Consider the following 277,283-nt stretch of genomic DNA (forward strand, 5'->3'; position numbering starts at 1 on the left):
GTCTTGCAAAGAGGTAGCTTGGGTTTGCTGGGGACCTCATGCTGGAGAAGCTCATGAAGCTTCTAAGATGGGAGCTTCTGCTGGTCTGGTCTCAGTAAAACAGAAATTTCTATGCAAAGGTTGGGGTGGGGGGAAGGCAGTGATGCTACGTGGGCTCTGCAGAGCACCCGCAAGACCAGGGTGAATGGGCTTCTAACAGGCCATAGCTGAGCTGGATCACTCCCAAGGTGCCTGTGAAAACAGTGTGTGACCCCAGTGTCTTGGGTGGGAGATAGTGACAGCTTAGCCCAAAGAGCTCGCTGACTCCCAGTGCCTTCCCCCCTGCTCGCCTTCCCCCCTGCTCGCCTTCCCCCCTGCTCGCCTTCCCCCCTGCTCGCCTTCCCCCCTGCTCGCCTTCCCCCCTGCTCGCCTTCCCCCCTGCTCGCCTCCCCCTCCTATCCGGTCAGTGGAAACTGCTCACATGAAATCCAAAGCGAAGGCTGCAATACTTGTCTTTTTGTTGTGAATAATGTCAGGCTTTTTTTCTGCGTGCACTATTGAAGCAGCAGCTGTATTTCAACCAGCTGGCAGCGCTTTGGGAGGAGATCAAGTGTTCTTAGCAAAGTCGGGCCAGATCTATGGCTGGTGGAAATTGGTGTAATTCTGGTTGACCTCGGTGCTGAGCTGCTTTATACCAACTTTCAACTAGGCTCCCAGACTGAGGGTTTGGGGGATTTTTGAGGGGAGGAGAAGGGCTCTTTGTAGAGGTGAAATAGTCATGCATGCTGTTAGTGGTGTCTGTTGGAGCAGGAGGGTGAGGAGCTCGGCAGCGGCTGCTGCTGGACAGGATTTTGGTTGTGCGGAGAGCTCTCTGAGCACTTGCTGTTGGATAGACTTCTTCTGAAGCATGCAAAAAGAGTATGAGACTCTTCTGTGTCCGGGGCACCTAGAACTGTGTGTGTGTTTATTGCCACACTCTGCCTGTGCGTGCTGCAAGACCAGAGCACCAGCTCTGCCAAAATATCCAGCCCTTCTGGGAAACGTCTGCAGCGCCGTGTGCTCGTCCCACAGGATACGCTGTGCCTCCCTATTCCAGGTACCACGGGGCAGGCGCCAGCCCTTCCTCTGGGCTCAGGAACAGCTTGTTTTGAATGTCAGTAGCATGGAAAGCAGAGAAAGCAGGAGCAGATGTGCCAGTGGGCACCTCTGGCCCCATCCCTCTGGCACTGCTGCCTGTGCAGGCACCTGCCCCTGTGCTGCAGGACCCCTGGTACGTGCTGGACCCCCGCCATGCTCTCAGCTAGACCCCTGTCCTTTGCACAGAAGGTCTTGAGCAGCAAAGCTGCTCTGTGTGCTGGATTAACTAAAATAGTGTCTCCTCTCGATGCTCAGCTCAACCCTCCCATCCTTCTGCTCTGTCTGCCCACTAATGGGTAGCTCAGCACAGGAGTGGGATGAGGAAGATGTGTCAGACTGGAGAAGACTGGGAGGAGTTGGATGGGAAGGAACATGCTCAGATGAGAGGTTTTCTGTTTTCTCTCTTTTTTTTTTTTTTTTCCTTTGGGCCATTTATTATATTCTAGTCATAAGGAAACATGTAACCTAACCTTAAGAAAACCCAGATATACCCCCCCACTCCCCCACATTTCATTCTTAGTCCTGAGGAACTGAGGGGACCTTTGCTGTCAGAGGCACTGTGTCCATCATCCTGTTACTATCAGAAATTCTCCTCTGCTTTGCACCTCCCTCTGCCCCTCACTGAATAAACAAATGCCTCTGTCATAGCTGTGCTATTCCCAGTACCTGTGCTGGCTGGTTTCAGCTTGCCATGTCCGCAGGGACCGAGGTGGCTCCTCCAGAGAAACGTGGATGTGCCCTCAACACAGCGGCAAGTGGAAACAGCAGTGACGGGAGCAAGGGGGGTGAGAGGAAGGCATGGAATAAATCACGCCATGGATGGCTTTTTCTGCCTGACTTGGCTTCTCTTTACTAGGAGCTGCACATTTCTGCTCTGTCCCTAGGTTCGGTTGGGTGTGCTGGGCTCATGACTCATTTGCATGGGTGAGCTTTTTGCAGTGCTGTTGACATCTGCTGATCTTAGATTGCTTTCCAACCATTAAACCCTGTGTGGCAAGAGAGAATTGAAGGAGGGGAAAACACCTCATTAATTTTTACTCCACCCTGCATCCTTCCCATCTTTTTCTTCTTTCAGAGACAGGGAGGAATATTGTTTTTCTTGCCTGAGGGGGAAATGAGATGCTATTTAATTGCCTACCACCACGTAGCAAGGCTGTTGGAGTCAGGGGCTAAAGGATGCTGTGCTTGGCTGTCACTGAATTGCACTTCAGGCAGGACAGTGCTTCCTGAACTGCATCCTTGCTTGTGTTAAGGCTGCTGCTCCGATTGAAGCGGAGTGGGATTTGGACAAGGTGCATTCCTCTATGCTACCTGGATTACCGCCCTGAGCAGCCAAGTCCCTGATGTTGGTCACAGTGAGCCCTGGCTCCTGTTTCTGCCTTTGCTAGGGCAGGGCCACCAGACTAATCTAACCAGCCTCCTGGGAAGGCTCCCAGTTTGACCCCCGTGGTGTGCAGGATGCTCGCACAGGCTGAGGGTCCTTGCAGGGGTGACTGGGTGGAGGGAGGTTCCCAGAGGAGGAGGAGGAGGACCGGGAACCTCTGAGTAACAAGGCCAGGGGAAGGGTGAGCTCTACTCTGCAGTCTGTCATCAGTGGGAGCAATGAAATTATTAACTTAGTGGAGAGGTCAGAGACACACTGTCTGGAAGAAGTCTCTCGCCCGCTGCTGGAGCATGAGCAACCGGCTGTACTCTGTAGTTTTAACCCACACTGGCACACAGTGTTCAACCCTTGCTTCAGCTCCTCCTAACCACGCATCTCCAAGGTGGCACCAACCCTCGTCTCCTTGCACCCAGCTGTGTGTGAGGTGGGCTGAGCCCCAGGCACCCTCCCTGCTGCCAGTTGCAGTTCCAGAGATCAGCCTTCACAGGGTAAACTGTGCCCTAGCAAAGCCATGCCCTTGGCTTTTAGTTTGTTTGGGGGTTTTTTTGGGGAGTGGGGTTGTTTGGTTTTTTGTGGTCGGTGCTATTTTGCAGGTGGTGCAACAGAACACTGCTCCGCAAAGCGGCTCTGTATTTAAAAGCAAAAGCGAGGCATAGGACGCATGTTTTTAGCACCCTAAATGTATTGAGATCAAAAGCAGTTTGCAAGGAAAATGATGGCTATTGCTACCTCACAGGGAGCCACTGCAAGCTGGGATCTGAACAGCCACATGGTGCATGACCCCGCTGGGTCCCAGCTTGGCTTCTGCTGCCGTCCTCGGCATGGGACAGCGATGGGGACGGCCAGGACCTGGGCTGCCTTGGGAGCTCATTCTGGTGGGAGAGGCATGAGCTTCCATCCTAGCCCAGCTCACAAACTGCCTGACAGTGCTGAGAGCAGCCAAGCGAGACTTGAGCAGCAAACCCCCCCACTGATGAGTGTCCTCCTCCCTTTTCAATGCCCCCAGTGGATGTTTTATAGGAGCTGCAGACGTTTAATATCCAAGGGCACTTTTTTTTTTTTTCAGGTGGGGTTTTTCTAAGCAGAGAGTTGTGAGCATGAACAAAGAACATGATGATATTCTAAAAGTGGTTGTATTTTCCTGTAGCTAAATCTAGCTGTTGTGCCAAATGGAGATTTATTTCTCAATGAGATCATCCGCAGGAAGATGGACCGTGCCTTCCGAGCAGTAGTAGCTTTGTGGTAGCTGCTGGGCTGGTTTCAGGCGATGGGCAAGACAGCATTTGTCAGGAGAGGTAATACTTCTGTTAGATGCACTGGATGGCTGGAAGAAAAACAGGTGACCTGCTGGCACAAGGGGAAGAAAACAAGAAATGTGTAAGCAGAGACATGGCCAGCTTCAAACTAGGTATATGAGCTAGCTCTGCTCCTGGACTGTCCTTGGTTTGAAGACTTCTTGCTCCATCTCAGATCTAAAGTGGATTTGGGCCAGCATCTTTCTGGGGTCTTCCTAGCTGTCTCGCTAGAAGATAATTCCTTTCCCTACAAACTTTAAGGACTTGACACCTGTAGTTTATCTGTCTTAACTTTTCTATGTAAACAAGGCTGAAAGAGAGAAGATAAAATGCATATGGTGCTCTTCATAGCTTCCCACCCCATGGCGCTGGGAAGCGCATACCAGGTGGGAGGTGAGCCTGGCTCTTGAGAAGACAGGCAAGATGGGGATGGGAGTCTGCTCCAGGAAGGATTAACACAAAAACCTGCTTGAGCACGTAAGCGGCCGAATCCTGCCTCAATTGCTCCTGGCTCCCCAGCTCTGCTCCTGGGGTCATGTCTGGAGAAAAGGGGATGATGAACCTGATACTGCTGCAGTCACGCAGCATCTGGGAAACGCTGCTGAAGGTTTTCTATGGCAAGATGACTCCACCTCGTAGGTGTCACACCAGGGCTGGGGTGTGACAGCAGCAAGCCGGGAGGGGAAACAAAGATGCCTTTGTCTCAGTTCCCCTGCCCTGCAGAGCTGCCTGGCTCTGTGCCAGCGAGGTGCCTGGCTTGCTACCAAGGCGAGAGGTTTGGGGGGAGGCTGGCTGAGCAGCCAAGAGCTTTCTAGAGCTGAAATTTGGTGGTAGCTGTGCTCTCACCTGGAGATGCAGCCTCCCTCCTGACAGCAACATAATGGGGCTCGGATGGGGTAACCCCTGAAGCTGCTGATGGGGCTGGGCACCTTCCCTCCCAGCCTGTCTCGATGTGGCAGAGAGGCTTACAGCAGTATGGGTGGCCTCTCAAGGTACATCTGTGCAACACCCGGGGTAGACAGGGGGGTGCAGGCGTGCCTGTGTAGTGCAGAGCGAGTGGGCACAGGCAGGCTGCCTTCAGGAATGGGGTGAGCATCAATGCATGGGTCTGCAGTGGGTGGGCACATGGGTAGCTCGGCGCTGCCTCTAATGGCCAGCACTCAGACCTTGGCCAGAGATGCCCTTGGTCCAGCCTGTGCCAAACCAACCTCTGCTGAGCAGAGCCACCCTCTCACTGAGATGAAGGGAATGTTCGGGGACCCACATGCGCAGGTGTCAGGACTGTATCCTTTCCTCTGGAAGGGGAGGAGATGAGTCCCTCCAGGTCTAGGATGCACCCTTAGAAATGCCAAATTCTACCCAGGGGATGGAAAAATCCCATCCCTTGCGACCTCCAAGCAGTTTGTTCCACCAGCATGAAACCCATCTAAAATCCATCCCCTTTTCAGGATTGGAGAGGATGCATCCATCCTCATGCACATGTCTTTTCTCTGGTTCATCACCACAGGGCAGGTGGGAAGCAAGATCTGCTCATACATTCCCCATCCCCTACAATGTTGTTTGTGTCACACATTGCTGCTCCTGTTTTGGAAAGCCCCTGGGACCGTGAGAGTTAATTCTTCATCCCAGCTGCTTTCCTCCTAGAGCTCAGCAGGAAGAGGGATTGTGCTAGGCAAGGGGCACCACTGCGTAGGGGGAGGAGAAAAAAAAGCATCGTGTTCAGACCTTTTACCTAATTTCTGAAGGTTCAGACCTGAAGGCCATAGCAACACGAGCTGCCGGCGGCGTGATTGGAGGCGGCAGACTGTGCCGGGCTTCCCTCCCAACCAGCATCCTCACCGATGGGACGTGTCAGCATCGAGGCCGGTGTTGGCTTTCTGCCTCCCCTCATCCACGGGATGAGCTTAAGGCATGTGGTAGTGTTTTTTCTTCAGCTGATTGCCTTTGCTCATTTCAAGTGCATTTTGCCTGGTTTCTATCAGTTGTTTAAAAAGTTCTTGGCACTTGTGAAATCAGATGGCATCCAGGAAGGGCTGTTCTCATGAAGACCTGCCTAAAAATTAATAGGGTGGTAAAAACCCAGAGTTGTTGTATATATTTGTATAACCATGTAGAAGTAAGAGGGGGTGGCACTTTGCAGCTGCAGAACAGACTTTGGCCCAAAGGAGCTTCAGTCCAGCAATACTTTCCTTTGACCAAGGTCAAATAAGCCTTTGCAAAAATATCAGGGATTCCTACAAACCAAAAGCAAAGACATGACTCTGGGCAATAAAAGCTGCAAAATGTTCTTGTTATGCCTATAGCTTGCTAAATCTCCTTTTGGATTTATTAGTGTGGTTCAGCCATCAAGTTCATCTCCAAGCACAGCCCACCCTGGACAAACATCATGCAGTTTCTTTGGGGAAAAGACCCAACTAAATTTGGATGTGCTCCCCTTGGGTTTTCTGAGCAACAACTTCTTGTTTTGGTGGCACCGTTCCCCTTTTATTCTTTGGTAGCACTGCAGACCTGATGCAGCTGTGGGCTCAGTTTCCACAGGTCATTGAGATCAAATCACCTGCAACACTTCTGTAGCCACTCTTCGGAGTAGAACTGCATTTTAATCTGAAGATGTGAGCATTTCTGACAGTGCTGAATCTGTCACGGCAGTGAGTGATCAGGGAAAGAAAGTACTAAAAGTGGTTAAAAGAAAACGTACATGCTCGGGAAAAGATGGGGCTGTTGATTTAAATAGAGCTAACCTGTATTCCCAGATCTTCAGGATCACTTAAAGCTTCAGCAGAGCAGCTAAGTTTGATTACATCTATGTTATGGTTCTCTCATGCGGCAGGCATCATCTTCCTTCGGTCCTTCTTCCTTGATGAGCCACAAGTTTAGCAAAGCATATGCCTAAGCAACTCACTGAATCCACTTAATTCTCCTTACACTGGCACCAGGTTCTCTTTGTCACGGGGAAAACTTTTTCAATGCGAAGCTGGCTGTGTTTCTGCTCTTCCCAGCTTGTGCATGGCAGTGTGTGTTTACAGTTCCTTTCCTAGAGAGGACCACATATTTCCCTGTGTGTTATATATCTATTTTCAAGTCAGTATTTAAGAAAAAAGAAGGCAGATACACTCCAGACAAAGCTACCTTTGTGTTTTCTGGAGATTTACTGTGCTCAAAAGCTTTCTGTGCATCCCTGTAGCATTTGAATGCTGCCACAGAGCAATGAAACACAGTTCATCCCTAGGGAGCTGTGTGAAGAGAGGATCACATTCCCCTGGATTTTAATAAGCCACAAAATTGGGTATTTGCATTATTCTAGTACTCTAATTGGTGTATAAAAAATGTGCAATTTTTAGTCCGTTCATCTTAAAGAAGATATATTGTGATATCTCTATTCTTAGGTGTCCTTTGAAAGTAAGGTTGTCTCTTCAGCCACATCCTACTCCAGTGCTTATCAGTCAGTCAGTGGTCACATCCAGCAGCTCTGAACAAATCCAGAGGTCTGGATTTGGGGCTGAATAGCTTTTTGGGGAAAGCAGTTGCAGGAGAGCTGCTGTATGAAATGTATGAAATTGTATCGTGTTATGTAGCAGTGATTTCCCCACCATTCCCTGTCCCTTCCAGCTCATTTATAGGGTACTTCTCATGTGCCACTGCATTAGTGCAGAAAAGCCTTGAAGGCTTGGGGCATCTCTCTTTTCCCCGGGTACAAGCTTGCAGGCTTGTTTCCCTTGCAGACGTAGAGCAGACATTGCTCACTTGTGTTCAACTTTCTGCTCTTAAAGCATCATTGGATTATGAATAGGATCCTTATCAAACCAGGTTCATCCAAAGGACAAGGCCATATTAATTGTTTGCAGAACTCCAGCAAATAAACAGCATTCCTCCTGATTCCTTTTTTGCCTGCTTTAACTCCAATGGCCAAATCAAGCAGAGGCCACAGAGCTCAGCAGCAGGGGGGTGACAGCCTTTGGCAAGTATTGGACTATGCCCAGCTTCCCAGGTGGTATGATCAAGCACTATGGAAACAACTTCTGGCTGGAGCCTTTAAATTATGTATTTGGGGGCGGGGGGGAAGCGCCTATTGCATCTGGGGGTTTAAATGTAGAGGGGAGACCTGCTGGGAACAAGGCTTTTTTCCTTGAAGCCACTTACCATGTTCTGGAGTAAGGTAGGGAAAATGGATAGCAATAACAGTGGTAAAATAGAAGTGTGGATCTTGGCTCCCTTCCCAGGCAAGGGCTGGCATCCTAAAACTTAAGGGCTGGAGTTGCAAGAGGCCAAAAGGTGTAGTGACTTTCTGTGCCCCAGGAAAAAAGCAGGTGACACAGGGTATGGCCAAAGCTCTCCACACCTGGCATCTCCATTGCTTCTGGAAAGTCCTCTTTGGTCAAACTTGTCATCTGCCTAAAGAGGAGAGAAAAATTTGCAAGCATCTTCCCTTCTCTGAGTGCTGACCAGATGGCCAAAACACCTTGTTATTCCAACCAGACTGCCTTGTCCAGCCACTGCTGCTCTCCAGAGTGTGTCTGGGTGGTTTCTCTGGATGGGCAGCCAGGGGTCTGCCCCACAAAGCACACCACTGCTAGGGCTGCAGGCTCGGAGGCTGAGCTCGCGGAGAAGGAAGGGTGCTTGCACGGCGCACTGCGTGGCAAAAACTAGTGTTGATGCTGGCCAGGCTGCTGGCTCACCAGAAGGGCTCATGTCTGCAAAATTTCAATCTAGGGCTAAATTTAAACACTAAAATGTAGCATTTAGAAGGCTAGAGAATAGCCCAGCCCTGGTCTCCAGTGGCTGCCTCTAGCCAGCCCTTCCTTTGGCAAGGAAGAGGCTTTTGTTTTCCTAGGACTCCGGGCCAGCTTGGAATAATAACACCAGTGAAACCCTCCCTGTCCCAGCACAATGAAGCAGCGCTCTCAATTCCCAGATGTGCAGGAGGGAAGTGCCCAGCATGTCTCTTCCTGATGCTTCCCTTCCAGATGTGGAGTGGCAGGGAGCCGGAGGCAGCCTGTTGCTGGCCAGGAAGTGGGCTGGGGAGCGGGCAGTGGATTTTCCCCTGGAAACTCTCTGGATCTCACTGCTTGTGGCTGGGAGAAGCGGTTTGGGCTGCCCTGCCAGCTATTCAGCTGGTTTGCAAGAGCTTGAGCAGGCTGCTTCTATGCTGCAGCAAGGAGGTGCCCCTCCAGCAAAGGTGAGGATGCCTTCCCTCCCAGATGTGTCTTCATCCTCAAAGAGCCCTTGGTCCCTATCTTTTCCTCCTCGAGCGGCCCTCAGTCCCCATCTTCTCCTCCTGAGCAACACCAGTGGGGCTGGACTCTATTAAACCTACTGCAGGCAACTTGATGGGACAGAGAGACCCATCATTGAGAAGCCCATCCCTCTGCTCAGTCCTCACGTCTTAAGGACAGGGTTTGACAGGAAACCACCTCATGTGTGCAACCTTGTGCCAAGGTCAGTCCCAAGTGAGCTACTGGCACTGCAGGATGAATTTGGAGATTGGAACCTGGCCCCCTGGGATGAGGTCGGGGGTGTTTTGGGTTCAACTGGCCCATGAAAGGTGCCTTTTTTGGGCAATGCCCAAGGCAGAGGGATTCAGGCAGTGCAGGAAGGGGCTGCCCATGGGCACAGCTGCCTCTCACAGTGCCGGTGGGTGATGCAAGCCAGGGCACTGCATCGTGTGACCCGCTTTGGCCGTACCTACCGGGCGGAAAATTCCTGCCCATGGGCAACATCCTTCTGCCGTTATTTTTAAGCAGTTCACTAAGGACGCAGCTAATGCATGGAGATAATAGGTGCTGACAGGACTCTGGCTGCTAATTGGGTTTTTGCCTGGGCTTACATGATATTTGTAATTAAAGGAAGGCAGGAGCGGGGTTTGGTGGAGGAAGGGGACAAAAACACACAGATGTGATGGGAGAGACCAAGCTTGCAGAGGAGCTGGGGCTCTCCGAGGAGGTCACAGGAAGGGATGCTTACACTAAAAGTCAGCGTCAAAATTACTCATATCCATGGCGTCAGCACGGGTTCCCTATCAAGTCATCAGTGCACCAGGGAGGCTGACGACAGGGTGTTCTTGTGTGTGGGATGGCGATCCAGACCCTGCACAGTGTCAGAGCTGATCCATCCTCATGTGGCAACAGTGCTGAGCACTGGGAGAGGTCACCTTAAATTTGGGGGTGCTCATGGCATTTCTCTGCAGTCCTGCAGAGGCTCTCTGCCCTTCCTTTTCACGTCCTTCCCTTTCTCTTTTCCCCTTATTTTTACGCAGCTGTAATCACCACCCGTGTTCCTGGGGTGAATGCTGTGCTGACCTTTTGCAAATGCAACCATTTATTTCCACAGTTTTTTCTTCCTAAATTGAATTTTCCACTGGGTAGCAAAGGTGCTTTGTTTGGCTCCTTGTTTACAAGGGAAAAATGCACACCAGAAAAAAACCCAAAACAGTTGGTGTAGATTAACTTTCAGCTTGAAGCTGTTTCACTTGCCATGAAGAAATGGTGCAGGTGTCTCAAGTCAAACACGTGCATAAGTCTTTGCAAGATTAGATCTTGTAGTTTGTCTTCCTGAATGGGTAAATATATCCGAGGGAAACCTTTGCCCTGGTGGCAACTCAGGCTAGTTTCCAGACTATCTAAAAAAGAAATCTTGAATAAAAATAGAAAGACTTAGACACACAAAAACCTCCAAAAGACATATACAATCTGTCTTAAGAAGGGATGTATTTAAATCAGAGAGCAAGTAACAGCAAGAGCTCTATGGAGGTGCTGGACATCTGAAATCTCACGCTGGAGGACGTTACGTGAATGAGGGTAATTCAGGTGGGGCACCAGGTAAAGCCTAGGTGAGGGCGATGCTGTTCCAAAAAGGGAGGGATAATGTTTTATACGGGATCATAAAGCCAAGGCTGTCCTCCTGACTGTGGAGCTGCTTATTACTTGATGCTGGGTATGCAGTCCCTGTCCAGAAGGGCTCACATTTGCAGAGCACTTTGAACCGGCATCTGCAAGCAGTCACCTCCCTCTGCCCTGTGCTGCTGGGATCAGAGGCAGGGAGGGGGTCAGGGCAGGGGCCATGCAAGCAAAGCAGTGGCAAGCCATGTCCTCTGTGTGCCCGTGAGCGCTGTGGCTGAAGCAGGTGGATCTCAAAATACAGGCACAGTTCCCAGATGGGCCGACCTTTCCTGTTTCTCAGGGGTGTTGCTGGGATGTTAACAGGGATGTACGAGAGGCTGGCTGGGGGAAATCCTAGTGGCTGCTTTTTCCAGACTCCCCAGAAGTGACATATCTGCCCACTCTCAGCCCTTCTGCCCAGCTGGGATGCCAGCGAGAACAAGATCCCCAGAAAAAAGAAGATCCCCAACAAAGTGTTATTGCCAAGAGGTATGTAGCAGCTCGAGGCACCCTGCCATCTCACTGAGTTGGCTGGCCCAGATATGAAAGAAAAACAGAGGTGGGACCTACCGACCCAGCAACTGCCACCCCAAAATCTGCTGGAAGGGAGAAGACGTGTTGGTAGAGCTGCAGAAACAGCCCGAACTCTGTCCAAGAGGATGTCTTCAGGTGCTGCATGGCAAAGATTTCCAGGATGAGTTTCTGGGTAGCAGAGTGCAGCATCAGAGGTACACAGTGTGTCCGTGCATGGCCCAGGGGAGGGGGGAAAATCTTCCTGCTCTATCTCTTCCTCTATTTCTGTCTGACAGATGGTGTTGCAGCATCGTCTGTCATACACAGCCCAGTGCCCTGGGTCTGGATGCTGCTGTCCTAGAGCCCGGCTTTGCAAGTGATACTCAGGGTTTGTGACTGACTCCCACCCTGTTTCCCTGCACAGGTAAAGGATTCATATACCACTGGGCTCCAGGACTTTATTCATCCCGGAGTGGCTGGCTGGGGGTCTGATGTCACCCAAGCAGCCCGATGGCACAGGACAGAGGAAACCCAGGATTTAACCATCCCATCAGAGGTTTGGGGACCACCAGCATCTCTGGCAGGCCCACCCCCTCTGCTTTAAATTAAGAAACAGGAAAAGTTAAACAGAGTTAAGAGGAGGGGAAGAAGAATAAAAAAAAGAGATGGGGGCCATCCCTGTGCTGGAGACAGGAGGCGTGTAGCCAGAGGAGGAGGAGGAGGAGAGTGAGGAACGGGGTGGCTGCTCCCTGCCAGCCGCTTGGGTAATATCGGCAGCAGTCACGTGCAGAGATCTGCTTTTGGCATAGCCTGCATGTTTGTGTGGCGCAGGGAGGGAGTGCGAAATCAGCTCCCGCTTCCAGGAATCCTCCCAGCACAGGATATGTGGCGGGGAGCTGGTAAACATGATACAACTGTTGGCCTGTAACTCCATCGACTCCCTGCATTAGCTGCTCCCTTCCCGGGGACCTCGCTAGCCTGATGGCTTCTTGGGGTGTCAGGGCATGGGACGATGTGTCCCAGGGCATGGAGCATTGCCAGCGGTGGGTCAGGAGTGATGGGGAGGGTGGGGGAAGCTTGCACCAAGGGTCTGGGGACAGGGGAGCTTCTCCAGCCCTGGGCGTGTGGATATTCCTCGGGTGCAGCCCGGGTCCAGCTGCTGCTTGCAAACCCTCTCTGGCCTCAGCCGCGAGCTCCCGGTCAGAAATAGACCCTTGGCTGAGGAGCAAACATCTCCCCCGACCTTCCCTTCCCCATCTCCCCGTCCTGCTGGCGGCAGGAGCTGCGGGTGAGAGCCTGCACCCATTCACAGATAACACCGGCTCTCCTGTATTGGCTGCCAGCTTGCCTCAAGCGCCTCCTAATCTGCCTGCTTGCAAAAATACATCTTGCTTGGGCTTTTTGCCCCCCTCCCTCCCTTCCCTCCTGCTTGGGAGAGCTTGTTTATTGTTGGGCGCAGGGAAACCGTGACCTCTGCTGCCTGCTGTCCCCTTCAGCTCCCTGTCCCTGGGAGCGGCCGTGTGCTGGCGTGCCGGCTGGGGACAGGCGAGGGGACACCCACCGCTGTGCGGGGGCAAAGGCAGGGCACAGCGCCTGACTCCTGATTTCACCATGTGAGGAAGGGGGTGGGAAGGGGATTTCGAAATCACAAGAAGTTATATTAATTAGACCAGTCTCGGGCTTACGGATAGTTTCTGCTAACAACCTGGACACAGGGACTGAGTATTGATGAGCCCAAGCGTGAGACCTGGGGAGGTAGGAATGGGGGTGAAATTAGTTAATACAGAGCATAAAGCCACGCAGGTGAGGATGGGAAAGAAAAGCTCTTGCTGCTGCTTCGGGGCTTGTCCGAAGAGGCAGAGGAGGAAATGTCTGGGGGCAAGGACACCATGAGGATGAGATGTTCTCGGCAGGTGGGGCTTCCCGTGACACGGAGGACTGCCATGCACCCTGTGCCCAGCCTGGCCTGCCTGCAGCAGATGAACTTGGATGAGAGGGGTGATGGGGCGGTCAGAGGGATGGGAGAGCCTAAGGGAGATAGGAAGCGCTTTGCTAGTCTGGCTTAGCAAATCAGGGAGCATGAGGGGGCCACAGAGCCTGGCCCCTCCCAACCCCATGCCTAGGTCTTCAGCAAATCGGCCCAAATCAATTTCTAAATATATTCTTCAGCTGAGACTGGGGGAGAAAAAGATCTGGCCTTTTCTTTTTAGCCCTCAGCTTAATTTCTTTCACAAAGGAGAACACAACCAGGGGAGGCAGGGCCTGGCTGAGCAACCCTCTGCATGAAATGGGATGGGTTTCATGCCGCCCGCCAGTTTATTTGTATTTTTAGAGCGTGCCGCAGGCACAAGGTCAGTGAAGTGAGTGAAATTCCACCCCAGAGTGGCTCCCCATCCCCGTCCCACTCCTCGGGGACAGGCTGGAGTCAACAGCTGAGCTGGGGCTCAAGTGTCCTGGCTGCAGCGGTGCTCGGCTGAGGCAAGGGGCAGCTGGGTGGGTGGGTGGGTGCCGGAGCTCTGGGTGGAAGAGCTGGGGACCAGCAAGGCGGTGGGCAGAGAACAGCCCTCCTGCTGCTATCACCCCTAGAAGAGCCCCCAGGGAGTGAGGGTCTGGCTGTGCTGTGCTGGAGATCCAGTCCTGGGGTGGCACAGGGTGCCTGAGGGCTCTCTGTGCAAGTGATCTCAGCGGGGGATTTGTTTAGTAGGACGATGGGCACCCTGCCCAGAGGGAGCTGGGGCCATGGGGATGATGAAACTGGACAAACTGGGGAGGGGCGGGGAGCTTGAATACGTCAAGGAGGAGGCCAGGGTGTCCCATGCTTGCTCAATGGAGTGATGAGTTGGCAATGTGGTGAGTCAAAAGCTGAGGTGAGGGCGGAGGGGGGGAATCTAGCAAATGGGAATGTGTGGGGGCTTAAAATGGCATAGCACATCCTTGAGAACACACCTCGGGTCTCTTGATCATCTCGAGTAACAAGTGATGCAAGTGAAGCATCTCGTTAGGGCCTGGGCTCAACAGCAAGTGACTCAGGCAGGCGGGAGTCCCACCTCGTGAATCACGGCTGGCAGCGCTGCCAGACGCAGCCTCGGGGCTGGGAGCTCCCCCTGCCCGCTTTCACTTGCGAGGGGTGATGGAGTCACAGTCCCCGTGGGGTGGTTGCAGGGGAAAGTCATCACTGTATGAGCTAAACCTGAAATAAAGAGAGAAACTGTCCCCTGGGGTGCTGACCCAACCAGAGTCATTGTTTGAGAGCTGTTCCTCGAGAGGTGTGAAGCATCTTCCTCTGCTTTTTCTCATGATCTCCTGGGAGATGGTTTTCTATGTGAGCTACCTAAATGCTTAGCATCACCTGCTTCAGGTGGCCTGAGCACCCAGTGGTGATCACATATGCAGGGGGCCACTCTGTGGGCTTGCATCAGGGAATAACGTACCCTGTTATGCATGGCCTGTCATTTCATTAGCCTGCCTGCTCCCACCCCCCCCCCACCCCCCACCTTAGATCTCAGATTTGGGGACTGGGATCTCTTTTTCTGAGCCATCCTTCCCTGGTGTGGTGGCACAGGATGATGGGGTGGGAAGAGGATGGCTGGCTCTGCAGGGCAGTAGAGTGGGCAGGGGATGTCCCATGGGCATGCTGAGTCCTTTCTGCCTGTCCATGCTGAGAGCAAGGGCTCCCCTCCACCCTGTGCCTGTACCTCACCTCCAGGGCACTACAGTTTTGGGGTGATTTTTTCCCTCTAATACACAACCCAGTGCCTGCCTGCACTTCCCGGGTGCCGTACTGCCAGTCCACGACTCTGCTCTGGGGCATCCCCTCTCTTCTTTTCTCTCAGGCCTTGTTTTCAAAGATTCATCCCCTTTTCTTCCAAAACAGGCTGTTTCCCCTAATAGCAAACACCCAGGCGCCAGCAGCTGAAGGCTCAGTTGCTTTGACTTATGCACAAAACTTTCCACTTGTGCTTTTCCTCTTTCCAGCTGAGGGAAGCGCCTGCTTTCCCCCTGCAGAAGCATGCGGGAAACGTCTGCCCTCCTGTGTTCAAAGTCCCCTCCAAAGAGAAGCCAAGGGTGCACTGACCTCACGGAATAAATATTTTCCATGACATCTCCTTCTGACATCTCCTTTTGGGCTCTGCACCTATAGCTGACCCGGCTCCGGGTTTGCAGCCAGCCTGCCTGAGCTCTGCTCTGCAGGGAACAGGGCTGGGTTCTGCCCTCTCCTTGCTTCCCTACATGTCCCCATGCAATGTCACCTCCTGAAGGTTTCAGTGACCTTTCTGGACCCCCCTCCAGGAACTCTGCTGGCAAATGAGGTGGCTTGTGGGCCAGTGCTGCTCCCCATAGACACTGAATCCTGCTGGCTTGTTGTGAGGGTTTCTCCAGCAACTCCCCTCACCTGCTTGCAGCTATCACACGCTTGTGGTTATGGGCTGCTGCCAAGCCAGCTGGGTTGCTGGAGGCAGCAACCTTAGAGCAGGCACGAAGCACCCGTAGGCTAGAGGTGGGATGCAGGGAGGTTGTTTTGAAGTGAGAGCAACCTGTCACCAGGCAAAGGAGGGGGACACTTAGTGCTTCCGTATCCTTGCTGCTCACCCAGCTGAATGAGAAGGGGTGGATGATCCGACAGCTATTTTCCACCTCCAGCCTCTTACTGCTCTTGCTGCCCTTACAGACTCCTTCCCCCAACAGCACTCTTCTCAAGGGGACAGTCACATCTGGTGCTGATGCCGGCAGGTCTCAGCAGCTGGCTTTACAACGCAGGTACTGCAGAGCCCAAGGCTCTTCATGGTTGAAGTCTGTTTTATTTGCAACCACAAAAAGTCTGTGGCTTTCCCCCACTGTTGGTTTGCTAAGAGGAGATGCTGCGGTCATTCTCCTCCCAGGGCTTTTCAAACCACGTGCTGGTTCCCAGGCCCAGTGCAGTCTCCGTCTCCTGAGAGGGATGGTGGCATTTCATGCCACTACATATAGAATTGGATCCCTTAGGATTGGCTCCCTACCACCCCCCCTGTTGTAGAACAGGGAGCAAACACAATATTCTGCCAGAAATAATGCCAAGCATGTGGCACACACCAGGAGGTGTCAAAAGATGCTTGCGTTGGCCTCACAGGCAGCCCTGCATTTGCCATGTAGGGAAAATTACCCAAGCAATTTGTTGTGGGCATTTCAGAGCCCTTTATTTCTACGGCCAGGCCTCACCTACAGCAAAAGTGCCTCTGCAGGCCAGGCAAGAACAGCTATGCCCCTCCTCCTGGTATCTCCTCCCCAATTTGTATAAGAGATACCAGTGTTTCCCAGTTCTGCATGGGAGAAGTGCTGTTCTTATCTATGGGGTTATTAGTGCTAGAGAGAAAATGAATATTAAACTTCTATTAACCTGGGTGTTTTTAGGAGTTCTTTTTTGGCTATTTAGCAAGCTTTTTTTTTTTTATTGGAACAGATCTTTTTTTTTTTTTTTGGCAGCCAGGGAAGTGTTTCCCACTTGTTCCACAGCTTGCCTGGGAACACTAGCTTTATGGGAGCACTTAAGGATGCAGTGGAGTGCTTGGTTGGACCAGGGCTGGACCAGCCTGTGACTTCCAGATATTGTCCTGAACCTGCTGCAGAGCAAGTGATGGATCTCGTGCCTTCATCTCTTGAAGAAATGTGTGTGTGTATGTGTGTGGTACCCAGCACTTCCCTACGGCTGCAAGCCACAGCGCACTCGTGCTGAAGCATCAAATGCGCAGGCTGCTTTCAATGAGCTGGAAAAGAGGGTGAGCTCATTTGCCCGTGCACAGGAGATGCACGTGTCACTGGCACGTTCTTGCACCTATTTTTGTCTGCTCCTTGGAGGAGAAATGTATCCTTGCTTGTAAGCAAGTGCTGTGCTCCTCTTTGCAAATACCAGGGCGGATCTCTGCTCCTGGGAGGACGGGAAGGTTGTTACGGTGTCAAGGGAAATGGCTCTCTGCTGGGAATAGTCTGACTATAGGCTTTTGGGGGGGTATGTTGCATCGTATGTTGGAGGTTGACACTTAGCTGGATGTATAAATCTTGGCTTTCCCGGAGGCCTGGTTCTTCCCTGGGGCTGCTGCTCTGTCTCCTTGCATTTCTGGGGAGAGGAAGCTGCGGCTAACCTCACCGCAAACACAAATTAGTTGTGTTTTGTTGCTTTTTGGGTTGGGGTTTTTTTTTTTGGTTTTGTGTGTTCAGTTTGAACAATGAAACATCTGTTCCTGAGCCCAGCAGCTGGACCAAAATGAAATGACGTTAGCATCAATTATCCTCCGGGATGGGGAGGCTGACGGGAGAATGGTGCAGATTTCCTTAACGCTGAATGACAAATGAGAACAACAGCTTGGCTAGGTGGCTCGTGTTCCCGGAGAGTCTCCAAACAACCCGCCTGCTCCAGCCCTGGCATTGGGGCACCCGCTGTTGTGCGCTGCTCTGGGTACCAAGCACCAGCCATGGGGTGAGGGGGGGAGATGCTTTTGCAACCATCAGAGAACAAGACCCACTTTTGGTGGAAGGGCTTATGGCTACCACAGCGGCAGACATTTTTCTGAATGCACTGACCCAATACAAACACCCTGGTACAAAAATCAAAGGACTTTTTTTTGGGAGGGGGGAGCTGCAGGGCTGGATGTGCATCCATCTCCTGCAGGGCCAGCACAGAGAGCCCCAGCTGGGACATCGTCTATGGTGGGCGCAGGCAGCCAGCCTGGAGCAGAGCTGGGGTTTGCAGAGGGATGGGATGATGCAGAATCACGTTCCCTTGGTACAGAAAGGGGCTATTAATGGGGAGAAAGAAGGGGGGAGCGATGGAGCACAATGGCTCTGATTTGTTGGCAGTCGCGACCTGCAGTCCCTGGCAGCACCTCAAAGCAGCTGTGAAGTGCCAGTCGGTGGCGATGCTTCAGCGCGTGATGCGGGCGCCTGACCCCAGCGTAAGGCTGGGACACGGGCTGCCCGGTGCCGAGGGCACCGACCCGGCTTCTCCTCCCTGGGGCCCCGCAGAGGAAACCCGAGCATGCTTGTGATGGGCTCAGTGCTCCAGGGACGTGGTGGTTTTTCTTTTCAGGGCTTGCCCCAAACCCCATCTGCCTTGCTAGTCATGCCTGGGTAAAATTTACCTCTTACAGGACTCTTTCTGCCCAAAGTCAGGGGAATGCAGCCACCACTGTGGACAAGAAGGTGGCAGGCTCCAAGCCAAGGATGGGCACGCAGATACTGTGAGTGTGCGCACACACAAAAATATCCTCCTGTCCTATCCTGAGCAAGCTCACTAGAAGAAATTTATTTATTTCCCCATGTCTCTGGAGCACAGAGAAAAAACACGACTGTGGGAAAACGCAAGAAAATTATCAGGGAGTAGCATTTTTATGAGCGAGCTGCTTTATACCTGCACAGCCAGATGCCTGAATAACTTAATGCAGGCTTCAGGAAATAAATTGGGCTGCTGCAATTTTGAAGCCTCTAAAATAGCTTTCCTGCTCCCCGAGGAGCTGTGAATTTTTAGGACTGACAGCTTCCAGCACCCCGTGGGTGAGGTACAGCTGCTCATCGTGGAGGAGCCTGCCATGGGGCAGGGCTGGAGGAAAATGGGGCTTATGGGGCTCACTAGCTCACGTGATGGTCGTCACGATTTTTGGAAGGAAAGTGAGTGTTTGGGGTGAGAAGCAAGGAAGAAAGAGCCCATTTGAGAATAAGAGCTTGCTCCAAAAACCCAACAGCATCAAGCACCTATTTTGTCTGGCTTCTTTCTTGAATGTTGTGGGTACCACCATGGGACAGCATGACCGTGATGGGCGCGTGTCCTGGGCTCTGTTGCTGCACACCTGCACACCCGGGTGCACTCCAGCACTGCTGCTCTTGTGGGAGCATCACCCAGCAAAGACACTGCTGAGGAAACCCCCTTGCTTGCTTACCCAAGCCATTTTACTCTAATGTCTTATTGCCTTTGGCCTCTGGCCTCAGTTATATCAACAAACCACATTGGGCCAAAACTACCCCAGGTGTCACGTCCAACATTCATCGCCTCTCTGCTCCGAATCTGGGCTTGGTGGGTGCTCCTGCCCTGGCCTCTCCTACCAGAAAATGGAGTCCAGCTGGGAAAATCCCCAAAATCCTCACTCAGAAGAGACTTGGCAGAATTAGAAGCAAAAGTAAATGAAGTTTTGGCTTTAAAAAAATAAAATAATACATCATTTTTTGTCCCAAAGCAACTGAACTTAGCCCAGTATGTCTATTTTTTGTTATTTCATGTACTGTACTTCAGACTGTTTTCTCAAGCCTTACAAAAGTGAGTGTGTCGTCATTCTGTTTGCCTGTCCCTTCCCTTACTAACATGCTGAACTGGCTGATTTCAGGTGGGTCTGGCAAAGACATTAATTCCTCCCCAGGTCTTTCTGGCTATATGAAAATAGGTGCCAGTGCTGGAGACTGGGCTGATCTCTTGCAGAGAGGGAAAAGGCTTGTTGGGTCCCTTGTTTCCCACAAACTCCTGGATGGCAGTGACCCCATCAGCTGGAGCAACAGGAGCTGGGGAGGTGTCCGAGTCAGCACGTAGCAGCCTGGATGGGAAAGGGAGTGATCCGGGATGTTCTGTGCAGGACGGGGGCAGGCGATGGATTTAATAAGAAAAGCTTTTCCCCCTCCAAGGCTGGATTAGTGAAGAGTTCATCAGCCAGACGCAGAACTTGGTAATCCCTTCGTGCCAGGGTGAGGAGGGCTGTGCTGAGACCCCAGGGGGTGCGTGCGGGATGGGGCTGCCCTGACTCCGGGCATCTCTTCCCCTCCCAGCCCGGTAGCAGAGACAGCCTGGAAAGACCCTCTGGTGCATTGGGATCTGGAGGGATGGAGCTGAGATAAAGGCTGAGGTCCCTGCACCCTGCCTGATTCTCTGGTGATCCATCTGAGGTCTCTCCCTTTCTTCTTTTGACCCAGTTTGCAGTGGCATACTTTTCCCAACCTGCTTGGTAATCCTAATTAATAGGAGGCAGATGCCTAAACGTCTCTGGAGGAGCTGGACCTTAATCCCTACCTACAGCACTGGTGCTCTGGCTCCCTGTAAGCCATCACACGTCTGCAAGGACTGAACAACCCTGTGCACTACCCTCCCCTATCCAGGGCAAAATGTGCTCTGAGGGGTGTGAGGTGGTGGGGAACTAGGTTTTGTGGTCACCAGGCAAGGAGCCAGTAGGGCAGGGCTGGGATATGCAACAGCCACCTAAGGATCAGTACCCAGAGGAGCCTTTGGAGAGCTGGATGGGACAGAAAATGCTGAACAAGGTGCAGGAAGGGCGTGTGCAATGCAGCTGCCCACCTAGGAAAAAGGAAGTAGGATAGGGGAAAAAGGGGCAAAAGCAAGGCAGGGGCAGCATGCTGTCTGCCACATGGCATCTGAGACACCAGTGGAATGCTCCGTGTGGGCAGTGACCAGGCAAAGGATGCAGCCATACCTTGGCCCGGTGGCTCCGCCATGCAGCTCTTCTGCTGCTGGGGTAGGGCATAGCCTCAGGCTGGGGCTAAAGATGTTGTAATAACATCTGCATCCCACCTCGGTGGGAGTTTTGTGCTCCACAGGGCTCCCATTCAGCCCTGCTCACCAAGAGGCTGCCTCTACCCCACCAACCCAGGCTCAGCATTGCTGCCTCGGGCAGCTCTGGGGGGGCTGTGGGGCTGCTGGGGCCGGGAGCTCTCCTCCCCCAGCCCTCCTCACCCCTTCATTTCAACACACCCCTCCACCTCCGGCTTGTTTGAACAGCTCGAAATGTTCCGAGCATTATCAGTGTTTGCACTTTTGCCACTGTTTGTGCTAGTTGCACTTTAAAGGCAATAAAGTCAAGCTTTGTTTGCTTACAAGGAAACCGTATTTTTTTCCCTCATTAGACAAACCAGCGCTCACCCTAAAACACAGCACCAACCCCCCCTGTAAGCCCTGGGCCTGCATGGGCTGCTGGGGACAATGTCCCTGGAGCAAAAGGAGTTTTACGTGTGCGAACACAGTGGGTTCATTCTGTGCATCACCCCACAGCTCTGCCTGCCAGGATTTATGCTTCAAGAGAGGGCTGAAGCCCTCGCCTTCCACCTGGTCCCCTGAATCTGGTGCTGAGGTATCCTGGGTCACACAGCCCTGGCAGGCCCTTTTCCAAGTGAACTGGCATTACCCCGGCAAAGCTGCTTCACCCCAACTAAGTCCCGGGGCTTACGGGAGCAGCACAGGAGCTGGGCGCCGCTGACGACACTGGGTGATGCGGGTCCCATGGGTGCGGGGTAGGGACATCGCCTGTGCCGCTGCCGTCCCCACAGGCTGACACCACCTCCTGCGTGCTGCTCTGACATGTTGTCCCTGTCCGGTGGGTTAAACATTAACAAGCTGGGGCCAGTGCAAGGCCAGATGAGTCTCAGGAGTGACTCGGGGAAGGATGTTATTTCTGGAGAAAGCAATGCTAAGAAAGTGCCCTCCTCCATGCTGCTCAGTGACTCTGTCCCATCTGGCTGCTCCTCCATTCCTGCTCATGGAAAACTTTCCTCTATCATCCTCCTCAGCTCCCCATCTGTTTTCTCCATCTCTTGTTTTGGTCAAGCAGAGGCTTGCTGAGCAGCTCAGCACATTGCTCCGTGGACAGGGTATTTCACTCACTGCCTAAGGCTGACTTGGCCGAGGAGATGCTGCTGGGGTGTGTGCTAAGCCTCTTAGGGTGATGCCAGCTCCACCTCTAGCCCTGCTACCCCCCTTAGCCCTTGGTACCACTCCAGTATCCTTTCGATGGGGCAGAGTCCATTGCAAACCCTGCTTTCTACAGCCCCTGGGGCTCATGGTGGCTGAAGGGTGACCACAGCTGCCCATTTTTCCTGGAAGGGCAACACTGCTTGCAACCGATCCCTTGATTAACGTAAGGTATTTTCTCCACCCTGCTGGGGTACACGGTGCCTCTCGAAAGAGCAGCCGCGATGGCTCAGCACCAGGAACACGGTGTAAACAAGGTGCCTGCTGGCTCCCGGCTCTGCAGGGACAGCCTGGGGCTGGAAGGGGCCAGAAAAGGCACAAACCACACAGCTGTAAGCAGGGTCTAAGCTCGCAAAAAAAAAAAAAAAAAAAAAGGGCTGTGGAAAAGGCAAAGCTCTCTCTGGGCTGGAAATAATGGCAGTAGCCATGCCCCTGTGCCCCGAAATGTGTCACAGTGTGTGGTGGCTAACCCTGCCCTCTCCTGGACACTGGCTCGCTGGCAGCCAGCCCCCTTTGGGAAAGTTCCTGAATTTTGAACTGTCCCCCCCAAGAAATGCAGAATTAGCTGTTTGAGGGGTGCAGCTCACACAGGCCTGCTGGGCTGGAGAGACTGGAGAGGATGGTGGCATCTCGGAGTGGATTTAGGATGTGAGCCGCACTGCTTGGAAAAACAAGAAGGAAATGCAGGAATGCTGTCTGCAAACCAGGACTGAAGCACAAGGAAGCCCTGAGAGAGAGCAGAGCCTCACAAGCTGCTCAGTGGGAACCACAGTGGGGATGAGATCCTGCGGTGGTGGGACACAGCCACAGGGGCAGGATAGTACCAACCGAATCAGCATAACCCCTCTGGTGTCACTGAGCCAGGCACAGCCCTCCCCGACCAGACTGGGCGTGTTTTCCACCCTGACTGCCCATGGAGGAGTGAGTGCTGCTGGCACGGTGGTGCAGGGAGCCACGGGAAGGTGGCTGCTGTCCCACCACGCTTTGACCCTATGGCTCAGTCATTTATTTTTTGACGGCTGCTGGTGTTACCTATAAATAAAGCAAACAGTGTGCCTAAGTTGGCTTTAAATCCATGTGCTGTGTGTACTGAAATGGCTGTGAAAGTTTGGGCTGGGATCATTAACAGGAAACATTAGCTGGGACAGGGAAAGGCACATTGCTTGGTGCATCCTGATGCCTTCTGGGCAAGTAAGCACCGGTGGCTCCCTGCATTTCCCGTTTTTCTCATGGGCACTATTTTCCAGACCAGGAATGAATGGCCACAGTCTGGTGTGTTGTAAACTTCCAGTTGCACTCTCCATCTTGGAGGGGATGGCCCGTGCAAAGCGGAGTGAGGCTGTGGCAAAGCCTGGCTGCTTGCAAGCCCAGCCTGCAGCCCCCAGCCTCTCTGTCATGCTGGGGGGAGTTATTTGGCAAGCCAGGGTGGATGTGACTTGCTCTGAGGAGGAGGCACCCACTGCAGCTGCAATTCACAGGTCTGGAAAGCAGCCTGGGACGTGCGTGAGCTGAGCTGTGCAGGTGGGCACAGGGTGCCTGGCACACGCTGGCACTCAGAGAGCTCATCCTTGCCTAGTGTGGCCTTGGCTGCAGCTCCTGTTTCCATACTGCCCCCCCAGAGCATCTCTCCTCCTCCTGCTGCTGCCAACAGCTCTCCCAGCTCTCCCCCGCTTGCAGGTCCAGGCCAGTACTCCTCTGAGTCCTTCAGGCTCTGCCAGTGATAATTTCCCTAAGAAACTGTGATGCCAACATGTTGAAGGCACCGCAGTATGGTGCAAGCTCACAGGACTAATCCTGCCTTAGCCCAAACCCAGGGACTGAGGCATGGGGTGAGCTTGGGTAGAAGACAAACTCCGGTCCCCGTATTGCACCCCAAAGCCCACAGGCAGGGAGCACGGGGTGACACGAACATACCCGTGGTGCTAATTGCTACCTGTAATCCCAGGATTACGTTTTACTGCTTGTTATATTCATCTTGCAACTCCCAGGTCTGTTCCCTACCCCGGGCCAATCCAGAGCACAGCAGGCCTTGGGAACCTCCTAATTAAATGCTATTATTTTTTTCTTTCACATCTCATTTTTAAATGCAATGTAAAACACATGACATAAAGACACAGCTCAGCTCATAGACCCACGTCTTTCTGCGTCCCAGCCTCCAAACACACTCAGTGTGTCCTTTAGGATTACAGACTCAGCAGGGAGCCTGAGGGGACAACTGCCACCAGGCTCACTCTGCCCCCCCCCCCACCCCAGTGCCATCGCCTGGGATGGGTATAATGAAAGGGCCCATCTTGGGGTGCTGCTGGGGTCCCTCCTGCAGCACTGGGCAGAGCAGAGCCCCGCTCATCCCAGACAGAGCAGCCATCTGCAGCACCTGTCGAAATGTAGGCACCCCCTTGGGAATGGCTATATTTCATCCCTGGATCCGGAGCTCTTTATGAAATTATCAGGGCTAGACAAATGGTAATTTTTGTTTCAGCAGACGTGCTGCGTGCCGGGCACCTTGCGGGAGATAAATTTTTGACCCAGTAATCATATTTCTCCTCCTTCCTCCCTCCCCAATAAATGGGTTTAAACTGGTCCCAGCTCTCTGAAGAGGTGGTCCTGAGAGGCTGGAAGAAAGGAGGGGAAAAGGGCAGCAGAAAGCTTTCCCAGTCCAGCGTCTGGAAGGTGCTGAGACCCTCCTGACCAGTTTCACCATCAACTCAGGTTCCTCCAAGATGCTGCAATGGGCTGTGTCTGCTCATGCTCTTCCCTCCTTCCCATCTCCACAAACAACCACCAGTCTGCTGAGGTCGGGGAGGTGGGACTGGATGAAGTCTCGCACCAGCAATGGCAGCTGTGCTGTACGTTTTCCGCCTATGGTTTTCTTGCTTTATTTGATTTTACCAGGTCTGGTTTTACTGAATATTTTTGCCTTTTATGTGGCCCAGTACTCAGAATAGTTCATTTGGAAGGATGCTTGATCCATATGCAGATCTCCATGAACGGTATAAAAGCAGGGAATAATAGGACTCAGGGTGTGTGAGAGAGAAGTGGGGGGGATTTGATTTATCTGGGCAATGGTGCTGTGGGACACCAGGAGTAGGATTTTAGGATCTGCTCAACACAGGATTGCAGGCTTCTAAAAGGCTTTTGAGGGTGTCTTGTGCACAGCCCCAGAGTCTTTTTGAGCTTTGCTTTTGACAGTGAAGAACCCATCAGGAAACTGCAATGCAAAGCTGTACATGTACCTGCCTAGAGTAGGGGTTAAACAGTGGGGGTGTTTTACACAGCTTTGTATTTTCCTGCCTGTCTGAACACTTGGCAATAGACTGGTCCATGGGTGTTTTGTCCATAAAAAGGCAAAGTGGTCATGTTTGCAGAGGTTTACTGAAGAAGCATGAGATCAAGGACAAGAGCTCACCTCATGACACTACCTGCCTGCCTTGGTGCTTGCTTCTTTTGGTCATGCTGGTTAACTTCCCAAATTATCAAAGTTAGAAAGCGCTTCTCTAAATAAAAAAAAAATCCACACATTGGTATCTTTTGCATAGCAGTTGATGGACATGAGCATCAGTTTTCGGCTCAGAAAGGCCGTCAGGATGGGTCTCTGCTCCCTCTTCTTCCACGTGACAAAAATTATTTTAATTCTTCTCATCTAATAGCCAGCAAGCGGCCTTGCACTGCGTCGGCTGAAGAGCAGATGCAGCTCTGGCAGGCAGTCAGAAAAACACTAAATGAGCAAGTTTTTCTTCTGCTTCTCACATCCGCACCATTCCTCGGTGCTTGCAAGTGCGTGGTGTAATCATCCTCCGTTTGTTTTTATGGCTTCGGTTCCAGAATAGATGGGAACAGAAGCTACAGTAAACTCTGCTCTGGCTGCCAGGAGCTGCAAGAGAGTGGGGACGCGTGGGGTGCAGTTACTCCTCTGTCCCCTTGAGCTTTTTCTGTTAAACACTTAGTAACTGAGATACTCTAAATCAAGGGTAACAGGTGCCAAATGGCAAAGGTGCCTCTAGATAAACTCTTTACTGTGGAAAACACTTGCAGACATTTGCTATGATCTGAATATCCATGAGCTCAGCCTGCTTCTTCGGCTGGTTTACTTCACCAGCTAAAATATATCACCCTTCCCAACTTCCCATCAGCTGGAGAAGAAGCTGGGTGGAAAGCAAGCAATATTTGCCCTTACACAGAGCACTAGACTCCAGACAGCCTGGGAGTGTTGTCAAGGCTGTCGGACACCAAGCCCATTCTCCCAAAACATAGACTGGGATGGCACAATGTGCTGGAGCACAAAGTAAAAGATTTCTTGCACGGAAAGGAAAAAAACCCCAACACTTCTTGCACCAGCAATTGGAATATTCCAATATTCTTGAGGAAAAAAACCTTGTATTTTTTTCTTTTTAGGTGATTTATGTAGTTCCCTTGGAGACAGGTAGTAACTGTGTGGTGATGGAGCATGTTGGTGCGAGCCAGGCACCAAGGACATGGTGCAAATAACGCACAAGCAGAAGGCGGAGGGTCCCTCCACTCTTACCTTTGCACATCACTGGTTTATGCCCCTCTCCCTCTTCCTGGGTACCCCCACACTGCTGCAGACTGACTCTTTGGGCTAATTCTCCATCGCCTTCCCACCAGGCCAAGGACAGCACAGGGGCTTTACTCATCCTCCCACCTTGGCTGTGTAACCTGCCCGGCACAGCCGCCCTGTTCAGGCAGGCTTGGCATGCCGCAAGCGAGCTGTTTGCAAACAAACACAGCCAATTTCCTCATCTCCCAGTGATTTATCTGCAGAAGGAAAAGCTAAGCTCAGCCTTGACGTCCTGCTTTTTATGCTACTTGGTTTTCCAGCCAGGCGAGCCAGGGCCTGAGGAGTTCAATGAGTGCGGCCAAGGTCAGACCACAAATCAGGGCTCAGTCAGCCCGGGCGTGCGGGAGGCTCCCGGCTCAACATCCCGGCTGGGGGTTCCTGCAAGTGATTTATTTTTCGCCTGCTGTTTCCTTATTTTTAGTGCATGTGCTGGAGTTCCTCATTACTTCCGAAGAGCTTATTTGGGACTCCTTGTCCCAGTGCTGGAGGGTCAGTCGTGGCCTTGCAGGGCGGGCTGGACCCTGCCATGCAGCAGGGCTGGAGGACGTCCAGCGTCTCCAAGGAATGGAGGTGCCTTTACTCTTCTGACTGCTATCCGTAAGCATCCAGGGAGAGAGCTGTTTTTTTCCTTTGCACTGCCCACAGCAAAAGTCCCCAGCATCACCCCAGAGCCAGCTTTAGGCTCTGCCAGACCATGTCCCTCCCCGGCACTCAGGGGGCAGCTGCAGCTCAATCCTCACACTTGTTCATTAGAATGTTGGGATAGGATGGCTGCTGATGGGCTCATGGGTTTTTCTCCCCTCCAGCAGTAAACACCAGGTGAGACTGGTGCCATGGTACACAGGCTGGACACAGGAGTGCAGCACTGCAAGGAGGTGATAGCCAAAAGCCCAAGGGAGTGGCGAGAAGCTCCACATGCTTGTGGGACCAGGGTCTTTGCCTTGGCCATTGAACAGCCTCAGCCTTCAGGAAACCCATTCTGCCCACCTTTGCCTCCAGACAGGTTTCTTTTGAAAAGATTCATCCTTGGGATAAGGGCTGCCCAGCAGAGGCCATGCACTAACACCTAACAACTAGCAGCAGCAGCTTGTAACACCGCGTTGTTCCGCACACAACTCCACCACAGCCTTTTCATGGGAGCACTGGTCATTTTAGCTTGTCCGAACCTACAGTGTGGTTGCACAGCCCAGATCGACTGCAGTTAAGGAGATCCTGGTGGAGGGGCTCAATTTCTTAACCCTTTTCAATATTCATTCTTCTTAACTCCATCTTAACAAGGAGCTTTTTGTGTGCAACCTCAGAGCCATCCTCCAGACCCAAAGAAGATGGACTCGAAGAAGATAGTGTCTTGATAAGCAAGACCTGTGCAAAGTGGAGGTTGACATTCAGTTGGATGTTGGTCCATCCCCAGTGCTGCTCGCTGTGGCTGAACCAGCATCACAGGGAGATTATTCTCTGGGTCCACACAAATACCCCGAAGCTGGATCAGGATGAGCAGAGGGGTTGCCTTGCTCCCTCCATGGGTGGAGAGCCTGGCACCTGGCATCAGTGGGGTGGCCCTGGGACACAGGCTGTGTCACAGGCGTGGGGCTGACGCCGGCGCTGGACTTTGGCCAGCTGCAGGAAGGTGTTTACTGCTGTCATAATAACAACAGCTAAACAGCTGGCAGCTTCCCACAGAGGCAGCACCCCTCCTGCCTGCCAGGCTCCTGGGGGGGACAGGGACCCCGATGGGCAGAGCCTGAAGTGGCGAAGGTGAAGAGGTGACTTTGGGGAGGCTGACAGGATGCCCTCAGGGCACTGGGGCAGGGAGCTGTGCTTGCAGTGGGGCTGGGGTGTGCATGGGGGGCTTTTGCACCTGCTTATGCAAACCCAGGACGTGTGGCAAAGCTTGTCTCAGCTCTTGAAGGAGGATTTCCTTGTGACACATGCTCTGGGGTGGCACTGAAGTGCCCCAGCATTGCCAAAAGTGCAGAGCACCCACTTTGCTGGATGAGTGGAAAGCCTGGTGGTGCAGGTATCTAGCAGGGACAGCAGTCCAGGATGTAACAAACAGCGTCCCCATCACTGAACCCACAGGGCTCCAGCCCCAAAGACAACCAAGATGCTATAAAGTGGGTTAACGATTTTTTTTCCCAATTCCTAGGCTTGCAGGGATTGACAGCCGTGTGAACTGCCCCCTCTTCAGGCAGAAGGGTTTAATATCTTATCCCCAGCCCCATTCCCCCAAATCAGAAGATTTCGGTACACTACACTGGTATCTAACACAATTTGAGGTGCGGGGAGGTGGGGTTTCTATTTGCCATGCCAAACACTGCCCTGCAGCGAGGAGCCACCAAGCACCCTTGGAAGTGCTGGTACTGATGGGTGATGCTCAGTGGGACCAGTGCCACTTTATCCAGGTTTACTTTGACCTACAGGGTCCAGGGCTGCAGACCTTAAAGTCGTAACCTGATTCTGCAGCCCTGTAAATATGACCAGTGCACCCTATAAATATGACCAGTGCAAAACAGTGACAGTAACTGCAGTAACAGTCGTCTAATTCAGTTAAATATAATGACTGTAATCCATCAGATTAGCCAACTGAGTTGTAGGGACCCCAGGAGGAGTCTCTGACCGGTGCCAACTTGGACACAGTGGGCGAGGAGGAATGCCAGCCAGCTTTTCACTGATGTGAAAACACACTGAGAATGAACAGTTTTGCAGCGTTGAAGGGGGCATATGGCCATGCAACGGTCCAGTTCCTAGAGAGGTTCATGAGGAATTTGCTATGCGTCCTTTGGGCATGGAGTCAGCTCCCACGTTGTGGTGCAGAAGTTGCTCCATAGCTGTTAGAAGCATCGTCTGTGTCTGGCAGTCGTTGGAGACTGATCTCTCTCTGAAGCCACTGTGCCTTGCCACGTACCAGTCAAAGGCTCATGAGCTGCCTGGGAGCTGCACTAAATGCTCAGCTGGTGCCTCCCTGGCACAATTCACCCATCCTGTGGGTTTTACCCTGAGAAGCTGTTTCTTCCTTTTATATAACCTGCCTAAGCACAGATTCCTACACCAGTGATCAGATGACACCAAGAGGGGGACAAAGGGTTTGCAAACAGATGTTTCAAAGCCTTCTTCTTTTTCTGCAAAAAACAGGAGTGTCATAGCCACAGGAAGAGTGAAGCAGCAGAAGTACCTCTAGCAGCAGCTGTTTTCCAGACAGAATTGTCGTTTTGTCCTTTATCTCCCTCTTAAAACACCTGCTTGCCCCTTTCTCTGGAATAGTTGGTACCGAGGCTTTGGCAGATTGTGAGGAGATACCACTTCATCTGAGATGGAATGACAGACCCTAAGACCCCACAGCCCCATAAAACTGATGTGGAGCAAACTGATTTAGAGTGTAGGAGGTGCCTGTTCTGCCCATGGCTCCCTCCTCCCTTTATAGCTCAACTTTCTGCCCCTTATTGCCCACCCTTGGCAGCATCTCCAGGCAGGAACCGGCAATGGCCACTATTGCCTTGCTGTGATTTTTGCATCAGAGACTCACACTTGATGAGGAATTGCACTGCACAGCAACTGCAAGGTGTCTGTCCTGTGGAGACTGAGTATCCAGGCGGTCTTGGTGTGCAAGCACAGGCAGGTGAGCCTGGGCACCAGTGCTTGAAAGCCCACGCTCTGAATGGCATTGACTATTTGGGAGCTTTGAGTCTTCCTTTGGTGGGTCTGAGAGTGGAGATCGGCAAAGAAGAGTTGAAGCGGAGCTGGGCTCTCATGCATGCATCGCAGTGAGGATCACAGGACCATCTGTTTGGAGCTGATGTCAGTGAGGAATCAGGGGTAGGGTAAGTGTCATCTGCTTCTCCAGTGGCTGGAGAAGACTAAACTGGAGGTTGTCAGCAGGGCTCCATGTTGCAGGGTGCTCCCCAGCCTCCCCCTGGGCATTGCTCATTGGCAAGGGGTCTGGGCACAACTAGGAATGAATGGGGAGCAGGGGGACTTGGGGGCTTTGCCAGACCTACCTGCATAGGTAACCGCATGCTTCCAGCGGAGTGTGTGGGGTGGAGTCATAGGGCATGGACATTTCTCAGTTGCAGCACAAACCATATTTTCCCTTTTTTACTACTGTATGAAACTTCATTCAGAAGAAAATATTAGAGTGCGTTGCCTGGCTGGCTCTGCAGAATGTGGAAAACAAGCAGGAAGGATGGGAGCAGCAGGGAGGAGTGGGCAGACCAGAGGAAAACCTCACCCCAGACAGAATGGCGCAAGGGCTGGGGAGAAACTCTCTTCATGCCATTTGCCAGAGTCATCTTTGCAGTCCTGGAAACAAGTTCCCGATCCTGGAAATGCATGCTGTACCATGTATTTTGAATGTAAGGCAGCCCTGAAGAGGCAATAAATATGTTTGCATGCACATCCACACGCCAACCTTCACACCTCTTCCTGCTTTGACAGCCAGACATGGTATCTGACCTCTGGGATATATTCTGCTCCATTACCAGTGGCCCCACCCGCATCCTGTCCAACGTGTCATTCCCAAACTTCACCCTCCTGTTAATCTTATTTCTCTCTCTGATCCTCCTGTCCAAGTGTCCAGGGCAAAAGATGGCAATCAGGAGGGTGTAGGAATCACAGGGCTGATAGCAGTAATTTATACCTCGTACTGCAGTGGTTCTGAGTTCAAGAGGGTGGCTGGAAGGGCAGCTTAATGAAGTGCGAAGGAATAGGCAGCATGAAATACTGAAGCTGGAAAAAATACCAGCCTACAGATAAATAATTTCCTTCTGACTAGGCATGTCCTGCAGTCTCTAAATCCTTCTTCCAAAAGATTTAATAAATCCTCCACTTTCTTCATCACCCCCAAACCAGACACTCCTGTGTGGAAGGTGGGTCCGCCCCACTGTGTCCTCCACAGTCCACAGCAAATGTATGGGAGCTGCTCCCAGGGTCATCGTGGTGGGACTGTCACACCGTTAGCCAAGGAGGAGCAGGGAGCAATGTCCTGGGAAGGTCACTGCAGCAAAGCAAAGGGATAGAGATGGGGAGAGCTGCTTGTCTGGCTTCTGAGTTGCTTTGCAACTGAGATGGAGATGAGAAGCTGGTGCAATGAAGGCACAGTGGATACCAGATGCACCTTTGATCCCATCTTGCTTCCAGTTCCTGGAGGCAAATGGTCTGGCAGACACTGATGGGATCCCCCTCTGCTAATCAACTTCTCCCGATCCTGCTTAGCCCATAAATTAGACTCAATGTCATAGCTGTGGACAGCAGTTTCCAGGCCAATGGGGCAGAGCCAACATCCTTATTCTGACCTCTCTTTGTGCCTGCATTAGAAGAAAAGAGATGCAAGAGGCTCCCTTCCTTGTGTGCACTGAATGAGGAGGTTGGGCAACACCACGGCACAGTGGTGAGCTCGCTGATGCCCCTTAAAAGCTTGAGCAAACTGGAGGCCCTTTGAAGCAGGCATCTGGGGTGCTGCCGGCAGCAGGCAGAGCGCAATGCAGGCAGCGCTGCTCCTGCTGCTCACTCCTTGCTGCTGCCTTGCTTTGTGCCTTGAACGGATTTCAAAGCTCTTGGCACCACCCCTGAAGAGCCACAAAGACCCGGCCCTGGAATAGGTCTGCGGCTAGAAAAAACAGATGCTATATCACTCTTTGCTGGAGGACGGCTGGGAAGAGGAGGCCCAGGAAATGAGGGTGTATTTCATGTTGACTTTGCTATTTGGTGCTATGCCAGAGTATTCGGCAGTGGGGGAGGAGGGGAGGATTATCTTTACTCCAAAGAAAACTGAGTCGTTCCACCAGGGAAATCTCCTCTGAGATTTGAAAACCAATGGGAAGGTCACCCTTGATGCTCCAGACCCGTGTGGCGTGCCTGGCCCCAAGGTCACTACCCCACAGTAGGTACAGCTCAAATCACCGGCAGTGGGGGGAATTACCATAACTGCAGGGCCATGTTGCAGCTAACACCCTCCTGAACATGTTTTCCCTCTCATAACCCTGATGCAAAGCTGAGTGTCCCCCCTTGCCCACTCCCTGCCAGCCCTTTCCCATCCTCCCGGCATAAAAGGGTGAGCTGGAGCCCAGCCAGCCCTTACCCTGATTGCCTCATGGACACAGGTCTGCCCTGTAAGGAGGGACCCTTGTCTTACTGCTAAGCCTGCCCATATCCCTAGCCTGAACCTGAGTTGGGGAGGGAATGAAAAACCCCCCTCTTTTTTTGGACTTTGACAAAACCAGCCTATTTCCTACCACTGCTGCTCTTGCAACATCCGATACGAAATCCAGCTCTTGAGCTGTTAATTTGGCTGATGTTTTCTACAGCAAACTGTAGACCGTGTCTGTACCCTATACTGTGATATCATACAGGATATCCTATATATTGTGCCTGCATCCTACTTCTCACTCACGCCTGAGTCTGAGGAGGACCAGTTTGCCCAGTGAATACCATAACCAGCCCAGAGGCAATCAGCACCTGCCCTCTCCCTGGCTCTGCACCCATAGGTGAGCAGAGCAGTGAGTTTGTTGGATGAACCTCTATCCTCTTTACGATCAAGACTACCAGAAGTCTGTATCTGTCCTTCACCCGTCCGACACCAGTCATCCTCCCAGCTCCCCTTTCCAAACCTGTCCTCACTGGTGGGGCTCTGGCTGCTCTTCTGTTACCTTGCGGGGATTGTGTCCATGGGTGTAATTCAGAAGGGCTGTAAGGGTTAAAGCTTGGGGCTTTGAATCTTTCAGTGCTCCTCCTCTGGCTGTGTGCTGGAGGTGTGCAGAGCCAGGAAGCAATGGTGGTACTGGTTATCCATGCAAGATGTGTGCTTTTCAGGCCAGATACTCTGTGTCCTGATATAATTCAGTGGAGTCAGTGAGAAGGGCAGATGATGAGGGAAGCAGGGCATGGGAGAAAAAGACCCTGGAGTCTTTTTATGAAATATCACCTATTTATTGACACAGTCCTTGCTGGTGCTGCCTGTCCCATCCCTGTGGAGGGCAGATGCCGCACAGCTGAGCTGGTCCCACTCGCTCTGCAATGCCCTCGTCCCCGGGAGCTGTAATTCATGGTTTCCTGTGGGCAGCTGCAGCGTGGTCCTGCCCGGCTCCTGCAGCTGGTGCAGGAGAGCTGCCATGGGACGTCCCAAGCTGCTCCATGCCCCCAGGCCCCGGCTTTCCTCACCCTACCAAAACAGTTTGTGCAAGAAGCCCTGGGCTCAGCCTCTCCCTGGGGTGGAGCACCACCAGCACGCACAGGGACATGCTGCCCTCGCCAGCCTCTCCCAGCCACCCCCCAAAGATTGGCACAGTTTTTCCTGCCATTCCCCGGGATGTTTGCAGTCCAAGCTCCGTTCCTGCAGTTTACCCAAGGGCTGCACACAGTGCCTGCAGGATCTGGCCTGCCTGCTCTTCACTTGCAGCCTAGGACACCGGCTTGCAGCAGTCGCTGTTTTCTCCCCAGCCATTTAGGGCTGTTGGAGCCAGGAGGATGTTTGTCCCATCGTCCCTTCAGCTGATGTTGTGTCACGACACCCATAACGACCAGGGAAGCGTGACACTCCACTCTGGAGGTGGCTGCAAAACATTCGGGTGTCAGGACAATCCCATCTGGCTGGTAGTATTGCTAGCAGCAATTTCCCCACAAGACATACAAACTGTGTGGTCGCCTTTCCACCCTTTGCAACAAGGCCACTACCTTCAAGTCCTCAACTTACTGAGATCCCATAAGGATTTGGTTGCATTAAGCCACTGTGCACCTTCCTGGGCCAAAGCTTCAGCAGGATGCAAATCAGCAGAATATCACTGCCATCAAACTCAGCAGAGCTCCTCCGACTCTGCAGAACAGCAGCCACAAGCTGGCCTCGGCTTCTCATCGGGCATTGCTGCATCTCAGCACAACTGTGCATCCAAGCAGCCAACACGGGACATGCTATCCTGCCTGCCCTGCCGGTCCCGGGTCCAAACACCCAACCCTTACATCAGAGATGGTCACTGGATGTCCCCAAGCACAGCTCACACCTTGGCAAACTCATCCCGAGGTGCTGCCCCACGAACATGCCAGAAAAGACCAAAATGTGTTTATTATTTTGTGCCCAAGGGACCTTCAAGAAGCCCTGATGCACAGAGGAGGCACAGGGATCGGCAGCTCCCCTGAAAGGCAGTTAAATCTCCCGAAACCCAGCATATTCGGTGTTTTCATCCCTGCACCTACCCCAGCTGCTTCCTGGGGAGTTTTGGAGGGCAGCAGGCTGGAGCCCATCCAGCGGCCGCTGTAAATCACACCCCAGTGCCCCAGGACCGCTGGATTTACACCAGCCCAGCCTCCCGCTCTGCAAACACAGCAGCTGCTGCAAGCACGGTCAGAGATGAAGAAAAACAGCAAAGAGGAGGGGAAAAAAACCACAACCCTCGGAGCAGGCAGGAAAGCCTGAAAAGATCTGGTTGGACCCAGGGAGGATGAAGCCTTGCTTTCCTTGCTCTACCCTGCTCCTTCCTCCTTTGTCCCACCCCTAAAAAAAAGCTGATCTGCCTGTGATTAAAAACAAGGCTTCCTTGAGCAGCAATGAAATCTCATCTTATTTTTTTTGGTGGGAGGGGGGTAGGCTGCGTTACTGGGAAAGGACGGGGGCTGCCTCCAAGCTCTGACCCACACTTCCCCGCCCCAGCCCTGAATTAAAAAACAAGCTGCTCCAGAGGAAGAAGGGGAGAAGGAAAACATGCTGTTCCCTGCAACTCTACCAGCTCCTGCCCCTCACATCTCGGCAGCAGAGGCCCTGGCCTGCTGGCAGCGCGCGGATTGGCCGGAGCAGGGGTGGGAAAGGGAGCCCAGCTTGGTGTTACTGGGCAGACTTGGAGATTTTGGGGGGATGGAGGGAGGGGGACACACACACACGCGCCTGCGTCAGGAGGGGATCGTGCACAGGGCTTGTTTTGTGATGCTGGATTCCAGTTCGCCTCCGCTGGCGTGCTGGGACACGGCGTCAGCTGCTTTCTGTCTCACGCTGCTATTTGGGAGACAGCGATAGGGGGGGACGGGGATGGCAAGGGGGGGTCTCCAGCTCTGGGTTGGTGCTGGGCTACGCAGTGCCCGCCTGAATGTCCCCATTGTGTTGCCGGGGAAGGAGCAGGAAGCGCTGGCATCGCCCCTCTGCATGCCTTGGCACCTCCCTGGCACCCTGCCAGGGTGAGGGGACCCCGGGAAAGGGGCCTTTCCCCCAGGGGGATATTGGGGGGCAGGGAGGGGAAATAGGAGGGGAAAAAGAAAAAAAAAAAAAAGAACAGGATTTAGAAGTAGAAAACGTTACTGTGCAGAAAGGGGATTGAAAGAGAAGGGAAAAATGCAGCCAGCCTCTTTGTCTGCTACACTTAGGAATTAAAAATGGCATTTCTCTCAGGGAACAGTGAAAAATCCCCCTGCCACTGCCCCAAAATACTAATTTAATCCCAAAAGCTGGGTTTGCACAGGTGGCCGGCCCAGCACAGGGCTAAACTGATCCCAGCAGCATGCGTCTCGCAGTCCTGAAGCCCACTGCTGACCAGCCCCTGGGGCCACCCCTGTGCTTCACTGCTGGGGCTCTCCCCATTTCCCAGCCCCAGCCCCCCAAACTGTCCCCTCTCCCTCCCTGCCCGAAGGATGGGTGCCAGGCAGGGGCATCCTGGGCACCTACATCCACCCCTGCCACGTGCAGGTGTAGCCGAGCTGAAGGGCCTGTGCTCACCTGGATGACATCTCCTCCATCACCAGCTTGGGCTGAGAAACTCCAAAGCTGCTCAGTGCTCCCACACAGCTTTACAGAACAAAATTAAACCTGAAAGCAGGACTCAAAACCTTAAATGGCAGCAGGAAAGTTTTGGGGTTTTTCTCCTCTTTCCTTAAAATGTGTGAAAGGCATTTGATTTCTCTAGGCCAGAGCCCAAGAGACAAAGTAAAACCCTTTCTCATCTCCCTGTGCCAGATGCCTGCTCCATCCATCCTCCTGTGCAAGGGTCTGGGGCTGTGCTGAAGGATGGGTGCAGGATTCAAGGCTCGGTGCATGGAACCAAGGTGGCTTTTGCCCCCCAAAGTTACCTTAACCATCTTAGAAAAAATAAAAGATTTTTGAGTAACATTTTGAAGAGCATCTACATGGCCTCAGGGTCATGGCGCCTTATCAAGGGGTAACATGGGCTGGTAGGACCCTCATGTTGGAGTTCAAGTGACACGTTCTGGGGCTAGCATCTGTTCAGCTTTTTATATTTCTTAATTTTGCTTGCTCATTAGCATGCAGACCAGAAAGTCCATCACCCTGTCCTGAGCAGAGGGAATATAAATAGGCCCACAGGCCTGGCTACCATGAAAGCAAGCGGGACTCGCTCCATGCAAACATCAGGGGAACCCACCCTGGATCAAGTTTCCTGGCACTTACTATGTGACCTTTGCATCAATTAATGGGCTTTGACATCAGGAGGAGCAGACACTCATTCATTAGAGTACCACTAGCAGTTAGAGCATTGGCAGGGACCACCACACACGGAACAACGTGCCCATTTGTCCAGAGCTCAGCACATCACAGGCAAGCACATGGAGGGCAACTTCCACCCAGGGAAGACCAGCCAGGGCCCACCACATCTCCCTGACGGGATATCTCACCCTCCAAGGACTTCACTTACCCATGCCACTGGGATGAAACACGCAGGGGCTGCTACAGGTCCGCTTTGGCCACCCGGCAGAGTGAGGCACATTCCCAGTGGCCATCAGAGAGAAGATGGAGGGGGTAGGTGACAGCAGCTTGGAGGCCAGACTGGAAGATGCAGCTCTGGGCACCTCTGAAAGCCAAGCAAAGCCCAAGACAAAAGCATTTGGAGAGCCACGCTCATTAGAGAGGGGAGTGAGGTGTTTTTCACTTGTGTGATGTGAGCTTCTATTCATGGTTCCTCATTAGGACTCAATTGACCTGTGGATCTATCCCAACTTTTGGTTGGCAGTATCTGCACTCCTATCAGTTCACAATCATCCTTTGGGCAGGTCACCTGAGGGAAAAAAAATAAAAAAAAGGCCATGCAATTACAAACCAGGTCCTTCCTTGTGTTCAGCCTCAGCTCAGTGGATGCTCTCCTAGGGTGACTCAAGACACTGACCTGGGCCTTCTGCCCTCTTCCCATTCACTCCATAGTCTGGCCAAGGCCAATACCAAGGGATTTTAATTAAACATTCTTTCCAATCTCAGTGGTGGGCACTTTTTCTGTTAATTGCAGAACAGACAGCCTCTCAGCAAACTGAATGACTCTCCAGTTGGCCAGTGTACCCTTTCCAAGCCAAGAGTTGGGAACATTAGCACCAGCACAAGAACGGTCTTTCACAGTAAGGACACATACCAATCAAGAGGTGAATGGTCATCATCATCATTAGGAGGCAAAAATGAGAACATTTTCTTCTGCTTGGTAGGGGTGCAAACTGGGCTCGGAGCCTGTCTCTGCCATGTTGAAAAACTGAGATGGGAGAAGGACAATCACGTCTGACCCTCAAACCTATTTCACCCTTGAAGCAACCAGGATGGTGGATTTGCTTTGCACTCGCTCCAACTTTTTCTGGGGAAAGGATGACCAGATTTGTACCCACTGTTCCAGTGGAGATCTTGGTGGCTCTCGCCCTGGGGGTTTTAATGGAGAGGCCTTGTCGTGAGAGTCCCCTAGGGTTGCATCTGCCTTTTGCATGACAGCATTCAGGCAGTGGCTCAGAGGTATTGTGTGAGATCAGTGGACAGTCCAAAGCCCTTCTCTGTCACCTCCAGAAAATGTGAAGTCCTATCATATGTTGTCGCTCCTCAAGCTCAAAGACCTTGTGTTTTATACCGCTGAGCTTCATACCACTGTTGTTGCTCCCTTCTTCCAGGTCATCTAATTCTCTTTTAAACAGCTGTAACTTTCTCTATACCACTGACATCCCCCAGCTCTGCCTCATCCACACATCAGCTTTGCTCTTCTACCTTTTTGGGGTCATTCATAGAAATATGAAACAAGAAAGGCCTGGGGAGCTCCAGGGGAAACCTCCCCTTCTGCCTGATGACATTTCCCCTTCCAATACCAGCCATGGCCACCTCATGTGTACTCAGGCCAGACCTACCTTCAGCCCACTCTCCAACCACATACAGATCATTTCTTTCTTCAGAATCCATCGTAGTCCTTGCAGCCTTCCCTGACGGGTAACAATTTGGCTTCCCTGGCGCAGTCCAACCATCTGCAGCAAGCACAAGCATGCTCTGCATGGGAGGACAGGCTTTGGTGGGGATGTTGGAGATGAAATGAAACCTACCAGCCATGGCATTTCTCTCTCTCAAAACAACCCGAGGCACACACATGATAGACTTGGGCTGCGTTTGTTGACGCAACATCCAGCTCCTACAGCATGGAGCAGCGTGCAGAAAACCTTCTCCACCCTTTCCAGGGAAGAGCATAGCGTCACTCACAGTAACAGCCCACCTGGGCTGGACACCACTCAGCTGCCAAACCCGCCTCCCTTGAGCCATCCCCTCATTAGGTTGATTATAATTACCTGCCAACCTAATTGTACCCTTTCCTTAGGGAGAAGTAAGCTCAGAGGTACAGTTCCTACAGAGCATCAGAGATTTGGCAGCATGCAGGGAAGCTACTGGTAATTAGAGAGATATTTTTATAACCTATACTGAGTGCCTTAAATCAAGAGAGTGGATCTAGCCATGCAAAAAGCTGTGGCGTGTATCTAAAGTGTGCTGCTCATGCTCCTCATGATTAAACACCATCATTTGCACATTCATTTGACAGACAGGAAAACCCTAGCTTCTGTGTTCATGCTCTGGAAGGGCTACAGTTTCAAATGTGACATGATTTCAAGGGTGTCCTGGTTGGTTTGCTTGCTCAGAGTTTAAGTCCGGCTTGGCCTATGAGGGGTAGCACAGAAAAGTGATGAGTTCTTTAGTGACAGCACAAGAAAATTCACCTTGAAGATAAAAAGACCCCTCCTCTCCATTTCTAAGCATGGCATATGCTTCAGGAAGTCATATCTTGGTCTTTCTGTCCTGGAAAACAAGACGAGTGTATTTGTAATTGAAGGATGTCGACCGGAGGATGAAAACAAGCTGGTAAGGAAAGTTTTCACTTTCAAATGCTACAGCTTTGCTGTTTGGAAACTTTCTTTATTTCATGTTCTCCTTTCCAGCCAATTCACATTTTTGTTTCAAACTTTACAGGGCCAGCCAGGCACTTCTGTACGGAGCTGTTGTTAGTGTGTCATGGATAGCAACACATACCTAAGGGAAGGAGTCAACGTTTGCTGGAAACAGGCCTGGCTGAACTCCCTTTCCCCCTCCCTAATCCAAATGGCCCCCAGCTTTGGAAAAGTTTGCTTCCAACTCTGAACTTGCTTGGCCCCAACTGCTATAAATAGTCGGAACAAAACCTTCCGGGCCAAATGCCCTGAGTGTTTAGAAAGCTTTGATCCCGCACTGCTTTTTGAGAGCTTGAGCCTTTTCAACTCGTGCAGCTTGGGCCCATATTGTGGCTCAAAGCAGAGCCAGGGAGACCTGACTGGTGGGCTGGGAAGCAGGAAGGTGTCAAGCACTGTCTGCACCCTGAGTGTGGACCCTCCTTGTCTCTCCTGCGGCGAACCAGCATCAGTGCAAGACCAGACGATGGGGCGCCTAATTGGAGCCATGATACCTGCCTCGAGTCCATGGACCTCCCCAAGGAGAGCTGCCCCTCAGCCAGAGCTGGCAAGCAAACCTTCCTCCTCGCTCCTGGCTGCTGTGTTTGCTTTCTGTCCCCATTTTCCTGTGGGTTGAGGGTGCTTTGCTTCCCCCTCCCTCTGCGTGTGCCTGGCTTTTGTGCCTTGGCACCACTCGCCTTGGCCAGAGACGGAAGTGGAAAGACACAAACATCAGGGGAAAAAAAAAACCAACAAAACAAAACAGAAAAAGGGCTGCTCTTGCAGTATTTCCAACCCATCAAGCCCAGAGTGGGAATCCTATGAGAAAGTCGGCTCTCACAAAACTCCAGGCCAAGAGGTTTGGATAAGCGGCCCCAGGGTTTGCATCCCCACCGCCCAAGATCCCGATGGTTTTGGAGGAGCACAGCTCAGCTCTGCCAGCCACCGGCATTTGCAAGGGTGCTCAGCACCCACAAACCGACAGTCAGAGCAGGCACCTGGGCTTGCCCTGCCCGAGGCTGCTGCGGTTGCACGGGGAGGCAGCCCCACATACCTCCCCAGCCTTCACCGACCCCAGCCCTTGTACAGCTCCAGCCACCAGCTTGTTCTTCCCACCTGGGCACATGAAAGGGACCCTGAAGGCCACCCCAGCACAGCTTCCCAGGCTCAGTGCTGCAGCAGGCAGCACCTGCCTTTCCTACCTCTGTATTTCCAATGGGTTTCTATGTGTGCAGCTCAGAGCCCCCAGGTCCCAGCCAGGAAAACAGCTTTCTGCCCAGGCAGCTTTTTACCCTGCCAAAGCTTCTCCTTTTGGGAGCAGACATTGGCAATGCCATTGCACACAGCAGCATAAGGAGCGTGGCAGGGCTGGGACAGGGCAGCTCAGGGTAACTCACTGGCAGTGCCTTGGAGGAGAGGGGACCTCGCCACCCACCGTAGCCAGCACAACAGGCAACTAGGACAGAGGCACAGCACCAAAGCATCCTCCCTTCATGTTGCATTAGCAGCAATAGTATTTGCTAGGAGTTTTGCTGCAGCCTCACACTTGGCCAATGCTTTTCCGCAACCAAGTGACTTCAAGGTGGTTACAGGACACTTTGCTCCAGAGCAAACCCCACCTGAAACTCTTGGAAGTGTTTCAAACCCCAGCAGTGAGTGTTTGCTCCTGGCCTTCTCACCTTGCCATGCAGCACGCTGGCAGTGGTGAAGTCATGGCTCTGTGGAAATTCAGGGGAGCTGGCATGGGCTTGGCCTGGCACATCTCTGGGGAGCCAGTTTAGCTAATAGTGCATTGGGAAAGGGCTGAGGTCAGCCCCATCATCCTCTGTCACTGGCAGGCACCTAGCATGGGGGCAAGAGAGCCTGGAAATTACTCCTTAGGGGAAGTTATAAATAAAGCAGCCCAGCTTTAAGAGATCAGTGGAACCGCAGGCACAGAGCCCACTGCAGAGAGAGGACCGCCGTTTGACCCCCTCCTGCCCTGCTGCATCCCGTGGTGTGTCAGACGGGGCTCAGTCCTGCTGCCTGGGACTGTGCCTTGTGGGGCAGCCAGGTCACAGCAAAACCCTTGCAGGGGACACCCAGCCGCTGTGTCCACACAGTGTCAAGCCTGGCGTCACTTCTGGAGAACCCATCCTCAGCTCTCCGAGGCCATGGGACTTGCCACCTGAGCCCTGCCAGGGAGCTTTGCCCTCATTTTCCTGCTTGCTCCTCACCAATGCCATGGGGCAACACTCACCCAGCCATGAAAATGGCTGCAGCGCCCAGAAAACCCCCTGGGCAGGCTCTCATAACCTCCCTGGATCCCAGGCTGTGGCACCCTGGATGGGGTGGCTGCTCCCGAGGGGATGGGCTGCCCCGCGGGGGATTTGGCAGCACGCTGCCTCTGAAGCGAGGGCTGGCTCGGGGCTTTGTTTTATGTCCTGTTTATCCTGCTGAGAGAAACAGAGGAGTTCAGTGTGCAGGAATCTCGCGCCCTCGCCCCGCTCCCCCGCCGCATGAAAGCTGCTGAGCAAACAGGAGAAAATCAAAGGCGACTGCGCCCCGCTGGCAGCCCGCTGGGTTTCCGCACCGCCAGACCCGCTGCCAGATCTTACATAAGCTGCCGGCTCGGCCCGGCACTGCACTTGGGGCTTTTTTCTTGTAAACCAACCAGCCACCCCAGCGGAGGGACCTGGGGGACCTCTCTCTGGGACCCTGCAGCTGTGCTACCCCCTCCGCTCATAAGGGAAGTCCCCTCTCCTGCATCCTTGCCAGCCTGTTGGGTTTCTTTTTCCCCACCATCAAATAAGATGTGAGACCTGGGCAGCCCCTCAATGCACAACCATGCTGCATTCAGCTGGTTGTTGGCATGGCAGGGCATAGGTGGTGGGTGACAACCAAGCCGGGCTGTCCCCATGGCATCCTGCAGTCCCCAGACTCAACCCAACACCATGAGCTGCCACAATCTCATCTCATCTCATCCCACCCTCTCCAAGACTCAGGAGTGGGGCATGTTACCTTCTCCTACCAGAAAAAGGAGATGCTTCGGCCATCTGAGCTCAGTAACATCAGACCTCGCTTTGCTCTGCTTTGCACCCAGAGCAACACAGGGGCAGTCACAAGAGGTTCGGCACCAGTGGCATGGGTGTGCATCCTCGCCACCAAGCACTGCCTGAAGCACCAGGGCAAACTGTCCCTGCTGTCTGTAAGGGAGTCTTGATCCTCCCATCTTTGGCTGTCAAGCAGTCCCCAGGCCTAAGGGTGTCCCCAAACACATGCCCTGCATGGGTCATGAGCACTCACTTCCACATCTCTCCTGAGCATGACCTCTCAGCAGAACAGAAATGAAAACCCTGCAGACATAAAAACACCCAGGAAAGAATATTAAATTCTCCATGTATATGCCCCTCACCACCAGGCATGGCTTCACCTTTCCCTCCAACACAAGATTATTCTTTGTTTTGGCAATGTGACAGCTGCCAAAGGAAGACAAGGAAGAATGGTGTCACCCTACCTTCTCTTTTCATCCCTACCCCTTTTTTGCTCTCTTTGCATGCCTTTCACCACGGGAAAAGGAAGAAAGCAAAGTTTCATGCTTTAAGAGGTCACTGGGAGCCAGTGCACAAACAGAGGTGGCTCTCAAGGGCCCCATGCCCCGACTCACCCATCCAGCCACACCAGTTCCCCTACCCTGTGAGGTACCCCAGGAAGAGCTCCCCAGACCATTGCTTTAGCAGCTCCATCCAACACCACCTAGACCTGTCATCCATCAGTCTTTGCCAACACACTATCATCCTCTACCATGCAAAAGTATTCCTACTTCCTATATTTTTTCACTCTGTTTAATAATTTATTATTAAAAGCAATAATTAAAAATAAGTATCAAAATGGCATTTTCCTGGGTTTCACCATCATTCAAACCTAACATCATGGCAGCCCTGTTTACCTGCATACTTTCTGAGAACCTCAGTAGGGAAGTCCTCACTTTCCAGCATGCACAGCAGAGGATTAGATCAAATTAACTCATACTTGGAGCTGCGGCAGTATCAGGCAAATCCTGGCTTGGCTATCTCTCTTCAGACTACATCTTGCAAACAGAAGGGCTGGAAACAATTTTGCTTTAATTGCTTTTTAAAATACAGCCAGCAGATGGTTTGGTAACCCGAATTCATGACTCTTTCCACAGCTCCAGGCTGCTGGCTTGCAAACCAAACTCAAGAACAAGCCAGGTAGCAAGGGACCCATCCGGTCTGTTTTACCAAAGTGCTGGCCATGATGCCCAAGACAGGGCTGGCTGAGAGGGACACCTCAAGGCTGCCAGGCCATCGGCTGCCTTTGCTGCATGTCCTGTCTGCAAACCCCAGCCAGCAGCATCAGCGGAAAGTTGTCTCCATTTCTGGCTGTTGGTCTCAGCTCAAAAACTAGCCAAATGGCACTTGGGCAGCCCAGGGCTGGCAGGGACATTAAGCAGGCTGGTGTCCTGTCCCAAGTCTTATTTTTGGTTGGAGGGGTTCTAGGCAACGGGCTGGCTGCTCCTGAAGAGCACTCGCTCAGCATTGGACAGCCAGAAATAAGGGACAATTTGCAAGTGCACCACAGCCTGTGGTGTCAGGGCCACCATGATCAGAAACACCCTGGTAGGCCTGGAGAGCCCAGGAGTATATAAAACATGGTCCGCAGCTTCCCTGAAGAGCACAGCATGGTCTCTCCAGGGCACGGGGGGACATGCCCTGCCCACATGTCCCTTCGTCAGTGGTTTATTCTTCACATGTAGCCCTCACATCTCTATGAACACCTACATGCTCAGCATCCCACGGTACCCATCTGCCAAGCTCTGCCCCAAAACCAGCCACACCACAGCGTGGAGGAATTAAGGCTGTCCCAAGAACCTTGCAAACGTCTCGTGAAGCAGGCTTGTTTTTCTGTTACAAAGTAATTTGAAATTCTTGGAAGGCAATCAGGAAAGTACAAAGTATTCCAGCTCAGGACAGCCTGGGACTCATTCCTTAGAGGCACAATGGTTGTTTACTCAATCCCTCATACATTAATATCTAAAAATTCATGAGTTCAATTGTAAACAAGAAGTACTGCCTTTACAGTGTTGTCTATTTAACAATAGTGGTTCCAGCCTGAATGCTGATTTTGTTGCTATCTTTCTTCTAATCTTGCTATCAGAGGGTCAAGATCTTGCAAAATGATGGGAAATATTTCAAGTCCATTTATTTCTGGTTTTGAAATGCATCCCTCTGAAACCCAAGGCCAAAGAAAGACTATTTCAAATCAACATTGAAGAGTACAGGCAGGGAGAAGAGCTGTTTGTGCCAGCACTGTCCTCTGGCTCAAGAACAAATGAGGAAAAAGCCGGCCACAGATACATTTGTGCTGGAAATCTGTATAAGATTCCTGACAACTGAAAGGGAAGGTCCCCAAGGCACTCTCCTAAGGGGACGAGTGGACACAAAATAGCCCAAACCCAACCTGTTTCTAAGACAAAGCACAACTGGTTTCTGGAAGCACTTGTACCAGCGGATTGCCTGTGGTGAACAGAGGTCTCATCTGCATTCGTCAGCCCAAGGACTCTAAGCCCAATGGTCCAAGAGTCATGAATTTGGGTTACCAAACCAGGACTCTTCCCAACACTTCATCTGAGGAAAGCCTCTGAAACTGCATCCTGATGGCAAGCTGGCAAGCCCAGCTCCTTCTCCCAGAAGGAGCTGTGGGGGATGAGGGTGGAGAGCCTGAAGGATGAACAGGGTCCAGAGCTCGCTGAAGTTCACCTCCCCTTCCACCTTTGCTGACTGCCACATGCCCTTCTCATGTCAGGTCTGTGCAGCCTTGAGCTCCCCAGCAGGTCCCACTTACAGACCTCTCTCCCTTTTGGGTCTGATGCTTGCCAGAGGGAGCGAGCTGAGACCATGGCCGTGGGCTCCAGGAAGCTCACCAGGACATTCACAGCTAGGCTGGTGGCATTTCCTGGCTCCTTTACAGTCCTATATAAATGCACCACTGTTTCAGGCGTTATCATGCCAGGGAACATGGTTTTAGCTCAGCTTTCTCATCTCTCCTGAGCAACAGTCAGAGCAGATCAGCCAGCTCCACCCTGATGCTTTCTCACACTTGTGCGGAGCTCAGACACCTCCACACAAGCCCTTGTTCCAAGTGGGTGAAGAGAAACAAGTCAGAGAGTACTTTCATGGGTGATTAGGGCTGTGTGTGAAACTCCAGTTGCTTCTTCAGGGGATGGAGCCTCAGGCTGTGAAGCAGCAAACTGCATGCTAATCTCAAGGAAGCAGTGCAAAAGGAGGGAGCTTCCTTGAGCAGGAGGTTCATGTATCTTTATCTTTGCAGCTGTCAAAGGGCAATAGCTGAGATTGCAGTGTCTTGGAAAGCCTCCATTCAAGCTATCTCCCGAGGACATCAAGAAGTCTGGAAAATCACGTTCACTCTCTTGATAAAGGTTTCAGTGAACAAATGAACTCCACAGCAGGTTCCCAGGGAGCAATCACTTCTGCTGGCTAGAAATACATCAACTTACATTTGAGTGAAGCCTTTGGCTTGCTTGAACACACAGATATCGCCTGGAGATGCACAAACCTGCTCTCCTGTTGAGGTTCACCACTGTTTCAGCTGTAATTTCTGCCCTGCAGAAACCAGACAGACAGGTGGGCTTTATGGGGTGGTCATCCAAGTGTTGCCAAGTCACTATCCATGGGTGAGAGCTCTCAGACAAGCCCAAATTTCAATCAACAAAGAAACTGGAGAGGAAAGAGACTCCACAATTCACTCTCCCTTCCTGCCCCATGAAAGACAGCAGGACATATCACCTGAGAAGGTCCACAAGCCTTTGATCCTTACTGCTGCCTCTCCAGCCAGAGACCTCCACTGAGGAGAAGTCACTACTGCATCAAAACTTGCAGAGGTACTGCAATGCAAAAGGCAGCATCTGGCTCCCTGTTCACTCCAGCAAGCAGCTATTTCCATGGGCATCACAGGAACATCCCCTTTGGGACATTTACCTCTATGTCTGCACACAAATTTTCTCATTGGAAGACCCCCACAGCCTGTCTCCAAACACTGGCCCCTCAGTCCACCTCACCAAGGAGGACATGATCTGCACCAAACCCAGCTGGGACCCTGCTGATGCCACTCAGGCTGATAAATATCCTGTTCTAATGAAAAAATCCATCCCACTGCCTCAGGCTATGGTGGGAAAGGCTCCTGCTCCCTGCACGGGCTGGGGGTACCACCCTGCAGACTGAGGGCAGGGTGGGAGCTCCTCCCTGGCCGCCCGCAGTGACCGCAGCAGAGCACAAAGCCAAACTGCTTTCAGGGCTTCGCCTGCCCAGATCCCCGGCTCTCGCCCATCCTGCCAGTCAGCCAGTCCACCCCAGAAGGCAGCTCTGTGTTTGTCTTGGATGACCTCCTGCCAGACCAGAGTTTTCCACAGTGTGGCTCTTCTGCTCTGCCGGAGAGCGGATTTCCTGCTGTTTGATCTAAATTTGCCTGTAATTTCACTGAGTGACTCCTGATTTCCTTCATCAGTCCTGATCTTTCCATCAGGGAGGCAGCCCTGCAGTCTGGGGCTGTTTGGCAGGGAGCTGGGGGAGAGGCCTGGTGGTCAGAGCTGCTGGTCTGTGCCTCCTCTAGCCCTGGAGCTGGAGGGGTGGAGAGGACCTCCCCTCCCTTCCCAGGTGGATCAAGCATGGACATGCAGTGCCCTCTGCTGATCTGGCCACCGAGGGAGATGCAGGAAGGAGAAGCACGCAGGGCTCAGCAGCTTTGCAAACCTCAGAATGGGCAGCCAAGCCTCCAGCCTCCCTACTAGCTCTTTCCTGGCAAGGCAGAGACAGTACATTTCTCTCTGCTGACAAATTGCCATTAATCACAGCTCTTGGAGCGGCTGTTTGAGAAGCCGAGCTGGTTGAAGAGGCCCAGGTGGCCCCATCAGCCAACTCCACACTGGCAGGTTATAGCTACCTAAAGAAACCAGGACATCTTCACTACGCTCCGCATTCCCACCCGCAGTGCGCTCCTTCCCCATGCAATGGGGAGGGGGACAGCCTGGCAAGACAGGCAGAATATTAAGGGACAAGGAGCCAGTGTGGGGGACAAGATAATGTTTCCTTTTCCCTTGACCAGAGGCTCCCTTTCCCAAGAGAAATGTGCTGCTTTATCTTGGAATAGTGGAGGGAAGCAGCCGCACAGGGAGGACAGGCTGGTGGTCCAAATTGTCCTGGGGAGCAGAATAGCCTTACCAGGAACCGCACAGATCAGGTGTGAAACGGAGACATCGCCCATACCAGGACCTCAGTGAATTATTGCTCTTGCTACAGAAGCCTTCCTGTGAACATAAAGACAGACATTAATTAATCAAAGGCCCAGAAAGTTCCCTTGTAATGTTTCTGCTCACAGGACTGCAGGGAAGGTTAGTTGTAGCCCAGCATCGTTAACTGCAACTTCACTACAGTGGACTTAGCGGCTGCGAGGCATGTTAGGTGTGCGAGTGCCTCTGCCGAGTTCTTCTGAACCAGCCAGGGGAACTGTGGAGAAAGGGCAGCTTCCTGCTCCCAACTTAGGCAGAAAGAGCATCCCAGCTGGTTTGGCTGGAGTTGGTAGGGACCCTACTGAGGCCCTGCAGGTGTGATGGACCTGGGTTGCTCCAGCACAGAGGAAGCAGAGAGCTTGGCACAGCCCCCAGACCACCCTGGGTCCCTATCATCACACCAGAGAAAACCTGGAGCTGCTCCTGAAGCAGCGCCCAGCCATGGGGCTGGCAGGACACCCATGGCTCTGAGCAGCTCACACTGGAAGAAACCACGTTGTCTTTCTTTTCCTCTGCCCTGTCAAACCCTCTCCAATACATTTGAGAGTGAAGAACCTCAAGTGAGGTTTAAAGGCCACAATACAGGCAGCAAAGTCCACTCCTAGTTAATAAGATTCACTTTAAAAGATAAGGCCTATTAGCATCCAGAGAATGATAGAGGTTTATAACACTGGGAGCAATCTGACCCCCAGCAGGTTTACGTGGCACAAGCAATGTCCAGCTAGATAGTCATCTCCTGGTCCTGCACTGAAATCGGCTCCTTCCCCTGACTGCAAAGACTGCATATTCCTTATCTCTGCACAGAGGAAGGTCACCACTAGCATGCAATTCATTCAAGTTTTGATTGCTTTCCCCCTCAATTAATTTTTCCAGGAATTGTAGGTGCTCAGGACACAAAGCAAGTGGAGAAGGATCTGGCTCAGTTTTGCACTTGGTTCCAAGGCAGGGTTTCCTTCCTCCTCATTTCTAGCCACGGCTTTTCTAGTGCTGCCAGTCCCAAAGGGTACCCACAGTCCCTCTCTGCCATCAGTCCCTGCTTGTTACATACCACACTTACCATCCTCTTGGACAGAGAAGACCTCTGCGCCTTCACACTGTGCCTCGATCTCTTTGGTGCTCTTCCAGTTGAGTCAAAGCATCTTAGCTAAGGGCTAATGTGAAAAGTCAAGTCTCTCCTGTAAACCAAAGCATAATTTCAGAGGGGAGGAGCACCTGAAACCACACACAGCAGAGCTCAGCTTGAAAACCTCAGTGCCTCTCTCAGGACCTCTCAATCAGTCTGATCTCTCTCTCATGAGCACCGTTTGTCATGTTTCATGGATGTATCAGCTCCTCCTTCCCCCAAAAGGCAGTCACTGCTGCAGTGGAGCCTGGCCGCTGTCTAGAAAATAGAACCACACAAATTCTCCTAAGAGGAAGCAATTAGGCTCAGGCCACAGAGACCTGATGCCTTCTGGCATAAAGCCTTAATTTTTTTAAGGAGCATCCCAGACCCAGCACCTTCCAAGGTACTCACATCCTTTAGCACGGAGCCGGGCATACAGCTGAGGGTTGCTGACAGGGGCACCACAAGGACCCATCCCTATTTCCATGACCCACATACCCTTTTGCCAACCCCCACCTCTGGCCCCAGCCTGCTGAGAGTGCACAGCTGGTATCTCTGTATTGCACCTAATCAGGAGATACCCGTCCAGGACAACTGCCACCCCTCTGTGCATGGTATCTTCTTGTTATCTCACACCCGCTGTAAAGTGCTGGCACGAGAAATGCTGAATCAGGAGAGCTCAGCTGGAAGAAATTAATTTGTTTTTTAGCACCGGCATTTCCCTGTGCCAATTCAAAGCGTTCCTGCTCAGGGAGTGGAGGATGGCCCCAGTAAGTGCAGTTCAGTGCCTCACTCCCTGAGGAATATCTTGGTCCCAAACCAGGATGACGTTGTGGAGCTGGGCAATGGGGAGGCCAAAGGGACCCACAGTACACCTTTTGATAACTCAAAACTATTTCTTAGCACCTTCTGGCCTCTCCTTCACAGGCTTGCGATGAGGTGCCTTGACTGCTGATGTTACTTGCAGTGGCAGCACCCAGGACCTCCCACCTGCACCCAGGGCTGATGCCAGCCCCACTTTCTGTACCACTGATGCAGTCACCAGCATGTTGTTAGCCTGGGGAAGTCAGCAAAACCCACAGCCACTCCTCAGGAGCCTGCCCAGAGCAGGCAAACAGCTCCCATTTCCCTGAGCTCAGCAGCCCTGCCTGATAAAGGATGGGATGGAGCTGCTCAGAGAAAAGAAGAAAATGCTTTCAGCACTGGCTTTCCTCCCATCAGATAGAGAGTGCATGGCCGGCCGTGCAAAGTCCCTGAGGTATGGCTCTGGGATGGCCCCATGGCCCCGGGATGCAGCCAAGCCAGGCAGTGACAGCTACAGGGAACAGCCTGGTTTTCCACCCTGCTGGGGCTCTGTGGGGCACAGGAGCGGTCCCTGAGCACGGGCAGGAGATGCAGCCACCAGAGCCCCACAGACTGCTGCACCCAGAAAACACTCGCTGGCGCTGGGGTGAGTCAGGGACAGGAGGCATGACACCCTGCTGAGGCTCATGTCCCGGCCATGCCAAGCCTCTACCAAGGCTCAGCTGTGGGAGCAGCTTCACCCCACTCCTCAAACAACAGCCAACCAGCTCCATAGTGTCGCCAGTACCCATTCACAGGTGTGTTCCCTGCCTCAGTTTCCCCAGCTGTCCAAATTAGACTTCCCAGGGCCTGGCCAGAGCCAGCCTGGGCTATTCTACATCTTGGGGCTACTCCGGCTGTGACCAGCCCCGTGTGGGCAGCCCCACAGCAGCCTCTGCCAGGCAGGACAGGAGGGCAGCAGGCATAAAGGGGTGCCCCTGCCTGCCCCCTCGCTCGCCTCTCTCGCCTAGGTGGCCACAGGGAGCAGGAAGCCGAGCTAGCCAGGGGCCAAGGAGCACCTCTACCAGGCACCCAACGCTGCCTGAAACTCTCCAGCTTCTGCTAAAGAAGCTGGACGCACTGCCAAGGTCGCCAGTTTGTCCCCTGTCCCCAAGCTGCTCACACGGCAAGCATCTCCCTGCCTGCCTCCCTGCCTGCGGTTCTCGCAGGGCGACATTGCCATCTGCTGCCTGCTGCTCGGCAGGACACACCAGCCTGCCTCTGCCACCCAGGCCTGGCCCTCCTCCGTCCCAGCTTGCAGGGGACTGTCCCTGCAGGGACCCTCCAGCACCACAGGCGCTGCAGCAGCACCCACGCCACCCCCCCCACCCAGAGCCACCTTTCGCAGATGCCCCGCTGGCACCAAACCCTGCGGGCACCGCAGAGCTCACAGCTCCAGCCCAGCAGCGAGGAGCACAAAGCACCTCGAGGTCTACCCTACTCAAGGGCTGTGTACGGGGTTGGTAGCATTTGCGGCTAATGAACTGCCCAGCAGCACAGGGTCAGCAGAGCAGTGTCCCAAACCAGGGCCGTGTCCCCTGCCCGGCTTTGCAAGCACCAGCCTCACCGCTCTGAACCGCCCCCAGAGCAAGACCCTGGCACCGAGCAATGCCCCGCTGAATGGGAACACACACCTCCAGCTCCCTCTGCCTTGGGTTCATCATCTGGAAACACAAAGATGTTATTTATTTAACAGCCATACCAAGAGACATTCACTTATTTTAAACTTTAAAGCACCAACATATTGTTTCTACAGCTTAAGATAGAGGATCAAAGAGAAGAGAAGAGTAGTAATTATCTGCAGTTCAGAAGTTTAGCCTTCAGAGAAGGAATTGGGTTTCCAGCTATACTTGTTAAATGCTGTTAAGCTGATCTTTTCTAAGAGGCTGTGCAATTTATAATTGAGATTACCCACCTGAGACTGGAGTTTACAGGTCACTGACACAGACCATGGCAGATGGTTGCTCTGATCTTTGAGAGGGACAGGGCCACAGAAGATGGCATGGTAACACATTGCTGGAGGTCACTGCAGGCAAAAAACAGAGGAGAAATGTGGATTCCCCTTCCCAGTTCCTTGCATGACAGTAGGGACTATCCCCAAAGCCTGTCTGAAAGTCAACAAGAGGCATCACACAACGTGACTTCTGCAGGGGTCTAGATGACTTCTTACATGAACTTATAAGCACTGCTTCTGTAGGAAACAGCATACAACATTGTTTCTTGCATTAACTGGTGGAGAATTCTGGGGGGGAGCAACTACCAGCATTGATTGCTGGACGATGCAAGGGGAGGAAGGTGTACAGCAGGCTCTGTGTGACTGATGGATGCTGTAGGAGGTAGAAAGTGATTAGATGTGAGGGATCACTAACCTTTACTCAGAAAGCAGTGAGGGCTGAGGAGAGCTCGAGTGCAAATGGATACAATCCTTCTATTGATTCCCACTTTATATCTGAACAGCAGTTGGTTCCACTGAAATGGGACCTGCCAAAATACAGAGTACTTGAGGACCAGCCAAGCCCAGCAGGTCCAGAACACTGATGGCTCTGCTTTGAAATTTGAAATTCACTGGTAGGATCTGAGACAATCAAGTGCTGAGCAATACACTCAAAAAGAAAAGTTATCCAAGATGTGGGACCCAGCCCCTGGACCGAGGGAGCTTGCTTTGTAAGTCGGCTGATATAGCAGAAGCTGGAAACAAGAAAAGACCTCGAACAGAGCAGGAGTGTCAGTACTAAAATAGTCATAATGAAAAAAATAAAACCTAGTTTTAAGGTGTTTCTCCATCTCCAAACAAGAGAAAATGCTTTTCTCTGTGGGGATGGTTATGTCTCCTGTTGTCAACAGTGAGCACAAATCTAACAAGTGCATCTGCCACATCCGCTTTAGGGCTGCAGTGAGTTTTCGCAAGACATCGGTAATGCTCACACTCCAGGATGCTGAGATTAACTGAGGTGTCTGAGCTTACATTGCTGTCGGGTCCTAAAGGGTGCAGAAACACACAGCCAAAACCAGCACAGAAAACCAACCTAACTGCGGACCAGGAGACTTGAGGGAAGCCGAGGGCTGGTGTCCCTTGTCCCCACTGTGTCCTGGACAGACCATCTGGACACACGCTGACTGCTGGACAGGCCACTCGGCCACTCGCCTCAGTGCTGGTGTGCACATGGCCATGAGGGACAGTGTGAATGAGTGAAATCAGGCTTGTCTGAGAGCAAAATCATCTTCCCCTCCCATCAGGGCTGGCACTGAGATTTGCTGTGCCATTGCCAAATGCTGCAGTATTATTTCTTAAATTTTCTGCCCACGTGGCCTCAGACACACAGCCTGCCCAGTAGCTGCCCCCAGATCCCAGTCTCCCCAGTTGCTGGCACCTGTACATGCCACAGCCCCAGTCCAGTTGTGGCACAGACCCCCAGCAGCTGGCCTTGGACATGCCCCAAAAGTGGGGACATCCACATCAGAAGTGCTCAGGAGAGCTGCTCCAGCTGCCCTGATGGCCCATGGGACTGGGGGGTCTCCTGAGATGGCCCCAGGGGAGCCCAGCCAGAGTGTCCCTTCCTCTGAGCCTGTAATTTGAGGTCCCATCTGCTTTTGTGCCTCTGATGGCTCCTGTGATGGGCCTGGAGGCAGCTTGGACAGGGTGTTATTTGGGCTTCCTCCCACCACTGCTTCTCTGTGGGCAGGCAACATGGCGTTTATCCCATAACCTAACACTGGCAACCAGGGTAAATACCAGGCGGATCTCAGCTCAGTCCAGGGACTGCAAGGAAAAAGGGAGGACTTCACAAAGAAAAATGAAAAAAATTATGCACATACCTGGGTGCTATAGATTTTGTGATATCTTTTTCTTCTTATATCACCATTTTCTCACCCAGGTTGTATGATTCTTTGTGCTTTCTTAGTATATGGCATCTCATAAGGCTTTTTCTTGGCTGCATCTTCAGCACGGAGCTCTGCTGCAGTGAGAAACTAGCCCGGGAGAACACGTTACTCACAGACCCGAGCCGGAAGGACAGTTTGTTATATTTTTCCCTGACAACATTTATCCCCTATTTCAAGATTCTGAAGGGGAGAGCAATACTTATCAAAATGAACACCTTTTTCTTCTGCAATATTTCTTTTTCTTTCAGGAATGCCTGCCCTGGGCAGGCAAAGAGCTGTGCATGGGGAAGGATCCCCCCAGATACCCCAAAACACTCAGCATGGCCAAAGGTGGACCAGCAATGCCAGGGTCACCATGGGACCATGCTAGCCTGGCACTACTTTTGTCAACCTGTGTTAGAGAGGGAGCTCCAGCCCTGGTCCCTGCTCTCTTTGTAGATTGTGAACAGGCCTCAGTTGGCCCCAGTGATGATGCTCCTCTTGCTGTAATGAGCTGAACCTCTGCAGATCCCTCCCCACGACTTTCTCTTGCCCTCTGGTTTTTAAACCATCCTCTGCTTGTGTTCACTCACAGCTTCCCTACAGGTTCAAGTCCTACCACTATTCCCCAACTCAAGCTAAACCCCTCTGCTTTGCCACGATGCTGCCAAGACCCAGCAAATGATTTTTGCTGGTATGGTGTGGTTTGCTCCAGTGCAACAAGCAGATACCTGGGAAGGAGCATGGGAATAAAACTATTGGGAGGAGAATTTCAGACTACTAGGAGCAGGGATGTTAACCTATGGAGAGTACTGTTTGGGAAGCCAGTTCATTTATATCATCCCTGCAATAAATAATAGTTTCAGCCCCTAGGAGAGCAACAGTGCCCTGCTGAAGCAGCCTGCTCATGGGTGCTCACGTACGCCGTCACTCAGCAGCGACCTCATGGCCCAGTTGGCTCTGACTCAAGAGAGAAATGGGTTTGCATGTCTCTGGTTTCCTGCGGGCACCACAACATTAATTCCTTCAAGTTACTGGATCTAGAGCCATCTTGGAGACACATGCTTTCATTTACTGAGTGCAAGTTGTCCAAGAGAGGAAAACCAGAGGAAATGAGCAGTCAGTGGGATGGCAACAGCTTTGTCATGCATCTGCCTGGTGAGTGGTACTGTGCTCTGGGCCGTCCTCAAGATGCTCCAAATGCAGCCCGGGGTAACTACTCCTTCCCACGTGCTCCCCCAGCTCCTGAAAGCAGGATCATATTCTCATATTTTCATGTGCAAAGCCCTGATCAGCAGTGCAGGACTGAAGGCTGCTCTGTAGCAGTATTGTTCAAATATTACCTGTTGCCAGGACTTTTTGGGATTTAATTTCTGCTAATCCCAAATAAAACAACTGTAGGCAGAGAGTCCACGGTGCTGAGATTGCCTATGAAGTGAGACAGCTTAAAACAAGGGGAAAAGTTTGATTCCGATACCAAAGAGGAGACAGAAATCCCCACTGTAAGGAAGGGAAAGCTAAGCAGCGTGTGTGAGACAGGCAGTAAGAAAAGCAGGAAGGAAATAACCCTGTGGGAAAGCTCCCACACTGGGGAGGGACAGAAGCACACATGCTGGACTTATGGGGAGGGAGAAACCACTCGTTTGGTGGTCAAGGAACAACCAGATGGCAAAAAAAACATCTTGAATGGGAAGAAAAGCAGGGATTTAGTGTTACGCACCAGTGATGAGTTGAAGGTCACAGCATGAAGTCCTGGGAGGAAGGCAGGGGAAGAGCACCCCGTGAACACTACTGGTGCTGGGGCTCTCCAGCAGAAGTGGAAATACCATCTAAAATCCTGAAGAAGGTAAAAGCCTTCTGGTAGGTGCAGTGGGAGGCACAACTCAGCAGGCGGCTGGTGCTCTCCATCACCGGCAGGGAGGAGGAGAGGGGAAGGGCTCAGGCAGGCAGGGCAGCCCTGCTGCCTTTGCCAGGCAGCTCTCTTCGATGCAGGCAGTCAGGTTGGGGTGAGGAAAGAGGTCCCACCTCCGAAGGCTCTGCAGCTGCTCTGCTGGACACCAAAGGGTGAGCCAGACACCGGCACACTTGCACTGGATGCTCTGCGCCAGCCCCCCTCGTCTCCCACACAGGGGCCTGGGGGGCTGCTCCTGCCGGGCTGGCTGCCCACCCATGCTCATCCATCAAGGTAAGGCTCTGCCAGTTGGAGCTGGGAGGAGGCAGGCAGGCAGGCCTGAGGCTGGTGGGAAGCAACATGGGTGGGGGAACCCCGGAGACAGTAAGAGGCTGCTGGGGTCTGTCCCCTTCTGCAGTGAGACCTCCAAACGCCCCTGGCATCACCTTGCAGAACGAAGGGTAGATTAGTGTCTTTGGGAAGCTGCTTCGGGGAAACAGGTTTGCCCTCGCGGTGTGTGTGAGGGGCTTTCCTGCAGGTGCTCTCCCACCTCTCTGCAGCAGTGGGTTGCAGCAGGCTGGGCAGCCTGCAGGCCACTGTCCATAGCTTTCCCCTTGGGGAGCAAGGAAATAGATAAAAGCAGCTGGCATTTCCCAATGCTCACAAGTGCTGTCTCTGTCAGCAGCAGGCTTGCTCAGGCTCTGCCAGCTGGCTTCAAACTATCCAGCAGCCTCTGAACAAGGGCGCTGGGGGATACTAGTAAATCAGCATCCGAAGAGGAATTCAGCATCCAAAGAGTAATTCACTGCACCTCTTGTCAGTGAGAGAAACGGGGCTCCTCCCTTTCTCTGCTGGGGTTTGCAACCGGTTTTGCCTTCCTGAGGTTGCTCAGATGCGCTCCTCCCCACGCCTCCCCGGCCTTGCAGCAGCATGGGGAGCAGATACACATTGCTCTTCAGACTCCTCACGCAGCACGAGCTCCTTGGGCCATTTTACAGAGGCGCATGACAGCAGGGCAGAGCCCGCTGACCTGCTTGCAAAATTGCAAAGAGCACTGGCAAAATAAAACTCTCACGGGCCAAACCTCCCCCCCTTGGCACTGCATGTTGCACAAACAGCAAACCCACTGGTTGCTGGCTGCATCTGGCTCATGGCCAGGGTCTGATTTTAATTCTCTTTAAATGTTCTGCATAAAAGAGGGGAGTAGAAATGTGGCTGCACTGCTGCTTCCGTGCCTAGGGGCAGGAGGCAGGTTGCCTTGCCCACATCCGCTGCTGGCAGCACGCAGGGCATCTGCTCTGCCGAGCCAGCCCCGTGGGCTGTCGGGCAGCTTTCCACCTTCACCATCACAGCTCCAAGATGTCGTCCTTGGTTTCTCACCCTCTTGCTATTTTTATTTCTCTGGAAATGCTCTGTGTGGCCAGGTGACCTGTATTAAGACTGTATTTTTTTTATACTGCATGATTCTGCATTAACATGGAGCTCTTTTCTCTGCTGGGCCCTCCAGGAATGGAAGAAGCAGCTATTGCTCACCTTATAACATGTGAGTTCCTCAGCTGTCAAGAGAAACAGCCCCTGGATCTGAAACCTGGCAGAGCATCAGGGCCTCTGTAATTAATAACATCTACATTTCGTTTCCTGGTGGTTCTATATTTAAAAATAGTTAATAAAGTGCAGAAAATAAAAATCCATGCTTTCAAATAAGCGTTGTAGCCATCAGAAGAAGGAAAAAGGACATCAGATCTAAGCATAAATCAATGTGACCAGACAAAACCAGCTACATTAAGAAACAGCTGCCTGGTTGCTTTTTGCTCCTCACAGCCATCATCCCCTCCTGCTCCAAAATCCAGGTCCCCTACAGCAACAGCCCCAGGGGTAGAGAAGCCTTAGAGGCATCCAGGCCTGACGCAGGTGAGGAGCATGGCAAGCCTGAAGTGCCCCAAATGCCTGGACCAGGAGTACCCCCGTGGCAGCCTGAAGGAGAGGAAGAGGGTCCGATGCGCACTGCCTGGAGAGAAGGGTGATGGCAACGCTGATGAGGAGGAAATCAAGGAGAGCAACCCCAGCATCCCATAGAACAGCCCAAGGGAGGATGCGCCTGCGGACCTGCTGTGCCAAGAAAGTGAGGTCTTCTACAAAACCTTCAACCTCATCAAGGCTAACAGCGTGGTCAGGAAGCTGAAGCTGCTGGTGAGCCTTCGTGCCCTGGGTGGCAAGCCCAGCTGTGGGGAACCCCTGTGTCAGCAGCACCCATCCCAGATGGATCCACACCTGGGGCTGCAAGTACCCCTGCACCCCAGGGAGCTCCCAGCATATGGCCAGCAGGCAAGGTGAAGGCAGTCAGCAAAAATCAGGCTGACCAAGCACAGGGGAAAGAGGCAGAGCTCAGTCATTCGTGCATTATTCATTTCTGACCACTCCCCCTCCAGGAAAAGAGGATCCTAGCTTGGCTGCATGGCAAGGCTGAGCACCCTGCCCTGGCCGTGCAAAGGTGCTGCACGTGTTCCATGGGACAGCAAAAACCCCAACACCCCTGTGGGTTAAGCAAATACCCACCGGGTTTAAATTTCACATGGAAATGGGCAAGGAAAACCAAACCAAAGCCCAAACCCTCCTGTGCTTTCCATGAGATGAGCACTGCGAACGACAACCCTTTCACACAGAGTATGCTGGATACGGTAATCAGAGGCAAAGTATCTGCACCCCTCACTCTTCTCTTGGGAGAGCCCCTTTCCAAAGCAGAAGTGCACTGAGTGTTTCTACAGCAATAAGCTGCTGTCTGAGACCAAGAACAGAGACTAGACAGTTGGTAAAAATGGCTTCTCTCAGGTACCTGATAGCTGAGGCAATTAAAACAAAATTAAACTGACATTTCTAACTTGCAGTGTAAGAGAGATGTGCAGTGGTGAAATAATTAAAAGTTACTGCTGGGAACATACTGTTTTCACCCGTCTGTTGTGAAGAACAGAAGGGCAAGAAGCATTTTTCGCTTCCTTTTTCTTTCTTTCTTGGTAATTAATTGCTAGTTATTGCTGCATCCCCAAATGCTAGAACCCAAGGGTTTTCCAAATGACGACAGAGATCTTTAGTGGTCGATACCTGGTTTATCGAGCCTCACTTGGTGACAAACAACGTTTTGCCAGCCAGATCTCCCTGCTCAAGTTATTCACATGAAGGGCCCAGAGCTTAATTTTCTGGTTTATAGCACTTGCCTGAAGGGTCTTTCCACCAACTGCCTGTGAGCGGCTCCATGATGAAGCTGCAGCCCCATCCCTTGCTGTCTCTCACTGTCCAGCATAATTTGGTTCCCCACCAGTTACACTGGTGTACCAGCTGCATCTGGGCCTCTCAGGCAAGGGACGTGGTTCTCTGGATGGGAACCCAGGTTGAAGCATCCTCATGCAGATAGGGCTCATGCTGCCGGCTTCTCCCAAGAGTTCACTGGCCACCTCTGCATAGGGACTTCCCAGCTGTTTTTCATAGCTCCACGAACACAGTGCTCAGGAAGGAAGATTCACCCCCCAGCTGAGTGGTCCATGGGATCAGAAGTGGGCCTGAGAGGCAAGGAGTGGCCAGGGAACACAGCAGATATGCCTTGTTGACCTTTTCATTGCAGCAAGGGCCCTGGCACGTGTGAGAAAACAGAAAGCCCCTTCTACCTTTCTCATTAGCTAAAACAGTGGTACTTATTAAGTGCCTGCTCACCGGATGCCAGCCTGGCCAGGATCCGAGTCCCAGAATGCTCTTCACATGAACCTCCTACTTCTTAACACAACCCCAAGTCATCCTTGCCCTCATCATCACCTCCAGCAGCCATGCCTGGCTTACGCTTCAGCTCATCACCCAAGGACACCTCTCCTGCTATGCCAGCCCAATGCCAGGTTCATTTGCAGGAGACAACAGCAGTATAGGAAAGCTTCTGATGTTTCCCCAAGTCAGAGTATCCTCAGATTTTAGTCTCTCTTGTGCAGAGTGAGGCTGAGTATACCCTGGGCTGGTGTTTAGCACTGACCTTCTGGAAGGGAGAACAGGGCTCTGCGTGGATGTTCAATCCCCTTCCCCCACAGGGTAAGCAGGTGAGGGACAAAGCCCAGAGCCGTAGCGTGTGCTGCTCCAGAGTCCGTATCGCTCTGCTTCAGCCTGTCCAACCTCCTGCATGCAAGCTCTTCCAGGAAGGGTTTGGGGACCAGTCTGGAAGAATAAGGAAGGTGCATGCTGGGCTGACTCCATCATTTCCACTGCCAGGGGTGGTGGTCATGTTTTATAGGTGTGTACATGGTCAGACAGCAAAATTTTTACAAAACAAGACAGAAAAGTCACTTAAAACTTTTCCTCAAGGGTGTTTCCTGATGAGAGAAGCAAAAAAGCAATTATAGCAAACTGTGAAATATAAAGGAAGTCAGGTCAAAAGACAGGTGAGTGCACAATGCACTCAGCAAGGCTCTGCACTGGAAATTGCTAAAAGCCCCCCAGATTTGCTTCCCCCTTTTGAGTATGAACAAAACAGATCAAGCTGGGCCTCTCCTCACTCAGAGCTGGCTGTCTTCCATCGCAAGAAATCCCCAGAAGAGAGCTGTCCTTGTTTCCAGTTTGGAGAAGGGCAGTCTTAACACCTTGCTGCCTTAGTGGGGCAGACCTTTACAACAACTCTGCTGCCAGTACCACCCCCTGCACTTTGGGAGGATGTCCTGTGCTGCTTGGATGTTGCTTCTGGATTTATTCTGTCCTTCACGGTGGTAAAAACCTGCTGAAGAGCCGAGCCCTGGTCCCAGACCACCTAGCCATGCAGTGCTATTGAAGGCATGCAAATATATCTGTAAATGAGGATACATAAACACATTTATAATAAATGTGTTTGTATCGTGAAAGTATTGTAGCTGCCAAGGACATGGGAAGCCTAGCTTTATTTTTCACTCTTGCAGTGATTACTGTCTGATCATTACAAACTGGATGCTGTGTCATAGTAGGCTAACAGAGAAGGAAATAACGTCGTTAAAATTGGGGATATTCTTTGTGCTTACATGAACTCCGCTGTCCTGGAGCTATTTTAAAGCTGCTGTTATATCTCAAGTGAATACACTGAATAAATACTCTCTATCTACTCATGTATGCCATGAACAGTCTAAAAGAAAATCTCTTGCGCTTTTAGCTCACATGTGCTGCCACGGTCTTGAGCAAATCCAGGTATTTGTACAAATGCACAGCGTATTTCAGTGTCTATGACTGTACACAAGAACTGTGCATCTGCGCCTGTTCAGAAGTGAAGCAGGCCATGAGGTCTTGCAACGACTCACAGATGTCTTCTTGTACCTCAGCCCAAGCCCGCAGGTATCCCTAAGGATGAGTTTTGGTGTGTGAGAAGCGAAGGCTGGTGGGAGGCTTTGCAGGGGGGTGTGCAGGCAGCTTTGTCTCCACAGGGGTTCCACCTGTAGGACCACAGTCACAAACACAGACCTCAGCCTTCCCCACACACTGCACTTCTGTCGCGCTCGCACGCTGCTGGGCGGTAACTGGGAGCTGACGTGCAGGTGGAGATGGGACCACCTAACCCCCTCTCTGTACTCGGGAAACGCAGCCCCCAACCTCCCAGCTCTCTGGGAAGGACGCATCTCCCAAAGCACACTGCACCAGGTGAAAAACATCCCCAGTCCGCTGGGTTTGGTGCCAGCAGCCGAGGCAGTGTGGTGTGAGTGCCGACCTTCCCGCAGTGCTCCAACACAGCCGTGCTTGCTGGCAAGGTCAGCTTTCACCCAGCAGACGTAACACTGCGCCAGCAGCAATACTTCCTTCCGTGGGGTTGCACTGAACCACGTTACAGAGTACAGACTCTTCTCAATGCAAGAGTCAATTCTGCCTTTTTTTCCAGGCTCCTGGAGCAAACCATTTTGCACAGTCAGCAGACAGACTTTAACAAGCGAGTTCATCCTCTTTTTAAACAAGTAAGGTATAAATATGAAATCTAGCTAACAACTGGTCCAAGAGCTTCTTAAATTCAAGTACTAAGACATATATACTAGCACTTGATTTTGAGGTCTGGGAGATTGAATGCTGTATCATACCTTCTCCCAACTCCCTTTCCCAATCAATGAAAACAAGCCATCCACCACTCCCACCACTTACCAAGCAAAAGTCTTCAGATCAAATCCCTTAACAACTGCTGACACCTCAGGTTTTAGTAACCCCTCTTTCTAAATTGCTGTCAATCCACCACGCAATCCAAAAGAACGCACTGAAGTCACTAACCCATCCCTGCCGACACCACCAGCAGTATTTTCAGGAGCAGCAACAATGGTCAAGATATCGAGGAAAAAGAAAATTAGCACAACCTCTTTCAAGCAGGAGAACAGAGGCTGGGCAAGCAGGCCAGCAAAACACACTGACTCTTTTGGGGCAAAACTTAGCATACCCAACAAAGAACATCCTTGCATCGAGGAAGATGTTTCTTTTTAAGGCATGCCAGGTAGTTACCAGGAATAGCTGTTAAATGGCAAGCTGGTGGCTAGGCTACCTCCCTGGTACCTGTGCATGGCTCTGAGCCCAGAGACCTATTCCTTAAGAATCCCTTTCAGCCAACAAGATGTGTGCTGGTAGCCTGTACAGAAACACACCTGCTCAGAACAAATCGTTACTCCTGCTTTCAGATTTGAAGCACATAAGCAACAATTAAGATAAAGCCCTTAATGAGAAAAGGAGTTGATAGCTCTGATGTTTTCTTCTAGCAGATAAACAGGAGGAAAGCCATTACACAAACTGCACGAGCACATTCGCTTGAGCACATCCTCCTCTGGAAAACAACATTCCCACATAGCAGGGGGCAGTTCGAAAGCAGCACAGTCATCCTACAGTGAATTTACAAGTGGGCTGCACTCTGGTGCACAGACCTGTATTACCTGCTCTATGGGCTAGCTCCCATTCAGTGGTTGATCTTTTAAGCTGGCTCTAACCTTGCCCAGGCCCACAATTTTTTAACTTCTCAAATCATCAGACACAGCTGGGATCACCAAAATAAAAACAGCTTTCCTTTCTATTTCCAGTATGTTATCCTAGTGAAATGCTATTCCTTTTCACCTGCTGTTCCGTCAGTGAGATCTCAGCCCCTGCTCCTTTTCAGTCTATAAGTAGGAAAACTGCAGTGGGGGCTTCTTATGCCAACAGAAACTTCACAAGATCAGCGGCAGATCATCGCATGATAAATAAAAGCTGCCTACTCCGGAGATTTCAATGCCCTTTTCTCAGACTGATTGACAAATGATGGATTGCTTAGTGCTCTCTGTTTGCATCAAAGACTCCTGCTTCAGACTTCTCCACATTGGGAGAAAGCAAATAGTGTAAGAGGAGGATGATGGTATGTAGAGAAGCGGAAAGACCGTACAGTAGCAGCTTTTCCTTTGTGCAAGATGCTCTATCTACACTCCACAAGCACTGATGTATTTACCATGCAACACCTTTGTTAACAAAGTAAGAAAACAGTGCCGTAGCTGCCAAGGACGGGCCGGTGATTCCAGGTCAGTGAGGGCCAGGAGCCTGCAGCGCTGGTGATATTCTAACTTCTTAGTCTTGAAACAATCTTCCTGTGATGGAAATGAGTTGGGCGGAAGCGATGTAGTGAGGGGACAGGAAAACTGGCAAGGAGCAATGGGTACTTCTACGTTTCACTGTTCACAAACACCATCCAGCGATCAAAAGTACTTACACAACCAGGATCCCCTGCCTAACTCAGAGCTTGTGCTTGTGGCCAAGTGCTTCCCCTAATGCCCTGGCAGTGAGGGTCTGTGAGCGAGTCCTCTGCACAGCACACCACCAAAGGGAACCTCTTCTTCCACGGCCCTTACAGACACAAACGAGCTAACAGACGCACTGGCTACTCTGAACAAAGAAAAATGACTTCTGCTGAAACCACACACTTCAAAACCCCTCGAATGAAGCAATGCTGTAGAGCAGGTATATTTATTTGCTCACTGTCTCTCTTCCTGTTTCAGCTAGTTATCATGACCGGCTATGTGTGTCGTAGGCTATCAGCATCTCAGACTGACACTGTAAGGGCCTGGGAGAGATTTCCAAACCAAAGTATTGACGATCTCTAGGTTAAATTGAGCTCCAAGAGATTTCCTGTAGCTTGCACAGGAGTTAGTGGAAGTTTCTTTGAAGAGGGTTCAACACACTCTTCCCAGAAACTATCACACATTTTAATTACTCCTTTCACACATCCAAGCACTTTATATGCAAGTCAACCTTCCAGGCAAGTATCTTTTTAATAACCTTTTAGTTAAGCCTAGTACTTTCCATTTCACCAACCATTTACTCTTCCCATTAAATAGACCTTTGTTCAAAACACTTTCACCATTATGCTCTTACAGGTACAAATTCCACCAACTGCTAACACCAAAAAGCAGAATAACTAGATGTTCCCAATTACCGCAACTGCCTAAGCAGAACAGTCACACAACATAAAGGTGCACACAGTGGTGCAGTTTAATTGGATATTAAAACCCCCTACAGCAAGAGCACCACATACCCGAGAGAAAAGCAGGATGCTGAAAAGGGGAGACTGTAGCTGACAACTTCAGAATGGGTTTAGAAGATGAGGGTGTAAACTTAATGCACGACAGCTTCTGGAACAGCTTTGTCACCTTGCCACCTGCCCTCTCTTGGGTCGTTTCAGATTGTGTTGAACAGCACGGTCCCCACAGAAGAGCACTGACGACCCCTCTCTGGGGATCATTTACCCACAGCCTCCTTTCAGCCAGGATTTTTTTCATGGAAAGATCTTTTCATGGAAAGATCTTTCCTCTTAGAGAGGCTAAGCAGCCCCATCAAAAGCCCTTTGGAAACCTAAAATCATACTGGAACTACCTGCAGAGGGGAGTTTGAGAAGTCTCACACAGCTGTAGTGAATGCATATGGTACGCAGGGTCCAGGCATCCCGGCAGAGATATCTGCGTTACAAAAGTACATCATTTCAGAGACAACATAACACCTCCCTAAGAAGTGGGATGCAGATCAGTTCCCTGATATGGAGAATTCTTTGAGGAATGAAATTATAATGACTCATTAGTGAGGCCAGGAGAATTAGTCTCCCATTCATAATCAAGCTAAAGTGCTCCTGCAGTTCAGCTTGAGCTGAGCCTAGGACCTCACCTCAAACACGACAGTGCCCGCAACCGTAAAACGCCAGCTCAGCTGTTGCACGTGTGGAAGGTGCTGAGCAGCCATCACCATTTTTTTACTCTATGAAATATGCGAACAAATGGCACTATCAGTACTTCACATTAAATAGCCTGGTAGTAAACGCAAAGGTGCACTACCTTGAAGCTTTACTTATACTCTGCTGCACAACTTCCTGCTGAAAAGGCAGAATGCATTAGAAAGAAATTACTGAAATTATGGCAGCTGGCAGGGGAAAGGAAGCAAAGCTTTCTGACACGGAAAGGAAATGAAGGCTGCAACTTAAGGACAAACAGGATGCTTCTACTATGGTGGTTAACAGTAGATTGAGCATCATTATTAAGTTTCGAAGTTGAAAGCCCCCCCTGCCATAACTGAGGCAATACTTACCTCTTTGAAATTGAAAGCCTTGGGGTATTTGGCAGCACCTGCCTGAGTCTGCCGGGCTAGTTTCTAAGCCAATTTTTCTTTGCTAACCATTTGAACCTAAATCAAAGTGAAGAGTCTAGCAGACACTTTGGGTAGCACTCAGACACGTCACAGAACACAAAACATGGTTTTGTTATGAGAAGTTTCCTTATGTGTGAAAACATTTAAATGAAGAAGATTCCTATGCAGTGAGTAGCAAAGGCGGCTTAAATTCAGTCTTCTGCTCTTTGAATTTTGTGTTCTCAAACATTTTCTACTGTAATATGCAGCTGGACGGATTTAGAGTGCATGATTCCATCAGAGACACAAAAGTACTCAAATCCCTCACCCCAAGAACATGCACCATCATAGCAAAAATAAAACTTTTTCCATTATCAACAGACATTCAGCTAATCACACAGAAGTGCATAAGGGATCAGTACTCCCTTAGATAGAAACATTCATGAAATACCACTGGTAACTGTCGAGTTTATTAAGGAACTGTTTTGTGGTTTGTTTGTGGTTTTTTTTAAATAACCAACATGATACCTCCCCTCCAAATAAAAAAAAGTAATGGAAAGAAAAACTCAGCAGAATGCAAGGAGAGACGGGATAGAAGGACAACTCTTGACTGTTCTCCAAACCCAGTGCCAAAGAGCCATCACACTCAAGAGGGCAGGGCCAATTTATCCAGTGACCAAGACAGCAGAGAGAACTCTCACAGTCCATGCATCATCAGTTCAGCAAACTGAGACAGTGTTAGCACATGTGAGTGAGTTCTGTCTTCCCAAAGTCTCACATTTCATTACTCAGTGGTAATTAGATTATTTTTTCATAGAAAGCCAGTTTAAAGCCAGTGAGTGCAATCTCCACCAGTACAAGTTCCAGAGACCCCCATGCTGTAGTGTTGCTCCCTGTCAGCCACTGCTGGGAAGTGGGTCTGGACTGGCAGAGCACATGCGGTGAAGTGCTTTCTCCAGCCCAACTGAGTGGGCCTCGTTAAGGTAAGAAGCAACCAAGGAGACCCCAGTCACAAACAAACTAAGAATTAAGATTTGTCCAATTTGTGCGTGCGCTCATGCCTCCGCAGGGTACCTGACTCGGTGAAGGAATGACCACAGTAATTACAAGAGTAGGGCTTCTCTCCAGTATGGATGCGGTGATGGCGCTGGAGCGAAGCCAGCCGGGTGAACGTCCCTCCGCACTCCTCGCAATAGAAGGGGCGCTCCCCAGAGTGAGTCTGCTGGTGTCTCTTCAGCCTGAGCAGCTGGACGAACGCCATGCCACATTCCTGACACTTATAGGGCTTGTCTTGTCGGTGGATCACCTTGTGCTTGGAAAGCAGGTTAGGCTTATCGAAGCCTTTGCCGCACGTCGGACAGGCATAAGGTTTGTAGTCGTCTTCCTCAGACTTTTGGTTTTCTGCACAAGGCTGATCAGCGTACTCCACAGTGTGTTGGTTACGGTGCACTATTGACCACGGGTTCCTAGCCATGCCGTTTCCCAGGATCACCATGGAGCGCTCTATCTTGTGCACGTTGCGTAGGTGCCTCCAGACATCAGCCGTGCGAATGAAACCCTTGTCACACTCTGGACACTTGTGCGGTCTGTCACTAGAATGAATGAGCTTATGCATTCGCAAATTTGCCGCACGGAAGAACTCTTTGGCGCAGACGGGACATCGGTATGAGTTTTCCACAAGGTGAGTTCGCTTATGCTCCTGCAGCTCGCTCATATCCTGGAAAGAGGAACCACACTTCTTGCACCGATACGGCAAAGCTTCCTCAGAGATGGGCTCCAGCTCCTCTTCAAACACATCAGCAAGAACGGTGTTTTCGTTATTGTCACATAGTCTTCTCCATGGTTTCTTGGATTGCTCAGAAGAACAGTGCTCTAAACCTTTATCTTCACACTGCAGGTCAAAGTTGGTACTGGAGGGGACAGCTACCCCAGCTGTACTCTCACCTCGTTTCTGGTAGTAGGGCTCATAGGTTTCTTTGTCTTCACGCTGCAACTCTGCAGGAATCTCCTGCTTACCCGAAGGGCCGGCAGAGTTGCAACGAGGACTGCATGTCTGCGAGTAATTCATGCCTACCTCCTTCTGGAGGCTAGAGGTGTGGCCCACCTGCTTAGTGGTCTTTCTGGAATAATTTGAATGCTTCTCACCTGTGTCACAAATGTTACTCTCAGAGTCCCAGTGCACATGCACGTCCATCCTCTGAGGCGTACGCTGTGATCATCTGCAGTTCATTGATGAGGTGTGCACCAAGGGCTTCACGTCATTCATGGTAAGCCCATCTCATTCTCAGCTCTCTTTACAGTCCTCCCTAGAAAATAAAACACCCATTTCATCAGTGATTTTTCTGATATTAACACAAGATAAAGTTCACAGAATTACAGAAAAGTCTAGGTTGGAAAAGACCTTGAAGATCATCCAGTCCATCATTCTGAGGAAGAGGATATGAAACTGAGTTATCACAGTGAAGATCTTTTTCTGATTAAAAGAATGGGACAGACTATTAGTTATGCAGTAGGAGAAACAGAATCATCTACTATTATATATGTAGAAAATATACATTCAGCATACAAAATACAGACTACGTTTACGTTTAATGAAGTTAAATCCTCTATCATAATCCAGCCATCACTACAAATATAAATTGATAATTTCCATTTTAAATTCAGATGAGAAATCTTTAGAACCTTGGGGTGCAACACTTTTGGTGAAGTCCTACACCACAGCTGCCCTGTCACGACCCGGACTGGAAGCCCAGAGAGTTGCAACAGTTCTGTGATCCCCTCGGGTTAAATTACGGTGAAACGACACCAAATGACCGGTTAGAATGTTTTACTTGTGGTAGAACGCAATTTAAACTTGGAAAAGGATAACAAGCAATGTGGTCTCTTATAAATCTATAAGAAAGAAAAAAAGGAAAGAAAAAGAAAGTAGAGAAAGAGAGCCAAAGAAATCCGTATCACCACCCCTGGATCCAGTGTTGCCTCAGGTCCGGTAATCCTGGGTGGTGGGTGAACACACAGCAAAGTTTTCTGTTGCCTTTTAAGTTCATTTTATCAACTGATTAGCATACTAATGGGGGCAGGTATTCCACAAATTCACTTCCATGAGAGACAAGGAAAAAGGTGGAGCATGGTTTCCGCACATGCATTGAGCGGGAAAGAGGGTGCACCACCCCTTGTCCAATTGAGTCAGTGGTCATACTCACCCTGCCCACCTCTGGTTTTTGAGCAATCTTTGCTTCCTGAGCAATCATCTGGCTCCTGGGGCTGAAATGATCACCTCTTATCAGTTCTTGTCACCTCTTCAATGGCGAAGGCACGAAGTCATTAGCAAGCAGCTCATCCTTGAGGTTTTCTGTGTCCATGAATGTTTGAGGCATTACCTCCTTCAGTTCCTTACGTGCCCCCACCACAGATCTTCTTGTGAAGATTCATGCTTAATCCTTGCTTGCTAAATACGAACTAGGAGCACCAGTCACAAGGTGTTTTCTTTCAGAAACTAGTTAGGTAATGCAAGAAGACCCAGAAACTGTGTCAGTCAAACAGCCAAAACCAGAAGCAACGTATGGAAGCGGGGTCGGTCCGGAGAGCTCGGGAGCACCTTTGGCCCCCCCATCCTGACCAGCATTATTGTAACTGTCCTGAGGATATTTGGGGTCCCTGTGCCACCACCAGCTAGCACCATGCAAAGAAGACCTATGCAAGGAAAGGCAAGAAAGAGCTGTCTGGAAAGCTTGCTACTCATCCTCCCAGGCTTCAAAGCACAGCTAGTGATCCTCCAGAGCTGGCCCACTGCAAGAGTTTCAAATTCTCTGGGTAAACTCCCTCTGCAGACCAGCCTTGCTAGCAGAAAATAGGAGCAATGGCAATTGGTCAGAAATACCTGAGTCACAAACTTTCTTGTGAAGAAGATGCTTTTGTTTATGCAGAACCAAAGTGTGGATTCGCAAGAGGTTTTCTAGATTTGTCCTAGCAGTCTCTGGTGACAGCAGCTCCACAGGGAGCTTTCACTCCCCTGGTTTAAACCTGCGTTCACACTCAACTGCTAGTCCACGCTCAGAAATTGCTTTTTTCCCATCCTGGGGGATACCTTGGCTGCTCCTCTGACCCCCACCATCTCCTTCACACCCACTTTTCATATTCCCTCTACCCCCACTGTTTCTTCACTTCCTCTTAACTGCTTTTGTCCGGCTAAGATTTCTCTGAATACAGGCACATGTATCTACGTAAAAACACATATATGTAAAAATGTACATATCTCTATATTTCCATGCGTACATAAAGCTTGTCTATTTAGTTTCAGTAGGTTTAAATAGTTATAAAGGCCTATAGCAATGTGCATGAACTGAAAGGTCTCATTCACATCTCGGAAAGGCCAGCTTCATTTGAGACACAAGCTGCACTTTCTTTTGCTGTGATACAGAAAACAAGCTGAATTAGTCTTCTTCATTAGTCACTGCCTGGAACAGGATGGCTCAAGTCACCCCCCAACTCCAGCCGTTCCCAGTAATTTAATAACGAGTGCATGAGCTCAGGAACCACTCCTCACCTCCTGCAAGGGCTCAGCACCTCCAGCATCTCAGCCGTGCAACTGATCTGCTACTGCCTTTGTTGAAGAGGAAAAAAAAAAAAAAACTTTTCGAGGGAGGCTGGCACCGCTTGGCTTAAGAAAACGCCCTGACAAAGGCGCGCCCGGTTTGCAGGTGGGGGAGGGAATATTTAAAGTGCGATGTAGGCTTAAAATTAATAATAACAAAAATAAATAAATCGGGTTTGCTTGCTTGCTTACGGGTAGAATGAACCCCCCAAACTTTTCCCCGCGGCGCGGGGGGCCAGCCCGCTCCGCTCCGCTCCGCCCCGCCGCCGGCCCCCGCTGCCCGCGCCCTACCTGCGGGGCTCCCGCGCCGCGGCCCTCGGCACCGCCACCGCGCAGCCCCTTGCGCCGGCGCGGAGGCCCCCGCTGGCGGCGGCGCAATCGCAGCGCGGCCAGGCCCGGCCCGCAGCGGCTGCCGGCAGCGGGGCGGGACCCGGGGCAGCCCCCCCCCCCCCCCCCCCCCTCGTCCCAGCCCTCCCTCCGGTAATGCCGGACCGTCCCGGCTGCGGGGCCGGTTTCAGCGCCCGCCCCCCCCCCCCCCTACCCGCGGCGGGGCCGGGCGATGCGGAGAAGCATCCAGGTGGGTCAAGCGTTGGCTGGAGGCGAGCGGGTGCCCTTCCCGCCCGCTCCTGCGGAAAGGCGCTCCCGACCCCGCGGGGCTCCGGAGCCTGCGCCCCACCCGCCCTGCGGCAGTTGTCGGGGTGCTGCTGTCTGTGTGTGCGTGTCCCCCGCCCCCGGGACAACCGCGCGTCTTCCCGCAGAAGTTTGGCGGTGGTTGGATTCACTTCCAAGCTTGGCTTTGTCGGACGGAACAGGCTCTGCTCTTGTAAGGAAGGCTCTGTCCGTGCCCCCAGCTCCTGTGTCTCACTTCCAAACCGAGCGCCCAGAGCCGCACACAGTATCTTCAGCAAAGTCTCACCAGGCCCTTTCACAGCAGCACTAGGTGCTTCCTAGTGCAAGTCCCTTACTCGACTCGTCCTCGGAGCCCATTTGCCTCTTCCAAAGCCACACTACAGTCACAGCCCATAGGCCGCCTCCAGCTCCTTTTTTCCATCCCTTATAACTGATAACCCACCAATTCAGAGCAGAAATTTTCACCGTTTCTCTACCGCCATTTCTGGAAGACATCTCATCCTTCCACGGCTCTGCAGCCCTCCCTCTTGTTCAGACTCCCTGTGGGCACATTTTATTCCCACATGTCCATTTTCACATTCCCATCATTAACGTAACTGTTCAACAGGAGTCATCCAAGGTCCAACCCCCCCAGGAGCAGCGCTGGGAAGTTCCCAACAGCTTCTGTTCAACTACAACCCAGGTCCCTGACCCAGTCCCCTCAGAGCTCTGCATTTGTCCCCCCGTTATCATCCTGACCAGTTCTGTGCTTCCTACGGTCTAAACTGCTCTCCAACATCCCCGTGTAAGCTCGCAGATTGCTCCTGCTTTTCACACTGCAGTTACGTTGCACACTGGACAGCTGTCTTGCTGTCTTTTCTTAACAAAACTCCTACAGGTTTTGGAAATGGGCTTCTACAATTAATAGCAAATATAGAACTGAAATGAAAAATGAACAAGAGTGTACATTACTAGCATGCAAATATGGTATATAAGAATGCTGCAAGTTCTACATTTTTGTGATCTCACAGATCTTTCTAAAAATAAACATGAAACCAGAAACTATTCTGCTCGGAGTTGAGGGTGAGGAAAAGAATTGTACCTACTCCTTTTACACAGAAAAGCAAGCTGCTTCTGAGAGCAGAATAAGCAGCAGTTCAGTTTCTTCAGATTAGGCAGTTAGAAAATAAGTTAGCAACATTCCTTTAATGGCAGTCCTTGAATCCACGAGAAACCCACATGCTGCTTAGTATGGTGAACCTTGCAGAGAAAGAACCGTCACTCCAACTCTCATAAACTAGGAAAAAAACCCTCAGATGATTTTCAGTATTTTTTTTATAATCTTTCTGAATTTGAAATTCTTAGACATTTCTTACTGCAATGCAGTAGTTGGGCAGGGTACAGGCTTTCTTCCACCTAGACCCAAGACGCACAGAATCATGTACCCCTTCCACCTCCCCTATGGAAGAGAAGCACACAACCCTCTCCTTGTTTGACAGTTCTCATAAGGAAAACTCTAGTAATATATAAGCACACATGGCACCGGTACCTCCACAGCCAAGCATGTTTGTGTGGGGTGCAGATGATGAATGGCCGTTCTTTAAAAAAACAAATCATGGTTCATTACAACTAATAGATTAACACATGAGAGGATGTATGGAGAGAAGAGATGGAGGAGTTGTTCTGGCCAAGTGGGCTGTTGTCCTGGTTTTGGCTGGGATGGAGTTAATTTTCTTCCTAGCAGCTGGTACAGTTTTGGATTTAGTGGGAGAACAGTGTTGATAACACAGGGATGTTTTTGTTATTGCTGAGCAGTGCTTACACAGAGTCAAGGCCTCTTCTGCCTCTCACCACCCCACCAGCGAGCAGGCTGGGGGTGCACAAGAAGTCGGGAGGGGACAGAGCTGGGACAGCTGACCCCAACTGACCCCAGGGATATCCCACACCATACAGTGTCATGCTCAGCGTATACAGCTGGGGGGAGTTGGCTGGGGGGGCAGATTGCTGCTGGGGCATGGGTTAGTGGGTGGTAAGCAATTGCGTTGTGCATCTCTTGGCCTTTCTTGAGTTTTATTTCTCTCTTCTCTTTATTATATTCCTTTTCATTACAGTTATTATTATATTTTATTATTGTTACTGTTGTTATTATATTTTAGTTATTAAACTATTCTTATCTCAATCCACAAGTTTTACTTTTTTTTTCCTCGATTCTCCTCCCCATCCCACTGAGAGGTGGGGGGTGAGGGAGCGGCTGCGTGGTGCTTAGCAGCTGGCTGGGGTTACACCACGACAGCCGTGCAGCCTAACAGTGACGTCTTTGTAAAACCAGTCCCTGAGTGTGGTGATAACCTAGACAGCAACACTGTAACTTAGAGACCAGGGGTGCACAAGAGCTCTAATTTAAAGCGTCAGTCTTACAAGTATAGATGCCCAGATGAGTCCAGCTAGTCCTGATCACATCCAACAACTGCACATCTCTTTTGACTTCAACCTGCTACAATGGCAGCATTTTCTCTTGCCGCTGCCAAGGAATGGCCTAATGCCAGCAAAGAGTGGTCTTCCTCATAGGGGTCATGGAGGAAATGACCAAAGCATCTCCAGATGCTCCAGGTCCTCCGCCTCCTCCTCCTCAAAAGCATCAATAAGAATGATGCTTTCATCACCCTCACTTATCCTTTCTTGAGGTTTCTCAGTGTCCAGGGGAAAAACATTCACCTTCACACTGGAGGTCAAAGTTGGTGGGTTGGTTGAATTATGCTTCTGGTAGTAAGTTTCAAAGGTCTCCTCCTCTTTGCACTGCAGTTCTATATGGATTTCTTATCAGACTGAAGGTCTAGCAGGATGCACCCAGGACTAGAAGATGGTGAATAATCTTCCTCCCCCTTCAGCTGCAGGCTGGCTTTGCAGCCCACCCCTTCTGAGGCTTGTTTGGAATCACCTGAGTGTTCCTCACCTGTGTGACAACTGCCATTAACAGAAGCCAAGTCCACCTCCATCCTATGGTATCATATAGTGCCTTCTTTTTAGTAATTGTGGAGACAGGCAGTACAAATTCCTGTGACCTCTCATGGTTGGCTTCTTTCATGCCAGCTTCCTTGGAAAAGAAACAAGAATTTCATTATCTGCCAGGCAAGGTTAGCATTTAAGATGTCAGTTTAATTGAAAATACTTTAGTAATAATAAATAATGCAGAACACTCCAAATGATGTCTCATGGGTGAGATCAAGGACCCAGGGCAACTCTATGCAGTGCACCGTGTCTTCTGTTGTTGGTCCAAGATGAGACAGAAGAGGACTGCTAAGGCAAGGTAATAAAAGGGGCATGTACGCACCTCAACGCTTAGACCAACAAAAGTGTCAACACACTCATAAAATTCATGAATACAGTCCCAAAACTCGCCTTTTTCTTTCAGTAATGAAGAACAAGCCACTCTACTCATGTTTCCCTTTTAACCTAAAATAAAAAATGTAATTCGGAGGTCTTATCTCATCTACATTGGTCTTCAGATGAATACACTTAACTCTATTAAGTTCAACATATTTGAATTTTTTCTCCTAATGCTGAGGTATTTAAAATGTAGTCTGCCTTCCATTTCATATGTTGCATTTATAAGCACATGATTTCATTAAAATTCTAAGCCTTTCCCATCAGCCTTGAAGAGTTATTCCAGCACACACAAAAAATAAGCTGTAATCCTCAAAGAGAAGGCAGCAGAAAAATAAGTGAAATACCTACCTCTTTAGAATATATGATTCCTATTAAAATTACATTATAGGTGCTTTGTACCCATCCTACATTTATATTCCCAACACACATATATGGATGCCAAATCCTTCTTTTTATTTATGCTACCTCACTTTTATGTGTTATAAATGTGAAGAGTCTGTCAGGACAGATGAGTATCTGTAATCTATTTGTCAGTTAGATCTGCTTTGGAGTAATTTAAAAAAATTTTTTTTTAAAGGATTAGACTCTACACTCCCATGTTTCCATTAAATTCGCTAAAAAGTGCAAACTTGCTTGCTGTCACAATGGGAGCTTAATATATTTTATGAAGGGTTTAAAATCACATTCCATCAAATTTGAATTTTTATTGGCCATATAGGTTTCTCCCCTGACATCTGGCTACTTTGTTTTAGGACTGCCATAAACACTTTAAACATCTGAGAGCTTCAGACTCTTCTACCTAAAACAAAACAAAAAAAAAAACCCCAACCAAGTTTTCTTCTAAATAGGAGCCGAATTCAGAGAGAATTAACTGGTATTTGGCAGAGGCCTGAACTTTTAACTCCCCAGGGGAAAGATGGGTTCCCTTTAGCACACTGAACTCTGGTGAAAGACTAGCAATAGCTATCTACTGTTAAGAGATCCTGAATTTTGCAAGAACACCATCACAGCTCCCAACGGCAAGTACTCTCCTTCTAAAGCCGATTACACCACATGCAACATGCTACAGCCACTGAGAGGGAGAGTGAGCAGCCAACACTCCAGCAGTGCCCTGCTGAGACTGTGATTAAAAGAAGGCTCAGGATCTCTGATGCTGTCCTCTCAAATCAGCTGGAGCAAGGAATCATTCCACTATCTCTAGCCAGCTGTTATCATAACATGCTTTTTTCTGTGATGCTTGCCAGGATCGTCAAGGTCTTTGGGTCCCAGTCAACTGTTATCTCATAAACAAAGCATTCGGAAGAAGCTAACAGATTGAGAAAACAAGTCCTAACTACAACAAAAACGATGCAGTTACAAAAGCTAGAGTCGAGCTGTAAAGAGCATGTAACAATTAATTCCCATGCACAAACACAGGCTGGGCAAGGAGTGGATTGAGAGCAGCCCTGTGAAGGATTTGGGGGTATTAGTGGATGAAAAACTATGAGTCAGCAATGGGCGGTCACAGCCCAGAAAGCCAACCGTGTCCTGGGCTGCATCAAGAGAAGTGTGGCCAGCAAGGTGAGGGAGGGGATTCTCCCCCTCTACTCCGCTCTCATGAGACCCCACCTGCAGTGCTGTGTCCAGCTCTGGGGGCATCAACATAAGGACATGGACCTACTCGAGTGGGTCCAGAGGAGGCCATGAAGATGATCGGGGGGCTGGAGCACCTCCCCTGTGAGGAAAGGCTGAGAGAGTTGGGGGTGTGCAGCCTGGAGAAGAGAAGGCTCTGGGGAGACCTTATAGTGGCCTTCCAGTACCTAATGGGGGCTACAGGAAAGGGGGGAGGGAAACTTTATCAGGGGGTGTAGGGATAGGACGAGGGTTAACGGCGTTAATCTGAAAGAGGGTAGATTTAGATTAGATATGAGGCAGAAATTCTTCACTGTGAGGGTGGTGAGACACTGGCTCCTGTAATTCTACTCTATGAATAGAAGGGAACTAGGTGAGGACTGCAAAACATTTTAAGTCAAATCATAACTTTCTGGCATGCTCTTTTTTTCTCAAATTTACATTTTCCTTTGCACATATCAATCTAGATTACAAACAAATCTCAATGCAATACTCTTGTGTGATTTTGCTGACATCCCCAGCCCAAATCTGACAGTTCAATTCAGCGCTGGACATGCAAGATTGTAAAGGGAGTCTGCAAAGTAATAACCTGACCCTTTTGCTGCAGGACAGAAAATGCATATGCAGGAACAGTCATGCTCTATGGCTTCCTGCAATGACTGGCTGTGGTTTTAGAGATGTACATGTTATGTGCACACCACCTTATACATAATTAGTTTTGAAAAACCACAAAATGCACATGCAAACTTGTTAAAGAGTTAAAGGAGAAATCTGTAACTGCTGGAGAGTGATCTCAACACCCTTGATCTGCAGTTACTTGTTTTTATTATAGCTCTTGGTTGACTCAAAAGCATTTCATCATCTATGCAAACAGCCTTTCAGCATAAAGGATTTTTACTGGAGGACCTGATGAAGCCTAAGTGGGACGTTTCTAGCGGTGTCCCAGGAAAACACACACGCTTTGCGAGCTTTTTTGATTAAAAGGGAAACTGAACGAGCAGCTCCGACTGAAACACGGCACTTCACTCGAGACACCCCAAATCCCCGCGAGGGGAGTTTCCCGGTCCTCTCGCCCCGAGCCTGTCTCCTCCACTCGCCCCTCGCTCCTCCCAGGGCCAAAGGGCGATGGGCGGGGGGGGAAGCTCACAACTGTCCTCGGCTCGGCTCGGCTCTCCCCGCGGCAGCAGCAGCCCCCGCCACCGGCAGCCCCTCACCGTGTGCGACTGGGCTGGGCGAGAGCGGCAGCACTCCTCACCCTGCCCGGCAACCGCCATGTTGCGCCGGGACCCTCTCCAAGGAGGGGGTAAACACCCCGCCCCCGCTGATGACGTAATGTCCCCGCCCCCGCCTGACGGACAGCTCCCGCCACCAATCGGTGGCGCAGCCCGGCTGTCGGAAAGCGCCCGTGTCACCAACGGCTGTGCGCGCGAACGGCGGTTCGGCGCAGCCCGCTGCCGCCCCCAGGGGACCGCGGCGCCGAGGCCGGTCCCCCTCAGACCCTCCGGTGCCCGGCACACCCGCGGCGGGACTTCCACAGCTGGAGGCTGGCCCCTGATACACCGCCTATGTGACTGACACCCGGAGACCGGCCCCGTCACACCTCCAGTGTGACTGACATAGCTGGAGGCCAGCTCCTCTCACAACCCTTTGTGTGAGTGACGTACTCCTGTCACATCCCCAGTGTGACTGACACCGACAGGGACCTCCTCTGTCACACCTCCAATGTGACTGACACCACCAGGGACCACCTTTGTCACACCTCCAAATGTGACTGACATCGCCAGGGACCTCCCCTGTCACACCTCCGATGTGACTGGCAGCCAGAGGCCAGCCCCCCTCGCCCCCCAGTGGGAATGACACAGTCACAGACCAGCCCCTGTCACTCCCCCAGTGCCACTGATACCCAAACACCAGTCCCTGTTATTCCCCCTGTTTAAATGATACAGCCAGACACCAGCCCCCATCACCCCCCCAGAGTGACTGACATCTGGAGACCAGCTGCCGTCACACCCTCAGTGTGACTGACACAGGCAGGGACCGCCCCTGTCACACCCCAAATGTGACTGACACCACCAAGGACCACCCCATCACACCCCCAGTGTGACTGACACAGGTGGGGACTGCCCCTGTCACACCCCAAATGTGACTGACACTGGCAGGGACCACCCCATCACACCCCCAGTGTGACTGACACAGCTGGGGACCACCCCTGCCACACCCCAAATGTGACTGGCACCAGTAGGGACTGCCTCTGTCACACCCCCAATGTGACTGGCACAGGCAGAGACCGCCCCATCACACCCCCAGTGTGACTGACACTGGCAGGGGCCGCCCCTGTCACACCCCAAATGTGACAGACACCAGCAGGGACCACCCCTTCACACCCCCAGTGTGACTGACACTGGCAGGGACTGCCCCTGCTACACCCCCAGCACGACTGACACAGTCAGGGACCGCGGTGCCTTGTCACTCTCCCAGTGTGACTGAGACTCTGATGCTGCCCCGCTGTCACACACACCTGTGTGACTGACACAGCCAGGGACCAACCTCTCCTCCAAGCCCCAGTGTGACTGATACACTGAGACCACCCTGACTTCTGACGCATCACACTCCTATGAGGCTGACACGACCACCCCCAGTGAGACTGTCACTTAGAGACCAGCCCTTGTCACCCTGCAGTGTGACTGACACAGCTAGAGCCCAGCTCCTGCTACAGCCCCCTCAGTGTGACTGTCACACCCAGAGACTGGCTCACCTTTCCACAGCTGTAGGCTGACTGACACCCAGGGCAGCCACCCCATTGGCACCCTGTATGCAGATCCAGACAACCTGATGGCAAAAGATACCAGCACGCCCACCACTCCCACAGTGTGCCTGACAGGGATCAGTCGCCTGTCACAGCCTGTCATGGTCGTGATGTCCCACCTCCTCACGCAGCTGGCGAGCCCAGGACACATCCCTCCCTGGGGCTGAGGAAGCCAGAGAACAACATCTACTCACAGGGGTCTGGCTAGACACCAAAAAACACAACAGGAGACAGCACCGCCGCACTCACAGGAGGAGCACACTGTTCGGTAGGGTCCTTAGCCGTGGAAAACACCTCATCAGAGCATAAAGGACTCCAAAACAAATAAAAGTGCCCTATCTCTGTTATGTGTTCAAGCCCACCTGCTCAATCCTTCTCCAAAACACACCCATGAGACGGAAAGGATATTTGCCTGCTGGAGGTCTTTCTTTAAAATAAACACTTAAATGCCCACAAATTCCTCAGCTGTCAGATGAAAATCATCGACACCCAACTGTAACAGGGTTAGGAATGCTGAGGTGTCATGTGAAAAAACTCGTTTTCCTGCATCTCATCCCAATTTCATGCTGACAACCTGCATCCCAGCTTCTCAAGATTTTTTTCCCCGTAAGAGTTTTGCGTAGGTTCAACAAATCTAGGGACAACTTGTCTGTAGTTCCTAATCAAAGTCGTGGCATTTGGAAGACTGAACACTCTCCTGGGACATCAGTTCCACCAGTTTATCAGTACAGCCTTCATCACTGCTGTTACACATGGCCAATGCAAAGTTTTTCACATAAAATCTTCTGGCTGTACGTTAACCCACATTTTTGAACAACGCAGGATGTCGGGACACAGTGTGGAGATCCAACGGGAGAGGCCATGCCCCCAAACCGGGGTCTGCCACGCCTGTTGCATGGTGCGATTTATTCTCAAACCAGCTGAACTGCCCACAGATAACAGAGAAATGACTGCACGAGCGAGCGTGAGTGCACAGTGCATATGAGCAATCCCCTAAATATACAGCCTATATGGGAGAAGCCTCCAGATCCAGGACTCTTTGCTAAATCAAGTCAGGGGTATGATGCCTGTGCTATGCAGATGAGCTGTCATATTGTCTCCCACACAAGACCGTCTCCAAAGGAACCTACACCTACTGCAGCATATGGACATTTATAGGTCAACCTGGAAAAAGTGAGAGTAATGATTGTCCAAAAAAAGCAGGAACCCAAATAATTGTCCAGTGTTATTCTGGAAAATGCAGACATGGAACAGGCTGAATTATACGTACCTGAGAGCCACTACAAAATGTCAGATTGCCTCTAAAATGCATTAGAAGAAGAAAAATGCCTCCAGCTTTCTTGTGTGAGAAGAGAATGCAGTATGTAAATAAGATTCCCTAATAAAAGTCAGCACTGGAATGAATTTGCAAGCACATTCTAACCCTCTGTTGTGATGCGGACAGAGTCTGGGGTTTCATCCTAACAGCCAGAAACATCATCAGGCTGAAACTCTGACAGAAGAGCTGCACTTTCATTGCAGGAGCAACCGTGATGTATAATCCAGGAACTCCTCCCGTAACGATTTCAGAGCAAACCCAGAATATTTGTTACCCTTCTCTAAATTGAGCTGGAAAAAAAAATAACTTCTGGTGCCAACTCTATGAAAACAACACATGTGTCTTGACAGCATAGCGCTAGATGATTTAAAAATGAAGACCAACCAACAATGCAATATTCTAGGTGTTGGGGGAGGAAGGGGACTGGCAAACCCCGCAGTCTGTTTGCATTTCCAAACTCTCAGTGTTCACCTCCAGCATGTACCTGCCACATCTCCCAGCTGTATGCACCATCCTCAGTAATTTTTCCCAAAGCTTCAGCCTCTGTAAAGATCCGAACCCCCTGTTGACTGAAGCTTCTGCTGGAGAGCGGATTTCTATAATTAGCATCAGAGAGAACTGGGGAGGGAGCTGTCTCTCTTGGTCTGGGGTTTGGGGGTTTTGTTGGTAAATTTGGATGTTGCACATTTTAAAACAAAACATTTTACTTAAAACATCAGCACATCAGTTCATAATTGCAGAGTGGAGACGAGGAGCATGTCAGTAGTTGAAAAAACATTAAATTTGCAGGGAAGTGAGTGAAGCATTTGCACAGAAGGGGGCAAATGGAGATAAGACAGGCAATCTGCTTGCATTCAGCTGTTGGGAAACTTGTACAGCAGAGACTCACCCTTTATAAAAGAAGCAAGGGGGAAACAAAAGAAAAACTATGCAAACACCTGATTTCCCTTCTCTTCTATGTGCGCAAACTCTCATTAGATGAATTATTGGACCACAGCTTAATCAGCGGAGACAGTCCCTTGCCACCAGAACGGATCCCTCCCACATCTCTGCTGGGATCTGTGCACCCGCTTCCAGCTGCAGGACTGTGCTGGGAACCATGTTCACAAGCATTGCATCATTCAAGGGGGAGAAACTGTCTGCCCCTGTCATCCCATCACCGCTGGGATGACACACAGGTCTGTCTCTGCCCATTTGTATGAATGTCTTTTCATTTGGCTCCTTTTTAGTTTTCTTTGTCATAATCCTCAGGAAGAATCAAGACATAAAATCCCATGCCAATAGGCAGCTGTTGAGCCCAGGCTGGCCATGTTTTAGCCACTGCAGACTGTTGTCTCCCATGAAAGAGGAACTTGGAGTGAATATGGTCGTGTGGAACTAGGCAGGCTCGGGGCAGCAGAGAAGCTTTGCCTTCAGCCCTGCAAACACTACATAAGAGCCTTTCTCTGCCAGGGAGCTGAATCTGTGCTGTCCCACGCATACGAGGTGGCCGTGGCAAGGTCTGTGCCAGCATCACAGCTTTCCAGGCTGAACAGCTCGCACAAAATCCCTTTGCACTGCCCACAGCTACTGACTGCACAAGAAGGACACCCAACTTATATTAAACACGCTAATATCTCAGCAAAATCCCTCTAACCTATGAGGTACAAAAGGTTTGATTTGCATTTAGCAGCCTTCCCAACCTAATGTATAACAAGCTCAGTATCATCTTCTTACACTGGGGAGATATCACAAAATGCTTACCTGAAATAGAGGCGTCTATTCTCCATCTGGTAGGAAAACAAGCTTAACATTTAAAACTGTCTGCAAGATGGGAGAAAATGAAGTCCTGAGTGAGTGTATAAAGGAACAGAACGTAATAAAACTAAACAGGTAATTGCTGATAGATTATCTGGAGACACAGGCTAATGCCAAACAAACCAAGAGCGAGAGCTTAAAAATAACTGATAACCAAAGCACAGCTCCAGTGCAGAGTGTGGTAACAGGCAATCTCATTCTTGACACCTCTGTATTTGATTTTTTGAAACTCTGCAGTTATTCAGATTAAAAAACATCACTTGCATGAATCCAGCTAATGTTATTCACATCATTTTGCACATAGATACTCTACAAGTGCCTGTGTGACTTCATATAGAAAGTAAACCTTGTTTTATATAAAACGATCGACTTGCCAAGTAAAATATAAGCTGTCCTCAATTTTTTTTTTTTTCCCCCGAGAACTGAAACTTGAGCTAATGAATCAGAAAATGTAAAACGATCAGAAAACACCTGGAAAAAAAGGTTAAAATAGTTATACTTGTTCATCCAACGAATCTATTGGTTATCTGTCCTAGACTTAATTAGTGAAAAACCACAATGATTGGCTAGCTCAGCACAAAATTTCTGACCTGAGCCAATTTCATATTTGACAGGATAAAATACAGCTACTTAGAAGAGCTAGCTGAACAACACCTACGAAGCGTGCATGCTGATGAGCTTTCAGAGGGGAAATGGCTTTACAAACCCAGCCCAGTTTTGAGGAAACATATGAGAGATTCAACAAGTGTGAGGAGTAATCAGGGTGCAGACTGGGCCCCTTTGGGTACCCAGGACTGCCTTGGGGTGCAATTCTGGCTGCTGTATCCTTCTGGGTGACTTTTAAATCAAAGGACCATGGGCAACGTAGAGCAGCCAACATAATCAAAGCCACTGTCATAGGTAATAATTTCAAGATTCCCAAACTGCTTATAAGTACATGGTACCCATATAAAAATTAATGACCCATTGACTGCAAACAGCGAAGTACAAGGCAAAACCAGATTTGTTGATGTATCTATTTGCCATTTGCTGCCTGTCCTCACACTAAAAGTGTTTCTGGTTATGGTTACTGTTAATTGCTTTTTATCTAACAGTGCAGCTAAGAGGTTTCAGCTGAGATGGGGTTTCACAGTGTTAGGCAATTACACAAACATCCAGATGCACAAAAATTCCCTGGTTTGTAATCTGGGCGAGGCAGAACACAGTGAGTTATCTTGGGCCTAAAGAGAGGTTTCTGATCTGGAAAAAAACAATGTCTAACTGACCAAGGAAGCATCAGGGAAGGTGAAAAAAATGAATCACTGCCTCCTTGTGCTTCATCTGTTACAGCTCACAGATTAAAAATTCACCCACGGTTGCCTGAATTTTAAGTCATCAACAGGAACACACAGAAGCATCGTATTTTCAAACACTCCTCATCTTCTGAAGACATTCCTCCTAAGGAGGGCTTCCTTGTGTGGTGTCATTATCTCCGACAGATCTGCTTTGGAAATTTCCTCTCGGGGCTCCTCCAAGTTGACAAGTGAGTTCTCTGCATCAGAAATATTTGTTCAGAGGCTGCCAGGCTCATCAGTCATTTCCCTGAGAAGGAGGCGGTCCGGGGGGGATTCTGCTCTTCCCCCTCCTATTGCCCCTGCAAAACTGACATTATTGAGGGGACAATGACTACAGCCACATGCCTGTGCCACTTGTCTCTCTGTGACACCCTCATTTCTCTGTCAGGGCTAGGAACAGCACTGCTGCCTGGCCTTGGTCCTCACAGCCAAATCGCAAACACGCCAAAGGTGAGAGAGTAACCTGGAGTGGCCTGAGCAGGACTTTCAAGCCCTTGCGTACCCTCCTGCTCTGGATGTTAGGAGGACTAAGAAATCCCTGCTGGCTGCCAGCTACCAACACAGGGCTGATTATTTGAGAGCTAGCCAGGCAGAAGGGAAACACAAACATCCCAGCATGGGATTGTTTAACACGCACCCTTGGTATGATGGCAGGTCTTCATGGAGTGCAAGTGATTTATGGCATCTTCATGTAACATCATGGGTGGACAAGGAGAGGATGGCTGGATCTCAGGCAGCATCTAGGCTGGTGGGTTACCAAAGGCCTCTGACAGCTCTTGATTTACTTAATGATGAGCTCCTTCCTACAGCTCTGACTGCCGCTTCATCATCCATCATTAACAAAGCACTTAGTTGTCTTATCTCTGAACAGTGAGATTTCTTGTGTACACATAAATCAGCCTCTCTCTAGCAAGAAAGCTGAGTTTTCACCTAGCCAGCTCTTTCTGAAAGCGAAGGCTCTGCCACAAGAAGGAAAAATAGCTTCCCCTTTTCATTCTCAGACATGCTACATGATAGTCTTTTCCCTTTCTAACGCTATTCACTCTTTTCATTCCATGTTCACCAGTTATTAAACGATTTTGCTTAGACAGAGATGAGCAAAGTATAGTGTAGTTTCTTCTACTTGTTTTTTCATTTTCCATGTTTTTGTCACACAGGTGAAGATTTGATTCCGTCTCTTTGAAGGATGGCCAAGGACTCATTTGTCATGATTATCCCACTTTTGTGCTGGTGCTGCTCTGCTACACATCTGAAACGAGATGAACCCAGTGGTGAACATGTCAGGTTTTGAAAGGTGTCACAAGAGAAAAAGTGTTATTAGTTCATCCCACTAATAAAGGTATCATGCTGGATTTTCAGCCTCACCGTTACTGCTGTGTCTATGGTTTCTGAAGCCAAAAGAAGAAGATTCATTAATTAACAAAAGAAGCTGGGAGATGATCTTGTGATTAAGTTATTGGGGTGGGACCTGGGAGAACTGGGTTGATTTCTCAGTCCTGGACTGGTTGCTATGTGATCTTATTCAAATCACTGCATGGAGATAAATGCAAAACGTTGGTAGTGCCAGCTCCCCACAGGCTGCAGGCACTGTGCGCAGGGGCTGCTGCACATTATATTTTTCATTATTACCAGCTGGAGTCAGTTCTGCCGTAAGACAAGTGGAAATAACCCCCCAACTCTAAATGCATTTTGCGTTCTGCAACTGGCCTTTGCTCAAGCTTGTTATTTTCCCAGAACCTCCTGTGATTGACGAAATCACTCCTTTTAATGGTTTTTCCCCTTTCTTCTGTTTCCTCGTGAATGTCTTTACTTTCTGTCTGTTGCAAATGTGAACAGTTTTAATTAGGTGCTGTTGAAATGTCTTTTGCAGTTTGGCATCCTGTTTGGTTTCGCTCCTCTCGTTCTCTTTGCAGTTCTGTTCCTTCCCACATTGCTTATGTTTTCTTGTTTGTGGAAGCACTTCTTTATATGCATAATTTAATCATCCTGCACTTCATTTTCATCTCTAATAAGCATAAATAGGGAAAAGGGCATCTGAAGCCCATCTCTCCAGATGCTCCTTAAATAGTCCTCTTTCCCTCTAGCGTGTGCCTCAAATGTTACGGGTTTCCGGCTGAACTCAAGGACAAAGCACTCATCTCAGCTCAATGGAGTCATTGTGTTTTCAAATTATATTCTTAAATGACTTCATTTTTTCTACAACTTTAGCGATCATACTGAGCCTACACCTTTATCTGAGGTCGAGAACAGCAGGGAACTGCTCAAGAAACTCAACAAAGAACCAAAACCCCAGGGGTGGTGTCATTAAAGCCAGTTCCTCATCCCCTCCTTTTCCTGCTCTAGGGCTGAACTACTGGATTTCGCTTTTGATCAAGTCATCCTTATTGTATCAGCAGCAAATCTACATGGTCTTCTTTCCCCATGGAGATGCGCTATCAGTGTCTCACTACTCCATCTTCAGTGCTCTAATCTGTGAGTGCTGGATATCGCAAGTCATTTTTCTTTATTAACAAGATCAGTGTTGATCTAGTTACATCCAGCTTATCTGGGGAAGTCAGTAATTTCGATTAAGCTATGTTATGCATTTACTTCTAGCTTTATAAGAGAAGACAGACTTCCCCTTTTATTCTTCCTGATCGCCAATAGCAAACCACAAAAATCATAAAATAGGGCTGAGGCGAACTGCAGAGGTCTGGCAGTTCACCTCTCTAACACAAGGGCATGGTCATCTACACCTGAATCCACTTCACAGAGAGACTTTTAACAGGCTCCACACACAAACTTTTCAGATGCAGCCTCTATAATCTCTCCCACGATCTCTAGCATTTACCCTATACCTATCATAACCATGTTTTCTCTCCCTCCTCTGTCATGTTCAGACTGCATCTGCTTTGCTATTGTTTAAGCCTACTACTTCTTCTCCCACCCAGCCCATGTGTGGTGAGTGCGATTTTTACAAACGTGCAGTCTGCTATCAGATCTCCCCGCTTATTCCCTCCCTTGACTGCTCACCCAGGCCAGTCCCCATAGAGAAGTGGCAGAGGGCAGGCAACGCACCCTCTGATCAGCCTAAGTTTGGGTTGAAGTCAACCCCACCAAAAAAAGGTATTTGAGAAGCATGGATTAGCTAGAGGAATTTAATGAGAAGTGGATAAATTAACAGCGACACTTCCTTAAAATTCATTTTTCTGAGTTTTGACATAAGCCACTCAGGCGATCGCCTCCTATCACATTATCGGGGACAACTGCCTTGCTGCAATGAAATCATTTAGCCATGCGTAGAAGAGGAGAGGATTAGACAGAAGGAGACTTGATGTGTGATGAATGGGATTTACAGGCAAACCTGCACGCTGCACACTCACTGCCCTGCCTCCATCCATGGGAGGGTGACAAACACAGAGCTGATTTCTGGGGCACTTTGTCCTGGTGGTGATTCTAGTCAAAATGTGAATGACATAGCCAGGTTCTCCTTTGTGCTTTGGGGTATCAACAAAATCCTTTGAAGGCGCTCTGGGGTGGAAGACTTGGCTTTATCCTGACCTTGGGAAGTACACAGGCTTGTCCCTTTTCCACACCTCTTTGTGGGAGCACACCAGCATGGCCGTCCACAGATAACTTGGCGCAGCAGTTCCATCTCTGCAATTAGGACTTCTGTTTTAATGATCTCCAGCACAGGTAAAGAAACTATTTTTTACTCTTGTGTCATCAAATGAGGACAGACATAAAAAAAATCAGTATCCTGTAGCTTTTTCCCCAGTGAATAGCACTTCATTCACCAAGTGCTCCTAGTTCAATCCCAAGGGGACACCTGTTGAATTTGATTTCCTTCTCCTCTTAACCACTTAGTGGAAAAGCAGTAGCCCTGCTCTGCAAGCTTAGAGGTCTGTTCTAGGCCCACGGCAAAAAAACAGACTATTCACAAGTGTCTTTTCAGCTACAGCAGATGAAATCTGTACCCTAAAAATCAATTCCTTCAGTTGCATTTTCCAGGCTTCCTTTGGACAGTTTGGAGGATTCAAACCCTTGATCTGACTTGTGGTTTGAGTCTTTTTTTCCAAAAACTGCACATCTCCTTTTTAATTCGGCCTCCAGCCAGAGGCGAGAGGGTCCAAAACACCAGAAAAGTCTCGGGGGATGGGATGGCTCAGACAGGAGCAAAAAAACTTTTCAAGAAACCCTTTTCAGCACAGCTTCCTGCTCAAGTTTTTAAACCCAGCCTTGAAGTGACCTCCAGAATTATCCAGCATGTTGTTTACCTAGTCCAGGCTCTGACACATTATAGGTTTGCTCATGTTTAATTGAAGTAGGAGAAGCCCTGGGTAACTTGGCTCTGACAGGCATCGTGACATTTCCTTTCTACAAGGGGAAACCTCAAAGACGCCCATGCCTGATAAGGTCTGACTTTTTCCACAGTTCACATTTACAAAAGGAGTAGGTAAAAATATCTATAGCTACTGGAGAAGAAAAAGGAGCCTTTTTACTGCGTGGAGTGGAAACCCCAGCTTCAGAATTAAGGCAGCTAAAATCACTAGTTGCTTTTCAAAATGCTGGCCAAACAGCTGCTGTTTGACATTTGTGTGAGCAAAGTTACTGTACAAAAAAGGAAAGAGGAGAGACATGTTTGGAAGCACAGCAGTAGCTGCATGCAGAAGAAAACACATGGTTCCTTCCAGCCTGGATTGTGTCATTTAGTGTGTGTCTGGATGGTGGAGCTGAAGGCATCACATCCGACGTGCTCTCTGGCTATCTAAAAAACCCCGGGTTAAAGCAGGTCAGTGGTGTTAACGCTAACAGTGGGATCACCCTGGCTGCATGGCTGGACTGCACCAGCTTTCGGTCATCTCATGCACCTCCCATCAACGTGGGAAAGCCCAAGAGAGGATGCTGTGTAATATGGATGGTTTTTTTGATCCTGGGTCAAAGTCAGGACTCCTCCAGCCCTCATGCTGGGTCTGTTCAGTGTCACCATGTCTGCAGGACCAAGTTCACTTCTGACAGCAGAGATGCAAAGGGTGATGGAGGGCCTGAAATGTTGTGCCCTAAGAGAACCAGCAGCCACAGCAGAGAGGAGAAGGATGCCAGTAGTGTTAGTATAATGGTCAGGGAATCTTTAGAGATGAAGATGACATGGTTAGACAAATTCAGGGTGGTACTGCAGATTAAGTGCATGCCACTAAGCTAATGAAAGTGCAGCCTGCCTTTCAAGAGGGCTTCGCTGCAGTGTCAGCAATCAGCTCATTTTTGTTGGTCGAGATAGTGGCAATGATGGGGCAGCAATGCCAGCAAGCAAGAAATACTCTGAGAAATGGTGACAGATGATTTCAGGAGACCCTTAAAATAATGATAAAATACTAGAGCAGGAAAGAGGTGTAGATTAAGCTATAAAAGCTGACCTGTTGGATCAAGCCCTTTCTCCATCACAGCAGAAAGACCCACGGTCGCCAAGATGTTCAGCTACAATGAGACAAGATTGATAGGCGCTTAATTAGAATGAAAGATGGGGAAAATAAATAAAAGATGAAACCCTTTAAATGAAGGGACAGCAAACTCCAGCAAGCAGGGCCTCTAAACTCACACCAGAGAGAAAACAGATACTGCTAACCTGGCAGTGGAAGAAAAGCAGGGAGGAAAGAGTGCCAGGTGCTCCAGACACCCCATGAGCTACATCAGTGCCTGGAGTCAGACTTCTCCCACTGCTTGCTCCTAGGACATCAGGTCTATCCTCTGGGAACGGGAGGCTCATGCTGGCCGTGGCAGTGGGATGAGGCTGTGCAGCTCTTCCCTCCCTTCAAAGTTATCCCCTGACTGCCAGCTAGAAACCGCAAACTCCTTAGCTTATTCGCCTTCATCAATATTTTAATAGATATTGGTTTTTACTGTAAGAGACATCACTTCTTGTTAATTTGAGTGCTGGAATGGCACTGGCAGGCAGAATACCTTGGCTCCAAACAAACCCTGAGGGGAAAAGGGAAATATATTCCCAAGAACAACAATTGGAAAAAATCTAATTCAATAATAGATTTTGTTTGGTATCATTCTGGCACCAGCAGTCATCTTCCTGATATTTTTAGGTTCTGATGACGCCAACAGGTTTTGTGTTTTTCTTTATGGGGTTTTATTGTTTCTGTTATGCAAAAAAATCCCTAGGAGAAAATTTCCATAGTTTAATCACATTGAATGAAATTGCAATTATTTCTAGAATTTAAGACTTTGTACCTCTAGATCCTCAGCAAAATATGCAGAGGTTTTCCTGAGTCCAGAGAGGAGGATAAGGACTTGTTGGTTGGCTTTTGGGGAAGGGTAGAGGGATGAGATGAGGACAGAAAGCAAACACATATTTACCTAGCAAGAGACTAACAGGGTTTTAGATGAAGCATATTACACAGCCCAAGAGGCAGAATTTGTGTTTATAAATACAAAACAAACATCAAAATCATCTTGTTTCATGTGACAACATCTTTCTTTGTGTTTTTCTTTCCAAGGGATTAGTCACGAAAGTATTTATTTCGGGGTATTAGCTACAGTAGCTATACAAACCAGGCACCAAATATTACAAATGCCTGGTCCAGCATTGTTTGTGCTTTCCACTAGGTCATGAAATTCTTGATCTGTAAAAAAATGCATGTTTTGAAGAGCTTTTCCCTGTGATTTCTTTTGCTTTGTACATCGCAAAGACTGATTTTTTTATGCACTAAGTGGCTTGATAGCAGGGTGGAGATTGCAAATCCGGACTAAGTGAGGAGGGGCTCCCAAGGAGAGCCAGTGCGAGAGGAAGCATGTCAGCATCAGCTGTGTGGCCCTGCACTCGGGGTGCTGGGATGGGGAAGAGGGGTAGCTGTTGAACCCCAAACCCCTTACCTTTATTGACTTTGAATTCAGGAGCTGTCGCAGGTAGACACGGTCAATTGACCGTGATGGGGCTGTGTGGTTCCTGAACCATGTTGCCTGGCACAGACACCCGCTCACCGAGGTGCAAAGAGATGCTCACCTAGCTGTAAGCACACCCATAGCACAGCTCAGGGTCACAGTCCAGCTGAGATATAACCAGCCTGTTTCCAATTCCTGCAGATTTCTTATTCTTCAGTGGAAAAACCCCTCTTGAGTTTCATTACTGTGGAGGAGAAAGCAGGAAGGGATTTCACTGAACATCCCCATCTCTTCCCCAGACCACTTGGCCAAAGGAAGAACAAGTGGGAAGCAAAGACCATCAGATGATTCTCTTGGGAGCTGCATGTCCAATGATGACAAATTCCAGACGAAGAAAGGACATTATTGTTCCATGCCTGGCCAAACTGAGAGCTAACCAAACCGTTACAAATGAGGGAATTTGTACTTAGGGACAGCAGGATCTGTATCCCTTCACCGCTTTTACTGCCAGGCTCGAGGCATTTTCTGTTCTTGCTTGAGCACTTGGGATGAAGAGACATCAGTTATAAAACTGCTTGGCTATGAGGAATAAGATGCAAACTATAAATTCATGTTTTCAAGGGTTTGTTCAGCTTAGATGTCACTTCTGGGCTCTGAGTTATACAAGATCCCATATTTTTCAAGGGTTAATAACTGGTGAATTTTTCTGGTTTGGTGGTTTTTTTCTTTTCTTTCTGTTTCTTTTCTTTTTTTATTTTTACAATTACAAAAGGTATTTGCAAAACATTTTTTTTTTTCCCAGATAGCTTCTGGCTGCTTTCAAGCTGAAATTTGGCAGTCAGCATGCATTTCTTATTCAATAACAGACACAGATTCTGCACTTTAAAACTTGTGGTGGGTACAGACCCAAGAGATTTTTTTCTTTTCTTTCAAATCTGCATTAAAATCACATATGACCTTTTTTTTTTGTTTTTAAAGCAAAAGCTACAATAGAAAATCCTAGAATGTGTATTAACAACAGCCATCTAGTCACATATTGCCTGGGTGGCCCTTGCAGAAAGGGTTTTTATCAATAATAAAGTCATGGAAGCTGATGAATTTTACAGTGGGCTGATTTAATATTGGGGAATCAGATTGTCTTGGATGCAAAACAGAAGTGAGGATGTGTGGCTTTCTGTATCTCTTGGGCACTTGTCCAAAGCCAGCCCCCATCAGCCCTGCCTGGTGCTTTTACTGTTTACTGTTGGGGTTTGATGATAGGTGCCCATGGGGTGAAGGATATGGGAGAGGGCCGTTCATTAACATTGCTGGAGGGGAACCCCTTGGCTGATCCTTCTGCCCCTGGGCTTTTGCATTCATCACCTATTTCCCTGGAGGGCCGTACATCAGAGAACAGGGAAATGTGCACATCTAATTTTAACTTTGAAGTGGGGGAAATGGTGGCAGGTTTTTTCCTGGAGCTCCTTCTTATCCCCCGTCTCTCACCCCAAATATCTTTGCAGACTTTTAAAAACCTAGTCGGTTTGAATATGCACAGGCTTCTTAGTGTTTTCTCAGACCAGTGCCTTTGGGTAGCTTTTTGAAAAACATGAGAAATTAACATTTGAAAAGGTATTCCCACACACTCTTTGAGCAGGAAATGTGGCTTCCTTCTCCATCCACTTTATCACTAAGCAGCTTGGAGATAAATAATGGAGACTTTCATGGCCATTGTGATTAAAAACCATCACCCGAGCTGGGATAATCTCTCAAGCGTGTCTTTGCTGAGCCGGGAAATTGGACAGGGAGCTGCACATAGATATCCATGTAATGTCTCAGCCATTGCAGACAGTCACCCACAGACCTCTGCTTAAGAGAGGGTGAAATGGGAGATTGAGTAAGTCAAGAATGCCATGTCCAGAAACACTCACCTTTCAGGCAGTGCTGGCCCTGCCAAGTCTCTGCTGCTGGACACCGCAAGAGCCATTGGCACTTGGTGAGGCTGGAGAAGATGCTCTGGTTCTTTGTTGCCTGTCCCTCATATATGTCCTCAGGTCCAGACACACAACCAAGTTACTGGCAGCTTAAAGCTACCTCCTGGCATCTGTATGGGCAGGTAGAGCCTGCCCTGAGCAAGGCAGCTTGCTTTAAATCGTTATCCCTTGGGGCATCATCACAAGAACTTGCCAGTCTTGGGTCTAGGGCCTGAGTTGTATCCTTCCTCAGACTGTATGTCTTGTGCTAACAGATCAGCTCACTTTGGGGTAGCACGGGGAAGGGACTAAAGGCCTTTCAGGAGGGACATATGTTAAGACACGAAGTTCAGGAAACGGTCATGAAAAAAACTTGATGGGTAAAAAGCTAACAAATATTTTAGGTGACCTACTGCACCAAACATGGAGACAAAATTTAGACTGTTGGAGTGCAATATCTGGAGCCAAAGCTCTCCTGAAGGGCATATTTCAACACAGCTGTAACCAGGTAACGGTAAGCAGCACCTTCACAAAAAATGAAGGAAAAAACAGACCCAATTTGCCATCCAGGCCTCAGTGTTTTCTTGCCCATTTTTGCATGTGCACCAATCTGCCAAGCCAGATGTACAAATGTGTTGTGTGGGCAAACAGTCACTTGTATGGGCAAACATTGCCTGGACGCGTGCATTCTTGTGGGCATGAAATCAGGCGGTGCACGGAGGCAGCAAGAAGAAGTGGGTCTGGGTGAAGGCTGGGCCCTCTCCCTGGGCACAAAAATCATTCCTCTAGTTCCTGACACCAAGAGGCTGGGATAACTGAGCTCAACAAGGCTTGGAAAGGTGGGTGATGCTGCAGGACCTCCTTTCAACCAGTGTCCTCAGGAGGCTGAACCATCCTGCCTCAGTGACATTGCCATGGGCTTTGACAGGCTCCTATGCTTACTGTGAAAGCCGTGAAAGCCATGCTTGACTAAATCACATCCAAGGTGATGTGATCAGCTTGGATGAGAAATGATTCACATCCAAGGCGCTTACCTCATCTTGCATAAGAATTGCTGTCTCCCTTAGGCTAAGAAAGGACACCCAAGTAAGCAGGAAAGTGATATACTACCCTAATATGACATGCAACACTGTTTATCTTCTACTATCTATGAATAACCTTGTATGAGACATTAAAAACAGGTGTGAAGTAATGCATTTGCTGCGCTTTCACAAGCTAATTGGGAGCATTACAACAAATGACTAGGCAATTAACCAGTGTTTCAACCCCAGTAATCACGTATTGTATTTCTAGCAGAACCACAAAGACTCTGTAATATTGACTCCCTTTGGAAGGAAGCACCGACAGGGTTATAGTCTGAATCCCTGTTCTTAAAGCAAATATAATTCTCCCAGAAACAGCAGCGGGAAGGGAGTGTTTTCCATGCTCTGGGCCTCGGAACACCCTGGAGCTGACTATCTCCAAACATCAGTCCTGACAGCTCTAGCAGAGCAGCCCTTGGGCTGTGCCTCTTGGCAGAGCGGGTGGGGGAATGGGGAGATGGATTTCATCTCGAGCAGGCCCTAGCTGCAGGATGGCTGATTTGGGCTGGACACAAAGAATTACTTAAAGAAAAGCAGGGTGGGGAGAGAGATCTTCCATTCTGTGTGGGCCAAGGAGCCCCTGGTCAGAGTGATGGGCATCAGGACCAGCTGTCACCGGGGAGAGGACACCAGCTCCTGGTCAGGGTGTATACTCTCCCCTTCCAGACCCAGAGGGCCGGGGGCCACCATGGACTCATCTTTGTGTCAAAGGCCAACTACATCTGATTTCAGTCCCTGTTCACTCTGGGTGGAAAACAGAAACAGCTTAGAGTGTCCTAAAAAACCCCAGGATCTGAGTATTAGTCTACTGCAGGTTGCTTTGGATTTAGTAGCCCCCGCAGCCAGCACAGCCACTGGAAAGGCCCAGGGTTGCTGAAAATCAAGGGTGACTCGTAGCAGAAGGAGCTGACAAACACAGCTCCCTCCTGCAGCTCTGAGCACGCTTTAGTGCGCTGCTCTGTCTGATGCAGAGGATGCCAATCTGGCACTGAAATCCTCCTCTAAAATATTCCTCTCTCAGCTCCTAAAACATCCCCCTCCCTCCCCAAAATAAACAAACAAGTTAGAAAGCTCACGAGCCTGGGAACAGGCTGCAGGCAGGAAGCTCTGCGAGATGACGATGCTCCAGCGTCCCACGAAGGCGGGGGCTTGTGCATCCTTCTGTCTCATGGTGGTTTCCGGCCCCTTCACGTCACACCCTGCAGCTCCCTCTCCCCCCCGCACCACAGCTAGCATGGAGGTGGCTCACACGGACCCCGCAACAATGTCACGGTGGGTACTGTCAGGACACCGCCACAGGACCAGCATTGGGTGACTTTCGAGAGAGTCAGGGTGCTGTAGGGCTGGTTGCTGACTGGGAAGACATGAAATCTATGTTATTAACTCTGAGCACGAATGATGTACCCCCCCATTCAACACCACAGTGCTTCCCTACGTCCAACTGGGACAGGAAGAAGGGCTGTGTAAACTAGGCATTGAGTCCTCACCAAAATTTAGGGAGCCAAAATGGGGTCTGGTTGATCTCAGCCTCCCTCTTTCATCAGCGAGGGCAGGACCAAGGCATGCTAAGGCTGCTCCCACCTGTGCCAAGGGCCAAGGCAGCTGAAACGTCTCTCCCTGCCTAAACCTCGTCTGCCCTTTATAGGTCTCTGACCCCCCTCCTTCCTCGAGAACAACGAAGCAAAGGGAAAAACAGAGGCTTTATTACAAACAGTACCTGTTTCCATAGAGATTTGCTTAGAAAAATACACAAGACAAAAATGGAGGTTAGTGAGGAAAACACAAGGGCTTGTCCTTGTGCATCACAGGGATGTCTTACCCGCCTGCAGCGTTCAGCAGCTTCCACTCTCCTGGATGGGGCTGAGTGTGGGTGTGTGACAAGACCCCCAGCCCGTCCCCACCCAACACAGGAGCTGGTGTCCTCTGCCACAGCAGATCTTCTGGCAGGTCCTGGCACCCCCCATGGGGAGGTCCCCAGCCAACCCCCTCCAGAGCTCAGAGGTAAAGGAGATGATCCTGGCTATAAAACAGCACAAGGATGAAAGGCAGAAATGACCTCGTCTTAAGGGAGAGGATGAAAGTAGGAGGCAGCTGCCACCCTCCTGCTGCCTGTGAGGGGCACGGGCAGTGCAAGGCCTGCCTGTCTTGCAGATGCAACATCTCACCCCACCACTGCGGCACCACCCTGCAGCATAGCAGCTTTTGGGAGAAATCTTCCTGCATCCTTATTGATGCTGAGCGATGCTCAGCCTGTGATTCACCAGCTGTGTTTGCTGTTCTGCGTGGGATGGGACAGCGCAGCCCCGGTGTTGGCGGCTTCTCTGCCCAGCTCTCCCTTTGCAGGGTGTCTGCCGATGAGAGCCTTGCCCATGTCTTCTCACGTGCTTGACACAAACTGGGCCAAATTCACCCCTGGTACAACTCCGCTGACACCAGCAGCATTAACACAGCGAGAGCTGCTGCTTCTGTTTAACAAGGGACATCAGAGAAGTTTCCTTGGCCCCGCAGAATTCAGGATTTTCTTGTTCTTCTGGCAAATCATGATGCCTCAGGAGGAGATAAAAGCACGGATGCAATTAGATTCTCTCCTATTCGCCTTTAATCAGCTCTCTGAGGAAAAAGGCTCTGTAGAAAGTTGTTGCAAGTGCTTGATTATTTCCACAGCTTTCCAGAGTAAGGAAAGAGTTGCAAGAAAGGCAGAGTGGACGAAAAAAGTAGGAAGGCTTGCAGGATTCTGTAGCACTTTACACCACCAGTAGGTGATACTGGCTCAGACTGGTAAGAAGTAGGTATTCCCCTCACCAGGTAGAGGGGTGGACATAAATCTAGTCCCACACATTTGGTAAAGTACATAAAGGGATACCAGCAGGAATTAAATAGATGAGACTTTCCTAGACCATGGTGTGTTGTCTTGAGGAAAGGCAAACAAACCCTGAGAGCATCGCCAGGGCAATGGCAGTGAGGGTGGGCTCAGGGACACCGGCACCTGGCTAGCGAGGCTGGACTGCCTGGGCTGAGGGAGAGGTGTGCTTGTATCAGGATGGGGTCACAACCTAACACCACTTTCATCTGCACACCTGCTCCTCTGAAAGCAGAGGTCCTTCCCCTGCACATAGACTGAACTTTGGGGAGCTCGTGGGATGGCTTCAGGCCTTGAGGAGTGCCTGCTTCTCTGATGGGAAATCAAAGATGGGTTTTATTGACACACATGTTCCAGGATGATCCATGAATGAAGGTGTAACTGCCTTCCAACAGTACATCCCCAGAGAAAAGTGGCCATTTTTATAGAACAGAGATATATGAATGGCAAACAAATTCCCCAGCTAAAGAAACCCATGGATTCACAAGAAGAAAGTGACAGCAGTCTTGAGACACTGCCTCACAGGGAGAGACACCATTTGGGGGCAAACGAACCTTCTCCTTGGAGAACAGCAATGACTCAGCTCCACCAGCCAGGAGAAGCAACCAGATGGAGCCGGGCATTTTCTCGGCACGGGAAAGCCTCGCCAGGGACTGGGCAGGAGGCGGCTGCCGCTTGTATCCAGCCTCTGCGAGACACACGAAGAAGAGAAGCCAAGTGTCCTGCTGCACCTTCCAGCCGGTGGGTCAGCCTTCACCGTCACAGCACCAACGCTCTCCCAGCCACCCTGGAGCCCTCGATGTCACTTTGATCCCGACGCTGCTGGCAGACAGAGCGGCAGCCGGGGTAAGCCCAACTGCTGTTAGTGCTACCCTCTGATGCGCCTGTTTGCAGGCACACACCGCCCATGGAGGGGGAGAACAGTGGTGTATCAGCTTTTCCCAACAGGGCTGGGAAATTAAAATGTAAACAAGATTATTTGGTATTATCTTAGCTGGGCACATTGAGGAATCATCTGGCTTTTGCATTCCTGCAAAACAAGAGATGCTTTCCACTGGCAGGGCCTCACAGATGCCTCTGCATAGCCTCTGTTTAAAAAGAAAGAAATTCATCTACCCTCAGCTCAGTCTGCAAGATCAGCGCCCGAGTACACACACAGCAACGGATACCTGCAGAGTGATAGAGCATCGCTGCAGAAAGGGCGAGGACAAGGCGCTCTGCACATCCTCGCAGGCTTATGATGCCCACACAAGACAACAGTGGCACCACAGGGAGCAGACCAGAAACTTGGGCCACTTGGTCCTCCAGACATCAGCTGGTACTCCTGGGGGATGAGAGTTGTGAGTCTGGGTCATCAATCTGTGATGGTCCTAGCACTTAAAAGACACTTGGGGACAGCTAGAAGTGCAGCAGACCGAAGGGAATAAGGAGCAGGATTAATTTAAAAAACACGGCCATTGTGTTCACTTGAATGGTTCAGCTGAAGTGACCAAAGCCCCATAGGACGCACACCTGGATGAGCCGGTTGTCAGGCAGGCGCTGTGATTGATGCTGTGATTCAGCCTGGAGAGCTCCTCTTCCTGACTCAGCGCTGAAAGATCACTGCTGAAGAGCCATCGGGGTCCCTGTGGGAGAGGCTGTCATGAGACACTCGTGGCTGTGGCTGCTGCTGGAGAGCTTAGAAAATGCCAGAAATCCCTTTTACAGGGGATCCTGGCCCTGCTGCTCCACGAAGCCCCCACTGGGTGAGCTCACACAGCCGCTGGAGCCCCGTGGAATGCCTTGAGTCACCTTTTACAGCTGCAACTGCAAAGCCATTGCTGTACAGCCTCTTTTGTTGACTGGGGAAGCCACACAAACTTCCATGTGACAGAAAAAACACACTGGGCTTTTCTGACTGGGACATGCTGCATACACCTCCTGAGACGCAGACCCCTGTGACATCTCAGATTTGACGAAGTCACAGCACACAGGCCGATTGCTGGGTGTGCTTTGATTATCTGTGGAAAGATTTTTAGATTTCATCCAAATATCTGCAGCCATCCTCATCCCAGGGAGCATCACACCAGCCAACACGAGGCACAGGCAGCCAACCAGGCATGCAAACAACCAGTCTGCAGGGAGCCAGCCCCGTGCCAGGCGAGCTCAATCTGCAATGGGTAGGCAAGGCAGGCAACCTCTGCCTGTACGGCGAGCGAGCGAGCTGCCCGCAAGCATCTGCTCTCACCAAAGGCACACTCTGCTCTCTCTGCCGCTGAGACCTCACGTCATCAGGTAGTTCATGCCTGGAGCCAGAGCTGGGATGCTCAGGACTCAGTAACTACTCCTAGTAAAGTGTCCTTCTTCCATCGATGAAGCTATTCGTGCCTCCATAAAATAGGATTTGCTTCTCCCACCCTGAGCCGACATGTTTGAGGGAGCAAAGGCTTCTCCTCCTGTGCGTCCAGATGGCACCACCCCCAGGAGCCCCATCTCTGCTGAGAGGCAGGCTGTTACTGCAGCACACGGCAGCAGCGAGCCTGGGGCTTCTTGACAGCATCAGAGGAGCACCGAGAGAGCTTCTGGTGCAAAAGTGACAGCACCTTGCAGACATCTGCCACCGTGGCCTTAAGCACGAGCATCACAGCTCTATGAAGGAGTGCGAAAGAGCAGCTGTTACGTTGATGCTCCCTCCTTTTATTTTCTCTAGGAGCAGTTCATCCTCATGCTCCTGAGGACTGTGTCTCTTAGGACGGGGTCTGCACGGGTCACCTCCAGCCCTGCTGTGTTCTCCCCTCCGTTTTGCTTTTGCCCTCCCTTCCTTCCTACACCTGCCGTTGATTGCACAGGGACATTTAATCCTGCATCGTAGTCTATTCAACCAACAGCACCAAAGAAGCCAAGTCAAGCTGAGGTTTGGATAAATAGACCAAAACCCACTAAAAAAATCCCACCAGCTGGTCCACCCCCCACTTCCCAAGACACTGCTCGCAACCAGCACTGCTGTGTTAACACCAGGAGAGCTGTCGGGTCTGCCAACTGCCCAGATTGTCCCAGCAGGTCAGCGATACAGAAACTCATAGCCATTTAGTGCATCCACTGCCGAGTACACCACAGGACCCAGGTTTCTGCCAGAGCCCTAGAAATGCAAATTAAAACATGGCTGTTCAAGGGAGATTTTGCTATTCCCAGGCTCTAAACGGAGCCGCATTTCACATCTGTCCCTACACGCCGCAGCGTCAGGCACAAAGCACAGGGATAGGCATGAGATAAAATTCCAGCTGCATCTTAAAGTAGATCTATCTGCAGTTTTACCACTTGCCTTTCAGCTGTCCCCTTGGTCCTGCCGTTATCTGTCTCACTTCTCTGACTGCCAGCACGGAGGTGGGGTGGTGGAGGCTGCCAGGGAACAACCCTGTTCAGAGTAAATCCTTTCTCTGGGGGTACAGGGGCTGCTGGAGCAAATGGTGAGGAACAAGGGAGCTGAGCAGAAGGAGGATGCCAAGGAAGGAGGGTCTGCCTTGGTGACCCTGGCAAAAAGAAGCCCTCCCTCCTCCCTGCAGCACATTCTGGCAGGGGCTCACAGCATCAACACTGGAGTAGGGACGTTGGTGGCTTGGACGCCGGCATTACTGCGTCACTTTTCAGCTTTATGGCATCAAGGCAAGGCTCCGTGCTGCTGGACCAGGCAACACTGGGCCCATCCAGACAAGGTACCTCATGGGATTGTCACTGCCATCCTCTGTGCCTGCCTGTCGCCGCATGACAAGGATGCCAACACACCGTGGCTTGGCTTCCTCTTCTGCAGAACCCAGCCTGCAGGCAATGGGGCTCACTCCTGCGTTTCTGCTGTGCACACAGGAGCTTTGCTTTGGGCTTCTGGAGGTTCTTATGATCGACAGAGAAACATGAAATTATGGAAAAATACAAACACTAAATAAGCTCCCTCTGCCTAAGCCCCTGCTTTATATTCAAGCTATCATGACAGGCGTTTGTCAGGAACGGAGGATACAGCGTTCTCCGTCTGCAACATGTCTCCTTATGGCAGCGCTGGCAAAAATCAACAACTTGTTCTACTCATGGCTGTGAAATTCAGCCTGGGAGGTCTGTCTAACCTTCATGACCTCCAATTTCCCAGCTAAAATAAGTTTTTGTTGCTGGGAAAAGAGCCAGACTCCCTTCCAGTGCTGCTGGAGCTTTTCCCCTGCCCCAGCCTGCTCATGGGACAGCATCATCCCATCTGCCCTTTGCCTGCAGCACTGCACAGGGATAGTGGAGCCATCCTCCTGTACCCTGATCCAAGGGAAGGGGCAGAACATGGAAAAAAGCTTATTTTCTGGCCTGATTTCAGCCAGGAGACAATTGTAGAACATCACTTACCCGCTTTCTTCCCAGACTGAAACCTGACCTGTTCTCATAGCCTCTAATAACATCTCTGTGTTAATTCACTGGAGCTGTAGTCATTTGTGTCCAAAAATATGGCTTAAACTCTCTCCCTTGATGCAGAGTCTGGTCCAAGGGGTGAGAGCCCCAGCAGCAGCAGGTGCAGCAGCCCAGCCCCAACAAGCACAGCCCCAGCTGAAAGCCTCCTGATCCCCGCCAGGTAACTCCTGCAAGCAGAGCAAAAAGGGGTTTTTACAAAGGGAAACTTTAAGAAACATGATTAAAGCATTCAGGCAGTAAGCACCAGCTCCTGCCAGGAGCAGAGAAGGAATGCCTGACCCACTAGGAACTGTTATTCTCAGCCCTATGATCTTGTGCCTCTGTTTCCCCACCCGTAAGCAGGACTGGACTCAGGGATGGTGAAAGCCTATCCTGGCCAAAGGAGAGACCCCTCTCTGCAGCGTCTGGCTGCAGCTCCCCCAGGAGAAGAGCAGGGAGAGGCCCTCAGCCTCATCACTGCTATTTAAGAGGTGGCTCCTAGGCTACACCTGGGGACTGCAGCATCTCCACCCTGCACAGCTGGGAACGGGCATCTGAGCTCGGAGCTGGCACCAAGCCCTCTGCAGAGCATGCCCCAGGAAACCCAGGAGCACCCTCGGTGCCGGCAACTCTGTCTCCAAACCGCGGTGGTTTGTGCGTGTTGGCGGAAGGTGTGTGCATGCAGCAAGTGCAAATAACAGGGTCTGGGAACAGCTAATCCCAGCAGGGGCTGCAGGTTTTATCTGCAAAATCTCCTTCTGCTACAGTCTCCTACAGTCTGCTTGCTTTGGCTGAGTATTTCAAAGCGGTCTTTCTAGCACAGGGGTGTGGTGGAGGCAGAGGTTCAGAGGGCAGCACCAGCTTTGCAGCCAGAACAAGTAATCATAGAACAAGTCTGTGCTGATATTAATTGATGTACAGCACCCAGGGTGAGTGGCTAACCCCAGCTTTGAGCCAGCTGCCTCTATCACCCCTTTTCCTTTGGGCAGGCGTGCTCAGAGAGCACCCACAAAGGCAAAGGAGGTCTAGTGAAAGCTTTCTGCTGCGGCTGAGACAATTTCCCAGCCATTAGCTGCTGTCACCAGAGCATATCTCGAAAGCTCTTCCGAGGGCAAGGATCACTAAATGTGAGAGCAATGCAGGAAGAGGGGGAAATTAAGCAGGTCAGTCTCCTTTTTTCATGCAGATAGTGGTGGGCTGCATCTGGGACAGCACAAACCCGAGTGGGAGCCAGCAAACAAGCTGCAAAGGCCTTTCCCTTGCAAGCTGCTGGGCTCTCCAGCAGCCGGGAAGGCTTTCCTGCTGGGATGCTCCTGGGGCGCGATGCGGGGGAAGGCCAGCCTCACTCAGAAACGTCCCGTCGGGTATGTCTAAACACCCACCAGCCTCTCACAGACAGCGGGAAGAAGCCGAGTGTGTCAAGCATCGAATTGCTGTTGTTAACACAGGCTGAAAACCTGCTCGAGGAGTTAATGCAAGGAAAAAAGAGGCTAAGACAAGAAGAGGGTGGCGGCACATGTGACTGATAATCCCATCTGCCCATTTCTCTGTCAGCCGTAGGTCTTCATCCCCGCCGGCGCAGCGGAGATGCCGCAGGCACAGAAAAGCAAGCTGGTTCTCCGCAGCACCAGTCCACTCAGAGCAGGGTGGGAAGATGTCCCTCTTCCCAAAGCAGCACCAGGCAAAGCAGGGATTTGCCAACACTCATCACAGAAATGTCCCCAAGCAGCAAAGAGGGGCGGGTGTAGGCATGGGTGGCTTTCTCAGCGTGGCTTGCACCCTCCATTGCTCTCATTCCCTGCTGCCTGATCTGCTGGGGCATCTTCCACCCCTAAGTGATCACTGAGACCTGGGGGCAAGGATGTTTGTCCTTGCAGCGGGGTGGTCCAGCCACTGTGGGACACTTCCGGCTGGAGAAACCGGGCATTTGGGGACGTTGGGGACCACAGCAAAGCCCCTGTTCCCAGGACCAGTGTGGATAGCTTGGGCTGTGGGTGGCAGACTGGCTGTGACCCGAGACTGTGTCCTTGAGAGGATGCAAAGATTCATGGCCTGTCCCGTTGCTCCCCCCTTCACACCCCCTCTGCTCTCACTTCTGCTGCAGCAAGCAGCTGCAGCTATTCCTGCTAGGAGGTGTAAGACAAGGCTTTGCCAAGGGGCAGGGGAGGCTTTGCTAATTCACAGCTCTTTCTCACAGCTCACACTGGTTTCCTAAGGCACTCCTAGCTGCTAAAGGAGGTGAGACTTGCTGATACAGCGCAATATCACATGCTGGAGGAAGAGGGGCTCAAGCTGGGACAGGTCCTTAAAAACTTACGCCTGTGTAAATGAAGCCCACCCTTTGATCAGTGAGAAAAACCTAAAAAAAGCTTGATTGCACTTTTTTTTTCCCCCTAAAGTAAATTAGAAATTAAATAAGGCCATTTGCAAGCTCCTGTCGACACTTCAGAGGCCAAGGGAAGGGGGCAGCTGGGAGCTGTGGCTCTGGCTGATGGTCCTGCACGCTCCATGCTTTGTCCAGAGGACCCAGAGGTGTGATGTCATGGCCCAAAGCCTGTGTGTTTGCCCAGATACCATAGGTTTAAACGCTGCTGGGAGGTCTAACCCTCGGATTTATTTCCTTCCTCTGCTCCTCCCCCTTTGGAAAGGAAAAATCCCCACATCATTCATGATGGCCATGATGCAGATCTGTGAAAATCAATCTGAAAATCACATCATCTATGGCAGATTGCTCCATAAATTGACTGACTGGGTCCCAGGGGAGCCTGCGTGGGAGGGAGAGAGAATCTAAGCTGTCTTTAGCAAATAACAGCGCGTTCTTAACCCTTATCCCCATTCCCTCTTCCTTGCACCCCAAGTGGCACCAGTATCTCTGCTGGAGCGGCCTGCTGGGTGCATCACATCCGTGCCCTGGTCCCTATGGCAGCTTGCTCGTGTGCTGGACCACTGCGGAGACATCCAGCTCTCAGCCCTGCAACAGCTTTGAGCCGAGTGCACCGGATGATTTTGGCTGCAGATCGCCCCTGCTGGGTTTCCACCCTCTCGCCCAGCCCTCCCACTACCCAACTGCCCATTGCCAGGGGCACCTGGCACCTGGAAAGCCCTGCTTTGGTGAGAGGAAGATACCAGCTGGGGAAGGAGAGAAATTAATGCTTTTTACATTCATTTAGAAGGCAGAATTGTGTCGGTTTGGGGTTTTTTTATTACTACATGGAAATAGCAAAGGCAAATGAACAGCGGGCTCTTTTCTGCTCTGTGGCATTTAACCAGGAGACGGGGCGGTGGGTGCCGAGACAAGACAAACCCACAGGAGAAGCAGGGGTGAGACTGCCCTTCCCCTTGCTCCCTGCTGCCTGTAAGGCCAAAGGTGACACAAAGCATCTCCCAAAAATCTCCTGGGAGACAGTATTTGCCAGCTTGCTCTTCCGTGAGGTGGTAGGGGCCAGTTTCCAGGGCAGTCCATGGTATTTCAACTGCTTGTGTGGGGTCTGGCAAACACAGCCAGTGCAGATGTGCAGCACTATATCACTGAGAAAGGAAGATCATTGTCAAGAGACATAAATAAATGAGAAGAATAGAAAATAGAGGTGCTGAACCAGGCTGGGCTATTCAAGTCCTTTGGGTAGGACAACCCTCATGAGTGCATCCCACTTCCCCAGGGGGCCACGCTGGTGCTGGAAAGGAGCAGTGGTTGCATGTGCTTGCTCATGGTGAGGGTGCCCACCCGTGGGGGGGGATGCTCACTTGGGGGGGATTCTTGCCTGGGGAACCACAGGCACTGCTAGCCCGCGAGCCAGCAACGCCATGTGGCTCCCGGCATGACTGAACACCAGCCCCACTTCAGAGCCCACACACATCCTTGGCACCGGGAGAGCGTGTGTGTAAGTACCACCAGAGGAATGAAAGAGAAGAGAGGGGGGCTGAGAGCCACCCCTGGCGTCTCCCCTCTGAGCCATCAGCTGTGTCCCCAGAGGGAGTAAACCTCTGGCCTCTCAGCCTTGTACATATGGATTTTAAATACCTCACTGGGACTGGAAAAGGAAGACAAAAGATTTCATTCTTTCACATTTCTGAGTGCTCTCCTCTTGTCCTTTCCTCACCCTAGGGGCTTGGGTTTGACTCCAGCATCCTCACATCCGACTTTCCCTTGTTTTGCTGGAGGAGTGAGCATGGTCATAACCAGGTGTTTGAGCAAGGGGGTGTTTGAGTGCCCAAGGACCGAAGCCAGGCTTCCCTCGCAATCCCCCAGAGTTGCACAATTGCTGGCATCCTGACTTAAAAATAATCTGGGGAGCCTTTAGGCAAGAGCCAGTGCCCGCAGAGTTACAGATGTACCCAGCGCCATGCACTGTCATTTGGCTTTTCAGGGGACAGTAGGAGGAAAGCAAGGCAGAGACAGAGTGAAAAAATCTAATAAGATGAGGCCTCTTCAGGGAAGAAGAGCCAGGTTATGGGCTGATGATTTTCATCAGTCCCAGAAAAAGGACCGTTCATGTCCCCCAGGTACCTGGATACAAGACAAGCTGTGCACAACACTGGCTGCGATGCCGGTACTGCGGGCAGGGACTGCTCCCACATCCCAGGAGCCCGCAAGCTGCCTGGGCAGCTCCGCCAGGACCCAGGGCTGGAAGAGCCCTGAAGCACCCACGGGCAAGGTGAGGGAAGCAGATTTTGGTGCTTCTGGTGTCCCTGTCCCCTGCGGCTCCCCAAGCCCCAGCAAGAAGGAACAGTCCTGGCACTTCTGCCAGCCGCATGCCAGCAGCATCTGTTTCTGGGGTACTTTTGTTCCCAATTTATCCCCTGTCTCCTGGAGCTATTATAAGCAGGTACAATCTGCATTGCCATTGTTATTCAGATGATGTACAGATAATTTTAACCTTTCTGTTCCATTTGTCAAGGGGCTTTTTTTAGCCTCTTGCCTGCCAGGCAGAGCGCTGGCTCTCCGACAGCGAAGGCTCCCCGTTCTGCAGAACCAGTTTCCCTTGCTAGGGTGAAGTTCTGACTTCCCTGTGTTGCTCCAGGTATCTTTTTCATAGCCTCAGATATGTTAGGGGACTTGGGGAAAGGTGGCAGAGGAGGTTAAGCACTCAGCTAGCTACATCAATCACTCATGTTGGCAGGGGTCCATGGGATGTCCATCAGAGACCTGCACACTGAGTCCTGCTTTCAAAGCCTTTGGAACAGTTCATGCTTCAGACACTCACTTCAAAAAATGTTAACACAGGACTTCTGGCCCACACAGGAGGAGGTCTTCTCCTTAAACTACTTCCAGCGCCAGTGCAGAGTCCCCAGTGATGAAGAAGGCATCACCACCCTGCAGAGCCTTCCCCACAGTCAGGGATGCAGATCACTTTTTTGGCTATAAAATGGGAATGTGCTTCCCAGCCTGAAAAAATGCCAGGCTTTGCCTCCAGCCCATGGTTGTCACCGCATCCATTGCCTGGGCAAGTGCCCTCAAAGCTGGGCCATCTCCTGGGTGATGTCCCTATAGAACTGTACACTTCCTGCTGAAAACGTGCTTTTTAGCACTTCATGAACCAAAGAATTGGAAACCAAACTTGACAGCATTTGGGAAATAAAGGGAAAGATGCACATAGTGAAGGGCAACATAAAGCCAGTTCCCATAGGTCATGATGTCTGGGCTTGATCCTCGGTGTCACCTGATCTTGATCCAGGTTGGTCCTTGGGGGCAGCAGCGCATGGGAGCCACACAAGGTAAGCTTGGCTCAAAGTGGTCCAGATGAGCAGAGCAATTGCCTTCATCCTTCCCTGAGTTGTTCTTGGCACAGTGTCTTCCCATCACCGGGAAAGAAAAAGAAGAGTCCCGTTGAAAAGCCATAAAATATCCCCATCACCCGTGCTCAGCCTGCAGACTGCCACAGGCTGCTGACTCACCTCTGACTGCCGGAGAACTTTTCGTGCTTTAAACAGCTCTGCCAAACAGAAATATAAGACCTGACTTCAGCATCTTTGCTTGACAACTCACCTGTGGGCTTTGGACCAGGCAACAACATCTGAATCCAACTGGCATCTCCTGGGCGCAGATGTGGAGGGGTGGCCAAGCTGTTTGAACCCCTCAAAGACCTGGATCCCAGCAGATTTTCCAAGCCCTCGGTTTACAAGCTGGCTGTCCCTTGCATTTGTCCAGCAATACAATGTCATCATGATGCTCTCGGCTTCTCCTGGCCAGTTTGCTGTGGTCTCACCGTTAACAGCTCCTCAGGCTCCTGGCCCTGGCCCCCCCCAGTGCCCCTAGACCACCAGGGCCCCCCAGACAGCATGTCTGGAATCAGCCAGGCATGAGCCACAGCTCTTCTGGGATAACAACTCTTCCCAAATGTGCCCCCCACCCTGCCGGGGGACCATAGGGATGCCAGGGCAGCACTGTCAGGGGACGGCCCTGTGCCCATGCTGGGGAACTCCCCATCCCTCGTGATGGGGCTGCCCAGCACAGGCTGTGTGCCACCCCCTCGCTGCCACAAGGACCTTTTGTAGGAGTCTAGCATCTCACTCGGGGTCCCCGTGGCCCCACCAGCATACGGGGGTGCCAACGAGATGGGATCCACAGTGATTCTTTACAACAAGGTTTTATTTTTCTTTCCTTTTGACAAAAAACATTGAAGTTGTACATCGCTGTCAGTCGGTTCGGTTCCCCGTTTGGGTCCGAACGAGTATGTTATGTTACAACATCCTGCCCCAGTGCCTGGGGGATGAAGGCAGAGCATCTCCCACCCACTCGCCCTTGGCCCCAGGAGCTGCCAGACTCACAACTCACACCCGGGGTGGGGACCGGCTCTGCCCTCCGAGGCCTCACGGTGGGGGGGACAGGAGGATGGGGCTGGGACAGCCAGCCTGGAGGGGACAGCGGGGCTCCATGCTCCAGGGCTGCCTCATCTCCCTGCACACCCTCTGCTGTCCCCCCAGGAGCTTTGCAGGGCTTCAAGCCCAGTCCCACCACCAAATTGGGAACCAGTTGCATACTACTGGTGAATTCCTGCCTGGGCAGCGGCTTGTCCCATGCAGGCAGAGGTTGAAACTCATCTCACCCTTTCTCATCCTCCCTCCCATGGCCAAGCATGGCCAGCAGCCACTCACAGCAAGCGCAGTGGCAGATCCCCAGTGTCCGGGAGGCAAAGGAGATGTTCAAAAAGCCACGGACGAGAGATCGTACAGCAGCAAAGTGAGTCCAGTGCTTTGAAAAGCAAGACGCAGTCCACAACGGCACCTTGGGGCTGTTTTTCCTTCCCCCTCGGCATAGTCTTTTCCATGGTTCTTTTGGGGGTTGTTTTTGGTTTCAGAGACATGTTTTGGAGGTGCCACCTTGTCCCTGTGGGTCCCTGCCTGCCCTCCTACTGTGGGAGCAGGACTGTGACTATTGCAGGAGAAGGCCATTTTTGGCTTCCCCCCCCAGGGAAAAAGGGGGTCTGGTTTCCTTCATACAGTTCCTGTATGTTAGTAAAACACAGGTCTTACATGCCAAAAAGCTCAGGTTCAGATGCTGCAGCCCACTGCCGTGAACAGCTGCAACCCAAGGGACTCTGCCCCAGCCCGTACCATGGCTGCAGAGCATTGCCGCACACCGCTCGCTGGCTCCAGAATGGGGCCGAGGAAAGAAAAACGCCCAAAGCTTAAAATCCGCATGAAACATGCCCCCCCTTGGAGAGCATCCCTCCCTCCCTCCCACCCAACAGGCACAGACACAAAAAGCCGCCTCCTCCCCTCCCTGCGGGCTGTTACTCAGAGCCCGGTGTATTGTCAGACACCTTTCTGCATTTAGAAGTAGACGATGCCAGCACCTATATTTAGAGCAGGTACGGCATCGCCTCCTCCAGCCCCCAGCACCACTGCATCCCTGGCCCCACCCCCCACGCGATCCCACGCTGCCCATCAGGCCTGGCTCCTCCAAACTCCAGCGCAGGGAGCAATGCTCCAGCAGCTGCAGGCTGAAGCCACGGACTGCTCACGGATGGCTGGGAAGGGGACAGGCGATGCCCAAAAGCGGACAGGAGATGACCATGCCACCAGCCAACACCAGGGACCTTCTCCATAGCTGCATGGGGCATGGCTTGCCCCCAGACACCGAGACTGGGGATGCAGGAGCTGAGCCAGAGCGATGGATTCCTGCATCCTTTGGCAGCGTCTGTTCAGGAAGTGCAGGGCAAAGAGGGACAGCAGAGGTGCCACCCACCTGCGGGAACCGATCAAGGCAATAGGAGGTTTTGGCCCCATAAGCGAAACCTGCTCTTTGGATGCACAGAGGGCAGCTTGACCATTAGAAATAGGTCCATGACCAAGCTCAGGAGAAGGTGGAATTTGCTTCTTGCAAAGCAGAGCTCCTCTGGGGGAGCTCACAAAGCGATCAGGGCAAGAGCTGATCTGCACATGCAGGAACAGGGCAGTTTGTGCCCATAGCATCTTTCCATCAGCAGAAGACATGATATCCACGACCAAAGCAAAGCTTGGCCAGAGCTGCTGCTCAGCCAGCCAGAGGGGCTGGAGAACAGCCCCAAGGACCCAGGACCACAACCACCCTCAGCAGAGTGAAGCCATGGGCAGGATGAGGGCTGCGCCGCCTCCTCCTGCCCAGCCCAGCGCGCTGAAGGCCATGTCCCATCTCCACACACATGGCCATGCCTGGTCCAACCACACAGACCAGACCCCCCAGCCACGGAGCAAGCCCTTCACTGAAGCTCCAAAGGCACAGCACCCTCCGGTTCCCCAGGACCACGCTCGAGCTGACGACAGACACAACTCATAGCAGAAACACGCCGGTGATCGCCAGGATGAGCCACCCATCACCACAAGTTCACCAGCATCTCCCCAGGCTGGCAGGCAAAGCATCGCACCCGCAGCCGAGGGTGTGTGTGGATCATTAGAGCTGACAGCACATAATTACCAGATTAATTAATGACCAGCGCTGGAAGGTGGCCCTGACCCACATTTTCAGTATTTGCAGAAGACAGGAGCCACCCTGCTCACCCCCCAGCCCACACTCCTCTCCCAAAGCCCCACCGGCTCTCGGACACCCACCTGCCCCCGCGCTGGGGCCGTGGGGTTTGCAAACCTGGCCACCCCCATGGCAGCCCCCCTCCGAAGGGGGTGCCAGGCCCCAGGAGCAGGCAGGGGCCACGGCTGCAGGGGAAACTGAGACAGGGGAGGTGCCGAAGCTGGGCTCCTCTGCCGGGAGGACATATCTTAGGGTACCGTCACACACGCACAACATCTTCTCTCCCCTGCGGACACAGGAATCTTCTTTTCCTGGGAAAACACAGCAAAGAGGCCTCTGAGAGGTTTGCGATCACCCCCTCGGCACCACTGGCGCCAAGTGAGCTGTACCCCCAGGGACAGCCCCATCCTCATCCCTTGGGCATCCCACTCCCGCAGGCACCACACGGCACAGCTGGCAGCAGAGCTGCCCGAAGACCCCTCACCGCGGCCACCTCTGACAGAGAAAAGGCAATTCCCACTGTTGGAAACGTCTGGGACGGGGCGAGGGGAGTGGGGTGACGTTCCCAATGCTCTGCTACAGCGACAGGTGTGCAGCAGCCCCCCGGCGAGAGGTTTGGTCCTGCCCCCGCCAAACGGGGTGTGGGCAGTAAAAACCCCAAGGGGCTCCCCAGCATCGTCAGATGACTAAAACAAATCCATGTATGTGTATATCTTTATATATACAGCATATAAATATATATACACACACATACTGTATATACACACACAGCCACACCTAGAGTTCTCCGTATATAAATAAATATATGTCGGTGGGAGACAGGATACATTCAGCAGCGCTGAGCCCTCCCGCCCTGCTCCGCCCTGCCCCAGTACAAACCAGTTGGCTTTGGGTTTACCCCGCCCTGGCAGGCAGAGCTGCTCCAGTCTGCCTGGTGCACCCCAACCCCTCGCCCCTTTTCCCGGCTGGATGAGACCCTCGGGAAATTAAAAGCCACAGCAGCACCGAGCCCAAGCGACAGAGCAAAGGGGGCCCCTGGTACCCCTTTTCTGGGACTCTCCAGCCTCAGGGAGCGGAAAACCATCGGGATGAGCCTTCCTGGGGGTCCTGCTCTGGGCAGGGAGTGGGGCCACGGCCGGGGGGGCTCTCACTTGCCCCGCAGCACACACGCCCGGCCTGGCCACTCCACCGCCCATCAAATGCTTCTCTGTGCAGAAAAAAAAAGTGATAGTAATAAATGAAAGTCGACAGATTTTAATTTTTTTTTTGCACAAAGACTTTTTTTTCTTTTTTTTTTTCTCTCCCCTCCGTTCCGGTCGGTTTGGTTTTCTCCTTTTCCCCTGCATTTGGTTTTGGTTTTGTTTCATTCCCAGGCGTGGCGAAGAGCATGCATTGGAGAGGGGCAGGGCGGCAGCGGGGCTGCGGGGGGAGCTGAGACGGGGCGGGAGGAGGCAGCTTCTAGCACTTGTCGTCTTCCTCGGTGTCACTGAGCACGTCGATGCTGGCCCCGCACATCACGCCCTGCCCTGCCCCTCGCCTCCGCCGCCGGTAGTGCCCATTGGGCATCTGCCAGCTGTGCCGCAGCGGCGGGGCCGAGCCGATGGTGTTGGAGCGGCCGAGGCTGGTGGCGACGGCCGCCTCGAAGGTGAGTGTTTCCTCCTCACCGCAGTCTGAGGCGTGCGAGTCGTCGTGCAGGGCCAGGTACGGCTCCGAGATGTAACGTTGCGGGGTGGACTGTCGGCTCTGCTTCCCCGCTGGGGAGCTGGAAGACTCGGTCAGGCCGGCGGCGTTGGGCTCCAGGGTGGAGGAGAGGAGCGGGGACCCCCCCTCACTCTCCTCCGGGGGTGGTGAGGCATCTCCAGCGTGCCGCAGCATGGAGGCATAGGAGAGGAGGGGACGCGGCTTGGGGGGCACCGGCGGGAGCTGGCGGCGGCCTCGCCGGGGGGTGCTGGTGTCCGAGATGGAGGGGATGGAGCTTTCACTCAGGGAGCCTGTTCCCTGCAATGCACCAAGACATGCTGGGGAATACAAGGGCGATGGGCAGCGCCGTGCACCCACTCCCCTCCACCCTGAGCCTGAAGTCTCCCTGGGCCATACTCCAGCTTGGATGAGGCCCTGCTGCACCCTCACCTGTCCCATCCCTGCCTCGGGGTCTGCTCCAGGGACAAGGATGGTGTCTGCTCTTGGTGGTCAAAAGTAAAAAGCACCCACAAACCCCCTGTGGGAAGAGCTAATGGCTCACTGGCTGCTGGTCTCTACAGGCAGCATCTTCGTGGGCTTCAAGAACGCTCAAGCACTGGCATTTCCAGGCTTGTGCAGCTGGGACACCTCGACCTTGGCAGGGAGTGGATGCCACAGTGGTGAAAGGATCAGTGCGGAGATCCAACCCTCTCCCCAAATGCTCTCCAGGGTGCCCGAGCAGCCCCAAACTGCTCAGCTGACAGGGGACATGGAGATGCCATGACTGGGAGGAGAGAGGGTGCAGAGCTCTCGCAGTTGGGGTTTTGCCCTCTTTTGGCAAGCAGCTTTTTCCCTTTGTGCTTAGGAAGGGGTTTTTGTCACCCACCTGCCTGTTGGGTGTCTGTGACCTGCCCTCGCTGGGTGACCGGGACTCGCGCCGCCGCTCTGGTGACTCATCGTGTGCCTGGGGACTCCTCTCCTCTGAGTTGCAGCGGGAGATATCGGGGGACAACAAGTGCTTGCGCTCTTTGGATCGGCCCCGCTCCCTGCCGCCCGAGCGATGCCCGTCGGACCGGTGGCCTGCAGGACATACCCATCAGTCCCCGCTGTCCTCTTCCCAGGAGCGGGGGACACTCAGCTGGGGTTTTTTTGGCATTGGTGTGGGATGGGGCCACCCGCCCCTGCTCACCCGAGTCGGCGTTGAGGCGCCGGGCGGAGAGCTGGAGCGAGGAGTGGTAGCTGCGCCGGCGGGACTTGTAGGTGTTGTCACTGCTGCGCTCCATGGAGAACTCATCCAGCCAGGAGCTGTTGGTGCGCTTGTCCCGGATGGTGGAAAATGATCGCCGCATCGAGCTGGTGTCCGTCACCACCTGCAAGCAACCCCGGCCAGCCGGGGAGGGGGTTAGCACTAGGCAGGGCTGGGGGGATGGCGGTTGAGCAATTACCGGTTCACCGCCATCACTGGCACACTGACCTCCAGGATGGGGAGATTCGGGGGCGGGGGGGGGGGGTGCAGCCAGCCTGAGCACAGCCCCGCCAAGTAATCTCTGCACATCAGGGGTGGGAAGAAAGTGGGATTTAGCTTTAGAGCTCCCCTGTCCTAGCCAGCTGGAAACAGTGCTCCACAAGCAAAACCAGTGACTGAGAGTGAAGCCAAGGCACTGCATGTCAGGGGAAGAGCAGCAGCACCCTGTCCCAGGTGTGGAGACGTGGGGGGTACCAGAGCACCGTCCCCCAGGCTGTCTCAGCATCCCTCCCAGCCTTGAAAACAGAACCGAGTGGAGCAAACAGAGACATCGAAGAAGAAATCATTGAGAGGGGGGGATCCTCCAGTGCCCCTCGCTTGGTGTTTATTTCCTGGCATTTACTTTCCACTTTTCCAGTGGCAGCACTGGTCCTCCTTGGTTCTCCTTTATCCCCATGTCCCTTCCCCTGCACTCATTCCCTCTCTCCCCAGTCACACTGTTGTTTTATCGTCCCTCTCCTTTCCTTTCTCCCTTCTGTGCTTCTCCTTTCTACCTTCTCCCCTCCTTCTAGCTTGTGTTCTCACAGGTTTTGTGGAAAACAGCACCTCCTTCTACATTTTCCTTTGCTTTATTCTAGCAGATTTTTGCCTCTGCAGCCCTGGGCCATTCTCCCAGTCTCCTCTCCTCACACCGTACTCTTTCTGCTCCCATCCCCTCCTCCTGATCATCTTCCCCACCACCCAATGGTCAATAAAGCCAAAGCAAAGCCTCCCTTCCTCTTCATGCCCCACCAAAGTGCCACGACATGTCACACCAGCACTGACACCAGGACCTCTGTGAGAAAGCAGACCCAGAGACTTCACAGCAAAACTGAACCCCATAAAAGCATCTGTGTCTCGGTGGAGGCTGAGTACAAGACAGAACAACAGAGAAACCGGGCAGACAAACGAGGAGGTGAGATGTGGCCTGGGTTCCCCTGGACAGACGGAGAAGCATGTGCGTTGGGACAACGGGAAAGGAAGAAAAAGGTATTTCATCACCTGGAAGATCATCTGACAGTTGGGCTGGGACTCCTCGAACCTCAGCCGGCACCCAGGCTGGAGGAAAGGAGGGTTGTCCCACTGCATGGGGACTCTGCAACCTCCCAGTGTGGCCCTGCTCCACTGTGGACCTCCCACATGAGCCAGGAGATTGGTTCCCCTGGCTACTCTCTGCTGCCAATGTCCCCCATGTAGGGAAACAGTAGCTCTTCTACTTGAGCAGCACCCCAAAGATGGGGACATGCTCCGATATCAGGGTGCTGGGGAAGCCGTGGGACTTGCTCAATGCAGAAAGAAGCCCCAGTGTTACCTGGTAGGTTTTGCTTGGACCCGGCACCCGTGGGGGCTTTGCTTGGTTTTACCTGGGGATCCACAGTGAGACGAGGCATGGAGGAGGCCCTCCCAGAGACAGCGTGGTCCTGAGTGTCCACGGGAAGGTAGCTGCCACGGTTAGAGGGCTGCACTCTTTGAAACTCCCTAACCTCTGGCTCCTGGAAATAAACACACAGCCAAGCTCTTGGGATGGGTTTGGAGCAAGGCAGCGCACTGCTTCTGCCCCATTTGCAGGGGACAGCCCTGCTCGCTCAACCAGGGGCAGAATTTAAGTGGGACAAAAAGGGAGTCTAAGACATATCATCCATCACGTCACCGCTGAAAAATAATCTCCAATTCACAATCCGCAGCAGATAAGCCCAGATGTGGTGCTTCAGGCTTGCCTGATGGCCAATTTATCTTGCACCTCTTCAGTGGTAGTGGAAATCCTGCCTGGATCTGGTAATGCCCTGCCTGCCTGGGCTTTAACTCCTCCTCCGTTTGCCAGAAGAGGACAAACGTACAGGATTTTCTGTCTGACCCTGCTGTAAAGGCTTTCTGGCCACATCCCCATTAAAAGAAATCATGCCACCCATGGCACCTTTGTGCTGTGGTTAGTTCCCAATTTAGGGGACTGTTTTGTACAGGATGTGGTGACAAGGAGATGGGCAGGGAGTAACCCCGAAGATCTGCTAGAAGGTGACTTTATGGGGAGGGGGGAGTCTCATCTGCCACCTCCCTGCTGGCAGGATGGTGCCGTGGTCGGGGTGGCCGGGACAGGGGACGCTCGCCTGCGCAGTACACAGCTCACACAGAGTACTACAGACCCCGGGGACACGGACCGGGCTGGAGATGCACAGTGGTACAACACTGCATCCAACAAGTGTCGGGGTGGTGCGCGAATGCACACACACAGACATGGAGAGATATATATAGATATGTATATATATATATATACACACACACAGACAGACACCGCTGCTGCCGGCCGGCATGTGTGTGAGGCCGGAGGGGTATGCTCCAGTTGGAGACAGTTTGACAGCTCGGTTTGGGACTGGGGACACCAGCACTGACAACAAAATGAACATGAATCCGAAAACATCAGATACCATCACTCAGCACGGGGTAACCCACTGAAATGAGCACTCAGTGGAAAAAAGAGCAGCCTGTGAAGAGAAGGATATTTTACTGCAGGACATTGGACCCCAGTCACAGCTCTCACCCCAAAAGCATTTGCCACTGCCTGGCCTCACTGGCCAGGTCTGGTCCACGGATGGCTGTGTCCCCAGTGCCCAGAGGCGAGGGGCCAGAGCCCCAGCTGGGGGACAATCAGGGACATTTGTCCCCTGCTTTAGATCCATGCGTGACCCAGCAGCTGCCATCCCTCCACTGTGCTTGCTGCCACAGGGGCAGGGAGCAGTGTTTCTCCACCATGCTGGCAGCCCCACATCTCCCCGTGCCCACCAGCATCCTCGCTGGGACTGCAAGTGAGCACCCGCCAGGCAGTGCATGACTTTACCAGAGACTGGTGCTCCTGGAACTGCCCGTGGGCCGGATCCATGCACGCCAGCTGGAAGATCTCCTGTGGCGAGAGCGGACTCAGTGAGGGGAACCCGCTTCGGCTGCTCCTGCAAAGACAGTCCAGCTTCAGGGAGGCCACAACCCGGGTGCTGCCATCACTGGGCATCACCTCTCCAGTGGCTCAGAGCTGGGGACCCTCTGTGCTTGCTGCCCAGGCTGTCGAGACCCACAGGACAAACATCACGTTCAATGGAGAGCTGAAGCGGTGCCCAGGCAGGAGAGGACACCAGTGCCCTAGGTCCTGTGGCAGCAGTGGGGACATCCTGTGTAGTACCAGCAACTCCCACCACCTCATTCCCACCAGCCAGGGTGCTGGGATCCCCCACCGACCCTGCACCACCCAGAGACCTGCTGCTCAACTGCTGTCGAGGTTCAGGTCCATCCCAGACCCTCCTAGGTAGGAGAGCTTGCACTTAGTGGTCTTGGTCCTGCAAGAAGAGTGTCCACGCAGATACCCAGCCATCCCCCTTAGGCACCTCCGCTGCTGTTGGTGATGCTGGTGCAACACCAGCTACCTGGAATCCTGCAAAAGCTTTGTGCCGGGAGCTTTCTGCCCCGGACTGCATTTCCCTTGCTCTCGCCAGCTCTTTAACCCTCTGTGTATCCCAGTGCCAGCTCCAGAGAACAAAACAAGGGCTGCAGGAACAGAAAAGTGACAGGACTACCTCCCTTCTTCTCAGGGCAATACTCACAGGCCCGAGAGCGTGTCTTGCTGGAGGTAAGGCAGAGCCTTTGCGTTCGAGATGATTTCCTGCGGCAAGGAGGACGGCTCCATGCGCTGAAACATGGGGGCGTTTTTCTGTATTGAGGAAAGGAAGAAGCTGAGCCTGTAGGAAATGCAGATGAACATCCAGTGCTTCACCAACCAAATCCCCACCACTTGGGAAGGTGACAGCACGCTCATGTTCACTGTTGGGGGCTGAGGATGCACGTATGTGTGACTTGTAGTCACCAAAGCCCAACCTGCACCACCACCCTCATCCCTCAGCTGCATCCCAAGCAGCTGGCTGCACATTTGGTCAGGACGTGGTAGGAAGCACCGAGGGTGCTCTGAACTCCCCTCCTGCCCGCTCCATGCCCTCGCCAAGCCTCACCTGCTCCTCCAGCTGCTGCCGCTGCTTCTTCGCTTTGCTCTGCTTGTAGTAATCCATGATCATCATGGCTGCATATATTTTGCCAACAGTCAGGTCAGAGGCTGAGAGCATAAGAGGGGAAGGAAGGTGGAGGATGCTTTTGTCTTAACAGAAACAGCAGGTCTGAAGGCACCAGCGCAGATCTCGGCAACAGCCCTGCTGTGGGATATCCTGGTGACCCTCCAAGTCTGCTCACCACTCCAAAAGAGAGATGAACACCCAGACACTCCATGTGGAGATAAAATGGATGGAGGTGACTTGAAAGCATCATCATAAAACACCAAGCCACACATCTTCATCACATCATCACACCATCAGTAATGGACCAAGCGATGCTCAACCTCCTGCCCTTATATGCTCCAGAGATGATTTACTGGAAAGTCTGGGTTTGGCAGGAGCAGATCACTGCAAACTGGACAGTTTTTGAGAGGATTCCCAAGCACCCAGACAGAGCAAGGCAGAAGCCAGCCTGTAGCAACACAAACCCTTTTCCCACTTCTCCCCTAGCTGGTGACGGGTCTGACGTGTCCCCACCTCCCTTTGGGAGGAAGCTGCTGCAGGTATGATGGAAACTTGGCAGCCATGACAGCCCCCACAGAGACTCACTTTTTGGCATGGGTACCAACAGGTCAAGCATCTTCTGGGACAGGTGAGGCCAAATGGTCAGGATCTCCTTTTGAAGCTCAGAGTCTAACTGCTGCCAATCTGCACCACCTTGAACAGGGGGAGGGAAAAAAATGGCCCACGTACATCAAGACCTGGCACCAGGCTCCAACTAAAAACACCCCTTTCCCATACTAAATTGAGGTTCACAAGCAGCAATCAGCTCTCTCTGGGCTGGGAGGGCCATCTTGCATCAGCGGTCCTGGTCTCCTGCTCTCGCAGGGAAACTTTCCTACCATCCCTTCCATATGTGCCTCCATCTCCCCATCCCCTGCCCTCCCACTCAAAGCTGCCATCTTCAAGCTCGCCTTGGGTCCGTCTCTGCAGCTCCAATCCTACTCCAGCCCACACACACCTGCTGCTGCCCCACTTTCTCTTTTCTGGTGAGCGGATCATGTGCTGGTGAAAGAGCAGCTCCACTTGGTTGAAATCCTTAAATACTTGGCAATGCTGTGCAAGGAGAGTAGAGCTCTGTGGCCAGTGGTGAAGGGATCTGCTGAGCTTAGGAAGACCCTGGCTCAAAGGAAGCTGTCAACATGCACCAACTGGGGACACCCGAGCCTGGGACAACTCTGCCAAGCTGAAGGAGACCCAGGTTCAAATCTCTGCTTTATCTAGAGGGGCTTGAACCCAAGGACTCAGCCCTGGGCTTATGCTGATATCTTGCCCTGGGTTGGGTTTTCTTCCAATAGCTGAGCTGTTCTCAGGGGACATTTTATTGAAAATGGCATGTTTCTGCAGAAAGCTTTTGATCTGATGAATCAGAGCATTTCCAGCAACAACAACAAAGCAGGTTTTCCTGCTCTGAACATTTTATCTTCCCTGAGAGAAAGATTTCTGTTCCCTAGCCTTAGGAAGCCAAGCACATGTGATCTTTTCCCTCCTTGGTTTGGTTTTGTACATGGGGAGGAAGGGGAATTCTCTCCCCCTTTACACAGTAGACATCAAGCTGTTTCTGCTCTCTAGAAGCAGCTTCTAGTGGAAAACTGGCCACCTCTTCCCTAAAGAGATAGACTTTTTTATAGAGAGCAGCAGAAATTTGCCTGTTCAAGGTAATCACTTCTATCCGCATGCCAGGCTTTGGGTGGTCAACCCCAATTTGGCTGAAATGTCCTCAGCCTGCCCAAAGGATGAGTGCTGGTCACTCTGAAACCCTCCTGGCTCTGTCCCCTCTCTACCCCACCGACCTTACCTTTGGCAATTTTGATGTCCAGGGCTGTGCGTATCAGCGCCATCAAGGTGGAGGTAAAATGGACCGTCATGTCCTCAGCCACGGGCATGTTCATCAGCACCAGTCTCTGCGCAAGAGAGAGAAGAAAACAGCGGACGGAAAACAATATCGAAAAACACATCGACCAGGCTGGAGGAAAAGAAATTAAACATTAAACAAAAGGGAAAAAAAATCAAAAAATAAAAAGCAACAAAGAGTGTCAAAACAGCACAGCCAAAAAAGAAGGGCAAGGATCACCCCGCCACCCCCCCCGGCTCCTTCCACCCCAGGACACCGGCTCACTGCCTTCCAGGGCTCCTCCTGTGCCCCAGGAACGGCCCCTGAGCCCCCCTCCCCATGGCACCGGGGCTGCCACGGCACCTCCCGGCACTTTTGGGAAGACACGCCTGATCCATCAGGGATGTGAGCGTGGGGAATGCTCGGGAAGGGGAGAGGGGGCTCAGGTTTCCGTTCCCGGGTGGTTTGGCTTTCCGTCTCTCAACCCTTCCCACCTGGGGCAGGGGAGAGGAGGGTCCCTAACCTTCAGGGACTTCAGATCAGCTGAATTCCTCTAGCATGCTACATCCTGGCGCTCCCTTTTTGCGTCTTTCAGAGATGAAGTTTGCCAGCACATGCACAGGGTCCAAATTATCCAAGGGTGGGGAAGGGAAGGAGGGGTAGAAAAAGTGCAGAAGGAAAGAGAGAAGGGCAACCAAGGCAGGTTAGACACGCCATGCTCCTTCCCCACCCTGGGCAGGCGGGGTGCAAACTGAAGTGACCAGATCCACTTTCCAGAGAGTATATTTTGCTTTGTGAATACCTTGGGTCATCCCTTTCCTGCCCATTCTTTTCCACCTGGCTTCTCATGTCCTTTCCCTGCCTTCAAGCCTCCTTTTTTCTCCTAGAAAAGTGTGATGTTGGATGTATGCGTGTGTGAACAAACATGTGAGAGCTGGAGAGGGTGGCAGCACGTTTGCAAGTGTGCAGAAATCCCCCCTTCACTAGCCCTGAATGCTGCTGAAAGGGCTGCAGGCAGCAGCCCATGGCCAAGAAAAGCTTCAGTTTGCTCCAGACTTGGGCAACACATTGATCTGTAGTGCCGGGTCCTGTCCCAGCAGCTGCTGCCCTCAGCAAAGCCACACAGCTCCCACCCCACATCCTTGCTCCCTCCCTACCCTACTCCATGCCTGCGCAGCTGGGAGCACGTTGTGCCTGTGCTGGGAACTGGCTGCTGGCCACCACTCCAGAAGGAACCAGGGGGTAAAACTCAGAGATGCCTTTTGAAGGCACCTGGCTTTGCCTTGCACAAGCCATCCTTGGGATAGCTCGTACTGATGCGCCTGGCTCCTCATGCACCACAGAGCTGCTCCTTCGGGATATGTCCTTGCTGCCCACCTGCTTCCCACCTCCACGGGCTTTAGCCCTGTTTCTGCACTGGCCAGGACAAGGATGGTTCCAAGCCCAGGGGACAGGCTTGGGTCAGTGAGCTCCTAAGGACATTTCACTCTCCTAACTGTGCTACGTGGTTGCTCCTCACCTCATCTTCTCCAACCCTCCCACTTCCACACTATTGCTGATCCTGCCTTTCCTCTTCCACTGGGGTCTTCCACCCCAGAGCTCCCCAGGCTTGTGAGTGGCCACAGCAACGTCACATGCGTTGGCAGTGGAGACCAGCCAGTGTGGCCAGGACTCTTCTGAGCACACTGTGCTCCCCAGGAGCAAGCTAAACACATGTTGGATGCCCCCAATGCCTCCCCAGCTCCCCCCAGCCCCACCTCCCGCAGCTCCCTCGAGCCCCGGCTCCTGCTCGGCTCTAGCCCCATAGAAGGAAGGGTTGATCTACCTTATAGGCCACTTTGGAAGGACATCTCTTGCCGAGGCCTAGCGGTGGTGACATAAGAGTCAGCATTTCATACATCTCAGTGTAATGGATTCGGCCACTGCTCATGAAGGGGGAAGGGGAGGGAGGGAGATGCAGAGAGAGAGGAGGCATTCCCAGAGAGCAGAAAAACATACAAACAAAAATAGTACAGGAAAACAGGAGAGAAAAAACAAACGGACAAACAGGAAAAGAACAGGAAACCCGTTAATCAAGGCAAATCATACATGAGAGACTGTCCTGATGTGGATTTATAGCACTGCTCACACAGACCCAGGAATGCTGGCAGAAAGCAACTCACCCCTCTCCTCTCTGCTGCTGGCCTCAAGCGCCTGTCTCGCTAGCAGTCTGGGACTCCTTCTCTGGTTTCAACCCCTTTCCTAAAGCCCTCCAGCAGCCCCCAACTTGTCCCACAGGTTCCAGGGCTGTGTGTGAGTGGTATAAATCAGATACACGGCACTCAAGCCATGGGTTATTTGAGATAACAGTGGTTTGTACCAGAGTGCTCTGTGGCCTCCGTAGAGTCTTCCCTCCCGGGGGGGGCCTGGGTATGGCTTTGCATTGCCACCTAACCCATAGCTGGAAGGCTGTGTATCCCCAGCTCATAAGGTCTATGCAATTGGGAGGCAGCATCTTGCATAGAAGGCAGTGGGCCAGGGTCACTTGTCAAAGGAAGATGCCCAGTTGCTTCCGTCTGGCTCTGCGGATGGACCACTTTCCCACCATGCACCAGTGCAAAAGGCATGCTAAATTGGCTGAAAAAACAAAACTGGGAGGAAAAGTTGTACATGCCATGCTCCCGCCCTGGCTCTCTCCCACATGCGGCTGCAAGTTCCACCAGGTTGGAGTTTAAAGAGTCTCAGCAGAGGCAGCTGTTTGGGCCTTCCAACATTGGGGTTCGTTTGGGTTTCCCAAGGGATGCAGCTAGGACGGACCCCCACCTTGCGCTCCTCTGCTCTGTAAGGACCTGCCTAGGACTGCTGCAGTGAGGAACACTACAAAAACAGGCCACCCGATGACGCCTTGAGCACTCTGCCAGGCTGAGATATCTGGGCTGTGTCCACCTCTCTCTGCACACCCAGGAGGCCACTCAAGAACATCTCCCAGGGATCCTGGGCTCGGCCACCTCTTCTTGCCCTCGTGCCAGCTTCTGTCCTGCACTGCAATGTTCAGGGTAGTTAATGGGCAAGGGCAACCTCACAAGAGCAAAGGCATCAACCCTTACAGCTGGGCTGGGAGGATGCTGCTGGAGAGGAACCTGTCACAGCCGGGGTGGCCTGGGAGAGAGGGCGCTGCTGAAAAATTAAGCACTGCCTGTGGGATCTTAGCCTCTTCCCTACCCATGTGCTCAAAGCAGCATGGAAAGGGGAGAAGATCTCTTCTCAGTGGGTACCACTGGTTTGGAAGCAGACCCTGGCCAAAGGGGCCCCCACCAAGGTAAGTCCTGACATTTCAGATGTGAACTCGAGATGGTGATGACCTGCAACAGGAGCTGTTTGGGGTGCAGGCACAGAACAGGCTGGGCAAGCCATCCCCTTTGAGACCTGACACACCTGAATTGGTTGGAAAGAGGATTGATAACAATACTGGAGACTATTAAGTGGGATGATCAAGAGGAAATATCCAGGTCCAGGAGTCTGTAAGCAATGTCTTGGCAGAGCTTGAAGTGCACTGACTCAAGGTGTCTGAAGGAGGGGTGACTTCAAAATTTTCATGCTCAAGAGCTTTGTGCAAAAAGGAAGCAAGACAGTGATCTTCCACCCACACTTCCTGGCAGGAGGGATTTTAGCGTGCCCAGCACACATCAGACACGGTCTTTCATACTGAGATTCTCCGCACAATGAAGGACGAATGGATTCCCGTGAGAGGGAAGTAACAAAGGACCAAATGAGAACTGTGTTGTTCTCACAGACAGGCTGCACACTTTTCTGCTTCTCAGAGCAGAGATCTTAAAGCTTTCTGAACAGCGCAGCAGTGCCCAGAAGCCACATCCCCATGGAGCGAAGCACAAGCAGGCACATGGAATGACATCCATCTGAACAGGATGGCTCCTAAGAGCTGGTCCAAGCACAGGCACATCCTTGACGGGAGAGATGATCCTCTGTCCTGTGTCTGGACAGAGATGTGACCTGTGGCTATGGCACAGGGTAGCCTGTAAAACCACCAGGCACTAATGGCTTGGTCCTGGTACTCTGAGAGAACACTGTGAGTGATGGAGGAGGAAATGTGGGGGACATCTGTCCTCCTGTGGTTAGGAAATTAGTACTGTGCCATACAAGGCTGTTAGGAACAGAGCACCAGAATAGCAAGTGATGTGAGAGTAGATTCAGGAATAGGTGTTGTCCACAGTGAAATCAATATCTGTGGAGCATTCACCTGACCCACAACCATCTCAAGGGCTACTTTTAGGGGGCAAAAGTGATGCTTTGGCTCCCTTTTGCATAACTGCTAGAGGCAGAGGGGGTGAAGAAAGGCAGAGATAGCCCCAGGGAGTGGAGCAGGCTGCCAGGATACAGTCCAAGCAAGATGTGGTTACAAGACCTGCTCTCCCCAGCATAACCACAGAGCTTGCTGGACTTCCACAGGAAGTCTTCCTGCATCAATGTCCCTTAGTTAGCCCACCTCCAGATGGCCTAGCAGGTGTGCTTCTGTACCATGCTGCACCACTATGTTGCATCTTGAACTTGCCCAAGAACCATCTCTTCCAGAGCAGGCTGTCCACCACTCCATAAACACATTGGTGGTTGTTTCTGCAAGTCATCGTTGTCACATTGCCTGGCAGGACAGGGATGTGGGCTCCAGGAAGGTGAACCTGTGCACTGTGATGTGCAGGGCAGGCTCACCACTGAAAGGTGAGCAAGTTGGGTTGGCCTTCTGGGATCTGGACCATGGTGGCAAGATGCAATGACCACATGGGTTTTCTTTCTTCATCAGTTGTCTTTTGGGAATTGTTCCAGGGCAGTAGAAATCCCTGAAAATCTCTCATGTCCTTGAAATACCCCATGCACAGGGAGGAGAAGACTGAGGTAACACAAGGAAGAGATGGGGGTGGTCTCCTTCACATGACATCAGAAGTTGGTCTCGCTCTCTCTGCCCCCACCTTCCCTTGAGTTTATCCACCTTCACTGCTCTGTCCATCCCACAGAGTCAGCAGAAAGCCCAGACTGCTGCAGGGATCCCTCTTCCCAGGAAGCATTACAGGTACCCTTCTGAGCACCAGGTGATCCAGCTTAGGAGAGCACCATTTGCCAGTGAAGCCCTGATGTCAACTGAGAAAGACTAGAGATTCCTCTAGTCACCATCCTTTGCCAGGGATGCAACAGAGAAGAGAAAAGACTGCAAGGAGCCCCTCCTTGAACAGACAAGCCAGCTGAGATTCTTGCACGAAATCTCCTATCCTTAAATATCTCTTCATAAATGAGAAGAATAAGCATCTGGATCTTGTCTTGCTTGCTCTGCTTTACTTCCGGTGGTCTACTTCAAGATTTCAAATGTGTGTAACATCCCCATGACCAGCTGTGGAGGGTGATAGACCTGTTCCAGGGATGCTGGTTGGAAGAAGCATTTCTGATGTGGCGAGAAGGATGTGGTAGCTACACCATGCCACACCAAGGAGTCCTCTTCTCTGCAGAGCCAAGATCAAGAACCGGGAGCATCTGAGCTTCACTCGTACATCTCCTCAGATGCTGTGAGGGATGCAGAGGGAAGAGCAAGCTCTGTGGTTCATCCTTTCATGCCATGGACACAAACAAAGGTGTTGTGGCACTTTGGAGAAGGCAGCAGGTGCAGGATTTTGCTCAACTGTCACTCCAAAATAAAATTAAAAAAACCCGTGCAAGTCTGAGAGACGCAAGGAGGCCAAATCACTGCTGTGGGCTCATGACCAGCAGCTGAGATCTTGGCTCAAGCAGACAGGGAGGAGCTGTTGAGCTCCAGAGATGTGTCCAGGTGCCACCACCTCCCAAGCAGGTCTGGCAAGCTAAGGGCAAGACTAGCAAGAGTCCCACTCCCCAGAGACGTGGTTGTGTGTCCTCCAAGTGCCACACTTGAGGAAGAGTCTGTTGGGTACAGCATGGCATCCCCCAGGGAGAAGGGTCACCCTGGCCTCCCCCCAGTCCTCACTCGCCAAAACAATGGCAAAGTCCCAAACATCCTCCTGCCTTTGTTCCCCCATTCCCTCCCGAGGAGCAAACCACATCTAAGCCCCCCAAAAAACTTCTGCTCCTATGTGAGGGCACTTTGAGAAGCCAAGCAGGGACGGTGGCATTTGGCCCAGCACCCTTCGGGGGCTCCCTGCACCAACAGAGCCGGGGGTGGGGGGCTGGCTGGGGGACGCAATTTGTCGAAACCCACCCCGGGAGGCTCTGAGCCCCCCTGGCCCCACTCATGCCTCCCCTCGAGGGGGACAGCTGCTGGCTCTGGGAGGCCGCGGACCTCTTTAAACTCGAAGGAAAGCAACGTCAGGGTTCCCTCGGGAGGCGCGGTGGTGGTGGAGCAGGGGGGAAGAAGGGGTGGATGGTGCGTCCCGTGGCCAGGTTGTGGCGGAGGACTGGGAGGCAAACCTTGCACGCCACCCTGTAGGGGCAGTTCTCTCCTAGGCCCAGAGGAGGCGAGATCACCCGTACTAATTTGTACATATCCTTATACGAGATCCTGCCGCTGCAAAGGAAGCACAGGTGGGTTAATAGGACACTGAAAGGGTGGAGGGGAGGATGGAGAGCTTAACCAGGGGATGATGGGGCCATCTGTGGGGCAAGATCCCTGGGGGTACACGGCTCTTCTCCATCTGGCTCTGTCAGACCCAGAGAGGGGAAAGCCATGAGCATCAGCTATTGCCTTCTCCACCATGAGTCAGCTCATACCTCCTCACACTGACCCATCTTGACCCTGGAGAAGGACAGTTTTGGTGGTGAACACCACCCCATCACCCTTCCTCTTTGTGCCCCTGGCTGTCTACACCTGGTGGGAGAGGGCTGGGATTTTAGACAGGGTGAGCCTGCAGCTTGGTTGTGTTCTAGCCACCACGAGCCCTTTTGATGGAGTTGTGTTCCATCACACCACCAGAGAGGCTGCCCTCGCATGGCCAACTCTCTGGTCCTCACAAGGGCCCAGGGAGGTTGGCAGCTGAGTCATTTGTATCTCCAATATCTGGGGAACCTGAGATGGGGAGAGATAATGTGACCAGCTGGTGAACTGGTGGCTGTGGCACTAGCACCTAGGTCTCTTGAGGTCCAGTCCTGTGCTCCGACCACCAGGCCACGCTCTGTCAAGGGTACACATTATTAGAAGCAAACTCTCCCATACACACACCCTTTCTCGCCCACAGAAGCACATCTCCCCAGACCCAGGTGCAGTGACCACAGGATACAGCCCGTATCCCTCCTGCACTGGCTGAAATAATGAAGCAGTCGAGGCGGAGAGCTGGCAGGAGAGGGTGCAGGGGCCATCGGATGCTGAGGTCCCCACTCTGCTCCAGATCAGAGCCCTTTGGGAAGCAGGACCGTGTGGGGTGGAAGTGCTGAGGTGCAGCGTGCTGCAGCCTCCTGGGCATCCTTAGACAAGCTTGGAGGGAAACCACGCAAGGAGGCAAAGAACAGCGTTACCCTCCTACCCAGTACCTTTGCCGCTGGTTTCTCTTTGCTCTTCTCCCATCCCTGGCCAGAGCTAACCCAATCAATTGGGCAAAACCCATCCCTGAGCCCCCCTGGTGTTGGGTGGTTTCCCTGCAAGACCTTCATGTGATGGTCCCAGTCTCAGGATGCAGAACCCTGCCCAACTCAGGTTGTGGGACCAATTCAGATGTACTCACCCGTTCCTCACCCAGCAATGAGGGCCAGGGCTGCCCCCATGTGCCCAACACCACCGGCTCCTGTGCACATCCCCTAACCACTGACTACATATCACAATGAAAGAGCATGGTTTTCTCAGAAATCAGAGGGGTACGTGGCATTGATAGGACAGTTCAGACATGCTTTTTCAGTGACTGTCTTGGAGACCCAGGCCACCAACATGGGAGGCGAGAGTGAATGAAGCACATGGTGTGAAGAAATCCTTCCCAAAAGCCATGGGTGAGAAGCCCTACATCGAGCAGCTGGATGCTTCACTGCTGTCACCTCCTCTCCCTTCTCTAGTCTGCCAGGACATCTACTCACCTGTACTGACCTCTGCCCCTTGCACAAGGCACAGTCACCTACTAACAAGCAAACCCATCTGCCCATGGGGACCTTGCACAGCAGCAAGAATGCTGGAGGAGAGCCCATGGGGAGGAATCTGGCCAGCACTGAGTTGCACAGGGTTGGACAAAAACAGTGGAGGAAACTATGCCAGGAGCTGATGATCATAGAATCATAAAATGGTTTGGGTTGGAAGGGACCTTAAAGGTCATTTAGTTCCACCCCCCCCCCGCCGTGGGCAGGGGCACCTTCCACTAGACCAGGTTGCTCAAAGCCCCGTCCAACCTGGCCTTGAACCCTTCCAGGGAGGGGGCAGCCACAGCTTCTCTGGGCAACCTGTGCCAGTGTCTCACCACCCTCACAGTAAAGAATTTCTTCCTTATATTTAATCTAAATCCACACTCTTTCAGTTTAAAACCATTACCCCTCATCCTATCCCTACACTCCCTGATCAAGAGTCCCTTCCCAGATTTCCTGTACCCCCTTTAAGTACTGGAAGGCCACTATAAGGTCTCCCCGGAGCCTTCTCTTCTCCAGGCTGAACACCCCCAACTCTCTCAGCCTGTCCTCACAGGGGAGGTGCTCCAGCCCCCTGATCATCTTTGTGGCCTCCTCTGGACCCACTCAAGCAGGTCCATGTACTCCTGATGTTGGGGGCCCCAGAGCTGGATACAGGACTGCAGGTGGGGTCTCACAAGAGCGGAGTAGAGGGGGACAACCACCCCCCTTGACATACTGGCCACACTTCTCCTGATGCAGCTGGCCTCTCAAGGGGCAGAACTTTAGCAGTGGAGGTGAAGAGTCTCCAAACGGAGCACATGTGGCTGCCAAGGGCTCTCGAGCTAAGATCACCCACACTCCCTGGCACAGCAGTGGCAGGTCATGGCTCCAAAGAGGCTGTTGTTGGGCTGGGGGAGGGAGGAAGGGGCCACACAAGACTCCCTCATAGTGCCAGGGCTGAGTGGAGGGCAGACAGTCTCCCAGAGCTGCTGAGGGCTCCACACTGCCCTAGGGATGCTCCAGACCATCCTGGGAGGAGCAGTGGAGAGCAGCTCCTCTGCAGCAGCAGCGGGAGCAGAGCCAAAGCCTGGCCACCCAGAGTATGTACGGGCTCTGAACCCATCCCATTGCTGGGAACAGGTTGCTGCCTGCAAACAGGAGCCCTGTTCGCTGGGGCCCTCATCAGCCAAGCCATGAATGCAGGAAACAAAATCCTCCTGTCTCTAGAGGGGTGAGCAGGCTGGCCAGTGTAAGAACACAATTGCCCAAAGCCATCAAGGTCCCCCATAGGTGACTTGGCAGGAGCCCAGTAGGCCCCCGGCATCTCCCCATTGCTGGGAACAAGCCATGCTCAGCCCTGCTCTGATGGGGAGCTGTGGGTGCTTGGGACCAGGTGATGGAGCTGGTCTCAGGGCAGAGGCACCCAGCTGGTACACGGGGTCAAGGAAGGAGGCCGAGAGGGACCTGTCGGCTGGCCGGGGATGAGAGGAAGAGCAGGAACCTCCAGTGCTCAGGACAAACACCACGGCAAACCGTGAACATCATCCAAGACACCTGTGCCACCAGGTGTTGTAGGAATCGGCTGCTGCCCTTGTAACACCTGCAAGTGAGAGCAGCCCTTCCCTGACCATCCCAGGCATCTCAGCCAGTTTCCAATAGCAGAACACAGAAACGCCTGTTTAAAACCAGCTTTGAAAGGTTGCTCAGGAGAGAAGGAGCTGGCTACATACCACGCTGCTCTGTCATACTCTGCCCAGATCCGGACAAACTCATCTAGATGGTGAGGTCCCAGGATGGAGGAATCCCGAGTCAGGTATTCAAAATTGTCCATGATGACTGCCACGAACAGGTTGAGCATCTAAGTGAAAGGGAGAAAGGCAGAGAGAAAGGAAAGTAGGGGCAGAGATGATCCTGTGGTGGGGGTGCAGGTTGGGGACCTGATGAGAGGCACCCCCAGGGCTCTCAGGAAGGAGGAACTCACCAGGAAAGAGCAGAAGAAGATGAAGGAGACAAAGTAAACGTAGGCCAGGTCAGTGCCACAGCGCTCGTTCTCGTTCTGCCCAGACGTCGCCGTCGTGTCCGGCTCACAGCCTTTGCCCTCCAGGCAGGACAGCATGATCTCCTGCCATGCCTCACCTGTGGCACTCCTGCGCCCAACACAGCTATGCTCAGCAGCTCATGGTGGCACAGGATGGAGCCAGGGCAGGATGCCCCCAGGAGAAACCTCACAAGAAGATGTGCAACCCCCTGCCCAGATTAAATACACCTCCAGCATGCAGAGGAGTGAGGCGCTGGGTCAACGGCGACTGAGCTGGACCCACATGAGCGCAGCCATGCCAGGGTAGAGCTCCTGGCACATGGGGCCAACTCCCCCTAGCCAGCTGATCCAAAAAGCTGGGAGACAGGCATCCTTTTTGGGGCAGGGTAGGGGGAAAAAAGGGGTTCCTGAGCTCCTGTGGCCATGTGTTGCCCAGCTCCTCTCTACCACCAAAAGCTGACTTCCACTGAACAGCCTGTGGTGAGAAGCTGCCCAGCCTGGCTCCTGGCATGCCTGTACCCAGAAATGCTGCCAAAGGAGTTTTCTATGGTTGCTTACCTGAAGAGGAGCATTAGGGAGCCCAGGAAGCTGCGGAAGTTGTTGTGCCGATTAATGTGGCTTTCCTCATCTAGTTTGATATTGCCAAAAACCTATGGGAGGGAGAAAAAGGGCTGTTATTCAGGCAAGAGCTCAGTGGCTGGGGAAGCAGCTGTAAGTTCACCTTGGCTCACAGGCACGCACTCCTGTGCTCCAGGGACCGATCCGGCCCTAGGTCCACCACTCTCAGTGCAGCCAGCCCCCAAAGCACCTGACATCCACCCTCTCTGTGCAATCCCCCAAGGAAAATCACCCCAGCATGCAGCCAGCACGCCAAGGAGCTGGCACTGAGCATCCATCAGGGAAGGAGACTCTCCTCTCCTCGGCAGGGATTTGCGGTGGGCGGCAAAGGCTGCAAGAGGCCGAGCTGCCATGGAAACAGGAGCACAGAGGACCTGGGATCAACCGAGTCCAACCGCTCCACATCCACCCCTCTGCTGCACACAGCACCCGGCAGTCCCAAGCACGCTGGAGGCACAGGGATGAGTCACACCACCCTGGGTGGGTGCTGGGTCACAGTCCTGGAAACTCCTGGGAGCTCTTTCCTTGATGGGAAAACGGTCCATGATGCTGGGTCAGGCACAGCAGTGCAAACAGGGTGGGGAAGGGCTCAGTGAGAGAGGGACAGACCAACTGCTGACCCACCATGGACAGCCAGACACCTGGGACTACTGTCCCCAGGGCCAAAAGAGGCAACAAAGCCCCAAACATGGACAATACCCTAATAATGACCCACAGCCAAGGCTGTGGTAGGACATAATGAATGTTCGTGAAGTGCCTCAAATAGGAAAAATGTGCTGTTATTACTGTTAAATATTTATTCCACTTTCCATGAACCTAAAAATACACTAACTGCAGAGTATTTTTTTCCCTGTACAGGTTTTTTGGAATGTGTAATTGTAGAATATTTTCTGCCTCCAGCTATTTTGCTCAAATAACGCCCACAGACTTTACTGCTTGGGGATTTGTTCACAATGGTGTTAAAGAAAAAATAAAATAAATCAAATACTACCACACAGCAGGGAGGGGGGCTGAGTCAGATGGTGGTTGTTTAGCACGGAGAACACCTGGAGCCGGTGCCGAGATGTGTAGGACAGAGAGGCCAAAGCCAGCCATGGGACTCTCAGGGCGGGAGAGAGGGGGTGGAAGAGACTAAACACCAGCGCTGCCAAGCAGCCTGAGCCGGGGGCCACTGCGCTACCCACTGCCTCCCCAAAATCTGCCTGTCCTGGGTACTGCGGCAGCTCGCTCATCGGGCAGCTCCAGATCCCGAGCGTTGTCGAAGATGCTTTGTCAGATCTTCAGCGTGGGATTTAGTCATCGCAGAACTGAGCCAGCACCATGGCACGTGTGGAGATGAGGGTTTTAGCTCATGTGCTTCTTATTTACCAGCTGGAGCCTGGAAAGATCACATCTTCCCATGCTCTGAAGACCTCCCACTGCCTGATAGGTCATTGCACGTCCCTAGGCACAAGAGTCCAAGCAGACCATCAGCGCCGTGGCTACAAAATAAACCCTCCACGGAGGACCAAGGTGAATGGTGGGCTGCAGGAATCACCACCATGATCCAGCCGTTCGGATGGGAAAAGCAGAAGGCTGCTCACCAGGTCCCTCAGGCATGAAATCAATCTCTGGGGATGCTAGGTAGTTGGAGATAGGGTGGAATTTCTAAATGAAGAGATGGCGATTTTAAAGCAGCTGCCTCATGGGATGCCCAGTTGAGCCCCCAAGGCCACAACTCCAAGGGTGTAAGTTGGGAAGGCAGCTGAGGAGCTTGACTGAAAAAGCCCGTGGCAGCTCCCCCAGGACATGTGGCTCTGCAGCTCCCAAACAAGCTGCTCCTTGCTCGGGACCTTTCTGGACACCGTGACCAAGTGAAGCAATGCCAGGCAGGCACAAGGCTGGCTGCTGTGCATAATGCTGAGGACATGCTGGTCCAGCCTATGTGTGCCAGAGGGATGCACACTGAGATGTCTGTGCTCACCTGCATCCCAATGATCGCGTAGATGAAGAAAAGCATGGCGATCAAGAGGCAGACGTAGGGGAGGGCCTGCAAGAGAAGCAGATGAGTCATCTCATTTAGCACAGGTCCAGCTCCAGCAGAGTACAGAAAGCAAGCAGGTAAGCTGTGCCGATCCATCTCTTCTACAAGCCAACAAGTCAGCCAGACCTTGGGAACAAGCCTGCATTTTGGAGCAGCACCCCAGCACTGTGGCCTGGGAGGAGACCAGGGCACATGGGGCTTACCTTGAAGGACTGCACGAATGTCCAGAGCAGGATGCGGATGGTGTAACCCTGGCGCAGCAGCTTGATGAGCCGAGCAGCCCGGAAGAGCTTCAAGAAGCTCATGTTGAAGCTGCTGGTGTTCACAAGCTGGGAGGAGATGAGAGGGTGAGAGGGAGGCGGGAGCCCCCCACCCTGCAGCAGTACAACCTGCTGCTCCCAGCCCCTTCTTCACCTTGGTGTCTGTCAGGATGATCTCCGTAATGCTGCCGATGACTGTGATGAAGTCAAAGATGTTCCAGGTGTCCCGGAAATAATTCTGCAAAAGGAAGGAGAGGGAACATGGATTTGAGCTTGGGGGTGGCAGATCTGTAGGGCGCTGGGCCACAGGCCAAAGCTGCTCACGGACAATGGCGGCGGCAGCAGAGACCTTGCTGTCCATTTGTATGCAGCCATGGTCTGGAGCACCGTCCTGCGTCTGAGTCGCTGACAGACCTGAGCGTGTCTGCAGCGAGCAGCTTCTCCGGGAAGATGACTCACACATCCAACAGGCCACGCTAGTGAATGGGAGCAGGAAAAACGGCCACATCCAGCTCTGATCAGGCTGCACCAGCTCATCATGCCGACCTTCACAGCCACGAGGCTGCTTTGCCCTCCTCTTTGTGGGCACCCAGACCCACCTCAGCCCCTGCTGTTAGTGCAGCAGCTGGTGCAAGATTGGACTTGACCATGGCTGGCACTGCTGGGAGCCTGGAGGGTGGCTAGAAACCCTCCTGCTAGCGGATCTCATCTCCCAGTGTGGGTTAGAAACAGGAAAGAAACTATAAAAAAGCAAATCTGACAGTTGCTCATAAGCAGCAAAGGGTAGCTGAAGAAAAGGCAGTCTGTGGCATCAAATCTTAAAAGCTGGGAACTTGAGCACTGTGAATTAGGCAGGGAGGTCTCACTGACGGTCAGGTCTGAGCTGGGGTGTCGTCCAACTGATACATCTCAAGGACAGCAATGCACCAGCATCTCATGGCTCCTGGGGACAATGGTCTGCAGCCATCAGCATGACTGCAGCAGCAGTTGGCTTTAGCAGAGCAGCTGCACAGCACATACACAGTCCAGGCACCAGAGTACCACAGAAACAAGGCAAGAAGTAAAGCAGTGGTGCGGCTTCCCCCACCAGCCTTGGGAAGTTTAATGAGAACCAGAGGAGCAATTCCAACCTAAAAGCAACTCTCAGGCTGGGACCCAAAATAAATAGCAATAATCTCACACTATTAACACCTTCCCTCTGTGATCTGTGTGCTGCCAAAGTCCAAATTAACACCCTCATCAAGAACAGGAGCAGCCACTCACCAGGAAGCCAAAAGCGATGATCTTGAGGACGCACTCCAAGGAGAACACCATGGTGAATGCGATGTTCAGGTACTTCAGGGCCAGCTCATAGGTGTATGGAGCAGAGTAGTACTGATGGAAAGAGAGAGACATTGCTAGCCAGGAGGGGGCCTGCCAGCCTCTTGGCTGATGACTGTCCCAGGGAAGACCTGCAGTGGTCCATGTTCCTTGCCCTGAGTGCTTCAAGACCATCTCCTCCTTCCCCTCTCCACCCCTCTCCCAGGACAGCTGCCACTCCTTCTAAGAAGGAAGCACAGAGTAAATCCAGATCTTTCTATAGTACTTAAGAGGTCCAGATTGCTTGGGTCATCTCATTTAGGGAAGATCTCGCCTTCAGTTTGGGGCATGTAGTGTTTCAAGTGACTATGCCAAGGGAATACATGCTCAGACTCTGTCTCAAAGCATCTCCTAGAAACAGCCAAAATACCCTCCGGTTCCATCCTGACCAAACCTCCTTCTCCCCACTGCTCCAAACAGGACAGGCTCACTCTGACCAGCTCACCTTCATCATCAGCACCACAGTGTTCAACGCTATCATGGCCATGATGGTGTACTCGAAGGATGGGGAGACCACAAAGTGCCAGACTCGGTACTGAAAGGTGTGCCGGTTCTGGGGCATGTACCGCGTGAGGGGCTTGGCACTGATGGCAAAGTCAATACAGGCCCTCTGGAACAAAGCAACATGAATCAGACCCCGGTCAATGGTAACATGGGGGATGGTGACTGCTACATTTCTTTCCTTCATGGGCTGGGCAGGCAGGTGTCTCACAGGTTTCTTACACCTTTTCAACATCTAGGGAGCTCCAAGCTCCCAAACAGCAGAAAACCCATGCAAACACCCCCTTTGCCCCTCCCCAGACCATACCTCATTCTTCTCCAGACTGCACTCCTCCATCATTTTGTCCCCTTGCTCTTGGAATGTAATGATGATGAGAGCCACAAAAATGTTGACAAAGAAGAAAGGAAAGACCACAAAATAGACGACATAAAAAATGGACATCTCCATGCGGTTGCTGCGGCTGGGCCCACGGTCCTCCTCCGTCACATCCACCGAATGCTGCAGCACCCTGTGGGCAGACAGGTGAAGAAAAGCAACCAGAGATATGCCCATCAGGACTGCCACCACGTGGCACTTTCACGGGACCCACTTTGTACAGCCAGCTCTGTCTGTCCATGGTTGTAACAGTGATAAGATAAACCTCTGTCAATCTGCTTTACAAGGACAACCGTTCTAAGTGGCTACAGCTTGTTTTACAGTGCTTTGCCTGTGCCCCTGATGGAAAATGGATTTTCCAGTGATCCACATACATAGATAAAAACTGCCCAAGCTCCCATGAGCATGAAGAAAGGGCCAGTTTTATGGTCATCTCTAAACTTGAGCTAAGATATACCTCAGGGCCACACAGGAGAAGGGATTATCCATCATTCATTCCCTAAGCAAGAAGCTAACCCCAGCCATGGTTCCAGCCTCATATGGGGGCTAAAGTTCTTTTGTCCTGACATAATTTCTCATCCTTCCTCTCCTCCTCCCTGTCCAGCAGTTTCTCTTTCAGCTCCACCTGGCTGTAGCCAGTTACTAACCCAACCACCCCTACAGGGACGTGCCCACCCTAAGTCAAGAGGGGTGGATGGAGCAGAATACTCACTGGGGCCAACCCTCGCCAGTGGAGACTGTGAACAGGGTGAGCAAAGCCCAAATGATATTGTCATAGTGAAACTCATGGCGTTTCCATTCCCGGCACTTCACCTCCATCTTGTTTTTCTCATGGTCCACGTAGTTCCCTCTGTAAGGTTGGGAGAGAGCAGTGATCTTGCTTTTTACACTGCCAGACTATAAGACAGTGGTTTTAAACCCGGGGACGGTGTGTGTATGGGGTTGGGGGATGGACGGATGCAACCTCTCCTTCTGCAGGGCTGGAGGGAGAAATGGGGAGAGGCTGGATAACAACTGGGGGAAAGGAGAGAAGGGGAAAGCAAAAGGGAAGAGAGAAGGAGGAAAGAGAACAGGAGCAAAATACAGGGCTCTGCATCCCACATCCCATGCAAAGATGCACAACGCTGACACAGCAATGGAGACAGGGCTCCATGCTGTCCACCCCAAGAGACTATGGCCAAGAGCGAGTCATGACCAAGGACTTCACTGGGAACCCAAAGACGACATTACCCAGCACCCTGCCTTTGCCAGAGGTGTCAGAAGCATCAGACCTACTGAACAGGGCACCTACATGCAGTCCTTCTCCGTGTCCTTAGAGCTGTCAGTGCAGTAGAAAAACTTTCCCTTGAAGAGCTGAACGGCAATGACAGCAAAGATGAACATGAAAAGCTTGTAGACAATGAGGATGTTGAAGACGTTCTTGAGGGAAGTCACCACACAGTCGAAGACGGCCTGCAGGAGAGGGCATAGCTCACCTTGGGGAACCGACAACCTTGGCAAAGGGCAGGACAAAAACCTTCCTCAGGACTACTATAGGGAAAGATATTTCCCACTCCTGGGATGGAAAGGAGGAAAGATCAGGGACTTCTCCCAGGCAAAGGGCTATTTTATGAGCGAGTTTAACATCTGGAGTACCCCTCAGCACACCCATGGACACCGAGCAGCTCCCGAGACAGCACCAGGGATGGATATTTATATCCTTCAATGTTCTCTGCAACCAGAACAGCAGACAGGAGACAGCCCCGATGATGCAATTAGCAGCACTCAAGACCAATTAGTAAACACTTCTTTGTTTCACATCACCCTGAATAACAAGGCAGAGCGAATACCTCTGCATGCAATAGCAGCACCTCCCCAGGCTGTGCTTTCAGCCCTAGTTCATACAGCACTTTAAGAAAGAGAGGAATGTCCTTATCCCTGCTCCATGGTGAAGATAGAGGTGTCCAGAAATGATCTGACATGGGCTAAATCCATCCACCGACTGGGAAGAACAGTTGGGGTCAAAACTTATGTCTCCAGCGTGCCACCCTGGGCCTTATCCATCAGCCAAATATTGTCTTGTGAGAAAAACTCAGGGCTTCCTCTGTCTCTTACTCCTTTCTGGCTCTATACCCCAAGAGCTAAGGTAGGGAAATCCATGATCCTACCTGTGCTGCATAAATAATCCCTCTATTCAGATGGGAAATTCCCCTCTGGTGCAACACCATGACAGCACAGCACACAAAATCCCGAGTTGTTTACAGGCTGCTCTGGTGGGAAAGATAATGAACTTTGGAAAGAGATTTGAGCTCTCCCGAAGCCAGGGCAGCCTATTTTATCAGGAGAGCATCTGGGCTTTGCCGCCTCGTGACCACTCCAGCCTTACTTTCCCTGGCAGAGGAACTAACTCTGACACCTTGCAGAGATCCAGGCTTGCTTTTAATAACTCACTGCTCTGCTAGATATGAAGCAGCCTGAAGGGTGTTGTGTTTGAAAACAGAGCTCCTAAAACACAGCAACTGCTTTGAAAACTACTTGTTCATCGCTCATGAGCAAATCCATGCGTGTGGTCCCTGCACCCACTGGTCCATGCCAGAGAAGACAGATGTAAGGCAGGATATGGGGATCATTACCTTCAGCTTGGGCAGTCGCTTGATGGTTTTCAGCGGTCTCAAGACCCGTAGCACACGGAGAGACTTGATGGTCTTGATATCCCGGCCCTTGTTGGTCCTACCACGTCGGAGGGAGGCACACGCACCCAAAAATGAAACGGAGAGACAATAACCTTGCAGACCTGAGGCTGGATGCTCAGGCGGTTTTCAACAGCTGACACCCCCCCCCTCCCCAGCATGTGTGAGGACAGAAACGGGAGGGCCACATGCCATTGTGGGGGCCAGCAATCAGAAATGTGTGACTGCTGAGCGCTCAGCTTGCCTAAATGAGTCTCCTCCAACACACGCACTGACAGCTGGCAGAGATGAAAAATAAAGCAATCATCTCCTCCTTGGGATTAGCACCTTTCCCCTTCGCTGGGAAGCAGCAACCTTAACAAATCCCCTCATTGTGGGAAACAGCGACATGCCAGGGCTGCATCTCCTGGAACAAGGGCAGCTGCCCAAAGGGTGCTGTGGCACACTGCTCTCCCCCGTGTCCCCAGGCTATGCCGCTCGAGGGCCAGGAGGTTTGCTTCCCTACTGCAGGCATGTGCCATGCGCAGATGGGGCTTGCAAAAGGCCCCCACCATTGCAAATCATTTTCTTCCACTGCTACTGGCTGCAAGGAATTCACAATAAAATGAGGGAGATGCACTCAGTGGGATCTACGCAGGTCTCTCACCAAGGGTTTTCCATCCTGGTCTAAACTCAAGATTCATAGTCCTTTCATTCACCTAGGGAAACACCTGCTCTGTGCTTGGTTTCTTTGCACAAATGCTGTCTCTTATGGCTCTCTGCATTATTCCATCAGTGCTATCCAACCTGGTCAGCCTGGCCTTCCACCTCACAACATCTCAGACCTCTCTTCCCTCTCCAGATCAGGACTGTGCTTGCCTTTACCCCAAGTCAGCTGAGGGAGGCAGAGCATACTATTAGGATTATCTAGAAAAGCAGCACTAACACTGCTCAAGACCCTCATTTCTTGAATATGGTGATTAATCCCAACCACAATATGAGGGTTTTTTTCTTGTCTTTTCACTGAAACCTGTGGGCTGGATCCCAGGATGGAACAAAGAGGTCCTGGTGAAGGTGGCACAGTTTCTATCCACCAGGCACCCTCAAAAAAGCTCAAGGAAATGACTTACAACAACAGACGCTCCAAATTACACAGCTCCTTTGCAAGAGTTAATGCAACAGGGAGCACAATAATCGTTAAGAGATATAAACAAACCCACTAAGGTTTGTCATACAACACACCCACTAAGGTGTGTTGTAAACAAACCCCTAGGAGCACAGCCCCACAAATGCATGGGAAGCAACTGTACAAACAGCCCCGGGACCCACTTTGCACCTCCCAACTCTGAACTTTGCTCAGTGTCATGGCCTGGGTAAGCACCCAGGGCATCTGACTCAGGGCTGGGGTGAGGATCTGGGGGCAGCTCTGAGCTGGTGCAAGCTGCCACCAAGGACAACTCAACTGCAGTGATTTATATCTGCTGAGGAGTGACCTCTTCAGACCTCAGGAGACTCCTGAGGATTTGCTTGGGATCCAACACAGATATGGGATGTAGGGCTGGCTAATGCCTGGAGGAAAGCCTGGCCTTGCTGTGTCTACAGCCAAGGCTGAGAGCTCTTCCCAACCCCCTGAGTTCGGCATGAACCACATCCCACACCCTTGGAGGATGTCAGGGCTGAAGTCCCTGTGGTGCTTCAGTGCAGGCAAAGCCCCCACCATGACAGAGCTGTCAGCTCTGCGACGGACACCGCTTTCCCTGTGCCCTGCTCCCCTGGGTGTGCTTCACACCACCTCTGGGTACTGCACAGAGACTGAAATCTGCAATGAAAGCACCCTCCTCTGAAAGTAAGGAATTGCATTGCTCGCAAAGAAAATCCCACCTGTACTTTCCCGGAGCACACCACCTTTAATGCATGCCAGGGCAACACAGGGCTGCATGCAGAGTAGCGTACTCCAGTCTCTGGGAATGCAGCTAAGCGTCAGCACAGGCGTCAGATAGATGGACATTCGCCTGCGCCCATCCCCCCGCGCTCCCCAGGGCAGCACCGCGCGGCAACCCGACCGGCGTAGTTACCCCAAAGCATTCCTGTCGGTGATCCAGCCCGGCAGCCACCAAACAGCACCAACAGAGAGAGGGAAAAAGAGAGAAGAGAGGAAGAAGGTAAGAAAAGTGGTGGGGCAGCTGCACAGGGACAACTGCAGCCTCTCAGGCAGCTCTCTGCTGCCCCACGCCTGGGTTGAAAAGCACAACGTGTAGACCCATGTTGTTTCCTCCAGGACGGGGCCTTATCTCCACGGAGGACTCATTCAAGCAAGCCAGGAGCCCCTGCCCTCCCTGATGGGGGTTTTGAGAGAGAGACGTGCAGTGAAACCTCTGCTGCAAGAAGAACCCATGGAGAGTGGGACAGTGGTCAACAGCAGGCGGGCGCATGGTCCTCCTTGGCCAGGAGTTGGGGAGGGACCTCGAGGCTCAGCCCCAACAAGCCAAAGGCAAGTATCTCAAAGGGAACCTACCTGCAAGGCCACAATAATTCCCATCCAAACAGGTTAACTCTGCTAAATTGCCTCCATCAAGAAATCCACTGATTACAAGCCTGAGTTACAGTGCAGGATCTCCTGCAACCCAGCAGGACACCTGCTCAGACAAGCCAAGGTGGTCTACGAGGTCCCTAGTTGTAACGAAACCTCCATCTTTGCTTGAGCTAAGTCTCTGTCATGTGCACACAGAGTGCTTGGCACTGGGGGCAAAGCCTACCAAGTAAAACATTTCTTAAAAACTGTAAAAATAACCCCAGGCCCTGGCTGCACGTTAGTGAAACAAGTGGAAGGTGTGTTGAAAAGGTGATAGTTTAGCTCTGCAGCACTTCTGCAATGAGATATCAGACCTCAGTCCTGACCAGTCTCACACCAGGTTATTTTGCAGTACGTAGGGATCCCTCTTGCTTCCAGACACTGGTGCTAACAGGTGCTTTGCTGCTTGGTAAAGAAAGAGGCACCGTTGCTGGGTATCTCTGGGTGGAGAAACTCCTGCCCTTGCTCACCAGGTAAGACGACGAGGGCTACACACTGACCACTCAACCTTTCCACCACCCTTTGCACCGCTCAGCCTTTCCTGCTGCTGCAAGCCCACAGGTGTAGGCATCACGGCCTCTCGGCAGCTCTGCAAAGGCATAAGTGAGCACCGCTCCTCTGCACAATTCTTCCTCGGCGGGTGCCACAGGAGGCAAAAGCGAGTAGGGTCTTTAGTTACGGTTCTGCTTATTTCAGCTAATTTAATTTGAACTCTTTGGAGATTTATGGTTTTATATTGGGTTTTTTATTTAGGCTGTGTTTGAATTGATGTATTTGCTTTCCACGTGGAGAGCTACAGATGAGCCGAGACGGCCTCTTGCTCAGGATGTATGGGCTCCGAAAGGGCACTGGACAAGCCACGACGGCACACAAAGAGATGGCTTTATGGGTGGACATTTGCTTATTGGTGATTTTGATGTGGCACCGACAGCCAGTAGACAATGCTGGACTAGCTCAGAGACCTCCTGCTGCGTCCATGGCTACCTAGGACCTCTGCAGGAAAACCAAACTGCAGAGGGGAGGCAAAAGGGGCAGAAAACCCAAACGGTACAGCGGGTCCCAGCGCTTCTTCTACTGGGAAGTGCTGGACCCAGTCACCAGCCACTCTCAGCCACATAATCACTGCAGCCACACTATGGGCATCACTTTGCCCACCCAGCACTGTGGAGGCAAAGAGGGGGAGGGGGAGGACAAGTCCCTCCTGGCCCTACGTCAAAGAGCTCATGGTGGGAGAAGAAAAGGATAGGGATTCAGATGTCACTGCCAGAGTTTTCTTCTAGAGACCAGGATGGTGGGAGGGAGGGAGGCAGATTGGGACATGTATAGCTGGCGAACATCCTGCAGCTCCTTGGGCCGTGGCGGTGATGGGCTGCCAAGGGGAGAGGCAGGTGTTCTTATGCTTTATAATGTATAAACCCACTGGAAATCTCTGCAGTTCCTTTGTTTCCCTTACCCCTGAAGCCATGAGATCATCTCCTCCAGCAGAAGCCACCATCAGACATGGCAGGGAGGGAGAATCCTGCAGGTTTACATTATAAAGAGCCCTTGTCCACAACACAAACAACTTGGTATCTACCGAGCTACGGCTACAAGAGTGAGCAGGCGACGATGCTTGCTACAAACGTATGTAGACATGCAAAGGCTCTCTCCATGGGAGGAGGTTCTGATGGGGGTGCTCACCCCTGAGAATTCAGCTGCCCCGTGCCCAAAGGGACCTGTCCTTCCCTTGGGAGGCTGGGTGGAGGCAGACAGGTGACAAGCAAGTCTGGACAGCACACGGCAGCTTCCCCATGTGCTTGGCACTGGCATGTGGGGACCCTGCCAGCACCACGGGCTACCCCAGGAACTGCCACTTTTATGGGGTGGGGGCAAGAGACACCTCTTCACCCACGTGGTGAGGACACCCCTCCACCGAGGAGCAGGCTGAACCATCAACCTATTTTTCTTCAGACATCAAAAAGTCTTGATGAAAGATGCCTTGGAAGGAAATGCTCCCTTGCCCTCCTAAAGCCCTTCAAACCACCCCGCATCTTCAGGCTGCCAATACCCTTGAGCCCCCCCAGACATGCTCTGAGGGGCTGCCTTGGCAGAGGGGGGATCATCCAGACCCTAGTGGTGCTTGAGCCATCCTCGTGGTGGCCTGGGTGGCCTCCCGGCAGCTCAGAGCAGTGTCCTCACAGCCAGCAGACCTGCCCCACGCCCCTTCCCCATGCTGGGGTCTTCGGTCAGCCCCCCGCCCTGCCCAGGGGCATGTTCATCCCTGTGCCAAGCAAGCTGAATTTTCCTGTGCTCTTCCTGAGGAGAGAGCAGTGACTGAAAGCACCGGGCAAGGAGAGGGGTGAGGAGAGTGAGGAAGGCAAAAGCAATGAGCCAGAGAGGGTGCAAGTGGGCAAGAGCAAGGGGAAGGAGCTGCCGCCCAGCCTGAGGTGAGATGGGAGGGATGGATTACAGGCTGTAATCCACAGAGCAACCTCGGGGCTTGGACCCAGCCACCCCAAAAGCCTTGCATGATACCTGAGCTGTGGACAAGGATGGGGCTCCAGTCTGTGCGGCTGCCAGGCCCCCCCTTCTTATGAGCATTAACAACACCGCCAACAGTGTCAAAGGTACAAACAGAGAACAACAGCGTGCCAAACCCACAGCATCTCCTCTCCTCTCCCTCCTTGGGCACTGACAGGGCACCACAGCCCCACAGACCAGGGTGTGCCCCTTGCCTGCTCTCTGGGTGCCAGTGCATCCCTCCCTGCGTTCACAACTGCACCACCTGCCCCAGCCAGGGCAGAGCAGCCCAAAAGTCATCCCTGGATGCTTCTTTCCTCCATGGCACAGGCACCACAGACATCAAGTCATTCTGCAGAGGAGGACCCACCTGCAGGTGCCACAAGCTCAGTACCAGAGCCCCACTGCATGGCAGTGTTCAGCAGGAACACACTGCAGAGCAAGCACGCAGCACCCTGCCCTTAGTGTGATGCTGCAGAAGGTGCGTGCACAAACCCCACCGGGCGCACCTCCATCCCTGCAGGGCTCCGGGGCAATGTTCCCCCTTGGAGCAGAGGAAAAGCCACCGGTTGGGGGTACCGTTTCCAGCACAAACACATTCAGACAGCAGCTACACCTTTGCTTTGCTGTCTCTGTGAGTCCCGGGATGCACAGCAGGTGTATAACTCCAGCTCTGACACCCTTAGGTCTTTTTCCCTCTCTAACAGTCCCTTCTGCCCTCTTTCAAAGCCCATTTGCACAACCAACCTCTTCCTAGCATCTCCAGCTTTCCTTGCCTTGCCCCTTGCCTGCTTGCTCACCAGCATTTGACAAACAAGGAGAAATACATCTCTGGAGCAGCCACGCACCGCTGCCAGGAGCCATCCCAGAAGCAGAGCAGAAGGGTGCAGAGAAATAAAAGAAAAAAAATCAGGGTCTGGTAGCCATACACAGTTGCATCCTCCTCCCACCCCAGCCAAGGGAAGGCAAAGAGCTGACAAGGACGACGGCCACTTACGCCAAGGCGAAAGCCACCAGCGCTCCCACCACCACGATGAAATCCAGGATGTTCCAGAGATCTCGGAAGTAGGAGCCATCCTGCAGGATCAAGCCCTGATCGATCATCTGTGGGGGGGAAACATCAGAAAAACAGGCAGGGAATGAGCAGCTCGGCCATCACATGGAAGCAGTTGCAGTTGGGATGTGTTGGGGACAGGGACATCGCTGGGGAGCAGCAGACCTGTCCCTGTGCCTCAGGTATATATCAAGGAGCATCATATTTTGGGAGCCTGGAGGCTGATAAAAGCAGTGCTGAGCACTCTCGACTCCCAGCGCTAAGAACCAGGCTTTAAAGTCTCCATCACCCAAATTTAGGACCAGAACTGAAAAACTGAGCTATTTCTCACCCACTGCAAGACACCGCGGGACACAGCAACCCCAGCACAGCCAGCCCGCGAGGCCTCTTACCTTGATAACCATCTCGAAGGTGAAGACACCGGTGAAGACATAGTCGAAATACCTCAGGACCTGCAGAGAGAGGGCATGGGTGCTCTGCAGCCGCTGCCTAGCAAACGGCCTCACTGTTTGAGAGCAGACAACAGACCTTGTTACTACCCTGCACCAGGACTCACTTGGCTGAGGTACAGACAGAGGGTGGGTTTGCTTGCCCCAAACCCAGCCTGTTCCCTAAGAGTTCAGCCGGCGTAAGCAGGAGAGAAACACTTCCCCATGCATGGCACAAGCAGCTCTGAAATCATGCTGCGAGCTGGAATCATGCTCCCCCATACCAGTCCCTGTGCACACCAGCTTCTCCCCAGTTTAAGCTATTGACAAGGCACCCTGGTCTGCTCCCCAGGCTCTAAATCCCACGTGTGGGAGGCTGAGAGCAGTTTCCAGGGTTTATAAAGGAAGGTAATGGGGAAGAAGTCAGACCCCATGACGTGATGTAGGTGTTGCCACCAGCTGCCCTGATCGTGTCCCACATGTGCCCCACCATGGAAGCTAAAATCCTACAGGACCTCTGCCTGCATTGGCTGCGGGATGGGGGGAGCAGGGAAGGTTTGCAATCACTTTGTTGCGGTCGGAGTTGGTGAGGACGGGATCCTCTGCCGCGAGGGCGATGCTGCTGGCGGCGATCACCAGGAGGATGCACATCTCGAAGTAGCGCAGGTTCACGATGTAGTGGCAAGCCCTCCGCACCCTGCGGGGAGACAACCCACACCCCGATCTGTGAGCCCCTGGCATGGACCACGTGCAAAACCCACCCCGCATCACTGGCTTCCAGAGCAGAAATATTGGTAGCAAAGTCTGAGGAGCAAAACAAAGGAGCCCAAGGGTGGTTTGGGCTTGCTGAGACCTTTTCTCAGCTGTCCCACCCGCCCAAACACTCCACAGCCAGCCAGGGAGAGTCCCTGAGAAAGTGGGGTGCTTATTCTTCCAGGCTGCTGGAGCTGGGCAAGAGCTACAGGGGAGCAGAAAACCGCAGAAGAGTGTAACAAGCATTGAATAAAAATCACAACTGGCAATCAGCAGTCGGAAGAGAAAACCATGAGCGTGACTGACACAGAGGGCGAGCACTGCCAGGGCTTGGGAAATGCTGTGTTATCCAGGCTGGTTATCCAGGCTGTCTGGGAGATATTCAGCCCCCTTCCCAAGGGGATCCCCTGTTTTCAGTAATGTCTAGGGGTTCCTCCCCTTGCAGCCCTCCCCAGCCCCGGGCTCCTACGGTCCAAAAAGGGCCTCACGGGTTGGTGGTGCTGAAGATGAACATGGAGCTGTGTGGGACCATTGCTTTGCCCGTCTCGCTTTTCTCCTTCTTCCGTTTCTTCTTCTCCATCTCCTCCTCATCCTCTTTGGTCTCGGCCTCCTTTAAGGGGCTGGCTTCACCATCTGTCTTGTTGCTAACTGCAGGAAAGCAAGAGCCTTTGCCCAGCCTTGCACGCAGACAGCACCCTGGGGTGTCCCTGCCACCCAGGCACGTGCAACCCCCCTGGTTTCTGCTTTGCATCCCTGTGCCATTACGGGGAGAGGAACCAGAAGGGAAGAAAAGACACAAGCTGCCAGGATGAAGCAGACAAAAGGGGTTTTAACAAGGCCAGCTTTCGCAGTGCTGTTTAATTAATAACACCGTTTAAAGTGGCTCACCTTGACAGTGAGGATGCTGTTAAGGGGTTTGAGCAGCAGCGAGCTGGGTGGAGGCTGCGGATGTGTTAGGAAGAACAGAGGATGCAAGTGTTTTGCCCGGGTGGAGAGGAAGAGGGAAGGAGGGATCAGGCAAAGGGGTGGGTGGGAAGGAGGTGAGAAAGGGAGAAGATCCCCGGGGGACAGTGGCACATGAGCATTGCATTCAGGCTCCCCTGCAAAACTGGGGTGCTGGAGGGAGGTGCTGCAGGGAGCAGAAACGAAAGCCCCCCCGGTTGATGGATGTGGATAGGAAAAGCCGTGCATGCAGCTTTCCATCCCACCCCAGGGTCCCCGAGGACCAGGAGAGGGGCTCAGGAAAGAGAGATGGGTCCTCACTCTGTACCACAGCGGAGTCGTGGACATCGATCATGATGGTGGTGCTCTCCGTGGCCTTCTCGGTGTTGGGGGTGATGGATGAGAGGTCAGGCTCGCTCCGGCTGACGGTGTGGCTAGCCTCCAGCAGCGCTTGCTCGCTGGTGTCCGGGCTGCTGCAGTCCTGTTCTGTCAGGCTGCCTGTCTTCCCCCGGTGGGGCTCAGGTGCTGCTTGCGGGGAGCTCCCCTCCTCAGCAGTCCCAACCAGCTCGGCATCACTGGCAGGGACCCCGTTTGTCCTGCAGGAAGGATGTGGGAGAAAAAGAAGTGCTTAGAAGGTAAGGGGAGAGGACAAGGACCTGTGGGAACTGCAAAATGCCCTCCCTGGGTACCAACCTGATGGGCTCCCCGCTCGTCTCCGTCTCCCCCTGAATCAGGGCCTCCGCTGCAGCTGCATCCCCACGCTGATCCCCATCTTGCGTCCCCTCTGTGGTGCTGGCCTCCTCCAGACCCATCTCCTGGCTGGCCGAGCGGCTTCCCAGGGCACCAGCTGGCTCCTTCCCCTCCATCCGGGCTCTGCGGTGCCGGCTGCGCCGCTGGCTCTGCCTCATCCTGGCCCTATCCTCGATGCCGCCTCCTGCCCCGTCCTGCTCGCCTGGCTCACAGTTCCCATGGCACGATTTCTGGTGCCACAGCTCCTTGTCTCGCTTGGCCCGGGGTGATGGGCTCCTCCTGTCCTCACCACCGCCAGGGTTGGCTCCCGAGGCTGGCTGCTCGGGTCCCTCGGCCGGCAGCCGCTCACCCTTGCCACCCTGCTCCTCAGCACATTTTTCCAGGGCAACACCGTCCCCTGGTTTCTTCCTGCGGAAGATGCTGGCATGGGGGTTGATGAGGGGCGGCTCGTCCTTGTTGATGCCCTCCTGGCTGGACATCTGCATGTGCCGGCGCAGCTGGCTGGTGCGCTGCTCCCACACCGACATGTGGTGCCGCCGGCGACGCTCCCGCCTGCAACGGGGGACAGTGAGGGGTCAGGACAGCTGCCCCTGGTGAAGCACCCACCCTGGATTTAATTTGGGAATCCCAGGGAGAAGGGAATGCCATCCCCAGGGCTACGGGCTGGGCTTCTGCTTTGTCCCCAGCCCTCCAGCATCCCTCAAGGGGCTGGAAAGGGGACTGAAATTGTACTTCTGCCCCTTCAGAAGGCATCAGGCTGATGGAGGACCAGCCCCAGCAGCCTCATAGCTGCCCTGAAGCTTTCAGGCAGCATGCCCAGTTTGCTGGGAGCAGCCAGCACCCTGGATTGCCCTATCCCAGCCAGGCGGTGGCCACCTTCCTCTTGTGTGATTGCCTGGGGACACCTTCTTAAATATGGGCAATGCCTTCTCGCTGCAGCCGGGGATCCCTCCTTGCACTGGGGATGTCTCTGCATCACCAGCTTCTCAGAGCCAGGCTCCTTTTCGGAGCGGCGCTGCCCTAATGATGGTGCAGGGGACTCTGACATGAGAGCCAGCTTGCCAGCAAGGGTAGCAATCCTGATGGGATGGGGACAGTGAGTAAGAGGGGGAAAGATGCCAGGTACAAGACCTGGCTTTTTCAGTGAGAGACGGCCCTCTGAGACATTTGCAATGGAGAACATCACTGGGCACAGGAGGCCCCCTCCCTCCCTGTGCTCAGCTAGGCTCTGCCGGGACAGCCTCTCACCCAGCACACCCCAGGTAGGAAGCCTGTCCCAAGGCTTGGGGAGCAGCAGTTTCAGCTGTCTGCAGGGGAAGGAGCTCCACTGGGCTTCTCTATATATTCCCACAGGTGTGCTCTAGGGAGGACTGGGCTATGCCATGAAACCTTTGCAGTGCTGTAAACGTGCACACCAACACCCTGGAGAAGACAGACGTGCCCTTCCCAACACACCTAGGCACACGGAAACACCCATGAGCACACACGTGTACAGACACTGCTCATCCACGGAGAGTGGCACGCACCAACACAAACGTACTGCACGGCACGCACACGAGGAGGTGAGGCACGCACAAATCCACGAGGGCACGCACACGTGCACACAAACAGGGGTGCAAAGGAGCACACTGAATACAGGCGCGCACACACAACCCCTCCCCTGCCGAGGAGGCCGGAGGGGAGCAGCGTGCGCCCCGGCCCCATGGACGCACAGAAAGCACAGGAGCCACAGACAACACGCGCCCCCGCGGCCCACATACAGGTGGCTGCTGCGTGGCTCCCACATCGACATGTGGTGTCTCCTTCGCCTGTCTCTTCTGGGGAGGAAAAACAAACGGGTTCAATCCCCCCTTCAGCCCTCCTTGAACTCGTGTGGGCAATACAGAGCGGTGTCCCCCCGCCCCGGATCGCCAGCACCTCTGTCTACTGGCTGCCGACTGCTGGGATGCCGGATTGCAGCAGCCAGCAGTGAACTCCCCTGCATGTACACGCTTGCACACCTGCAATGAGTTGCCTGCAGGGCTGCCTGCACTCACACTCACGCGCTGCAATCCATTGTGTGGGGGCTATGGAGCCTTCCCCACACCAGCCAGCCGTGCAGCAGCAGCACAGGGAGAGCAGTGCAGGCTGCAGCCCCTCAGAAGCCCTGGTACATCCCTGGATATTTAAGAGCTCTTTCAAACTGCTCCAAATTCACTTCTCCCGAGTAACACGTGGCTACGTAAAAGAGGAAGTGATGTGTCAGGCCAGCTCCAAGCTGCTCAGAGCCATCGCTGTGGCTACCCTGAGACCACAGAGGGGAACATGAAGCTCCCAAGGAGAAGCAAGGCACAATCCCAGGGCTGAGATGCCACAGAGCCCCTGTCACCTGAGCAGCCCCGACACAGAGGAACTTAACAGGACTATCAGGGCCTTTCACCCACACTGACTTCAGGCAGCTGGGAAGATTCAAGGCTTTATCCTTTGTATCAGCACAGAAAAGATTCAGATTCACAGAGCTCCAAGCAAACAGCCGTGAGCATACTCAAATGTGCATACAGCGATTTACAGGTTTTGCTTTTTGCAAATGCCACGTGTGTGTGCAGGGCATGCAAGCAAATCTACTCCAACCACATGGGACCAAGCGCCCGTGTGCATGCAGAGCTGAGGCAGGAGAGACAGAGTGCACCTTGCTGCTGTCCTGCGAGTGCAACGATACCCTCAGCCCCCTCAGCCCCGGGGTGAGTCACGCTGGCGATTGCCACCTTACGGCCACATGCACGGGAAGAGCCCAGTGCCACAGTCAAGGCAGAGAGCGAGTTGCAGGCGCCTGCCGCCGTCCCTGCGGCAAGTGGCCGAGCCTTCAAACGCATCCACGCACCACGTTAGGCACCAACACATGACAGCATCCGCATGCGTCCATCTGGCCACCCACTCGTCAAACAGCCCCGAGCCATCTGCACCAACGGCACCCATGTACAAATACAATACTCCGATCCGCACCGCAGCCGCCCACGCCAGCCTGGCCACGTGGGAGCACTCATCCCTGAGCGCCACCGGACCTCTCTGCAGGCAGGAACGCATGTACCAAACCTGCCTGCGCTGGGTACCCACATAGAAATGAAGCCATCTGTGTCTGCACACACCCAGAGACTGGCTCAGCTTCACCGTTCTGAGTTTCCAAGAGCCCTTTGGTACCGGCTCTGCTCTGGCTTGTCCCTTGCTGCCGTGTCCCCACCGTCCTGCCCTGACTGCTGGCATCAGTGTAGCACCACCAAAAGCACATCAGACCTGATGCTGGAGGATGGCCACCCCCACGGCATCCCACTCCCTTCCCTGTCCCTGACACTACCCATCCTGATGAGGGGGAGGAGCTGGAAAAAAGATCTGTGAATATTAATACCTCCCATTTCAATGCCCCTAAAACAACAACAAAAGGTTGAAGTGATCTCTTTTCCTAACCAGCTATTTCTGACAATGGCTAGAAAACTCTAGCAGGGACGTGCAGCATGGGCAAATCCTTCAGTGCCCTAATGTAGTAAATCATCTCCCCCTCTTCCTCCTATCTATCTATCCTATCTCCTATCTATCCATTCTCCAACCTCTTCTGCAGCCTAAATCCCTCTATTCCCTCGCTTTATCCAACACGTTCCCACTGGTAGCCAGAGACAGTCACGACACAGACTCTGCCATCTCTCCCGTAAACCCCTCCAGTACTTGGACAGGCACAGATTTATTATGAATATCCCATCACCTCCAAACCAGGGTGATATCTGCAGCTGCCAGACCAGGCAGGGCTTACAAGTACCCCCAGCTCCTGCTGCCCCTAAAACCACGTGTGATGCATGCAGGATGGGGGACCATCACACCCCACCACTGCCAAGCCAGGGAGGGGACCATTCCCAACGCTGACACCAAACCCCCCAAATCAGTGCTCGCCTGAAGACAGCGGTTTCTCTCAGCAAATCTGCAAGAGATTCTACTGTGTACGAGCTTGGCTGTGTTTCAAAGCATAACGAAACCTAAAATTCCCTGGGAAGGGTTTCTATAAAAAAAGAAAAGGAAAAAAAAAAAAAAGAAAAAAATCCTTTCAGCCGTACTGAAATGTACTGTTTTGGGAAACAAATCAAAACGCCTCGTTCCAATGTTGACTTTGAAAGTTTTATGTGATTTAGACCATATGACACTGCAAAATAAAGGGAAAAAAGGCATCTAGAAAGGAAAAAACAGAACTTTCTTCTGCTGAAATGCAAAGACAAGGCTCCTTAACACCATGCCAGGGGTTTATGTGGTTTGGCGCTTTTTTTTCTTGCCCAAATCAAATTTCTGTACAATCAAACATGGTTTCGCAAACCTGCTCCATCTCTCATAAGTGCATTCGCTACCAGGGAAGGTGCCCGGGGGAGATTTGTGACACTGCTGCTCCCTTCTCCCCCAGCCCTGGCTGCAATCACACAGCTCTGCCATGAAGAAACTCTCCCCCGGAACAAATATCAGCCCTCCTCAAGAAAAAAATGAGATACCTTCCACCTCCCCAGCTTCCTTCCTCACCCCCAGCAGTAGTCCTGAGTGTTTGGGCCATACATTTGGGGCAGAAAGCCTCTTTTAGCGTATTCCTGCCATGCCCAAGCACTGAGGCTACTGCTTGGGACAGGGGTAGGCAACCCTGTGGGGTGACCTGGTCCCCACTCCACCACCTCTCCAAAGGCACTGCTGCTCGTGAGGAGAATGCTCCTAGATCTCCATCCATCCTCAGGAAGACATTCCGAGAGGGAGTCACCTCATGCCAGGACCCCTTTTTCTTGCGGCAGCCCCTACAACCAGCCGTGCCAGGCTCTGCTTCAGCTCTCCACCCCAGCTGGTCTTGCGGGGGTGGGCACCGGGGTAGGGGTGAGGGGGTCACTCACTCGATAGCAGGCATATTTGGGGCAGACATAGGGCTGACTTCTTTGGCTTTCTGAAGGGCGTGCTTCTGGTTAAAGGCCTCCTCTTCCTCCTGCTCATCCTGCAGAGGAAAGAGGAGAGTTGCTTAGTGGGATGCTGGGGTTTCAAGGGAAGGTGCAGCCATCGGAGGCAGCAAGGGATGCGCGGGGCTACCTTAGATGCCAAGGCGTGCGGGAGAAAGGGGGACCTGTATTTCCAGAGACAGCCTTTATTTCCCTTGTGCTATGGGGATGCAACTACGCCAGATCTTACTGAAGGCGTTAGCGCCACTTAAATAAGTGAACTCAGCCCACTCCAGGCAAGAGCCAGGCTGTGCACGCTAGAACAGCCCCAGACGGCATAGACCAGCTCAGCCCTCCCTTCTTCACAGCCACAGGGGCGAGACAGGCATCCCCCAATGGAGTGGGAGGCAAGGCATCCATGAATGACCCCAGCAGAGACCGTATGGCTTTAATGAGTATGGTTGTGTCTCTGGAGCAAAAAATGTCATTAGGAGTCATTAGTGTGCATTCAGCTTTTTCAAAAACTCAGCACTCCCTTAATTGATGCTGGTGGTACACCGCAGGGCTCTCCCACCCCTCTCACCCCAGAGGCAGCCCGCAGCCTCTGGAAGTGTCACCTGCACCTGCCGCGGAGGACAGGGACCCCCGTGCAGCCCTCAGGCAAATGAGCACCATGCCCCATTTCATTTGCTGCTAACAGGTCAGATTTACACCAGCATGGAAGCCTCTCAGTAACCGCCGAAGATGTGAGGAATAGGGACGGGCTCTGCAAAAAAACAGGCACTGCGGGATCGCTGGTCCCCTCCAAAGAGCAGCAACGACCCTTGCAGCTGCCGCCTACTCACCGTTATCCAGATGGTGCCCCAACATTTTAGCATTCCCAAAATATTTCCCAGCATGGTCTTAAAAATAAGCTAAGCCCAATAACCTTCTCAAGCACCATCCTAAATTGCATCCTAAATCACGTCCGCTGCCCTGTAGGCAGATGGGGAATAAATACTGATACCACTGGAAAGCACTTCCCACTCTGCATCTCCAGAGTGCTTGGGCAAATAACTGTCCCCGCATCAGACCCCATCAGATAGATGAGGGTTATCTCAATCTGACTGGAGGCAAACAAAACCGGGGAGCTTAAATGGAGAAACACTTAAGCCACACTTGATGTGAAGTGTGGGTGTTCCTGGAGAGACATGAGACCGACAGATTTAAGCACTTTTCTGAATCAAAGTCTAAGCAGCTTTGCCCAGCGATACCAGTTTGTGTTTCAGGGGAGCACCCTGAGTACCCTCCTGGAGGAAGAGCCCCCATTTGCAATTTGACGCAACCTCTTTTTCAAGGCAGGCTGAGCTAAGGGACAAGATGGCCACAGCTCTGGAATGAGGACAGTCACAGGCAGTGCTCCCAGTGCCCTTCCTCCTGGCTCCATCCTTCACTATCTCCACATCAGCAAAAGAAGAAAGAGGAGCAACCAGGACATACCTTGGTGAGCTCCTGAGCATTGGCCAGGTTGTCCACTGCAATGGCCAAGAACACATTCAGCAGAGTATCTGCAAGCAGCTAAGGATGCACAAGGCACATGTTAAGGACATGGGTATCTGCAGCCACCAAGGGAGGGTGGCCCTGACAGCTCCTCACCAGCTCAGTAAGGAGCAGCCAAAGGGACAAACTCCTCACCCATCCCATATATACAGCCCTCAATACATCTCCAGACAGCTCCTTCGCTGTGTTTGGGATATCCAGGGCTGCCACACGTGTGATGGGACTCCCTCAATTGGGAGAAGAGGAAGGAGCAGTGGCTGGGGAGGGGTATGCCCCCAGAGAGGGTGATGAGACAGGGCTGTCTCCATTAAAAGCACAGCAGCCAGGTGGATACAGTTTCCAAATAAGGTGAGGACGATGAAATAGATGGAGGACCACATGCCTGAGCGAACGCCTCCCTGGGAGCGGATGCCGTTGTACATCACCTCATTCCAGTCCTCACCTGTCAGGATCTGCAGGAAAGCAAGGCAGCAGCTCTGTCACCTGCACCTTCTCGGCACCTGGGCAGTCCCCTCGATCTATCCCACCAATGCACAGGAGCCAAGTACAGAGAACCTGTGCTGTGGATAACCCAGCTCTACAGCTGCAGCACTTGAGGGAAATGATGTTGGACACTGCTGAAGATTTAGTTCTCCTCAGAAGAGTTTTGAAACTCTTCTACCCTGCATAATGAGGGTGGAAGAGTTTCCATCTCTTGCCATCCACTTTGTTATACGGGAGGAGAGGGAGGAAGTGAGTTATATCCTAAAGGCTGATGGAGGGGAACTCATTTGGTTTAAAGAGCTCCTTCCAGCCAGGGGGAAGTGAGCAGAGTCCCAGGTCCATTTGGTTGTGTCCCCTTGCAGCCCAGCTCCTACCTGGAACACTGTCATGATGGCTGCAGGGAAAGTGTCGAAGTTGGCCGATGGCGTCCCATCGTTGAAGTTAAACCTGGAGGTGGAACCGGGAGGACATAAATGGGCTGCCTATCAAGGTCATCAAACCCCTGACTGCTGTGCTCTCTTGTGCTTAGGTGTGGAAAAGAAGACTTAGGAGTGCCTTCCCCTACTTCAAGGAAGGTCTCCTGAGCGTTTGGTGCCAGAACCCAAAAGGTGTCCTGGTCAGAAGGACCCACACACCCCAGAGGCACCTGCCCAAGTAGGAACTTCTGTATGGGAGAGGTACCACTGTTAGCAGGAGGCTGAGGGGTGAGCCTACAGTCTTCCTAGGCACCTAGTAGTGCTTTAACACCAAGAAATTCCTTTTCCCCAGACTTAAAACAACCTACCTGCCTCCAAACAGCTGCATTCCCAGCAGAGCAAAGACTACAATGAAGAGGAAGAGGAGGAAGAGGAGGCTGATAATAGACTTCATGGAGCTCATCAGCGAGACCACCAAATTCCTCAGGGATGCCCAGTACCTAGAAACAGAGACAGTGCACAGTGATGCTAACAGATCAGGAGAGACTGGATGAGGCCTGCAGCCACAGCCCAAGATAAAGGGTGACAGGCACAGACAGTTGGTACATACTTAGTTATTTTAAATATTCGCAGGAGACGAAGGGCTCGTAGGACACTGATCCCAAAAGAGGTTCCTGGCCTGAAGATAGCCCAAACCACTTCAAAGATGCTTCCCACGGTGACCTGAGAAGCAGACATAGCCATCAGTCAAAGACAGGCTCAGGACGGGCCGTTGCAGGAAACCTTCGTGTGCCTGAAGACAGGGCACCCACCACCCTGCCCAAGAGCTGGTGTCTTGGTCTGGCATGGGCAGGCTGTCCCGGCAGAAAGTGTTCCCCTGCCCACTGCTAGGGTCATCCTGTTCTTCTGCTTCTTGGTGCCTTGTGCTGCAGACACCTACCAAACATCTCCCCCTAACCCCAGCATCGTTGGAGCTGCTTACCCCACAGTCAAAGCAGTTGAAGGAAGAATGGAAGTAAAGACGTGGCCCCATCCCATACATCTTTAAGGACATCTCCAGGAGGAAGAGCCCAAGAAACAGGAACTCTGCATAGTCTGAAAGAGAAAACCCAGATGTGCTACCCTCGGGACGCTGATCTGTGAGGAGCATCCTCCATGCATCCACTCATAGTCCACATAGTACATCACAGAGATGGGAAAAGTTGAGGACCACGTTGCTTCCCACAGCGCTCTCAGGCCAGGGTATGGGATGAGGGAAGCTTGTCTGCGAGGACCTAAATTGTATATAACAGAGCACCAACCCCACAAGTTAATCTTTCAAGGTAGGTTCACCAGTGTCCTAGGAGGTTGAGAAGACCAGAGATGGTCAGCATGGAGCAGAGCTGCCCTTTAGCATTATTCAACAGTGGCTGAGGTGTCTGCAAAGACATTAACCACGCTACACTGTAGGGGGATATTAGCAACCTGGAACTCGGCCAGGGTAACCAAGCCAGACAGCCAAGAGTCCATGAAAAGCTTCTCCAGCTATTTCGTGAACATTAGCAAGCAAGAGTCTGGCTCTTCACCTTGTCCAAAAGATGCTTCTCACCATGACCAGCTGCCATACCACACTGCAGCGTGCTGGGATCCCGGCAGGCCTGAGAATGCTAATGTGTATTTGGGCACGGGCAGTGCTTGATGGGGACATTTTCAAGGTGAGTAAGAATAACACGGCTAAGAAAACAGCACTGTCCCTACTACAGCAGCTCAGGGGTAACACACGGCTGCCATGGGCAGCCAGTGGGCTGGGGGATGCTTCAGTAACTGGTTTCAAGCTTGGGATCTCCATGCCATGCTCTGCACCAAAACTTTAACCAGGGGGTTCTCCCATGACCAGCTCCATCCCTGCAAACTCATGCCTTTCCAGCAATTGCTTGCAGGCATTCAAAGATGGATCTCCAGAAAGCTTTCCATCACCACTGTTCACAATTCTAAGATAAACCCAACTGAGACCTGCAGTCTGTTTCTCTCTCTTGACAAACACATCACATCTGAAGATCATGAGGCCAGTAAAACTCCTCTACGTTTGCTCACAGGGCTGAGACAGTCATCAGTGGCCACAGGGCCAAGGGCAAAGCTGAATTAAATGGCTGTACACAGTCCTTTGTTATCAACAGTGAACATAGTTCAGGTTATTCCCCACCCAGCTCCATACCAGCATGACTCTGGTGGGATTCATTCCCACGTGGCCTGGGGCAAGGAGTGAAGGTGTACTACAACCTCCAGCCGCTGGAGATAAGAAGGTTGCAGGAGGTTTTGCCTGACCACACAGCGTCCTCACACCTACACAAAGGCCAGGGACTCACAGAGGAAGTGGGTGAGCCAGGCTGGTTGATTGTGATGAACGATGGCCACGCAGGCAGTGTTGAGAGCCACCAGGCTCAAGACGATCCAGTAGAAGACCTGGGATTTCACCATATGGCGAACAGAGATGCGCAGGAGTCGCTCCTTGTGCCGTAAGTAGGAGGCACCGTCCACTCTGGCACCTTTGAGGCCAGAGTGACTCAAGGGGTTACCTAAGGGAAAAGAGGAGAGAGAAGGCGTGGGTGCTCCAGCCTTCCCTGCAACATGAGACAGGACAGATGGTTCACAGACACTGGTCTTATGGGACACGACTTATCCAGACAGTTTTTATGTGGCACAGGGGGCAACAGGTGGTTTTCCCCCTTTGCTGCCAAATTAGCAGCGATGTGTGATGGTCTCCTGGCAACTCAATAAGCTGGCAGAGATTTTGGGGAAGCAAGCTCCAAACTGCACTGACCCAAAGTTGGATGAAGAGGTCTTCTCTGCGCCAGCCTCCGCTCACCCACGGAGGAGATATCAACACAGTGCTCATCACTTGAGTCACGGTTCATGGCATCCGTCCGGTTCCTTTTGATGGTGGCTCGCCTGAGCACTGGGAAGGGAAGAGGAATGGCTGTTAGAGCCATGGTGGCCCAACTCTGCCAGTAGCCAGCTCATTGGACCAGGACCTGGTGATCAGTACTTAGCTAACTCAGGCCTCGTAACAGGACAGAGATACCCAGATGACCCTAGTCCAGAGTTCTCTCTTGTGTGGGACCAGACACCTCCTGGCCTCCATGTTCTCTCGGGGTTATACTGTCAATCCACCTCCCCACACCCCTCTCTTGGGCTGCAGACCCCACTGGGGCATCCCCAGGCCTCCCATCACAGCTGGAGGGTTTCATCCTCCAGCTACAAGCAGGCAGAAGGAAGGGCAGGCAGATTTTTAGGCAGGGCATTGCTTGTCTTACCTTCTAAGGCTGAGGTCCCAGCATTTTTGTTCTCTTCAGCCAGCATGACTTCCTCTACGCAAAACACACAGTTCAGCATCAGGAGACAAGACACCGTTGGCTGAACACATCAGACCTCACTGCCTTGTACCTAAGCACTCTGCCCAGCCTGGAGATGGTTGCTCTAGGTGGCAAACTCTTGCCAAGTATTGGTTAAGTGTCCAAAAGCAAATTCTAGAGGGTGGCAAGTGGCAGCTACCACACATTGCATTAGAAAGAAAAATTACTTGTAATCAACCCTTCTTCCTCCACTGTAATTAACCCCACTAAAGAATTTGAACATCATAGACAGGTCTAGGGCTCAACATCCCAACCCAGGACCAAAGCTCAGGTCTGTGGCTCACGGCTCATTTCAAGATAACCATCCTTTTTCAAGTCTGAACACTAGATGAAAGCGTAAGTCTTCCCTTCCCAGAGCTGAGTGTGCTGACCTGATCCCCCTGAGGGGCAAGCAAGGACATGGGTTGTGGCAGTCTGGGGACCAGCACCCACAGGCTGTTGTGCCTGGCTGGGTGTCAGCAGGAAGCCGGGAAATATCCACCACTCCCAGTCCTTGCCCAGGTCCAGGAGCCCTGAGGTGGGAACTGGTGGGTGCATCCCCTTCAGACTGCTCCAGGAGCAGGTTTAGCTGGAACACCACTGTCACCGTTCACTGTTCTACTTTCCCACTGCCCACTGCTGAAGGGGACTCCAGTAAACGTCAAGAGAAAGGAAACCATTGCAGAGCAAAGCTCACAGCCATGATGCTCACAGCCTCCCCTGGAGATGTAATATGCCTCACGTTCAAAATATGACAGTTTCACACCACAGAATGTGAGGTTTCATCAGCTGTTGGTGATGTCCTTGCTTGCAGCCTGGCGGGACCATCACACCATCTGAGGCTGAGCTTACCCATGCACCCAATGCCACCATGTGAGCACCTGTGCAACTTTGGGGTTGCACTGGGTGATGCTCAGGGATCCCTTCCCACCCCCACCACTCTGCACGACCAGCAGCCTGCAGTGCCCACCAGCCCCCCAGCAGCCGCCCCTGGCTCGCCAGCCTTTACCCGCTTTGTCTATCCAGGCCCGGTAGCCGTTGAGCTCCCGCTCGATCTGCTGCTGGCGCCGCAACTTCATGAAGGCTCGGCGGTTCTCCACTCGCTCGCGCTCTTTGGCAAACTCCCTGGGGAAGGGCAGAGGGGGGCGGTGAGAGCGCAGCCAGGGGGCAGCGAGGTACACAGGGGGCTGGAAGGGGAGGCCGGTACCAAGGGCGAGCATGAGCCAAGGGTTGCTGGTGCATGTTGGAGAGAGGTACAGCCCTCCTCACCCAAAGCATGGCCAGGGCATGGGTGACTGATCAGAGAGGAGGAGAGGCTTCTTTGCAGAAGGAAAGGCATGGATGCACAGGAGCAAACCCCCTGCTTGGTTGCTCAGCCCTGCATGCCCCAGCTGGGAGCCACTGCTGTATGGGAAGGATGCTCCCAGTGCTACCCAACTCCAGAACCAGCTCAGCTTCTGTGTGTCCTTTCAGGGAATAAAAACCAGGCACAGTGGGAAGGCAGCAAGGGCATGGAGGAGGACAGATTCTGTCTCCCACCTTTACTTCCTCCTCTGAATCCTCTTCCTTGCCAGCTTCTCCTTGGAGTATTTTCCCAGGACTTGAGACACCCGTGTTGTCCTTCTCTGGACTTCAGTGTCTCACACAAACTGTCCAGGTGTGATGACGAGCCCAGAGAAGGACAACAGTTCGGTGCAGCTCTGCAGTGGGCAGAAGGGCAGGCAGCACTGCACGGGCTCTGTACAGGCAAGGAATGGTAAGTGAAATGCTGAGCAACGCTGGCCAGAGCTAACGCCGTGCCCACTGCTCATGCAGCCTCTAACACACGTGATGCACAGATGTACTAGCAGCCATGTGCTCACGTGCACCTCTAAGCACAAACATAAACACACTCCTTAGTACATAAGACATATGATTTCACCTATAGCCTAGACCAGGGCTCTGCAAAGACACCCATATACAGCTAGGACTATATACACTTCTCATGTGCAGTTAAAACACAAGACCATGCTGGTAAGCATAGTCTGCCTTCTGGTTTACACACACCTGTGGCCATACACAGAAGACCCATGCAGGTTTTTCACCCACCCTGTATGAAGAAGCACTCGAAGCCCTAAGCATGTATGCAAAGGCCATCACACACAAACAGAGAAATGGAAATATTTGGCAGAAAACACAGGGGTGGCAATGTCTGCAACCTCCCACCCATGCCACGGGTTATATGCAAGATGACACGACTGGACCTGCTTCTAAGAGGACCCAGAGCCTGTGCTTGCACACACCACATACCTGAAGCATCTCGACCTGCACATTATGCCTCTATTGGTGACCACACTTGCACACAGGGAGCATCCCTCACAGCAGACATCCCCCCAGCACACCCTGCCTTCCTTGCAACAACATCAGGGTGGTGCAATCTGCTGGCTGCAGCTGCCTGTCCCGTCCCCAAGCCCCCGTGGCCACAGAGCCCCATCTGCATGGAGGAACCCAGCCTGTGCCCTCAGCCCCCTCCTGGTCCCGGGCTGCTCCAAGGAAAGCATGATTGCAAAGAACAAATAGCACCGTTCTCTCTGCAAGACAAATGTCTCTCTCCCCTGAGACTAGCAGCAATCTCCAGCCTCAAAAAAAAAAAATTAATATTCAAAAGAACTGAAAGAATTGGTCTGTCTGCTGCAGAGAGAGTTCAAGTGCATTACCCAAGCCGAGCTATTACACCCTTAATGCTGTGTGGGCTTTCGTGTGTGTGTGTGTGTGTTTGTGTGAAAAGCCCTGAATGTTCCCTGCATCTCTTGTTTAAGATCCCCAGACAATTCAAGCATTTTTAATTCCACCCCAGGAAGGTGAAGTTTCCTGCCGCTCTGGCATTAAGCATTAAATGACTTTCCCTCTCCATCACTGGCTTTCAGACTGAAATGAGACTTTCTTCCTAGGGCAGGGAAGGGGGAGAGAACAAAAGGCAAGGAAGAGAAAAGCAGGCTAAGTGGAGGGAAGGAGGATGGGAGGAGACGGGGGAGAAGGAAGGACCTCCCACAGCCAACAGCAAAATGAGCTCTCAGTTTTGGGCATGTCATGCAAAAACCCTCCTTGCCCCTAGCTGGAGGAAAGGGCAGGACCATTTTCGCTGTGCCATCATCCCTCACTGGCCTTTGTTAGCAAATCGGGGATGTCAAGAAATGAGATGATGACATTTGCAGCCAGAATTAGCAGGGAAGTTGCCTCTCTCTGCTTTGGTTCACTGGTTCTCCCATGTGATGAACCTCTGCCCCACAGGCCATAACCCTGTGCCAGCCAGTTCCTTTGCAGAAGTTTTGCCAGCAGGACCCTGCAGATATATTCTGGAACCGGGACCACCTGGAAAGCTTCCCCTGCCTTACACCAGCTATGAATCTGGCCCCTCTCTGCCACCTTCTGCTTGCCCATCCCTCTGTCTTCCAGTTCTTTCTCTCCTGAGGTCGGTGTCTCATTTTGCTGCACGGCAAGAGAAGCCATCATCATGTGTCCATAATGAAACACAGACAGAAGGACCAGCTGAGCCTCTAATCACCTTTTCCTGGAGGAGGGGATGGGAGCATCTTTTCCAGTGCCCCTTGATTGAGCACCATTTCCCCCTACCCAACCATTTGCTCACAGAACGCTAATTTGCAAGAAGCTGGTGCCACACGCATCCAGGGACAAGGTCCGTGCAGCTGCGGCAGCATCTCCGAGGGAGACACTTCCCACATGCTTGATCCCTAATGGAGCTTAATTGCTTTTGTCCATTAGAAGAAGGAAGGGGTGGCAGAGAGGGGAGGGGAAAAAAAAAAGTTAAGCTCAACTTAATGAATTATTACATTTCAGAGAGACACGTTACCGAGCAGGGCAGCAGCGGGGGCTGGTGACATCTGAGAGTGGGTAGGCGATGCTGACAGATCAAGGATTGCTCAGAGCCAATTTGCAGCAGCGGGTAGAGATAATACTGTATGTGAGTGAGAACAGGGCCAGCAATGGTGACTGACAGCCGCTTGGGAAGGCTCCAAGTCACAGGCAGGGCGGCATCGCATCGCCAAGAGAGCCAGGCGCCTGCCTCCCATTGAAGGGCTCTGCTCCCCAGTGTGTTTGGGTTACATCGCCAGGGATGGCCCAATTTTGCCTTGCAAAGAGCCCACCCAGGGCTGTGCTGCCCCATGGGGTCTCTGTGAGAGGGCTCAGAGGACCCCAAGCAGATAGCATGGTCCCCACTGGCAACACCTCTGCTTGTCCGCCTGGGTCTCCTGGCCCAAATCCTGATGCCTCCAGCATGAAAACATCCACCCACGACAGCCAAGCTCCACTCATGCCAACCCTGTGTCATTGCAGCCCTTCCCCGTTCAGCCTCATAAAGCCGAAGGCATGCAGCGAGCGCTGGAGGTGAGCGCTGGAGGTCGCAGTGGGAGCTGGGAAGCAGTGTGCCATCTGTCCTCCTGCATGCAAGGCCACCGTCCATCCACACACCGTGCCCAGCCTGCCAGGGAGATTGGAGCACAGATGGTTTGCTCCTTCTCTGCCTGCAAATTCTTCTCTACAGCTTTGGCATTCCCCTCATGGGGCCTGAGAGCATCTCTGCTCCCGGCAGGAGACCCTGGGGGACACCATTGCACTCACACAGAATCATCTAGGTTGGAAGGGACCTTGAAGACCATCTAGTCCAACCATTAACCTAGCACTGCCAGTTCCCATCTACACCATATCCCTAAGTGCTATGTCGGACCACCGACACTCGGCACTCGGCCACCTCCCTCCCCGGGTCCCCGCACTCTCGCTCTCACCAGGGCAGCGATGCTTTTACTACATCGGTGTGCTTTTCTCAAAAGACTGGAGAGCTCAGATGTGGTTTTAACGAGAGAATGCCACCCATGTGGAAGCATCCAGGTTGAAAATGGGCCCCCTTTTTTGAAAAAGCCCCCAAGCAAATAGAAAAAAAAAAAAAAAAAACAAACAAAAAACCTCAACCACAAGAAAACCAACAACCAAAAACCAGTTAAGAAAAAAAAATAAAATCACAGATACTGCAACCCACTCTGCTCCTTTTTGGAGCTTCTTTGAGTCCAGAGTGGGTACATAGCACTGATCACATCAATATTGTAGCTTCCATGGTTTGATAGGACAAGCCAACCATCTTCAAACCCATCAATTCGTCACCTTTTGCCACCAATAAAGACATTTCCAACAAACCAGTTACCAAACAGGTCTCAAAACATTATGAGGCAGCAGAAAGGGTGGGGTGGGAAGAGGAGAAATACTGGATTACACGCTGGGGATGAGGCAGCAGTACCATGCTGCTGTGAAAAAAACATATATAATGGGATGTATAACAAGAAACACCATCTGGAAGACATCAGGTAATACTGCTGCTCTCCTCGGGACTCGTGAGGTCTCAGCTCATGGCTCTGCTTCAGGTTTGAGCACCACAATTTGAGGAAAAACCACCTTCAACTCCAGGAGAGTGTCAGAGAAGGTTATGGGACAGAACTGACAACAGACGGTTTGAAAAACATGGATGAGACAGTTGCAAACCAGGGGGATCAGATGGTATTTACCCAAGAGGTGTAAAGGAACTAAAGTAAGAGTGTTGAACTAACTGTGCAGTCTGTAACCTGGTGCTTCAACTTAAACAGACGGTGGCAAGCAGGCACAGCAGAACTGACATTGCAGACCAGGATTATTGAACTGAACCGACAGCAAAGGCTAGACCAGGGTGTCCAAAAGGTACAAAAACCTCTGCAGTGGGAAGATGTGCTTCATAGGTCTGCTTTGAAGGAGGCAACAAGTTTTTTGGATAAGAGTAACTTGTTTGATTTAAGTTCACTTGAATTGCCCGAAGAACTCAGAGGAGATTCAAGGTACAGGCTGCATGGGGCTCTGACCAACCCCATCTAGTTGAGGATGTCCCTGCTCATTGCAGGGGGGTTGGACTAGATGACCTTTAAAGGTCCCTTCCAACCCAAACCATTCTATGATTCCTTAATGAAGCTGGATTGTTTTGAGAAAGTCTTCTCACAAAGCACTACCTGGTGAAAAGAGAGAATACAAAAAAAGGAAAACAGAAACATCCTATTTCTTGTATTCCCTTTTGGTGGTGGCGTTAGCTTTTGAACACCCATGTGTACTTCGGTGAGAGTTATGTGTTCACCGCGTTGTGACAAAGCTGCAGCAAGAAGTGGAGAGCACAGCTGACGATGCTAAAAGGGAGCACATTTATAGAGCACCGGCAGACACACGAATTGGGGAATGAAAAGCTGACAAGCTGTTGGTGACAATAAATGGTAAAATGAGAAGGAGCTGGGAGATACCAGCCCTGAGATTACCCATTACATCACTGTCCCATTTAAGAAGGGGCAGATACTGATGGCTACCTTCTACCTTGGAGAAAGCTTGTGATTGTCTACCTGGATTTCTCCAAGGCTTTCTATGAGGTTTCCCACAGCCTCCTCCTAGAGAAACTGATGTGTTACGGTCTAGACAAGTGGTCTGTGAGGTGGGTGGGGAACTGGCTGACAGGCCACACCCAGAAGGTGGTGGGAAATAGCTCCTTTTCAAACTGGCAACCTGTCACAAGTGGGGTCCCCCAGGGATCGATATTGGGCCCAATGCTGTTTAATATCTTCATAAGTGATCTGGATGATGGGATCAAGCGTACCCCAATGAAGTTTGCTGGTGATACCAAGCTGAGTGGGGAAGCAGACACTCGGGAAGCGAGAGTCACCCTGCAGGAAGACCTGGATAGTCTGGAAGAGTGGGCTAACAAGAACCTTAGGAAGTTCAACAAGGACAAGTGTAAGGTCTTGCACCTGAGAAAACATAACCCAGGAGTGCAGCACAGGCTGGGATCTACCTGGCTGGAGAGTAGCTCTGTGGAAAGGGTCAACCAGCTCAACACGAGTGAACAGTGTGGGGCTGTGGCAAAGGAAGCCGTGCTGGGGCTGCATCAGCAAGGGCATCACCAGCAGAGAGAAAGAAGTGGTTATCCCACTCTCTACTCAGTGCTTGCCAGGCCACACCTGGAATACTGTTTTGGTCCCTGCTATACAAAAAAGATGTGGACAGGCTGGAGAGGGTCCAGAGAAGGGCCACAGAGATGATCAAGGGACTGGGCAGCCTGCCCTGTGAGGACAGGCTGAGAGAACTGGGTTGGTTCAGCCTTGAGAAGAAAAGGCTTAGGGGAGACCTTATCCCCATGTTCCAGTATTTAAAGGGTGGCTACAATGAGGATGGAGACTCCGTTTTTACAAGGAGTCACATGTAAAAGACAAGGGGTAGTGGGTACAAGTTACTCCTGGGGAGATCTGATTGGACACAAGAGGAAAATTTTTCACAGTGAGAACAATCAGCCACTGGAATAATCTCCCCAGGGAAGTGGTGGATTCCCCACTGGACACTTAAGATTCAGCTGGACAGGGTGCTGGGCCATCTTGTCTAGACTGGGCTTTTGCCAGGAAAGGTTGGACCAGATGATCCTTGAGGTCCCTTCCAACCTGATATTCTATCATTAGTTTTATTATAGGTACTCACTGATGTCTGTCACTTCTACCATGTCCTAAAGGGGCTTGTATTAGACAGGATTGATACTAAGCAGCATGCACAATTCAGAAAGACCTAGTCATGCTAAGAGGAGTTAACAGAAATAGAGGCAGAAGGGACAGGCAATGACAACATGAAAGACACAGGGAGAAGGCAGTCTAAACGGGAAACTGTCTCCACAAGTGGAGAGAGGACAGATGGGCTCCAGAGGAGGAGTCACCCAAAGCAAAGTCAAGACTCCCAGCACTAAAAAGCTCCTTTTATAAGCTGGTCCCTCAGAGAGATATGGACCATCGTGGCTCCACCTAGGGCCCAAAGCAGCAGGGAAAGGGTCACCATTGGCCAGCTGTGTTATGGGATCTCTCGAGCCCAGGTTTGGGGCAACTTTGAAGATGAAGTTCAAGAATTCAAATAATTGGCATTTGATGGAGAGCCAGAGCAGCAATGGAGACACTGAAATGACTCAAGGCGGTGAGAAACACATGAGAACTCAGACTTTGCTGATGGGGAACACAGCCCACTGAACAGCAAGGACTTTAAATACCTCCCCTCTTCTCTCCAGTTATCCCTGTTTCTTGTCTACAGTTAGCTTCAGTCAACAGACTCTCATTCATCCAAGAATGAGCAGGTTCACCTATCGGTTGGGAACATGGGTGGGCGTCAGCTGTACCTTGCTGTAAAGCCTGTCCCTCACCAGCAGAGCCCAGCAGAGATGCAGGTGTCCAGTCCAGCCTTTGCATTTCAGGGTGGGATCAGCCCCTCTCCACACACTTCAGGTATGCTCTCCAAGAACAAGAAGTACTCCATCATCAAAGTGAGAAAAGCACATGTGAATGCTTGCTTTGTGTTCAGCTCAACCCTGCTGTGACCTTTAAAAGAAAAAGATAGGTTTTCCACAATACTTGGGTTGGGCTCAGAGCAGCCAACAGTTTGGAGAGCTTATTGTTCTGAAGTAGAGAAAAATAAATGACAAAGAGGACAAATATAACTACGAAAAGAGAGCCACCAACATTCCAGTTGTAGAGTCTCAGTTTCAACACTCTTCCAAGGGTAACAACGCTGAGTTTTTCATCTCTGTCCCCACTGCTCAGAAGTCTGCTGTTTGCAATGTTGCATCAAAGGCAGCAATAGCAAAGTCAGCCCATGCTGCAAGAAAGCTACAGAAAGGTGGAGGAGGGTCTGGTAGCCCCAGCAGCAAGAAACAGAGATGGAAGCTCTGGATTTTATTTCGTTCTTATCAGGCAGGGCTGGTATGAGCAGCGCAGCTTCACTGCTTCAAGAGCCCCGGGCTTTGTTCGCAATCACTCCCACTGGCTCATGCAGCGCTGGGAAAATGTCACTCCTCCCCTTCCCTCCTATGCTCTAGTTTTTATCCTCTGTAAGCAGAGAACAGTTTTATAGTCCCCCTTTGCAAGTGACAGCCATCTGCAGATGAAAAGCGTACGGCCAGTACTGCAGGTGAGTTACAGCATGGAAAAAAAAATTCACCAATTTTCAACATTTCTTCATATTAACTTCCCAGGAACTTCCAAGCACTCTAACTGATGCCTTCAACACACAAATAGAATGAATTCAGAACCAACCATCAAGTGTGAAACCCACAATGCAACTGCTAGAGATGTCACTCTGCCACTGCAAAACAAACAACCATCTATGATGTACAAAGAACTGATAATGCTATGTAATTCATTTGGGGCATCCTGCCTACTTCACCCAACAGGAGTGCCCTGCACCCCCTTGCAAGGATGGAGTTGGTCATGAAGAAACTGGGCATCTCCAAAGCCATCCGCCAAGTCAAAGAGCTTCAGCTGTGGCTGCACTGTCATTAACCAGGATGATGGAAATTACGATGATCTGGAACAAACAATTCCAAAAGCAATCTGTAAGCAAGAACTATCTGCCGAGTGCTTTGTCGAGAGGATCAAAAATAAGCCTTTTCACCCACAGTCCGCAGACAACAGGCAGTCCACAGAGCATATTTGCAAGAAGGCACAAATAAGAGCAAATCTGAAGCAGCTGAGACATGCTGGCAAATAATTTGCAAAGAGAAATAAAATGGGAAAGTCACTGAGTCGTCTCTTTATTGTGGATTTTTTTTAGCCTGTCCGGCTGGCTGTAAGAGGAGTCGTTACTCCCTGTAACACCGGAGGATACAGCACACCAGACATGCATGTCTCTTGTCAGGGAGCTTGTTTGCAAAGGGCTTGGAGGCCCTCCGCAGAAAGGTGGTACAGCAGAGCAAGGCAGAGAGGCACTCATTGAATATGGATGCCCACCTGGCTGCTGAATATAGATGAAGATCTCAAAGGCTCCTTTGCTTCACTCATGTTCAGATACCACGTCAATGACACAAGAGCTCCCCCAGAACAAAGTGACAAGCGTGGCCATTTCTCACCAAATGTGGCCCAACCAAAGTGCATCCCATGATGGGGCTGGGGGACCTGGCAGGAGGCATCGCAGACCCCCTCCCCATTACACACACAGCTTCATTCAAAAGCAGTTCCAGCTACTGAATCCCCAAACACACAATGGGCGCAGCCATTTTACATCTCATCCGAGCCACTCCCTGAGATGCTACAACCATTAAAGAAAAAAAAAAAAAAAAGATGCTTCCACGCTTTCACGCTTCCGATGTAATATTTCTCGGGCATGTTTGTTGGCATCTTGCTATCCCTCACGATCTCCCCACAAGCCTTCCTGCATTGTGGTGACGTGTCTCCCCGCTTTCCTCTTCACAAACCGCCTACCTCCGAGACATTAATCCTCTTCCCAGCGTTTTTGGCTTCAAACCACCTGATCCAGCTTGAATGCACGGGGCCCAGGTTTTGTGTAGAGCCAGCAAAAAAAATCCTGCCTCCATTGAAAATGTACACTTGTTCCTTCAACGCCCTTTTTATTAATTGCTATAAAACTTAATTTTATTCATCATTTGTTATGCCTCAAAATTGGAAGGGAAAAAAATTCAAATTAAGTGAAGTGAAAAGATTTCAGAGATGGTACAGAAGGCTCCTGAAGGAGCTGAAGAAAACTCTCTGGAGACTGGGAATGCAGCGCTAACCCAACCTGAAAGAAAGAAGATCTTAAGACAAAGAAATCTTGCCAAATTGATCCTTTAATTATAACATTAGTCGTTTCTTTCAAAGACTTAGTGCAAGAGCTGGGGGTGGGGGGCAGAAAAGACTTAAAGGGAGAAAAGACTTAACATCACCAGGATGAGTGGAAGCAATTAGGAGGATTTAAATTACTCTCTTGTTTGGTACAAGGCAGATGGATTTCATTTTTCTTGCCATGGTGTTCAACTTCTTGCTCTGCCATCAGCTTCCAGAGGTCTTCTCCTTAGCAGACCCACAGACCCAGCCTTCCCAGGTCAGGCAGCATCCCCTTCTACTCTGCACCCATTCAGCTATTGCTGCGGACTACAAATACCAGTGATTCTAGCATCTTTGTCACCCTGGAAAGGGGCTGGAAGTACGAGACTAGATAGGGGAAAGGAGTCCACAAGGGCTACAGGTCTACCCTAACAGGATGACAGATGCTGCAATGAATGAAGGAGGGGTTTACTGCAGGGACTGAGGAAAAGGAGAGAGGAAAGAGTCAAAACACAGCCTGTCTGGTATCAGAAACTCTGCATGAGTCCTCAATGTTATACCTCCAAGCACAGCTTATTTTTTATCTTCATTCTTTCATCTTCTTGCTCCCAGCAACAAGCTAGACATAAGCTGTCTTCTTGCCAGGAGGAGCAAGGCAGGCAGGACCTCTGCATTGGCTAGAACAGGTGAGCTGTGGTCATTACTGGGGTGGCATCACTGCCACCACGGCACCATGCATGCCACAGGCAGCGGGGACCGGCCAGCACAGGTCTTGCCCCATCTCTGCTGCTCTGGAGATGCAGCATGAATGCACAGATCCAAAGTGTTTTACGTGAGAAACAACTGAACAAAAAAACCCCACCGTTTCACAAAGAAGGGAGACCAGCCCTTTGCAAATCTTCGGTATGGTGCACGTGCAACTTTTCCATCCCCCTGACCCAAAGCCAACTGACCGCAGGGCACTGCACAAAAGGGGCCAGGGGTGGAAGGAGGTCCCATCCACACCTCCTACCCATCCCACAGCAGAGATGGCTGCGGCACACCATTCCCTCTCTGCACTACAGCACTTCTCCCTGGGAAGAGGTGCAGAGCTGCAGGTGCACCCTGCCTCACCACAGCAGGGTGCTGGGTGACACCAACCTCAGGCCACAGGACAGCAGCAGGCAACACTCGATATGAGTCTCAGCATCTTCCCAAGCTCCCAAATCCACCGGCTGCCACGTGGCAGAAAACAGGGCATTTCAACTGATGCTCCACCCTCTCTCGCTCCCACTGACTCTCTTCTGCCAGGATTATTTCGGTAGCTTGTGTAGCTTTAAAAGCTGAGCAGTCACATCTCCTTGGGCTTCATACCTGCTCTCAAAGAGGAACAGGGCCAATTTTTTTTTTTCTTTCCTGCTTTCAGTTAGAATTAATTGATCCATAATTGCACCCATAGAGGGGGAAAAGTTAATAGACACCGTAACAAGTGCCAAAGCCCCAGAAGAACTGACTCTCCAAGCCCTTCCTGCCTGGAGCGACTCCATCTCCTCTTAATAGTGTTGCATGCAATTCCAGTGCGTGTGTGCGTGTTAGTATTTAGAGAGAAAAATCGAGGAGCCTCAGTATGATGGAAATCATTTCTTTTCCTCTCCCACATACTTTGTGCTTAGGAGCAGATGGATCCAGGCTGTTTACATCACGGAGGTCATGCCTCAGCTTAACAGTTGGGGAACTGACTGTTGGGAGAGATGCGCATCACAACCAGAAGATTGCTAAATCTGGGCTCCGGCAAACTTCTGATGGTGGCAAGTTAAACATACAAATGTCCTCCTGCAGCCTCTTTGCATTCAGGACTTGCCTCGGGTGTTTGATTGTTTCCTCAAAGAAAACCGCTGCTGAGACGAAGTGAGGGCAGAGAGGCAGCTCTGCAGCAGCTCATGAGCGAGATCTTCAAGAAGAAGGCTGGAAATCCCAAGTGGACCTCATTATTCACCGGTGCAGATGGTGCTGTTTGCAAGCAATATGGGTCCAGGTTTCTGCAAGCAGGCTACCAGGACTCGCCACTCACTGCTGCGTCCCAAGTTAACAGAGCAACTGTGATTTCAGCTAGCTGGGCACGGCTGCCTGCCTTCCCCCAGAGCAGTGCTGTAACACTGGGGAAAGGTTTCCTTTGCGTGGAGGTGTTTCCATGGAGCTCATCCCCAAAGTGACCTTCTCCTCCCAGCTCAGCCCAGCCGCGGCGTGTGCAGGGAGATCCAGCCAGACCCTGCCTGCTCATCCAGCTCAAAGGCTGGGGGATGGAAAGGTCACCCTTCCCCACCCGCAGCAGAGCCAAGTGCTCTCTTCCAGCACAAGAGGGTTGCGAGAAGTGTTAAAAACAAAGCAAGCAAAGCAAGGAACGAAGCCCTTCTTATTGCACTCAAGGATGCACATTGTTTTCCTGCAGAAGTACCTTCTCCCATCTCGTGTCGCACCCCTCTGTGGATCTGGCAGCAGCTTTGGCAAGAGGATGCTTCACCACCGCCAAGGTACTACATCCACTGAGCCGCAGAGGATGTCCGTGGCTGTGGCCAGGCAGGAGGGCATGTGCAGTGGCCTTGCCATCACGTGGCAGAGCCCAGCCTGCCGCCTCCGCTCACCTCACTCAGCCCTCCAGAAAGCTGAGCAGTTGCGCTTTTCCCTAGGTATCTGGCACACCACAAGAGCATCTCCATTGCCAATTAGGCCACCCACCCACTTGCATCCTTCCCCAATACAAACCCTATTAGCAATAAACAAACAGTCGAAATGCCAGCCGGCGCCTGGGAAGAGCCCTAGACAACTGCATCCAATTCGGCAGGCGTGGGAACAGCTGCCTCGCACAGTCCCGGTGCAGGCAAGCACCGAGCATGGACCAGGGCACAGGCCAGACATCCCACTAGCCACCCTGTGCTTCTCCTGCCAGTGGCTAGCTTGCAGACCAGAGCAGTGCTACTTTGCTGTGTCCCCAGGCTGCTCTCACCATCATGCCAGCACCAAAAGCCTCAGTGTCCACACAACACACTATGTGGAACAATTCAACACTGCAATAAGGGGCTTTTCCAGCTGCCTAGCCCTGAGTTTCCTAACTTCCCTTCTCTGGGCTTTTATAGGAAAGCTCCTGCTTGACACTGACACCCAGTTGAACTTTGCTCAAATCCCCAAGCTGGATGTGGCGTAAGAAATGCAAAAGCCACCCAACACTGCTTGGATGTCTTCATCTTCGGTAAGAGCTCCCTCCCTGAAAGGCAGGATGAAGCCCTTCCTGCAGCCCGTCACCAGAGCCCAGACTGAGAGCTGGGGAAATTCAACCCACCAACAGACCCTGAAGCCCAGCTTGGCATTCCAGAAACATTCCTGAAACAACCACCATCACACCTGAACTCACAGGGACACTTAGGACAGCAACAGAGGTGGCCAGGGCGAGTCTCCACATTGATCCCTGAACCTAAGGGCTATCCAGCTGGCCAAACCAGTGCTATGGTGGCACTTTTTTTTTGCCATGGTGGGTAATTAGGAAAAAAATTACTTGCTGCAGTGCACAGGGCATGGTGGCTCTGCCATCTGCAGCAAGGGCAAAGGAGTCCAACATCCCCCTCCCAGTGCAGGAGAAGGCATGCTCTCCCCATGCACCAGCCCCTGCCAGCGGTTGAGGATGTCTGATGCAACCACAGTTCATTGTCATGGAGACAAGAAGCCTTTTTCTCTCCAAACCCAGCTTAATGACTTGGATTAAAACCTCCTTTCCCCTGGGAATTGCAGAACAGGGATAGTCGCATTGTCCCTACATCCCAGGCTTGTCCACGTGCATGCCAGGCACCCCTACCCTCACCGCTCTTCATACCCCACCAGCGTCAGGCACATCCTCCCAGCCACGGCCCGCATGGCATGGAGGTGCCCCACATTGCCCCCACACATGCCCAAAACCCATCCCAACCCATGCCCACCACATTCCATCAGCCAGAAAATGCACACCCAACTACCCTGGACTCAAGCACACTTCCATAAGGCCCCTCCATGTCTCTCCCCTCCAGCAGGTCCCAAGCAGCCAGAAGATCAACACTGACGATTTCTCACAGGTGACCAAAACCATGAGCTCTTCAGCAATGAGAAACAAGAAAGCATCTTCAAGGCTGCACCTTTCCCAGCCTCTCAGGGAGCAAAGGAGCTAAACAGAGCTGGGGAGCGATCCCTTGCTGTGGGGCAGGCAGGCTTGGAGGGGACAGGGGGACCCAGCTACTGGGGTCCTGGGGGGCACAGCAGTACCAGGGGCCAACTTTGGGGCTCAGAGACATGTGATGGGCATGGCCCGAAGGGGAAGGACAGCATCTTGCTTACCCCGACAGCACTCCCAGGACAAGGTTGAGGACAAAGAAGGATCCAATGATGATGAGGGGGATGAAGTACAGCCAGTTCCAGGTGGCTCCTAAGGCATCATTGGTCTGGAGGGGAAAGAAAAAACACGTGTGATGTTATCTTCAACACCAGCACCTGAGGCAGAGGGATGGTGCATTAGCTTCAGCACGGTGGCAATTCTCCCTCCAGGCTGACCACACTAGGCTCCTCAGGGTGACATGGCCATGCCTGCCAAGCCTTGATGGGCACCAGGTGCTGCCTGTGCAGGCATGCCTGCAGGGGAGCTCCCCATGCCTCTCAGCATCCTGCCCCAGCCACACTCTCTTCCACCACCTCCAGCCGTCATCGGGCAGGGCCGCTCTCCTCTGCCTCCTCCTACCATCCCTCCAGGGACACAGGGGCTGTAAGACAGTGGTATAGCAAGAGGTGCAGGGCCTTGCAGCCTGAAATCAGGGGCATGGGGGACACCCCGAACATGCCTCCCCCAGCAGCTCGATTCAGTGCTCCCCTGCACATCCCACCGAGACAGGACAAAACAGCCCAGCGACAGCAGTGCCTGACGAGCACAACACAGGTGAAGAGGGAAAGATTTATAAGGTGTCGGAGGGCCAGGGAAGCTGGTAACTAAAGAATAGGCAGCCTTGGACAGCAGAAAAGGGGCTGGTGCAGACAAGCCCCACGCCTTCAAATGGGTGTTTTGCTGATGGCATTGCTAAATACCTTGCAGACACCCTCCTGCCCCAGGCACACTACCCCAACCCCAAGGAGCTAATGACAGCGCAAAGCCTGACAGCTAAAAAGGGTGCTGGCAAGCCCTGCTCAGTGCCTCCAGACATTTATTCACTGAGGCTTTTAATAAAGCAGTGCCCCCCTGTACCTCGCAGCCACTTCCCAGGCCCCATTTGTCCTCTGGTGTCAGGCACGGCGCACATGACGCCGGGCTGGAGGGTGATGCGGCAGAACGTGACTGTCTGGGGGAGGTGGTATCAATCTTGTTGCAATGAAAGACTCTTTCTCTTTTCTCTCTCTTCCCCCCTCTCCCCGTGCTAATTAAGCCCTCATCTTCGTCTGAGTCATTGGCACCACATCTCCCGGTCAGCCAGTGCAGGAGCCGAGATGAGGCTCTGCAAGGGGAGAAGCGCATCTCCGAGGGTGGAGAGAAAGCCACTGCGCCGGAGTCTTCCTCCGATGATGACCAAGGCACCAGCGGGAACCTCAGCCAGGCTTCCCCACCACCCTGACACTGAGCCCAAGGCAGGAAGGGTGACACCAGCACATCCCGCTGCAGGCACTGACCACAGCACTGGGAGGTGGATGTTGTGGGCAGAGACCCCAGTGCTGAGGACCGCCTGGCACACAGTAGCAATAAGGACTTTCCCCTTGGCTGGGGAAAGACGATTCACTGGCCTCCTCCTTCAGCACCAGGGAAGCCACATATGTCTTCTCAAGGTCCTGTACACCTTTCAGGACCCCCAGTAGACCACCAGCCCCTTTCCTTGGGGCCACAGAAGCGAGTGCACGGAGGTGGGAATGATGCGTGGGAATCCCATACAGCCAGCATTCATCACTGCCCTCCAGAGACACCCAGACCACCGCGCTCTGCTCTGACAGCACCATTTGCCACAGTGTCTTCAAGGCATCGTGCATCCCTCAGCCCAAGCTTGGCTGGGCTTCAGCTCCCTGACAAGTTGCCACTGGGTACCTGCCACCTGTGCCAGGATTGCTCACCTTTGAAACTGGCTCCTGCCCAAAACCCACGGGCTTTCCCCAAGGTCTTTGGCACAGGGGATGCAAACCAGATAAACTCCTTTCCTACAGGTGAACAAGACATCTTCCCTCAGGGCTGGGCCATCGCCACCCCTCCTTTGGCCTTATCCTCTCCAGCAATGCTCAGCAGGAGATGGAGGGGGAGACAGGGATGAGATGATGGAGCAGAGAGCAATTTCCCCATGGTTATCAGCCAGTAATATCAGCAGCAGCACCCAGACCACCTCTTCCCACAGTGTTTCGTGGACACGGTCAAATCTGGTGGCACTGGGCACTTGCAGTCAGGAAACCTGAGGCAGGAGCTTGGCAGCACCCTGATGGGATGGGCTGTCTGCGATCCCGACCTCTACGTGCATTTGGGTACCCAGCTCCCATGGGGGTGGAGATAAATTAGACAGATTTTAGGGGGTTTTGGGGAGTTACATGTCCAGTACTGCTAGCAGCCAGCAGCTCCAGGAGGGGCACTGCTGAGGCAGGGGAGGGGATGAGGAACTGTGGTCACAGACCCCACGTACCCAAGGACACACCACTGGCCACTCGGGTGGTCCCAGACACCCAGGCCGATGCCAGCAGCCCCAGGAGCAGTGGTGCCCCAAGCAGCCACAGGGGTCCCCTTGGCTGGTGCCAGCTGGTGCCCAGCTCCAAGATAAAATTTTCCAGGGCACATCCCAATGCTCCCTACAAAACCAAGAGCTGGTGATGCCCAGCCAGGATGCAGTGCTTTCAGCCTGTCATCTGGTACCTGCTTGGCTGCTCCAACTGCCAAAATTTGTCCTTTTATTCCCCAAGGAGCCGGAAAAGTTGTTCCAGTACCTTTGCAGCACCCAGGCTGCAGAGGTCCTAGCCGGGGGGAACAAGGGGGCTTGTTTGGGAAAGATGAGGGGCTTGGCGTTTCACAGGCTCTGCATCTTCCCCTGCTTCTCTAGCCTGTGGTGGAGAGCATGACCACAAAGCATCCAGTGCAGCAGGGCATCAGCACACAGAACAGTACGTGTGCATACACACACAGAAGTGGGTGTATTCCCATCTCTCCACTCCCAAAGCTGAAGTCCGTGTGCCCAGGAAACCAAAGGAACCGCCATGCCTGGCCATGTGTCCTGTCAGCCCTGGTGCTCTGACACACACCATGCTCCCCAGCTGGAGGCCAGTGGGTTTGCCTGGAGGGAGGATGTGGACTGCCAGGGTCTTGCAGAGTTGCTGAGTCCAGACCCTCTTCCGTGACGCAATCTCCCCCAGATTTTGTCAACTCTACCTTAAAACTCACTATTCCCACTGGAAGGTTCCTCAAGCAGATGCTTTAATGGCTGCTCTAATTTTCATCCTAAATTTATTTGTGGTTATTTTATACACCGTTCCATTCTTTTGCCAGCGTTGGCCTTTGGCTGAAATAGTTCTTCTCCTTCCCATTTCCCATCCTGATATATTTATAGATAGCAATCATGACCATCCCCAGTCTCTGCTTTGCTAGCCAAAACAAGGTTCCTCCAGTTGTCTCTCACACAATTAGCTCTCCCTCTCTGTTTTATCTAGTAGTCCCTTCCCTGCTCCTGTCCAGGCTCAGTTCATCTTCCCTGGACATAGGAGACCCAAGTGAGCCATTCTGATGGGTCCCACTCCATCCCTGCATGATGCTACCGAGACTTTTGCATCCTGCCTGCAAACCTCCCTCCTACTCCAGGGCATCGCTGGCCTGCGGTCACCCTGCGGCCACTCGCTCATCCCCTCCTCCTCCACACAGCTACTTTCCAATCAGCAAGACCTAGGCTCCTTGGAGATATCTTTGCTGTTCCCCAACAAGCACACGGCTTTCCATTTCTCACTGCATCCCACACCTCTTCCTCCAGCCCTCGAACACCTCCAGCCCGGGGTGGCAGCCTCCGTCCCCCCAGCGCTGGGATGCCAGCCGACACTGGAAGCAGGAAAACCTGTGACTCATTCCCGAGGAGCCCCGCTGGTCGCCACCAGCCACTATGTCCCCTCAACACCACCCAGCGCCATCCCGATGCTGCTCGCTTCCCTGCCAGCCTCGCAGAGCTCCTCTCCTCCTTCCTCTCTTCTCCGTTTTATTAACACTTTCCCATAGCAAAAGCTTTACTACAAAGAGCAGCTCTACACATTTCCAGGTCTCCGATGCCAGGTTAGCCTGGAGTGACCTACCTTTGGCAAACTCATGATTCATTTCCCTCTTCTGCCTTCCAAATCTGTTCCAAAATGGCATGCGATCGAGGTCAGGCTTACAGTCCTATTCCTGCCTGCCTTACTTTTTTTCCCCTCCTCCCCCCGCTTTTAAATATAGGCATCGCATTCGCTATTCTCCAGTCAGATGGTGCCTCCCCCAACTCGATGGAGTTGTTAAAAATACTTGTTACCAGACCTGCCATTTCATGTGCCAGCTCCCTCTGAGCACGGAGTGGGGGGGAAGCCATCCCGAGCGCTGGGCTGATGGGCACGATGGTCTCAGCACTTGGCTTCCACATCGGCTGTGCTTGTGGCCATGTCCTCGTTCCCACTATCCAGCCTTTTGTTGCCTCTGTCTTTGTGTTGACAAAAAGCTGGGGTGAAATAGCCATCCATGCCCAAATCTCCCCAGCTGTCGCTTTACTGTGCCTTGCTTCCATCTGCAGAGATGGGGAATCGCTCACCGCCCCTTTCAGCGTCCTTCGTGAGGCCTGTGTCAACATGACTTTTAATGGCTCCTATAGCACTTCCCAACTTCTTTGGCACCAAGACGTAGTAGTCTTGACTGAGAAGCCCCTTTTCCCATCCCTTTGGGGCATCATTTGTTCTTAATATCCCTCCGTAGACAGTGGTTCATCACCTTGGTCCACTGTGCCTTCCCATAGGTTTTTTCCCCTTTGCTGAAGGTACCAGGAGGTCATCATGTGCAGAAGTCAGGGTAGACACAGAAAGTTTAATCCCCAAATTACACAAACACTGTAACTCCTTTAATGAAGAAATTCCTGGCTCCTGCCTCTGGCTCCCTGTGCACCAGACCAGGTCCTGTCACTCACAGGAAGCGGATTTGCTGCCTGACACCTGATCTTTGCTGCTTCTTCCTTTCCCTTTAAGACAACCACCTTTTCATTATGTACCCCACCAGCCTAAACCACCACCATCCAAACTCTCCCATGGCCATCAGACCAAGAAACACATTTGGTACTGCCTCCAGGCATACCCAAGACACCAACACATGAACTTGTCAGTGAAGAGTAAAGAGCCACAGCTTCCCCAAGCAACTATGCACCCAAGGGTGTTTCTCATGCCAAGGCATCGGTGGAGACTCCCAGCCAGAGCTGAACCACCACACTCACATCTCAGACATGACCCTGCTGCCAGCAAAGCCTCCGAGCCTATAAATGACACCACTCAGGTGTGGGAGCAGGACCCTCGTGGGGTAACAGAGCTGGCATGGCGGGTCCCCTCCCAATTCTCAACCGCCGGCACAGGGTTATTCTTCTGGCAGCACTTATGTTGGGTTTTTTGGTTTGGTTTTTTTTTTCAAAGGGCGGGAAAAGGCGCAGGGAGCTGCAAAAGCAGGTCTCACTCGGGGGGCCAGAAATCTAAAGAAATCTAAATATATACCCAAGTCGAATGCAAAGCACAAGCTCGCAGCCCACACGTACCCTCCCTCGGGCTGCGTTCGCATGGGAAACTTTAGGATTTCTTTGCTATAGGGGAAGGTGGGAAAAAAAAGCCAAAAAAACCCCACAAATTCAGTCTCTCCTACCTAAAAATAAACAGAGAGCATGTTCTGCCTGTGCAGGGTGCCTTTAATGGCTACTCATTACCCACCAGCTCAAGGAGGGGGACTGGGGATTGAGGCTGCGAGCACCCAACTCACTTGGGGAGCAGCAGGACAACAGGGAGCTGCTGGACTTCATTCACACAGCAATCCATCCTCATTGTTTCTCTACCGTCTAGTAACAGGGCCGCGCTCCCACTTCAAGCTTTCCCTGGAGAGGAGGGGAGATTTCTGCCCCTTCCCAGCAAGAGATGTGTCCTGGAGACCTCCACATCCAGCTTGGCTAACATCAACAGCACACACGGGTGCCCTGTAGGCTGTCAGGTCCCCTCACAAAATCCAGTTGCATTAGGAGAAAGCTTCTGTGGTTTCTGTTTGAATCCAGACCAAAAGGGCACCTAGTTGGATTGGGGTAATATACATTCATTTCTGTAACCAACTGGCCGTGATGTGCTTGGGGGATACAGCAGCACTGCGCTACAGGGCAGGGGGAAATCCACAGGACAGCAGCACAGGTGGCCCCATCCTGTTCTCATTGTGGTCCTCTGACAGGGATCTCCCACCCTATGGAGAGCTCCCACAGGGACCCACAGCTTTGCCTGCATTGCAGGCAGGTTCTAATGGGCAGGGATGGAGTGACCAAACCATCCCAACCACTGCAGCTGTGCAGGAGAGGTCTGCTTGTCCCCCTGGCTGCAATGCTAGTGAGGGGGTTTGGGGATGATGGGGAAAGGCAGGATCTCGGGAGGCTTTGCCCTGGGCACTGTGCCTGCCTTCCGCAGCACTTCCCAGGAGCTCGCTGCCCTGCATGGGGGCAGAGCAGACCTGGTGGAACAGCACGTGCAAAACCACCACAGCTTCCATGATTTGTAGACCAAATCCTTGGCTCAGCAACACCTGATGGTATTTGCCTGGTGGTGACACCCACTGTGACCCTGATGCCATCCCCCTAGCATCACCTCTGTGACCCCCAACCTGATCCTCCCTGCAAACCACAGCTACACCCAGCTGAGAAACACACACAGACTAGCAGGAATGGCCTTCAGAATTTCCATACCCCAGCAAAAAAGGGGGGGGGGAATAAAAAAAATACCTTACAGCAGATTCCCTGGCCTAATCAGTTCCCTCAAGACCTTGACACCCGCTGCTGCTCTCCCCAGCGCAGTAACAGATCTCCTTCTTCCCTTTAATAGCAGTAATTTGATCTCCTGCATGCAGGGCCATGCTTCACTCCCTGCCAGCCCTGCCTGGTATCCATCAGCGACCCCACACTGGACAAGATCTGAATGAAAATGCTTTGCTTTTCCAAATCAGGTTAATGAGGAAATTGGTACATTTCCTTTGCAGGGCTGGGGCTAGCCCACGGCGGGATGCATCCTGCCACAGCTACGTATCAGGGTCTCCAGGCAGGGTGAGCAGCTCCTGCCCAATGCCCTGCCTGCAGCGCTGCCTTTCGCTGGCCACGGGGTGCTCTGGGGTGCCGGGGGCAGGCAGGAGTCCTAGCAGAGGGGTGCACAAAGCTCAGCAAAGCCTGCAGCGCATGGGCATTCTTGTGTCTGTGCATGTGTGTGGAAGGGGAAGGAGTGGGGAAACAGGAAAAAAGCCAATATCTTTCATTTTTCTGTTTTATAAATGGAAAGCAAAAAATGCATTGCTAGAAGCGTTACTAAAAATCAAATGTTTTCAAAACATTTCAAATAGGCGTGGAGACCAATTATTGCTCTGTTCTCATCTAATCCACCAAGAAATCACACCCAGATGTCCCAGCATCTCTCTGCAGACCCTGTCTCCACACATGCCTTCTCCTCCTTCTCTCTCCTCAGCCACCCCTCACTGTGACCACCACCCCTCGGCTGTCCCTACCTCTGCGCCCAAGCCCCCACCTTCCCCAGCCCCGGATAGCAGCACCCCCCTAACTGCCCCACAGGCAGGATGAACTTTTCCTGATGGAGTATTTGCAAAGTTCCGCTGCCTTCATTAAACCCAACACTTGGTTAAGGCAGCGCTGGCGTTCCCAGGGCAGGTCCTCGGCATCGGGCTCGGACACGTGCCAGCACCGCTGCCTCTCCGGGTAGACCCAGAGCCTGCGTGCTGCAGCGGGGCATGGTTTTCATGGGATCAGCACTAGGGCTGGTTTTCAATGGGGCTTAGTGATGGCCAGCCTGGATTCCTGCTTTGTTTCAAGCATGTTGCAAGCCCAGAGAGGCAGCTCGGGCCTTATGATACATTTCCTAGATGCAGGAACATCCCTGGCTCCAGCTGTGATGCTCTGGGACAACAGACCCACACGCAACCTCACTTGAGGACCCCAAATCACCCCAATAAACCCAAAATCCAGCCCTGATGCACAGCAGCACATGTACCAACAGAGAGATGTGGAAACAAATTTGCAAAGCCTTGCCGGCACAATTTCCAGCACCAAACCCACTAATGACATTACAGGTCCTGGGCTTAACAAAGATGAGCAAGGAGGCACCAGGCAGCACCAAGAGCCCCTACCACCTCCCGTCCTTGAGCCTGGAGCTGTTGGGCAGAGCACTGGTGCCTGAGCATCAGTGCCCCTCGGCTCCCCTACTCTTGCCGGCAGACGGTCTAGGAGTGAGACTTTCCCGCGCAGGCAGGGAAGAGGGTGTGGGCAGGGAGCTTTTGATAGAACATGCCTGCAAAGCTAGGGATCCAGCAGACACAGTTTGTTTCTTGCTGTGTCATTTCAGCACACACACGGAGGGAAAAGGGAAAAAAAAAAAAAGAAAAAAAAAAGGCAGGAAGATTTGGCAAGCTGGTGAGGGTCTGGCTTTGCTGAGTGTGGAGAAAGAGCCATTTGTTTCAGAGGGAGAAGAGGGTAAAGCAGACTGGCTGTCACACACGTGCCCATTGAGGATGGGCTCCAGCATCCATGGCTGGCAGCACACGAGCTGCCAACTCGGGCACCAACAGGAGCCATTTGGGGAAAAAAAAAACTCATTTCCTTAAAAGTTAGGAAGGTTTTAAACCCTTGAGGTGGAACTTGAAGTCTCCTCTCTGAAGTCCTCACTGACTTAATCACATTTAAGACACTCAGTGTTTAACATTTCAGAGGAAGAAGCAGGAAGAGGCTCTGTCCTGCGGTGCCACGAGTGCCGGGGACTTTTTGGCAGCCCTCGTCCCCCTGCCAGCACACAGCACACCCCGCTTCTCCCGCACGGCCGGGAGCCACCAAGAATAGCTGCAGAGGCATTAAGATCTGTGCTTGCTACCGAGCTGCTAAGAGTACTGGGTGTTGATTAAATTTTCATACCTCCCTGACAGGATATTTTTTGTGTGTTGTGTTTTAATTTAAAACACACAAGAAGGGACTCCTTTTCCCTTTGCAAGCACTCCAGGTTGAGAGCCTGGCATCATCCCAGGGCACAGAGGACTAAAAAGCCAAGTAGTTTTCCCCTTTCACCATCGCTCCCATCTCCTCCACTGTCCAGCGTCTCTCCCTCCTCCTCTTCTTCCTCTCCCCAGATACCAGCTCTAGCCAGCACCACTCCTTTCTGGGAGCCACTATTACCCATCACACTCCCAGCTTCACCATCCGCAGTACCCGAAGGAGCAGCAGGAGCAGCAGGGCAGGCTCAGCCCCTGACTGCGGGGACCTCTGCTGTACTGAGCTCCTCCACTGCTCCACTCATCACCGTGGTGTCAGGGCAGGTGCTGTTGTTTGGGGAGGGGGGGGTCTTTGCACCACTAGCCCTCACTGTAGAGTCCTTATGACCCTCAGCACGTGGCCAGCACCACTGAAGCTCTGCCTTCGGAGCAGGGACCCCAGGGGACAGGCACTGATGTGCAAAGGAGCTGCAGCAGCTCTTGGAAGCACCAAGGCTCAGGGAGGTTTCCTGGCTCAGCTCCAGGTCTAAGCAAACCTCAGCAATGCAGAGTAAACTCCTCTCTGGCCAAGCCATTAATTTTGCTGGCCCTCCACTGCCCCACATAAAGGCAGACACTGCCCTCGCTCTCCAAAAGGCAAGAGGAGAAACGAAGCCAGACCTGCACTCTGCTCAGGTCCCTCTCACACTGTTCACACACAGGTGCTTCGGGGAGAGCAGCTGAGTGCTGAGCATCCCAAGGAATGATTGTGACACCCCAGGAATTTACGCCAACAAGTGATGAGCAATCTTGTACACACACCCATGGAAAAATAACTGCTTTGCAACAATTCTGCCTGGGCCCCTCCAAGGCCACTCAACTAGTGCAACTGGGGACGTGGCAGGGAGCAGAACAGCCGAGCCGTGCAGCTGTCTCTGAGCCATGTGCTCCAGCATGGCCAGTGATTTAACACACCTCCCTTTCCCAGTGCCCCAAATCAGGGCTGCCTGAACAGTCCCCATTTCAAAAACGACTGATGTTTCACCACATTTGATAAACCAGGCAGGAGATCTCAGGTTTAGTGCCTCACAGTCAAAATCAGCCTAAGCCAAATTCACAAGACCCAGCCCCACGCTCAGCAGCACAAAACACCAACATGTGCACGTGGTGAGATTCATCTCGGTCCTTTTGGCCCCCGCATTTAGAGGAGATCCCAAAAACAGTGGTGGCGCTGGGCTCCAGCGCTGCTGCGGGGTGGCCTCTCCCTGCACCCTCCTGGCCGTGGCACCTTGGGCGCGCTGGAAGCACGTGGGGTGGTTGAGTCACACCTGATGCAAACCCCCTTCCTTGTAGCAGCTCACGTTTTGCTGCCGGTCTTGCAGTTTCTGCCGCTGGGCTCCGCACGCACAGCTCGCGCTTCGCACCTAACCAGCACCCGGCTGTTCGCAGGCAGCTCTTCAGCTTTGCACAGGGCTACAAGACCTGCACAGCCCATCCCTCCCGAGGCCACGGCACACAGATCTGTGCACAACCACTGCATTTCGGTAGGTATTTTGGAAGCTGGCAAGGACTTGATTCTCTTTCCCCAGTAAATGCTCTCCTCCTGCTGCAAAAGCACCCAGAAGGCTCCCAGCACTCAGCCCTGGCATCTCCTAGGGTTTCCCATAATTTTTTACCCTCCTGCTTCCCTATAGTCCTAATCCCTTGTGCCACAAGAGGTTTTTGGGGTTTATAGCAAGCAATTGTGGCCAGCTAGCTCCTGTTAGCCCTTGCCATGAATTTTTAATTAGCAGCGTGGATGCTCTTCCAGTGCTGCTTTAACGTGCGTGCTTAAGGGGCAAATGTTTTTACCCATCGTGGCTAACAGCCGTGGACCTGGGCAAAGTCAAGCTGGCACTTTGCATGCCCTGGCTATGGGTTGGTTATCACGGCCGTGCAGGCACGCCTGCCTGTCTGCAGGTTTCTCTGACTCTCAGGAATTTACTGGAGCCACAACATTAGGATCAGGAATTCAACCTGATGGCCAGATCCATGCAGGGAAACAGGCTTTCTTTGCGCAGCAGGCTCTGGTCCTCCGCGCTGGCCTTGCTGCATTTCTGAAGCACTCAGAGCCTCCCCCGGTGTGAGCGGAGGGTGCCCGGGGCCACGGCTGGACATGTGCCCATGCTTGTACCCGTGGCCTCTTGCAACTACAACCTCAGCAACCGCTTGAACCTCATGGCAGCCTGTCCCCGTGAGCAACGCCGGCAGGAGGAGCAGGCAGCCCTGGCTCCCCTGCCTGCATCTGTCCACTTTTACATCGCTCCCACAGCTATAAACAGCAGCTTTGTCCGTGTGCTTGTGCTTTCATTTGTCCTGGGCTAACCAATTCCCGACTCAGGGCTTCAGTTCCCATGCTGCATGGCTGGTGTTACCGGCTCCGGCAACTCCGGTGACCACAGAGCAATGCTTCGGGCAAGGGACCCAGCTGGGACAGGCAGGGCTGACCCCTCTCCCTGCAGAGCCCACCAGGCCAGCCCACAGCCCCAGCACGTGCTTGCCACGGGTGTTTTTCTTCCCATCTCAGCTCCTGGCAGCGTGGGGGGAAGAGGAGAGTGGCAGCTCCTGGCAAGCCAGGCTCCTCCTCGCTACCTGCAAGCACAGTGGCTGAGCACTTCCAAATGGGAAAGCAAATAAACAATCTCAGGGAATAAATACAGCCTCTCGAGTCAGCGTTTCAAGAGAAACCGCAATTTCAAACTCCTTTCCTGTTTGCTCTCCGGGACCAGGGGAGCCAGGCTGAGAATACGAAGCTAACCAGCACCACGGGTGTGGCCAGCCAGCCCCGTGGCACACACCAGTAGCCACTCACCCGCCCTGCCACCCCCTCCCAGATCCCAGCATGACTGTTTAATGACAAAACTGCAACCCAGCCCCTGTCCCATGCCAGCACGCCTGCAGAGGCAGAGAAGTAGGACAGTGACCGTCTTTGCCACATTGTTTTTCCCTCTGGTGTCTATAGAAATCAGGTTTGATCTCGAGCCAGCCCAGGGAACGGGCATCTGCTCCAGAATAAGAAGAAAAGCAAAATGCTCCTTAGCCCCTCTTTTGGACTGCAGAGACAGCCAGAGGAGCCACAAAGCTGAAACTCCCCTCTAAAAGAAATGAAATTCCTTCAGCCTCCCAGGGACAGGAGCTGGAAAACCGTAACACACCACAGTTTATGGCTTTTTTTTTTTTTTTAACTGATACCTAGCAAGGCAGCATTTCACACAAGCAAGGCTGATGAAAACAATGCAAAAGGCAAGCACACCTATGAAATAACACATGTGGAAAGTATCAAGGGGCCAATTAGCTTTTCGTGATGCTATCTACAAATTCTGGGAGCCACGCTTCTAGGCCAGTAAAATTGTGGAAAAATGGATCTTAAAATCACAATACAGTTACACGTGGGAATTCTATGGTAAGCAATTTCCTTGAGAGATTGCTAAAGTGGTTTTCCTGTGATCTCCTTCTCCTCTGCAAGGCTGCGGCATTAACCTGCAAGGGCACAGCCTCCCATCTCTTTTCTCCGGTGGGAAAGCAGAGAGACCCCCACCGATCCCCCAAACCTGGGTCATGCCCTGGACAGGGTCCATGCTGGTTAGCAGTGGGAGCCTGCTCTACTTTGCTGCTCCGAGTGATGAAGGTGACTGCAGAGCATCCCAGTGGTTTTCCACTCCTGCCCTCCAGCATCCCCCAGGGACCGCATCCCCCCAAGCATATGTCTCATTTTTCTATCAAAAAAAAAAGGCAGAAGCCCATTTTTCCACCTCCAAGCAGCAAAAAGACTGAGCACCCATAGCCTGTGCAGCCTAGCAATACTCTGTGAGACAGTCCCTGTCCCCAGGGAGGGCGGGAGGCACAGCCCTACAGTGCTGGGAACAGGGCCCGTCCCTTGCCGCCTCCCAAAGTGAGTCAGCAGCGTTTTACTACCAAGGGCCCAACCCTCATTCAATTAAAAGCCAAGGAAGGTCCCTAATCCTTTCCATTATAGGTAAATAATAGCTGGTTCTTTGCAGAGGAGCGGGAAAGGGAGGCACCTTATGGTCCCAGCCATTGGGGACACCATGACAGAGTGTGTCTGCCCGGCATTGCAACTGGTGCTGGGAAGATTATTTGGATACCAGGGCTGTGGCTCTCCCAAGTGTCCCAGAGAGCCCTTAATTTAGCAGCTATGGTGGTAAACAGGGGATCCCACAGGGTAGGTCCTGCAGAGCATGGTTTTCGGCGCTCCCAGCAGCATCTCCCATCCTTACCCTCCAGTAAGATCCAGATGGTGTATCAGCAAATCCCAGACACCGAACTGACCAGCTCCGGCCTTCCCAGTGAGGACATCCCAAACAGCAGGAGACCAGACTTTCTCATGAGCTGCCAGTACAAACCCTTGAGGTCAATCAGACCATAAATTGCCCATCCGTGTAGCTCACTGGCTTCTCACACACTGCAACCAGGGCTCTAGCACGGGGAGCGCTGCTGCTAATTGCTGCAGGTGCCGAAGGACAGGGAGGAGGGGACGTGAGGAGTGCCGATGGAAGCAGCCCCTGGTTTTTGCAGAGAGCCAGTCATTAACACAAGAAACGAGGTGCTGGCACCAGGCACGGGCAGTGCTGGGCATGCACGGGCTGCCATACGGTGGTGTGAGCAGGCAGCAGCTGCCCAGCCACGCTAAAGGCCGGGGAACCACACCGCCAGGCAGGAAAAAATCACCTTTCCTGATATACTCAATTATGTCTGGGTAATAGGTGCTGTAGTTAAGTCTCTAAACCCATTGATACAGTCAAGAAATGGGTTTTTTTTTCAGTCTGAACATGCAGGGTTTCAACCCTGCTTAATTCCCCCACCAAAGCAGCAAGATCCAGACACCACCATCTCCTTCAGGAAGAGGAAAACCAAATCCTCATGGCAAGGTCAAGCCCTTGCTATGAACTCTCCCCTTTCCACTCCCAGTCTGGGTTGCACAGTCCATCTATCTGCACACGCCATCCTGCACCCCAGAAGGACCCTGGGGTGGACCAAGCTGGCAGCATGGTGCCTTCGCCTAGGGTTAAAAAACAGCCTTTCTGCTCGTGATGAGGTAACTACCAAAGCATGTTTCCCCATCACAAGCCATCCACTTTGCCTCCTGTAGAGCAATGCCACTCTGCAGATCTCCAGGCATTATGGGAACCAGAGTATAAAAACATTCCCGGTGCAACACCAAAATTGATGCTGAAATTAGACTGGGAATAGAACTGGCATGGTTGCTTCTAGCCCATAAACTAAAATGTATGTATATGGCCAATCATCCACAAAGATATTGCACTTTGGGAGCACCTGTAGCTTTTTTTCCCCTGCTTCCAGCTTTGCCCTCATGTTGCTCCCTGGGCACCCCAAGGGCTTGGGCATCAGCAACCTCAAGCCAGTGCAAACCACAGGAACCCAACCCAGTCATTCCCTTGCTCCATCAATGCCAACAGATGTTTGCAGCATGAACACCAAAGGTTCCAGCTCCCTATCGGACACCAAAATGCTGTCCCTGCACTGGGGAGGGGGCCTGAGCCCAGCTCCAGGGCTTCCCAAGGCCGCTGCAGGGATGCAGGCACATCCACCACCTGGTCCGCAGGGAGAGAAGATGTGTGGTGCTCAGAAACTGCATCCACTCTTGCAGAGGTGCCCCAGGGAGCACAGGAGGAGGAGAAGGGAAGGAAGGCTACCTCCCCCACTCCAGGGACAGCCCTCGCACAGGAGGCTTGCTGCAGCCTGTGCTCAAAAGGTTTTGCTCTCTGCAACAGGTTACACAGCCAGCCCAGAGATGGGGGCCAAAACCCTTAGAGCTGCCTTTGCTCTACACGTAACACATGCCTCTCTATTCTCCAGCTCCTACCCAAAATAGGATGGACTGACCCCATCCCCATCACGAAGGAAACTCAGCATCTCACAGGTTTCCAGGACACAGAAATATCATCTCTGGCTCCCCATCCCCATGCCCAGCTGCCCAAAGAGACCCCAGAGCACACTACTCACATTGTACAGGACTGTGGTCCACCCTTCCATGGTGATGCACTGGAAGACGGTCAACACAGCAAAGAGGATGTTGTCAAACTGCGTGATCCCATCGTTGGGACCAATCCACTCCCGGCATTCATAGCCTGGGGGGCAACCCTGCACCCCGCATGGATGGGGGGGGTCCAGCTCCTCTAGTTCACCTGCGAGCACACAGCAGAGAGCCAAAGGAGGCAGAGGTAAGAGAGAGGCAGGGGACAAGCAAGGGGAAGGGCCTGAACGCAGATGAGCTTGAGACAGAGCAGGGAACCCCACTGGGACTAGCCCTGGCTGTACGCAAACTGCTCCCGTAAGAAATTGGGACATCCTGAATGCAACTGGGTGATGCCTTGCGTGCATGAAGCAAAATGCAGGATCTTCTCAGCCCTGGGCTTCCCACGATAGCTATATGCACTTGCCCCGGCTGTTTTCCACCCGTGGAATGCAGTGCAGGTGCAGAGCCCTTCTGCCCACCTGAATTGTTTGTGTAGCAGGCTCGGTGCAGCTTCCCACTGTAAAACTCCAGGCCAATGATGGCAAACATGAGGATAGCGAAAAAGAGCAGCAAGCCAATCTGGAGGAGAGGCACCATGGCCTTCATGATGGATTTCAGCACAATCTGTAGGCCTAGGAGGGGAAAGAAAGAGCACAGCTTAGCATGGTGATGTGAACACCCTGCCTGGGGCACATCCATCCCACCTCTGGCAAGAGGAGGACAGTGAGCAGAGAGGATGGACAGTCATCAGACAGATGCAGGAGGCCAGCACAGCCCGGAGGATCCCTTCGGGCAGCTGAGGACCATGGAAGAAAGCACCATCCCAGGGGGAGCAGGGAGGGCCAGGCTGCAGAGCAAGGCTCCAGGAGGCCTGGTTTCTGGATCTGGCCCCCTCTTTGATGTCCTGCCTGTCCTTGTCCCACCAAGTCCAGGTGGCTCATGCAGCTCTGTCCCCCCACACTGCCCCCAGCACACCACCCAGTTAGTGCCCAGGGTAGGAGGGGCGGGAGAACCAGCAGCGGCAGCAGCCTGGTTTCTTTATTTATCCCTGAGGCAGCAGATGAAATCTTGCAAAACCCCAAAATCTCCCCTGAGTAAACCTCAGTCCTGAAAGGATCCACCCACTGCCTTCTGGCCAGGGAAGTGGAGCTGCCGGCAGGCCCCAGTGAGCCACTGAGCCCAACCTTGTGCCAGCACAGAGTGGGCTGGGTGAGGGGAAATGTCATCCAGGGACACCAAACGCCGCCATCCTAGAGTATCCTCCCCTGGGGGTTGCCCAAGGGGTGGCTGGGAAGATGGCACGTACAATCCTCACTCCGTGGGGAGGTTCATCCCCCTCTTCCCTGATTGCGTTCTACATCTCTGAGGCAGCACGAGGGCTCCTCTTGTTCTGAAGGACATCAGGGACAGGTGCAGACACCCCAGGAGCAGGACCAGGAGCATCCAACTTACTGGGAATGCCAGAGACGAGCTTCAGAGGCCTGAGCACGCGCACGGCCCGCAGAGTCCGCAGGTCCACATGGGTGTTGAAGTGTGTCCCAGCGGTGGCGAGGATGCTGCGGGCAGACAGGGAGAGAACAGAGTTACCCTGGGCAGAGCTCTCGGCCACCCCACTGCCAAGAGCCATGAGCCATGGTCCATGTTCCCCATGGGGAAAGTCACAAGGAGGACCATATCCCTGGGCAGGTACAGAGAGCCAACACCTCATAAAACCCCACAAGCCAGCAAGTCCATTTGATGCTGGTATCAAAGCTCACGGGCCACTACGGTCGGCCAAAGCCACCCAAGGGTCACCCAGCTCTGGCAGCCCCCCATTGATGTCCCCACATGCCAGGATGGCTGGGGACAGCCCCACACCACAGTGCTGGCCATCACCCTGGCTGTGTGATCACACTTTGGGGTCTCAGTGCTGCCGACACAGTATTCATCACAGTTGTGTGTGTTTAACCTTCCTTCCAGGCAGGTGGTACGTGGACCAGAGACAGTGCCCCAGAGACGGGGGTCACTCCCTTGATGGTCACCCATGCTCCCCTGGCAGCACCTCCAGCCATCAGCTGCTCTGTTTTTTTCCACACATGGAGCTTTCTTGAAGCCCCACCTCTGGGATTGCTGAGAAGGAGCCAAGAACCTCACACACATTCAAAAATCTATAGTAATGAAAGTTTGATGACCTTGGAAGGCAACCTGCAGGCACAGGGAGGACTCCAGGGGTTTTCTTTTGAAACACAAAGATTTTTTGCAAGCCCATCTCTGGAAAACAAACTGGGGCAGAACGGAGCTGGTGCACACCAAGTCCAGCAGTGGAAATACTCTGGGCCCCTGTACTTGCTAGGGGGACGGCGATGGTGCAGCTCAGGGATGCTGGCAGAGCTGCAGGAATACAGACAGTGGTGCTGGAGCTTGTGGCCTCCTGTCCCATCTGGGCTCAGTCCCCAGGCACTGGGAGAGGAGAAGGAGGAGGGAGGGCTGCAGTGGAGGAGCAGGGGAAGGGAGAGGAGGAGATGGGGAGGAGAGCAGGACAGAGGGAGGCAGCAACCTCGGGGCTGTTTGCAGCAATCCAAAAACTGAGGGAAATTGGGTCATTGTTCCACTAATTCATCTAATTACAGGCCAGAGCAGCTCTCTGGCGCGCTGAGCAATTAGCACTCTTTCTCTCCCCCTCTCCCCAAGGTACAGCAGGTACCAACCTGCCCCTCCAGAAAGGCGGCTGGGTTTCCTAGGATACCCCAACAGCAGAAATGCTCTCACATCAGCAAACCAGGTTGTTTCAACTCCTCTTCCTGGCCTCCTTTTCCTCTTTGCCCCAGTGTAAGAGGTCAGCTGCAAAGCCTGGCCCCAGCAGCAGTTGGGATGCATCACCCTAGCATCACCCACAAATTCCCATGTATCAGGCTGCTTATCCCCAATATATATGGGGATCTTTTACCCTTGATGGCACTTTCCCCTTACCCCGTCCCCCTGCTACCCACGGGGCTGACGGGAAAGCAGAAAAGGGACTTAATTAAGTCAGGAGCACCCAGAGGCTGGGGAGAGCTGCGTTGCTAAATTGGTTATAAGATCAAAATCAATAAATATGATAATGCATAGCCACTTGGTAGCACACGAGAGAGAGAAGAGCACAGGCGCTTTCATCTCTTTCATGCAACCTGCCAGTGAGAGCAGAGTAATCCAGCACTCCCCAAAACACTGGCGTAGAGGACATGCTGCACCCTATGCCACACTGGAGATCCTGAGACCCTCCTTCAGCTTTTGCTCCTCACGTCCCGATGCCTGCTGTTCAACCAGCCTCCCAAAGGGATGGGGAAAGGGGGTTTGCAGCCCCTGCACTAACTCCAGCAGGGACTCAGCATCTCCAGAGGGCCAGGGATGTTCCTGGGCTGGATGCAGGCTCCAGTCCTTCACCTGAGGGCTCACCAATGCAAGCCCAGCACTGTGAAAAGCCCAACTGGAAGGCTCCTGGCAGCAGAGCTGCATTGACAGCACTCTCCTACCACCACAGAGCAGCACAAGCCACGGTCCTACGCAGTCAGGTGGAGTGACGGAGGTGGAGCCATCACCGGTCCCAGCCCCACTGCACATCTCCTCCCTGGGGCAGGACCATCACCAGCTGCCCGTCGCGGCGGAGGGGAGCAGAGCGCCCTGGCTGCAAAGTCCTCCGCTAACCCAGATTTGTTTGAAGGGCTCAGGAGCCGTCGCACCGAGCCTTCAGGCAAGGTTCAGGCGATTTCAGGGCAGTACTTCCCGGCGCTCTAAATTAGCTGCTAAGAATGGGACTCCTCTGTGGCTAGGTGACATGCTCCTGTCCTCACTGGGGGACAAGGGACATCACGAGCTCTTTCAGAAGGAGGTTTGGACAGATCACCAGAGTAAGGCAGTTGCAACGCAGACATGCCTCCCAGCCGACAACAAAGATGACCTACTGCTATGAAATAGGTGTCTGCGCATCCTTTTGTGGGCACAGCTGTGGCTCCTGCTGAGGTAGGATGCACCGGGAGCACAAGCTGCTGGAGCTGCTCCCACCAAACTCATCCATCCCAGAGCCCCGAGGCACCCCAGAGCCTCCAAGCAAGGTCTCAGCAGCCCTGGGCCATTTTTAAACAGGTTGAGGATGCTGGAAAAAGCTAAGCGAACTTCCAGGCACATGAGCCTGGCTTCTGTCTGCTTTTCCCAAGGCCTTCCATGGCTCTAAGTAGCAGACATCACCTCTCCCTGATAGCCAGGCTTCACTAGTATGCACAGACACCACCACCACCTTACCACCAATAATAAATACAACACTCAAAACACACCTTCCTGCTTTGGACTTCAGCATCTCACCTGTTAATTACTTATTAACCCTCTAAGCCTGCCTTTTTTTTCATTTGCAGAGAGCCACCCATATCATCCAGCAAGACCTATTTCTGATTTATTTACTGACACACATTAAGGTTTCTTACAGCTACTCAGGATGCACGGCCCCGAGATGGGACTGAGGCTGTGACAGACCTTTGTGCTGATACAGGGTGGCAGCTTCGGTATCTGTAGAACAATTTAAACCCTTTTCAAACACTTACACTATCCACGTCTGACGTGCTAATAATTATTCTTTATTTTTAGGCAAGGACCCAAACTAAAATTACATCTCACCATCCAAGTTATTTGAAAAAGCTGCCAGATTGGGCTATAAAAATCCCAATGATCTCATGCTTTTCATCATATGTACCGGAGAAAAAAAGAAGAAAAAAAGAGTGAAGGCGTTTTTATAGGTCACCCAGGCAAAGGGGTTAGTTTTACTTCTTCAGAGGAAAGGGGGAAGAGAGACTTCAAGGTGGAGAAAAGAGCAGAGAGGAGCTATTGGAAGAATGCAAATGAGAGAGGAGGCAGGATGGGAAATATATGTTAATCCCCCAAAGTATAATTGAATAGTGAGCAATCACTAGCAGACAAAAACATGCTTTTGGAGAAGAAAAAAAAAAAATGCAGTGCTTAGTGTTTGCAACCAGGATGATTATTTTATTTTATTTATTTACAGGCTCCAGAGGAAAGGGCAAGCTCCCGCTGGGCCCGCCGCACCTGCAGGCTTTGGGGCTGGCTGCCGGCAGAGCGATGCTCAGCCCTCGGGCACCACTCCAGCTCACAGCAGCTGAGCAAAGCACACGCCCTCGCCTCCAGCTGAAGACCTGCACCTATGGATTTCTTTTCCCAGGGGGGAAGCAAAAAAAAAAAAAAAAAAAAAAACAAAACACATATTTAAAATGACTCTGCTCTTTGGGACTTAGAATAAACCACGAGCAATGTTCAGTGACCCTGCCCCCACACAAAGCCCTTTTACTAGCACAGAACCAGCACCAAACTGGGGCACTATCACACACTACAGCACCCACCATGCCTCTGTTGCCTGTGCCAGGGGCTGCGCATCGCACCTGCTCCTGTCCCCATCATCCCATTGGGAGTAGCACCAGCAGCTCTAGAGCCCCAGCCCTTGGGGACAGCACACACAGCTCAGGGCACGCTGCAAAGGGCTTCTCACCAGGGACCACAAGCAAAGGCTGAACCCCTAAATGATCAGCTCAACCCTCAATTTATCCCCCCCACCCCGAACTGAACATCTCTTGACATTTCCATCAGGGACCACTGCAGAGGCACATGCAGACAAGCCGTCCCAGCAAAGGGCAGCTCCAGGGTGTGCTGAGTGGAGGGAGGGTTCGGCCAAGACAGACTAATCTCAGCTCAAAATCTGGGGCAGGGAGGGTGCTGGCTGGCTGGCTGACGTGCAAATTAATATTTATAATTAAGTAGAAGGGCCCCTGGAGGCTTGCACTGCCACCTGACTCTTTGAGGGAGACTACATAATTAATACATTGGTCAAACGGCTCATGGAAAGTAAGTTACCTGAAGAATTTACCCCATTCTTGCCCTTTTCTTCTAGTGAATCAATCCCTCCCGTCACTGCAGAGAGCATCACAAGTAGCCAGATGTACTCAGGCTCTTGAGTCCAAACCCTGCTCTGGATTGGGTCGTCCACCCTGAGGATGCCCCAGCAGAGCACAGTGGTCCTGCTTTGGAGATGCCAAAGGATAGGGACACCAGGTCTAAATCCTGCCCACAGCATAGTTCAGAGCAACCTCAAAGCCTCCATCATCTTCACTTTCTCTTTCTAGGTTTCGGGGCCATGACACAAGTGGATTGCACTGCTGCAAAGCTGCTGATCCCGTCTTTTGTGGCAGCTTTGAGAGCCCTGAACTGGGCACTGATGATTCTCTGCAAGGTGTGATGAGGGTGAGTGACAAAATCTGCCTTCACCAGCCTTCAGTCAGGGGAACAAAATGATCTCCCAAGGCCACCTCCTCCTGGAGATGCCGCTAGGATATGGGAGCATCCCCTCTGCACCTTGAGAACTGGCCAAACCCTGCACCTTCCTCCCCGAGAGGAATCTGCCTCTCAGCAGATGCAGGATTTGGCAGGGGGAGGGGATGTTGGTGCAACTAACTGCACAAATGGGTCCTGGTGGAAACCTAAAGTCATTGCCAGGAGACTGGAGAGTTTGGCCCACAAAGAAAGATACAGCATAGTGACTGTGTACCACGGCAGGAGCTGTCTGAACTCATGCAAAAGGAGAGGTCTGAAAACCCCAGGGTTATTCACTCAAGCCTGGGTGATACCACCTCCCCAAATGAGGATGTGGAGGAAAATAATCCCTTTCCCCTTCCCTCAAGTCAGGCTTTTACCCCACACCTTCTCTCCCAGAGCAAAGTCCACAGAAGTGCGAAGAAATGGCACATGGGGAGGTTGCATCTTGGCCCAAGGCTTTAACCCCCATGGGAGGATGAGGGCTTCACCCCAGCCTGGGAGAGCTCTGAAAGGGTGTTGGGGCTTCGAGGGGTGCCTGGGAGGGGAGGCGATGCCCTCGGGGACCAGCAGTGGCGTAGGAGGGACTGACTCACTCGGCAGCGGGAAGAGGAGCTGGGAAGGCCGGGGTGAAGCGCGTGAGCAGCACGCAGGCCAGATCCTGCACCAGGGGAAGGCGGGATGCCTGCCTCCCCCAGAGCCAGGGGTCTGCCTGCCCGGGGGTCCCCCCAGGTCCCACCACCACCCATCCCCTGCAACACAAAGCCTTCTCCCTCATCACTCACCCCATCCCCTCACCAGGCCGGGGAAACAGTGCTGGCCTTTGTACGAGGTGCCAATGTCAGGCACATCCCGTCGCCATGGCATATGGCACATGAATCATTCACAAAGCTGTGGAATTAATAATTCATCCAAATGAAAGACCAAACACTTTACTAATTGTCCTGGAAGAGAAGAGCTGGGAAAGGGGTGGGAGATGGGACAGACATCAGGTTGGAGACTGGCACCATTCATGAGAGGAAAAGAAGGGAAGAGGAAAAAAAGTCTTGTCTGGTGTGATCAAAGCATTGCTCTGCTTTTCGACTTTACTGGTTTATCCTATAGGACAACACTTCTTCTAACAGCTTCATCAGAATAATCAAGTTGGGATGCTGCCTTTGTGCTCTGATATAACACTTGTTCTCCAAGGTTCATTGCCCACTCGCCCAGGCTTCCTTGCCTGGAGGTGCGCTGTACTCCCTCGGTTAGAAAAACGCAGATGTCAGTGGTGGGGAAAGAGTCTGTTCCAAGTCTGAGTGTGCGCGTGTACATGTGTGTCCTCTCACACATGCATGGAGTGCCAGGCACACTGCTGGGCACCAGCACCCCAAACCATGAGGGGATGCAGCATATGAATATTCCTGCACAGAGCTGCTGCCAGTGCCTGTTCAAGGACCCCCCTGCTCCATCTCTGGACCTCCAAGATCAAAAGAGACCACCTAAGGCTCGCAGAACTTGGGTTGCACAAGGTGCACTAAATACCAGAGGGCAAAGCATCCTCTCCTCTGCCCTGGGGGAGCTCAGCGGAATTGTGAAAAGGCCACCAGGCACTTTCCAGGACGGTCATCCCAAAATCCAGGCAGCACCACAATGAGAAACAAGCCAACCTGCCCTCCTCATTCCCATGCTCATGTTGCAACCCCACAGCACAGAGGGAAGCAGCCTCCCTGGAACCACGATTTTCTGCTTCATCTGAGCCACAGCAAAAAATCAGGGTATGGGTGTGCACAGGATTTCACCAGGAGGTCAGAGGGAGAAGCCAGGCTCAGGACTGCCGCTTGCCTTTGCAGGGAGAGGACTTTGTTTTTCAGGCCAGCTGTCCGGGCTTGGACAGCTGGGCTTTCCTCTGCTGGCACAGGCTTGTGCCCATCCGGTCAGCTCTGGGTTTGCTAAGGGCACTGCAGGAACCACTGGCAATCATTCATTCCTGCCTTCCCTTGGCCATGCTCCACCCCACAAAATCCCTTAATGAAAACCACAGTGCCTAAGGGCTTCACAAAAGGCATCCAGGTGTAGCGGCTGTTATTAAACCCTCCGAAAAACCCTGACGCCAGCTCTTCCTTTTAGTAAGCCCAGTGTATTTATGCTGGTTTTACAGTGGCTGCTTCCCTGGCTCCTGAGCGGCTCAACTTCACAAGGGCCTTTTGATTTCCATTTTGATTTTTTTCTCATTGTTAGAAGTGTTCCCCCACCCCTTCACCTCTCACGTAACATGTTATTGTATTACTGCTGCAACTGCTATAAAAAAACCCAACACAGTGCTATGATGCTCAGGCATTGGAGTGTGTGAAGCACACACCCACCTGGATATTTGCAGAGGGAGTTTAACCCTTCTTTTTCCATGAGCACCTTCAAATATGGTGTAGGACAATGCATGGTGGTATAGGGTCCTCGTTCTCCACTTGTTACGCTCATGGCACCCAGGGAGCAGGGAGCTGATGTTACAGTTTCTGATGGCTAAAGCTCCTTCAACCTCACCCTCTCAGGACCACCAATTAAGAGGTTGCCAAGCTCGCACTGCCCTTTCTGACCATTTCTGATCAGTTTTCCCCTTTTTTGGTCCAGGACACGCTGCATCGAGCAGGTCACAAGTCCAGCTTCAGCACCCAGACAGCTCTGGTTAATGCACGGGCAAGGCGAACGTTCCCAAGTCCCAGGGGAAACACAGATGTTCCCCTCCCTGGCTCTGCCTCAGAACAAATGAAGGTATTTTATGCACATTTTCTGATAAAAATATTTTTAGCTGGGGGAGAACAGACTGTTTTTTTCAGGCAGCACTGATGATTTGGAAACCACAGGTTATAAACAGAGCGGGTTTACAAATGTGACTATTAGTTCCCCAGTGGAAGCTTTAGCATCAGGGAGTTTTAGGTGGGCGTCGATTTCCACTGAGATGAAAAAAATCTGGATTTATTGACACAAGAAGCAAACATCAATTGAACCCAAGTCAGTGTCATCCATTCCTGCACAGGGTCCCAGGAGGCCGCTCACGGCAGTAGCCCCTCTTTAGGATAATTTACACCAGGGAGAAGGTGCTCAGGATATCCCACTGCTCACAGAAACCCCAACGCGGTGTCTGGGGCCATGATGCCGCTTGCATTGAACACCTCTCCCATCAGATATGTGGCAAAAAATAAGTCCAGAAAGGAAGAGTAATACCCTGTGTCACCTTTGGAGGGACAAGGCCCAGCATGCATGATGCTGGGTCTCTCTAGGTCCATCAGGGATGTATCCTGGGGTGGGTGGTCCTGCTCACATGGATATCCTCTCTGGTCCATCATCATGGGGTGCATCAGCATCCCAAACCGGTCAGCACATCCTGAGGCGAGCACTACCCTACACCTCTGATGCTCACAACATCCCCTCCACCACAGACACTCCCTCTTGCTAAGTTGCAACAATATTCCAATGACCATTAATTCTCCTAAGCTTGATAGTCTGTGTCCAGACACTCACATATTAATCAAGCATAAAGTTTTAGTCCGCAAAGATGAGCTTGAATCCGTCGGTCACCCGCATACATCCTCCGTGCAGTCTTCACCACCCGCCTTACGCAACCGACACAGCATGAACCGCCAAGTGCAAACCCTCTCCCACAAGCTGTTTGCAAGTCATTTGCCAGCCAAGGATTATTTGCTGAAGAAATTTGCCAATAATTCCGCAGATCAAACAGGCAAGAGTTTCTTGCAAGGGAGGCGCAACCATGGTGCCGAAGAACAGCAGCTCTGTCGACACAGCATGGCAAAAGCAAGACCTGAACAGCACAGAGGAGCCCATAACCTGGTCCAGCTGATCCCCCAGTGACCGGATCCTCCCCAAAACTGGTCCAGGATGAATATTTGTGGGTTGCCTCTGCCGTCCACCATACAACAGAATTCACCCTGAAAGCCTGGTGAGCCCAGGCCAGTGGGCACCAGCGCTGCTAGGGCAGAGCTGGCACATAACCAGGCATTTCTTAGAGAGGATTTCATCCTGCTGGAGCAAAGATCAGGGTGCAAGGGCAGTGATGTGATGAAGCAGACCCCAAAGGGCTGCGCCCCATAACCAGCAGTGTTGGGGAGACCTGGGCATCTCCTGGCAGGGTGGCTGGCATGGCATTAACAGTCCTTCATGGACAATTGATTCCCTGGCACGGGGCCCGGCATGGCACTGAGAGAGCTGGCAAGGCTTTTGCAAGTGAGTAATTGCTGAATGCTGACTCAGCACCGGTTCGGTTACAGTCAGCTTGCCCAGAGCCATAGGGAGGGCAGGGAGAGGTCTGCAGCAAACTCCTCCCAGCCCAGTCCTTCCCCTTGGCCCAGGCCCCAAAGGATGCCCAGGCCAGGAGACAGCCGATGGGCATTTCCCAGCCACCTGGACTCTTTCTGCACACTCAGCCCAGCACCACAGCTGCACAGTGAGGCCAAGACATTCCCCCCTTGTTGCTTCCAGGGGTGACACATGTCCCACACTGTTCCCAAAGATGTGACCACCTTTGTCCAGCCCAGGAGCTGTGCCCAGCCACTCTCCCCATAGCAGCGAGCCCACCTGGCCAGGAGCTCTCCTCGAGAGGCACTATGCAGATGCAGAAGAGCCAGCAGCATCCTGTACGATGGCTGCACCACCCGCAGGCAGCCTGTTTGCTGCCCACCACGAAGCAACACCCCACCACCAGCACACCAAGACACCCTGCCTTCACAGGCAGACATGGTCCCACTCCCCAGCGAGGCCATCCAGGTCTGCGTTGGATCAAGGGAGTCAAAGAGTTCCTGGTCACGTTCTCCTCGAGCCTTGTTTCAAGCACAGGCCCAATTCACACCTCTCCAACCATGGACAAGCAGCACCCATCACCACATCCCTGGCAGCACCAGGCTCCTCCGAACACCCAAACAGGTGTCATGTCCCACATGGTGCCACCACCCTGCAAGCCAAGAGACAGGACTGTGCAGCAAGCAACTCAGAGACCCCAGGTATCTCACCCGGCTCCCGTGCCCCAGTTTCCCAGCTGGCTCTGCAGCTACTCTACACCCAGCAGAGTTCATGAAGAGCTAGGAGATTCACAGACACCATCTGTTTATATGCATCAAACCAGCTCCTCTGAATGTGGTGTTTCCATCAGCATGCAAAAAGAAATGGCCACAATCTAGGCACCCCTTCCTCAGGGGTCTCTCAGTGGCTGCAGGCACCCACCTGCCCTCCACACAGTGAGGGGCCCGGGGGGGGTCACCCTGAGGGGCTTCTGTTCAAACTGATTGCCAGTGTTGGCTAACACAAGCCCAAATGCCCCTGCTCATTTCTATGTCACCAGCACAGCCCATCACACCGCAAGCAGAACTCAAATCTGGGCCATGTCCCTGGCAGGTGACACCACCAGTGACACAACCAGCACCCGTCAAACTCCGAGTGCCACCACCCCCAGCATCACTGCTGCACACTGGGATGCTGAGTAAGCACCACCTGGGAACGCATCCCCACCCAGACCTCATTCCCAAACCCCCAGCTCTGGGCCAAGGCTGGAAAGTGCTTGGGAAAGCAAAAGGAAGAGATTCTCTCCCTTCCCATGTAGGGTTTGACCAAAACTTCTGCCAGACCACATCCAGTGGCTTATAAGGCCATGCTCCTACCTCATCCTCACCTCACCCCATGCCCAGATGGGTGACAGATGCCAGGCCACTAGCCGACAAAAGCTAGACATGAGCCAGCCCTCCTCACCCAGCAGGGAACCTTGTCCCACCATCAGCTGCCCACAGCAAAGCCAACACAGGAGCCTCTAGCTCAGAGAACCATCCTCCCTCCCTCACTGGGATGAACACCTCTGACAACAGCAAACTAGATCCTTGCCCCATGTCCTGTAGCTCATGTCCCCACCAGGACAAGCCCCCGTGCCTGGCTGCCCAACCCCACCAATGGCCCCGCACCACCCAACTCACCCACTGAGGACCACGATGAAGTCCATGACATTCCAGCCATTGCGCAGGTATGAGCCCTTGTGGAAAACAAACCCCAAAGCCACGATCTTAATCCCAGCCTCGAAGCAGAAAATCCCGATGAAGTAGGGCTCCGTCTTTTCCTGCCAGAGGGGAACCAATGACACAGTGAGAGGGGGATACTTGGCAAACACAGCACCAGCCATTTCACATTGACCCCACTCACATCCCATCCCACCTTCCCCAGCCCCATCCTCTCCTCTGGGAGCCTTTCCAGCCCTTCCTCAGGCAGCATCAATCTTGGAAATAAAAAGAGTGTGGCTATGACCCACTCAAGTTACCCAGTCTCCCTTCCCTACCCCACTTTTTAAGGGGCTTAAACCTTTCTGAAGCCTTTCCACTGAGGGAGAGTATGTAACAGCAGCCCCAGGAAGGCTGGAGGAGCTGGTCCCAGAGGAAACCTCATGCCCTACCACCCCGAAACCAGAAATTGGCTGGTAGGATGTGGTGGTTCCCCTTGGCTGATGCCCCTACTCACCCTCCAGAACCCCCAACACAAGGCAGAGAGGCACAGACACAGGATACTTACTAATCTCCGTGACATAGGCGTCTTGTCATCCTCGGGGAGGTGCTGCTCGAGAGCCAGCACGATGCAGTTGGCAATGATGGTCGCCAGGATCATGTACTCAAAGGGAGTGGAGGGAAGTTAAGGAGCAGAGAAGAGGTGGATGATGTCCCCAACCCTGCCCACCCCTCGTTTCACCTGCTCATCAGCTGCCACCGCTGCTTTCCCCACAGCAACACGCACACACAGACCCCAGCTTTCACCTCCCATGGCTCCTAGGCAGGAGGGTGAAGCCCACCTTGGTGCTGTTTGGAAATGAGGCAGGTGATGAGAACCAAGAGCCCCCAAGACCTTCCTCACCAGACACCTGCTGAGCCTCATCACCTCCTTCCCCAGTTCATGGGACATGGCCTTTGCTGGGCTGTGAACTCTCTTGGGAGAGACATGCTGCTTGTGGTGGGAGCCCAGAAGATGGACACAAGTATGAAGGTGGACAGTCAGGCTCTGACCAGGCCGGGCTTCATCTAGAAAAGGGTTTGGCATGGTCCCTGGCAGGGTCAGGGAGGCTCTCCCTGGCATGGCATGCTGGTGGCCAGGGCTAGCATGCCCCTACATGCCATGGCTCTGCTACTTGCCTTCTCTCTTCCATCACAAAGCAACAAGAGATGGGGCTTAGAGAGGGTGTGTCACAGGTTGTCAGCAGCCCTGGTCCTACAGCATCCCCATGGGAGGGACCCAGGTGGAGGATGCCCGAGGACAGGGCATCCCTAGCAGGTCCTCAGGATCTGACCTGACTCAGCCCACCCTGTGCCCCACGCTGGCAAGGTGGACATGCCCTAGGAACCCAGGGTCCCTTGCCAAGCACCCTGCGGGTGGCAGGGGAAGCCCAGGCAGCACTGGGAGCTGCAGAGCACAGGCTGAGCACTTGCAGCTCAAGACACTGATGACACCTGGGTCTGAGCTTCAGCTCAAACAGGGTGGAAACTCCCTATGGAGACATCCCGGCTCAGCCACGCTTCAGCGAGACCCCAAGGGGTAGCAGCACCTTATCTACAGGATCTGACTGGACCCTTACGAGGACCCTAAATCCTACAACTGCGTCGAGGGCTTACACACCTTTCTCCAGAAGCAGCCCCACGCCAGGACAAGTGGCAGCAGATGCTGGCATCTGAGGACTCGAGTGAGTGGGGAGGCAGAGGAAAGGGCGGGCTGATGCCCAGGAAAGCACCCCAAACTCAGCTCCCTCCTGCCTTTTGATTCACAGGGGCTGCTGGGAGCGAGGTGGGGGCATGGATCTCCCTCCTCCTGCCTGGCCTGCCGCCAAGCCCCAAAAACAAAGCACTTCCAAACGACAGGACAGCCACATCTTTCTGACTTCCCATCCATCTTTACCACATCTTTGCAATAAAAGCTCTGTTGTCCTCAATAACAAAATGAGGTGATATTCATCAGCAGGCAGCACACTCCTCCTCCCCTCCCTCCATGTCAAAACCCCACAGCTATATTACCATTACCACCAGCATCAGCAGCCACCCCGGGAGGAGACTGCCACCTTCCCAAGGCTCTCATCTGTGGAAAGGGGATGTGATTTGCCCATAAAGAAATCATCCATACTCCTGCCATCCCAAGCTGAGCCCTTCCCCACCACACTGGGCTTCTCCAGACCTGGCAGCTTCAGATTCGAACTGCTCAGGCCAGGAGGTGTCAAACGCCCCCAGGAAAGGGGATGATTTTCTCTTTTGCAACTTTGCTTTTTGGCTGCCAAAGCCGCTGACTACAGCGAGATGCTTTAAACCAGTGGCCCTGAGCCCACGGGCAAGAGAAGACATCCCCGTGCTGGCCACGAACATGGGAAACTGGAAACCATGAAATGAGCCCAGCAGCAGCAAACCCAGCAGCAGCGACCCCATGCACGCTGCAGCACATGGGCAAGGTGGGAGCGGGGCTGGGAATCAGAGCAGCTCCCGGGAGAGGTGGCCAGGAGGGCCAGCCAAGGAGAGCCCACAGGAGCTGGGATGTATTTAGTCCGGCAGGGAGAAGAGCCAGGAAAGATTCAGCCAAGGCATTTAAAAGGCCACTCAGCAAAATTAATGGTTGCTAAGTTAAAAGCAAACCAAAAGAGAGACCGCTGCAGAGCTCACTGTGGGCTCGGACCTTGGTGCCAGCTGGGCATGAACCGCAAACAGCTCCCTGTGCTTGTGGGGAGGCCAGACCCCAAAAGTTTTCCTCCAAGGCTTAATACAAGTGAAGATTTCATTGCATGTCTCCTGCAAAAGCCACGTACTTTCCCTGCTTCCCACCTCTGGCTGCACACCTCAGCTGATACGCAGACTGTGGTGCTTGGCCCTGAGCCACCGGCCTATTTGGGGTCTTTTTGTTTCATTTTCCTGAAAGTCTGCGAGCAATTAGCACAGGCTTAAAAGAAAACAGCGTGTTAGTGGGGCGGTGCAGCCAGCTCCCCAGGCGCTAGGCACATTTGCCTAGATGAGAAGTGTGGGTACGGCGCAGCGAGTCTGTCCGCCCGCCCCAGCTCAGCTAACCCCGCCGAGCAACCCCTGCTCCTCCCCACCACACCAGGCATCTACTGCCACCTTCTCCCTCCTGCAGCTGCCAGTCCCACAGGGGAAACACCCAGAGGGAAAAGCCCAACTTTTCCCAAAGCCAGGAGCATGGGAGCCCTGCCTGGCAGTAGCTGGGGGGCTCAGGACCACCTCTAATGGCCCAGCTCACCCCTATATTTCCTTGGTGGCTCCAACATCTGGCTCAACAGTGTAAGGACAATGCACATTTGTCACAGCCCCAGTAAGGGACTGCATCCCCACTCTACTTCCAGCGACTGTGTGGCACATGGGTCAGTAGATATCGAGTCTAAGGGAAATAGGGCAATCGCTGCCCTAAGCGGAGACCTAAGCATGAAGTTGCTGCCAAAAGTGACTCTCCAAACCCCGCTGTCCCAGTTTTCTGAGGACCCAAGCCTAGCTTATGTCTGGAGCTCAGTGAGAACCACAAGGCATCAACCCTGTGGAAACAAGCCCCTGAGGCTCCAGCTGTGTCAGGTTTTGAGAGGCCAAGGCTAAGAAAACCCTCCCCAGGGGACAGCAGGAACATCTGGCTGAACCAGGGGAAATTTTATGCACATACTTCACTTATGTCAAGCAAACATCCTCCCAGCTCCGGGCTGGAGCCCGCTGGACAATGCTCTATCGCTCCTTTGTCTCCTCTCTCATTAGATGTCTAATTACACAACCTTCCAGCCAGCCAAAACGCAGAGTAGCACTTGCCTCCCTCCAAGCCCGGTAATGAAAGTCCGTCTCCCTCCAGCCTTCTCCTCCTCCTTCGTCTGGCTTCTCCTGGAAGATCATTAGGGAGCCGATAAAAATAGGTTTTCTTATTGATTTATCTCCTTTACCCAACGCTCTCTCCCCTGCACCGTTGACTTGTTTCCTTAGCAACTCGGCCGATCCCAGTGCACACCACACCTGCAGCTCCATGCTTCCTCCCATTGCATTTGAGGTGAGGAAGGCATCCGCAGGACCATATGGACTCCCCCCCACCCCGATCCATGCCCCAGCTCACCTGGAGCAGGCATTGAAGGTTAACCCTATGCCTGCAGCTGGAGCTCCTTGGTGGAGCTGGCAGGGAGCACCAGGGAGATGTCCAGCCACCGGTGGATCCTTGCTTCCAGCTGTGACTCCCCCTCTTCACCTCCCTCCCCAACCAGGAGCCAAAACCAGCCCACCCAGAATGTCTATATTGCTAGTGCAGGGAGTGTCCTCAACTCCAAGCCCTGAAGATGGATTTATGGTGCTGATGGCACATTGATGCAACCTCTCCAGGAGGCAGGGTGTGAGACAAATCCCTTCCCAGATGTGGGCAGGGGCTGGGAGCTGTGGAAAGCCCCCCTCCATCTCTCCATTTTGATGACTGTGCCTTCTCCCCACTCCTGGGCAGGCAGGTGGGTGAGGAACAGAAGAGCCAGAGGAGTGAGGCCACATGGGCATCTCTGAAAAGGCTCTTGAGGAAGCCTACCTCAGAGGGACAGCAAGAAGGGCTGAAACAATCACCCAACCCAGCTCCAACATTCCCTAGAAACTGAAGTCTCTATTTTCCACTGCTCCTCAGGCTTCCCCCAGGACCTGCTGAACTGAGGGGCTTTCCCTGCTCCCCAGGTGTCAACCAGAGAGAGCCTCAGTTCCTACATCTTGCTGGTCCCAACCCCACCACTACCACCTGCCCCACACAGACATAGCATGATGGGAAGACAGACCTACCTCTTCAACATCTCCATCCCTAGGATGCCCCAACCCTCCTCATCTCAGCTCCGCACCTGAGCAGGAAAGCAAGCACCTCCTCTCCAAGCCTGTTTTCCAAGAGAAACCCAAAATGCCAAATGGAGCAAAGACCATGAGTGGTCCTAATTCAACTCTGGGGTTCCCCAGCCCTACAGCACCTCTCTGGCTTGTTCATGAGGACACAGGGGATCTTCCCTCAGCAGATAAGGCTATCCAGTGCCCTCAAGCAGCTGTAATTCCATGGCCCCTTGGGGCTGTGCCCATCCCTGCATCCTGCCACCCAGCACTCCTGGCTCATCTGTGTTTTACGGGGGTTGACAGAAGGTGATGTCCAGAGGGACAAGGTGCTGACAGACCCCAAATCCTTCCCACCACGCTTTGAATGTGAGCCAGCTCCTGCGTACCTGTTACACACAGCAAAACGGGCTCAGGAGAACGAGCCATGAGCTTGGAGTCATGCTTGTGTCTCTGCACAGCTCACAGGGAGCACCCAGGCAAGCTGCTCAGCTTGCCTAAATCTCACTGCACGGTCGTGCCTCAACTGGGAAGACTCCACTTGCTTTCTGCAGCCACAGATGTTGCAGGTTATGACTCCAAGACATGGCGATCTGGTCTCCATCAGGGGCTAAACTGAAGGCAGTGCCAGCCAGGAGCCAGCCGGGCAGAGCTGCCCGCACTGCTGCCCCTCCCGTGGGGATGTGGGGTGCCGGCCTGCCATGTGCAAACAGGTCCATGGAGAAGCGTCTCCTTCTCCCCCACCTCACCCTGCGCTTAAAAAACTGGAAAATCAAATCTCTCTCCTCCTCCTTTTTTTTTTTTTAAACAAAAAAGAACTACATCATGTGATTTTCCTGCCTTAACATCAGTTTTTTAACTTTGGTTGCCACAGCAACAGGATGCAACTTGGCGTCACCATGACAACAGCTGCCTCTGTTTAAATTCACCATCTGACAGGCAGCCTCGCTCTCCCCGGCTGTCAAAAAGATGGACCTGCCATTACACCTACTCGCCCCTCCCAAAAAAAAAAAAAACCCACAACCACATTTTAAAATCTGATGAATGAAGGGCAGAGAAAACAGCCTTGGAAGAAAAAAAAAAAAAAAAAAAAGATGTTCTTGGGTAGCGCAAGGAAGGAGCTGCCCAAGGATGGCACCACATGGTGCAGCTCTTCCCACAGAGAGGCGAGACCTGCTGAAATCTCAGCTGGGCAAAAGCCAAAGTGCAGAAGATACTTGCCCAGGTGGAGCATAACACTGCCAGGGTCCCCGAGGGGCAGCACCCATGCAGCATCAGAGATGCCCAGGTCAAAGCGGGAGTCATCATGAGCAAAACTATTCAGGCACACACGGGTGTGCAACCCACAGAGCAAAATCCCCAGGCGCGTTGGACCGGGGATGCACATGGGGCTTCGCAGACACCCCAGTTGCTCTTGGCCAGCTCAATGCCAGATTTAGTCCTCAAACGGGCTGAGATAGGAGAAAGCCCTCACTGCAGGGAACAGCGAGGTCCCCAGGGGACTGATGGACATCCCTCTCCCCTGCCAAACCAGGGGGACAGGCAGAGTGGCCGGTGTGTGCTTGCGGCTGGAGGCTGTCCTTGGGGACAGAGACAGAGCCACACAATGTCATCTAGCCTTTCTGAGGCAGGAGAGGGATCTTATCCAGGTCAAATGTGATTAAGCGGATGAAGAACGGAGCAGATATAGATGAGCTGCAGCCCATCTCATGTGCTAACTGAATTGCAGCTTTCCAGGCAGCCAAACAAATGAAATCAAGGCTAAAGGCCTGGCCATCAGCTAGAGGAGAGGAGGCAGGATGAGGCTGTGTTTCTGAAGAAGAGTAGATGTTCCTACAGCCAAAAGAACAGCTACCTCACCTTTTGGGCAGAACCAGTAAAAAGAGCAGCTCCAGTAGAGATAAGGCACTGGGTTTTCCAGCAAGGAACTCAAAAGACTTGTCTCCCCACAGAGCTGCACCCCAATCCCAGTTTCTCGTATTTCTCCTTCTTCCCCTCCATGCATCATCCCTATTTACACTGGGAAGCCAAACTGCAGAGGCTGCTGGTTATAATTATACAGTTACCCAGCAGATATACAGGCCTGAATCACCAGTTATTTTTAGCCCTATTACCTAGTCAACTGGAGCTGGATGAAGAAGACTCTCCACTCCTCCCCACGCTCCACCCCAGCCCCCTTGGCTTTCCTCAGTGCCGTGCCCGTTCTGACCCGCAGCACTGGGACTGGCCACCTCCCTCCCAAGGCCAGCAGCTCTCATTGACTGTGGCCAAGATCCAACGTTCACCTCCCCAAACCACCCTCGCCCAGGATCGATGCCACGGGCTCTGGGCCAGACAGCTGAGATGCTCACACATTTTCCCTGGCCCTACCAAAAGGCACCATCTGTGTGTGCCAGGCTACAACTACAAGGATGGGAACAACTTGCCTGGCCAACCTCACCAAACTCATCACCAAAAAGCCTTGCCCATCCCCAAGCCCTGGAGAGCTCAAGCAGTGGGGAGGAGCTCCAGGGTGGATGAGTTTCTTAGAAAGAGATGGCAGCCAGGCGGGGGACATGCAGGGATGCTCAGCTCCCACACCTGGAGCACGCCCGTTCCCAGCACTCACACAGGGATATGTCACTTACTTCTGAAAAAAAAAAAATATAAAATGAGCCTATCTCCCTCATGCATTGCAAATTCCAGGAAAGAATAATGCTGGGGAGTTTTTACCGCGCGGTGGTGAAGCTCTAGTCTCTAGGAGACAGCGGCTGCCTGGAGATGAGACATCACGCCGGCACGGGACCCCGGCCCACGCGGGGAGCGCTGGGCCAGCAGCAGCACCCCAGCTCCTTCTTGCTTTAAATGAAAGCTGAAGGGGCGAGGGCCCTCCCACACCGCGCTGAAAAAGCACATGAATAATTTGGCATATTCTGGAAAAGCCCACAGGCCAGCCTGGCCGCTGCCCTGCAGGGCTCCGAGCTGAGCTGTCGCGTTCCCATCCTCGCTACCGCACCAATGCTCCTGCAGCTGCCCACCCAGAGAGTGCTGCCAGCCGGGGCAGATTTAGGGATGCCACAGGGAATTCAGCCCCCCCACCCCCGAGCTTCCCCTTCATCCCCAGGTCACCCACCTCCAAGCCTGGGGGCTTTGCAGGTCCCCAGACAGAACCAGCTCCTGCCTGGCAGAGGCTTGACCTGATGTGTTGGAGCTACAAAGGGGTTATTTCCCCAGTGATGCTCAGCAGAGTGGGTGACCCATCCTGCATCTTACTGGAGGGTTTCCCTGAGGTACCTGTTGCACCAGACCAAGGCATTGCTGCTTGGCAGCGGGGCAAGCTCTCCCGCGCCCGTCGGCGGAGCCGGCAAGTTAACCAACAAGTTGCAGGAAGAGAAAGCAGCAGCGGCAAGAGCTGCATGTAATCACCACTGCAGAAAACGGCACAGGGAGGGTCCTAAAGCCAAAGCGTGGCCAGACTGAAGTTTTCAGGCTCGGCTCCTCAATGGGGGCAAAGCCCAAGAGGGGTTTTGGGGAGCAGCAGGGTGCCGAGCCCAGGCTGATGGGGAGCTATGTGGTGTGGTGCTGGGCACCAGCCAGGGCACCTGGGGGCACCTGCAGGGAGGGTGGGAGGGGAAAGAAGCGCTTGGGGGGTGTACAAAAGGATGGAGGAACATGGTAAGGAGTGAGGAGGTCACCTGCACCCTCCACCCAGCCCTAGGAGGGGGGACCCCTGGGATAAACCATGGTGGTCCCCTGCACCAGCCCCCCGCAAGGGGCTGTGGGCCACAGCCAGAGGTTTTCAGCATCTTTCCCTCTGCCGCAGGGAGGGGACAGCCAGTTCCCAGAGCTGCTGGGGGGGTGCCGGGGGCTGCAGGGCAAGGATGGCTGTGCCTCTGCCAGGTGTGATCAGCACCAAAAGGGGCACACACAAGCAGGGACAAAGCCAACACCCAGCAGGGACCGGAGATTTGTGGCCTCCCGGGGGTCTGTCCCCAATGGGATGCGGAGCTCCAGGTGGGGTGGGGAGGCAAAACTCCAGCAAAACACTGAGGCACAGAGGAAATGCCACGACCCCCCCAGCCACACGCGCACAGAGCATCCTGAAGCATGCAGGGTTAAACCCCTCCTTGCCAGCATGGGGGCTTCCAAATCCAAGCCCGAGGAGGGGCTGGAGGGCTCCTCACAGGGAGAAGGGGCTCAGCTTCCCGCCAGGCACCAAGCGGAGCACGGGAGGGGAAGCAGCAACAGGGCAAGGAGAGCATCCCCGGGGGACGGGGCACCCGTCTCCACACACCGAAGGAGAGCAGAAGGCAGGCGCTTACCTGCCGGCTAGTGCCACATGCTCGTGTCCTGGGTGGCCACCAAGGCAAATCCAGGGAGCAAGGGGGGGGCTCGCAGGGGGCGCAGAAAGGATATGGCCAGTCAATAAGCTTCTTAGCATATTTCCTGACTATGTTCTCTTCCCCAAAGAGGAAGAGCGATCTGTTGACGGTGAAGCAGTTCTGCCGGACGGGGATGGGGTTGTACAGAGCCATAGTCCGGGCTCTCTGCGCTTTGGTTTGCTTGAAGGCTCCCGGGGTCCCTCCCGCAGGGGCAGGAGGTCCTTGCCGACTCCGGTTCTGGTCAGAGCCCCCATCTCCAGAACCCAGCCTGCCGGCCACCGCCTCCCCAAAGCGAGCCATCCTGGAAGAAAACACACAGGTGAGCCAAAGCAGCTCCGCCGAGGCAGCGGAGGAAGGGGGAGTAGGGGGGTGAGAAGAGGGAGGGGGGTTGCAGGGCGCAGTCCCAACCACAGCCCCCTCCTCCTCTCTGGGTGATGCTCAGTTCCGTCTCTCCTCCAGCCCTCCGCGGGAGCAGGGACCCGCGTGGAGAAGGAGAGGTGGCAACGCGCGGCACCGGCTCAGCCTCCAGCACGGCATGGTGGGCAGCTGGCTGCCTCCAGGCCCCCCCACAACAGCCACACGGGCAGCAGGGAGCCGTCCCCCGTGCTCGGCGGAGGCCGCAGAAGCTCAGTCCCTAAGCACCTTCCGCCACGAAGCAAGGGGTTAAACCCAGCCACATCCTTCCCACCGCTCGCTCTGCCTGCAAGCCCAAACCAGCCTCTTTTAACCCCCCAGCACGTCGAGCCCAGGGACTGCCTGCCGGCAGAGATCAGGCAGGGAAAGGGCTGGGATCCAAGTCCTTCCATCCGCCCCGTCGCAAAGGAAGACGCAATTTGGTACAGCACCCAGCGCAGCAGCGGAGGGGAGGCCGGGGGAACAGGTTGCAGCGTGGTCCAGCCTAGTTGGAGCCAAGTGTCCAACTCCCTCCTCCGGACTCCATCTTCAGCAGCCTGCGGGAGCCCGGCCACCCATCCGCTGGCTCCCCGGGGCAGCGGGCAGGGATGGCGGGCAGAGCCCCCCAGGCAGGCACCTGCGGTGGCAGGGATGCTCAGCCTTTCGCTGCCAGGGCAGGAGCGCGCGAGGCGACGCCAGCTTCCCGCAGGAGCCGGGCCACGAAATTAAAAGGCTGCCGCGCCTCTGCAGCTCGGGGACAGCTTGCTTTAATGAAGTCAGTGGCAACACACGCGCACACAAGCGCGCACACACGCACGCACGCCCGGCTCGCTCCCTCGCTCCATCCAGTGCATTCTGTTGGCAAGCACGGGAGCTGCCGCAAAGGAGGAAAAAAAAAAAAAAAAAAATATCAGAGGCGAGGGGAGGGTCTGAAGGGAACAAAGGCAATTGGGGAGCTCCCACCCTGCAAGAAACCCCCCCCTGCCCCGGCTGCAGAGGGCTTTCCAGCACATGGGTGCTCCTAGGTGAGTGGCTAAATTGGGGGGCTGGGGGGGGGGACAAAGGGGTGCTCTGCCTCCCCCCTGCCTGCAGGGGAGGCAGGAGGCTCACCCCATCTCAGCCCGCACCGAGCATCTCTCCGGCCACATGCACCGTCCCCCCATCCCTGGGAAACTTCGAGGCTCCCAGCTCCCTGCCAGAGCTGCCGCGATGCCAGCGGCTGCCCGGGGAGAGCCCTCCTGCTCACTCGCATACAGATCAGCCTCCTTAGCACCCCCCTGCCTCAGTATTTTCTTTTTAACATTTCATGTTGGCCAGAAGATGAAGCAGCTCATCAGAGAGGTGTAAATAACCCGGTCTGGATGTGTCCCTGCAGCAGCTGCCACGGGGAGGTGGGTGGGGGGAGCTGGCCCCAGGGCCACTCCGGGATCCGACCCTGCTCCCCCCAGTCATCCCACTGCAGGCAGAGGACTGGAGACTTGCCGGTGCTACACCCTCACCTCTGCAGCCATGTGGGTGCCAAGGTCACCCAGGGATGCTCAGGGTCCCTTGGGCTGGGCTGTGCCTGCTGCAGGGGGCTGCCTGCCCACCCACCTTTGGGGAACCCACCCTGCCTTCCTGGCACACACAGGGGACTCGCAGCTCCCCAGGGATGTCCCCAATGTCCTCCTTACCCAGTGGGCAGGGCACCAGCCTCACTGCTCAGCACACCCTGCAAGCTGTTCACACACAGGATCCCCCACCCTTCCCATTCAACCTTGCATCCAAAGGGCTCCCCAGGGCCTTCAGCACTCGCTACCTACCCTTCCCATAGGAAAGGCACCCACAGCTCCAGCCAGCATCACAAGACACCCCTTGTCCCCGTGATGCTCTTTCCCCATCCACCTCACCACCAGCAACCTGCTCTGCAAACACAGCAGGTGCTGCCCTGTCCCCCACATCTGCTGTGGGGCAATCAGGGATACTTGGGACAGCTGAAAAAAAAAAAAAAAAAGAGATTTAATATCAAGCCCTTGATCACATAAATTGTTAACTCATTTGGGCAAGGGCTGATCCCTCAGTGCAGCCTGGTAGCACCTCACCAGAGACTTCCCCACCCCGTGGACACTACTGAGACCAAACAGCCACAGGGCTCGCTTTTTGGTCCAGGCTCTCATGGATGAATTACCAGGAGCCCTTGGGCTGACTGGGCGAGCAAGAGGAAGGATCAGATCCTCCTCAGCAAGATAACAGAGGACTGTTTGCAAAAAAGGCTGTGGTATTATTCCCTCAACCTCAACCAGACACCAAGAGCCCCCCAGCTCACCACGATGCCCATCTGCTGCATCCCTACTTGACTTTGCTCCTCCAACTGGCCTTATAAAACAGAGGTGGGTGTAATTGGGGGGTTTCGGCACACCCCCCAGCTATGTCACCACCACACTGCAGCACCAAGTGGAGCAGGGGTGGGCAGATTCCTCCCGAAATGCTGCCCAGGCCACCGGCCAGTCCCAGCGCAAGCCAGAGTGACCCTGGGCTTTCATGTCACTAACAACAGGCAGCGAGGAGGCCACGCCAGCTACCAACTAATTACAGTCCCTTCGATTCATTCCAGGCAAGATGCTGCCCTAAACGAATCAATTATGATTTGTGGCTCATCCCCTTTGCCTCCTCCTCCTCCTCCCTACCGCCAGCGCAGCATCAGGAGCAATGCCACTCTTCCCACCTTTCAACCCTTTAAACTGCTGTTAATTAAGCCCAAGGCTGGGCCGATTGCCAGGAGCAGATCCTCAGCCCCGCAGAGTTCCTGCCTCGGCTCCCCCCCTGAACTCCCCAGCCCTCTTCCATCTCCCTGAGCCTGCAGACAAGCCTCCACCCAGCCTAAATGCTCAGGCTCTGGCTGGTACCCAGAGGCTGAGGAGGATGGGGAAGGCTGGCCCCAGCGCTCCCCCTGCATCCCCTACCCGGCTCAGAGGCTCCCGAGCACTGCGAGAGGCCGAGGAGAAGGCAGGCATCCTTCCTCCTGTCCCCTCGAAGCAGGGGTGCACACCTTACCTGGACACTTCTGCTGGGACAGCGGGCTGTCCCCTGCCCCCAGGGGTTCGCTCTCGGCTCTACTTTACATTCGCTGCTGCAGAGCAGAGCACAGGATGACCCCGCTGGGAGCCTCTCTCCTGCTCAGACGGTGCTAAAGGATGGGATATTTATGAGAAAGCAGCTCCTTAAGAGAAGATTGAAAGCAAAAAAAAAAAAGTCCCTGGCTATGCCAAGAGATGCAGGCTTGGTTTCCAAGGATGTTTATTGCTGTTCTCATCTTGACCCTCACCCCAGCACGCTGGGATCGGTGAGTCAGGGAGAAGCGCGGCTGATGCCCGCATGATTCAACATGGCACAGAGATCCAGAGCCAGCTATGTGGGGTTGTTTGGGTATTTTTTGTGAATGAAGGAAATCCAAGAAGACAGTGCAACAGCAGATGCCGGGACAGGAAGGCACTTGGGATGCACTGGCTTTCAGAGACAGGCTAACCCCCCTCCTCACGCTGATACTGTCATCCAAGCCTCCTCCTTGCCTTTTTTTTTTTGTCTCCCCACCCTCCCAGCCATGCCACTACCCCTGCACGGCGGGGCATCACCGGAGGCGCTGGGAAGGGGTAGCCCAGGGGAGGGCCAAGCCCCCCCCATCACCCCCCGCCGCAGGGATGCGGCGGGGCCGCCGCCGCTCCGGCATTGCCATCTAGCGGCCGCTGCCCCCTCCCTGCACCCCCCCGCCGCCCATCCCAGCCTCCGGCAGCAGCGGGGCTCCGCTTTGCTTCTTCCCCTCGCTGCAGTCGGGGGGAATCCAAGCCCAGCCGAGCCCCCCCTGACCCGCCTTTGCCTCCCAGCCCCCCGCCCCGTGCAGTTATTGCAGCCTTCGCGCAGCTCTCCGGGCGCTGGAGCAGCCTCCGGCTCACCTCAGGCAACCCAAAATCCACCTATGCACTGCTGGGTACAGGCAATATTGTTAAAAGCATCCTCTGCCGACCCCGGGCTGCTCAGAAAGCCGGGGGCTGCTCCTCATCTCCGGGACAGATCCCTAACGCAGTCCAGGCAGGGTCTGGAGAGGGGACAGACTTTCCATGACTGATATTCCCAGGAGATCTGATGGGCTGCACTCATATTAGAAAGTGGCTTTTGGCACCCTGATTTGATTTTATTTTTTAAATAAGTCTGAAGCTATGATGAGAGGAAAAATAAAAATGGGATCAAATGAGAGTCATCTACGGTGCTCTGGCCAAATTTCAAATTGGGACTGGGTAGCTGTGACTCAGTAGCATGTTTATAACCATGCAGGAAAGGAAGTTTTTTTTCCAGGAACAAATTCATTACCTGCTGGATTAAGAAGAGGTGTTTTCCTCATTTGCAAAGGGGAAGCCCTGCCAAGCTGAACACCCCCACAGCAGGGAGGCAGAGTCCCTGGGCTAGTGCAGCTCACCCATGGACACCCGGGATGCAGGTGGAAAAGGTCCAGGCAGCTCCAGGACAGCATCTCTGGAGGAGGGTACCACACCAGCCTCTGCCTGATGCTCATCTGCACAGATGTGCACAGCTGTGGCACAGGCCACAACATCCCTGTTGGCATCTCTCCCGCCAGCAAAGCCCTGGGCCAGGCACAATGGCCTCAGCTACACTGCAGAGACTCTGCAACTGCCTTGCAGCAAGGCAACACTCACCCAAGCCACGGTGTTTCCTCTTTGCTGTCTGCTCACTCTTTTCAATAACAGCCTTGCCTGAATCATGGTGCTCCCCATGAGCTGCCTGCCTCAGCAGGACGTGCCTTCCCCAGCACTAACAACAGAGATGAGCAGCATCTTCTTGCAAAACTGCCTGGACACATTCCCAACGCAGCCCCAAAGGGCTGATTTCTCAGGGTCAGCACAGTAATTTATTCACTGAAAAATTAGGCGGCTGGAAGGCTAGTGAAAGCCAGCAAATTTCACACCAAGCTATAAACTATGCATCCAGATTCAAGCAACAGCCACTGCTCCACCAAACTCCTCCCGGTCATTCGGCTGAACAGCCACACCAGGTGTCACACAGCAGCAGCGGCAGAAAAAGCTTTTAACTGCTTTAAGTTGAAAGTGTCATTTGCTGTGCGCTGCCATAAAACATACCCATATTCACAAATACTGCTGGTTTTAATTACCAAGACCCGTAAGTCCAACACCCAGTCTTGGTATCTTTAAAATCAATGAGATAGCAATCTTGTAGAGACCTCTTTCCTGGGATGGAGGAATAACCTTCTGGAAATGGGGATTTTGGTTGCTATATCCCCCACCCTGCCAAGTTCTCACAAGTGGGATTGCAAGTGATGGAGGTGCAGAAGGAGCAGCATCGTAGATGCTCTCATCCAGCCTTCCCCCCCTGCAGCCCCTTCCAAAGCAGCAAGATGCAGCACGCCTTGCACTCCCACCCCAGAGGTCCCTTTTCCTAACCTCTCTGCAAGTGTTTGCCTAAGGGAATCCAGCCCAGAGCATCTTTGGCCCCATTTTTTAAACACACCTGCCAGTTCTCAGCTAAATGCCACACAAACATGGGTGTAAGTACTCACCTGGTCCCACTCAGGGTTCCCAAACCCACAACTTCCCACCACGCCCCAGCAGGACTCACCAGTCCCCAGCTTCTCCAGGGGTGAGATGGCAGAGCTGATTGCATGCATTAGCCACATTTTTTTGGGGAGCTCTGAGCAGAGCCTGGAAGAAAACCCATGATCCTCCATCCCTTTTCCTCTTCCCCTCGTTGTGTGCGTGCAGGTGCTTCCCAGTGGCTGATCTGTTGTGACATCCATCTGCATGAGCAAAGGAGAGTCATACTAAAGGTGTCTCTGCAAGTCAGTCTGGATGTCACAACAGGGGTCAGGTGCTGTGTATATAATCTGCTTCTTGTGGTCTCCCTGAGCACTCCTCAGCACAAGCCAGGCATGCCGAGATGCCGGCGCTGCGGCCCAGCAGCAGGTCCTGCTCAGTGCCCTGGCATCACAAGCACCTCAAGTTAAACTCCTCACATACCTCCTGAAGCCACCAAAAGTGCCCAAATGCACCAGAGAGCCTTGAAGTTGGCTGTTCCCCCACTCTGTGACGCTGTGGGATTGGAGCAGCTCATACACCAGAGCTAACAATAAAACAGAAGGATGCTGAGTCTTGAATCAAAGGGGGATTCAGCACTCAAATGATTGCAGGCTGAAAGAGTGGGGAGAGGTTTAAAGGACAGCCAAGAAACTTCCAGTCCTGTGCATTTATGGGGACGTAGTCAGGCTGTGCATCCAGCCCTACAAAACTCACAGGAGCTGGTTTTGGTGCTTGGTCTCCCTCCATCACCACAAAGCTGAGGTGCCTTGCTGTTACCCACCTCCCCACGGGCTGCTCAGGTCTTCATACTCTCCAAAAAGCCCAAACCCAAACCAACAGCCACCTCTGCAGCTGCGTACGGCACCAAACAAGCACAAGGGGTTTGCTGACAGTTCAGGCAGAGGCTGGTGAGACCCTGTCCCCACCAAACCATCGCAGCTAAGGGACAGAATCACTTTGCACCACGCAGTGCGGTGCAGGAGGGAAGCATCCTCCAGCCTGCTGCTATGGGCTCTCCTATTTCCTACGGAAACATCCCATACTGAGTGTTCCCAACAACCACAGCACTCCTTGGGCTAACTGCCTTAGGCTGGGAGGCTCAGCTGAAGAGGCCTGAAATAATCACCCATTAATAAATTGCCTGGAGTGCCCTGCTGCTTTATTTAGTCTTGCAAGTCAGGCACTAATTAGCATTTGCAGCCGCATCCTGGCTGCTCCAGGCAGGCGCACAGCAATCCCACCTCCCAGAGAAAGCTATCTGCTTTTCCATGCTTTTCCATCAAATTAAAGTGAATTTCCCTCCCCGCTTCCAAATCCCAGATCCCTCTGCACCACCTCTCCCCTCGGCCAAGCTGCAGAGCATCCCAGCCCCACGCTAACCAAGCTGGCAGCAGGTGAGATATAACCTCTCAACCCTCCTCCACCTCAGCTGGGTCCAGTTTCGGGCATTGCACTTCCAGAGAGGCTGAGTCAAGAGGATTCAACGAGGGGCGGGGGGGGAATTAGGGAGACTGGGCATTTGAGAGTGATTGCTGAAAGGATCAGGGCTGGGCAGCATGGATGAAAGGAGATCAAGGACAGGAGGAGGGGAAGAAGCACAGACCAGGGGATATTCCTCTTCTTGCCACCAAAGCCCTGCAAGCCCAGGGCTCGAGGGGGCAGATCCTGCCACAGCCAAACACCAAGCTGCCAAGCTTTATGCATGCATGGGAACAGGGAGACTGAGCTCAGAAAAGGCATCCCCAGGGCCAGCTATAGACAGTCGTCAGGAGAAAGCTTACTTCTAGCCTGCCAAAGGGTTGAACAGGGATTTTTAAAAGCATTTTTTTCAACCTCTACACTACCCAAAGCAAAAGAAATCCCTTAACTTTCTCCATCAGCATCCTCACGACCCCTTTGGCGCAGCAGTGTTAGCTTCTGCCAAAGCCAGTGGGAGATTTTCTCCTCCCTTAGATCTCCTCTTCGCCCCCACAAAAGGCAGGTCCATGCCCGAGGACCATTCTGTGCTTTCTCTGATCCTCTGCCTGCCCTGCAAGGCTGAAGTCAGACAAACACAGAAACCACAGTACTGGTGAGCGGGATGATGGAGGAGGAGCCTCCTGCCTTTGGACTGCAAATACCTCCAGCAATATAAAGAAAGCTGGACTAGAAACCCACCAGCTACATTCCCAGTCTAATGAAGCCAAACACACAGGCTCAGCTTTCTCAGAACCAACCTGCTAGCAAACAGGGTGTCTTCAAAAAAATTACATTGTCAGGACAAGAGCCAGGAGAAGATGGAGCTGTTGAAAAATTTTTCCGGCAAGTCTGAACTTACGCTGAGCAGCTGATGCTCAAGACAGCCAGAGAAGCCCCATCCCTGGCACACAGCCAGGAAGGAGATGCTGCTTCCATCTTCCAAACCTGTGAAAGAGAAAAGGCCAAAGAGCAAAACCTCTCTCCGAAAGCTACTCAGTGCTGGGAGGTGCGAAAAAACCGTCCCCCTTGCTGCGGCGACAGGCAGTCATCAGCTCGACAGCCTCTGTGAAGGCAAACACCCTCGCCCATCCCTGGGAAAGCACGGCTGAGCATGTCTTGTGCGATTCCTCAATGGGAAAAAGTTCATTGAAGAATTTTTTAGGCTTATTTCCACTCGAGCAAATGCACAGAGAAGACAGTTACAGCATGTGAGCTGCAGCAGGGAAAAAAGTGACCCCTGTGAAGCTTCTCTGAGGACAAAAAGAGGACTCGTGGTTTATATCAGAGCTCGAAGACGACATGTTTCGTTATGGCATCATCCACCACGGTGGTGCAATCCAAGCTCACGGGAAAGCTGCTTCACATCAAACAACCCTCACACACCTGGTTAGCATCATCTGTGAAAGACGAGACACAACACCGGCTCTTTCAGGTGTGTTTTGGGAAGGACGATGCCACGCTGAACTCCTTCAGCACCGTGGTGCCCCACGGCTGGGGATGAGCACCAGCAGGTTCTTCCCAGTTGAAGAGCGAGAGACTTGCTGGTGTGCATAGCACCAGCCCCAAACCAGCCAAGCAACAGAAACAGCAATGTGTTTTGGGTGACCCACGCACCTGTAACCCTGAGCTGAAGGATCGAGCAGAATTTCCCATCAAGCATGCAAAAGGTAAGTGGAGACAAGAAACACATCTCTCTTCTCTGCTTTTCTAAGAAACATCTCTTGATGTTTCAAAGGCCACCTTGGGAAATCAAGGGCCACATCTGAAAGCTGCTTTAGTACAACTTCAGGGACCTCCCAAACTTTTTGCATGGATTTTTTTTCAGCTCTCACATAGCACAAGTATTCCAAGCCAGGGATTAATGTTTGCCATGCACAAATGCAGCCAACACCTTTTGAACTAGGAAGGACTGACTGGCAAGTGCAGAAAAAAAGGCTGTAACCCTTCAGAGGCAGCTGAACTGAAATCATGTCTCACACATACACAGGCTAGAAACTTCACCATCAATGGCACTCGTTCATGCACAGTTAGGTGGAAGTGTCATTTCTACAGTACAGATAAATCTGCAAGGAATAAGTCTCTCTGGGGATAGGTTGTGCACTAATTCTCACAGCTGAGTTTTCACCAAACTTTCAAAAACCTTTCCTAAATTTGAAGACTATGGAGTCTAAAATTAAGAAAATGCCATTTTGGGAGTGCCTAGAGACGTAATCTATGTTTTAAAAAGTAAACCAGAACTAAATGAAAAATAAGTTATAGTCTGATTGGACTAGTTACCTCCTGAGGTCCCTTCCACTCTGAATTATCTTATTACCCTGTCATATCTTAAAGACAAATAGTATGAGGGGGCAGGTTGTACTACACCTTAGAAATTGTGAGCAGAAAATAATGTGAACCATATATGCTTGAGAGGCTGGAAAGCACCTCTCCCACAGATCTCCCAGCCAGCAGACAGCCTCCCATCAGAATTACAGAGGGACAGCCGAGGGCTGCCTGGGAGAGGGGAACAGGTTGAATTATTCCAGGGAAGGGAAAGGACAAGGGTGCAAACAAGGATTGAATACCAGAAGTTTCATTGCATGCATACTGCACCGAACCACGCTTGCAGAGCTCAGTGCAGGGAGATGATATAAAACAAGGACTGATAAAGCAGAGGGTTGTGCTGCCATCCAGAGGGACTTTGACAGCCTGGAGAAACTGGCAAAGGAACAGCATGAAGTTCAGCCCAGGGAAATGCCAAGTCCTGCACTGGGGGAGGAACAACCCCATACATGCTGGCTGGAAAGCGCTGGGGTCCCAGGGCTCACCAAGCCGCCCGTGAGCCAGCAGTGTGCTCTTGCAGCAAAGACCAACAGCCTCCCGGGTTGCATTAGGTCAAGGAGGTGAGCCTTCCCCTCTGCTCAGCGCTGGTGAGACATCCAGAGTGCTGGGCCCTCACGACAGGAGACTTACTGGAGCAAATCCAGCAACGGTGACTAAAGGAGTAGAGCATCTTCCCTACAAAGAGAGGCTGGGAGAGCTGGGGCTGCTCAGCCTGGTTGGAAAAGACTCCGAGCAGATCTTAACAATGCATATGAATACCTGGTGATGGGGAGTAAAGGCAGAGCCAGGCTCTTCTCTGCAGTGCCCAGTGACTGGACAAGAGGCAATGGGCACAAACTGTAATAAAAGAAACTCTATACATAGGAATAAACTTTTTGACTCTGCAGGGAACTGAGTACTTGGGAAAGGCTGCCCAGAGGCGTTGTAGAGTCTCCATCCTTGGAGATACTTAAAATCAACCTGGACATGGTCCTCGGCAGCCTGCTCTAGGTGACCCTGCTTGAGGTTCTTTCCCACCTCACTGCCTCCCAGCAATTGTGTGCTTCTGAGCCAGCCCCAGGCCATGGGGGAAGCTCTATCCAAAGGCTGGTTCCTGGGAAGCACAAACAGCCCCAGCACGATGCATGGCTTCAGCGCAGCCCAGAGATGTGCTAAACGAAGCTTTCCAACACTCACAGCTGCAGCTGAGACTCCAGCAAGGGAAGCAAGAACGAGGCGTGCCAGGATGCAGTGACAAAACACAAGGCAGCAGCTCCTGAGTAGAGGCATCCACCGGGAACCATCCTCCATGTTCAGCAACCGGCTCCTAACAAGTCCAGCTCCCTGGAAGAGTGGCCTCAGCCATGTGGAAAGGCTGGGACCAACCGTAACTGCCCACCCCTCACTGGCAGACCTTAGGAGGCTTTGTAAAGTCATCTGAATTAACTCAGAAAGGGAATTCTTCCTCCAGGGTGTGCCAGAAACCCAGATTTGAGGCAGTTCAGGGAAAGATGCTGCTATTTCCATGCTGTTGCCAGGACATTCAGCAGAACTGGAGTTCATACCAGGTCAGAAAACAATCTCCTCCCCATACGTCAAAACCTTAGTCTGCACTAAGGAAAGTGGAAAGAGTGCAGGGACATCCAGGGCAGATACCTCTGGGAAAGATGCTTCTCTGCTGCTCAAGGCCAAGTTACCACAATAAAAGCCATATTTCACTGCCCCCAGGTTTAGCGCATCCACAGCCTTTTTTTCCACCACCTGCATTGCTACTCTTGCAGGGTAAAACATAAGCAGGGAGAGTCGTCTTAACTGAGACACGCTCATTAGGCTCTCGGAGAGGTTAATTGCTTTGCCCTGGGTTGCAGCAGACCTGCATAGGAGACATGCATGTATCTCCATGAAGGATGCTCCCAGGTACAGGAGCCTGGCTTCGCCTGTCACCAACACCTCGGGGCTTTCACCTGCAGAGCCCCCGCAGCTACCGCCAGCTGCCTGCGCTGTCCTGACCCTCCTGCCCAGCTCCGCCAGGCCCCTGGGCACACAGCACCAGACATCTGAACAGAAGCCCACGGTGGAGAAGGACGTGGCTAAGCTGCCTCTGACAGCAACCGATGCTGCAGAAGGGCTGGAGGAGGAAAGTCATCTACCTCTCGGGGCAGGGTCAGGGAGGGAGGCATGAGGAGGGGTGATGGGCCCTGGACACTGGTGCCAGAGCCAAGACCAGGAGGGGATGCTGGGGCACCTTCTCCCTCTCTGGCAGCACCTGTGGGGGAGCAAGGGCTGCCATTTCATAGATCCCTCCCTCCCCAGCATCAGTGCTGCAGCCAAGAGCCTGCACCCTCCTCCAGCCCCATGCTGGGGCAGGACAGCACTGACCAGCCCCCCACGGAGCCCACTCAGGTGGGCAGGAGCTGCTGCACAGAGCAGGACTGCTGCTTACAGCACAGCAGCATCACCCACTACATCCAACACCTCTCCCAAAACTGCCACAGAAGCCACCAGCATCTGTGACAGCAACTCAGAGCCATCCTGGGGCTTGTCCCTTCCCTGAAGATCTGAGGAGGGCCAGGGCAATGGGCGCACATCCAGCCAGGGCCATGCTGCTGCCAAAGGAGCCCCAGCCCAGGGGCACTTCCCAGGCAGCCTCAGCAGCAGGAGGAGCAAGCGGCAGTGCCATCCTGTGTGTGCTCCTGCCCTCTCCATCACTGAAGCCAGTTAAACCCAGACAGTGCGACGCACTGGGGAATATGCTGGGAAGCAGCAATGGAGCTGGCAGCCCAGTGCACACCAAGGGGGCCCTTTGTCTCATTGAGCACCAAGGAAAAAAAAAAGAGGATTTAAAAAAGTAATCTTCATTTGTAATCTGGGATGCAGAGCGTGCACATAACTGGATAGAGACTGCCAAGTCGTAAAGAGCCCCTGAGATCTGTTAGCAACACCCTGCGCATTTTCACAGTTTCTTCTGTTCTCTTACTTCTTCCAATAAAACCACACGAAGGCAGAGCTGCAGTAACGTTACGCTCCAGCCCAACAGCTCCCCACAGTCTGCGTTGCAGGTATGGATCTGAGCGAGCAGCAGCAAGCTCTCCTGCCCTGCTGATCCACAGACCACAAGCTCCCAGATGGGCTACAGGGATCTCACTGTGGATCGTACCATAGCAAGGGAGACCCCACAAGCTCCGAGCAAAGCCATCAACTCTAAGATGCTACAAGACAGGAGATGGCTTTTAATGACCCTACCCTTTAGGAGCCCTCTCCTGTACTGTGGGCAGAGTGCATTGCTTTGCACAGGACCCTGAAACCTGCCACCCATCACCCAGGTCCCCCAATGCTGAATTACAGCATCCCACCTCCACACTATCACCTCCAAACTGGACCAAGACCCAGCTGCTTTCCCTCTGGTCTCCTCTGCTCCCACACTCCCTGCCCAACATCTGGGAATCAGGCTCTTCCGTGCATCCTTGCTGTAGTTATTCCAAAATGAGGGCACAGCTTGCATTCCCCAGATTGCACAAACTAAACTCAAATATCCACGCACATGTGGTTTTAACCCATGCAAGGCAGGTTTGAGTCCTGCCTGCTGCAAACTCAGCTTGAGGCTTTTCTGGGGTGTTCCCTGGGTGGCTCTGCCTGTCCTTACCATCAGCTAAGGAAGCGGCTGCTCAGCCTGGAGAAGCCACAGGAGGTTCCCCGTTTGCTTCTTTTGGCAAGGAGATTTTTTCCGAGCTCTCTCTCAGCCAGACTAGTCCAAACGATGCCACCGCACACATGGCAAAGACACCAGTGCTTCAACCACGACTCTGTGCAGCAGCAACAGCACACCAAGCCTTGAAGTGCAGCAGGTATCTCTGTATACCTTCACGTGGTGGGGTCGGGGTCAACAGCAGGATGGAGGGTCGGGACTCAAAAACAGGTTTTGGTGTCTGCCTTGGGCTTAAGTCCCTTAGTCAAGAACAAGGTGGGCTGGTGCATGCACCCTTCATAAAGTTAAGCCTCCTGCAGAGCCACTGCCCCACATGGACTTAGCAGATAGTGTTTTCTACTCTCTGCCTCAGTTTCCCCATGAAAAACCTCAGGGAAAAATAACATTTTCCCCCTCCCATTCTTATTCCATCTTATTAAGAGGAAAGCACATTTCACTTGTGGGTTTTTTTTCACTGGCAAAAGGCAGCAGAGACAGAGGCTTGCTGAGGGTTAGACCTGCCAATGCTAACACTGGTGAGTAAGAAAAACCCTTCACTTCTCTTCCCTCACTGCAACCCAGCACAAGAGCTACTGCACACAAACATCTGGCTGCACACCAGGAAGGCTGCGCCTGCAAAGACAAAGCTGCTCCAGAGGAGCAGAGGTCTCTCGTGTGGCAGAGGAGAGGCACACGTGGCACTCGCTTCCCACACCCACCCCACGCCACCCAGCCACGGCTGGCAAACAGGAACTGGAGGGGACCTCCAGCAGCCACCCAGTTGCTCCCAGAGCACTGAACAAGGTGGCAGATGCTCATGTCAGAAACACGTGTCAGAGTTAACTCATGCAAGGCACAGCGTTTAACCAAAAAATCCCAAAGAGCCTTGTGAAGGAGGTGCAGACCTCTCTGAATCACCCTGGCTTAACTCATCAAGATTTGACAACAAGGAGGAAAAAAAAATGCAGTTATTGTGGGCCTGCCCTGACCCCACAGGCAAGCCAGCCATCCCCTGCGTCTGCCACAGCTCAAAGCTGAGCAGAAAACACATTTTCCTGGTTCCTCATGTTCCATCTAATGCCCACCACCACACTGGGGCTGTGGGAAAATACCATCCCCACTGCTCACAGGGACAGATAGAGCCAGAGCGGCCAGGAGACAGCCCCTAGGGCAATTCAAAGCATGCGAGATGGGCCCTTCCGAAAATTAAATCACAGGGAAATTGCATTATTACTAATAACATTACAGATAAGGAAATTAATTTGCTTTTTCTCCCCCACATGCTAACTGCCTAGTCCCAGAGAGCATCCATGGTACTACAGTTACCGGTTCTGCACACCAGCCTGGACTTTGGCAAAGTTTTTGAGGAAACATCACTGTTTTGTGAGTCTGATGTTAAAGCAGGAGCCCCTGGCATGTCGTTTTTGCAGGCTCACGGGGTATCAGAGCACTTAACTCCGGGAGAGGCATGGATCCAGCCCTCTGGGGCTCAGCCTGCCATGCCAAGATCACTGACTCCCCGGGAAGGAGTCAGGGCTCTCTGGTCCTTGGTGGGACACAAGGTCTGTGAAGCCAGAGGGCTGCCATCAGTGCCAGAGCCCGGCATCCCCCCGGCACCAGGGGCTTCTGCAAAGCACCAGCATCTCCACCTTCTGTGGCATGGCTACCAGGCTGTGGGCCTGGGCATCTGCAAGGAGAGCACCCCATGGCCAGACCCCAACAGCGACGAGCCTGGGCTGGCAAAGGGAGGGCAGCCCATCCCAAATCTCAGGGATGCCTGCCTTAGACATGACTTCCCACGCACACCCCCAGAACCATGATAAAGTGGACTGAAATGCCAAAACCAAGCATCTAGGAGCTGGGAAATGCAGACTGGACCCTACCAGCCTGGTGAAACACCTGATTAAACAGGTTGGGATGGCAGCAGCCGGCACGACCATCTGCATATTCCCATTGCACTAAAGACAGAAATATTAGGCTTTGTGTTTGAGTTACTGCTAGATGGAGCAGCCGAGGGTGGTGAAAGGGGCACATCCTGCACGGTACGAGCGGGAAGAGCTCCGGCTTCATCTCCCTGCCACAAAATAGAGCTGTAGTCATCCAGGCAGTTAATTAGCGAGCAGCCGGTCTAGGAACTCGCTCCGCCAGCCGACAATTAACGAGGCCATCCCTCTGCTTCCTGCCCGGCCATGATTTATTCATCTGGCATCCCCGGTGGGTCGCGAAAGATAACAAGGCACCGAGCAGTTGCTGAGCCCATATGTCAATTTATTTCCCCTATATAGGGCTTCCTGAGTCACCGGCCAGGAGGATCCCTGGGCACAAAGGGATGAGCATGGAGCTGAAAGGGCCAGGGAGAGCCCGCCTCGCTGATGGGCTACCCTCCAAAAAAAAAAAAAAAAGGCAGGAGCAGCCTCAGTGTTATCACAAGCAGTTTTATCATGCAAAGCATCCCAAAAAAATCCTACCAGCTTCAAACGAGCAGAGCACTGACCTGGATCTCACCAAAGCAACATGCCACATCTAATTAATACCTGAAGGAGGTGGGAGCCCCTGTGTTTTATAACACATTGATTATCCCCCAGATAAAGTCTCGGAGGCAGGGAGCTGCTCCTGACCAGCGATATTAGAGCAGGATGTTCTGCAGCATCTTATCCAAAGCAATTTTGCTGAGTAGACACGAGGGGGGGAACCTTGTAATTTAAACGCAGGGTTGAAGCGCATGGCTGCAGCCTTGGTTGTGCAGTGAATGCCAGGTGAGGAAGAATAATCCAGGGCTTGGAGATGGGGTTTTCACACAACACCAAGGCAAACTATGGGAAAAAGTTACTTAAAGGGAAATAAGGAAAATGAGTGGGTTCTAGCTCTGCCAAGCACTTCTGTTTTCCTGAGTTCGTTAATGTCTCCAGCTTACTCTGATTCAGAGGGACTCGGTCACTTTTTAGGATTAAATACAAGTCCCCTCACAGCAGGGCTCAAGACACAGGAAAAGCAGAATGCAATGACCCCAAATGCATCCAAAAGCCCCACTTCGGCCAAGGGAACTGTCTTGAAGACTTTTAAGATGGACAACTTCCAAGCTTCCTCTACATCCCACAGCTTGAGGAACACCCCCCATCCACAGAGGCCCCTTTGCACTGTTCCCACCAGATGCCACCTCCAGCTCAGAGCTAAGAGAGGCATCTCGGACCGCTTGGGCTCACAAACGCTCTCCTCCCGTATGTGGCACACTGTTATCTCTCTCCACCTCTCACACACACCCTGCAAACTCACCCCAGCAGAAAAATGCCATGGTCCAGCTGACAGAGCAACCCAAGCCCCCCAAGTTGTTCCCTGCCTTTGATAATCCTCCCTGGAAAACAAAGGTGATGGGGAAAAGCAGCCCAGCTCAGGAGTGCCAGGAGATTGAGCACAGCTGGTGTTGGCTGCTCCACAGGGGTGATGCCAACACGACACCCCACAGCCCCCCCCCTCCCCAAGCCCCACAGAGGATGGGGAACGCTCCCGCTCCCCCCGGCTGCCCACCTGGGCTGGGGGCTCTCCGGTACTTACTCCCACTCCTTCCTCCGCGCCTGCGGCGTGCTCTGCATCTTGTGCGCCTCATGCGCCTTGATAATGTCCCTCTGCTCGATCAGCCCGCCCCGCCGGCGCTTGATAACGTCTGGGCTCACAGGAACGTACTGGCCAAGCCCCAGGTCGAAGGTGCTGCCCATCTCCGTGCCGGCATCGCCATCCCGGGACCGGGGCTCGTAGAGGGCATCGAAGCTGGCGGCGCGCGAGACCAGGGCCTCGGCCAGGCTCTCGGGCTCCAGCAGGTTGCAGGACTGGGTGGTTTGCATCAGGCCGAGCCGGTGCTTGCGCCACGTCTCCTCCTCAGGCAGGGCCAGGATGTAGCGGGGGGAGGCATTGTCCAGCTCAGCCCCCCTGCCCGGCGCCGGGGTGCTGACAGAGCACGTGCTGAATCCCAGCATCTTTGGTGCTGTTGTAGCTCATCACTCTGAAGGGGCAGAAGACAGAGAGGGGTGGCTCAGGGCTTTGCTTCATTTGCCCCCCAGTTCCCTCCCTTCCTCCCACACAAACTGAACATCCCATTTCTCCTGGGTGTGCTGGGTTAGACCCTCTCAAACCAGGCATAGGGCTTGCAACACTAGACCCCCAAGGCTAGGGGAAGGGGTAGCACCTCCTGCCTTACTGCTTCCCTCCTCCTTCCCAATCTGGGGACCCCTGCACCTCTTGAACCTGCAGCTCTCTGACCCCACAGCCAGCCCTCCCTGGGGTCGCTGGAGCAGCACAGCTCCCGACAGCCGGATCATAACATAAGCCCCCACGCTGTTCCACAGACAGGAAAAGAGGAGATTGGGGAGACCTCGATCAAGCTACCCCTGCACCGATTTTGGTTTTTTTTCCCCGCTCTAATTGTTTGGGTTTTGGTGGGGTTTTTTTGCAGGGGGTGGGGAGGAATAAGAGGGGCTGGCATAGCGCAGCTCAGCTGGGAGCACAACGCAGTAACCCCCCAGCACGGCTCTCCCCATCCAGCCCAGCAGGCAGCATGCACTCCCCAAAAAGCTGGGCAATGCCAAGGGCTGCCTGTGCAGGCAGGGGCCATGCAAGCGGCATGCATGCCGGCAGATGCTGCAGTGCCCTTGCACACTGCCTCCCAGGGTGGGCACAGCACTGGAGCATCCCCAGCCAGAGCATCCATGTCCCCCCTCTGGCTCGCTGCTCATGGGATGACAGCCAGGCAGCCTGGCAGAGACAGGCAGCAGCTTAGGAGGTTGGATGTGGAAGTATCAGCACAGCTTCAACTCAGGAGCTGCACGTCAGAGCGAAAGGCGCGGGAACGCTGCCAGAAACACGGTGCCGAGCAACGCTCCTTGGTTAAGCAAACTACATTATGCCCTATAGACAGGGGATGCTTGTGTCTGAGAATACATCCGAAGCCTTGTCATGGTGAAACGCTTTATTCTCGTGTTGGAGAAGCTCCGTTCACACGTTATTGCTGCAGGAAGGGCTTTGCTCCAGCAGTCCCTGAAATTCCACCCCCCAGCACTTGCCCACGATGGAGGTGAAAGAGAGGACAAGAGAAAAGAGCAAGGCAGCACTCACTTCACATCAGGGTTATCACCCCCTTCCTAACTACATCCCTGACATGGAGGGAAACAAATCCTCCTTTCCCTTGCTATGTTAAGTCCCCCAAAATATGGCAATAAGGCAGCAAATTGAGCACACCAGCCATCTTAACCCCTTCCCAGGGTGTTGTTTGGAAACACCTGAACTCCTCCTCCACAGCAAACAGGGAGGCAAGAACGGCGGTCAGGAGAAAGGCTAGGAAATTACCACACCAGAAGCAAAAAGAAAGTAAATATAGAAAAAAATCCAAGAGTAACTGAGGAGACAAAACAGAGCGTGGGCCCCCATGCTAGCCAAAATAAGCCTGACATCCCCATACTGCAGGGGAAGGGGTGCTCGGCCCAGCCAAGGGAGCATCCCATCTCCTTCAGGTCTGTGGTGCTCACTGCAAATCTCAAGTGTCAAAAGTTGCCCCCAAATTTAAGCTTGCCTGGCCCAAGGAATATTCACCCCTTGGCAAGCTCTCCAGAAAGAAAAAGGCAACTGCCAGTAAGAGCCTCAGCAAATTAATTAGCGTATTGATAAGAAGAGCTTGGCTGCTCCCACTGAAAGCTATAAACAGATTCTTCACTACTTTGCTTACCCATGCAACTTATTGTTTTAAAGGCATTAACTCCATACTTTAATCTAGTCCTGGGTACCTTTACAATTTCTCATTTTTCTAACATATGCCTTTCCTTCGCATATTGCTTTGCCTGTTTTCAACCTCCCCCTGCTAAAGTTTAACACCTCATCCAGTAACACCAAGCTTTCTTTAGGGTTTGGGGGCTTTTTTTGTTTCATATTTTCGTTTTTTTGTGGGGTTTTTTGTTTGTTTGTTTCAAAACAACCATTCTGCAGCCCAGTTCCTTCCCTGAGCATTCCCTTGGAGAGAACAGGAGGCTTTCTTGCATACCAAGCACGAGCACTAGAGGTTTCAGCCATGCCATGGCTGCAGAGTCACAGGGACAATTAGCTCAGAACAAACGAGGACGCATCCGAGGGCAGGTCCAGCATCCACACGGACACCAGCTCTCCTGATGCCTACCAACACATCTCTCTCCAGGCTTGTTCCAGGGACACCGGTGACTCCCAGGCTTGGAGACAAGTGAAAAAGCTCAAGCAGAGACCTCAAATGAGACACTGAAAAGTTTGAGGAAATAAATAGAAATAATTAGCTCTGCCTCCGCCTAAGCAAACAGGGCTCACGCTGCCAGTAGAACAAGCCACGTTCCCTCCGGAGAAGTGACAAGCAGAGAAGGGAGGATGCCAGAACATTTTGTTAAGGAAAGCTGATGAGGCTACGCACTAACGAGGGTGCTCGCAGGATGCCACGCGCCGCGTACAAAGCATCTGACATCAGGGCATCTGCCCGTCTTCTAGCCTTTGGTCCCCCACTTACACCGAAAACAAACCCACTTTATTTTTACACAAAATCTGAATTAGTGGGAAAAACACCACATTTGTTCATGTAAACAGCAGAAGCCGAATTAAATGCCAGCCCTGCCTCCCACAAAAGGGAAACCTCTGGCAAGCGAAGACATGGCCAGTTTTGAAAACACAGAGTTATTTTCTGATTCTGTTGGTGGAAACCCGCAGCTCAGTATGTGCCAGGAACAGGCCATGGCCAGAGCTGGGATCACGGAGCCAGCCAGCAGCCCTACCTCCACACCAGCTTTGTTTAATAACATACAACTTAGGTGCAAAGCCTTCCAGCTGCCAATCAGCCTGTGCATGGGAATAAACCCAGGTTTGCTGCACAGCTCCCTGCTAACAGCTGGCCAGAAGATGGCTTTGCAACTCTGTTAATGATAATTAATAATTAAAAAGCAAAAGAGAACAGTGTATCCACCTGCCCGACTTCCCCATGGGACTGCACGTGATTTCCCACGGGTGACTCCAGCTGATGCTCGCTGTCCATATGCCCAGTGACACAGCCAGGATGTGGCAAGAGCACAGCACAGAGCCATAACGTGGCTCCAGGGAGCCCCCCCAGCCCCCAATCACCCGACTGTACCAAAAGCAGAGGACGTGACTGCACAGAAACGGTGCATTTGGCTGCATTTAGTACAGGAGAGCCAAGGAACAGCTGCTGTTGTGACACATAACAGGCTTTCAATACCAAAAATGAAGTTTCTAGAGGCTCTTATCTCCTAAATTTCAGTCTAACAGTAGTAAGAATCAGGAAATTTACTGTTTGCTCCTGAAGCAGAGAAGTCATCTAGATAAAACCATGGCCACAGGGCACTGGGAGCAGCCAAACTGAATCAGAGTGTAGATATTCAGCTGTGAAAGCACAGGTGCTTAAGCTTTCACCTGCACAGTGGCTGGGAGCAGCACGATGCTCCCAGCACAACCCGGGGGACATCTGAGGACACAGACCACCCAGCTGTGACAATACACAGCCAGAGCTCACCCATCTAATGAGGATCTCATTAAAGAGATCACGCCCAGCATCCATCCATCCCCTCCCGCGCTGGGATCGCCACAGCCAAACAGGGGCAGCGCAGTGAGCATCTCTCGCCCCTTGGCCTGTACATCCACGCAGGCAGCACCCCTCCCCACAAACCACTGAGAACAGCCTTTTTAAGGCCTCTGCATCAGAGGACAAGTGATGGAAGAAGAGACATACATGGGTCCTCTGCAGCATCCTCGAGAGACAACCACATGCTGCCTAGTGCCTCAACCCTGTTATCTCAATCCAAACCACACGTCACAGCCAAGGGACCCTGGCCTCTCACACCATACTTTTTTTTCCCTTCTAGCAGCTGATTAACTAATAAAGGTCTGCAGTAAGAAACAGGTTCCCAGCAGCACCACTGACCTACAAAGAGGAAATTCCTTTTAGGGGTTTTCTCTGCATATGTTTGTGTTACAATGGCAGCAATCAAGTCTTTAGCCAAGTAACTATGTATTACCATAATAACTACACTCAGCACTTAAGGCACTGGGTGAGCTCTTTGCTGCCATTAGCTGAATAACCTTCACCAAAACCGCCAGAATTAAAGCAGAAAGGCTTAATGCTGTGCTGGCCCCTGGGGGCTGATCTTCCCCAGGCAGCACAAGGGTCCAGCACCACAGCACTGAGCTCCTGCAGCCACAAGCCCCAGGTGAGAGCGTCCCTCCTCTCTCATTCAGCACAACATGGACAAGAGCAAACCCCTCCGGAAGATTTATATATAAAGGAGAGCATCTAGGATGCTGCCCCCAAGCATCCTGGGGACACCCCAAGCCAGGCTGGGTTTCTCTGCTTCACCAGCCCGCAGGTGATGTCTCTTCCCTGAGCTTGGCTGGTCTCCCTGGGAACTCACATGCTCAGACATTTCAGTCCTGCTCCATCCTTCCTGGGGCATAGGGATGCTCTAAATCCATCTCCTGCTGCCCCTTCCCTCTGGCTCGCTAACCTGCCACTCCTGGGCCATGGAGGCCACTTGGTTTTCAGGACAATCAAATGCCATCTGCTTCTCTCTGCTGAAGCCGTGCTTACCCTGAGCTGCTAATTATTAGTCCCTGCTCAAGGGAAGAAGGAGAGCTCATGCAGTGTGGCTAAGCCAAGCACTAAACCTCAGAGCGCTAGGAAGAAATTCAGCGTGGGACCCCTCCAAACAGAGACAGATGGGCTGCGAGAGCGACTGATTCATCCTCGTGGCCTTTTCCTCTCCCACCACATGCACTTTCCCTCGCAGCAGCACGGATGCCGTGGTGGGCGAGCCCCGCTCGGGCCGGCTCCAGAACCCCCCGGGTCCTCTAGCTCCTCCGTCTTGCACCGAATGCGGCGGCGGGGTCGGTGTGGCACGGTGGCTGTGGGAACCAGCTGGCGAGGGTGAGCTATTTTTAGTCGAGGCGTTTGTTCCTGGGAAAAGTTTGTTGGATTAAACCCCCCTCCCATAGCCCCCGCCACGTTTGCAGCGGCTCTGCTGGGAAGAGCTGCTCCCAGAATCCCTGGTACACGCCTGGTACCCAGCAAGACCCAGCGCTGCATCCCATGTTTGGGAGCTTTGTACGACACCAGTAACAGAGAGACTTAAGCAAGGTGGGGAAGAAAGAAAAGAAAATAGAGACATTTACAGGCAAAGGCTCCTTGCACAGACCTATTCCTATGCTCAGCAGAAGGTGCAGGTGAAAGGGCTGCGTCAAACGTCCTGGTATAGGAGAGCCAGAGGAAGGCAGCACTACACACGCCAGCATGTTTGGGGCAGAGAGACAGTGCAATCAAAGCAGGGCTGCTTGGCTCGTTTCTCAAGAAACATTCATTTCTCTTCACCCATTCATGTATAATAAACTATTTTTGGGGCCTTCCCAGCGCCAAGACACTACAACAAAGACCCCTGGAATGACTGCAAAGATCAGATAGAAGAAAGAGCACAGCTCCAAATACCCAGGGGCTGCTTCAGGCCAGGAGATGCTCCAGCATCAGACATCAGACCATCTTTCATCTAGGAAACAGCTTTTGTTCTGCCACCCCAGGGTTTTCATGGCTGGCACGATGCTCCAGCAGCAGAGCCCACTTCCTAGGAAGAGTCGCACTGAGCCTGGATGGGCCCAGGCCGCTGCTTGGACCCCGTCCCAACTAGGAAGCACCTCAAAGGCCAGCGAGGCCATGATGGGTGCGAGGGCTCTGCCCGTGCCAGCAGCGGGGTAGCACAGCCCCGGGTACGACAGCCCTCCCGCAGAGCACTGCTCCCAGAGGAATCAGCTTTAAGAATATCAAAACATGAAATTATCTCATCTCTCCTTTAAGAGTAACTGTTAAACAACCCCACTATTATTTATATAAATGTACGTCAAAGAAATCAGCCCTCCATCTCTGGCACAGAGACGCAGGAGAGCCAGAGACTGCCAGAGGAGTGGGACCCCTGGGCCCAGGGCTGGCTGCAGGCAGCAAGCCCCAGCCCCAAGGATGCTTTCAGGGCATGGCCAGGGGCAGGCATGATGCTGCTGGGGCAGCAGGGAGAGATGGGGCTCTGGCTGGCCTAACACAGGGATTTCAATGCTGGGGTAGCAGCAGGCATGAACAACAAGGTATCCCGGTGCTTGAAATGCCCATCTGACAAACAACCCAATGCCCAGTTTTCTTCCAGCATCACCTTTGAGACCATCTCATCTCTTCACCCCTTCCTGCACCCCTTGGTGCCAGACAGGCAGAGGTTTCTGCATCCTGAGGCAAAGTACTCCTCATCACAAACCCATCCCGTCTGCGACCTGCTACCCCAGATACCAGCCTCACATCCGTGCTGACCCCCACCAGCATCCCAGTTCCCCTCCGCCAAAGGTAAAGAACACACACACAGGCAGACCTTGAGAGCACGCACCCCATCGGCCACAGGCAGAGATGGGGAACACGGGACAATGTCTGACATAGCTCAGTGTTTCCCTTCCTTGTACAGTGTCTTCCCACCAGCAGGGCCAAGGGGAGAGGTATTGTTCCGGCGGGCAAGCAAGTGCTGGACTCGGGCTCACCTGGCATGTCACCACCGCTCTGCAAACAGCACAGGACCAAGCCTAGCAATAGAAATAATTGGGGATGGGAAAGCAAGCTGTGATCTGTGTAACAGCAGCGTCTAGAAACCAGAAGTGCTTGGAGCTATACATACACGTAGCCAGAGAGCGTGCCCTTAGGAGTTTGCTTTCCAAAGAAGGGCAGAGACAGGACTTCAAGATAATTTCCAGCTGTAATCACCGGGCCACCCTCCAGGAATATAACTCTGCTCCTGCAGAAGAGCACAGGCTCTCACCCCTTCGGGCCCATGCTGCCCTCCTCCCTCCAGCTTCCACCATGAGGAGGTTTTCCTCAGAAAGGCACAATGATCCTCCTGGGCTGCCTGTCATTCCTGCAGTGCCAGGCAGACAGCCAACGCCAACATAAAGTGTACGTATGGAAACAGCCCTGAGCTCACGGGCCTCGAAACAGTCTCCTCACCCAGCCACGGGCACCGGGAGAGCAGCGTCTCCACCTCCCAGCCTACCATTCCCTGGATATTTGGCAAGCCAAATGCATGCAGGTAGTCACAGACAGAGCACCGCCATCCCCAAGGACAGCCTCAATTTATGCTTTAATTAGCATGCAGCAGCAGAGCTGGTTCTGCATGTCACACCTCGGCTGCTCCTGCACCCGGGGATGTGGGAAGCAGTGCTGCTGAGCCTGGTAACTCAGCCCCAGTTAGCTCATTTCAAAGAGGACAAGCGACCCCAAATGACATCAAGGTTCAGCATCAGCCTCCACCACTCTCAGGCCAAAAACAGCTACAAGAATTGCCAAGGTAGAGAGGAGCAAGAGCTGCCAGCGCAAGCCAGGGTGTTTTAGAAGTTGCTGTGCAACAGAAAGAAAAGGCTTCAAAAAAATAAATAGACTGGTCTCTGGGAAACACTGCTGGCAGAAGACAGCCCAACCCTTGCTCCTTGCTCTGGAGCACCTGAAGTGAGGCAGCACATGGGAAGGGGCTGATAACAGAGCATTGTCTTTGATGTAGGAGATCAGAAACCCAGGTCAGCTTGAAACCACGGATGCAAAGAGGATTTGACGTAAATACAGAAGGAAAAATGGGGAGCCATGAAGCATCCGGGCCTCCTGAGCACTGCCCCAGGAAAAGTTTATTCCCCTGTGCCGAAGCAGGCTGGACACATGCAGTCCCAAGAAGGACAATGAGACCTGGGAGCTGCTCAGGCTGGACTCCCCAGAGGGTGGTCGTGGGTCCAAACAGCACCTGATGCATCCCAGGCATTGCCAGCACATGCCCCGATTCTGGCTTCATGCTACAGCTTACAGCTTCTCCAAAAATGTCTGGCTTAGCCAGGAACTGCCTGCTGGGATAGGGCAGGAAGGACACACACACAGCTCGAATTACAGCATCTCAGGAGGACAGCATCCCATGGCCAGCTCCCAGGCCAGGCCTTCTGGGCTCCCTCTTCGCATTTCACCCCCACCGGGCTCAGTGACAGATCTTTCAGACTGCCCTTCTTTCCTCCAGCCTGGAAACTTAATGAAAATAACAACAAAATTCTTGTTTAACCTGGCAAAGCCAGGGAGAAAAAGTTCTCACTTCCAGTGGTGCCTTCACCGGGGTGACTCAGAAACCACAATGTGTGTCATTACTTAATAGTCCCGCAAAGGCAATTATACAATCATGCAAACATCAAGTTCCTGGCACAAGGAGTCACAGCACCCCTGAGAGGTTAAAACAAAGGGATGCTTTAAAGGTGAGCGACGGCAGGCTTTATTCTTCTTTGACTTTCATTCTCATTATGTACAAAGACTCACTGAAAAGGTCTTATTGTTTGTGCAAAAAAAAAAATCCAGTCTCTTGCACAAATTGCACGGTGAAGAAGGGAAGGTGATAGAGAATAAGTCTGTCCTGCCATGCTGAAGACTAGGAGAAGAACGTGTGCTATGCATCTTCTGCTACGAGGTCCTCACCAGCAGCTCCAGCCACAAGCACAAGGACAGAGCAGAGACCCAAATCGCTGGGTAGTCAGAGCAGGACCTTCCCGATTCGACCTCAGAGGAGGAAAAGCAGGTTTTCCTTTTGCTCCTTCACCCAGGCCTTCTATAACCCTTCCCTGTTTACCTTGCACACTGCAGAGAATGGAGGGGATTTGCATTTTACCTTACCCTGGCTTCAGCTGGGTCAGGATAAGTGGACAATAAAAAGGTATTTCTTGCCTGTCAACATGAGATGCACAGATCAGGCCTTGAGGACCCTTTAGCAAGCAACCAGTTTCCATGCTGGGTAAGAGAGCATATCCCAGGACACTCAGCTGCTCAGGGAAAAAAGTCTGGACCAGCCCCTGTCCTTCCTCATCCTCACCTGTCCCTGCCGCCATCAGCCACTCCAAGCTGCCAGACACACCCAGAGCTCATCCCCTGAGCCCAGTTTCTCCCCAGTCTCCTACAGTATGGGAGAAGGGTGAAAAACAAATAAATATTTATGGGGAGCTAAAAAGAACATTTCAGCAATCCTGTTTTTTCCACCAGGACTAATAACCTGGCTCAGCAACCACCCAGTTCTCACCTCCCACCCAATGCACACAAATACAGGAAGTCCCAGGGGTCCCTTCTCCTCCTCAGGGGACACCACCAAACCCCTTGGAAAAGCCTGGGTGTTTCCTGATGGCTCCTAAAGGCAGCTGTGCTCCTGGACCCCATGGAGAGCCGTGGGCTAAGTCAGCCTGAGCACGAGCCCAGCCGCTTTGCTGAGGTGCCAAGTGAAAGGTTAGCACTTCTGGAAATCATCCAGGCAAGAGGACAGGCACAGAACACGGCATTTTTAGGTGCTGCTTTTTTCGATACACCCAGCTGCACCCCCACCACCACTGGCAGCCTCCCCTTCCTTCAGCAATGCAGCTTTGCCCCCCACTCCTGGTGCCAACTCCCCCTCCAAACACCAGCAGCAACCGTGCTTATCACCCACTGTCTGCCTCACTCCGTTAGCACCAGCAATTCCAGCACCTCCCTTTGGCTTTTGTCAGGCTCCCTCTCCTCCTTGAAATGTTTCTTCTTTTGATGAGAGCCTTATCCAGCTCCACTCTCCCTTCTTTTACCAGGTTGCGACAACTGCTGGCATCGAGTTGTTAATACCGCAATTGCCTCCCCTTCTCTATTTGTGGCATTATTTCATCGCTGCTGTTCCATCCCTCTGAAGCACGTTACTCGGAATAATTTATACCAAAGCAATCTTCCTGCCAGATAGCTGCTTTGGGGGACACCTAAGCGCGGCGCATATGAGCTCAAAATAAGGATGAGACTAATTCATGGAAGAGAGGAGGGCAGGCACAGCCAGGAACAGCCTAGCTGCAATCACCAAGCTCTGTGCTGCCAACAGCCAGAGCCTGAGAAGATCCAGCAGGCAAAGAGCAACATACATCCTATTTCTTATCCTATGCCTTATATTTCGTAAGACATGTACCAGTCCAGCCCAGCATCCTCCTCAGTCCTGGCTGAGCAGACAGCCCAGGCATGGAGCTAGAAGGAGCTTTGCTCTGACCCAAGATGACTGCTTCGCTTGTCAGCCCCTTCTCTCTACTTAAATGATGCCCGACGGCTGAATTAGCTCGTAACTCTATCATGAAATTGGCCCTTTTACAGCAGTGCGTGTGCTTGGAGCTTGGACTTCACTGTATTTGCAAACATCAGCAATCACGCTGCAACAGCACACAAGCGGCTGCTAATCCGTAGCCCCCCAGCCTGTCCCTCTCTGTCTCCAGGAAGGCAGATGAGGCTCTTCCGCGAGTGGCACGCAGCTCTTTACACTAGGAAACTGCCATCTGTATTTTTTAGACATCTCAAGGATGGCTGAGGACCGGCAGTGCGAGACTGCCGGCGTATGTCACTCAGCCTGCAGCCACCCGGGGTTCCTCCTCCGGCACAGCACAGCTGTCTGGCGCTGCCATGTAATTCAGCACTGCCCCATCACCAGCACCCCACGACATGCTCACGCTGAACACCAGCAAAGACCATTTGCTCTCAGAGCCTCAGCAACTCGGAAATGGGCAATGCTATTTCTGGCAGCATCACTCCCCCTCTCTCCTCTTGCCCACTCGCTCCTTCCTAAATAGTTTAATGCCATTGATTTTCCCATGCCAGCCATCCACCGTCTGCCGGCAGCCTTCAGAACACCAGCAAGATGTTCAAACAAGCTGGGGAGATCCAAGAAATCATTCTTCACCGTCCCCAGCCCCCCACCTTGATCCCTCCAAGTGGCAGTGACCAGAATTTATCCCTCCCAGGAGGGTACCACACTGACACATCCACCCTTCCCAGGCTGGAGCTGATACACGACTCCCCATACAACATCTGGGGTTTAAACCAGATCTTTTTTTTAGTTTAAACCTTGTATGTGTGTTAGACACCAACAGAACTGCTTGTGAGGGCTCCAGCCTTCCTCCAGTGCCTGTTGGTCTGTCTAGGGCTATGTTAAAACCCCACAATGCTACACACTAGCACAGAATCACCATCTGGGAATACAACGTTCGTGCTTGCTTGTATTTTACACCCTTCCCTCTGACTGCAATGGGCCAGACAGCCCCTACAAACACGGCCAGCTATTTGTTACAGTCCTCAGCTGAAAACAGAAGATGCTTAAAGCCTGTGAGTATCCAGATGGAATTCCTAGTCTCAGAGAGTGTCGCCTCCACAGGGCTCAGGACCACAGCCGGGACTGGGGGTCTCCAGCAAGACTCAGGCTTCCCCTAAAGCAGCAGCTGCCAGGACCAAGCTTCTGGCCTCGCCCAGCTCCAAGAGCTGCTCACAGGCTCTGCCCCACAGCTACCCAGAACCATCACCGTCTGCAAGTGATGCTCAGCTCATAATGTGCACTGGGGTCCAGGAAAATAGGCAAAGGCAACTGGTCTGTACTGGTCATTTTATTTGCCTAAAACCTTCAAGTGAAACAACTGTAGCATCCCAGCTGTGCCCAGCCCTTTGCTGTTTCCTCTTCCCCTGCCCCTCCCGTTGCTGGACACAACTCCTCATTGAGGAAGAACCAGTTGGACACCAAGACATAAATCTGCCCCACCTCTCCTCCAAAAACACCCTTGAGGCAAAGCACTGAGCACCTTCAAGCCAAAACTACTCCTACACATGGGCCATTCCCTTTGCCAGCCAAGTACAGACCAGAGCAGTCACCCCATGCATGAGCCACCTCCCATGTGCATCCCGCAAACCCTCAGGACATCTCCCCATCCATCACCAGCCTTGCACACACAGACCACTTCTCGCTCTGCGCGAGATGAGCTGCTCATTGGGGATACACATATGCAGCCCTCCCAGTATTCACCCATCCCGAGCCTCCTGAGACACCCTGCGTCACCCACCACCAGCTGCTAGGGAACCCACACCCCTCCCCACTCATGCTTGCGGTTCATTTCCACCACACTCATTTTTGTTTTGCACAGAAAACCAGGCCTCAGAAATTCCGCAGTTAACACCAGCAAGTGCACAGAGAAATTGTCAAGCCGCCCGCAAAGACCTTTCCAAGCAGTCAGCATCCCTGCGGTGCCACGGAGGCACGGGGCCGTGGATCACGTGAAGCCACCAAGGGATTTCTAAACACAAGACTCAACACAGCCTCAGCACTCAAGTGACTCCCCTGGAGAAACTTCTCAGAGGCAAGAACAGTCTACAGTGGTTTTAGGCCCTTTCCAGCCACCTCAGATCTCCAGCTAAAGTGCTGAACCACCGATAACCTGGTGTGGATCCAAGAGCAAGCTCAGGTGTTCACCCCACCTCCAAGAGCTGGGGGTCTCCCATGTCACCCCAGCAAACAGCCAGGAGTCAAGTCAACATCTTTGGGTCAAGTTCCTTTCGCCTACGGGCTTTCCCAGCCCATTTGAAAATCGAAGTGAGTGACTGGGATGAGGACCACAGCATTAAGTGCATAGCTATGGTGCACTGCTTGGTCCAGATGTGGCCCAAGCACATCTGGAGCCCAGGAAGCAGCGCTATCGGTATTGACCCCACTGCATAGCCTAACCCCCCAAGTAGGGTTTGGCCAAGGATGCTACACACCAAGCAATGCATCCTCTAAAGAGGCCTGGGTGCTCTCCACAGCCCACAGGAGACCAATAGAGAGCATTTCTAAAAATCCCAGTTTGCTGTGAGACGTGGAGCACCGTGTACGTACAGCCTGCTTGAAACGGCTAACGGATCGCATTTATTCCAAGCCTGCTACTTCCATATGCCAGTGAAAAAAAAAGCCCAAAACCAGAGCAGTGATGATGAATTTCTAAAGCTACTGTAACAAGGGAAAAAAAAAAATGTAGTAGAAGCAGCCTTGTACCATCTCCCAGAAACTCCCCACGCTGTGAATGCCGAATTATTAAGTCAAAAGGACGAAAGATAAAAAAAACCTTCCACAACAGATTGCTATTGTGTTTCCTTTCAAAAAGGACAACACTAACCACGGTCCATCACCGCTGCTTTCGTATTCAGCATCCACTTCAGCAGCTTGTTATCTAAGAAGTAAAACCCACACTTTCGCCCTCAGGTCTGTAGCAGGGCACCGAAACACCGGCCGGCCCCACGCTGCCCGAGCAAGAGTGCAGTCGCCATGCTGCCACCAAAAAGGACTTATCCAGGGCCAGCAGAAGGGACAAGGGGTCATCCTAAACCCAACAGAACCTGGCCCAATTTTACCCACCCTTGTTCCTGTGCTTCACCCCAGCGACCACCGCATCCCCCCAGGGTGATGCACAGGGCTCAGACCTGCTCCAGTGCCAAGTGCCCGCTCGCAGAGGGGCCTGGTGATGAACAAGGGGCTCAACCCATCAGCCAAACCTGAACAGAACTACTGATGCTCCTCAGCACCCCAGGGCCCGCTCCAACCCAGCCATAAGTTTTCCATCCAGGAGAGCCTCAGGCAGCAAGCCTCTCACCCCAGCTGGCCCCGTGGCAGCAGCATGGCCCCGGCACACTCCCAGATGCAGGAGGGGAAAGCCCACAGGTGCTCACCTTGTGCTGCACCACCCACGTCTCCTGCATCTCCCGCCATGGCTCACCCGGCCATCGTGGTGTCCTGGGACCCTGCGCCAGCCACCACGCCAGGACTGATGAATCCCCTCTGGATCCAAAGCGATCCTTGTTAAAAATAGTCTCTACCTATGACTCTCCCAGCTCTCACGGGCGTCATCACCTTGGCCCCAGCGCACTTCCCCGACGTGACTAACGCCAGCGGTGTGTGACTAACACCCCGTCCCGCGCTGGGGAGGAAGACGGCCCCCAGCAGCACAGGCAGGCACGAGTGGGCGGCCAAGCCGCAGCGTTTTGGCTGGAGCGAGCTCTCCCCCCACTTCCTCGCAGGGTTTCTCCATGCATCTCACCCACCCTGCCAGCACGCGCCATCCTGGGCTGGAAGAGGGTCGTGGTGGTGCCACCCACCACCCCACTCCACCCCAGCTGCAGCATCTGAGCTGGTCCAGCCCTGGCATGGGGATGCTCCAACCGAAGCTCAGCCCCCACATCCCCCTATGGAGCCTATGAGGACAGGCTGCCATCCCAATCCACCACCGTGTGCCCAAGGGATCCTGCAAAGCTAACGATATTTTGGTTATTTCTGAAAACCCTGGGGCCTGGAGGCAGGAAATGAGGGAAAATTCAGCTCACTCAAGAGGAAGGGCTGGCTCAGCCCCACGCACCCGCTATAGAGATGCAATCCTGGCTCAGCACTAGATTAGCAGCGGTGTCTGACAATCCCCAAAGCAACCCCAGCCACTGAGGCCTCAGGGGGAAAAAAAAGCCACAAACAAAGAAACCCAAAAAACCACACACCAAGAAGGATGTTGATTTACTGAAGATAGTCCAGAAAACAAATATGATCTGGAAAAAACCATGACTTTGAAGAAGAGATGGGAAGAAGTGAAGTAGTTTGGCATCAAGAAGATGAAATGGAGGCAACAGCATCTTCAACCACACCAAGCATCACTGAGAGGCCACCAGAATACACAGCTCCCCAGGCCAAGCAGAACCTGATCAGAATTCCATTCCAGTCCTCCCTCCTCTCTCTCTTTGGCCCCAAAGTTCCAGAAAACAGAGACACACCTGAAAACATGAATACAAGAAGTGCTGTTTTTCAGCTCATTTTTTAAATCACAAATCAAAATTTTTACATGTTTCTATATCCCAATGCAATGTTTGCATCCCCCAGGCTGGAAGAAACAGCAGGATACAGCAGCCCAGAGCCTGCAGCATTCAACCCTTGAATCCACAGAAGTAGAGACCCCAAAAAAAAGGGGGAGAAGAGGCTAAAATCCAAACAGAGACATTTAATACAACCAGCACACAAGGAGACCTGAAAAGGCAACCATACCCCCCAGCCCTTTGGAAACACACTAAACACTCCTTGAGACAGCTTTTATATATTGTGCTGGGAACCATGCATGGCCCGAGGGAGGTGATTTGTCTTCTCGCAGTGACAGACAGCAGTGGCAGCCCGTGATTTAATGGCAGCGGTTCAGGACATGCACGAAGATGCCAGCATCACACAGGCTGCGCCTACTTCTGTTGACTATGTCCGCCTGGTCCAGCCTCAGTTAGAGAAGTCCCATGTTGAGGGAGGGAACGGGAAAGTCCACATTCAAAGGTCTCCCTCAATCCTCATTTTACACACCCAAATATCACCCTCCAGATGAGACCTCCATTTGCGCTTCTGAATCAAGGGTCCTTCCCACCCAGTGCGAGTTAGAGCACCTCAGCAAAGCAGCTTCACCCAGGCAGATGTAAGCATTTCCCAATGCAGTGCCATAAAGCAACATTAATATTGATGTGCTACAAGAGCGTGAGCTGGGGTGATCAATTCCTGGTGCAGGGTATTCATGTTTTCTAATAGCAAGAATCCAATATCACCTGGAAGGGAGAACTGTCAAGCCTCTGTAGCTCCAAGAGCCACATTTCACTTATTTGCCAAGTCTGGTCTCCTCTAATATAAAGAAAAAACTGAATTATTAGGGGAACAGATGAATAACAGAGTGAAATGAAAACACCGTAAGTTGCTCTCTCAGATCTGTCCAACTTGATTTTTTTTTTTTTAAAGCATTTAAATCCTCACTGTCATGACAATGCTCCTGCTGCAGGGCGCTCCAATCACAGCATAAGCCTTTTATTAATAAAATACATATTTGATCCAACAGAGCATCTTCAGCCTTTCTTCTCATCGCCTCACCCCAGCTCTCCTGCGCTGGCACTGCAGGTAGGACACTCCTCCGAAGATGACAAGGCTGGAGTATCACACATGTGTGTGCACACATGCTTTCCTTTCCCTCCCTCTTTCAGGCACAGAGAAACAAGCAGCAGTGCCCCAGAGCCCTGTCCATGCCCATTGCCCCTGCAGGAGGAGCACAGAGCTGCTGAGAACTGACTGCCCTCCTCACTTCGGCACATAAGTGACTGCATTCATCAGCCCTGGAATTTGCCCCCATCCCCTGCACCCTGCATGCCGTTCCCCGGGGCACGGAGCCCCCCAACAGCATGCACACCCCTTGAGGTTACAGATCTAGTCCACCTTTACAAAAGCAGCTGGTGAGACCTTCAAGATGCTCAGGTCAAAGCACCATGCTCTCCTCCACCACCTGCACCCCTGGAAGAAGCTGCTTTAGGAGATCCACAACACAAGAGCTCCCCATCTCATCACCCAATGCCTCTTCTGAAAGCCTAGGCCGAGAAACTCGCCTGTTTTGGCATGCGGAGGCTGTGGCAGGAGCCCCGGGGGGATCGGTGCCCGAGCTGCCCGCCTGCTCTCCAGGAGATGCTCCGCAGCCTCTGGCAGCAGTTCATGTTTCATGCCAGGGAAAGCATCCACGCCTTCGGCTCGCTTCCTGGGGTGAGCTGCACGGTACAGATTGATGGGAGCAGGAGAAGAGAGAGATCACATCGGAGAGCTTTCCAAAATTAAAAACAAAGAGAGCAGCCTTTGGAGAAGAGGCTGAGATAATTAAAACATTAATTCAGATTGCAGCCTTTGCTCCAAGCAAGCTCAAGTCACCCGGAAATCCCAACGATGGATAGTGGCAGGTCTGATATGGGCTCTGAGCCGCAACCCCATCCTCGGGCACACCAAAGCCCTCTCCATCACCCCAGCAGCCCTCTCCAGGGCAAAGTCTGGAAAGCCACCTTCCTCCAGAGGGAATCACGGGAAAAACAAGCTCCAGCTCTCGAGGAGCAGAAAGAAAATTAACTACCTGGAATAACAAGTAGGAAACAGGTGACAGCTTTGAGGCTAATAAACCCTCCCAGCAACACTAACAGCTTTCTGCATGAGCAAAACAGATAAAAGTGACTAAAACAAAGTCACGACAGTCACAAGTAAGTTGAGTGAGACATGAGAACAACTGAGTAAGTTTTGGCAGTTGGCTGGAAACAGGCACTGGAAAGGAAAGCAGAGCAAGCTGCAGCATCCCCGCTGCCCAGCTCCATGTCCAGCTGTAACCCAGCCATGCGGTGCTGGGAGAACAGCAACACCTCTCTAAAGGTCCTACCACAAGAGCAAGGACTAAGGCTCATATTTGTGCATTGCCATAACTCATTGGGAGAAGGGTAAAATCCTACAGCAGAGTGAGAAATTCTCCCTTCCCAGACCTTTAATAATACATGCAGGTGCTGCCAGCCTAGGGTGCAGGGGAAGAGCCGTGCACCGAGCGGGAGAGACCTGCTGAGCAAAGAAAGCGTCAGTTCCAGAAGTTGCTGGGGGAAAAAAGTGCCAAGAGAAGGGGGAAAGAAAAAAAAAAGTCATTTGTAGCTGGTGGAAACTGTCTACTCCAACACAGCAGACACGCTTCATTTCAATTTTGCTTTTTATATCACATCCACCAGAAGAAAAATACCACCAGATTTAAAAAATGGCTTTCAAATCTTCAACTTCCTGTTCCAACATGCAAGATCGAATTCAGGTGTTTTCAAAGCTTCCTCACCCCTTTTACTTGTTCTCATGAATTGCCAACTTCACTCCACAGAAGCATTTCAACTTCAACCAAACTGCTGTCTCTGAGGCCAGGGAAACCCCTTTGTGTGGCCACCAGATCGCAAGGCGCTGGTCCATGGGCATCTGCCACCAACCTGCACCATGAGGAGCTCTTTTCTTCCTCTCCTTGCTCAGCACCACCCCAGCACACAAGAAGGCATTCAAGGGCATCCCTTGTCCCCCTGACACAGCCCTCTGATCACAAAGTGCTCCAAGAGCCAGCAGCACTGTTGATGCTGGAGGGGGGCCCAGCCCCACTCCCCATGCCAGCTCCCACCCCAGGAGCTACAGATGGGATGGCCCTGGGACAGTCCCAGAGGTGACAGCTCTGGGACAGGCCAGGCTGGAAGGGAAAGCGGCCCCCAGAGCTCAGCACTCAGCTGCCGTGAGCTGAGAAAGAGAGCAAGAGAGGGTTTAAGAGAAGCCAGGCAATAGGCTGGGGTTAGGTTATAGGGTGCAAGACACATGGTGGGAGGTGCAGGCAGGACTGCACAGCAGCCAGCCCTGGCAGAGAGACCAGGGACCTGGAGCAGCCTCCAGGGAAGCACCAGCGGCCAAAGATGGAGTAGGGAGGCAGCAGTATCGCTGAACACAAAGCAAGGAGGACCAGGAAAGAGCCACATAAAGGATTTATAAATCCCCACGTATACAGGAAAAGCCACGTGAGCATCATCTCGCCAGAGGATGCTGGCGAAAGCAGCAGCCGCCACACACCGGCACAGAGTGAGAGATCACCCTGGTCTCTGCTTCCTCCTCCCAGGAATCTGGCACCCTGGAAAAACCTGCCCAGCCTTTGCATTTTGCAAACCTCAGCTCTAAAAATAACCATCGGTGCAAGTGACACATTTTGAGCGGAGCTGGCGAGCAGCAGCCCACAGAACCAGACTCACTTAGCATCAGCGGAGATGTGTTTTGTAAACAGGTTTTTTTTTAAGGTTGCTTAGTAAGCTGCTGATCAAACAGCCAAAGCCATTGTCTGATGTGGCAGAAATGAAGGGGGGACCCAAGAAGAGGAAAAAAGATCCCACAGAGGAGGAGGGGATAAGGAAAAACTCAAGGGCTGGACCCTGTTTCCCAGCATGTCCCTCATACCTCAACTCACACTTTTAAGATGGAGTTTCTCACCCCGTATCACTCCCAGGAGGAGTCCCAGCTCCAGCTGTACCCACAGCGCCGACGTGCCCTCACCAGCTGCCTCCAGAGAGCAAAACCCCTGTTTATACAGAAAGCAGAGCAGCAGCGATGGCTGGGCAGATCACCCCACTGCCGGGGGCTGTGCAGCATCTCCCACCCTCCTTCCCACATCCCTGGGTAACTGGGGTGTCATCCAGCCCCAGCTGCTGCAGCCCAGGGACTGAGACAATTGGCAGAGCGTAGAGCAGGAGGAAGAGTCACCCAAACTGTTGCTCAGTTATTCATGGTAATTAGCCACCATCTTGAGCGACTCCCATTAGTTACAGCCTGATTTTCTCCAGCAAAGTCAGCACACAAGATTTCAAATAAAACTCACCACACAGCCAACTTGGAAGTAGCCACCCTGGCCCACCACAGGGCTCAGAAACATGCAGAAAAGGTGCTCCTTTCCTTGAAGGACCCAATTTAATTCATTTTAAACTGGCTCTTATTTCCCAGCCCTGCTTGGGAAGCTTCAGTGAATGCACGCCAGCTTCGCAGAGCAGATGCCGTAGGGCTGGAGGGGAGAGGCTTGCATTTTTCCCACCCGCCACCGGGATTGGATCCATGCCCTGAGCGCAGACCGGAGCCGGGGTTTCTCTCTGGAGCTGTGCCCACTGCCACACGAACCCCTGCTCCCGGCGAGACTCGCACCCCACGGCAGGCAGGGCGGCACAGGCAGCCTGCCTGCACGCTGCCCTGGTTTCAGGGAGCAGGCACGCTCTTCAGGGCTCTTTGCTAACAGTGCTAGGTTGTGCAGAGCCCTTCACCCTCCAGCACTCAGCCCTAACAATCAAGCATCATGCCTCAAGGATGGGTCAAGATCAAACAAACTGCCCAGCATGGACCAGTTTCCTAAAAGCACTTACACTGGTCCCAGTTGGAGGGCAGGAAGAAAATGGACCCCTCTCCACACCCAGGGTAACAAGGTGCTAAAGCCCACCTTCCACCTGCAGCTTGGAAAAACAAGACAGGGGAAATACAAATGCTTTGCTGAACCAGGAAAGCTTCATAAAAATATTAGCCAGAGCTTAATTGGCCCTCTCCAGGGATGCGCTCACAGGGGTACGGCTCATCATCGCCCAGGCCTGCCTACACCTCCGTGCTTTAAGGAACCTTTCCGGCTGGTTTCGTGCTTATTTATAGTCAGCAGTCCTCAGAGAATTGCTGAAGGACATGAATTCAACCCCATCCACAGGGAGCTTGACAACTTTGAGCTTTCCGCCGCTTCAGGGAGAGGGGAGCAGTGCCGGAGGGAACAGAAATCAGGCTGCAGCATCTCGCCCGTTCCATCAGACAGGTGTTTTACACCAGGAGCTCGGTGTGTTTTTAACAGGATCCCCCATTCCCTCCCTGTTAAATGAAAGGAAATGGAGTATTTTGGTACTAAAGAAATAGAAGAACAACAAATCTGAGCCAGGCTGGGAAGCACAGATGCTTGTGCATGGCGAGCAGGGCTCTGCGCCTCCACGGGGAGCGAGTGTTTCGGTGCCCGTGCTGCCCCATTTAAACAACTGCCTGGGAAACCCAATATTTGATTTAAATCCACAAGAGGTGGCCTCTGAGGCAGGGGACATGTAACCCAGCATAGGAAGTGCTAAAGATAACACTCCTCTGGGCTGAAAAGGAGGAAAACATCCCTTCTGAGCTGATCACTAGCACAGGAGCTGAGCACGGTTGGAGGGTACCCTTGGCATGGTATTTTTGGGGAGAACCCCCCCTGCAAAGCAGGGGGGGAACCTAGCCCCTCATTTTGCAGATGCCACATCTCAACATCACAGGAGAATTGGGGAATAATTGATGCCAGGGAACCTCTGATCCAACCCACTGCTCAAGCAAAGTCAGGATGATGCCAGAGATATCAGAAAGGGAGAAAGCCCAAAGCCTTCACCGGGCTGCTGCCGAGCCTTTGCCCTGCAAGCCCCCAGCTCCCGCTCAACCTGCTCATTTCTCAGCCTGACAGAGAGCTCAGCAGCCTCTCCCCAGGCACGAGGCCTCACAGCTGTGACTAATGGTATGTTTTGACATCCCTGAAATACTCCAGCACTTCATTTCAGCCGCGGGGAGCAGGAAGGAAGGAGGGGACGTGCTGGTGGGGAACCGGCACCAGGAAGGAGGGGCAGGAAGAGCTTTTGCAAAAGCAACAGGCAGTGATAAAGCAAAGCAGCATGGAAAAGATGCTGGAGATAGCAGAGGGGCAGGCTGGGACCTGGAAGGCACCTGGGAAGCCCATCTGATCCGCTCCTTGCCTGTGCCTTCCCTGGAGCTCTGCAGAGGTGCAAGTCACTGCATTAATTTAACACTCTGCACCCCCTCCAGTTGCACTGCTTGAGTGAGGACACAGGGATGCTCCATGAATTCCTAGTGAGCCTGTACCTGGGGCGAGGGATGCAGGATTGCCCCTGTTCCCTGCCCGGGCCTCCTCCAGCCCCCCTGCTTTGGGCTCTCTTCAGCAAAGCCAGGAAGGTGACAGACAGTGATCCCTGGGGAGGTTAATTAACAAGCATCTTCCCTCTGTTAAAACAGTCACCTCCGGCCCCGGGGGGGGCAGCGGAGACACAGCCCCAGCCTCTGGCAGGGGAGCAAAGAGCATCCCAGCCACCAGCCGAGCTGCTGGCCACAACCATCTGCCAGCCAGCAGCACCGGGGAGAGGAGCAGCCGAAGCCATGGGGGGGATCTGGCTTTTTTCCTGACAGCTCTTGCTCAGCACCAGCTGCTCACACTGGGGCTCAGATGGTCCCGCTGCACCCCAGTGGGCTGGGGGAGAGGGAAGAGCAGGCCACCTGCATGGGGCTCCAGATCTCCACGTGTGGTCCCCAGAGAGATGGAGGTGGAAAGTGGAACAGCCTTGGGAAAACTGGCCCAAAATGTGCCCTGCCCTGAGGAAAGAGCTGAGGGATGGCTCAGCACACGGCCGGACTCACCCCAGTCTAGCAAAGCCCCTTTAGCACCAAAGCAGAAGAGCATCACCCCAGCGTCCACCCATCCATTTCAGCCATGAGCATCCTCGGTGGCATCCTTGTATCAACCCAACCATGGGATGCAAAAAGTTAGCAGAAACTCCAGCGTCCATCACCAGGGTGCCACTCGTGGAAGTTTTCTTGGGTCACTGTGAGCAAGGAGCCCAGTGGCAGCAGTAGTGGTGATGGGGGAGAGATGGGGGGATTGTTTTCTCTTTTCAGCTGTCACCAAAGTCAGTGTGGCTGTGTGTGAGTGATTCACACCAGTGTATGAAAAGCCTGTGACTCACACACTGGATGCAGTGGGTGGGTGCATTGACTCAACCACGCTGGGGATGGGGCGCAGGGGGCTGCAGCCCCACACGGCCACAGGGACAGTCCTGTTCACAAGGGGTCAAAGGCACCACCTGCCAGGAGATCCCCCCACATGCTCAGATCATCAGTGCCTTCAGCAGCATGGGTGAACCAGAGAGATTGTGCACCTCAGCATCAACCTGTCGCCTGTCCAAAATAGGTGCTGGGGTGCAACAGGGGTGGCCCACACTCTCACTCGGCCTTTCACCGGGAAGATGTTTACGCTGCCTTGTGTGACAGCAGAGGAGGAAACCCCCAAGCACTCAAGGGATGCAAATGCATCCCAAACTACAGTGAACAAACTTTCCAGGTTCTCCACGACCGCCAAGGAGTGAGGAAACTCAGCCAGGCAGAAGCAGAGACCAGAGGGGAGCTCGGTGCCAGGTGACAGCCTGCTGCCACAACCATCTCCTCCACCTCCCAAACCTGTAGACCCGCATCCAGAGGAGCGCAGGCCTCCTGCCACACCACTGCCGAGACCTGCGCTGTGGCTCTGCCATGCCCACCTGTGCTGTGCTGCTGGAGAGCCACGTTGCAGAGACACCCCCACAAAAGCCGACTGGAGGGACCCCAGTCCTCGATTCCCTAGCACCCCGCTGCTGCTGTGTGCCACCAATGCCGCACAAACATTTTGGGGAGAGAGCTGAAGGGCACCCCTCCAAAAAACACTCATGGGGATGGATCTTGGTTTCCAATTACTCAACGGGTGGTAGCTATGCCCCGGTCTTGCCAAAGCTGCCAGCAGCAGCAGCCGAGGCTGCGAACGTGTGTCTCATCTCGCTGACAGCGCCTTCCGCAACGCTATGCCTCATCTGCCAAACAGCCCCGGCCGTGGATCCGGACCAGCGAGAGTGTCACCACATCCCACAGCATCCTGAGCCCAGACCGCCCCATCTGCAGCACGGACCAAGCCTGGCCTCGCATCAGCGCCAAGAGCAGGATGAGATCACCCACCCAGGGGGATGTGGCCCATGGAGGAAGGCAGGGTGGTCCAGGGTACAAGTAGCACTTGTCTGTTCAGGATTGTGGGGGAGAGTTATCCCTGGCCCCCCTCCAGCCATGCAGAGAGCCAGCAGGAGCCACAAGCACCAAACACACACGCTCTGCAACGCAAGAGCAGCCGGGAGAGCTGCAGGAACAAGGCAAACAAACCCTGATTTTTGGGGACCACCCAATCACCACTGCCATCAGCGACACCAGGCAAAGATCGAACTTAGGAGCAGCACCTGGACCCACAGAAAGTGGGGACGGGATGCAGGGAGACAACATGAGACGCTGGGTGCCCAGGGCAGGCAGGGGAGGCTGCTGGGGGCACCCACGCAGCCTGAGCACTCCGGGGGAAAAGAGGAGACCCTGCACATTTGGGAGGCCTTGGGCTGGCAGAGGAGGACTGGAGCTGAACCAGCCCACGGCCAGACACCGACCCTGCCCCCCAAGCAAAGGCTCGAAGCAGGCGAAGAGAGGGGGCTGAACACCCCGACCCGGCTTCACCCACCCCACCCGGGGCATGACGCAGGGCAAACACACACACACACACACACACACTCACACTCCCCCCAGCTCTTTCCCGAGGGCAGCGGGACCCCCAGCCCCGCCAGCCCGGCCGAGCCGCCCGCTGCCGCCCCCGGCCCCGACGGCCGCCCCCGGCCCCCCCCTCCCCCGGCCGGACGAGCCACCTTAAGCGGAGCGCCGAGGCTCCCGCCGCTCCGAGGCTACCTTAATAAAAACTTTGTCAGAGCAGAGCTGCTTTCCCAGGCACGGCCGAGCCCCAGCCGCCGAGAAACCCACCGTCGGGAAGGAGCAAAACGGGGAGTCGAGCTTCAAACTTGGGGTGCCCCTCCTAGAGCGCAGCTCCATCCTGCCGTGCGGGAGGAGAGCCACCCCCCGCCCCCCCGGGGCCACAGCCCACCTCTCTCCGCTGCCTGTCGCCGGCTCCTTCCCTCGTCCTCCTTCCCCGAAGCGACGGAGCGCCCGGAGCTCAGCGCATCCCCGGCGGCCGGGATGAGACAAAAGCCGCCGGAGGAGGGAGGGGAGGAGATGTCCACCGAGACCGAGCCGCTGAGAGAGGAGGAGGAGGAAGAGGAGGAGGGAGACAGCCCCAACTGGCGGGGACTGCCGTCTCCCGGCCGTCCCCAACAGGTAGCAGCGAGTGGGACGGACACACACACACACACGATGTCCCCACGGCGACAGCGTTTGTCTACTTCGGGAGAGCGAGTGGGAGCTGCCCAGGGCCACCATCCCCGCCAGCAGCCACCGCCGGCCACCGCTTACCTGGAGACAGAGGCATGGCTCCTGCAGGAGAGCTGGGCGAGGTCGGGATGTTATTCCAGAGACATTATTTGTAATAGAAAGGGAGAAAAAGAGCCGGGGGGAGGGAGGGAGAAAGGGAGGGAGGGGAGGGGAAGGAGGGAGGGAGAGACAAGAGGAGCAGGGAAGGAAGGAATGCGAGAGGAAAGGGGGAGGGGGATAAAACGAAATTTTTAAAAAAAGAAGAAAATAGAGACAGTTAAAATCTGTCTCCTGCCCACACAGTGGAAAAGAAATTTCTGACAATCGGAGAAAGGGAACTCGCACATATACCAGAGGGGGCAGACGGGGGATAACAAAGGAGGGAAGGAGCCGAGCTCCACCAAAACAGAGCAGGAACTATCCGGGCACACCCCCCTTGCACACACACACACACCCCCCCCCGGACACACACCGGGGGTCAGGACGGGGTGCACAGCCGAGTCTCTGCCCACCCAGGCCAGCTCGGCCACCCCGGGATCAGCCACACGCCTGGCAGCAGCACCCACAAACCTGCACCCCGGCTGCTTCGGCAGGTTTGATTTGACCAGCTCAGTCCCATGCCAGGGCTGGGGACTGGTGGTAAAGGACCCCCAAGTTGCCCTGCCAGCCGGTGTTGGTGCTCCCCAACCTCTCTTTTGCAGCCCGGGTCTCCCCCTTTCTGCACACACCTTGCTCCCAGGGCACCGGGACCTCCACAGCTCTTCCCATACAAAGCAAGCATCAGTTTTTCCAGCTAGCACACATCCACCCAAAATCTAACACTGCACTCCCTGCCCCTCTCTGACATGAGGCCTCCCCTTATCCAGCAGCCAAAGCAAGGGCAGCTGTGAGGACGAGGGACATGGAGACCCTCTGGCCCTCCAGATCAACCAGACATTTACCCCACAGCACCCGAGAGCTGCCAGTGGGAAGGGGTTGCATCCAAAGCCTCTTAAGTCACATTTGCAGCCCAGTTTGCAGAGGTGCATCCCCACGGCTTCTGCCTGGGCTTCATTTTGCCTCCCAGGCACCCTGGGCATCAACCACAGTCAACTGCACCTGGAGGTGCAGGGTGGAGGAGCTAGAGGTGACAGCCTCTCTGCATTTCAGTCAAGGAGACCCACAGCACTGTCACAGCTACCCAGTGATGCTGCCAAGGGGCTGCTGGATTATGGCAGCACACAGCTCTTTTTATATTCCCCCTTAGCACATGCGAGGAGAAGTCCTAGCATGGCACAGCTCAGCACGAGCCCAGCTGGTTTACACAGGAGTCCCCCAAAGCTTGTCATTGCTGGCTTCTCTGGGAGACAGCCCACAGCAGCCCTGTCCAGGGGGCTGTTTGGGTGGGCAGGATGCTCCCACACCCCAGTGCCCCTCCAGCTCCTCCCTTCCACCACACTGCAAAGCATCCCAGCACAACCGTGCCACTTGGCAGTGCCCAGCGTCTTCCTGGACTTCAGGACCTTCCAGGGCCAGACACTGGCAGTGTTGCTAACGCTGCCTCTGTCCTCGTGCTTGCACCGAGCCCCAGCATGTGCTGCCACATGGCACACAACCCCTGCCCCAGCACGTACCTTACCCACATGGAGCAGCCACAAGCTGCATCAGAGGTGCACATCACCCCAGAGAGCCAGGGCACCAGGCTGATTGGGGGCAGGTTATGTTACTTTTGCTTTACCAAGACATTGCATGGCTCTGCAGCGCCTGGCTGGCACCCCTGGGACTGGGGAAGCAGCAGAGCTAGGCCCCCAGTCACCCCCTTGCAAGGGTGCCACCCAGCCTGGGTGCTGTCTCTTTAAGATCTTCATCCCTAAATCTGAATGAAGCTAAGGGAATAAAATCCTGGAGATGAGTGCTTCATTTAAACATCTCCTCCAGTGCTCCCGTTCATTCACGCACTCTGTGAGCGTGCCTCCTGCCCCAGCACACTTCTGCCAGCACCTCAGAGAGGAGGCATAGAGAAAACCTGCCAATACCCATCCTCTCTGGGATGCACAGAAATCCCTCAACCAACTGCCAGGATACTGCACACCAAAATCCCAAATCCAGCCTGAGCAAGGCCATCCTGGCATGTGCAGAAAGGAAACATACTGCCAGAGGGCCCACGCACATCAGCAACCCCATTCCTCGCTACTTCTCCTGTTATTGCTACAATCTGGCACTGGTGAAAATGCACCCTGTAAGAGTGCATCCCTCTGGTCCCCCAGAGAAGTGGTTTTGACACCCTCTCGCACACTGCCCTGCACACACGCTGCCCCCAAATCCTGCCCTGCATGGCCTCCCTGCAACTCAGATGACCCCAGCATGGCAGCCAGCCTGAACGCACCAAGACAGCTTTCTCAGCGACAAGCCCAGGGTCTTTATTTAAATAAATATATATACTGTTACTTGGGGACTGGTGATGCCTTGGATTCGGATGTCTCCATGGTTACCTGCTCATGGTGGGAGCTGGGGGTAATTGAACTCTGGGGGTTCACCGTTCATCGCCCATCTCTCCCCATCCCCACAGCTCTGCACAGCCCTTCTGCCTTCCCCAGCAAGCGCCGAGGCAAGGCTGCTCCCAGCTCCCCGCTAGCACAGCAGGAGGGGGAGGAGAAGCAAGGCTCTCCCCAAGAACTCGTTACGTGAATAATTTTGTCAGCTCTGCGGATGATTAGACACGAATGCAGATCAGCTTCCCCATCCTGAAAGAAAAGACAATCCTGATCAGCGTGGAGACGAAGCCGAGCGTCTCCTCCCACCACCCAGCCAGACAGGAATGAAATATGGAGAGACGGCGTCAGGAGCAGCACCGACATCCCAGTGCTGAGCTGCTGTCGTCTTGGGGGAGTGAGCGGCAGAGGCGCCCACCCGCCAGCGGCTCTCCCCACAAGCTTGCTCACTCGCGGGAGCCTCCCTCAGCCGTGTAAGCGTGCGGACACAAGGCGGGCACCCAGGGTGCAGGTTACCAGCCTGAGGCGCTGGCTGGAAAGAGAGCCAAAAGAAAATGCAGAACTGCAAATCCCAGGAAGACAGAAATGAGCATCTTTTACATCCAGGAGCACCTGATTTTGCTTGACCCTGAGCTTCATGGAAGCACTCAGACTCCCAAGCCTGTTGCCCAAACCCAGCATCATTTCATTTGCAGACACTACCTGGACTCAATCTGTTTTCACTGCTCACTTGCTAACCTCTTATCACCATATAGCAGCACTGTGTAGAGTAACCCCAAGGACCTCTAGCTTTTTAATCTCTTCCCTTCCATGCAGCACAAAAGCCTAACTAGCTTTTCTCCACCTTCCCGCCTGTACAGCCACAAACACTTCAGATGTGGACTAATTTGGAGGGCAGTAAAGAGAGCATACAAAGGGCAGCAAAACACAACCTGTTGGAAAAAAACCCAAAGAACTGGATTTGTCTAGTCTGGAAATCAGAAGGCAGAAGAGACATGATAGCAGTCTTCAATTATGTAAAAGGTTGCTACAAAGAGTGCGGGAATAAATTGCGCTGCATCCCCACGGGGAAGAGGACAAGAAGTAATGGGCTGTAAATTGTAGATTAGACACTAGGAAAAAAAAAAACACTTAGTAGCAAAGATTATTTAAGCTTCAGGATAGACAGCTGGGGAGCTTCTGGGATTTGAGAGTGGGTCAAACACTGGTCTGGATAAAGCAGCTCCCATTTTGAGACAGGGGAAGGGACCCCTTGCAAGGTATGTTCCTGCCCTGGGTTTTTACCATTCTATCTGGTTCAAGCTAGCTTTGCACTGGTTTCTGCCAAGCATATGGGGACCAGCAGCTTTTTTCGGGATGATGCAGACTACCCCATGCCCAGCCCTGCACCATGCCCCCCACCCAGGTTATTCTGTCTCCATCTTCCGCAATGCCCATGGTGTTGCAGGTAACGCGGCATCTCAGCCTGCCCTCCCTGGCACAGGCTCAGGGCTGTGCTGGGGTAAGAGAGCACCCAGCTTCTGCCCCACATCCATCTGTCTGTCCTGGACCCACAGCACATCAGGGACCACCATACAGGTACCACCTCCCCTCCCAGGGGAGCTGCAGCAGGAGCACATCACCCACCCTTCACTTCCCAGGAGGGATTAATGGTGTGGTACAACTCTGCACTCCCTCGGGGTCATCGGTACCTGTAAAGTTGACTACTCTGGGTCAGAAAGTACAGCTCCTTGTTTTGTGAGATATGTGCCTCATTTCTTGAGTTTCACACTCATTGCTTTCAAGCTGATCTGTGTATTTTTCTACTAAATAGACATGTGTGTATTTTAAACAGAGCTAAAGAGACAAGAGGACATGAAGCGCAGGCCCACTGAAAGCATCTTTAAAAACAAAGGAGCCATGTGTATTTAGCAAAGGCTCCAACCCAACAGAGGACAGCTCCTGGAAGCGCACATACGTGAGCTGCCAGATTGTCTGCCAGTCCCATCAACACTGCAAGAGCCAGAGAGACCCACCACAAAGCCTGGAGAGAGGAGGTCGCAGTCACCATAGGGAAGAGAAATTGGGTAAGTGTTGCTGTGCAACTTCTGCAGCTGGTAAACTTTCAGAAACCTGTGAAAATGCCTCAGGGCAGGAAAAATAAGCATCTTCCAGTAAATGCCACATGCTACCCCCATGCTGCACTGATGCCCCCATTAAGGTTTGTTGCTTAGGACCTGCATACACCAAAATACACGCTTCTGTTTAACAGGAAAGCCCATGAAACTTGAAACATCTTTAACGATATTTACTCTCTCACAACAATATGAGCACTCTTACAAGGACTAAAGGGGGAAAAATGGCCTAAATCTTAGGGTGTTTATGTAAAGTGAGACTAAACTTTCCCAAAGTAGGAACTTTTCCAAAACCAGACAATCCTCTCTGGAAAAAAACTTTTCAGTAACCAAAACTTCCGAGACTGTGATGCAAAAGAAAAAGAAAAATAATACAGTGCAGTGGAAGGCAGACAAAAGCATGGACCTCTCCGTTTTGCGACCATGCTTCTGGCCAGCTGAATCCCAAAGAACTTGCACCCAGAATGGGATGATCAAGAAACACTAAATTTGTCTAATGTTCAGAAAACCGAACTCATTCACCCATCAACTATGGTAGACTGCAAGAAAGAATATCAGCAAATTGTCCCCGGATGCTCTGCCCAATTTTTGTCAATTAGGTTAACGACCAGAGAGGCAGCAGTCCCAACCTGTCACTGGGAGAGCTGAGCCCGCAGAGGAGATGCCTTTGCCCTGCCTGCTGCCCCACCTCAGACCCATCATTTATATTCCAGTTACAAAACAACTGCTGCTCTCGATTTCCAAACTCCCATCTTTTAGCTGAAGCATATATTTTCCTGGCACTTGTTCTGCTTCAGTACCCAGGGTATAACTACGCCTCTTGTGTTTAAAATGTATCTGCCATCTGGAAAGCACAGGGAGACCCATACCCTTGCTTTGCTCCTCTCTGACTGCAGGCGCCTGGATTTAAGCACACAACCATTTTTATCTGGTTTTTTCCTCCCTCCCTTACTCGTGTCTGAGCTGTTTGACTAAAATGTGAGCCATTTCTCAGGGTCTGTCTCACAGCCCAGTCAACACGGAGGGAACTGGTGCCAAAAACCCATTTCTTTCTGATCTGATTGTTTGTTTTCCTGCCTTTCCAGTTTGGGATTTTTGACAGGGAGCCATGTGAAACCAACTGCTCATTGTTTACTGGGAAGCCTGCGGCTGCGTTTTAGTCATTTCACTCGCAAAAAGACCTGAGGATACGATGGAAAGTCAATTAGCTCCTTGCAGTAGCCTGTGTTTGCAAAGCTCTTTGGTGTCCACACATGAGGGAAAGCCAACCCAAACAAGTGCCCTGGGGTGTCATTGCTGGACCAGACCAAGGATGCTCTTGCTGTGCTGCCCAGTTACTCCTCACCTGCTCCCACAGCTCTTGCCTACAGCAATGCCCCAGCCAAGGTCCCTCCCCAGATCCACCCCTGCTCTGAATCCAAAAGCTGCAGCTGATCGGGAGGGTTTGCAGAGAAGTACAACAGGGCCAGAGTCCCCAGGTGGGCAGCCCAGCAGCACTGCCCCCAGGTCCACCATCTGGATGGCATCTTCCCATCTCCAAAAAGCATGCCACCCTCCTCAGGCTTGGGCAGGACAGGCAAGCTCTCACCCTAAGGTTGCTACAAGCATTTAAGAGCCAGAGATCAAGTCACCTCCCCGTGGCAGTCCAAATATACCACGTCCCTGGCTGCATGGCACTTTTCCCAACAAATCTTTAATCATGCTTTTGAATCCGCTCCAAGCTAACTTCTCAGCATCCAGAACACCAGAATGGGGTGTGTTATTCCAAGAGAATAAATAAAAGCAGTAGCAAAGTCTCTTAACACCCACTGGCTGCTCCTCCCCAACCCCATGGCTCCCCAAAGCAAGTTTCAGCCAGGGCTTGGTGGATTTTCCAAAGCAGTCCCTGCTCCTCTCCGGGCCACTGCTTCCCCACCCCGAGCACTGCACAGAGAAGAGTCCAGGTTACCAAGCACTCAGCAGCAGCATTTTGGTCTCCTGTGTTCTTCATTACATACTGCTACTCCATCAGCTGCAGACCTCCACCAACACCTTCGCTGTCTTTCACATTATTACAAAGACTATTAATGAGCACAGTTTAGGGCTGAGTCTGAGATGCTTCCAGAAACAAACACCACCTAATGCTTCTCCGCTTACAGTAATCCTGAGATGGACCAGAAAACTTTTTACCTGCTTCAAGTTCTGCTAATATCGCTCCTACTCAAGTCAAGCATAACTCCTAAATCATTGCTTTTAAGTATTACCTTTGTCATGTTATGAACAACACCAAGTTAGCTCATTATCGCTCACTTTGTACAGCCACCTGTTGATTGAAGCAAGTTACACCTTCTTTCAGTCCACAGGCAAGATGAGACTCAGCCGTTCAGTATTTCTTCAACCAAGTTCGGATGTTAAGAAGTTGACATGCCTCAGTCACCTGGTGCATAAGGCAAGCACTACAATCCTCATTGTCCCCAAAACTTGCATAGCGTCAACCACCACTAACAGAAACCCTCAGCCACTGCTGCTGAAATTCTTGACTCCAGTGGTACATACCCGCCCTCATAAAACCCTCAGCAAATGAAGGGGAGTTCAGTATCTTCTTCAGTTAAGGTAAGCCACAAGTTTGTCATAATCTGTTATGAATTGAATCTGGTTTTATCAAAAAAAGGTCAATGTTTAACAGTTCTGCCTTCCCTGAACTAAGTCTGTAGGGTAGCAGAGGGCCTTTTGAGGCAGCACCCAGCCCATAGCAAGAGCAGGACAGCAGATGCTGCAGGTTGCCCAATCTGCCTTCACCCCCTCCATTTTTTCTAGGCCTGGCCTGGGCAGAAGCACTCAGGCACAGTCTGATCCTCACCCCAACTTCCAGACCAAGGAACAACATGAAGCTCACAAGTCACATGCTACCTCTGTCCCAGATACATCCACACAAGCACCCGAAGCTCAGCAGCTCCAGGAAGTTTCCCAGGCTGTGCCTAATCCACTCATTTGCGATGTCCTGGGGCTTGGCAGCTCGAGCCTAATTCACTTGCTTTGATCAGGAGAGATTTAGCATGCAGCATCCTTTCCACCCACTTTGATGTCCAGAATCAAACTGGATTTTATTTTCCAAGCTTTTAACCAAGGGATTTGCCAAGAGGCACTGGCTCACTCAGGGGGCTCTGGCCCCCGTCACTGCCCACAGATTTCAAGCCACATGGCTGCAAAATGACCTTAACTCTGTAGTGGGGTGACTACCCACCCATCACACCAGCTCCTTAGATAACCCCCACACAGCCAGCCTGCCCCTGCTTTACATGAAGACACCAAGAAAGTTAAAGACCCTCTGAGCAAAGCTGAGATCAGGTGATGGCTCTCCCTAGGGAGGCCCAGTGATGCTTGCACAGGGGCTGATCCTGCCCAAGGAGCACAGAGGCAAGCACCATGCCAGGCAGCCGGCACCCCCCAGGGCTGCTCAGGCTTTCAGGCACAACTCCAACACATGATAAACAACAATATTAGTGAAATAACATCTAAACAGATCCAAACAGGATCCTCCTGCCAGCAGGCAGGCAGGGAGGGCTTCTCGCTGCAGGAGGCACCCAGAGACACGTATGAGCAACAGGGAAATAGCTTATAATGCTAAATAGCTTTTTTTGACATCTCTCTCCTCCTGATGCAGCTCATCTCAATCCCAGTCACCAAGCAGTCTCTCCTCTACACCAAACAGACCTTTTGTCTCCCCACTGCACTCCTGGTGGGACAGTCGGGACTTTTGTGGATGCGCATTCATGTAATACCTCTTAGAGAGGTGTACTTGCAACGTCTCCGCTATATTCCCACTTCTGCCCAGAGAGAAATTCATATTTTAGCCCCAAGGACCCCAACTTTAGGCAAACCAGACACAGGCTCCATGAACACACAAATGCTGCGTGCTGCCTCTATCCTATTCATGCAGCAGTGCTGGAGCAGGCGGGGTCTGGACGCCCAGCGGATGAGAGCGAGGAGCGATGGGTGAGGAGCTGCCTGCAAAGCCACAGCCGTTGTTCCCAGCGTTTCCATCTAATCCCCCAGGCTGCTCACATTAAACCAGCACATATCCTAAACCACAGCTATTATACATTGCTCTTATCCTTCTGCTTGCTGGAGCTATTTACAATGGGTGTTAAAGAATTACAGAAACAGCTGTCAGCTACTGTATTTATGAAAGCTGGGATCTCTGAGCTCTTATCAGGTTTAATACAGTTCTCCCAGTGTGTCTGTCAGCAGAAAAGAGATTTCAAGGGGGCTTTGAGGAACTTCACATCCAGACTATTCAGCTATATCTAGGGGAAACTGGTAACCCCTGAGAAAAAGCATCAGCCTGCAGCTGGAATGGCACAAAGAAAGACACCACAGCTTTGCTCAGCTAGTGGCCAGTATGCCAGGCCAGGTCCCAGGCATTTCCCAGTGGCCAGCAGGACACTGGGATGTGCTATTGGGGCAGCCCAGGGCCAACTGTCATTTCCTAGGCAGGGTGGAAAGCCCACTGCTCCAGCCGGGGTATCAGCAGGGCACAAGGTAGCTAGATAACATCATTAGTTAAGTGACACGGAAGAACGCAAGAGTTCACTGCTTCCAGCCATGGACAGGCAGGTGGGCTAACCTATACATGCTACTCTAGGACAAGTCTGGTGTGATGAAGTCCAGATTTAAAGCTGGATGTGCCTTGGGGGTATCTGTGGTCCCAAGACTACATGAAGAATGAGGATTTTAAGAGGGCAGGGGAAAATACAGACATGATGGGTGCCTACAGGTATCAGCCTTGAGCACAGCCTGTTACCCAGCTGATGGAGAGCAGGAGTTACTGCACTATTTTTAAAAGCTAGAAATTCAGACCTGGATTGAGCAATGGAACAAGAGGAAAAGAAATTGCTCTCAAGAGCTGATCCCAGCTGGGTCTCTCTGCTCTCACCTCCCTTTCTGCCTTCCTCAGCCACCTGGGCTGCAAGACCTGCTGGACTCACCCCAACCCACCTCACCTGGGCAGGACTTCAGAAAGCTTCTCCATATTTTCCTTGGGTGTCACCGCAGAGGAGATGCCCAGGGCTGCCTGCACCACCTTGTATGGAAACAGCACTCCCCTGGGTAATGAGGACACATGGAGGGAGGGAGGGAGAAGCCAGTAGCTAAAGAAACAGCAGAAAACACCCATCAGATTCAGAGAGCTGTCAAAAAAAAAAAAAAAAGCTGATCGCTTTGCTCCGAGGAAGGCAGTGAGCAGCTTCAGCTTTTAATCCCAGGATTTCAGAAGATTCAGCCAATTTGCTCCACTGCCTGTTTCTCCCCCCACACCTTCCCTTGCAGCTCACATTTGGGCAGTTTCAGCTGAAGGCAGCAAGGAGCTGAGGAAACTGTTGCTGGGAAACTGTTCCAAAACCCTGGCTAGACAAGCACCTACAAACACAGGGCTGACGGGTACCCAAGCAGCACAGGCTTGCACGAGCAACAGCCACTCGGTCCCTGTATTCAGACAGATCATCCACTTAATCCCAGCCCAGATAGTTGCAAATGAGATCCTTATTTAGGATGGATTATACAGTGCTGATGCTAATCAGAACTGCAGGTCTGCTAAGCAAGCAAGATTTGTTATCATGGTCCACTGGATCCGTTAAAGGTTTTGCTGTGCCCATGCAAAGGTGGTTTCCCCTCAAACTACTCCGGTGTTGTGCTGCATTTGCTCCCCCTTGGGCTGCAGGAGCCTGGACCAGCTTCTTCTCTCTGGCTCTTCTCCAGGGTGGATGCACTGGATGCAGGGGCTCAGCAACAAGCACTAGGTCCCTATCCTTGGGGACAGCAGGGCTCATTGCCACCAGTATCATCATTCTTTATCATTCTACAGACCACAGACAAAATTGTTACCTTGTAAGTGCTCATGTTTTTCTTACCTGCCCCTGGGAATGTGTTAGGGCCTGTAACTAGTTTTGCTCTTCTGAGTGACAGTGCATTACCAGTGATTTTGCTGGCTAGTCCCAGCTGTCTAGAGGGATATAAAGCAACCCAGGCTAAGCTCAAAGCGGGTATCTAGGAGGCAGTTACAAGCCTCTTTAAAAGGAAATACAGTTTCCTACATTAAAAAAACCCTCTCCTTGTGAACATGCCCAGGGCTTTAGCCCCACCTGGGAGGTTTCAGCCCCCAAACCCCAGCACAACCCATCTCCAGCCTGCTGCCACAGAAGGGCATTGCTTGTTGTCTGCAGGAGGCAAACGCCTTCCATTTCTTGCCAGCTCTGCTCAGTGGGAAACTAGTTCAGCACAGACAGCAGATGGTTAAATGGACATTTGCCCCACAAGGCATTGTCTTGGAAGTTTGAGGGTTTTTTCTGAGCTCCGTCTCTTTCCCCCAGTGCTGATATCAGAATTACGAAGAGCACATCATTCATTTCTCTTGCTCTGAAGCCTGCAGTTCGATAGCTGGGATGCAGCTGCCCTCCTGCTGCCAGGCAAGCTCCCAGCTAGCCAGCCTGCGGGCACCTCGGCTACAGCTGCTAGAGCTCTGAAATACAAACCTTTAAGGTTTAGGGCATCAGATGACCCAGGAGTTTGTCATAGGCCCAACAGATGTGATGGAAAGAGCCAAGGATGGCCCCAAATGTAGCAGAAACGTCCAGGGATGGAGTGAGTTTTATACCAAGGAAATTGATATCATGTCCCCAGGGAATCACCTCTTCACTGCCCATTTCTTGAAAGAAATAAGGAGGAACGCTCAGTGCAGCCCTTACTCAGCCAGCAGAGCTATTTCCCCACCCCATGATTTGGTTTCCCTGCAGCTGAAGGATGCTCATCCTCCTCGCTGTGCCTCCCACTCCAGGCTAGGCAACGGCTGCACATGTGGGGCACTGATCTCAGCTGGGGCCTCTGAATGCTGCCGTGTAGCACAAATAAAAAATGATAATAGGAACTGGAGGGTGGATTAAACATATGAATCACTTCCTCTCCTAGCTTTTCCTGCTCCAGTTGTTTCTCTTATCCCCCCCAAAAAAGCCCAAGGAGAACATTCATTTCTTTTTCCTCCCTGCTCTGAACGCCGAGGGAGTACTTGTTCTCTCCATTTTCAACTGACAGTAACAGAGCTACGCCAATGCCCCCGAGATCGTTTCTCCAGCACATCAAACCCCTTGGGTGGCTTTGGCAGGAGGCGGAGGCCCCTAGCTCCCAGGAGGCAGCTACAGCCCAGACCCAGACCTCACCCTGTCTCTCCTGCTGCAGCTTGGGGCTCTCTCCATCTCTTCCATGTAGCCTATGCTCTCCATGCAGCCTTCCTGGAGGGTGGGCGCATGGGCACCCCAAGGCCTCTCAGCACAACACAGCCCTCCCTGGATGAAGCTGGGCACAGCCACTCCAGCTGCCATGAGCCTCCAAGGGCACCAGACAGCCCATTGCTTTGGAAAAAAACATCTTTTGAGCCCAAAAAGGCCATTTCCCCCCACCAGCTCACCCTCATTCTGGGGCCAGGGCATCACCAGCACACCAAAGGTCAGCTTCTTCAGAGTCCTAAGGTGGCTCATTTGCAGAGAAAGCTGTGGCTCTCCTGCTACCTCCTCTGTCCTGGGAGCAATCCTGCCCTCAGGATCTCCTGCCAGACCAGCCTGTAATTATGACCGGCAGAGAGGATTAGTTCAGCCAGCCCCCCGGGGGGTGGGGGGGCCTCATCCACCCACCCTAATGGCACATGGCAGCATCATGCTCCCCTCCATTTACCTTGGCTGCAATATCGACTGTTCCAGCGTAGAGCTAATTACTCCCTGTAAAGATATGCTGCCAGAGAAACGAGCCAAGCGGGACATCCCGAAGCAGCAGAAAGCCTGGCAGGCACAGTCAGTGAAAGGACATCTTGCTATAGCTGAAAGGCAGATGGATGCAGCCATCACCACCCGAAAACTCATTAAAAGCCTCTGCCCACAGCCTGGGGATGTAGCACAGTGGGGGAAGGCTTTGGCACCAGCTTTTACTCCTGCTTTGGGACTCCTGGGGTGTCCCTCCTCGCTCTTCTGCCAAGGTAGAGGGTGCAGCAGAGCAAAGCAGAACTTGCAAAAGCCCGAAGCCAGGCCTTGCTGGCAACATGAAGAATCAAGATTGCAAAGCCTTTTTGGGTTTTAGGGACCCAGACCACTCCAAGGACATGGGTGCGAGTTTGTTACCTGCCTGGGGGGCCTTTAGGGCAAACCTAGGAGGGCACTAAAGGTTTGTGATGGCAAATGAAGCTGCATTTCTCTACCACAACATCGCCCAGGCAGAGAGCAGGGATGAGCCACCAGATAAACATCCCTCACACCAACTGTGCTGCCAGAGGAGATGCAGCCCTGGGCTGTGATTGCTCAGGTCCAGCATTCCAGGTCACCGCAATGCCTCTGGGAATGCAAGGTTTTAAACACTGGGAGCACTCCAAAATGCAACTCAAAATTTCCATACTGAATAATCACCTTTTGTTTGCCATCTGAGACAGCTGAGTGTTGAAGCACTGCAATTTTCTAATGGGGAAAACTGTTTTGTCAGCTCAAGGAAGACTAAATTGATACAGCCTGAATTTTCATCCACCTCCCCTAAACATGTGCTCCCCCCAGCTCCTCCCATGCCCATCATGAGGCAGACTGCAGGCTTCCTGTGCCTCAGGTGGCATGCAAAATAGTTTCTGCCCTGATCCATAGATAGCTATGTCAAAAAAATGTCCAACTTCTCAGTTACAGAGGGGGTTCGCACCACGGTGCCAGAGGATCAAGTCATAGCAGACATCACCTCCATCTTTAAGAAAGATCCAAGTAACCACAGAACAGACAGTTTCATTACAGTGACAAAAGCAGATTTAATCATAAGAGTAGGATTTTACAAGTCCTAAGGAGAACCCAAAAGACCTATACCAGAAGGCCTTCTGCATTGGAAGTGGTTTCCCAAGCTGCAGGTAGTTTACAGCAAGAATTCCAAGAAAGAGACAGAATATTGCTGTTTTTCTGAGTTTGTCAAATGTTTCAGCCCAAAACTGCCTGAAGAAGAAGTTGAGAAAACCAAGTCAGCAACCTCCTAAGCCATAAACTGAATTCATCCATCATAAACTAATGAGGACATCCAGTACAAAATAGGAGCGACACCCAAAATTCAGCACCGGGGACCAGCCCAAGCATCTGAGGGCATTAAGACCCCAGAGCTGTGGTTGATGGGGAACCAGAAGAACACTGTGGCTGGGACCACAGGGCCCACACCAGGTATGTGAGCAGCATAAGGGCAGGTGACATCTCATGCTGACAGAGGACCAAAGTCCTCTGGCCAAGGCAGTAACTGATCACACACACACATTGCTGGGCACTACATGTATTGCAGCTGCTTGGAGAGAAGATGGAGGAGGCCTCAGTGTCATCACCAAAAGCAACGCAGAGGTGCCCAGAGCAGCACACAACAACAGCTCAGCAAGCTGCTGGCTGGGAGATGCTGTGGTGGGATCAGCTCCAGCAGGACTCAGCTGGTGCTTGAGGAAGCCTCAGCTTCAGGTGGGACTGGCACATCCCTCGTCCCAGCTCCATGGGGGACAGGGAAGAACGGACCAGGGCATCAGGCCAACGGGTGACGGCAGAGCTCCCAGCCATGGCACGACTGAAAAGAGCAGGGACTCGGGAGTGAGCAATACTGAGATGAGAGGTAGGAAGCTCAGAGTGGTTCTGCTGTCTCCATTGCAACAAAAGCCAAAACAGCCCTGAATTCATACCAAAGCACAATGAGCTTAGAACAATAGACAGATCTTCTCTTTTGTTTTTTAGATACAATATGCAATTAACCTGTGGGACTCATCACCACACAGCTAATTGAGAGCAAGGACTCAAGGGAGCTGCAAACAAGTGACATGTGCAGTGAAGAGCATCCATGCTGGCCAGTGGTGGGAAAAAACGTGTCCACCCCCCCCCCGTGGCTTTCCACAAGGGTGTCCACCAGAGAGCTGCTGCCCAGGGACTTGGGCATCCTTGTCATGGGCTAAGTCCTGTTTTGCCAGAACAGAGGGAAAACAAGGAGATGTAGCAACTCTTCTGTGCCCCAGTAACTGCACCTGGTGCCATGAGTCACCCTGAGAGCAGGCACAGCCCAGGTGTCACACAGGGATGAGCCTTGGAGCAGGGACCCTCCCAGCACATGGACCACTCTGGGACAAGGAAAGACCAAGCCTTGCTCTATTTCTACCCTTTGCTATAGCTACACTCATTTTGAGGCCATTTCCACCACCCCACAGTGCAAGTGAGGCTTATGGTACCGGTGAGGAGGAGGTCTGCATCCTAAAATGGCCAGGGCCTCCCAGGTGAGCAGCCTGCTCTCAGTGCACTCTGTTCCCAGTCCGGCACCAGTATTCCCAGTACATGCATGTTTGATTTCATTCACCACCAGAGATGATGCCCAGCACAGGGCTGCTCTCACTGGTAGGCCAGGATGCCACCCTGGCAAGTATTTGGGCAGGATCTCTGTAAATCCACGTGTCAAAAAAAGCAACATCAGAAAAAAGTACCTAAAATTGCCCTCAGGAAGCCTTCTGCTCACTTAGGGCTAGGGAGCAGAGAGAAAAGGGGGGAAAAATTGCTAAATGCAGCCTTTCTTTGCAGGGCTGGGATAAGGAACGGGGGTTGCCTTGCCTGGCTAAAACCTACTGCTACTGGCTTATGTACCCGGCCGTACAGCACCACAGTGGCTATCTCAGAGGACAAATAACAGGAGCTCAAGAGCAGGGAGATGTATTGCACAGGGCCCCTTCCCTCAGACCCACATTTGGGAGTTGGTGGATCTGCTCAGCCCCTCTCAGCCATCCTTTACTTGCAGAGGGATCATCAGGCAAACCTGCCACCACCCAGCATTCCTGAGAAGCTCCACAATCAGCCTGTCCCAGCTCAGACCCTGAGCACTGCCAGGGATGAGGAAAGCAGACATTCCCAGATATTTTTGGAGGGAATTCCGAAGTTCACCATGCAAGGCAGCACATGTTGTCCCCAGCAGCCAGGAAAAATAACTGCCCAAATCTGCTGCAACTGCTGCCAGTGAGGAGAATTGCTCAGGAGGAAAAACAGATGGGCTAGTGACCCACTGCCTCCCAGAGCCCATTGCACCCTGCATCCCATCCCCTATGCTTCACAAAGGCATAAACCTCCTCTAATATGACTAATCACATACTATGTCATCAACAGGAGCCTTTAACCCTCATCTAGCTAATGAAAACCATGGGTTGCTTCTTGCAGAATCAACAAGAAAAAGTCTCCAGCCTCCTCAGCCTGATGTGGGGCAATGCCATCACCTCTGATGACTCCCCCCAGCTCTCAGAGCCTGCAAACGTTGTGGCAGAGCACAGAGGCAAGCTTCTGTCAAACCCAAACTCAGTGCTAGCAGCGTGGGCAGAAAGCAGGATGCTCAGCCTCCTCAGATCCAGAAGGACAGCTGGGCTGTGCAGACCAAACTGCCCCACGTCCTGCCATGGCCAGCCTGCTTGGAGAAGGAGATGAGAACAGGGCGAGCACGCAGTGATGCTTTCCCAAAATGCTCTCTCCTGCTCTGCAGGGGGTCATTTTTACTTAATAGCCCTCTGTGGTCTTTCCTTTCCAGACTTTTTCATCACACTTTGAGCTCAGATTTATTTTATTTTTTTATTAAGCACCCTGCAGCAAGGAGTCCCTCTGCTTACCACCACTCCACACAGCTTGTGTATCTGGACCCTGCTTAGATCTTGCATCAGAGTTCAAAACCAAGTCATTCCTACACACCCTCTCTGGGCCACGGGTGATTTCATAGCAAAGCAGCCTCAGTCACCCCCCAGACCTTCTCTTCCACCACCCCAGCCAGCAGGTAAGCTGGTGACAGCAGGAATCTCCAGCAGCATGGCCCAGGGAGGGGGGAGAGGAGCTGGCCAGGAGACCTTGCCCATAGCCTCCTCCGCCTGCAGCAAGAGGTGTGTAAGATGGGGTGTACAGCACTCCTGATCCCCCTCCAAGAGGATAACTGAGGTCAGCAGCTCTTTCCAGACAGCACAGCAGCTGACGATGCTAACAACCATCTCCCAGCTGTCTGGTGGCCCCAGGTCCCTGACCCAGAAGCCCCAGGCTGTTCTTCAAGACACCAAGTCTCTCTCAGAGCTGAGTGCTCCCCTGGGAGCTGCAGGACAAGAGCAGCGAGGAGCCAGGAGTGACACTGGCTGGAAGAGGCTGTTTTACAGCTCGAGCAAGACAACAAGAAAATCATTAATTTCAGTCAACTCATTCTACGCCCATGAGGTTTTTATTTTGTTACTTTGGAGATGGCAGAGGGTAATTTATCGATCAAAGGAAGAGATGTTGCTGAACAATTAAAATGAATGCTGCGTCTGGGCGCTCGTGGAGGGACAGCTGGCGAGGTGTGGGAGGGTGCCAGGGCACGGTGGGGGTACATTTATACCAGGCAAGAGGCCAGGAAGCTGCTGCTGGTGGGACAACCCGTATGGCAACAGGCAGAAGAGCAGCACAAGGGTGCTCAGGCACAGCAGGAGCAGAGGGGACATCATGGGGCATGAGCATTCAGCCAGAGGGTTCTCCTGACCTGAAGCCTTCACAGAGCAAGGACAGCACCTTGCGCTGCTCCATCCCAAGCACCTGGCTGCAGACCACTTTTACTTTAAAATAAGGGCAAGGAAAAGATGCCAAGCAGATAGCAAACCCAGTGCTGGCAGAGCAGAGCCTCCCTAACAGAGCGGCGTGCCTCTCCTCTAACCTGGTCCTCCCCACAGCTCAGCCTCCAGCCCAGCAGAAAGGGCCAACAACACTGCCAGGAGCGGAGACACCCACCCACCAGTACCGAGACCTGACAACTCGCTGCATATATCCTACACAGTGCAACCCCACCATGAGGGCTCCCCCCAAGGGGAAAGGTTCCCCCAGACACCCCCCACCCCACCCCAGATCCTCTTCGCTGCGTGGCCAGGAGCAGCTTAGAGGTGGGGTTTGGGCCAGGTGATGGGAGGTGAAGTTGAGCAGAGGTCAAGGACTCCTTCTCCCCAAGTGACCATGTGTGTGACCAGGCTCAGCACCGCAAGGAAAGCCTCGAGGAAGTGTGGAGTTCAGCTGTTGTGAGATAATTAGAAGGCAAAAAAAAAGCCTGTGCAATGGACCTTTTACGAGGGACTGGGGCCAGTAAGCATCCCTGGGTCACCGCCAGCACTGCCTGCCCAGGGCTGCCCAGCTCTCCAGCCGCCTCCAGAGCAGCTCGCCGTGGGCAGGAGCCCCATCTGCCGGCTTGGCCACGGAGGACACACATCCCAGCTCCGCAGGGTGAGCGGACACCACCACGGACACAGCACCCCGGCGCTGAGCAAAAATGCCTGTGGTGGGTACAGGGGATGCTCCACCAAATTCTTACCCAACAACCCACCTGCAGAAATAGCCACTGTTGCAGCAAGACTGTGGATTGCTTTGCTTCTTACACACACAGGCACACAAACACACCCAATCTTCACCCAGATCCACTAGTGATATTTTACCCATCGCTCCCAACGAGGTGTAAGTCAGCCCCCACAGCCACCCACAGAGACCGAGGAACAAGCCCCTGCTGACACCCTGCTCAAGGCCATGACATGCAAAGCCCACACAGAGAAGGTGGGCTGGAGAAACCAAAAGGCTGATGGCAGTTCAGCAAAAACACTAAATATTTACACAGCCTGGCATCAGCCCCCAGGTGAGGAGGTGGCAAGCGTACAATTTAAACACAACCAACATAATTTTTGTTTATCTAGAAGTGCAAGAAAATTACTTAAACATATCCAATGTGGGGAATTAAACTCAGTCAGGACAAAGGGAAGAGAGTTCTTGGGCAGCACAAAGAAAAAGCCCAGCTCCTGGGGATTCAGTGGGGTTTGGTAGTCACGAGATATTGGTGCCCCCAAAGCACAAGGGCACCCCTTGCCCACCACCGTAACAGAGCCAGGATTGGGCTGGAAGGGCACCCATCTGCTGCCAGCAGAACCAAAAGGGTTCCCAGGTGGAAAATACTCCTTCACCAGGGGCTGCAGGAGAGCAAGGTGGGGGGCTGTGGCAGAGGGAGGCATCTGATGACAGCAGGATGCAATTACTCACACTAGAATTAAACCAGGGCTTGGGGGCTCACTAAAGAGTGATATGGGCACGGTGAACATTAAATGGAGCCTCAAAATAAAATGCAAATAATCCCTTAGAGCTACTTGTTTGCTGTTCCAGGCAGTTAAAAATGCTATCTATGGGCAGGCAAAGGACACTGCCCTACAACAGGTGCCACATGCTGCAGCAGCTACAGGACCACAGCTCCAGCAGCACAGCACATGGGAAAGACTCCCAGGGCTCAGCACAGAACCCCCCAGCCCCATACCCTATGCTTTGCAGGATTGAACCTTACCTAAACTCCTTGTCCTCAGCTGTAAGCAGGGCAGTAACGCTGTTTCAGTCTGACCACGCTGCCCACCTTCAAGCACCAGACTTCAGGCAAGGGCCAAGGGGGAACCTCAGATGAGCAAGACAGCCCAGCATCCCCCAGACAATCCAATTAGGAACAGAGCCCTGGGCTGCGCTTAAATGTAGCCTTTGGTATAGGGTGTGGGTGGAAAGCCCAGGTGAGGCCATTTAGGCCCCTAGCATCAGCTAGCCAGCTCTGCAAATGAAGCAATGGCTTGTCTCTGCTGGATTTAAAGAGCCAAATAGGCGGTGTGCATTGGGGAAAAATCTTCCTTGCAAGCAGGTGGCCTAGGCTGGGGGAAGGAGCAGAGATGCTGAGTGATGGGGCATTGTTCACACCTGGTGTGGGCAGCCCAGGGGACACATGCCACTGTTAACCAGGATGCTCCCAGGTGAACCGAGATACACTGCAGTAAATAAGGTGTCACCCTGGGATAGTGATGGCTCAGGGACCAGGGCCAGAGGCCAGGACAGGGGCCCTGCCAGGGCACGCAGAGTAACGCAAAGCCACTCACTGCTGTGGCAGCTCTCTCAAGGAGTCTTACACCTCCAGAAGGAAAGTAGGTTGACACCATCCACTGTTGGCCCCAGGGAATTATCCGTGCCAAGGCTGCGGCAATGTGCACGGGGTCTGGAACAGTCCCAGGCAAGCACATGCCGTCCCACCCCAGCATCCCAGCCTTACAGGTCCCAGGGACAGATGCTACACGCTGGGTGGGGGCTTGTGGTGTCCTTAAAAGCGGTGGCCCATAAAGAAAGCCAAAATTGCAACCCTTCCCATTTTTTCTAAGGCACACATTGAGGGACCAAGCCACCCCAGCGGGTGCTGAGCATCTCCTGACAGCCAGGAGAGCTGGTTCAGCAGCTCCCTGGAAAAACCTGGGACTCCCCACGAGATGAAACACAGACACGCAAAGCCGACGTGTGGGCAGGCACTTCAGGGGTGCAGTGGTACCTTCGGGTCTGTCCCACATACTCTCAGGCTGGGGCCGTGGGTCAGCCCTGTTTACAACTGCCCGTGGGACCCCTGGGGACAGTGTCCCAGGGAGAGGACTGGGTCTCCCTGGGAAGAAGCAGCCCGTCGCAGCAGCCAGCTTTCAGCTTTTCTCCGGCAAGCTACTGCCGACCTCCACGAGAGGGCTTTGCTGTACAAGGAAAGGAAGGAAGAGGAGCTCCATTTACAACCTGCTTCTAGTTAGGTCGTGTCTTTTCCCCGCTTCTTCTCACCAAGGGCTTAGCAGACAGCAGCAGGACACAGTCACCAAGGATTACACCCAAAGGTGATATTCATATGTTTAGTGACAGCACTGGAAATAGTCGCCTTTTTTTCTTCCTGAAACCTGTTTTTCCTGGGTGAACTGTATCCCAGGGTGCTGGCCACGGCTGGGTGGGGGCTGAGCCCAGCTTTCCCAGGGGACTCTGGCACCAAAGCACGGCCGCAGCCTTCGGCGCTAACACACCCGCTTGTGGAATGAGCTGGCCACCACGTTTCGGGAGGCACAGGGCTGTCACCTGCAATTCCTCCCACCAGAGCCAGGCACTTTGAAGCACATCTGATGGTAGATGGGGCAGTGCCCTTGTTCCCACGCACATGTCCCTGGAGATAAGTGCCTTGTGGGGCTGCCACCGTGGGAACTCACAGGGCAGAGTAAGAGCAGGAGAGAGGAGGATGAATCTTCTGCCCCTGGCACGTTCAAAGGAATTCACCCTGATTTCCATGCTGGTCTTTATCAGGAGACATGAATCATGGTGTAGGTACTTGTAGGGACAAGTTGCAGGCCACCAGCTTTGGTAAATGATAGCAGCACATTGCACCTTGCCTGGCCACCCCTGGGTGTGCCCCCTCACCAGTCCTTACAGACACAAAAATCCCTTAGCTTAACAGATGCACTGAGGCGGCTGGTTTTGGGTAGCACCATCTTAACTGGAGACCTCACAGGAGCAAGTCCCTGAATGCCAACCACATCCCCAAAGAAGTGGGGTTTAGGTTTCACTCCAAACCCCTTAATCTCATGGGGTTTGAGTCCCGTGAGGGTGAAGCCTGGCCCATCCCTCACCAAGCAATCTCCAGGCTCGCTTGAGGGCCAGAGCAACACGCCATCTCTCAAGGTCACTTCCAGCCTCCCACACCCCTGATCTAACAAGAAGCGACGTGCAGCCGGGCGGGCAGGGAGCCGGGGGGGAATGCAGCGGCTGCTTTTGCAAACCAGCTGATTTCCCCCTGCCCAGCTGTGCTCCGAAAAGAGCACCAGAGCGAGCCATGGCTGAGCACATGGCCACCCTCCCCACCTCCTCCTGGCACTCGGGAGCTTCCCCCCCACATGGAAAACTCTGCAAGGACAGAGCACGACCAGCTCGGCCCAGCCATGGCACCAGGACCTCCACAGCTCCAGAAACGGGGGTCATGCTGCCATGGGTACAAAACCTGGCTGCCTGCTCAGGTCCCCCGGGAGCTTGAGCTGCCCTGTCACCAGCCTCAAGCCGGCAGTGGTGGCACAGGAGGACCCAAACCACTTCACCATCTGACACCTTGTTTCTGGCAGTGTGTGCTTCCTCTGTAGCATGGACCGGGCTCATATTTGCCCATCCTCTGCCAGCAGCCCACCTAGCGCCCCTCGCCAATGCCATCCAGCAGAAGGGGACGACCGTGTCCCAACATGGGGAGTGGGAAAGTGCAGTGTCCCCACTCAGCAAGTGTGGATGGAGGGTCCTGGCCACTAGGACGGCACCGGGCTCTGCCATGGCATCACCAGCACTCCCCAAGCACCAGGAAAAGCCAGGAGGTGCAGTGAAAACAGTAACCGTTTTCCTTTTTTTTTGCCAACCTGTGAAGGTGACATTTTTCCAGCGCACATCCAGGACTGCCGAGCTTCCCCTGTGAGCTGAGAGGGGAGCAGGCTGTGGCCGAGGGTGCGAGGCCCTGGGGTGACTTGGGACAGCACCGATCTCACCGCCACAGTGGGGTTGGGATCAGAGTCCGGCTGCATGCTCGGCTCACTGGATGCCACACGTTGTCTTACAGCCGCTCCCCCTTCCCCAGGGAGGGCTGTGGGGATGCAAGAGGTGGCTCCTTCCTCCTACCACTTGTCACCATGTTTATTTTTAACAGCCCTCCCTCCTGCTCAGATATGAGCCCCCCAGATGGTGCTCTCCCAGCGTCGGTCAGGCCTGTGCCACCGCTCTGAACCCAGGGCCTTCCCTGCCTGGCCACTGACCAGGCACATCACGTCACACTCTCCTGAGCTGACAGCAAATGCTCGCTCCACTGCCCTTTCCAGGGAGGGAATTTCGGCGAGCCCAGCACGCACTGCACACTGCCTAGGCCAAAAGGGTACAAGGGTAAGCGGGAGTCATGCGTGGCCCTGGCCACCTCCTTGCAAATTGGCTTTTTAACACAAGAGGCATCAATTCTCCCTGGAAAACCTCAGCGAGGATAAGGCAGGGAGAAATTCACCCTGCAACGAGCTCACCGGTGCTACTCCTTAGAGACAAAGCCATGCTCTGAGAAAGGATGGGAGAATGATGCTGTGAATATCCAGAGGGGCTTTTACCCAGCTCCCTCTGGACAGTGTTTACATCACTCTGACATTTGCTTTCCATTAATACAAAAGCCACAGGGCAAGGTCACTCACCGTCCACAGCAATTAAGCAAGTGGCATGGGCTGTCTGCCGGTGGGTGATGCCACTGGCCCTTGCTGAGTGCCAGAGCCAGGGAGGGGAGCGTGGCCCAGTCAGCCCCTCACAGACTAAATCCCAGCTTGAAAACACCAGCGAGTGTTTTGCAACTCTCCCTGGCCAGCCGCACCGCGCCACAGAGGAGGGAAGAAAAGCCCCGGTTCCCTCCCCTGTCTGTCCTTCCGTCCCTCCTGCCTTCCCATGGGAGCCGTGCCTTCCTCCGGATGCAGCTCCTCCCGGTCTCTCCGCCGTGCCAAGGACCCATGGGGTCAAATATTCTCCCCGGAGCAAGCAGGGCTGCAAACGGGCAGCAGGCAGCTGCCTGGGCAGGCTCTGCCCTCCCCTGCCAACCTGCACCCCTGCCCTGGGGGCTGCTGATGTGCTCAGTCCTGGGTTGGGGGTGACATTGGGGTCTGGAGAGGTGAGGGTGGCCCATTGCCCCTCGCATGTCACCCCGTCCCCACAGGACTGCGGCTGCTTGTTGATGGTTTCACTCCAGCTCCTGTAAAACGCTGCCCTGGGCCAGTGCCGGGTGAAAAAACACATAAATTCCTCATGCCTTGAAAAATAGCAGCCCCATTGCCATGGAGACATAACACTGTGCTGCTCCGGCGGCCCCCCTCCGCCCAGCCGCAGCAAGGCAGGGATGCTTGGTACCCCCCGCACCGCACCGCAGGGGCAAACCTGCCTCCTGCCCCAGCTCCTGGCTTGGCACTTCCATCGCCTCTCGCTCCCAGCACCCCCAGCACACCATGGGATGGAGGGACCTGGGATGGCAGAGCGTGTGCGCTGACCGAGCCCACCTGCCTGTGCTGCTCAGTGCCCGGGCTTGCAGGAGTAAAGCTGGGGCACTGAGCGGGATGTGGCCAGCAGGGATTTCTTTGCTTCCTGCTGCCAAAACAGACGCTTCCTCCCCTTCTTTTCTAGTGATGGTCCAGCCACGCTCCAGCTGGGACCCCAGCTCCGCGAGAGATGGCACAGGGAGAGCCACTGCTGTCTGGCTGCCTGTGCCACGCTGCCTGCATCCTTCTGTCTGCTCCGGGAGGGGAGCAGGGCACCACAGCGTGCCAGACCCCCTGGGCTGAGGGGAGCAGGCAACCGTGGCACTCAAACCTGGCGCGGTACTGAGGCTCCCACCCCTGCACCCCACTCCGGACACGCTCCCTCCTTCCTGCCCTCGCTCCCCTTTCCTGCCTTTCCCAGCCCACCCTCCAGATTTCCGAGCGAGTCGCATCCTTCCTGCCCTTCACAGCAGGGCTGGCGTGCCCCATCCGCCCAGCCGGCCACCTACTTCTCCATTTCCCTCCCTGTTCTCCTTTCCCCACAGACGCCCTCCCTGCCCCGTGCCTCCGGCTTCCCCTCCCGCTCCGCCTGACCCAGGGCTGCAGGGCTCTGCTGGCGGGGTGAAGCCAGGGGCTTGCCAAAGCAAACAGCAGCAGGAGGAGGAGGAGGGTGGCCAAGGCCGGAGCAGGCAAAGGGCAGAGTCCACCAGCAGACCCTGCCTTGCTGCTCCCCTTGTTTTGTAAATGCTTTGAGTTGGCTCCACGCACCCTGCAGCTTGGCAGGCAGCGGGTGTCAGAGGCGATGCCTCCGCTGAGCAGAGCCCGGGGGTGCTGAGCAGCAGGCTGGGGGGAGAGCACCCTTTGCGGCTTTCCCCGTGTGGGTCTGGGGCGGGGGACTGAGCTTCGTGGGGTGCTGGAAGCCAAGGGAAAGTGGATCTGGGGCTTGAGTCTCCTGCAAGCAATTTATAGCAAGGTCTTTTCCTCCCACTTTGCTCGCTGCCAGGAAAAGCAGCAGGAAAATATTTCCCTGGGAATTGTTTTTGTTCCTTCCTCTGTGTCTGTACGCATGAAGCTCTCCTCCGCCTTGGACGTGCCTCAACCTGTCCCGAGGCTCAGATTAATCCCCTGCACCACCAGGGACGACAGCTGAGGTCAGATGCTCTCAGCAGAGGCGAGGAGGAGGAGGAGGAGGAGGCCTTCCCCCTAAGAAACCACACACAGTTCCCAAGCAGAGCAACGAGTGTGAACGACAGGCAGCCCTGCCTGCTTCTCCCGAGCAGTTCACCCTGCAACACGGTGGCACACCGGAGCATCCCGCACAGGAGGGAGAGCTCGCTGCGGGTGGTGCCGGAGCAACGCGGCAGAGCCTAAAGCCTGGCTTAAGGGAAGGGCTGGGCTGAGCCAGGGTAGCTGCAGGCAGCAAATGCATCTGCAGCCAGGCAGGTCGCAGCCTGGCAGTGCCTCCAGCAGCGCAGCTGCTCCACACGGGTCCCTGAAAACAGGTCAGCGGCACCTGGTACCTACCTTCTCCACCGCCCTGGGAAAGGCCTGGCTGGCTTCTTTGGCCACGGCTGCAGGAAAAGGAAAAAGAATGAACCGTCCCCCTCGCCTGCAGCAGAGAAAGCTGCCTGTGGGCAGGTCTCAGCACCCCACTGCCTGCCTGGCAGGGAAGGTGGGGAAATGGGGATGGAGGGAGAGCACATCCACCACAAAGCCAGTCTGGTGTGCAAAGTGCTCAACACCGCCTTGGAGCAACTGGGACAAGCTCAGGACAGCTCCGCTCCAGTAAATGATGCGCTACAGCCCCTGCCCAGGGAAGTTTACCTTCCTCTCATCCCGTTTTCCCGTCTACCTCGTGTGAGCACTTGGGAAATACATGATGACTATTTGCCTGCAGCCCCAAGCCCTTCCCTCCCCCTCTCCCCAGGCTCCATCGCCAATAAATCACCCCGCTGGGAGAGAGGGCCAGAGGAAACCAGAGGCACAAAACCTCAAACAGAGCCTTTTTTCCCCCCCTGCTCTCCCAAGCAGCTCTGCATTTCATTACCGTGGCCAGGCCAGCCCTCGCCCAGCTGGGGAGAAGGAGGGGAGGGGGGGCCCCGCAGGGTTTGCACGTAGGGAGCAGAAATCACAACCAGAAGAGCAGGAGAATGGAGTTGTTTGCGTTTGTCACCACGTCCCGGCGCTCGCCTGGCCCTGACCCTGCCTCTGGCACCCGCGCTGGCCTGGAACAGCTCTGCTCCGTTGGGGTCCCTCCGTGCCAAGGCAGCTCTGAGCACCTTCCAGGCAGCTTCTCCCCCCGCCAGACATCCCCCCCAGTGACCACCCCTCTCTCTGCCCCACTCCAGCCTCGCAAAGGCACTTGGATGCTGCTTGGAAGAAGCCCTGGGGTTTTCTACGAGCCTCGCCAGCGGGCTCAGCCCTGCCAGCAAGTTTCGCTGCCTTCCTCTCCCCCCACGTAGCTCCTCTTGGGCTGGGAGCTCCCTGCCCAGGCAAACACTCAGCCTGTCCCTGCCTGGGGAGAGCGGCGAGGATGAGCCCCCGCTCCCCTGCAAGCACCCACCAGCCCGCCGGGGAACAGGGAGGGGGCTCCCTCTGCCCACCCTAAATATATATTGGCAGAGCATTGCCAGCAAGCACAGTACATTGGAGACAGATGCAAGCCCCGCAGCAGCGTGAGGGCTGGGGGCGGGGGGCAATCCAGACGCGCCTCTAATCAGCCTTTTGAGCCATCATTTAAGCAAGAAGTACAGCGCCACAATACTCCTGCACCCCTCCCTCCCCCCAAAAACCCTGCCCTGGGGTTTAGCCCTTGGCAAAGCATCCCCCGCCCGCTCCTCCAGGGCTGCCCCGGTGCCCCCCCAGCTCCCCCCGGCTCCCCAGGCGGGGAGAGGCCCCAGCAGCCGCGCAGCCCCGCAGCGCTGGCCTGCCTCCCTCTCCCTCCCTGCAGCTCGCTGGATTCCTGAGCGCTGACACAGGATGCTGCAGCAATGAGTGTGCAGCGCCTTCCTCCCCTTCCCCTGCCCCAGGAGAGGAGGGACGGGCGGGTAAAGCCGGGTCGCATCAGGCCAGGAGGGAGCAAGAGCATCTGGAGAGAAATCCGGAGCCTCCTGCGAGCCCTGGCCCCTGGCTGCCCATCGCCTCCCAGCCCCGTGGGCTTTCTCCGGCCTCCGGCTGGCGCCTGTCCCGGGCCAGACGTACGTCCATCCCTTTAAAGGCCGAGATGATTCACACCATTAACACTCCCTTATTGGCAAGAGCTGGTTTTAAGTAATTCCCTCTCTCCAGAAGGTATCCCTGATGCAAGCCCCAGCTCATCCGACCAGAGCTGCAACCGGCGATCGCTCCTTGCCGATTACAGCAGGGAAAAGTGAAAGCCTGCTGCTCCCGGCTCCCTCCACCGGCATCTATCCCACCCTCTGGCTGCCTCACCTCACCTCTCCCAGGCTCTCACAGGGCCTAATCTGAGTTGGGGCGGCAGGGCAGCAGCCCAGGCGAGCACTTCCAGCAGCTCGGTGCTATTATAGGAAGGTAAGGATCCTGCCATCTTGCCATTAAGTCATATCCTCCTCGACCCCGTGAGGTAGTTTCCATAGGAGTCACACTCTTTTCCAAGTGATGGAAGCTTTTATTTTTATCTGGCTTATTTATGCACTTCTCTTCCCTACGTCAGCATTGGCCTGGGCAGTGGGTTTGGGTCGTGAGCCCTCTCCTTGAGCTCATTCCCCCTTCCTTGCTCAGCTCTCCCATCCCGCCACCCTGAGTCACCTCTGCAGCAATCGAAAGGCAGAGCCACGAGCAGAAGGAAAAGTCCAGGGATCAAAGCAGCACGACGGAACAGATGAATTAAGGAAAAGAGACCCTGTTTAGGTAAAAGTGATTATAGGAATAAAAAAAGACACAGGGAGGAAAAAAACAAAACAAAGAGCAGAAAAGTTGATTCCAAGAGTAACACAGCTTCATCATTACAGGTCTTTTTCGATTTGAGACTCGTTTTCCAGTGGAGGTGCAGACCCCTCCATAACAAGCCAAAGCTCACTGGCAGATACCTTGTCTTGGGTTATTTTTTCCAGCCCCCTGAGCAGCAGCAGCTGCCTGCGGCTCCGCAGGGACACGCGCAGCCCAGGGAGCAAACCCCAAGCGTCTGTGGGTGCAGCAGAGACGGCTCCAGCAGCCGATGGAGCAGGACTGGGTCTTTCGGGGACGCGGCCCTGTGGTTCTCAGCTGGTAAGCGAGAACTCACTCACCCTCAGACAGCTCCAGGGAGAGGTTACGCCAGCCAGAGGGAGCCACATTGGCAACTCTGGGTAGTCCTTGCCATATTTTCAGAGGCCAACAGCAATTAAGCTGTTGCACAACTCCTCCCTGGAAGATGGGATAGATACGAGCACTGCTGGTGATCTGTGCCAAGGGGAGGTTGGATCTCACCTGCAGAGGGGCACCGGGGCCACACGAACCAGCTGGACCCAGCGCTCTTTCAGCAGTTGAGCACCCAGGCAACTTTTAGATACGCCAAGATGCTCCTGATCAACTCCCCGACGGCTGAGAGCAGGAGTGCCCCCACCCCGTTTTGGCGCTCAGGAGCTGACTGCAAGCCCTGGGCAGAACCATCCCACTACCACATTGGGGAAGGAGGAGCGGGGCTGGAGCCCTGCCTGCCTCGCCTTGGGGAGGAAGCCATGCTCATACCGGAGCAGGAGGCCAGTTCCATCCCCCAGCGAGCTTCTGACTCATGAGAACAACCTGTGCCCTCAGAGCAGGGAGTCTCTTCTGCAAGGGAGCAGGAGGAGAGCTGGGAGAAAGCCCTTCGCAGGCACCCTCCTGCTCCTCCCACTGCCCTCCAAGGTGACTTTGTCCCCCCTCTGACAGCCACGCTGTTGGACTGCAGGAGCAGTTCTCCTGGGGAGCACTTGTACGAGCGACGCAGGGACAGGCCCTTCTGCCACCTCCCAAAGGTCATCAAGTGGAAAGAAATGTCTCATCACACGCAATTTCCTTGGTGTTGTCTACCAGACTAAAATTGTGTGTCACCATTAAGTGCAATTATGAAGAAAATTACAATGGCAGGACTTTCGCTTTTCTGTAAGAATAGGGAGCTACAAACTCGCACACAAACTAGCAGAGCTCCCTCTAAGCTGCCCCAGACCAGAGGGCTTCTCCCCCTTCGCAAGTCCCCCCCCTCATTGCCTTCCTGGTGCTTCAGGAGGAACAGGCCTGACACCTCCAGTTCTCACAGAAACAAGGTGTAAAAAGCCCTGCAAGGGACAGCGCTGCCTCCTGACACGGCGCCTATTCCAGCCACGCCAGAGCAAGCGGAGATG

The 277,283-nt window shown here is 52.9% G+C and overlaps 2 protein-coding genes and 2 long non-coding RNA genes across 11 annotated transcripts; 2 read left to right on the forward strand and 2 right to left on the reverse strand.

Annotated features, from left to right (window-relative positions):
• Positions 1-1,085: 1,085 nt before the first annotated feature.
• Positions 1,086-1,982, forward strand: LOC141946868 (uncharacterized). The gene is made up of 3 exons (XR_012629950.1): positions 1,086-1,249; positions 1,372-1,503; positions 1,818-1,982. It is a non-coding gene; the product is annotated as an uncharacterized LOC141946868 (long non-coding RNA).
• A 9,003-nt stretch (positions 1,983-10,985) lies between these two features.
• On the forward strand, positions 10,986-21,031 carry LOC141946708 (uncharacterized). The gene is made up of 3 exons (XR_012629907.1): positions 10,986-11,398; positions 11,480-11,607; positions 16,644-21,031. It is a non-coding gene; the product is annotated as an uncharacterized LOC141946708 (long non-coding RNA).
• A 38,260-nt stretch (positions 21,032-59,291) lies between these two features.
• On the reverse strand, positions 59,292-76,712 carry LOC141946709 (uncharacterized). Of its 8 annotated transcripts, XR_012629908.1 has the most exons (4): positions 76,613-76,712; positions 73,354-73,494; positions 67,343-67,503; positions 59,292-59,794 (listed from the first exon to the last, which is right to left on the reverse strand). XR_012629908.1 is itself a non-coding variant. In XM_074876938.1 (3 exons), exon 3 carries the CDS (start codon positions 67,389-67,391, stop codon positions 66,225-66,227), a length of 1,167 nt encoding a protein of 388 aa, XP_074733039.1. In that variant the 5' UTR covers positions 67,392-67,503; positions 73,354-73,494; positions 76,613-76,712; the 3' UTR covers positions 65,547-66,224. The 8 variants fall into 8 exon arrangements, 7 of the variants coding, with proteins under 7 accessions (XP_074733039.1, XP_074733043.1, XP_074733042.1 ...); XM_074876938.1 differs by lacking the exon at positions 59,292-59,794 and having other exon boundaries at positions 65,547-67,503; XM_074876942.1 differs by lacking the exon at positions 59,292-59,794 and having other exon boundaries at positions 65,547-67,503; positions 73,354-73,490; positions 76,613-76,684.
• Positions 76,713-110,000: 33,288 nt separating this feature from the next.
• Positions 110,001-223,853, reverse strand: CACNA1E (calcium voltage-gated channel subunit alpha1 E). Its single transcript, XM_074876946.1, has 49 exons — positions 223,788-223,853; positions 206,851-207,117; positions 198,173-198,278; positions 197,587-197,726; positions 186,764-186,867; positions 185,791-185,943; positions 185,299-185,480; positions 170,418-170,521; positions 156,464-156,579; positions 155,377-155,430; positions 154,884-155,018; positions 154,429-154,638; positions 153,066-153,178; positions 152,694-152,806; positions 152,452-152,583; positions 152,042-152,114; positions 151,519-151,636; positions 151,125-151,192; positions 149,607-149,704; positions 146,481-146,537; positions 144,664-145,272; positions 144,292-144,566; positions 143,517-143,676; positions 142,843-142,972; positions 142,240-142,299; positions 141,791-141,897; positions 137,798-137,809; positions 135,687-135,783; positions 134,366-134,526; positions 133,787-133,924; positions 133,006-133,207; positions 132,643-132,807; positions 132,102-132,212; positions 130,993-131,076; positions 130,782-130,907; positions 130,519-130,584; positions 128,496-128,587; positions 127,881-128,046; positions 127,630-127,757; positions 119,691-119,787; positions 117,830-117,935; positions 116,581-116,688; positions 115,936-116,036; positions 115,534-115,640; positions 114,780-114,888; positions 113,311-113,439; positions 111,632-111,812; positions 111,329-111,522; positions 110,001-110,760 (listed from the first exon to the last, which is right to left on the reverse strand). The coding sequence occupies exons 1-49, from the start codon at positions 223,823-223,825 to the stop codon at positions 110,221-110,223; spliced, it is 6,942 nt and encodes a 2,313-aa protein (XP_074733047.1). The 5' UTR covers positions 223,826-223,853; the 3' UTR covers positions 110,001-110,220.
• Positions 223,854-277,283: the final 53,430 nt, after the last annotated feature.

The sequence above is a fragment of the Strix uralensis genome, chromosome 8 (assembly GCF_047716275.1).
Source record: "Strix uralensis isolate ZFMK-TIS-50842 chromosome 8, bStrUra1, whole genome shotgun sequence".
Lineage (NCBI taxonomy): Eukaryota > Metazoa > Chordata > Aves > Strigiformes > Strigidae > Strix > Strix uralensis.

Excerpts from the sequence above, each read along its gene's own strand:
- CACNA1E (XM_074876946.1), bottom strand. The coding sequence starts at position 223,825 with ATGCAGAGCACGCCGCAGGCGCGGAGGAAGGAGTGGGA. Across the intron at positions 198,279-206,850 it reads AAGAAGCTTATTGACTGGCC|TCCCTTTGAGTACATGATCC; the intron begins ATATCCTTTCTG and ends ACTTCCCTCCAC. Across the intron at positions 115,641-115,935 it reads GGCAGCAGCTGGAGGAGCAG|AAAAACGCCCCCATGTTTCA; the intron begins GTGAGGCTTGGC and ends TCCTCAATACAG.
- LOC141946709 (XM_074876938.1), bottom strand. The coding sequence starts at position 67,391 with ATGGACGTGCATGTGCACTGGGACTCTGAGAGTAACATTTGTGACACA.